At 42.8% G+C, this 288358-nt stretch overlaps 2 protein-coding genes across 2 annotated transcripts; one reads left to right on the top strand and one right to left on the bottom strand.

Annotated features, from left to right (window-relative positions):
- Positions 1 to 62050: 62050 nt before the first annotated feature.
- Positions 62051 to 128515, bottom strand: DTL (denticleless E3 ubiquitin protein ligase homolog). The gene is made up of 15 exons (XM_033938312.1): positions 128350 to 128515; positions 124481 to 124606; positions 120075 to 120173; positions 116823 to 116884; positions 116624 to 116744; positions 115703 to 115768; positions 113527 to 113642; positions 104777 to 104850; positions 102780 to 102883; positions 101065 to 101169; positions 99109 to 99221; positions 85478 to 85567; positions 82145 to 82280; positions 69423 to 70237; positions 62051 to 62728 (listed from the first exon to the last, which is right to left on the bottom strand). Exons 1-15 carry the CDS (start codon positions 128390 to 128392, stop codon positions 62663 to 62665), a joined length of 2136 nt encoding a protein of 711 aa, XP_033794203.1. The 5' UTR covers positions 128393 to 128515; the 3' UTR covers positions 62051 to 62662.
- A 39-nt stretch (positions 128516 to 128554) lies between these two features.
- INTS7 (integrator complex subunit 7) lies at positions 128555 to 235649 on the top strand. Its single transcript, XM_033938311.1, has 20 exons — positions 128555 to 128711; positions 136605 to 136734; positions 149966 to 150112; positions 150849 to 150986; positions 158016 to 158062; positions 161049 to 161248; positions 162890 to 163012; positions 168844 to 168961; positions 172930 to 173064; positions 174261 to 174358; positions 177498 to 177737; positions 178358 to 178495; positions 184352 to 184558; positions 195047 to 195241; positions 203088 to 203191; positions 208060 to 208128; positions 213556 to 213688; positions 221423 to 221521; positions 230218 to 230403; positions 234202 to 235649. Exons 1-20 carry the CDS (start codon positions 128624 to 128626, stop codon positions 234481 to 234483), a joined length of 2877 nt encoding a protein of 958 aa, XP_033794202.1. The 5' UTR covers positions 128555 to 128623; the 3' UTR covers positions 234484 to 235649.
- Positions 235650 to 288358: the final 52709 nt, after the last annotated feature.

Raw genomic sequence — 288358 nt, 5'->3', positions numbered from 1 at the left:
ACTTAGTGTGAAATTTTATCAGAGCTGATTTTTCAGATATGGAATTTTGGTCATAGTATTCTTTTAAGTCATAGAAAGAAAGATAACTAGCACTTGCTCACTTTCTGTACCTTAGTAGGCTGATTTAGTTAGCTTCTGGCCTTAACATAATAAACAGCTGCAAGGCTCCAGCTTTCTGAAATCAGTTATCTCCTCCAATATATAAAAATTATTTACAAGAATTGCTTACTCTTAAACTGGCTTTCTATCTGATTTTTTTAGTCAGTAATATGTTTCCAAAACAAGTTACTCATAATGAAGTCTAAAGCAGCTTATTGGCAAAAATACTTTTTTAGACATTTATCACATGAAATCAGTGATTTTCTTTCACTTAGCATCATTCTAGAGCAGGGGTGTCCAACCTTTTGGCTTTCCTGGGCCGCACTGACTGAAAAAAATGTTTCTCGGGTCGCACAAATGCACAAATGCTGCAGCAAGACAGAGGAGGGAGCCGGCAAGACGGTAAACACCCGGGGGCAGCAGAGGAAAACACTGCATCGCCCTCGACTGGGGCTGCACAAAATACTTCATGGGGCCGCATGCAGCCCTCGGGCCACAGGTTGGACACCCCTGTTCTAGAGCCTTTAAATCAATTCCAGCTGCCAATTCCTGTCCATGTAGAATTTTTCAACCTCCCTGCTCCTCCCTCATGGCAGCCACGAGGCAGCTCATGCCTGTTACAGGGCAGCATGAGTGGGTAAAACATCCAATCAGCAAAAGCTCCTTTGTAATTGCTTAGGAGAAAGTTTTCCCACTGAAAAAGGAATTTGACACAATACTGAGCAGGAACCAAAACAGGGAAGGTCCTAGTGGGAAGTATTTCTAAAGAGTATGCCAGCAGAAAGCTGGGACAAGAGGATTCACTTGAAGGCTTATGCAGCAAATTTCTGAGACTGTAAATGCATTTCTTGAAATTTGTATTTCTATTTGGAGTTTAGTAGAAGAAAGTATGCTTTCAGTCAAGGTATTCACATTCACTAAGTACCTCAGTACATAAACTTTAAGTTTCCAGCAACCTTGTATGAGGTTCCTCTGTGGTTTCTTGCTGGAAGGTATCACATAGATACCACAGAGTCAAGGGCCTTGAAGGACTGTCTTCCCTCCTTTTTCCCTGCCCCCCTAGGAAAGAAACTGAGACCTCATGGGATGTTTAATGGCAACTCAGCTCCCAGAAGTGCCCCTGGTAATCCATTCTAGAAATTACCAATGCTTGGATTACCGAAGCCAGATCATCTGTGTCTAAGAATGATTAACCTGTCTTGTTAGCTGCAGACTTCCTACAGCTGGTTTTGTCACTGTGATAATCTGTTTCTTCATTAAGAGCCTGAACCCCCCAATCTCAGACATTCTGACTGGTAAGAAGCAAATCTTCTTCTTAGATCTTGATCCAGAACCCTCAATTTTTCTACCAAAACATTTCAAATATGGTATGCCCTTCCCCAGAACATAGTAGGATACCATGTAGTGGCTAGAGCCAACATGCACCTGTTATGCTAAATATAAAACTCTTTACAACGCGTCTCTCATTCTGTTTGTGCACTGACTGTAAGCTTATCTTCAGCAGAAGGATTTGCAGCTATATTGGATAACTTGGAAATTATGACCACAGATAGAAACCTTATTTAACCTACTGTTAAAATTCCATCTAGACAGATTTGGTACTTGCTGATAGCATGCATCACAATAAAAAGTCATGAGTTACAGGAACAAGGGACATTTCAATAAAATATATACAAACAGGTTTGACTTCCCCGTGTCAACCTGAAGTTATAAACACTTGTGGGTTGTTGTTGTTTTTTCACAAGATTTCACTGGACTAAATCTAGCTAAGCAATGTAAATTGTCAATGAACCAAATCATTAACTTACAGGTACATATTTTCACTGTTACTATTCCATAAAGTAGGCTTCTCCAATCTGCCCCTGTGATACGTATGGGACATACCTGTAGTCTGAGAGTTTTTTTTTGTTTGTAACAATGGCTGTTTAAGAAACCATCTGCCATGCAAAAAAAGGATCCTAATACCAAATAACAACTTTCTTTTTTTAAAAGGGGAACTAGAGTTCAGAAAGATAACTTGCACCTGGCAAGACAGGATATGGATGATTCAATCGAGAGAAGGGGGGGGAAAGACAGGATGTGCATACATGGTTAGTGAACTTGTCTGTGATATGTTCATGATTGAACACATAGACAAAACCGGATCCTGACCATAATAATTTGAGCAAAAAAGTGCCTAACTTGTTTGTGACATGTTCATGATTGAACACGTATGCAAAACCGGATCCTGACCATAATCTGGGCATAAAAGGACAGGCAGAACTCAGTGGAATCAGGACTTCTCCACTGCTGACGAGCCGTGTGATGCTGATATGAAATGAATGCGCTGCCTCTGATGGTCGCTTGTCCTCCGATATCAGAGTGATGATGCAATATATGGTAACAAATTATTGATTCCTTACTGCATGATTTCATTATTATAAAATTGTATGAATAAACCTATATTATGCTTTCAGTCATCTGTGTATGCTATTAATTTTCCCAGTCAGGGAGCTGGTGAGGGGAGGGGAAAGTGGGATATAGCTTTACCCTAAGAATAATAGCAATACATTAATTGGCGTAGTCGGCAGGATTTCTCTAAATAAGACCGAACAATGTTCCGGCGTAAGGAGAAATCTAAAAAAGAACCTGCAGGGATACCTGGCTGGACCGGGGACCCGTATGAAATAATAGCGGCAGAAATGGCCAATCATGGATTGGCGGAATCATGGGATAAGGAATTAAGGGAATTTGAACCAAAGAATGTGGTACAAGTACTTGAAACAATCCCTGTGAAAACAGGTGAAGCAGTTACCCTGGCTCGAAAGAGTTGGGTGTTGGCCTCTGCATACCGTGGGGTGCACAAGCGGTTGCAGACGGCACTTAAACCAAAGAATGGTGTACAAGTACTTGAAACAATCCCTGTGAAAACAGGTGAAGCAGTTACCCTGGCTCGAAGGAGTTGGGTGTTGGCCTCTGCATACCGTGGGGTGCACAAGCGGTTGCAGACGGCACTTAAAGAGAAAGGGAGAGTAGAACAGAGTAAGTTAGAATTAGAGGGACGGTGTCTGGTGCTGGAATGTAATAGTAAATTATTAAAGGATAAACTGGAACATTATCAGGATGTAGCAGAAAGAGCAGCTGTAAAAGTGGCACAACATAAGTATAAAAAGAAGAGAAGGAGGGAAATTCCACAGTATGGAGATTTTCTTTGTCTGAGCTGCTGAGATATCTTTCAGAAATAGGTATCGATCTTTAAAATGTGCTTAAATATTAACATATTGTGGATTTCAAATGTAGTAACTTGCAATTACCTTGTTAGCAGCAGGAGGATTTTTAGATTTTTAGAATGAAAACTTTACGAGCACACATAGGGAAGAGTTTTTGCAGTGTAGATCTGTGCTGTTAAGAACAATTAAGGTACTTTAGTAGTTTAGGAGCTGTTTGTCTGAAAGTTCTGTACGAGAACAAGAAAAAAAAAAACTCTCAGACTACAGGTATGTCCCATACGTATCACATTCGGTCCTTAACAATGAGTGTTGTATGTAACCATCATCACTTTTTGTTGTTTACAACAAATGCCATATGCCACATAACAATTCCAGATAGATAAAATTATTACCAGAATAACAACTATTAACAGAGGATGGATGATCCAATCCAGAGTCGTTTTAGCTGAAGGTGAATATCCTAAAAATATATCCCACCAATGATATGAAATGAATGCGCTGCCTCTGATGGTCGCTTGTCCTCCGATATCAGAGTGATGATGCAATATATGGATTTACACTGACCCGCAGTACCACATTCCACCACTAGAGCTGTGGAGAACACAGAGAAAAATTCCGAAAGAACATTATGGGCAATTGGAAACCCTAATCGTCCTATGCGTATTCACAGTCCTTGGTATCGTATCTTTGGGTCACGTAGAAGGATGGACTCCGGCTAGGCGTCTGGTTTTGGATGACAATGCTCGATTTCAATGGGGATGGAGAAGTGCTACCAGCAGATGACAACAGGAGAAGTTTAGTTGTGAAAAAGGACAGAGATGTACAATAGCTAACATCACAACTAATGTGGACATATGGAAAGGCCCTCACAATGACAGAAGAGGGTATATCTTTTATGCCCTATATCAGAGTCAAGTAGTGGTAAATGTCACTGCCCATGTGTCAAGACTGTGTTCCCAGAATTAAATACAAAACAGAAATGGCAGGCAATACAAAATTGTAGCACCTGGAATGGAACTGTGTTGCATCTGACATTAGAAGACCCCAAATATTTTCTATGTACTAATGCATCTCTTATTAAGAATCGTACTACATGGGCAGATTTTATTATCTTTGTAAATATAGATTCTGCAAAAATTGATCCAGGGCAGGTTAAACGATTACCGTCAACATGTGAAATGGTGGGTCAGCAGGCGGAACAAACACGTGTACAATTTAAAATTACCTTTCCTCCCTCTAGTCGATGTAGATATAGGAGAGCCTGGTATGATACTATTTTGGGAGGATTTGGAACTATTACCGGGACAATAAACAGTTATGATATAGAATCTTTAGCAAATAGGCTGCATAACGCTGGAAGTAAACTTAATGAACTATACAAGCTAATTGGATGCCTACTATTTGGTACCCAATGACACTAGCAGCTGGCGTGGATAACGATATGTTAGATCTTTTTAATGCTAGTAATTCTCTAACCTTCCTTATAGATACTAATATTACTCACATAATCAATTGGACTATATGTTCTTTGCAAACATTACAGCAGCAACAACAGAAAAATGTCTTTCAAACACAACTTTTGACAGCAAATGAACAAGTGTGGAGGACCGTTTTTTCTGATGTAATCCGTGCAGGCCATTGGCTACAAATACCCAGTTCGGGGATACGGTGTGAGGAAACCCTATGTCAGGGATATTTTACCCCCACCTTTTATGGACAGGTGATAGATATGCATAATCATACTCATGATTTAACTTTTTGTGATAACACTTTAAATGGAAAAGTTTGTAAATTACAATCTGCTGTATATGAACCATGTTTATTGCAGAATACTGTAAACAAATGTGAATGGACTATTATGCCAATAACCTATAGGTATATGGTCGAAATAGCACCACAAGTAGTATGTGTAGTAACTGATCAACCAGTGATACCAGGAATGGCAGTGCCTTTTTCGGGATGTATTCATAACATTTCAGTATTACACTGGGAAAATGACACATTCATATTAACTTCCGATGTGGATAAACACGTAGCTATCATTTGGAATAGCACTAAATGGGATGTTCCAAATTGGGATGTAAATTTGACCAGATTTAAGAACATATTAACTCAATCAACCAAAATACAGAGTGCCATCCAATACCTAAATCAAAGTATTATGGCTCATCAGCTTACCACCACTATTGCAGCAGACTCGATAGTGACAATAGGATCAGGAATAGCTGATGCTACTTCACATCATTGGTGGGATATATTTTTAGGATATTCACCTTCAGCTAAAACGACTCTGGATTGGATCATCCATCCTCTGTTAATAGTTGTTATTCTGGTAATAATTTTATCTATCTGGAATTGTTATGTGGCATATGGCATTTGTTGTAAACAACAAAAAGTGATGATGGTTACATACAACACTCATTGTTAAGGACCGAATGTGATACGTATGGGACATACCTGTAGTCTGAGAGTTTTTTTTTGTTTGTAACAATGGCTGTTTAAGAAACCATCTGCCATGCAAAAAAAGGATCCTAATACCAAATAACAACTTTCTTTTTTTAAAAGGGGAACTAGAGTTCAGAAAGATAACTTGCACCTGGCAAGACAGGATATGGATGATTCAATCGAGAGAAGGGGGGGGAAAGACAGGATGTGCATACATGGTTAGTGAACTTGTCTGTGATATGTTCATGATTGAACACATAGACAAAACCGGATCCTGACCATAATAATTTGAGCAAAAAAGTGCCTAACTTGTTTGTGACATGTTCATGATTGAACACGTATGCAAAACCGGATCCTGACCATAATCTGGGCATAAAAGGACAGGCAGAACTCAGTGGAATCAGGACTTCTCCACTGCTGACGAGCCGTGTGATGCTGATATGAAATGAATGCGCTGCCTCTGATGGTCGCTTGTCCTCCGATATCAGAGTGATGATGCAATATATGGTAACAAATTATTGATTCCTTACTGCATGATTTCATTATTATAAAATTGTATGAATAAACCTATATTATGCTTTCAGTCATCTGTGTATGCTATTAATTTTCCCAGTCAGGGAGCTGGTGAGGGGAGGGGAAAGTGGGATATAGCTTTACCCTAAGAATAATAGCAATACAGCCCCACAGGGCAGAATCTGACCCACCAAGAGCTTTTTCCTTGCCCTCGGAAGCTTGGCAATTCTTGTGGTGCTTACAGTGGGATTCCTACTTCCTACAATTCAGTTTTTTTGTAAGCTTGAGCCATCTGGTGCTAGAAGTTCAGATTGGTTTTGCGATTGCCAAGTCTTGCGAGACTTGAAACCACAAGACCAACCCAAGTTTTGGCACCATACAGCTCAAGTTAGTAGAGAACTGTATCATGGTGAAGTAGGAAACTTACTGTTTTTTCTGCACATGAAACCAGGTTGGGGGGAGAGGATATACGTGAGAGAGTGAGATTGCGTGAGCAAGAACTGGTGAAGGTGGGGAGGGGGCAATGCACCATTTGATGAAATGTGGAAAACTATGATGGTGCGTGTTATGGCCCTCTGAATATTCCAAAATATAAAATGTGGCCCCTGATAGAAAAAGGCTGGACAAGCCTACTATAAAGTAAACACCTGTGTTCCTCTATACCAGGGGTGCCCAATAGGTCAATCGCGATCGACCGGTATCTCGCCAAGGCAAAGTGAGTCGATCATCCAGGACTCCCTTTGCTTTGGCGATCTATAGGGTCGATCAATCTTCCTCTCCCTGACGTCAATTCTGCCGTCGGAGAGGAAGTTCGGGCCAGCCAATCGCTGCCTGGCTGGCGGAACTTCCTCTCCGACGGCAGAATTGACGTCGGGGAGAGGAAGATTGATCGGCCCGAAGCAGAGAGAGCATGGGGCGTCCTTGCATTATCCATTGGAGGTGTTTAGGTCCTGTTCCCCGATGGCAGCGGCAATGGCAGTGGCTTGGGGAAGGGCAGGGAGAAAGAAAGAAAGAGGCGCAGGCAGTGAGACAGAAGGAAAGAAGAGAAACAGGAAAATAAGAAAGGGGGCATGAAGAGAAAGAAAGAAAGGGCAGGGAGAGAGGAAGAAAAAGTTGGGGGGAATGAGGTTTGGAGGAGAGGAGGCATACAGGCTGAAAGAAAGATTGGATGCAGTCAGAAGAAGAAAATGCAACCAGAGACTCATGAAATCACCAGACAAGGTAGGAAAAATGATTTTATTTTAAATTTAGTGATCAGAATGTGTCTGAATTTATATCTGCTGTCTATATTTTACAATATGGTCCCCTTTTACTAAACCGCAATAGTGGTTTTTAGCGCAGGGAGCCTATGAGCATCGAGAGCAGCGCTGGGCATTCAGCGCAGCTCCCTGCGCTAAAAACTGCTATTGTGGTTTAGTAAAAAGGGAGGGGGTGGGTATTTGTCTATTTTTGTATGGTTGTTACTGAGGTGACAGTGCATAGAGTCATCTGCTTTGACCTCTTTGAAAAAAACCCGGAATAGGAATGTTAATTAACAATTCTATGCGTACAGTGTGCATTGTGTGTTTTTTAAATTTTATTGTTGGTAGATCATTTTGACTTGGTCATTTTAAAAGTAGCTCGCGAGTCAAAAAAGTGCGGGCACCCCTGCTCTATACAATAGGCTTCTACCAAGTGCTCAGTTTTAGGATTACCCCTCTACCATAGACTTTCCTATCTCAGCGATGTCTGTAGCATACCACCAAGGTAAAAGCATGGTATTCTGCTAGCCATTTTCAGTGGTTCAAAAGGAAATAGTCATACAAGAACATAAAAATAGTGATCCTTTTATTGCACTGTAGTGATTGATAGTTCATTTCCAACTTTTAAGAATCACTATCTCACTCTACATCAGTGGTTCCCAACCCTGTCCTGGAGGACCACCAGGCCATTCGGGTTTTCGGGATAGCTCTAATGAATATACATAAGAGATATTTGCATATAATGGAGGTGATAGGCATGCAAATCTGCCCCATGCATATTCATTAGGGCTATCCCAAAAACCTGATTGGCCTGGTGGTCCTCCAGGACAGGGTTGGAAACCACTGCTCTACATGTATGTATTATATGTTTCTTGATGTATTGTTTATATTAGGTTACTTTTGTCAAAAGTGTCTGTATACATGTATATTTTTGCACACTAGGATGTTAGATGTTTATTGTTTTTACACCTATTGTATCTATTGGATTGTAGATTCCTGAAGAAGGCACCTACTGCCAAAACACTGGCTGTTTTGAGTCCAGTCTTATGATTTCAAGTTTTTATGAATAAAGAAATCTGCGACCTCCCAAATGGACACCTCTTGTTTATTCCAACTAGAGAATGACACAGGGACAAATTTTTCCCCATCCCCACAGGAACTCAATTTCGCCGTCCCCACGAGTTTTGCCCCTGTCCCATTCTTATAAGCTCTGCCTTAACTGCACAAGCCTCAAACACTTATGATTTTAAAGTGTTTGAGATTTGTGCAGATGAGAACCGTGCCTAATTTTAGGTGCAGTTTATAGAATATTGCTAACAGCATTTTTACTCCATGCCGAATTTTCCAGTGCCATATAAAGAATGTAGTCCTTAATGTACGATTACTGTGTGGAAACAGATTACCTTGTAAACATGGTAGGGGTTTTTGTGGTAGTTTGCTAGTTACCATGATTTAACCACACACTAATTTTTTTCTGATTTTCTCTGTCAGGAAGTGTAGCATGGGTGGAGAGTGTGTATGGAAGCATTAGTTAGCTAGTGTGTTTCACTTAGGGGGGGATTCATCAAAGGGCATTAAGCGCGTTAGTGCGAGCTAACCACTAAAGACATGCATTATATTCCTATCTGCGTCTTTAGCGGTTACAGTGCGTTAACATGACTGCACGCGCTAATGCACTTAACACCATTTCATGATTTCCCCCCCCCCCTTAATGTATGCTGATTGGCTATCCCACAATGTGAGAACACTTAGCACCTCCAAAACAGGAGGCGCTAACTGGTCCCAGGTTAGCTGCAGCCAGATAAGGCGTGTTAATTGGTACTTTAATGCGGAACCAGAATTAGAAAATATTGACTCCTCCTCCACTGGTTGCTGCATAAAATTTATAGCTACCATATGGTATATTCATATGTTAAGCTTCAGTAACTACAAATTTTACTACAATTTAGTAAATGAGACCTATAGGCTAGAAAGTTTTATAAAAGTTTTTTCTACAAGTAAAATATAGGACTTGAAGTAAAAGGCTGCTTTGTTTACCACATTGGAATAACTACAAGACGGCATTGTATCTTCCAAAACAGACAATATTCGTTTATTGTTAGTATAAAAACTTACAGTATTACAGCAGCAGAGACATATCTAAAAAATGTATTGTCAGTTCAGAATATGCAATGGAGAGAAGAACTTGCACCCATATGCTTAGCAGGGGGCTAGCAGATCCCCGTAGCATAAGTAAGTGAATCTCTCTGGCTCTACCTAAAATACACGTGATTTTTATACAGAGCAATTCTTCCTTTATTCCAAGAAAGTCCATCCCCGAATTCTGGTTATGTAATTCCCTATTGGTACATAAAATAATGTAGAGCTAACTCCTCCCTTTCGTCCACGCCTCTCTCACCTCCACACCCCCCCCCCCCTCAGTAAAGGGGGGGCCTTGCAGAAACAGAGAACTCTTGGTGAACTTTCTTTCCCAAGCGCTGAGATCACTGTATCACTTTGTAGATGCTAATTAGTGGTTTTACAATTCTGTGCATATTCGGGATGGTGTCCTTGTAAGATGAAAAGTTGGCAAAGGTGACCTTTCAACAATCCAGCTGTTTGGTTCCCATAGCTTGGTTCAGAGACAGAGAGCAAATGTTTTGGTACCAAGTTCTTTCATCTCGTTACACCCACATGAGCAGGGCTCCTTGCTCATTATAAAGGTTTTATGGCTTTCCAGGGTGTCTGGCATATGAAGTCATACAGCACTGATAACAGTTCAGCAGAACCTTGGAGGGATATCTTCCCAGCAGGGAATGGAAACAAGAACATCATTGTTAGCATTGCAAAGGCTGCAGATGTTTACAGAAAGCAAGGTACAGGGCCTGGCTATGGGAAAATATAGGTCTGTCGTGTCCAGCATACACAAGTGAGGCCAGTATGTCCAGTTGAATCATCTGTATGTCCAGGTTATACATGTCAGACTCCTTTTATCAAGGCATGCTACGGGGGTTAGCGCGTCGGATATTTCATCACGCGCTAACCCCCACAGCAGCCTAAACTCCTAACGCCTCGTCAATGGAGGCGTTAGGTACTAGCACGGCAGGCAGTTTAACTAAACCGCTACCGCGCCTTTGTAAAAGGAACCCATAGTTTTTACCTGCCAAAATGCCTTTTATAATTACCACCAAAATGTGCTATTTTATAAGGGATTTCTCCCATTTTGTATCCATGGGAAAAATATTTTGCACATTGGATCCCATATTTCTGATGGTTGGCCTCCAGTGAAGCATTTGCTGTTTGTGAATTGAGAGTTTATCTAGCTTTGCAGAGATGTAACATAAGGCAACTATCTATGCAATGAGAACCACCAAAATGATAACTCCATTGCAATTATGTTGCAATAACAGGAAATCTCAAATGACATACAGTATTTCATTTGGTTTTGCTACAGATGCCTTTACATCTGTGAGATTGTAAGATGGAGATGTTCCAAAGGTTGTGTGGGAAACTGACACAAATGACTAAGTGAGCATGCAGTGTCTTGTTGCTTCATACATGACCCTACTGGTTTCTGGCTAGAGGGATATTGCACCATATATGATAATGAGGTATTTATTATTTAAACCTGGAACAACCCACATTTCATTTAAAAAAGACAAGGAGAATATATCCCAAAATATTACATAGGATTGAAAGGCTGGTAAGAGTAGCAGATGACTTCTGCTGAACATCTTGCTGGAGAAAGGTGTGATTCCCAAAGATGTAGTAAATCTCCACAAAAGTGGTACAAGAGAAGAGGCTGGAATTTACAGGCTGGTTAGTCTGATTGGAGATAGAATCTGTGGCAGTTTTGATTCACCAGGGGAAATCAGGTGTTAATCTTTCTAAAGGGTCCCACGGCGACAAGAGGGCATCCGCTGAAACTTAAGGGGGGAAGATTTCATGGTGACACCAGGAAATACTTCTTCATCGAACGGGTTATTGATCGATGGAATGATCTTCCACGCCAAGTGGTCGAGACCAGTAGTGTGCTTGACTTCAAGAGTCGATGGGACAAACAGGTGGGGGCACCACAGAGCTATGCCCAAAAGATGGATACCCCAGGGAGGAGGGTTCGTATTGATTAAATGGGCAGACTTGCGGGAGGGAGGTTTCTGGAATGGGCAGACTTGTTGGGCCACCGGCCCTTTTCTGCCATCATACTCTATGTTTTCTATGTTAATCAAAGTGATTGATTTTGTTGATTGGGTGAAAGATCAATAGAAAACAATGGTTGTGATTTACTTAAATTACAATTAAGGCATTTGATGGAACAGTCAGAATAGCTATGGACTAGCACTGCTGAAGGCATTTATGCTTCTGAATTTAGGAGTTTAGTGAAATCTTGAGTATGCAAATAGGCAGCCCTAGTATATTTTCAAAGAGGTTAGTTTATGAGCATAACGCTCAATAGCAGCATAAATCCATTGATTATTGGACCCATTTCTAAAAATGTTGTTACTTTTTTCCCCCTCTCCATTCAGCACAGCTTCTCTTCCTCTTTCTTCCTGCTCTCTCTCTCTCTGCAGCCTTTCCTCTCCATGTTCACTTTAGTGGCAAGGATCTCTGTGACTACTCCCCTATCTGACCATGTGGCGGGGGACATAATGTCAGGTGCTTGGTGACAATTCTAGGCAATCTGCTACAAAGGATTTTCCTATTCCTGCTCTTGGGTCTGCCAGAGCCATGTTTGTTGTGGGGGGGGGGGGCACAAAACCCAAGAACAGCAGTATATACAGGGTCAGTGTTGGTGAAGGGCAAACAGGCAGCTGCTCTGGGCCCTACAGTTCCATGGTACCCTACCCCATGGCCTGGCATCTCCTACCTGTGCCCTAGAGCAGTCAGTGTTTCTCTTTCTTCTTACCTTCTGGTCTATGAAAAAACCATTTTCTGAAGCAGTGATGCTGATCGTCTGCCTCAAAGCTTTCACTCTACCACGTTCCAAACAGGCAGAAAAAAGGAAGTTACATCAGAGGGGGCCAGAACACGGCAAAGAGAAAGTGTTGAGGCAGCCAGTCAGAGTCACTACCGCAGGAAATAAGAACCTAAGAATTGCCGCTCCTGGGTCAGACCAGTGGTCCATTGTGCCCAGCAGTCCGCTCACACAGCGGCCCTCTGGTCAAAGACTAACGCCTTAACTGAGACTAGCCTTACCTGCGTGATTTTTGTAGACTCAAAAGTGAGGGAAAAGGGAGAGAAAAGTCAGACTGTAATGGAGTGAAGGGGAAAAGATGCCAGGCTATAGGGCCCCCTAGTGCTATTTTAAACTAATTGCAGAGGGGGGGGGGTGAGGGTGAGGAAAAGGGAAAATGCTGCACCAGATTTGGTTGGAGGGGTCTGGAGGAAGAAATGATGGGCCCTGAAATGGAGGTGGGATGAGAGAGAGATGATGGATAATGGGAGGGAGGGAAGAGAAAAGGAGAGAGATTGGATTCAGGGGTGGTGGAGGGATGAGAAAGATGCTTGATGAAAGTGCAGTCAGGAAGCGAAAGAGATAGTCATAGGGATGGGAATGAGGGGGGAGAGAGAGATAGAGAAATGTTGAACTTAGGGGAGGGAGAGAGAGATGGATAATTGGGCAGGAGTATAGTAGAACAACAAGAAAGCAACGGAGCACTGTTGGATGGGGAGGAGGATGGGAAGAGGAGAGATGTGATGAAAAGTGCTTATTTGTGCCCTTGGGATGAGCCTTCCACCTTGAGAATGCCCCAGAAAGATATTACTCAAATTACCTACCACACCTCTGGAACGAACTACCTACCTATATAAGATCATATTGGCCAAATAGAAACATATTGGCCTTATAGATTACCATGTTGCCAAAACAAGTGGATTTTATGTTCTGTTGAAATGTTTTACCATTTTGATGAAAATTAGTACACATCCCCAGTGACCATCTGTAATCAGAAGAAGGTTGGTACAGTTTTGTTTAAAAATACTTGTTCCATCTTTCCTGTGTCAGAAGCTTCAGTCACCTTTAAGACTTCTCCACATTTAACTCACTCTATCAGCTCAGCAAAGCCAAAGCTTTCTTTAAACACTGTACCCTCTGGCCTGAGCTGAAGTTTGAATGAATATTTTTGTATCTAGCAAGTCCTATAAATATCACTGGGGGGGGGGGGGGGGGGTTCTTCCAGCACCAAATTAGACATAATCAAGCCTTAACAGAATTATCCTTTTTTCCATAAACAAAGAAAAAAAAATTATTATGATCTGCTTTTCTTAGACTTCCTTCTCTGATCTGGAAAAGGGGCATAACCTGTCTAAACCTTGTGGCTGTGAGAAAAAATGCAGTCTAGCAAGCTCTATTGACATGCCTGGATTAAAGCCAGCTGATGCCCTAAGCACGGCTCAACAGCAGTTCTCCATAGCCTTCCATTGCTTAACTGACAAGACATTAAGGCTCAATAACTGTTGAGAAGGAAAGATTAGGTTCTTCCCTTGATAATCTTCTTTCTTGTAAACAGGAATAGTAGTCTTGACCAGCAGGTAAAACCCTCATTAGCAGTGAGGGTTGTATAAAGCCCACTATTTTGTTTTCATGCTCCACCTTCCATCACTCTAGGATGAGCTCCACCCTTTAGTACCAAAGCTTCTAGTGAGTCCTAGACTGCAAACATAAAAGAGGGCTGCGGGAACACACCCTGAAGCCATATAAGCTAAGTCTCTAAATATAAACATTAAACAACTCTTTTAAACCACTACTAATCGAAACAAACAAGGTGGAAACAAAAGGGGCCACCTACTTGAGTGCCATTGGCATAAGTAGTTCTGTTGCCCAGTATTTAAAATGAATCTCTTATGAGTGAATTTCTCTTCATTCCTGACCCTACCAGGCAGGAGATAGAAGCAAGACATTTGTCTGAAACAAAAAGCAGGCTAGTATACATCTTACAGGGTAGGCATCAAGACTATCATTTCTGTTTACAAGAAAGAAGATTAGCAAGGAATTTCTGGCCCAGAAAATGCTCCAGATCCAGCACATAAGCCACCAGAAGCATACAGGGAGAGGCAGTCCAAAGCTCCTAAACTCCCTCACATGCCGCAAAACATGTGGAAGAATGACCCCCCTTCAGATAGACATCTGCCACAAATCTGGCATGAACTCGAAGTATGTCCACCTGAGAAGTCTATCTACTGTTTTCTGTCAGAATTAAGGGTATTGAGGCAGATGGAGGCTTTTAAAACAAAATTGGGAAATCTAAGATGGCTGCCAGTTTAGCAATTCTGGTGCCTAAAATGGCCCATGGAGAAAAAATATATAAACTTAAAAAAATGCAGGGAAGGGGTTTTGAGAGGTGAAGGACCTGATCCCTAACTTGAGAAACTTTAAAAAATACCTTTTAAGGACCCCCCCCCCCTCAATTTTCCCTATAGACTGGAATAGTCTTACCCACTGTGCCATGCTTCTGTACTGAAGCTGCATAGAAAAACCTCTGATCAGAAGATAAAGAAGATTTCTGACTAAGATAAGCCTGGAGTTCAACAGATGGCTTGTTTCTTCGGACTGCCGTTCAGTCCCCTACATTGAATTGGATCCTCAGACCCCCCCACTGGAGCTGTACAATGTCATGGGGGAAGTAACATAGTTATCTTGGATAACCATCATGGGAACTGCTCAGTCTGTACTCAACCCCACTGCAGACGAACCTGGGGCAAGATTGCTCCTAAGGATACAGACCCTGAGCTCTGAGATCTACTGATGCAGACTAGCCACACTGGAATCATGCGAGGCATGTGCCTGTGGGCTACAGACATCAGCTCTGAGAGTCTGTATCTTCTCATAGCCAGAGATGCCCCGGGGTGACCAGGATTCTCTGCAGCATCAAAAGCGTCCGACCGGATCATAAAATCTCCATAAATAATAAAAATTAAACTTGCGCAGAACAGACAGGATCTGGCTATCATCATAGACAATACGATGAAACCTTCCGCCCAATGTGCGGCTGTGGCCAAAAAAGCAAACAGGATGCTAGGAATTATTTTAAAAAAGGGATGGTTAACAAGACTAAAAATGTTATAATGCCCCTGTATCGCTCCATGGTGCGACCTCATCTGGAGTATTGCGTTCAAAAAGATAGTGGCGCTAGAAAAGGTACAAAGAAGAGTGACCAAGATGGAAAAGGGGATGGAACTCCTCTCATATGAGGAAAGACTAAAATGGTTAGGGCTCTTCAGCTTGGAAAAGAGATGGCTGAGAGGAGATATGATTGAAGTCTACGAAATCCTGAGTGGAGCAGAATGGGTACAAGTGGATCAATTTTTCACTCTGTCAAAAATTACAAAGACTAGAGGACACTCGATAAAGTTACAGGGAAATACTTTTAAAACCAATAGGAAGATATTTTTTTTTCACTCAGGATGTGGTAAGAGCGGATACTGTAGCTGGTTTTAAGAAAGGTTTGGACAAGTTCCTGGAGGAAAAATCCATAGTCTGTTATTGAGAAAGACATGGGGGAAGCCACTGCTTGGCCTGTATCAGTAGCATGGAATATTGCTACTCCTTGGGTTTTGGCCAGGTACTAGTGACCCGGATTGCCACTGTGAGAACGGGCTACTGGGCTTGATGGACCATTGGTCTGACCCAGTAAGGCTATTCTCATGTTCTTCACTTGTAGAGAGTAAGACTGAGGGCGTGGAACATGAAAACAAAATAGTGGTCTCTCTATAACACCTCTGGCTGAGGGTTTTACCTGCTGATCAAGACTATCAATCCTGTTGCACAAGAAATATAATTATTGTATGAAACAATTATATATTAACTAGTCTTATAGCCTGTTACATTAACGGGTGCTAGAATATATGTGTGTGTGTCTGTCTTTATTTCTTTCTCTCTCTCCTTAGCCGCTTTCTGTATTTCTGTTTTTTCTTTCTGTCATTCTGTCTTTCTTTTTCCTTGGCTGTCCACCCATTCTCCCTTCCTTTTACCTTCCCTGTGTCCACCACTACCCCTTCACTGCTCCCCTTATCCAGCAGCAGCCCTTCTGCCTTTTTTTAATCTCCCCCCTGTCCAGCAGAACCTCTTTCCTGTCCCCCTGTCTATCAGTAGGCCTCCCTTCTTTTTTCTCCCCCCCATCTCTTCCCCTGTCCATCAGCACCTCTTTCCTGCTCCCCTGTCCAGCAGTAGGCCTCCCTTCCTTTTTCTTCCCCCCTAGCACCTCTTTCCTGCTCCCCCGTCCAGCAGTAGGCCTCCCTTTCTTTTTCTCCCCCCCCCCCCCCGTCTCTTCCCCTGTCCAGCAGCACCCCTTACCTCACATGTGCCCTCCGCTGACAGCTTCGGTGGCCTGCAGACGCCAAGAGCCGCTGCAGCTGACAGCCTCCGCGCCGCCTGAAACTGACAAAACCCTAAGCCGCGCATGCGCACTCCTACCTGCGGGGACCTACAGCATACAGAAAACGGGAGCACACAGATAAGATTGCGCATGTGCGGCTTAGGGTTTTATTATATTAGATAATGATTAGAAAAATACTGAAATTCATGTTGGATAATGGGTGTGGCAGACAGCAGTGAAAGAGTTAAAGGTATGGTATCTAGTGAGGAAAAGCTTTGTGGTGCTCCCCCTTCCCTTACCCCCTCTTCTACAAAGCCACGCTAGTGGCTGCCGTGCAGTAATGGCCCCGAAGACCATAGAGATTTAAAGGGCTTCGGGGATGTTGCCATGCGGCAGCCGCTAGCACAGCTTTGTAGAAGAAAGGGGTTAGTGCCCTAAGCATGTGCTTATTTTGCTTAAAGGTTAATCCAAGGCTGTCTACTGTCAACTGTAGCATCAAAACCAGCCAGAAATCTGGGTTTGGCCATGCTTTTGTTTCAACTTAAAATACCAGTTAAGGTTTGGCTGAAATCAAAACACCCTGCCCCCAACCACAAGTGTGGCTAATCTGCACCCTGACCACAAATGCAACCACTATTTTCCCCTCATGACCACTAGCACCGTCTTCCCACCAGCATTGTGAGATAATTTGAAAGATGAGTTGAAGGAAAAAAGGCCAAAATTGGTGCACAAAAAGGTGTTCTTTCACCAGGACAATGCTCTGTCTCACACATCAACCGTTGTGATGGCAAAATTGCATGAATTGGGCTTTGAATTGATTCTTTATCTTCCCTATTCCTTGGACTTGGCCCCATCTAACTTTTTCCTGTTCACAAACTTAAAAAATTGGGTCCGATGGGAAGAAATATTTGTCGAATGAGGATGTCATCGATGCCGCCAATGAGTATCTTGCAGAGTTTGACAAAACCTATTTTTTTTCAACAGGATGAAAAAAAAATGGAAACTCACTGGACTAAGGGCTCCTTTTACAAAGGCGCGCTAGCGGTTTTAGCGCATGCTAAAATGCCACGCGCACTAGCCACTACCGTCTCCTTTTAAGCATGTAGTAATTTTTCAGCTAGCGCGCGCTAATTTTGTGCTAAAAACGCTAGCACACCTTAGTAAAAGGAGCCCCAAGTGTATAACCCTTGATGGAGCCTATGTTGAGAAATAAAATTGATTTATTGGAAAATCCGGTGGCATTGATGTACGATACCATCTTATTTGGTACATTCATGAGAGCTAAAAGTCAATTATCTGCGCAGAATAATAAACTTCTCCTTATAATGACAGGGGTTGCCATGCAGCTCATTAAAAAAAAAAATTGGAAAAACTGGGATAGGTTAAATTACACATTCTGGTGGGAAACCCCTGTTATATTTTTTAAAATGGAACGTTTCATGGCCATACAGCAGGGACTTTACAGGAGTTTCATGGATGTTTGGGAGCCGTTGGCTAAATTTTGTAAGGAATGATAACTGATTTTATTTTATAGACCTGTAAACATACACATCCAGGGGGATGAGGGAAGAGAGTAGCATTGGAATTTGATTCAGGGAATTTATGGATAGTTTCTTGAAGGTTTTATTTTATTTGAGTATTAGGTGGGGGGGGGGGAAATATAAAAGTACATTAATGTCTGAAAGTTTATTGTGCTTGTCTTGTAATATTTTATGTATATGAATTACTTGTTGCAGAATTGTAGTTTGAAAATTCAATAAAGATATACAAAAAAATAATGTTTAATTTGCTTGCTTTTTTAATTTTTTTTTTTTTTTTTTTTCCAAACTTTTCAAACAGCCCTCATAGTTTGCAATGTGATTTTTCAGCAGGTTAGCAATGTTTTCAACAGGTTGTCACTTCCCAAGCTTATTCTTTCCCACAAATGGGACATGTTTAAATTCCTGCTTCTCTGTGCAAGTTGAAATGGCTCTGCTTAACACACAAAGGGAGCCTCTTAACATAAACTGTGCATTTGTTAGACAACCAGGCTTCATTTAATCAGAAACACCCTCATAAAAAAAAGACATAAATGCCCTGATCTTTGCCATGAAAAATTAGGAACGCTTTGATCTTTGACAAAAAGAGTTTTAAAGCTTTTGTGTCAAAGGAGGGGAAAATATAATTGAAAACCATATAAGGTATTCCAAACATGCTGGTGCTAAATATTTCTTTCACTAATGATGTGCTAGAAAAGAAATATCAAGTAATAAGACAGGCAGAATACAGGAAAGGATAGTGAATCTTCTGTTTGACCGATTGCTCTTCCAATGTAGAATATGTGTGTTGAACTTAACTTTCAGCACAAATATGCAAGTTAATCATGAAATCAAGAAGGCATACAAGAAGAGGACCATGCAGTTCACTACAGAATTTGTCTCAATGATTTATGTCTTCTGAACTGGGTATCCCTTTAATTGGATGATGTTTGAAAAAGGATTATATTCTACGTATCGTGATTATTAATTTTTTTTTTTTTCCGTTTTCTGTCCAACAAACATTTGCATCACAGATCTTGAAGGCAAAAGAAGCCTGGCAGAATTTGCTTTTCTGGTGGTCAGCTGGAGATTGAGTAGGACGTGAGGATCATATTCTATAAACGGCACCTTAAGTTAGGCGCCTAACTTAAGTGAAAAATGCCGTTTAAAAATTAGTAATAGTGTTTTATTAAATGTAGGTGCCAAAGGAGGTGCTTTATGATGCCTAATGGCATTGTAGGTGTGACTAACACCAGAAGTGGCATTAGGCATCATAAAGCATCTCCGGCAGGCCAGCCAGCTCCAGAATGGGGCCGGTTTGGGGAGGTCGGGGGTACCGCGGGGCAAGAGGGCTTGGGGGGGTGGATTCTGTAACCGGTGTTGTTTTTGACAGACACCGGTTACAGAATCCAGCTTTTAGGAGAAGGACTGGCTCCTCCTTTGCCTAAAAGCCCTTGTGTTGGACGTTTGGGGCTTAGGCGTTTTTTTGGTTCATTATGGGGTATAAGTGTACACATCATGGGGGTATAAGTTTAGACGTAGTAGTGGTCTGGGCGTTTAAACAGCTGAATGTAGAGGCAGGCCATAATAAAAAAAACCTCCATTTGGACGTTTTTTTTAAATTATGGACATTTTCCCTGCTTCTACTTTCAACATTTAAAGCCTTAGGCCAAAAGGGGACTTAGACATATTTTTTGATTATGCCCCTCCACATTTCCATGTGTTTAAACAGGGTGGAGATGGCAAACAAAAATCACCTGCCATAAAAAGCAAATGTGGGACAACCGTGGGTAAATAAATGATTTGCTGTAATGGTTTATTTTATTATCAGTGACAAAGTGGAAGACACTTCATTCAATTTTCTATACCATTCTCCCGGGGGAGCTCAGAATGGTTAACATAAATTTATTCAGGTACTAAAGCATTTTTTCTTGTCTGTCCTGGCGGGCTCACAATCTATCTAATGTACCTGGGGCAAGTTCTAGTGGTCTTTCTCCTGCAAGACCTTCATTTTCCTCTCATCTAAGCTTGAATCCTTTGTCTCACTGCTGTACTTCCTGGTCACCTCTACAACATTTGCCCTGATGGGTTAGCAAAGATATGAATTCTCTTTGTTTCCTGTTGCCAAATTCTATCCTTATTGATCTTTTCTCTTTAACCCTCACTCAAGAATCCTCTGTCTCAGGGTCAGTTATGCTTCTCATTCCAGCTGAAACTCATGGGGCTTTATCCTGAATAAAGGACCAGTCTTTTCACCTTAAGCTATCTGACCACATGCATGAATAATTCAGCATTTCATCTCTGGAATTTAGAATACCTCACTGTCTAACTATTCTCTCATTTCTACCACAAAGCTTCTGTTCTTCAAAATCTTCACCTTCATCCTCAGCTGCAATACACAAAAGTCTACTGACTGTGAGTACAACTACTATATTTACTCAATAAAGCATATTTTAGAAAATTGTAAGGATTTCCAGTATGTGCATTGGTGTGCTAAGGTTTAACTTTCTGGAAAGTATAGCATATGTCCACTTAGAGAGTCTAGACTGAGACAGCAAGCTATATGAATTCAGAATGTAGCTTCATACTAGTTAATGACATGGCTCTAAGATGTGAGCATAACATTAAACCCATCTTAGAACCATGTCATAAAATAGTATGAACCTGCCAGTGAAGACAACTAAAGGGTTTGTGTCATAAGATGTATGAGATTGATGACCTAAATATGTATATCCTATAAGAAAGAAGGAAGGGGAGAAATGATATAATAATCGAAACACTAATTAAAGACCGCATTGTACAACACTTGGAAAAGCACAACCTAATGAGAGCTAGTCAACACGGCTTCAGGAAAGGGAGGTCATGTTTGACAAATTTACTTCAATTCTTTGAGAAGGTTAACAAGCAAATAGATAGTGGAGATCCAGTGGACATAATTTACTTAGACTTCCAAAAAGCGTTTGACAAGGTTCCGCACGCACGGCTTATGAGTAAACTACTAAGTCATGGAATAGGAGAAGTGCACGGATGGATCGGAAATTGGTTAGAGAACAGAACGCAGAGGGTAACCATAAATGGGAAATTCTCGGACTGGGAAAAGGAAACCAGTGGCGTGCCCCAGGGCTCAGTTCTTGGTCCCATTTGTTCAATATTTTTATAAATGACCTGGATGAGGAAACATCATGTAATATAATCAAGTTTGCAGATGATACAAAACTATGTCGGGCGGTTGGCTCTCAAAGGGACTGTGAGGATCTTCAGAAAGATCTAAATCAGCTGGAAACGTGGGCGATAAAGTGGCAGATGAATTTTAACATAGACAAATGCAAGGTGATGCATCTGGGAAAGAAAAACAAAGAACATGAATACAAGATGTCGGGGGTGACATTAGCCAAATGCGAACAAGAAAGGGATTTGGGGGTGCTGATAGACAGAACCCTAAAGCCATCGTCTCAATGTGCGGCGGCGGCGAAGAAAGCAAATAGGATGTTAGGCATGATTAAGAAGGGGATCACAAGTAGGTCGGAAGATGTTATAATGCCACTTTACAGAACAATGGTCAGACCACACTTAGAATACTGTGTCCAACACTGGTCTCCATACCTTAAGAAGGTTAAAATTCTGTTGGAGAGGGTGCAGAGGCGAGCCACGAAACTAGTCAAAGGCATGGAGAATTTAAGCCACAAGGAACGCCTCGGAAAACTGGGACTGTTCACCCTCGAAAAGAGAAGACTGCGTGGGGATCTGATAGAGACTTTTAAAATATTAAAGGGATTTGATCAAATTGACCAGGAAGCAGCATTGCTGACATTTTCAGATGTAACGCGGACAAGAGGTCATAGCCTGAAACTGAATGGCAGCAGGTTCAGGACAAATGTCAGGAAGTTCTGTTTCACACAAAGAGTGGTGGGCACTTGGAATGCTCTCCCGGAGGAGGTGGTGGCAGAAAATACTGTGCTGGGTTTCAAACGCAAGTTGGATGCACACCTTCTTGCAGATCATATTGAGGGATACGGGAAATCCGGGTCTCCAAAAAGGAGCACCTAAATGGGCCACCGCGTGTGCGGATCGCTGGACTAGATGGACCTTGGTCTGATCTGGTGAAGGCGTTTCTTATGTTCTTATGTTTATATCAAAAGTAGAAATCCTGTGAGGGAGTCTGTGGGACTATTGGACGATTAAAGAGTAAAGGGTGCATAGCTGAGAGACTGAATGAATTTTTTGCTGCAGTCTTTAAGGAAAAAGATGTACGAAATCTTCCTGAACCAGAAATGGTTTTCAAGGGTGATGAGGCGGAGGAATTGAAAGAAATCTTGGTGAACCTGGAAGATGTATTAAGCCAAATCGACAAGTTAAAGAGTGATAAATCACATGGTCCGGATGGTAAACATCCCAGGGTACTGAAAGAACTCAGCCATGAAATTTCTGATCTGTTGTTAGTGATCTGTAACCTGTCGCTAAAATTGTCTGTAGTACCTGAAAATTGGAGGGTGCCCAATGTTATGCCGATTTTTAAAAAGGGTTCCAGGGGAGATCCGAAGAATTACAAACCGTAAGCATGACCTCAATGCCAAGCAAAATAGTGGAAAAATTACAAAAAAATAAAATTGTGGAACATGTAGACAAACATGATTTAATGAGACAAGAGTCAGCATGGGTTCAGCCGAGGGAAGTCTTGCCTCACCAATATGCTTGACGTCTTTGAAGGTGTGAATAAACATGTGGATAAAGGTGAGCCGATTGATGTAGTGTATCTAGATCCCCAGAAAGCTTTTGACAAAGTTCCCCGTGAGAAGCTCCTGAGAAAATTAAAGAATCATGGGATGGGAGGCAATGTTCAATTGTGGATTAAGAATTGGTTATCAGACAGAAAACAAAAGTAGGGTTAAATGGCCATGTTTCTCAATGGAGGAGGATAAATAGAGTGCCGCAGGGACCTGTACTGGGACTGGTGTTATTTAACTTATTTATAAATGTTCAGGAAATTGGAACTATGAGTGAGGTGATTAAATTTGCAGATGACACTAAACTGTTCAAAGTTGTTAAAATACATGTGGACCTTCGGATATTGGAAGACTGGGCATCCAAATGGCAGTTGAAATTTAATGTGGACAAATGCAAAGTGATGCACATTGGGAAGAATAATCTAAATCATAGTTACCAGATGCTAGGGTCCACCCTGAGGGTCAGCGTTCAAGAAAAAGATCTGGGTGTCATTGTGGACAATATGATGAAACCTTCCACCTAATGAATGGCGGCAGCCAAGAAAGCAAACAAGATGCTAGGAATTATTAGAAAAGGGATGTTAAACAAGACTAAGAATGTTACTACATGTTGCAACCTCACCTTGAGTATTGCATTCAGTTCTGGTCACCTTATCTCAAAAAAGATATAGCAGCACTAGAAAAGGTTCAAGGAAAAGCGACCAAGATGATAACTGGAAAGACTGAAACTGTTAGGGCTCTTCAGCTTGGAAAAGAGATGGCTGAGGGGAGATATGATTGTAGTCTACAAAATCTTGAGTAGTGTAGAACAGGTACAAGTGGATCGATTTTTTACTGCATCAAGATTTACAAAGACTAGGGGACACTCGATGAAGTTAGAGTAATATTTTTAAAACCAATAGGAGGAAATATTTTTTCACGCAGAGAATAGTCAACCTCTGGAATGCTTTGCCAGAGGATGTGGTAAGAGCGGTTAATGTAGCTGGTTTTAAAAAACCAGTTCCTGGAGGAAAAGTCCATAGTCTGCTGTTGAGACAGATATGGGGAAAAGTCACTGCTTGCCCTGGATTGGTGGCATGGAATGCTGCTACTATTTGTTTTTTTTGCTCGGTACTTGTGACTTGGGTTGGCCTCCATTGGGATGGGATACTGGCCTGGGCTAGATGGACCATTGGTCTGATCCAGTAAGGCTATTCTTATGCTCTTAATAGCTGGGTTATTGGGCCAGAGTTGTGGACCAAACTTTCCTTAGAAACTTAACTTGAGATTAGAGTGGAATCTTATGTTATTTAGAAGAAAGCTGAAAACATTTTTTGTTCCCCCGACAATTTGACTCTTAGAATGCTAGATTGTAGTGGGTTGACCATGGGTAGTTATTTTGGGTTTTTTTACTATTTCTTTTCTGTAACTTTTATCCATTGTTCTGTACTGTTGTTGTTTTTGTATGCTTGTGAAACATTTTGAATGATGTATTTTGATCAAGAAAATGGTATATAACTGCAACTACCTAATTAAAGTACTGAATAGGGGGCTTTCCTTGGGCAGATTATCTTTAACATTGCAATTACTTTCACCAGTGAAGACCAGAAGATGCTGTTTTGTAGCAGGCACATTGGAAGTAACCCCATGGCAAAGAGAGCCAGACTGATGCAGTCCTGTTACAATGAAATTGGCAGCAAGTTAGCACACTGTTGAAACAACAAATTCTGTCCCAAGTATCAGCTCCTTATTCTATTTGTATAGAAAACTTTAATGAAAGGACTATGTCTTCTAGTGTGCAATCACAGAAAGGCAGTATATCATGCCCCATTTTCTTCCCCATGTTCTAGAAGCACAGCCTACTTTTACAAGAGTCTGTTATACAGGGTGCCCACAAAAACACTCCTTGATTTTAAACGGTTACAAAACCAAAGTTTATTGGAATATTCTTTCACCTTTGAGGCTACAGTTTCATCAACTCATAAAGTTTCATATGGTATCTGTTGATTACATACACTCGATGTACACCCCACCTGTTACTCGGCAAACATCGATGCGATAATCGAGCTCAAACCAGACTCTCCGAAGCATATCCGGCGTGATCGCGTTTATGGCTTCAGCGATGCGTTCCAGCAGATCATCCATAGTTGCGGGTAGTGGAGGTACGTACACTCTGTCTTTCACATACCCCCCCCAAAGGAAAAAGTCACAAACAGTCATGTCCGGTGATCTCAGGGGCCACTTGAGGAACACCTGGTCATTTTGTTGCGTTTTGTCTGAAGGTTGTAACTTCTGCTCCAATTGCAGCTTATAAGGGTGAAAGCGATTGTGTAAGATATTGCTAACCGTGCTTTTTGGGACTTGTATTTGCTGTCATTATTTTTTATGTTTAAATGTGTTTATTCAATTTCAACGTACAGAAAACAACAACAACCATAGCAAAAACAATTCAGAATACAGACATAGTTGCACATAGTCCAAACCGCCCCTTCCATCCCCCCCCAACAAAAACCCAAACAGAAAATCCCTGAATATAAGAAGGTAATAGATAAATCAATTAGGAGTTCAAGAGTCTACTCCGGGCCACCGATGGAAGGGTCATCCAAAATCGCTCCCAAATCACAGTAAATCTCCGCCCCGGTCCAGAGTCAAGATCAATAAAATGTCTACGTTCTAAGGAAGCATGTATGATCATCAGTGATTTCCATTGACTATAAGTCAGGTCCTTGCTAGCCAGCCATTATGTAAGTATAGCCTTTTTCCCAAGTAATATAGCACGAGCCAAAAAGGCTTGTCATTATTTTTTATAAACATATTCCAATGTTTGGATTTTGTAACCATTTAAAATCAAGGACTGTTTTTGTGGGCACCCTGTATATACATGACAAAATCTTGTAGTGCGCCACTGCACATGGTTAATTGAGTTCACTACTTCTGTCTTGATAATTATTTCCAGTCCTCAGAGGCATTTTTTTTTTTTTTTTCTAGTGGTTGTATTTATAAAATAGGTGTGATTATGGAAAGGTTTATAGCTTCCCTATAATAAAATTATGCCCCCCCCAAATATGCACAAGGTCTTGGTCACAAACTTAATGATATCTGGAATGCATTTTTTTAAAAGTTAAAGTTGTAAACAAGGTAAATTTGGCATGATGGATCTGTCAGTACCTAAGTGTATGACTATTACTAATGCTAATCATTTCTATAATGCTACTAGGCATATGCAGTGCTGCACACATGATATGCATGTACTTTCTCTGTCCCGAGTAGGCTCATAATCTAAGTGCTTGTACCTGGGGTAATGGTTAAGTGACTTGCCCAAGGTCACAAGGAGCTGCAGTGGGAATTAAACCCAGTTCACTATATATATCAACCCCACAGCTAATAAATCATACAACAAATCCCCAAAATAGCTATGAGTTACCTATAGAAACAAGTGGAACTTTTAGAGCAGGGGTATCAAAGTCCCTCTTCAAGGGCCGCAATCCAGTCGGGTTTTCAGGATTTCCCCAATGAATATGCATGAGATCTATTTGCATGCACGGCTTTCATTGTATGCTAATAGATCTCATGCATATTCATTGGGGAAATCCTGAAAACCCAACTGGATTGCGGCCCTCGAGAAGGGACTTTGACACCCTTGTTTTAGAGTGATCGGAGGAAAAGCCTCAGAACCCCATCAGGGAGGAAACCCTCCTCTAACTCAAGAGGGTAGTTCACTTTATAGGCATAAAAATGTCCTATTTTTATATTCTAAATCAAACAAGTCATATTCCAGCGTTCCATGTTAAATAGATAATTCAAATCAGAAACTTATCTTTTCAACGTGTATGGCAGCAGCAGGTTGGGCTAGGAGTTCCTGCTACTGCCATCCACGTCAAAAAGATAAGTTTTTGTTTTGAATTATCTATTTAACACAGAATGTTTGAACATGACTTGTTTGATTTAGAAAATTAACATTGGAGGTTTTTATGCCTATGAAGTGAACTTCTCTCTTGAGTTAGAGGAGGGTTTCCACCCTGATGGGGTTCCACTTGTTTTTATTGTTATTTCACAGCTATTGTTGGAATTAAACCCAGTTCCCCAGGTTTACAGTCTGCTGCACTAACCACTGGTCTGCTGCACTTCATGTAGACATAAAAGAAGATTGTTACATGCATAATTTATTGCGAGCAAGTCTTAATTGTGTCGGCGGCTGGCTTTCTCCAGGCGAGGACCAGGCCTGATATGCTGACATGAGTTTGTTTACTGTATCCCAGAGACTATACAAAAGGATTTCTGGCGAAGGGACAGTGCAGCCATAAGAAATAGTTAACTGAATTTGCCACAATGGCAGGCTCTCTCCTAAATGCTCCGCATTATTTTGAGGTAGTTAAGGTACACACAGTTGAAGAAAATGCAGTTCAGTGTCTTCAGAAGTTGGACTGGCAATCATCAAAACATCCAAATGCATCTAATGTAATCCACCTTGTGCTATAGATTTAAAAAAGCGTGAGCTAAATATACATTTTATTTTTTTTTAAGTGTATGTGTGAAACACAAGTATGTGCAAAATATTCATATTTCATTTGATTCAGCCCCAAATAAATTATTTGTATTTGGCCAAACAGAAATTTAAATTCAAACAAATAATCTGGGGTTCTACTGTGCTAAATCCTACTGAAATAAACACTTGATATCTGATTTCACATTGCTTCTTTTATTAAGCTCAGTGTCCATTATTCATATTTAGCCAAATAATATTTTTCATCATTTGTGCATTCATCTGAACAGTAAAACATGTCATTCGGTACAGCTCTAGTGTTTCAATCACTGCCTCCACTCAGCAAGGTTAATTTTGTTACAGGGCGCCTATGTGATATGTCCAATAAAGCACCTATCTTATAAGGCAACCTCAGAATTATTCCTGTTAGTGCACAGTTTCTCTCACACACATTAAAACCTCTGCCCTCTGACAGGCCCTGCAATATCGCACCTCCTCTTCCTGCCAAGTTTTCCCATTACTATGGAAATCAATGTGAAAGGCAGGGCACCAGGTCTCACACTGAATTTCCACCGTGAGCTTTGCTGCTAGGGCTACTGCTAGGATGGCAGGGTAGGCCCGGGTGAAGACAATAATACAATGCCTATTAAGTTCTGACACCAGAGGCAGTTGCCTATATTCTCTAAAGCAGGGGTAGGGAACTCCGGTCCTCGAGAGGCGTATTCCAGTCGGGTTTTCAGGATTTCCCCAATGAATATGCATGAGATCTATTTGCATGCACTGCTTTCAATGCATATTCATTGAGGAAATCCTGAAAACCCGACTGGAATACGGCTCTCGAGGACCGGAGTTCCCTACCCCTGCTCTAAAGCCTATATTCTCTAAATCTGGAATGCCTAGGTGGAGTCAGGTGGGCAGGGCCATAAAAATCATTATCTTCACTGCTCTCTCTTTTGCCCTTTCAGTCCAGCCATTTCCACCTCTTTCTTCCCCTTTTTCACTCAAGTTCTCTCTTCTGCCCTTCTAGTAAACTATCTCAACTTCTTTCTCTCTTTCCAGTCCACCTATATCTACCTCCCTCTCTCTATCTCTCTTCTGCCCTTCCAGTCCACTTATCTCTTCCAATCTCCTCTCCTCTCCTCTCCTCAAGTAAACCATCTCCACCTCTCTCTCCACTTGCACCTCTCTATTCCGGCCTTACATCCAATTCTCTTCCAGTCCTCTAATCTCTTTCCCAAGACTCCAAAACCTCTCTTTGTGGCTTGCAGCTTCTTCCCTCTGGCATTAGCATTGGAAGTACAGTGCTATGATACGGGAGGCTCTCCTCAACCACGTTGTGCACCTCAGCCAGGTCCTACCCCCTCTAACATACACTTCCTGTTGTCATGGGGTTGGGACCTAGCAGAGACACACAGTGTGACTGAAGTGAGCTTCTGTACTTCCTAATGCTAACACCAGGAGCCAGGAGTGCAATGGGAGGCTGGAGGGGAGAAGCTGACCTTGGAGATAGGTGGTGGCAAGAGGGGGAGAGCTGGATCACATGGGAGGCAGGCAGGGCAACGTAAAACTATATATGGCACCTCTGTCCCTATTACTAAAATCATGGACAGACGGTTGCCAAGCAAGGAGGAATCGAGGCCAGGGGTCTGAAATTAAAGACAATCCCTCCCCCAAACTGGGGACATCTGGTAACCCCATCTATGCTAAATCTGGGCCTGAAGCAGACCTCTCATGATCTAACACAGTGGTCTCAAACTTGCTGCCCGGGGGCCACATGCGGCCCCCAGGTACTATTTTGAGGCCCTCGGTATGTTTATCGTAATCACAAAAGTAAAATAAAACAGTTTCTTGATCCTATGTCTCTTTAGCTATAAATGACAATATTATTATTAAGTCTTAGCCAAAAGGAAAGATTTATAAACTAGAAAGAGTTTTACCTCATGCAAAATTGTCATTTCTTTAATAAGACATGAAGTATTTTTTCTGCGGCCCTCCAAGTACCTACAAATTCAAAATGTGGCCCTGCAAAGGGTTTGAGTTTGAGACCACTGATCTAACAGCCTCAAACACATCTACACAGGATAGCAAGAGGAAAGGTCAGTAAGTAACAGAGCTTTATCTGCCCCACAAAAGGGTTCCGGTTCTGCATTATCTACTAAACAGGATTCAATACGGGGCATCTATATTCATGAAAAGGGTCTTTCCATTTTTATAAGCCACTCATCTCAGTCTCAGAGTTTATTAACTGCCTAAACCCAAAAACTGGTTCAAAACGGCTAACATAAATAAGAGATCAGATCAAAATATGATCAAATAATAATACATGTATGCAGAAACATAATAAGAAAAAAAAACATTCAAATGCATATATTGCAAACTAGAAAGTCTCACAAGAAAAAACAAAGAGTAATAGAAAAAAATCCCAAAATTTAACTACAAAATATTACTCACCAGAGATGGGTTACACTCCCCCGATAACCATATCGCAAACCAGTGGAGAAAAAGCCTCAAAAATTTCAATGCAGCAGTAAACAACTTCAATACTGTTTAAAGTCCAAGCTGCTTATGTACTATCACTGGCAAAAAACTCCACCATCACTGAAATGTAATTATCAAAAGGGTAATATACCCATCACTGTGCACAGGAAAAGCAAAAAAAGTTTTACACCATTCAGGTGTACAATCCAGAATCCATGCCCAATCCTCCAACAAGTGCCTTGTTTCGCCTCTCAAAGGGTTCCTCAGGGAATGTATCAGCTGGAAAACTCCACTCCTCTTCTGTGCACACCGGCACAAGAAACGCCCCTTGCTAAAAAGGAACTGCAGGATCCAACTTCCAGTAGCACTTCCGGGTTACAGTGTCATAGCAACAGCCAAAAAACGGCTGCCATTCGTCCATACAACTGCCATTCATTCTTCAAACTGTCACTTATCCAAAGAATGCCACCCACTCCACCCGCTGATTAAGGCCATTAGGCCAAATAGTATCCAAAACGAAAATCCAGCGCTGTTCATGCTGGTACAAAAGCTTCTTCACATTGCCCCTCCGTGGGGTAACAGGAATGTGTTCTAGCACAAAACACTCAAAATCATCAAAATCATGCCGTTCTTTGGCACAATGGCGGGTCAGGATGTCAACTTCTTTTTTTGTGACCAATATTGGACTGATGTTCAAATAACCGAGTCTTGAAACATCTGGCAGTGTGACCAATATAGGTTAACCCACTAGGGCACGTCATCCCATACACCACTCCTCTTGTTTCACATGTTGTAAAAGAGCGCAATTTCACCACTCTTCTGCCAGGAACTTGCGCAGCCATGCCCTCTAGCATAACACCACAAGCTGCACACTTTCCACAATGAAAATGACCCACCTCTCCCTCCTCCTGGACAGTCCAAACGTCAGCCTTGCACAAGATATCATTTAAATTCCTATTACGTGTATAAGCAATCTTACACTCTTGATCCTGAAAACATGCGACTGTTTGCATCATAGGCCAGAAGTTCCTGATCTTTCTGCCTAAACTTTGTGCCACTGTAGAAGACTTCATAATACACGGAATAACTTTGTCATCTGAAGCTCGTGTGTGATATTGCAACAGTTGTTCCCTTGGACTGAACCTGGCCCTATGCCAGGATTTCTGAATTACTCTAAGCGGATAACCCCTGTCTCTATAACGCTGTTTAAGAGGTTCCGCTTGTCTCAGCCGGGTGCATGTTGGTATATGCCAAAAATGTATTCCCTATAGTCTCATGACCGGAATATTGAGGGAATATTGTGCAGGACTGTGGTCTGCAGTGAAGGGCTGATGGTGGCATGTGTGTGTGTATGTGTGCACTATACAAGTATGGTAATATGTGTATGGTCAGTGTAGGATGTATGTACTGTATATGGATGCTACATATAATAGAAGTGACAGGCATGCAAATCTGCCTCATGCATATTCATTAGGGATATCTTGAAAACCTGACTAGTTGGGGGGTCCCCCAGGACAGGTTTAAGAACCACTGCTATAAGACATATGAGAAGAGACTCACGATTTGATATATGTGTGACCTGGAGAAAAGTTGGGTCAGGAAAAGTGTTGCTCAAAATACTAGGCCAAAGTACTTAAGTAAAAGTAAAAATGAATGCATCCTATATAATAAAAGGTTAGTGGCGCATGTGCTTTTAAAAAAGCGTGATTACTGCGGCCGTGGTGTGTGATCCGTGGCCGTGTTCCATTTTAAAACCCGGCCAATGATCACTCTGGCCACTCCCCTCCTCCCGCCCTCACCAACCCAAAGGAAGCTCAACAGACCTCCCGCCCTCACCTCACCAACCCGAAGCAAGCTGGACCATACCTCCCGCCCTCACTCACCGCTGCTGCTGATTCTCCTCTTCGGGGCAGCCTGCGATTGTGGCCGGCTTTGGCGGGCCTCGCGGGCCGCTTTCTGGCCTCGGTGGCACGTTCCCTCTGACGCACGGGATCGCGTCGGGGGGGGGGGGGGGAGCGTGCTTCTGGGTTGGGGAGCGGCCTGCGAAGTTCGCTGGGGCCGGCCACCACAATCACGGCCTGCTTTGAAGAGGAGCAGGCCAGAAGACGCCGGGATGGAGGGAGGGTAAGCAGGGGGATTAATTCAGGGGGCCAGAGGGAGAGGGAAAGGGGCCATGGAGATATAGGGAGAGGGAAAGGGGGCTGCTCTGGGGGGGAGGTGTGCTGGGGACAGACAGTTTTACTCTGGGGGGAAGACAGAAGGGGCCATGGAGAGACAGGGAGAAGGAAAGGGGGCTGCTTTGGGGGAGGGGTGTGCTGGGGGGAGACAGAAGGGGCCATGGAGAGATAGGGAGAGGGAAAAGGGGCTGCTTTGGGTGGGAGGTGTGTGCTGGGGGCAGACAGCTTTGCTCGGGGGAGGGGGGGAGACAAAAGGACACAGACAGCGGCCAAGGAGAGAAAGATAAAGAAACAGAGACAGACAGACACTCTATTCTAGCACCCGTTAATGTAACGGGCTTAAAGACTAGTACGTTAATACGTTAATACTTAAGTAAAAGTACAATGAAGAACACATTAAAAAATTTACTTAAGTGAAAGTAAAAAAAAAAAAAAAAGATATTGCTTAATATAATATTTTTTGAGTAAAAGCAAAAGTGCTACAACTACATTGATTGTAACTATTGTTAATGTGTTTTCCCAACAACTTTAGTGCTCTACAGTTCAATCTACTTTGCATTTAGTAAAACTACATTTTGAAAATGACTCTTCACTCACGGATCTGCTTGTGAGTCATTATTGAAGCAGCGTAGCTAAAAAAAAACCCCAAAACGTTCAATAACTGCACTGGCAGGAAGTGAAATGTTCAGTCTGGTAAAAAGTGAAATATATCCTTGAATTGTTTTACAATTAGTATGTGTAAGCTTGAAATCTTTTGGTGGTCCTCAGAGCTTTCTCATATTCATGCCACAGCCACATAACATAACATAACATCGTATTTCTACACCACATAACCTTAAGTTCAATGCAGTTTACAAAAGTTATACCTAATAACAAAGGAAGAAAGCATTAGAGATTTAATCGACCAAATATTTTGAAAAAAGATAAGTCTTCAGTTGTTTTCTAAAATGTTCATAAGAATGAGATGTGAAGAACAATGGTCGAAAAACCTTATTGGAGACCCCTGGCCTATTCTATAAGGGTATCAAGTACCCAGATTGTGTTATAGAATGCTAGTGTAAAATACCAGCAATAGAACTAGTGTTACTGTTTCATAAGTTGCACACATAAGTGGCAGCACTGCCTATGCCACTCCCATGCTCCGCCCCCTCGCACTTACACAAAATGCTACTTACATGGACTGTGGACCTGAGGTAATGGAACCTCCACTCATGCTGGCTTTGGGTGGAAAGAAGTGCATAGCTCCCTTCTGAAGTGAACTGGTGTGACCAGAACTGAACAGGACCTTCTTGCTGCTCTCCAAACTCATATGAAAACCACAGATTTTCCAACGGGCTCCTGATGAAGACAACAGTGCTGAAACACAGCATGTGTCGAGTCCAGTTATCTTTTATCATTTACAGTACTCCCCCGATATTCGTGGAGGTTCCATTCCAGGAACCCTCGCGAATTTTAAAAAAAACCCCGCAAATACGGTTTGTCACCTGTCAAAAGGCAGGAGAGGGCAGCTGGAGCACCGGCGAGTGAAGAAAATCACTTGCGGTATGCTCCGACCGCCTCTTCCTGTTACTAAAGCAAGGCTACACCACTCAGGAGCTGCTTTGACACGCAGCTCCTGATTAGTGTAGCCCGACTTTAGTACAGGACGAGGCGGTTGGAGAATACCACGAATTAGTGAGTCTGTGAATTCATGGGAGAACACTATATATTGTGTGGTACTTTATCTGTGGCCCCAATAAAGAAAGCCTGGGACAGGCACGTGAGATCTCTTAGAGAGAGGAAGAGATAATGGTTACTGCGGATGGGCAGACTGGATGGACCACTTGGCCTTTATCTGCCATCATGTTTCTACCTTTCTACATTGGATCACCCAGGATTGGATATACCGGACCATGGAGGGAGAGAGGAGAGAGATGCCAGGGTATGGGAGGGAGGTTTTGGTTCCTGCGTGTGCTGGGTTTTGCATTACAAATACATTTCCCATCACACTGGAAGTTTGTACAGGCGTGGGTTTGTTTCACCCACAAGACTCTTCAGACTCTTGAGGCAGGCTGGTTGAGGTCGAAACATGTACATGTCAAGTCAATGAGTATGAATTGTTATTTATTTGATGAATAAAGGACTTTTATATGACAAACTGTTCACCAATCCTTTTAGGACATATCCACTCTTTCTTGGGGTAGGAAGAAGGAAGGAGGGAAAGGAAAATGGAGAGATGCCAGAGCATGGGGAGAGAGTGATGACAGAGAGGAGATAAAAATGTAGAGGAGGTGAAGCTGAAATTAATCATGTATAAAGGAGAGAAGGGGCATAGGCTAGATAGAGAAGGGGCATACTGTTTATGGAAGAGGTATAGAAAGAGGGAAGATGTCACATGGAAGAGGGAGAGAGGGTAGTTAGTGGATGGAAGGGGCAGAGAAAGAGAGCAGACACTGGATGGAAAAAAATTAGAGTGAAGAGCACATGAGGAAAGCAGAAACCAGAGATGACATGGTAGAAAAATATATTTTTTGTCGTTTTAAGAATATTGTATTGTAACTATATTGATAAATGTTTAAAAACAGAAAATGGAAATAAGGCAAATTTTTTATTGGACTAATTTTAATACATTTCAGAGACCAAACTCCCCTTCCTCAGATCAAGACAGGATAGGATACCATAACAGCAGTATACTGTACTGACCTGAAGATGGAGGTTTTGGCCTCTGAAAGGTAATTGAAAATTATAATAGTCAATAAAATGATATTTTCTTATTTTCCATCTTTTGTTTTATTTGTTAATTTGTAAAGTGGTGATTGTTACGAGTATTTGTCATTTAAAAAAAAATTTATATCTGCTATCTTCATATTTATATTTGACATGCGTCACTGTTTTTGATTCTGTGGTGTTGCACTGTGTACAGAGTCTGGCTTCTTTACTTTTGTCTACATATTTTTAATTTTAGTTTGCGATATCTTATTTCATACTAGGCAAGAGTATATCTGTGATCTATGTATACGAAAAAGACATGGGTTTCCTGTTAACATTGACTGTGCAGGACTGATCTGTACTAATTACATTACATTAGTGATTTGTATTCCGCCTTTACCTTGCGGTTCAAGGCAGATTACATAAGAATTGTGAAAATAAGAGGTACATATTGTTAAGATATTAAGAAGTACTTAAGGAATAGGTTGAACATTTTCTAATTTGCTACGGAGTAATTGGAATTACAGGAGGTGTTCGGAACATGTTTGGTGGTGTTATATTGGTTTTATGTATTTTTTTGACGAGTAGGGTTTTTGTTTCTTTTTTGAAGGTTTTGTAGACTGTGGTCAAAGTCAGCAGATTGATGAGTTGTCGGTCCAGTTTCGCTGCTCTGTTGGCCAGTAGGTTATCATACATTTTTCTTCGTTGTCCCAGAAAAGAACATAATGGAAGCAAATTCCAATGGTTTAGACAGGAATTGGACCAAGAGATCTACCCCTAACAGTAGGTCCCACACTGGAGGAGGGTCTCTTATTGGAGACCGAAGGCGATACGACTGTTCATAGGCTTGTTTAGTTTTACACAATAGATGAATTGATGTTCTAGTGCTCACTGCAGGGTTTAAAATGCTGCCATTTCCTAGGTGCATCCTTGTTGTGCGACTTGTGGATTATTACTGAAAATATTTTCTTGATATAGAGGAGGGGGTATTAAATATGCTAAGTACGTGACTGCAATTATGCCAGTTATGAGTTGCTAATTGTCAATAATTGGCGCCAATTAAATCTATTAAACAATTAAGTTAGGCACCTATTTTGGCTAGGTGCGCTGAAGTTGGCACCTAAGTTTAGGCAGAATATAGAGAATTTGCCTGTAAGTGGAACTTCTCTATTCTCATTTCCTATGTTGAAGGGATGTGTTTATAAAAGACTCCTGGATAAGGAACTTTATCTTATCATGCTGGTATTTGGGGTTAAAACTATAAATGAACTGTCAATAATTTCTTCTACATATCAATCATTCAGAAGATCTTTGAAAACCTACTTGTATGATAAATTTTTCTAAACTATTTTAGAGATGCATTTCAGGCATGCTGTTTATCTCGGCATCACAAAGATCTGCCTCCAAAGACTACAATTGATTCAGAATACCGCTGCGAAGTTGATATATGGAAAAAGCAAATTCGAGCATGTGACTCCATTGCTTTTGAGTCTCCATTGGCTCCCGGTTTATCTCAGGATCCAGTTTAAATGTTTTTCTATTATTCTCAAAATTTTATATGGTATATTTGTTCATGCATGTAGGGAAAAAAATCCCGATGTTCACTTACAAAATGGGAAAATCACCGTGAGGGGTGAGCAACCTTGAAAGAGACCTAGGAGTGATGGTAGACACAACCTTGAAGGCGTCGGCACAGTGTGCAACAGCCTCAAAGAAAGCAAACAAAATGTTGGGTATCATTAAGAAAGGTATCACGACCAGGACGAAGGAAGTCATCCTGCCACTGTATCATGCAATGGTGCGCCCGCACCTGGAGTACTGTGTCCAGTACTGGTCGCCGTACCTCAAGGAGGACATGGCGGTACTTGAGAGAGTCCAGAGAAGAGCAACTAAGCTAATAAAGGGTATGGAGGACCTCTTATATACTGACAGACTGAAAAGGCTGGGGCTCTTCTCCCTGGAAAAGCGGAGACTTAGAGGAGACATGATAGAAACCTTCAAGATCATGAAGGGTGTAGAAAAAGTAGATAGGGACAGATTTTTCAAATTCTGGGGAACTACAAGTACAAGGGGGCACTCGGAGAAATTGAAAGGGGAAAGGTTTAGAACAAATGCCAGGAAGTTCTTTTTTACCCAGAGGGTGGTGGATACATGGAACGCGCTACCAGAGGATGTGATAAGCAGGAGCACGCTACAGGGCTTCAAAGAAGGTTTGAATAGGTACCTGGAGGACAAAGGGATTGAGGGGTACAGATAGGAGTAGAGTTAGGTTATAAGGATAGGATTAGAGGATTAGAGGTAAGTTACAAAATTAGTCTGGGACCACTGTTCAGGCGATAGGCCTGATGGGCCGCCGCGGGAGCGGACCGCTGGGCAAGATGGACCTCTGGTCTGTCCCAGCGGAGGCAACTTCTTATGTTCTCTTCTAAGGAATGTTTATAGATTTCATATGCGAGAGGCACTCAACGATTGAAGCTTTCCCTCCCTTCTAGGAAAGGAACTCAAGGAGTCAAGAATTTTAGCCTTTCTCTGGCTTTTAAATTTCCTCAATTATGGAATGAACTTCCTTTAATTTTGAGGTGTCCCAGCTCTTTTCAATTGTTCCGTAAACCTTTAATGTTTCCATTTGCTAAACATTTTGAAAATTAATCCTCTTGTATTTTAGCTTATTTTTTAACTTATTATTAACCGCGTCGAGCTTCCTCTGGTTGAAGACCCGGTATATAAAGTTAAGTTTTAGTTTAGTTTAATGTATGTATTTTCACTGTTATTTGACAGCTTCTCTTGATGTAAACCGCTTTGAACTGCAAGGTACTGTGGGATTTAAATAAATAATAATTATTATTATAATAATTGTATGTGAAATTGCCATTTATGGAATAGAGCATAAGTTGGCCTGTGCACGCCTAACTTATGGCACTTACATTATGTCAAAGGTTGGTGTAAATGTTTGCACCTTAATTTGGAGTTGCGATAGTGTTCTATAACTTATAATAATAATAACTTTATTCTTCTATACCGCCAACAATCAATTGACTTCTAGGCGGTTTACACAGAAGAGAAGCTGGTCAATCAGCGAAGTACAAAGTATTGGGAACGGAAGTACAGTATGTTATCAAAGTACGGCAGGTTACAAGTATTGTTAAAATGTGATTTCAGTTAAGAAATGAATTAATCAAATAGTGCAGTCTCAATCCCTTTATGAAATGCGCTGTAAGATTGCATGGTTCGGTTTATGTAAATGCCCAACCAGGATTGTCGTTTATTTGTTTGGAATGCTAGCATCCTGTCCAAAAAAAGACCTGTATTTACAGCCAATGATTCTGGGGTAGGTAAATAAATTGCAGTTCCTGGTTATCCTGGTAGGGTTCAGTAGCGCGAAATGAGAGATAGTGTTCTATAACTTATGAGCAAGACACGCCCCTGATCCATCCATATGCCCGCCCTCTTTGTAGTTGGGCACTATAACATTTAGGCTATATGGGGTAAATTTTCAGCTGGTGGTGGTGGGCATTTTGCTGACCTCTGCCGCTGTTAGACCCAGATATTCAATGCCAGGCCAGGTCTGGGCTTTGGCACTGAATATCCAGTTTATGCAGTGCTGGCTAACACAGAACCAGTTAAGGCAATATTCAGAACATAGTCAGTGATGGGTTGCCACATAAAGATAGGACTGTGTTTTATGCGGTTCCGTTTATGCAGTTATCCTAGCCGATTAAGTGTTGATTATCATCACTTAAGTGGCTGTGCCGACTCCACCCTTGGAACATTCCCCAAATAGCTGGCTTTCATTTCGTTACTAATCATTAATTTTCAGCAGCAATAACTGCTTAAGTGCTCTGAAAATTAGTGAATAAGCCCTAAACAAGTGATTTAATCGGTCAGCGGCTGTGTTGGGCCAGTTAAATTATTTTGAATTTCGACCAGTATGTTTATAGAGTAGATTAAGTGCAGTTACTTGCATAACTCCAAACTAATGCTAATTAACACCAATTAATATCACTTGAGGGCTATTAATTATATTTAGGGCCAACAATTAAATTAGGTGCACATCTGGTACTGTTCTATAAACTGTGCATGCAAATTTGCATGCAACTTTATAGAATGAGGGAACTGGTGTACTGTATAATCTTCTTAAAAACACAAACCATAGTATTTGATAACAAGTGCACAGATTCATCAAACAGCAAGCGGATACCTCTCTGGTGATCATCATTAACTGGCTTCCTTAATGAGCTACTCAAAATAAATTCAAGCAAAGCTTCTGGAAGGAAGGGGCAGCGCTAGAAATACAGCAGACCCTGCCCTGCTTCCTTAATTTCCCAGCAGAATCTGTGCTGACAGACAGAGCGCTGCCGCCGCCACATGTGCTCCTGGTGCCCCGTTGTGTATGATGGTGAGGGCCAAGGTAAACAGATGCCACTGTTGCAGGTTTCCAGTCTAATGATACGAGGTAATTGCTCTCGCCTGCACTGAACTCTGGACTTGTTTGTATAGAAAAACATGCCAAAAAAATAAAACAGACTGTGGCTCTACTAGATACATCAAGTCATTCATCTCTGAACAGCTTTGTGCTTCTATAGTTTCAGCCTCTTGGCAACATAAATGCTTAAAAGTGCATTAACACTGGGAGAGAATTCACAATAAATACAGTGATCCTGAAGACCTTCCAAGGTCAACAAAGAGTAACAAAAAATAATAAGTACAAGTTGAATATATGAATAGCTCACTTCACCACACAAAATATATTCAAAAACCTCACTGCCTTAGAGGTACATAGACTTCAGTTCTTTCCAGGGATAGTTATCACCTGGAAAAACTCTATGCTAGCTGTGCTCTGCTATACAGCTGCTCCACAAAAACTCTGCATACTTGTAAAATTTCATATAATTTTAAACCAGCGTTTCATAGAAAACTAAATAACAATAGGTAGGAAGAACTTATCTTTGATTGTGCTCTATCCTCTAAGCGTGATTCCAAATCATAGCAGTCCACACTATTCTCCCAGTGCCGCCGTCACTCCAGTGCATGGGAGGAAAAACTATAGAACTCCAGACAGGCCCTGTTTTGCGATTTCTGCTGCATCAGGGGAAATTATTGTACAATCGAGCTGCCGCTTCAATGATTCTCTTCTAAGAAAAACAGGTGATAACTATCCCTGGAAAGAACTGAGGTCTTTTCTCCGTAAATGGTAGGAAATTATCTCTATGTACCTCTAAGGCAGTGAGGTTTTTGAATATATTTTGTGTGATGAAGTCAACAAAGAGTAATTTCATTTTGCAGTGCAGTGCAGTGAGGACCTAAAGGTCCAACTATGATTAACACAAGACTGATGGGTGACAAGGTGCATGAACTTCCTGCTGATAATGCACAGATCACATGACAGAGAGGGTATATTCCATGGACTACTAACCAGGGGTAGGGTTACCAGATTTTGAACGTTAAAAAAAGGGTGCACGTGGCCCCGCGCCAGAATAATCAGATTCTGCCCTCTGTCATGCCCTGTTCCACCCCACCCCATCCCACCTTTGGTCCCACCCTGTTCTGCCCCCAGTCACACCCACCACGCGTTTCATTGTCTGGTGGGACGTTGGCATCCCCAAAAGCCATTTATGGGGGGACTGCAGGCTTGGAGGGGCCCAAGCCTAAAGTGGGGAGGCCCATGCTCCCTGTGGCACAGATTCTTACTACTAACTGGATTACTAAAAAAGAAAAATTGCTGTCTGGCAGTTTATCGCTGCGCTCTGGAGAATGGCAGTACTCACTACTCCACCTAAATATTCAATGCTTTTCACTATCCGGATAATGACACTAGATATCCATAATTAATTTAAATGCCATAGCTGGCATCTAAAATAAACACCAATGAAGAAGTTTAATTATTGAAATTCATATTTTTAAATGTGGCCTTCCTAGGGACAATATTATATCCATTTTCCTGTGCATTGCATGCAACATTCAGCATATAATGCTTTGGAATTAGCTATAGTAAATAAAATTGTAGAATACATAGACAAACATGATCTAATGAAATAGTCAGAATGGGTTCAACCTAGGGAGATCTTGCCTCACCAATTTGCTTCACTTCTTTGAAAGGGTGAATAAACATGTGGATAAAGGTAAGCTGGTTGATGTAGTGCATCTAGATTTTCAGAAAGCTTTTGACAAAGTTCCTCATGAGAGGCTCCTGAAAAAAATTAAAGAGTCGTGGCAAAGTTTCAGTTGTGGATTAGGAATTGGTTATCGGATAGAAAACAGAGGGTAGGGTTAAGTGATAATTCTTCTCACTGGAGGAGTAAACAGTGGAGTGCCGCAGGGATCTGTACCAAGACCGGTGCTATTTAACTTATTTATAAATGATCTGGAAATTGGAACGACAAGCGAGGTAATTAAATTTGCAGATGACACTAAACTGTTCAAAGTTGTTAAAACGCATTTGGATTGTGAAAAATTGCAGGCAGACTTTAGGAAATTAGAAGACTGGGCATCCAAGTGGCAGATGAAATTTAATGTGGACAAATGCAAAGTGATGCACATTGGGAAGAATAACCCGAATCACAGTTACTGGATGCTAGGGTCCACCTAATAAATGATTAAAAAGTCAGGGGAAGGGACACCCAAATCTTTAGCTTGGAAAAGACGGCTGAGGGATGATATCATTGAAGTCTACAAAATCCTGAGTGGAGAAGAATGGGTACAAGTGGATCGCTTTTTCACGCCATCAAAAATTACAAAGACTAGGGACCACTCAATTAAGTTACAGGGAAACACTTTTAAAACCAATAAGAGGAAATATTTTTTCACTCAGAGAATAGTTAAGCTCTGGAACGCATTGACAGAGGTTGTGGTATGAGCAGATAATGTAGCTGGTTTTAAGAAGGGTTTGGACAATTTCCTGGAGGAAAAGTCCATAGTCTGTTATTGAGAAAGACATAGGGAAGCCACTGCTTGCCCTGGATCGGTAGCATGGAATGTTGCTACTCCTTGGGTTTTGGCCAGATACTAGTGACCTGGATTGGCCACTGTGAGAACAGGCTACTGGGTCTGACCCAGTAAGGCTATTCTTATATTCTTATAGTAACGTTTTCCCTCTTAGCAAATGCTAGAAAACAGATAAGGGTATTGTCAAGCAACCATTGAACAATATTTATTTAATTTTTTTAGCCCATCCTCCCAAAGAAGCTGAGAATGTGTTACAAATCAGGTACTCAAGTATTCTCCCTATCTATCCCAGCAGGCTCAGAGTCTCTCTAATGTACTTGGGGCAGTGGAGGATTAAGTGACTTGCCCAGGGACACAAGGAGCAGCACGGGTTTGAACCCAGAACCTCAGGGTGCCAAGACTGTAGCTCTAACCACTATGCCACACTCTACAAGTCAACCTAGTAAGACTAGATGGTATTATTTATAATGTGCTGCTGCAGTAACCACAAAAAGCTATTTTTAAATTCAACAGTGAAGGGAAGGGCCAGTTTATTCCCTACCAAAGTATTTCATAAATCCAATGGCAAATAGCTTAGAGGAATTACAGCAATCAAAAGTAAACTTAACACAATGCTGAGACTTTGGATTAATAGTATCGAGAATGATTTAGTCAATAATTGTTCAGGGTTTAACTCTGAAGATCTGTATGCCCAGTATTGAGTAGAGGTACATACCAGAAAAGCCAACCTGGTGGTCAGTCTCTGATTCAGCTTTTTCCAAAGTGATTATCTTCTCAGTACTGGACATAAGTGGCAGCACTGATCATTTAAATCAGGAAGAAGATAATTCTCAACAAACTCAATTGTGGTTGTATTAAGTAGTTTAAGCTCATAGAAACAGAGAAAATTAAGGCAGATAAAAGCCATATGACCTATCCAGTTTGCCCATCCATGGGAGGCCATTCCACAGATTCACCATCCTTTCCATGAGGAAGTAGTTCTTCAGGTTACTTTTGAGTCTGTCCCCTTTCACAATCATTCTATGCCCTCTCATTCCAAACTTTCCTTTCAGTTGAAAGAAGACACATATCCTGTGCATTTATGTCACATACTGTAGGTATTTAAACATCACTATTATATCTCTCCTTTCCCACTTTCTTCCAAAGTATACATATTTAGATCTTTAAGTCTGTCCCCATATATATATATGTATATATATATATATATATATATATATATATATATATATATATATATATATGTGTGTATATATATATATATATATATAAAATTAGATGTTTGCATGTATGTTTCACAACAAAGAAAAATGGGGAGACCCAATAATCCACCGATGAAAACAATCCACCGATGAAAACAAAAACAAAACACTGTGGATACAGATGTTCTGGAGATAATTTATTAAACACTGACATATAAAAACATGAAAATTCAATTTAAAAAGTACAATGATAAAAAATACAGTGATAAAAATCCAACCGGAGTCCATGTCAAACGGATCCAAGATGGCTGCCGCTATCTGATACTGACAGGACGCCTGAGAGTGTCTTTATTACCTCTGGAAATGCCGAAAAGAAGGGGCAGGAGAGTTGGTGGTACCTCCCAGCGCTTGGGACCCATGGTTTCTACAATTCAAGACATTTTCAGACGCCTTCAAAATGAGCAAGCCGGTTCGGGGAATCTCCCGCTGGGAGCATCGGCAGAGAGGAGTGCTTCGATGGAAACCCACGGGCTAGATGTGACTCTGAGCACCGACGTCAGGATGCCTCCCCTTCAGCTGCTGCTGCTGGGAGTTAGCTCACCACAAGAGGAAAGCACGTCCGATGAGGCAGTGTTCTTCTCTCGAGAGGCCAGTATATCGGAGGGCCTGCTGCAAGAAACAACCCAGAAGGATTTGTTCCCTTTTGAGAAACTAGCAACCGGAACATCTCATGCTAAGGAGGAACAAGGCACTGGGGAGGTAAACCAGCCATCTGAGCTATCTTTAACTACACCAACAATTTATTTTGCTCCTGTTAAACCCCCAGAAGTCACTTTAGACTCGCTCTGGGAGCTAGTTATGGCTTTGGGAAATTCACTGAATCCTCAAATTAAAAACTTAGATAAAGAACTCAAAGACCAGAAAGAAGTAATCAAGACTTTGAAAGAAGATATAGTAATATTGAAATCTGATATTCAAGATATGAAGGACATAAAAATGATTGAAAGTAATCATGATTTATTGGTAAAAAATAATTTGCTTATGAAGAGAAAATAATACTCGAATTAATAATTTACGTTTAATCAATTTTCCAAAGGTCTCATCAATTTCCCCAAGAGACATGATAAAGCGTTACTTTCTGGAAATACTTAAAATTCCCGAGAACTCATTACCACCATTGACAAGAGTGTATTATTTACCTATAAAGACTCAGGATTTTCAGAAGAAAGAAGACATTGGAAAACCTCAGGAAAGTTCTCTGGATGTTTCCGCTTTATTAGAACAATCAGACAGAGAGGTGGCTATTTCAGCCCTCCCTTACTGACTGTGGCTTTGGCTCTAGATAAAGACTGGATCCTTAAACTTTTCTTTAAAAATAGAACCAGAGACTTCTGGGCTTCCATATCCAAATTTTTCCAAGATGTCTCTAAAAGAGACTCAAAAGAGAAGGGAATTTCTAATGTTGAAACCAGGTGTAACCCAGATTGGGGGTTTATTTTTCCTCAGATATCCTTGTAAATGTGTAGTAAGGTATCATACTTTGAAATATGTATTCTTTGAACCGGCTCATTTGACGGTTTTCCTTTCCATGAAGCACCTTGAAAATGGAGACGTATCTGTGTCCAAGAAATAATTAGCTCCTTTTCAATATCAGACAATGTGATTTCATTTGGTTGCTATTTTGTACTTTAATCACTCCGATTCTTAAGTCTTGGATCCTAATTTTGAGGACTAGTGTGCGATTAAGTTGAGAATTATTTCCTGTTATTGTTTGGTTTATTTTCTGGATTGAAAGTAACTTTAATATTATGTTTTCTTAATTGCACTTTCTGTACAAGATGATATGCTTGTTAAATAATGTGAAAATCTCTAAATAAAAAATAAAAAAAATCAAACCGGACCCTACATGGTCCATGTTTCGGCGAACATGCCTTCCTCAGGGGTCCAATGGTTTGCAAACTCACATATAAAGAATTGGACTGAAAACAGTCTATTGTCTTTAAACATGTGAGCAAAGAACACCGCAGACAAGCTGAACGTTCAACATAACTCTGAAATGCATGGACAGATTTCAACCAAACTTGGTATACATATCAATTACTATCTAGGAACAAACACTGTGGGGGTGGGAAGGGGATGACATGTAAATAATCATCAAAAAAGACAGATATTGCTTTGACCAATTGTGTGAAGCTTGGGGAATGTTATCACACTGTGCTGTGCTGTCATTCCTGTAACAATGCCTCCAAGGAAACGTTTTCAAAGCTACATCTAGAGCTTCAGACAGTCCAACATCATAAGGCCTGACTACAGGATATGAATAAGAGAGCTGCTACATCTAGAGCTTCAGACAGTACAACAGCGTGAGGCCCGACCACAGGATATGAAAGATAAGTGTCTAATCCATAGTTTTTAGGCTCGCTGAAACATAGAGAGGGCCATTCTTGCTGGTGAGATTGGGATATCCGGGCAATGCCAGGTGATCAGCTAGTACTTTATAACAAAGACCACTGACCATTTTAGTAGTCACCTTCTGGATTGACTCCGACCTGTTTATTATTTTTTTTGAAGGTGCAATCTCCAATATTGTACACACTATTCTAAATGAGGTCTCACCAGAATCTTATAAAGGGGCATCATCACCTCCTTTGTCCTACTGGCTATTTCTTTCCCTATGCACCCAAACATCCTTGTAGCTTTCGCTAATGTCTTTTCTACCTTTTTGACCATCTTAAGATCATCACATATAATCATCTACAAGTCCCACGCCTCTTTCATGCACAACAGTTCTTCACCCCTAAACTGTACTGTTCCTTGGGGTTTTGTAGCCCAAATGCATGATCTACAATTTTAGCATCAAATATTACCTGATAATTCTGGACCATTCTTCAAGCTTTGCTAGGTCCTAGCTTAAGTTATCCACATAAGAACATAAGAAGTTGCCTCCGCTGAGGCAGACCAGAGGTCCATCTTGCCCAGCGGTCCGCTCCCGCGATGGCCCATCAGGCCTACTTGCCTGAACAGTGGTCCTTGACTAATTTTATAACTTACCTCTAATCCTATCCCTATAACCTACCTCTACTCCTATCTGTACCCCTCAATCATTACAGATTTTGGTATCACCTGCATAGAGGCACACCTTCAGTAATATTGCTTACAAAAAATAAAAAAAGAGAGATCTCTTTCCTGAGTGAGCACCATTTACTATTACTCTCTGTTATCTACCACTCAACCAATTCCTAAAACATTCAGTCAACTTTGGGGCCCAGACCAAGGGCACTCAATTAAACTGTATGGAACTGTGTTAAAGGCTTTTCTAAAATCTAACACCACATCGATCACTCTTCCTTGGTCCAACTATTGGGTCAACCAAAGAAATTAATTAGATTGGATTCCAGAAACTTCACCATTCTCTGTTTTAAAAGCATTTCCATTAATTTACTTACCACAGAAGTCAAATTCGTGCTTTTAGAAACATAGACAAATACAAATCAAAATAAAGAGTGTCAACTGCTCTGTAGGGGGCGCCCAAACAAGCAACAATCAATATTAACAAATGGACCTTCAAATCCAAAGGACAAAGACTTGAAGCAGGGAGATAAAAGACTCTCATGGGTCCAGCTCCGGGAAAAAAAGCTCAGGAGAAAAACTCCCTACAAAGGGAGAAAAAAACTCTTTGAGCTCAAAAACCGGGCCTAGATAATTAATTAAAGCTCAGTTCTTCATGGGGGCATGGTGGCAAATAAAGGCCAAATGGCCCATCCAGTCTGCCCACCGGCAGTAACCATGATCTCTTCCTCTCTCCAAGAGATCCCTTTTAGTTCCTAATCTTTCCCTTACTTCCACTTTTGCAAAGGACCACATCTGTCTTTCCCCAGTCTTCCATTAGAGAAGCACTGATAAGGTCAGCCAGCAGAACCGCCAGAAATTTCCTAAGTTCCTTTAGTACCCTCCGATGCATACCATCTGGCCCCATCATTTTGTCCTCACAAATACTGTCCTCTGAAAATCATTCAGGGTCTATCACACCTCCATTCCTATTTGTGTTAGTCTTCGGCATTCCTGCTCCCAGCCCTTCAAGCTGTGAACACAAAACAGATTATCTTTTATCAGCTTCTACATATTCTTCTCATTAAATATTTGCTTTATTTAATGTGATTTACTAATCACCTGTTCCACAGTGATTTACAACATCAAAATAAATTACAATAAGACATCCTATTAAAATAAATTATATCATGCTCCTCCATACTCCCCAATACACAGTTCCCAAGAATAGCAGTCTACAATTAGAAATCAAATACAACAAAGTTTTTACATGACCTTCTTCTTAAAACCTTCCTCTCAACCCTAGCAGGAATCCAATCTATAAAATGAAACCACTATTTTCCCCCGACAAGGTGTTTATTAATGGTTTAAAGCAGGGGTGTCCAACCTTTTGGCTTCCCTGGGCTGCATTGGCAAAAAAAAAAAAAAGTTTCTGGGGCTGCGCAACCACTGCAGCAAGACAGAGGGAAACACTGCATTGCCCTTGACCGGGACCGCACAAAATACTTCACGGGGCTGCAGGTTGAACAGTAACTTCCTCCTTCCCCCTCCACCACACTACCCAGCCTACCTACCCTAACCCTCTCCCCCCTGACCTTTCTCGTCCCTTCTCTCTCCAACCTCAACTACTTCGTTGCTTCCAACTTTGTTCAATGGTTGTGAACCACTCGTAATTTTTGATAAACAAATGTGAACCGCCTAGAACTCCCTGGGTTATGGCAGTATACAAAATAAAGTTATTATTATTATTAAAGGGATTTTAGAAACTAGATTGTACCAAGTCAGGTTCAAGACCCAGCTCTCTTCTACTTGGAAAAATCCATGCAGTGTCCCTTACGGATCCCCACTCTCACCTACATTGTTTAATATTTACCTTTCATCGTTAGGCTCGTCGTGTATGAGTAATTCGAATCTGGATATAAGATTGTTCAGCTACGCTGATGATATTACAATAGTCATACCTTGTAATTCAGTTTTGTCCCAGATTACCACTAAAATAGAGACTGTATTGATACAGATGAATACCTGGATGCCGCAATTTAATCTCAAATTAAATTCTGATAAAACAAAATTTTTTTGTGGCATCACCCAATAAAATTTCCACGAATCCTCCATCGGCATAAATTCGACATTGTACATAAGCCATCCAACAATAAAAATATTAGGGAGTTGTCCTCGATCAGCATCTTACTATGAAAACTCAAATAGATGCAGTGGTGCGTAACAGTTATTTCACTTTATGGAAATTACAATTAGACCTTACTTTGAATTTACTGTCTTCGGATTGTTGGTTCAATCATTATTATTGAGTCTTCTTGACTACTGTAATATTGTCTATCTGACAATTACTAAGAAAGAGCTGGCAAGATTATTGTGGATTCAGAATACAGAGGTCAAATTGATCTATGGTCTGAAGTAGTATGACCATGTCAAGTCATTTTATTGCGAATTGCACTGGCTGCCAGTGGAGGCTCGGATATTGTTCAAGTTGAGCTGTTTTTGCAATAAGGCTTTACAAGGTACAGCCCCTCTCTACCTGGTTAATAAATTTTCTATAGCCTCACATAAACATAGTAGGAAAACCCACGCCTTGTTTAGTTTTCCCCCCCATACAAGGTTGTAAAAGTAAGAAACTTCTCAATCACACTTTAGAATTCCAGGCAGCTTCTTACGACAAAGAATTTCGATCATTGTTGCTTACAGCTCATTCTTATACACATTTTAGAACACAGTTGAAGACTTATCTTTTTTCTAAATACCTGGGTTAACTGATCTATTCTAATGCCTAGATTATGTTTATTGTTAATAATCTTGTTTTGTACACCGCGTTGAACTCACAGTTACGTGGTTAATAAGTACATTGTTATGTTATGACTTCCCAAATGCTAGATACCATAGCCAAGCTTCAACCAATTTCCAAAAACCACATAATTCTTTTCCAAAACAAATCTGATCTGGCAGTTGATAATAACTTCTCCATGAGTCATACCTCTTAATTTTAATCAAAGCCTATCTCATGTACAGTATAGGGCATGCTCAAGGCTCTGAGTCGACCAGCTGCAATGAGTTTTCTGCAAAACCAAATGTATTATCATTGCCCCAGGAGAAGTAAGACAGGAGGAGGAGGAGGGGAGATGGAAAAGAGAAAAACACTGGATACCATGGGGCGGGGTTGAGAGGTAGGAAAGAAGAGAAATGCTGGACTCTAGCGGAGGGTATTGTAGGGAAAGAAATATTGGACACCATGGAGGGGAAAGGGGGTAAAGCACAGTTACTTACCGTAACAGGTGTTATCCAGGGACAGCAGGCAGATATTCTTGACTGATGGGTGACGGCACCGACGGAGCCCCGGTACGGACAATTTTAGAGTGATTGCACTCTAAGAACTTTAGAAAGTTCTAGCTAGGCCGCACCGCGCGTGCGCGAGTGCCTTCCCGCCCGACAGAGGCGCGCGGTCCCCAGTTAGGATAAGCCAGCTAAGAAGCCAACCCGGGGAGGTGGGTGGGACGCAAGAATATCTGCCTGCTGTCCCTGGATAACACCTGTTACGGTAAGTAACTGTGCTTTATCCCAGGACAAGCAGGCAGCATATTCTTGACTGATGGGTGACCTCCAAGCTAACAAAAAGAGGGATGGAGGGAAGGTTGGCCATTAGGAAAACAAATTTTGTAAAACAGATTGGCCGAAGTGTCCATCCCGTCTGGAGAATGCATCCAGACAATAGTGAGATGTAAAAGTATGAACTGAGGACCAAGTAGCAGCCTTGCAGATTTCCTCAATAGGAGTGGAACGGGGGAAAGCTACAGACGCTGCCATAGCTCTAATCTTGTGGCCTGTGACAGAACCTTCCAGTGTCAGGCCCGACTGAGCATAACAGAAGGAAACACAAGTGGCAAGCCAATTGGACAGGGTGCGTTTAGATACAGGATGACCCAACTTGTTAGGATCAAAGGACAAAAACAGTTGAGGAGATGATCTGTGAGGTTTGGTGCGATCAAGATAGTAAGCCAGAGCACGTTTACAATCCAAGGTATGCAAAGCCTGTTCACCTGGATTAGAATGAGGCTTTGGGAAAAAAACAGGTAGAACGATGGATTGGTTAAGATGAAACTCAGACACATCCTTAGGAAGGAATTTTGGATGTGTACGGAGAACGACCTTATCATGGTGAAAAACAGTGAAAGGTGGATCAGCCACCAGTGCATGGAGCTCACTGACCCTCCTGGCAGAAGTGAGAGCTATAAGAAAGACCACTTTCCCAAGTTAGAAATTTAAAATGCGCTGTGGCCAAAGGCTCGAAAGGAGGCTTCATTAACGCAGAAAAAACCACATTAAGATCCCATACAACAGGAGGGGCCTTAAGAGGTGGCTTCACATTGAAAAGGCCCTTCATGAGCCTTGAAACTAAGGGATGAGCTGAGAGGGGTTTTCCTTGAATCGGCTCATGGAAAGCTGCAATAGCACTAAGGTGGACCCTTATCGAAGAGGATTTAAGACCAGAGTCAGATAAGGACAACAGATAGTCCAACACCAGTCCCACTGCTGTAGACATGGGATTATGGTGATGTAACAGGCACCAGGAAGAAAACCGAGACCACTTTTGTTGGTAACATTGAAGAGTAGACGGTTTCCTGGAGGCATCAATAATAGAACGGACAGGCTGAGAAAGGAGAGCGTGAGCCGAAGTCAGCCCGAGAGATACCAAGCTGTCAGGTGCAGAGACTGTAAGTTGGGATGAAGCAGTGTTTGCTGATGCTGTGTAAGCAGTGAAGGAAACAGAGGAAGAGGTATGGGTTCCCTGGAACTGAGTTGAAGTAGAAGGGAAAACCAATGCTGTCTGGGCCACCGTGGAGCGATGAGAATCATGGTGGCTTGTTCCCTCTTGAGCTTGAATAAGGTGCGCAGCATGAGCGGAAGAGGAGGGAATGCATAAAGGAAGAGATTGGTCCAATCCAGGAGAAATGCATCGGGTTCCAGACGGTGAGGAGAGTAAAGTCTGGAGCAAAACAGGGGCAGTTGATGATTGTGGGGAGCTGCAAAAAGATCCACTTGAGGTGTGCCCCATTGGGAGAAAATGGACTGGAGAGTCGAGGGGTCGAGAGTCCATTCGTGAGGTTGAAGAATTCTGCTGAGATTGTCTGCTAAGCAATTCTGTTCCCCTTGGATGTAGACTGCCTTCAGGAATAAGTGACGAGCAGTCGCCCAGGTCCAAATCCTTAGAGCTTCCTGACATAAGGGATGGGATCCCGTCCCTCCCTGTTTGTTGATGTAGTACATTGCAACTTGGTTGTCTGTGCAAATGAGAAGAACCTGAGGAAACAGGAGATGTTGGAAAGCTTTGAGGGCGTAAAACATCGCTCTGAGTTCCAGGAAATTGATGTGGTGTTTCTTTTCCTGTGTGGTCCAAAATCCCTGAGTTTGGAACTCGTTCAAGTGAGCTCCCCATGCATAGGGGGAGGAATCCGTGGTGATGACCAGTTGATGAGGAGGTAGATGGAACAGTAGACCTCTGGATAGATTTGATGATTTCAACCACCAAAGAAGCGACTGTCGAAGAGACGAGGTCACAGATATGTGTTGTGAACAAGGATCCGTCGCTTGTGACCACTGAGTCGCTAGGGTCCATTGAGGAGTACGCAGGTGGAGACGTGCGAAGGGAGTGACATGTACTGTGGAGGCCATGTGTCCCAAGAGCACCATCATGTGATTCGCAGAGATGGAAGGTTGCTGGAACACCTGCTGACAGAGATGAAGGATGGTGTGAAGGCGGTTTGGAGGAAGAAAAGCCCTCATCTGAACAGTATCCAGAATGGCTCCAATGAATTGAAGTCGCTGAGTTGGAATGAGGTGCGACTTGGGTAGATTGATTTCGAACCCCAACAGTCGAAGGAAGTAAATGGTCTGATCCGTGGCTTTGTGAACGGACTGAGGAGAAGGAGCCTTGATGAGCCAGTCGTCCAGGTAAGGGAAGACTTGAAAGTTGTGGGAGCGGAGATAAGCTGCGACCACAATCAGACATTTGGTGAATACCCTGGGCGAGGAGGCTAGTCCGAAGGGTAGCACCTTGTATTGGTAATGATGTTGGTTGACAAGAAAGCAAAGATATTGTCTGGACATCAGATGAATTGGAATGTGAGTATACGCCTCCTTGAGATCGAGGGAACATAGCCAGTCTTCCTGAGAGAGAAGAGGATATAGGGTGGCAAGAGATAACATCTTGAACTTCTCCTTGACCAGACATTTGTTGAGATCTCTGAGATCTAATATTGGTCTGAGGTCTCCGGTCTTTTTGGGTACAAGAAAGTACCGGGAGTAAAATCCCAGGCCTTGCTGGTCCAGAGGAACTGGTTCGATGGCATTGAGAAGAAGGAGGGAGTGAACCTCCTGAGCGAGGAGGAGGGACTGAGCCTTGGTGGAAGCAGACTCTTTTGGCAGACTTACAGATGGAGGAGTCTGAAAATTTAGGGAGTAGCCGTGGGCGATGATAGCAAGTACCCACTGGTCGGAGGTGATTGCTTCCCATCGAGATAGAAAAACTTGTAGTCGACCTCCTATGGGCTGAGGTAGAGGACACGAGGGAGGAAGACTGGCAATGTCCTGGAGAAAGGAGTCAAAAGGGCTGCGTCGACTTAGGTTGAGTAGCCGGTTTGACAGCAGGCTGCTGTTGTTGACGAGCCTGTTGTAGCTGCTGACGCTGTCTGCGAGGTTGAGGAGGATGAGGCTGAGCCGGTCGAGCAGAAAACCTCCTTTGATATGAAGGTTGTTGCCTGAATGGACGAGGAGGAGGAGGTTTCTTCTTGTTTTTCAACAAGGTGTCCCACCTAGTTTCATGGGCGGAGAGCTTTTGTGTGGTGGTATCCATGGACTCCCCAAACAGCTCATCCCCTAGGCAAGGAGCATTGGCAAGCCGGTCCTGATGGTTTACGTCCAGTTCTGAGGCCCGTAGCCATGCCAACCTTCTCATTGCTACAGAGGTAGCAGTAGCTCGAGATGTCAGTTCAAAAGTATCATAAATAGAACGGACCATAAACTTCCTGAGTTGCAGAAGACTAGAGGTACATTGCTGAAAAGCAGGAAGTTTACGGTCCGGAATATACTTTTGAAAAGAGGTCACCTGTTGAATGAGGTGCTTCAGGTAAAACGAGAAGTGGAAAGCGTAATTACTTGAACGGTTGGCCAGCATGGCATTTTGGTAAAGACGCTTTCCAAATTTGTCCATGGCCTTTCCTTCCCTACCAGGAGGGACAGAGGCATACATACTGGCTCCTGCAGTCTTCTTTAGGGTTGACTCTACCAACAGGGATTCATGGGGAAGTTGGGGTTTGTCAAATCCAGGGATTGGAATCACTTTATATAGAGATTCTAGTTTTCTTGGGGCTCCTGGGATTGTCAAAGGAGTTTCAAGATTCTTATAAAAAGTTTCCCTCAAGATGTCATGGAGGGGTAACTTTAAAAACTCTTTAGGAGGTTGGTCAAAATCCAAGGCATCCAAAAATGCCTTGGATTTTTTAGAGTCAGACTCTAAAGGAATAGACAGGGTGTCTGACATCTCCTTTAAAAATTTTGTGAAGGAGGAGTGCTCTGGCTTAGCAGTAGTATCCTGCACCGATGGTTCCTCCTCATCAGATGTGTAATCCTCCTCGGTACCGAGGGGATCATCCGAATCGTCCCACAAGTCAGGGTCCCATACCGATTGTAAACGGCCCTGGGAAAGTGGAGTCGATGTATCAGTATGTTTAGTCTTGCGTACCGATTTACCAGACCGAGTGGAGACGGTACCAGGGGAATGTAGTACGGTACGGGGTTCAGAGAACAGTACCGGTTCCGACCCCGTAGGAGTAGCACGCCGTTTTGGTTCTGCTGACAGAACAGGCATGGACAAAGATTTTTGTGGTGCCGAAACAGTCGATGCCAATAACAGAGGCTGTTCGACAGACGGCACCGAAGGCTCAGTCGGTACCGACACTGGAAGGTTCGGAGACAATAGAGCCGGGAGCAACTGTTGGAGCTGCTGCTTAAGCTGGACCTGGAGGATAGAGGCAATGCGCTCATCCAACGTTGGTCCCGATGGCACCGGTACCGGTTTTTTCTTGCTCGGTACCTTCGGTGCCGCTCGACGCTCGGGTGAAGTCGATGCCGATGAAGAGGCCGAGACTTCAATGGGAGCGGAGCGTTTACGGGGCCGGCGCTCAGTCTGCAGGACTTGGCTCACTGCATGCTCGACTGGCTGGCCTAGAACAGTAGGGGAAGGCTTCTTAGCCGGCTTACCTACAGGAGTCGACACCGACGATGGATCTGGCGGTGCCGAGGTAGTCGGAGTCGATTTGGAGGAAGTCGTCGACGTCGATACCGGTGCAACTTCCATAGCGGTACCGAAAAGGATCTGCTGCTGAATTTGTCTATTTTTTAAAGTTCTTTTTTGTAAAGAACTACAGCGGGTGCAGGTTTCAGCCCTATGGTCCGGACCCAGACACTGGAGGCACCACTTGTGTGGGTCGGAAAGGGAGATAGGGCGTGCACACCGCTGACACTTTTTGAAACCCGGTGACGGGGGCATGAAGGGAAATACTGCTGTAGCAAAATCGAAGCCCGAGGCTTCGATGGTGCCAACAGGCCCCGCCGGGTCAGATTCGACAAAAAAATGAAAAATAAGAATTTTTTTTTTTTACACAAAAGGTAAAAAAGAAGGAAAGAAATAAAATATGAAGAGAAAATTACGCGCGAGCGGGAAGGCAAGTGAAATAGAAAAAAACTTCCAACAGCCGTTGGAAACACGCGTCTTCTTAGCTCCGCGGAATTAAGAAAACTGGGGACCGCGCGCCTCTGTCGGGCGGGAAGGCACTCGCGCACGCGCGGTGCAGCCTAGCTAGAACTTTCTAAAGTTCTTAGAGTGCAATCACTCTAAAATTGTCCGTACCGGGGCTCCGTCGGTGCCGTCACCCATCAGTCAAGAATATGCTGCCTGCTTGTCCTGGGATAAAGCTGGACTATGGAATGGTAGGGAAAAGATAGGGGAGATGCTGTGGTTGGAACTGGGGTGGGGTAGCTTGTGGCGCCTAAAACAAAAAGCTATTCTGCTACTCCTGGTTGTTTTAATAAATACTGTTTTGAGAAGATTTACTTTCAAGAACAAGAGAATTCAGTTGTTGTTGGAAAATGGCACTATTCTATAAAGCAATACCTTTTTTACATCTGGAACAGAAAAGGCTTGAAATCACTTTGGTGTGTAGTTTAGGACGCCTCAGCCCCACCACTCCACCGCTGCAATTAAATTTAGTATTACACCGGGAAGGCTGTGTGGTGCCTCATCATCGGCAGTCCATTAATAATATTTTTTTACAATTTTAATTTTGTGAATATTTCTCAATCCAAATATTTGTGCTAATGCTGAATTTAGTAAAAGTATAAATATTGACTTATCTCAGCCGCCTTGGGAGCCAGACCCGACATGTTTCGCACTTGAGTGCTGTTTCAAGGGTCTCCCGGGGCTGCCGCTGTCATCCGACTCCTGCTATAAATTTTTTTCCATGAAAAATTTTTTTCCATGAAAAAAATTTATAGCAGGAGTCGGATGACAGCGGCAGCCCCGGGAGACCCTTGAAACAGCACTCAAGTAGTGCGAAACATGTCGGGTCTGGCTCCCAAGGCGGCTGAGATATGTCAATATTTATACTTTTACTAAATTCAGCATTAGCACAAATATTTGGATTGAGAAATATTCACAAAATTAAAATTGTAAAAAAATATTATTAATGGACTGCCGATGATGAGGCACCACACAGCCTTCCCGGTGTAATACTAAATTTAATTGCAGCGGTGGAGTGGTGGGGCTGAGGCGTCCTAAACTACACACCAAAGTGATTTCAAGCCTTTTCTGTTCCAGATGTAAAAAAGGTATTGCTGTTTGATTCAATTACACTGGACTTAAGTCTTTCTAAAAATAAAGCCATTGTCATTAGTACTATTCTATAAAGGGCATACAGCTTTAATAGAATAGTTTTTAGCGTGGATTCCATACCTAATTTATGGGTGCCAGACTTACGCCTACTAAAACAGGCTGTGAATACCGGCATCCAAGTTAGGCAAAGATAGACAGTATTCTGTAATTCTGCATGCACCTTTTCTGAACACCCCGACATGCCTTTGGTCATGCTATCTTTTGAGATAAAATCTTTTGAGGTGCTGTGTCTTATAGAATGAAAACTCGACAGTCCTTACAGCCTACTTCACAATATTAAATGCTGTTATCCTAGAACTGATCTACCACATCCACAGCATCACAATTACTACTTGAAAGACATTTTTCAGATCTTCAGAACTGCTTCTCATAAGCATTTAGCTGTGCTTCAAAAGGAATATATGCACTTGGATCATCATTTGAGCTACTATTTTTTTTTTAAACAATAATCTTCTTATGAACATTTGTAAGCGAAACCCACTATTTTCATTCACATTTTTATGTGTCATTCATAAATGAGTTAATTTATGCCGCTCTTCAAGTTGGTGTCAAGCCCCCAGGAGCTCAGAAAGGGTCACGTTTTACCCTATGGTTTCTTCAAGGAAGTCCCCTACAAAAAATGTATACAGATGAACATCAATTCTATAAAATATTTTTCTACAGAATTAAGAGGCATACAAAAAATATTACCCCACAAGTTTCACTCTGCACCATCCTGTATAGCTCTGATTTATGATGAAGGTGCATCCCAGTGCTCAGAAGTGCAGGGCCTATACCAGGCCATGGATGTCTGAAAGGAAAGGAATTAGAGACAGGAATTCTCTACTCATTCTCTGGCACAAGGAGTTCAACAGTAATTTCTAAAGTAAACCATGGTTTTCCACTTGGAAGCACATAGCAAGCTTTCATTTCACTACTCCACCGCGGTAGTTAATTAAGTTGACACACTGATGAAAAAGTACAAAACCTTTTCTTGGACAAGGGCTTGTATCAACATAATTATTCACTCAGTAGTGAAACATAAACAGTCTTCTGTGCTTTGTTTTCAAACAGGTAAAGATCATGAAGGCTCATTTCCCCAGCACATTTCTCCATGTCAAGTCATTGGATAGAAAAGCAGAACCAGGCCATCTGAAAAAAGGTCTTATTCTTCTGAGAACCGAGAGATATCATATCACTTTCAGGAACCATCCCCAAGCTTAAAAAAAAAATCCTACAAGAACAGTACACTGGTGGGAGGGGAGCTGGAAACAAGTCAGGACACAGGCAATGAATAAGACTTCAAGTTCAGAGAATATTTAACTGCAGTTCAGAGTACAATATTAATTAATGGTATTATTTATTTTTTCTTGTAAGGAGGTAGACGGGTATGCATTTGTAAAAGTTGTTACACAAAAAAACAAAAAGGGAGACCCAATGATCCACAGTAAAAACAATCCAAAGATAAAAACAACAGACTGTGGATGTGGAGGTCCTGAAAGATGATTTTTATTCACTTTTGTTTTTATCTTTGTTACATGCTTTTGTTTTAATGGAAATACCTTTGAGGATTTTAAACTGAACCAAAACAGTGGGATAAACACACAAGATGCAGAAAAACAATATTTTAGTTAAAAATTACATCCTTCTCTTTTGACTGTATTTTTATCAGTTTTGATTTCTCCTGCAGAATTGAAATGTGTAGTAGTAAAACATCTAGATAGAAAAGAATGAAGGAGAAGCTATACTTTTACTAAGCTGTGGTAAAAAAAATGGCCCTAGTATGCCCTTAAGAGAGTTCACCTCCTGGCTATTTTTACCATAGCCAGAAAATGGCTGATTTTCTATTTTTCCTATTAATGGCTATACACTGTTGTTGCTATTAGTGTACAGTGATTAAAAATAATTGCAGGGCCACTCAATGACACCTATGTTGTAGGTGGTAAAGGCTCATGTGGTAATCCAGTGCTAACCAGTTAGTGCATAACACAGACATGGTAACTAGACATAGCTCGAAGACACCTCAGCCAAGGAAACAGATTGCTAATCATCCAATTTGATCTCTCAACTGCATTCGATCTAGTGGACCACTCCATACTTCTCCAGATACTAGACGCAATAGGAATTTCAGGTAAAGTTCACAACTGGTTCCAAGGCTTCCTTAAAACTAGAACATATAGAGTCAAATCAAAAGACATTCTATCTGAACCATGGACCAACCCATGCGGAGTGCCACAAGGCTCTCCCCTCTCTCCCACACTTTTCAACCTATTCATAGCTTCCCTAGGCACCACCCTGGACGCCCTAAATATTACTTCTTTCAGCTATGCGGACATAACCATCCTCCTTCCATTCGACATCCATAACCCAATCTCCACAGGACGCCTGAAAACTACATTGGAAACAGTAGAAAAATGGATGACAAATCATAAGTTGAAGCTGAACTCAGACAAAACTAAATTCCTACTACTAGAGAAGGACAAAAAAACCATCCCTAACAGAACTGGAAGTAAACTCAATCAAGTACCCAATACAGAGCTCCCTCAAAATCCTAGGTATACATTTAGACAGATGCTGCACAATGCAAACACAAATCCATAAAATCACCCAAAAAGCATTCTTCACAATGCGAAATCCAAGAAAAATCAGAAAATTCTTTAATAAAGACCAATTCAGGATCATTGTCCAATCCCTTGTGCTAAGTATTGTAGACTACTGCAACAGCCTTTACTTACCTTGCCCTACCAACACAATAAAAAAACTACAGACCATCCAGAACACAGCCCTCAGACTCATATACTCACTCAGCAAACACGACCACATTACCAATGCATACTTAGAATCTCACTGGCTACCAATAAAAGCAAGAACACAATTCAAACTCTACTGTCTCATTTTCAAAGTAACCCACGGCACGGCACCCAGTTACCTAAACAACCGTTTTCACTACTACCTCTCACCCAGAAGAAGGAGAACACAGAACCTTTTCACCTACCCACCTCTCAACGGTACTCGTCGTAAGAAATTTTACGACAACCTTCTGGGGACACAAGCAGCTAAAATCGACTCTGACATCTCAAAACTACTGACCAAAACAACAGACATAAAAGAGTTCCGTAAAGAAATAAAAACACTACTGTTCAAAAAATATCTCCCATCACTCTAACCACCACCCAATGAGTTCCCAATCAACGCCTTTGGAAACACCCACCTATAGTATCTCTTTGTCTGTGATCTAGAATGTACTGTAACTCTTTTACACTACACCCGATTTAACTTGATTCAGTTGATATGTATTATCTTCTGTGAAATTGAAGTATCATAATTCTTTACTGTTCCTGTAACTTACTCTTATCCTGTAATGTAATTCTACTGGAATTGCCCAGATATCTTCTATATTGTAATCCGCCTAGAACCGCAAGGCACAGGCGGAATAGAAATCCCTAATGTAATGTAATGTAACTGGTTAGCACAGGAACCCCTGCTCTCTGCCCACAGACACACCCCTCCAACAAAAGTTTTAAAATATAGTTTAGCATATGGGTAAGCAGGTTCCAATTTGGAACTTATCACAGGACAACTGAGGTGCGTCCAATGCTAAGCCATTTTAAGCCGCAGTTAGCGCACTTATAATAGGATGAGATGTACCCAAGGTAGTATACAGCAGATGTAGCTTGACATAAAACTTAGAATTTTGGTATTCACTTCAGTGTGCTGTCAGCTCTGAATAAGAACATAAGCATTGCCAAACTGGGTCAGACCAAAGGTCCATCAAGCCCGGCATCCTGTGGCCAATCCAGGTCACAAGTACCTGGGAAGAGTAAAAAAAAAGTATAATTTTGGCAATGGTGGCATCAGATGCATATGCAGTCTCCAAAAATAGCCACAAAAAAAAAAAAAAAAATAGCCGCCCAATTTAGCCATGTAAAATAGGCACCTAACAAGGCCACATAGAATATTTGCTCAATACTGGCTGCATAACCGCCCCCCACACACCTTTTTACAAAACTGATAGTTTTTAGTGCAAGCTGGTGCGCTAAGTGCTCTGCGCTGCTCCCGACACCCAGGGTTCCTAGGAGCAGCAGGAGCAGGGTAAAGCATTCAGCACGTTAGCATGTGCTAAAAATCACTTTTATGGTTTTGTAAAGGGGGGGGAGGAAATTTAGCTGCTTAACAGTGGCCCAATAAGGTGGCTGCTTAATATAAGGGGGTGCTGAAAAGTTTTCAGCCCAACCAACTTCATAAATGCTGACAGTTATTTTGCAACTGTAGCTGAAAAGAATGTTTATTTTATTTTGCAGTGTCCATCTGCAGAATCCCAATGCTATGTTTTGACATTGTTTCAGATTATTGATTGAACCATGTAATTCTTGCTCTATCCAGCATAATTGTTTACAGTATATGTTATAGTCTTATAAATGGAAATAAAGACTTAAAACATAACTGTGGATTTTCCCTTTCAAAATTGCCCAGTGGTTTTCCGTGTGGTGAGGTTTTTATATTCCCATTCTGACCTATACTGAATTGATTCTCCCCCTCCACTGCCAATATGGCTTTCTTGCCCTCCCCCCACCCCCAACACAGAGCAAGTAGGTAAACTACCTTGATGTTGGTTGGATTGAGAAAAATGCAAGAAAATCACTCTTTGCCCGAGTATATGGCTTTTCAGAAATTGCCTTCCTACAAGAAGATGTCTTCCCTTTGGACTTCTGATCTCCAGAGGCTCCAATGGCAAGAAATGAAAGATTGGACATGACATAAGTACAAAGCATAATAGCCCAATGATCCATCTAATCCAGAAATAGGGCAATCAAGGTCACAAGTACTTGGCAGAAAACCAAATAATAGCAACTTTCCATGCTACTGACTCAGGGCAAACAGTAGCTTCTCCCATGTCTTTCTCAGCAAATGGAAGTGCCTGTACCCCTTTCCAGTATATGCAGATTCTTCAAATGGAAAGTCTGGCTTCGGAAGACCTTCATGAGATATCTGAATATAAGGGCTAGTTGATTTTCCTAATTTGGTTACCCAACACTCAAAGCAGGGACAGTGAACTGCAGTCCTTTAACTAAGCTGCATTAGGTGCTAATGCACATCTACTGCAGCAAACATGGCTTAATTCAAGGTGGGCCAAAGCATTCCACATGAACGCACGCAAATGTAAAATCTAAGCAGGTTTAATAATTTAGGGGGGTTTCAGCCAGGTACTTGTGACATGGATCAGCCATTGTTGGAAACAGGATACTGGGCTAGATGGACCATTGGCCTGACCCAGTACGGCTATTCTTATGTTCTTATGAAGGGGCATGGCAGGAGCATTCCTGCGATAACAAGTTAGGGCTTCTACACTAACTAGCTAGTACAAATACAATCCACACTCCAGTTAAAAGTGCTGAGTTTAAAGCCTTACAGTTTCCCCAACTAAAATAAACATTTCTTTTTCTTTTTCTACCTTTTGGTAGATGAGTACACCAAAGTGTATGTGTTTAGCTATTAGTGGAGTATGTTAAATTTCTGTTATTTTCCACAATAAAGTGCAGATATTGAGGGTTCATTTAATAAAATACTGCTAGATTGTTTGCATGAAATGTCTTTTTATCAATGTTATCATTGCCGAGCGTGAAAGCACAAAAGTTCTAGCTACAACACCAAGACATTTGCTCCATTAAGCAAAAACAACAGATTTTAAGAAAAACGAAGCTTTATGTAATCCGTGGCTTTGAGAGACGTCAGGATGGGCTTAAAAAAATTAATTTTCTGATGAAGCACAATCAAATTCATTGGAAAAACTTCAATTCACAGTTTTTCTGGACAATCTGACCGGTAGGTGAATGGCCTTCAGGGATATTCCAACTAACTTCTGCTTTGCTTCACCGAATACTTGATTTTACACATGCAACTGTCGCATTTCAAGACGCCACCATTTACGCTAGCTGTAGACATAGCTCAAGTGGTCATGCTACTATGGACTTACACTAGCATTCTAGAGCAGATTTGGTAGACGAAATGTGGCATTTTAGAATGCTAGTAGCCTAGTGACCAGTATTTGGATTTCTTCACCAAATTGAATCCATAAAATCCATACAACTGAATGCTTTAATAAACAGTCTATTTACAAGACATTCAATCTAATTTACATAACTACTTCATAAAAATGTAACTTACACTGTACAAGTACAGTGTCAACATGGTCATCAACAAATGGCCATTGATTATAACAGAAACAGATTATTGATTATTTCACAGGTTGACCATGGACTATTTTTATTTAATCTTATCCCTTTTGGTCAGTTCTAGAAAGATGGATTATAGCACAGTTGGTTCTATTGCTAAGACCACATAAAGCTCTTGGTAAGAGATTAGCGAGCTAAAGGTGGTGTGCTAAGAGTTCAACAAAAATATTGAAAGCCTGCTATTCTGATAATTCACAAATTACAAAATGTCCACCTTAACAAGATTTCCCAGTAATCTCATGGATACATTCACTTTGTAAAAATTAAGGAATAAGCTAAACAAAGTCTTTCATATAGGCACTTAAAAGAAAAGATATAAAAAAATTTATTAAAGAAAAAATTAAAGTGAATGACAGACTCCACTTCCTGCTACTCCAGTGGCAGAGCCTGGCCCCAGTGTCACATAAATGTTAGCGTGGTGATAAGAGTCTTGCTCAGGTCAGCAGCATCCTGTAGATCACTCTGTGGCTCTTCTGTGGAAGTATGTACATATTTTTCTCATGGAGCCTGGTGTGGTGGGAACCTAAGGAAAGATCAGGGCATTAAGTAACATGTACCATACAAATACCCAAGTATACGCATATAGTATTTTCTTTTAGCTACCACTGAAGGGACAGACTATATTTGAATCAACCAGATAGATGGACTATATAAAACATACAGTAGAATCCCGATTAACCGGTACTCAAGCAACTGGCACTCTCACTAACCCGGCAAAAAAAATAAAAAAAAATCATCCCCGAAACAGCAGCAGCAGTCCAGAGCCACGAACCCTCTTCCCTCCCTCCAGCCCCAAAGCAAGCAGCAGCGGGAGCAGGCCTGAGCTGGGAACCCCCCTCCCCTCCAGCCCCCCAAAAAGCCCTGAAGCAGCAGCAGTCCTGAGTTGGAGTCACAAACTCCCCTCCCTCTAGCCTCCAAAGCAGTAGCAGCAGTCCTCCCTCAAGCAGTTGCAATAGTCTTGAGTGAGGAGGGGTCTAGTAGGCCAGACCCACATAGAGGAAGGTAGACCAGACGGGGGAAGAGAAAGTGACCCAGAAAGAAGGGAAGAAAAGATGCTGGACCTATAAGTGGGGGTGGGGAATGATAGAGTGAGGTGGGAAGGGAGACAAAACTATTTTTACAGTAACTCTCAAGCATCCAGAAAATACAGTTATCCGGCATCCACCAATCCCTGTGGGTGCCGGATAAGAGTGTACTATACATCTTTCATCCAAACAGGATCCAGGTTGTGGAAAAATCTCTATGTGCCTGATTGCATATAAGTTTTATTATCAGTATGGCCCCAGCTGGACCACTGAAAGAAGAAACAGTGCTTGCATCAAGATTTACAAAGACTAGGGGACACTCAAAGTTACAGAGTAATACTTTTAAAACCAACAGAAGGAAATATTTTTCCATTCAGTGAATAGTTAAGCTCTGGAACGTGGTAAGAGGATGTGGTAAGAGCAGTTAATGTAGCTGGTTTAAAAAAAAAAAAAGAAGATTTGGACAAATTCCTGGAGGAAAAGTCCATAATCTGCTGTTGAGACAGATATAGGACGGTAGCATGGAATGCTGCTACTATTTAGGTTTTTGCCAGGTACTTGCGACTTGGATTGGCCTCCGCGAAGATGGGATACTGGGCTATAAGGACCACTGGTCTCATCCAGTAAGGCTATTCTTATGTTATTATAATATGCCTTCATTTAAGTGTCTCTTGTATTCTTAGAGACATTTTTGCCATAGGGTCACAAGAAAGCTGGGGTGGGCAGGTGGCTTTTGATGCCTATGATAAAGAGCTGGAAGAAGTGTACAATGAAAGACATGCCACTCGCCTAGGAAAGCAATGGGAAACATTCCTCAGAATTTCTAATAATTGGGTCATTATACACTGGTTTGTCATCTATGCTGCCTGAAAGTTTGAATTTCACCAGCATGGGATAAGTTATATAACAAATTAAATTTTGTGTTTGTATTTATTTGGATTTACAGTAGCTCAGGCAGCGCTACCTTCAGGTACAGTAAGGAGCTCCTTGCTGCCGAAAAGCTTGCAATCTACTACCACTACTTATTTCTATAGTGCTACTCTCCCTTATTTCTAAAAAGGGATTAAAGGAATCAAGATCTTCAGTTAATCTTCGGTCTTTAAATTCTCTCAACTCTGGAATGATCTCCCCCCCCTTTTTTTTAAAGGAGTTCCAGTTCGTTTCAATTTTTCCGTAACATAAGAACACTGGTCCCCAGTGGTGGAACTCTTTGCCCCAACATATCAAAAACGAAAAAGATATCCCTTCTTTTAAAAAATCCCTGAAAACATACCTTTTTAAAGATGCTTTTAACGTTTAAACTTTCTTGATTTTATGATTTTTCCTTTTAATATTACCTAGTTTCCTTTTGTTTTTCCCTTATATGTTTTCTTGATATAACAGTTGTAACTTTTTGCCCTCCTTCCCCTCCAACTAATGTCTGTCCTGTCTTAATCTTAATGTTTATTTATTTTGTATTTATTTTTAATTCTATCCAATTTTATAATTATGTACATCGCTTTGTAATCAGATTTAGCGATTCATCAAATATTTAATAAACCTTGAAACCTTGAACATAAGAACTGCCATCTCTGGATCAGACCTTCGGTCCATCAAGTCTGGCGATTCGCATACACGGAGGCCCGGCCAGGCGTAATTTTAGTCACCCATATCCCTCTCGTAAGGAGATGTGCATCTAGTTTGCTTTTAAATCCTAGAATGGTGGATTCCGCAATAACCTCCTCTGGGAGAGCATTCCAGGTGTCCACCACTCGTTGTGTGAAGCAGAACTTCCTGATATTTGTCCTGGACTTGTCCCCCCTTAGCTTCAGTCCATGTCCTCTTGTCCGTGTCACATTGGACATTGTAAATAATTTTTTTTCCTGCTCTATTTTGTCGATTCCTTTCAGTATTTTGAAAGTCTCGATCATATCCCCCTCGCAGTCTCCTTTTCTCAAGGGAGAACAATCCAAGTCTCTTAAGTCATTCCTCGTATTCCAAGTTCTCCATACCTTTTATTAGCTTTGATGCTCGTCTCTGCAATCTTTAGAAACTACTCTATTTGCCAAACATTTTGAAAATTAATTCTTTTGAAATTTTGCTATTTTCTATTTATCATTTGTAAATCATTCCCTGTTTATTTAATTGCTGTAAACCAAGTTGAGCCTTCTCAGAATGATGACTCAATATACAAAGTTGAGCTTTAGTTTAGTTTAGAGGTATGCAGCACTGTACATAAAACATATGAGGTGGTCCTTGCTCAAAACAGCTTACAAAATATTTAAGATGGGTACATGGGACAAAAATGGGACTGGAGAGTTATGATGGGAATAATAATAAAAGAAGTTAAGAGCAGGCATTTAGCGTAGATTTGAATATGGCCAGAGACAAGAGCTTGACATACCAACGTGGGAAATCTATTCCAGGCATAGGGTGCAGCAAGATGAAAGGAATGGAATCTGGAGTTGGCAGTGGAGAATGGAACAGATAAGAGAGACTTGCCCAATGAATTGAGCTCCCAGGGAAGAACTTAGGACGAGGGAAGAGACACTGAGGAGCTATAGAATGAGTGCACTTGTCAGTAGAGAATAACAAGGTGACAAAATTAATCACCGTTCCTGTCTCTGCAGATAACCGTGGGAAACCATCTCCATGTCATTCTTTAAGGAGAGAGGGAAGTATCAGAGTATGAATGGGCACAGTCACTGACCCTCAAGCCTTGCATTGAAAAATGCTGGTATAGAAGGACTGGGGTTGAGTTAGACACTAAAGAATGACACGGAATCGTTTCCCGCGGTTATCCGTGGGGACGGGAATGGTAATGAATTTTGTCACGTAACATAACTTTATTCTTCTATATACCGCCAACAATTGAACTACTTCTAGGCGGTTTACACAGAAGAGAAACTGGACAATCAGCAAAGTATTGAGAGTAAAAGTACATGTTACCTAGAGTATAAAATTTTTGTTATGAATAAAACTTCAGTTAAGAAATGAATTTATCAAATAGCACAGTATCGAAATGCGCTGTAAGATTGCATGGTTCCGCTAATATAAATTGCCCAACCAGGACTGTTTACTTGCTTGGAATGCTAGCATCCTATCCAAAAAAGACCTGTATCTACAACCAATGATCCTAGGATAGGTAAATAAATTGCAATTCCTGATTATCCTTATAGGGCTGTATAGCACGAAATGAGATAAAAGATAGGTAGGGGCCAATCCCCAAACCAGCTTAAAACAAATACAAGAGAACTTAAATATTACTCGTGCTTCTACTGGCAGCCAGTGCAGCATTCGATAAGGACTGACGTGATCATTTTTCCTTAGCCCACTTGTAAGTCAGTAAGAGGAGCTTGAATAGTATATGGAAGTAGATGGGGAACCAATGAAATGACTTGAAAAGAGGGGATATGCAAGTGCCGTGGCACTGGTGAAAGATAAATCATGCTGTAGAATTTTGAACGGATTGAAGGTGAGAGAGATGGTTTGGTGGGAGACCTGAAGGTTAAGTGGCTTGCCCGATGTTACAATGAGCAACAGTGGGATTTGAACCCTGGCTTCCCTGCCCACCGCTTTAATCATTAGGCCACTTCTCCATTAGTCAGAAGGCAGTAAAGCCCTTTGATATAACATAAAAACACCAACTACGTAGCTAACAATTATTCCATAAATTGGCTGTCCTGAACCTCAAATGGCTCCTAAAAATGATCTGCTGGAGGATTTTCTAACTTTCCAGCTTGGTATACATTATTAAAAGCACATTTCACTGTAGCTCTTCAAAAAAATGAACTGCACTGGTAGCGTGGTGGATGGAAACAGTACTGGAATTTAAGAGAGCATGGGGATGAAAAAAGGAAGGGAAAACTCAGATCAGAGACGTGGGAAAGGAAGCACAGACTCGATGGGCCTTGTAGCTATTTATACATCAGAATCCAGTTGTTGTTTTTTCCTAACTCTATATACAGTAGCTTAGGTGCCAAGGAAGAAAAGGCTTCAAACACCATATTCCTCCTCTCTCACATTACCAGTGCAGCCCTCTCCTCCTCCCCCAACACATACAGCTTTCTCACTCCCCTCTTCCTCCTTTAACCACCCCTATTCCCCTTTAGCACTGCTGCACAATGCGGCCTCTTTTCTCCTACTACAAGCCCTAAATCAGGTATAAAGATACTGCCTTCTCTTGGCCCAGTTCCTCTAAGAACACTGCAGCAGAAAGGGGTGGAACAATGGGGCCATGGCTTGATCAATTCTTTGCCCCTTCTGCCCAGATTTATGGAATATAATTATGGAATATTATTATTTTTAAATAAAGCAGCTTTATTAGTTGGTTTGGCATACCTACAGCCCAAAAGTATACACAAAGGGTTGACCCTTTCTTTATAGTAACAATAAACATAGCTAATTAGCATAGTATAAAATCTGCATGGCTAGGGTTTCAAAAATATACTTAAGGAAAAATAGGTGTTATACTTTTTCCTTATAAGTATATTTTTGAAACCCTATCCATGCAGACTTTATACTATGCTAATTAGCTATGTTTATTGTTACTATAAAGAAAGAGGGTCAATCGTTTTGGTATACTTTTGGGGAAAATGGATGCTTCCAGGCAATTAACCCATATTAAACAAAGTGTTTATCATGGGGAAAAAGCTGCATATTACAATATTATCATCAGGAAAGTCAACCTCCGTTCTGGCCCTTGCAAAACAAACTCCCTGTTTTTGTTCTCACAGAAGTCCAGAGTGCAGGACTTGCTCTTAAGCAAAAGACACTCCATAATGGTTTAGGATGAAGATATTCAACCCCTGCCACCAAAGGCCAGAGGTGTAGTGCTCAATAAGTTGGGAGGGATGTAGATACGCTATTAGGGTTAGCTCAAGGGTCTGTGGCACCTCCCCTACACAATCCAGTATTTCTCTCCTCCACCCCCCTGATCTGGTATCCCTACCACCACCAACTCTCTCTCAAATCCCCCCTTCCTGCTGGACCAGGCAAGGCATTGGTTCAGGGCAATGAAGATATAGGCACCAAATTCCAGTCCGTCTATTACCAGCACCCTGGACCAGGGTCTTACCTGATCCATAGGGAGCCAGTCCTGTATGCTATAGACAGAGAAAGTTTGATAAGGTGTTCATTGGAGGAGGAAAGGAGTTCAGTGGTTATTTATAGGCAGGATATGGACTCCACCCACTTTAGCATTCCTCACTGCGGTCACTTCTAAGAATGAGGACCTCCTGCATAAGGATTCTATATTAGGAGGTAGTGGATGCTGCAGATGGGCCATTTGGCCTTTATCTGCCGTCAAGTTTCTAAGCCAGGGTGGAGGGAGGGGAATTCCTTTGATGTTGTGCCTATATATTGTTACCGAGAGGTCATAAGAGTCAAAGCCTCCTGCACAAGAATTCTATCTTACACTTCAAATTCCACTGCCTACTATTCGAAGCTATAAACGGAGACAGCCCAACCTACTGGAACAATCAACTAATTCAATCCACCTCAACCAGACACAGGAGAACTCATACAATATTCACACACCCGCCAACCAAAAATGTCAAACAAAGAAAACTGTATGACAACCTACTGGCCACCAGAGCAGCGAAACTGGACCGACAACTCACCAATCTGCTAATTTCGACCACAGACTACAAAACCTTCAAAAAAGAAACAAAAACCCTACTCTTCAAAAAATACATAAAACCAATATAACACAATCAGACATGTCTCGAACGTCTCCTGCAATACTATCTACTCCTTAGTAAATTGGAAAATGTTCAAGCTATTCCTTAAGTACTTCTTATTATCTTACAATATGTGCTTCTTAATATCATAACAATTCTTATGTAATCTGCCTTGAACCGCAAAGTAAAGGCGGAATAGAAATCACTAATGTAATGTAAGGTGGAGATTTTTTTTCTTTGGCGTGGGGGGGGGGGGGAAGGGGGTAATTCTTTAAACATTACATGATCTTCTGCTTACATGGGATAAGCTTGCTCATTGCTTTGTAAATAGTGGTCTTTCATATGCAGAGCTCTGTTCGCTGTAGTGTTGAATAAAGCAATTTTACCAAAGGGGTTCTGCTAACATTAACCTGCAAGCCCAAGATTTAGAAAACCCTAAACATCTCTAATAACACTGCTACTTGTACCACGACGTTAGGAGCCACAGGAAGAAAGGATGGACCCCTCTGTGTGCAATATCAAGGCTACTTACAGGTGGGGATGATGGCGCTGCACTCCTGACTTGATGCTTTTTTGTGCTGGTGGCCTTGGAGGATGGGGGACTGGTGCTTATGTTTTTTGGACTGGAAGACTTGTCTGTTCTGAATTTCTCTCCCATGGCAGATAGCCAGTTTCTTTTCTCAGGGGAACCATTTTCTTTGTCCATCAGCTCCGTTCTTATTTCACCCTGAAGTATGAAAGGAGGAGAAGTTCCTAGAGTTTCCACTAAAAGGTCTCCAAGGGAGGCAGCCTTCTTCCCACTATACTCTGAAAGTTCACTTCCGTCACAGTCCTCTTGCTGGATTTTTCCCACATCGCCATCTGAGGAGCATAGATCCAACCTACGTTGTTTGGCCATAGGATTAAGCTCCATTACACAGCTGCAACTTTTAACACATTCATGCACTGGCTTATCATTCCTGCTAGTCTCCAACCTTCGCTTAGCCTTCTTCTCAAGAAGTAGCACAGCGTCAGGGCTGGAGTGCACCTGCAAGACAAGAGGCATGAGAGCTTTTCTAGGAGAAGGCGTTCTTGCTTCAGGCACAGAAGAGGAAGAATTTGGAGTCTTGTTCACCCAGTTCCTGATGGAACTCGTTGGTTTAGGTGATGCAATGCAGTCTCCTGCTTTCTGCCTGGCTGGAGTTTGGCCTTTAGAGACAAGTGCTTTAAGAGAAGTTGTTGGCGTATTGGTGGCAAGGGGGAGATCACCAGTACAGTTTGGTGCACAAGCTGCTATAATTGGCGATGATACAGTAGTATTGCTTTCCATTTGAGGGGCTTTAGCTGGAGTAGTGTGTTTAGCTGCATCTGTTAAAGAGTAGAAAGCAAAAATATTCAACATCAGATAAGCAATCTAGAATAAAATGTATAAAAACAGAGAACTGAAAGACAGCATCAGTCCCTACAGAGAAAAAAGGTTAGAAGCCTGGATTGGTGCAGACATTTGAGTAGTGATCACAGGAGGCTTAAAGAAGAAAAAAAGTTAACAAAACTATAAAACTTATGCTGCTACTGTTGAAACAAGAAGGGATCAAAGTTCAACATGATTAATCAGATAGGAGGACTCCTATCCAGTTAAATCTCTTTATTAAAGAATGCAATTAAAAAACAATGGCTCTGGGTTGTTTTTTTTTTTTTTTTTACTTTCTATACATTTCTATACATTCCAACTCCCAGTTTATTGTCTTCCCCTATACAACCTTATCCAATCACCCCCTCCCCCGATGACATTTTTTGATAAATCTTCTTCATTGGTTATAACAAACAGTACAAATTTCATAAACCATATCAGCACTATGAAAAAGCTTACAATTAAACAAAATTAAAAGAACAAAGATATAAATACTTTATTAAACTAGCTTTGTTCAGAGTCCCATTTTTGAGAAAATTAATAAATAAGGTGTGCAACGGCTGTCATCTCCATTAAAAAAAAAAAAGAAATAAAAGATTCTTGCACATATTTGGCATCTCTTGATTAGGGCAGCTTGAGTCACCTGGTTACACAGTCTGAGATAAGAAAATAAAATCTTGCTTCAGTTAACTAAAAACCTTAATTTTGTTAAAATTTGTGCATGTTCATAATTTAAGAAGCCAGTCATACTGCACTTCTCTACCAGTGCTAACATAATGCAAATCTCTATTCCTAGGCAGTTACACCATGAGTAAACTTGTAAATAAAATGTGGACTGGTCAAATTCCATGTAAGTGTCTCTCAGGCTATCATCAAGCAGCTTTGCTGCGAGTTGAATCTGCCACTGTGAGCAATTTTGTATCTACCAGATAGCTAAAAGCCTGAAACTGCACCCCCTGGTTTTTATTCAGCCTGACGCAGACCTTCAGAGGGTCAAACATAGCCATAGCGAGAGTTTTACGCTTTTAATCTGTTTGCAATGAATAAATTTTATAAAGCTTCATTATGCTGGTCTGCTCTATTACTTCACGCCATGAGGGCATTAGGCATCCTCTTAGGGAATTACTTTGGCTCCCTCTTCTCCCAAATGGCCATTCCAGGCCTGCCTTTACCCATGCGTGCAGTGGGTGACATCAGACTTAGATTAGCTTCTTATAGAGGAGTGAGGAAGAGCCATTTGGAAACCCAACCCACAGTGGTATTTATACTGCAGCCTTCTAGGTTTACCAAATCCTTACTGCCACAAGATGCCATGGTACCAGCTTTGCCTTTGGGAAGGCCATATTATTTGCCAGAGTTTGCATGCACATTGAGAAAGCATGCAGAAAAAAAAATGTTTATGCAAAAAAAACCACACAAAACACCCTCCTCCACTACCAGAACATTTATACGGCACAGCAAACACACAAAGGTAAGAAGGAGTTTCTCAATGAAGACTTCTTGGCACAAAAGAATCAGAAGAGAAATGAATCTGCAGCTGCTCTATGAAGGGCCTGGAAGAGCAGGGGTGCTAATGCCACAGACAGAGCACACTGCTTTTCTGAAACCCAATCGTAAGGATACATTTATCTGTGCAACAGAGGAGCAGGTTCATCGTCTCTTAACAAATATTCCAGATCAGACCAGTTCACCAGCTGCCTGAGTTCAGGTTCACAGTTGAGCACATCCCCCCACCACCCCCCACACAAGTAAATGATCTGGCACATTCAAGGAGTAGCAGCACTAGCTGGTTATATCCAATCAAGAAATCAGGGCCTGTTTTACTGTGCTGCTAAAGGTTTTATCCTTTTGGGCAGTGGCGTAGTAAGAGGGGGGCGGTGCGTCCCAGGTGCCATCTTAGTGGATGCTCAGGCACCCATCCTTCTCTCCACCCCCTGCTCCTTCCCTACCCCCCCTTGCTATGCATCCATGCCCCTCTTTAATTTTCCTGGCGTGAGCAGTATTTCGAACTTGCTGCCTGCATCGGTATCAGCTCTCTCCGACGTCACTTCCGCCTAGGAAGTGATGTCGGAGGGAAAGCCAACACGACGCGGGCAGCAAGTTGGTGAGGTTGCTCGTGCCGGGATAATTAAAGAGTTATAGGGGAAGGCGAGGGGGGCATGCAGTGGGGGGGGGGGGGGGGGGAAGGGGTCAGGAAGGAGCGGGGGAGGGAAAAGAGGACAGGGAGGGATGCCACTGCCATGGGCACCACTCATCCTCGCTATGCCACTTCCTGTGGGATCTTTTTCTAAACTGCAGTAAAAAGTGGCCTTAGTATGCTCTTACCCTGTTCTTTCACCAGAGTGCTAAAAAAATAGTTGGATTTTCCGTGGGGTTTTTTTTTTTTTTTTTATTTAATGGCCAGGCACTGATGTTGCTATTAGCAAGTGGCCATTAAAAAAAAATTTAAAAAAATTACCATGCGAGTACTTACCACCATCCATTTTGGAGGGGGTAAGGGCCCACGTAGTATACCTGCACTAAACAGCACATGCTAGTGTAGATGTGCTGTTTAGTGCAAGAACACCCACTCTCAACCCCTGGCACATCCCTTAAAACATATTTAAAACATACAATTAGCTTGTGCACATTTGGCGGTTACCGCAGGATACCTGAGCACATCCCTCAGTACACCATTTTAAGCTGCGTTAGAGCAAGTTAACACATAATGCAGCTTAGTGAAAAGGTCACCATGTCTCTTCTTGTATTGGCAAATATTTATTTATTAATTTAATTCGTTTTCTATCCCGTCCTCCCCAAAGAGCTCAGGACGGATTACAGTTAACAGGCTGGGGTGTAGATATCAACATAGATACTATTAAGACATGTTTTTTTGTACCATTAACTTGTGCTGTTTCAGCACAGGTCCCATTTTTCATGAGACCTGTAATGAGGGTTTACCAGTAATGGGGGTTGGCCACATTGATAATTTCAAAACTAAGGGGTGAGGGGGCAAAATTATTAATTGTTATATCTCGTGCTCAGAAATCTTAGCGTACACCTTTAGCTGTCTTTGATATATTCTTACTTTCTACACGTCAGTGTGTGACGACAAGGACTGTACTTTGGGCTCCTTTTACTAAGGTATGCCAACAGATTTAGCAGACGTTAAAAGCCAGGAAGCCCGCTGTCCACCTTTGGGCTGCATGACACTTAAAGCAGACTTAAATCCATTAGCACAGCTTACTAAAAGGACCCTTTCAATTTGTTACAGAAGTAGCTAAGCAGGAAGTAGATGTAAAAAGGACAAAACCCCCAAGATACCAGCACACAAAGTATCCTCTGTAACAAAATATAAAATCACAGTTGGGGGGGGGGGGGGGGAGGGAAAAAGGAGAAGCAGCTGATTTTTATTTTAAACTATCAATTTTATGTTAAATCTGTTTTATTAAAGGCATAATATGCATCAACAATATAAAAAATCATAATAAAACAGTAATACAGAATGCACAACTAGAACGGAGATAATACAGTTATTGAATCATTTTCAACCGTACTCAGCAGACATGCTGGGACATAGGGGCCCCCCAAGCCTTAGGGCCTAGGGCAGCTGCTCTGTTTGCCCACCCCTAATGCCGGCCCTGCTCCCTCCCACTGTGCAGCACCTCCCCACTGACCCCCCCATCCCCAAGCAGCAGCAGTAGTAGTGGGCGGGACATTAGAAGCAGTTGCTGTGAGCAGGCTGTTTGTGGCCTACTCCGCCCAATCACTGCTGCTACTGCTTTAGGAGGCAGCCATCATGGAGAGGTACGTCAGTTCTGTCAACCCGGCCAATAGAAAGGAAGGCACAACATCGGCACTCTAGGAAGGGAACGTTCATGGACCATGACTCCAAGGCGGGGAGCAACCCCTCATGGTCTGCAACTGGGGTGGACCGTCCCCCCCCCTCCTCGGTACGCCACTGCCCAAAGGGCACTGAGAGCTTAGGAGGACTTAGAAAGATCCCACAGCCAGGGGTTTCAAGTAGAGATACTTTGAGGGGGGGGGGGGTGTTTGTACTTGAAGGAAGAGAGTACCAGAACTAACCCCCTCCTTCTTCAGAGACTGAATTGGCCAGGGTGTCTTGGTTCTATCATTTTTTAAAAAATTTGCTGTTGGTGCTGCATAGTTATACTCACTGAAGTCACCCATGAGCTTTGTAGGGGGGGGAAAAGGGGTGTGACGATAGTGAGATTTCTACACATCCTTGATCACATAAGAGCATGCATAGTGCCGATATACAAAACAGGTTCGATTTTGTCCTCCACACTGGGTCCCTTTCTGGGAAGGCCATTCTTCAGCGCAAGCTGCATGGAACACCACGAGTCCTGCTTTCAAAAAGAAGCTGTGCCACAGCAAGCCAATTTCTGGACAAACCCCCATGACAAGCCATCAGCCTATAGCCATCAGGCTCGTTAGCAGCCCCTGCACAAAATGATGCCTAATAAAACAAAATTCTGACTATTTTTAGGTCTAGTTCTCCAAATACCAGGAGTTCTGACAGCCAAACAAAGTGAAAGTTGCTAATATAGGAGCAGGTCAGGCAGGCCTCCGCATGGGCCTACTGCTTTTCAAGCCTTAAGGGCTTTATTCTTATACCGTGCCTCAGACGGTAAGTGCTGTGCACTGCTAAGCAGAAGCTCCTTGCTGAGATTTATTTCTATACCTGGAATTACTGTAAAATTCCTTTATTGTTTTTTTCTTTTGTTTATTGCTTTTATTGTGATTTTGATGATACTGAAAACTTACTCCCCCTTTTTCTAAAACCACACTAACATTCTTAGCACTGGCCGCGGCGGCAACAACTCTAACTATCATTGAATTCCTTTGAGCGTCGGAGCTGTTACCGCCATGACCAACGCTAAAAACGCTAGCATGATTTTGTATAAGGAGGGGATTAGTTGCATTCGCCGTTGCTGGAATATTATGGCTTTTGGTTGGTTTTTTTTTTCAGCTTTAACTTGAAAACACACAGGTACAAGACAACACCTGCAAACAAAGAACAATGCAATAACTAGTCACACCTCTAAGATACTGCAGTGACATCCTCCATTTACAGCAATGAGATAGACCAGGGGTGGGCAACTCCGGTCCTCGAGGGCCGGAATCCAGTCGGTTTTTCAGGATTTCCCCAATGAATGTGCATGAGATCTATTTGCATGCACTGCTTTCAATGCCTATTCACTGGGGAAATCCTGAAAACCCGACTGGATTCTGGCTCAAGGACCGGAGTTGCCCACCCCTGAGATAGACCCACATCAATCCCAACCAGCAGAGCTCCAATATTCAGTTCTCTTATATTTGTTACTAGTTTTACTGCACTTTTGTTTTCTCAAGGGACTTCATTTGGGGCATTGATAACTTATTTAAAAATCAATGCTAAAACAGACAAGCTGATTCTTTCAGAACTCTGGGAGGTCACTGTACCTTTAAGATAGTTTCCTGTATCAATTGGCATGAAACTTATGTAAAATTGCTTTGACAACACAACAGGCTATCTAATGTAATTTTATGTACATACCTTCCACACATCTACTTCAAAGAGGAAAATGATGGGTATACGAGGTCTGTTCAAAGAGTTCCAAGACTGATTTTATAAATAATTATTAAACAATCTTGCAACTTATTCCATTGAGTCCCCTTCCCTATGTACACACTTTTCCCAACATCGTTTCCACTTCTGGAAACAGTCCTTAAACACATCTTCAGGAATCGCTAAAGTTGCTGCATCGAATTTTTCTTTACGTCTTCAATGGTATCGAATCGCTTTCCTTTCAGCGTGGATTTAAGTTTAGGAAACAAGAAGTCAGCAGGGGCCAAGTCAGGAGAGAAAGGTAGCTGGAGAAGAACTGTCATTGCGTTCTTGCACAAAATTTGTGAATTTTGACGCATTCAAAACAGCTTCCATGACTCATGACATGTTCCCCATAAGCCACTTTCAATATTTCATAAGTGTCTGTAGCGGTCTTACCCAATTTAAACAGAACTTCACGTTGTAGCGTTGCCCATTGAGATTCCACATGATGAAAAATAGCCAATCATGAAAACACACTTCGCAAAAATTGCTGTAGCTCGGAGATGAAAACATATCTCAACAAACAGAAAAAAAAGGAGGTTACTTGCGAGGTTTCAAGCTACTCAATGCCACCAAGCGCGTCTCAAAAAAAAAAACTTCCCGTTGGCGTGCAATTCAAACTGTCCTTGACTTTTTTGAACAGACCTCGTACGTGACCTTTTGAAAATGACCCCCTCTCCTACTGAAGTGCACACATTTACCCTAGATCTGAAGGGAGCAAAACATTCCCCAGTTTATTTTCCTCATATCTGGAGCCAGCTGATGGCATGGCACAGGTAAGGTGCTACTCAGGACGCCAAAGCCTTCCTCACCTGCTCCTTATACAGCGGTAGTGGTAGTGTGTCTCATATCTTCAGCATATTGCTCTCCCGTTCCCAGTTCTGGCAACACCTCTACCTCTCTTGAAAATCTTCCTCACATCTACCTTTAAAAGTGGTTTCCTGAATTTCACCTAACCTGTACAGCTCTGGCATCTTCCCTCTGCTGTGCCCCTAAAGAAAAAGGAAAGGGAGGAGAGGCACAAAACAGCAAAGATGCCAGGGCTGGTGTGGGTAGTGTTCCATACCAAGGAAGGGGGGGGGGGGTTTGAACCAAAGGTCAGTTCAGTGTGTCAAGAGTCCCTTGAGCTGACCCTGTTCATATAAAATATGCATGCAAATCCAGACTCTTACCCCGGAACCTACACAGGTTAGAAAAACTTGTATGCTTATGTAAACATATATATACATATCCCACACATGCATGTAGCTCAGGCTATATTATGAATGGCCATATCTGTGCATAACACAGTTTTCCATGTAGAAATGCCTTAAACAATTATCCCAAAGAAGCTGAAGTTATGTCACTGAATTTGTGGTCAGTATATACTTATTTTCAAACTTTTCCTCAGACAAATGATATAAACTTACTTTCCTTTTGAAAATAATTCTACAGAAAATACAATCTGCAACTTCTGTTTAATAGTGTTTCTCAGGCATGCACACAGATATTTCTCATGCATAGTTCTTCTAATTATCCTGAAAACCAGACTGGCGAGGAGGGGGTGCTCCAAATCTAGTTTGAGAAATAGATTTAACACACAAATTTGAGCAAACACTCCTCCACAATACCTCTACTGGACACAGGTGAAAATTATACATACGAGGCACTCATAAGTGCTGGAACTTGTGAGGGAGGAGAGCTTAAAATATTCTTTCCCTTCTTCCCTGAAGTGTTCAGCTTCTTACTTCACTTTCTCTGGGGCAGTAAAACAACATTCCGCATTTACAGAAGATATATTTTGAACAATTAGTGCAGGCCGACTTCCACCCTCTTTAAAACAGGAAGTTCAGAGGGGGTGGAAAGAAGTCGGCAGGCCTCAAGCTTGCTCAAGGCCCTGTGCTGGCTAGTTGCTATGCATCTTCTGTAAATGCAGTGTGTCATTTCCATTCCCTAGAAGCAGTGAAGCAAGAAGCTGAACACTTTACAGGAAAAAGGGGAGGTAGAAGGAAGGGGAGATGTTGAACTATGGGATGATAGGGAACAGGACATGATGAAGGTTGGGACATTCTGCTGCTCCTGTTATACATGGAACAGCATTGGGTGCACAGTTTCACCTGCTTATAATCTGGGCAATTTTTTAAAAGCAGTTATTTTTGTGCCTAAACCTCCATTTTTTTGCCAGAGGATGTGGTAACAGCAGTTAGAATATATGGGTTAAAAAAATGTTTTTTATAAGTTCTTGGAGGAAAAGTCCATAGTCTGCTACCGACACTGATAGGGAGAAAAGCCATTGCTATCCCTGGGACCGATAGCATAGAATGTTGCTATTATTTGGGTTTCTGCCAGGTACTTGTGCTGGATTGGTCACTATTGTAAACAGGATACCGGGCTATATGGACCATTGGTCTGACCCAGTATGGCTATTCTTATGTTTTTATGTGTAGGGATGGCCTAGTGGTAGTGCTGCTGATGCTGCCTCGGCACCCTGACATTGTAGGATCGATCCCAGCACTGCTCCTTGTAACCCTGGGCAAGTCACTTAATCCTCCATTGCTCCAGGTTCAAAATAAGCACCTGTATATATGTAAACCGCTTTGAATGTGTAACCACAAAAATGTGATATATAAGTCCCATCCTCCTTCCATCCCCTTTCCCCCCTAAATGGCATTTAAAATTATTTCTGAAGTGTTCTCCATCTCTGTAAATACTACTGTTATTGTTCCTGTCTCCTCTACTCATAACATTTGGAGTTGCCTTTGACCTTTCATTTTCTACCCACATTCAACAGACTGCTAAAGCCTACATCTCCACCAAAATTCATCCCTTCTCTAAGCACACAACTCGGACCTCCATCTACACTCTCATAGCCTCACGTTTAGACTACAGCAATCTACTTTTAATAGGTTTCCCGCAGAACCACCTCTCCCCCCCCCCAATCTGTACTACTAAACTGTGCTGCACGACTTATCTTCTGCCAACCTTGCTACACTTGCCTCACACCCCTCTCCTCAAATCACTGACTTCCTATCCGCCTTCGCAAACAGTTAAAACTCCTATTACTAATCTACAAGTGTGTTCGTTCTGCAGCCCCTCAGTATCTCTCCTTATACACCTCCCCGAGAACTCCATTCCTCAGACAAACTGCTTTTATCTGTACCCTTCTCCTCCACTTCCAGACTTTGCTCCTTTCAGCTCACTGCCCATATGCCTGGAATAAAACTACCTGAGTCCATCCACCATGCCCCTACCCTTTTTCAATAGTAGGCTGAAAATCCATCATTTTGAGACAGCTTTCAACTCATAACCGTACTTCCCTCTGCTCACCATCCTAACCAGCTAACTGTAACTTCTACCCAGGCATCCTGTTTGTCTGATTGTTTAGATTGTAAGTTCACTCGAGCACGGACTGGTATGTCTGGTAGTGCTTTAGAAATAGTAGTAGTGTTAAAATAAGAAAAACCACAAAAAACAAACTCCTGTGGATATGGTCCTGTCTCTTTAAAATGAAGAGTGAGAAAGGCCATCTACCTCTCCTCTGAAATTTTTTGTCCAAAGTTCAGCACGAGATTTGGGGAAAGAGAAGCAGGGGGCAGGTCTGGCAGGAAAAGTGCTGCAACACCAGGGGCTTAAGGGCTAGAAATGGCAGGAAGGTAGCTAAGATCAAGTCATTTTGTTAACCATTTTCTTCAGTGGAAGCTTGTTCTAGGTGAAAGGAAAACAAAGGCGTTCCAGCTAAACCTCTGCCCAGTGCACGTGGTTTGTTCAGATAAATCAGGGGCTGGCAGGAAAGCTCTGTGGTGCTTTTGAAGCCAGTGCTCATTGCCCTTTTCCTCCCAAGAGCCTTTTTCCATTAATCATCCACAGGATCACCAGCAGGGCTGAACACATGCTTGTACCAGTCTATCCCAGCCCTCCCTAAGAGGGAAAGCGATGGGCTCCCTGCCCAGTTCAAACCGAGAGGAGAGGTCTGGCATCTGCACTGCTATTGTGCAGAAACTTCCTCAGGAAGGGGAAAGGCGCTGAGGTAGTGCTTTAGGTGCTTCATTGCTACAAAACCAGCAAGTGTGAGCAGGAATCTGAAATCTGGAAAGAAAAAAAAAAAAGGCTTTCACCGCTGCCAAAGGTGAGATTCTGAAAGATGCACCGCCCGTCACTAGAGCAGTATTTCCCAACCTTTTAAAAGCACAGTAATACCCAGATTAACTTGAGAGATGAATGGCATACCATTGCCTGGGGAGAAGGCAGTGTGGATGCAGAAGATTCACAGGGCAAAAAAAAAAAATCAAAAGAGAACAAACACTGAAAACCCTACCAAAAGGCTGAAAGGGCTTAAGGGAAGATGACGAGCAATGGTGACACACAAAGAGGAACCAGGTATCCACACCCTACGTGCTGCCCACAATTCCCAGAGTCCAGGGCTCGTACTATGCTGCATGTACTACTTGGGTTCTCAGAAAAATCCTGTGTTTTTAAAAGCTGCTGCTGGTCTTTTTTTTTTTTTTTTTTTTTTTAATTTTCTATACCAGGGGTAGGCAATTCTAGTCCTCGAGAGCCACCGTGAATATGTATACTCAAATTCTTAAAACCAGCTATTAAATATTTAATACAAACAAGTATTATCTGAATCAATTCAATTTTAATCTTTATCTCCCACGGTTCATTTCATTACAGTACTTTTACAACTTACCAATACTTAATTTATTAATAAATATCATAATAATTTAGTCAGTGAACCTAATCCCCATTGCTCACATTCACTTCCCAACTTTTTACGCACATACTACAGTCATTGTGATTACTTTTATCCAAAACTGGATCTTGGTTAGTTCATTTGTCCATAATCATCTAGTCAGAGAGGCTTCAAACTGGGAATTGCACAACAGTCTAGCACATGAAAATCAGTTTCTTAAACACAATCGGAAGGTCTCTCTGTCCTCATGAATATGTATGAGATGGATTTGCATGCACTGCCTCCTTGAGGAGCTCAGAACGGTTTACATGAATTTATTCAGGTACTCAAGCATTTTTCCCTGTCTGTCCTGGTGGGTTCACAATCTAATGGACCTGGGGCAATGGGGGAGGGGGGGGGGAATTAAGTGACTTGCCAAAGTCAGAAGGAACAGTGTGACTGAGTCCACAACACAGGGTGCTGAGGCTGTAGCTTTAACCACTGCACCACACTTTCCCCCCTTTTTTTCTTTTGAAATGTTCATTATTGTATTTGGCTTTCATATGCAAAACATCAAAGCTGCTGCAAGGTGCTCTGAGAGCAGAGCTCACGTGCTAGTCTCAACCTGCAAAAGAAATTTATGTGCATAAACAATATGGGGGGAAAAAAAAGTTAAAACTGGAAGGCAGGAAATATAATCACCACCACATAAGCCAGGGGTCTCAAAGTCCCTCCTTGAGGGCTGCAATCCAGTCGGGTTTTCAGGATTTCCCCAATGAATATGCATGAGATCTATGCATGCCACTGCTTTCAATGCATATTAATTGGGGAAATCCTGAAAACCCGACTGGATTGCGGCCCTCAAGGAGGGACTTTGAGATCCCTGACATAAGCCCTGCAGCTAAGGATAATAATTATATCCTTAGAAACATTAACTATTTAAAGGATATATTTGTGCTTATAAAAAGTTGTGACTAAAAAAACCCAAACGGGTCAACGGCACTATGCTCAACAAGATGTAATTTAAATATTTTTCATTATTTTAGCTATAGTTGATCAAAATCAAAGGAAAACTGCAGAGACAATGTTCGTGATGAAGGATTTTATTCCAAAAGTAGAAAGTATCACATCGAATGTGTTTAAAGGAGGAGATCCAACAGAGTCCGTGTTTCGACTAAACCGTCTTCCTCAGGGGTCCTAGAATTTGAAGAAACAATGATAAAAACGAATATGGATATAAAACGGACTGCCAGAGGACACTGGCAATGTCTAGGACCCCTGAGGAAGATGATTTAGTCAAAACATGGATCATGTTGGAGCCCCTCCTTTCAACACGTTTGTGGATATATTTGATGTGATCCTGCATCACGAACATTATCTCCGCAGTTTTCCTTTGATTTTGGTTGTCATTCCTTTCCTGCAGAAGAGTTGGGTTTTGCTTTTGCTTTGTGATTACATCGTGTTGAGAATAGTGCTGTTGACCCGTTTGGATTATGGCAATTTCTCAACTTTTTAGGAGGACAAATATGTTTATAAGGATATAATTATTGTCCTTAGCTGCAAGGCTTTTGTGTTGAGGAAAATAGTGTGTCAGAATTTTGAAACCAGTCTCCTCCATACCTATTGAGACCACCTCCTGCTTCTTCCGACAAGCCCAGCCCACCTGGTCGGCTTTTCCTAGTGCACATGCATTCTCTTTATTGCCACGTCTCAAGCGCCAGATTCTCACCGTGTTGTCATCCGAGCAAGTGGCAATCTGTAGGGCAAAGAGGCAAATCCAGATAAGAGAATATCCAGTTAAGAAGATCAGGTTCACTGGCTCAAGCAACAAATATGCCCATACTACAGAGAACACAGATGAACAGCACCACTCCCAGGCTATCCTTGTGGCTACACTTCTGCACAGCATTTTTCTCCATTCTTATAACCTATTCATGTACAACATCCACACTGGCTCTAAAGAAACAGTCCACCATAAAAAAAGCATACCCTCATGACCGTCCCTGAGCACACAGCCTCAGACAATCCCTTCCATGCTAAGCATATATTCCTACCATAAGGTTAGGACCAAGACTTGACTGAAAAAAAAACCAAACCAAAAAACCTAATTCAAAAAAGGGTGAAACTTGTTCTACCCAGTCTCCAAGAAATGCAGTATTCCTTGTTCACTTCTACACACGATCTCATGGCCTCACAGCAAAAAAAAAAAAAAGGTAAAGTACTGTCCTAAATTAAGCCCTTCACTGCAGAGCTTTATGCAAATGTATGAACACCATCCCCCCCCACACACATCCTGATAATTTTTTATTTGATAAATTACTCATCAAATACCCATGTGGTTTTGAAGGTAAGAGAAGAATATTGTATTAGCCCATCAAAAGTCTCAGTTGAGGGGCAGCGACCAAGATGGTGGCATGACTTCTGGTAGTGTTTCTTGGTCGAAGATTTGATGCTGGAAATTTAATACTTCTTTTCTTTCAAAATGCCTCACACCAAACAGAAGGGGGTCGTTAAGATTGTTTCCTTTCCAGTTAGGACAGGAGTTGGCAACCCGCTGCTCGCAAGCCACATGTGGCTCTTTGACCAGGTGGCTGTGGCTCTTCTCTTGCTTCAACGGGATAGCGGCAGCGATTCTTACAAAATCAAAGCCAGAATTCTCCAAGCTCTGTAGCTGGTGGCAGCTCGGAGACATGTCTGCTAGCTGAGAATTCGCAGGAGCCAGTCAGGAAGCTGCTGGGTGCTGTTCAGCGACTGAAGAAATCAGAACTCACATGGCAGCCAAATATAAACCAGGACTCCCATTTTTGAGCCAATTTTTTGGCCCAAAAATCCTGGTTTATATTCAAGTATATAAGGTATTTCTCCCTGGTAATTAGCCACTCCTCCAGTTTACAGAATTATATGGCGCAGGACCTGCTTACATTGGAAAGTTGGTCCTCAACCTGGCAGCTAGGCTTCAATACTAAAAAATGTAAGGTCATGCACCTCAGAAGCGGAAATCCATGCAGGACATACTTCTTGAACGGAAAAACTTTAACTAGGACTTCAGCAGAATGAGATTTAGGAGTAATCATCAGTGCAGACATGAAAACTGCCAATCAAGTGGAGAAGGCTTCATCTAAGGCAAGGCAGATATTGGGTTGTATCAATAGAAGTTTCGTCAGCCGAAAGCCTGAAGTCATAATGCCGTTGTACAGGGCCATGGTGAGACCTCATCTGGAGTACTGTGTGCAATTCTGGAGGCCACATTACAGTAAAGATGTGCGCAGAATTGAATCGGTTCAGCGGACGGCCACCAGGATGATCTCGGGGCTCAAGGGTCTCTCGTATGAAGAGAGACTGAACAAATTGCAGCTCTACACTCTCGAGGAACGTAGGCAGAGGGGAAGACATGATCGAAACATTTAAGTACCTCACAGGACGTGTCTAAGTGGAAGATGATATTTTCTTTCTCAAGGGACCCTCGGCCACAATAGGGCACCCGCTCAAACTCAGGGGCGGAAAATTTCATGGCGACACCAGAAAGTATTTCTTCACAGAGAGAGTGGTTGATCATTGGAACAAGCTTCCAGTGCAGGTGATCGAGGCAGACAGCGTGCCAGACTATAAGAATAAATGGGATACCCATGTGGGATCCCTACGAGGGTCAAGATAAGAAAATTGGGTCATTAGGGCATAGACAGGGGATGGGTAAGCAGAGTGGGCAGACTTGATGGGTTGTAGCCCTTTTCTGCCGTCATCTTCTATGTTTCTATGTTAATTTCCTCTGAGATGTATTGCTTTATTTATTAAAAAAAAAAAGATTGTATTTCTTTTTTGACTCTGTTTTGCATAGTACCGGGCAGAGCTCTGGGTTTCTGGCCCAGAAATATCTAAGAAAAAGAACAATTTAAATTAAAATTATAGAGAGACAGATTGGATATCCACCACAGACTGGATGGACCATTTGGGTCTTTATCTGCCGTCATTTACTATGTTACTATGTTTTGCTTGTTACAAATGTATTGCTTGTTATGATATTGCAAACTTTAAAAATAAAAGGGAATTGTGACACTGTTGGGAGCAGACTTGAGTGAACCCATTACTACAACAAACCACATCTCTATCTTTGTATTCTGTTACAAGGCATTCCCTGACAAAATGTTCCAGATTTAGGAACCACTTCCAAAATTTAGGTATCAGGATAGGTATCAATGCTTTTACCCAGTGCACTCACTCTTTCCCTACCCCTCATTTCTTCTTCCCACCTCGCAGTCTCCCTCTTGAACCACTTTCCCAGATTATCACCCAGGAAAGCAAAGCAACAAATCTCCTCTAACCAGCTGCTGCATTGTGGCACATCTACAGGACAGCAGCACTAAGCATGGGGAGAAAAAGATACCAGTCAAACCTCCTCCTAGGAGGAGACTGGGAATTGGCAGTAAACCCTGGGTTCCACAGTGTAATTTCTAATCCCGAGATTTATCAAGCCATGAGACAGGGTGATGATACAATACTATGTGGAGTTCACAAGCTCTCACTCTTCGAGGCTGACCACCTTTCTTCTGATACCTTAGTGCATCTCGCTAGACAACCAAGTTGTCATCCCATCTCCTTTTTTCTCTTGTACCCGTACTTTCTAAAAGTATATCTTTAGCTCCAAGTCTCCCGTTCCTCTCACTTTATCATCCCCAGAGCTCTTTTTCCTGTATGTGCTATCTGAAAGTCTAGATAGTAACAATTTATCACCAGAATCTGTAATGAAAACTTATACTCTGTGGCTCAAAAATAGAAAAATCGCAGAGTTGCACATGGTGGCAGCAGAAGCAAACATTACAGAAAACCAAGAATACTGCTTACCCTAACACAAACTTTTGGGCTGGACCACTTCCCCCTCCCCCCCCCCCCCCCGAAGTTTGTTCATAGGGTTTAAGAAAAAAAAAAAAAAAGCCAAGATAAAAGGATGCTCCATACCTTGGTGAAGTCTGTAGGACACCATGTAACAGATGTGACCTCCTGGGAATGTCCCATGAGCAGCACTGGAGGAAGTTGGGACTCCGAGACCTGGAGTAGAGAACAATTAAGGAAACCAAAATGCTAAGAGACAAGATAATGAAAGGAACATCACAGCTGTACACAGAGAGCAGGGACTAAGGAAGGGACAGTGATGTTTTATAAATGTTCAAGAATTCAGAGATGAAGGGACCTGGCCAGGGTCAAAGAGGTAAGGAACATCTTATCCTCCTCATACAGGGCATGTCTCTGACCCGGAGCCCATCACTTCAGCCTCAATATGCAGAATAGGTGGCAGTCTGAGACAGTGAATGCTGGAGGTGGTAGAGAGATGGGAGGAAGGGGAGTGATGGACGGAAGTGGGGAGTGATGCCATGCCTTGGCGATATGCGACACAGAAAGGCAAATTATCTCTTTGGTTCACCTATCAGGAAGATGGCATCACACCATGCTTCTGGAAGGGAGACTGCTGGTTTCTGGCAGGGATACCTTAAGGAACCAATTTATTAAAATCTTTTTGTCATCAACAAAACATAGAATGGGAAGATAGCCTTAGTAAATTAGGAGTCCTTTTACTAAGCTGTGGTAAATGTGTTTCTCCCACATGCTAAGGCCATTTTTAAATCAGCTGGAAATGGTCAATTTTTATTTTTTTCTATCTATAGCTATGCAATAATATGAAAAATAACTATTGTGTGAGCACTCATTGAAACACTTATTTTGCAGTTGACAAAGGTTCATGCAGTAATCCTGCAGCCAGCGAGTGAACATTCAAATGTTTACCGGATATTTCATTCACAGGTTTGAAAGTTTAAATGATTGTGATTTGTGATATGTGCCAGGGCTTTTTAAAACTTTTATTACTCTGTCCTCTAATCACACCTCCTCCAAGAAAATTTAAAAATATTTTTAGTGCATACCAATTTGGAACCTATTACAGAATGTCAGAGCATGACCTGTGGTAAGCAATTTTAAGCTGCAGTAAGTGTGTGCCAACGCTTATTTGTAGCTTAGAAAAAAAAAGTTCTTCAGTTTAAGGAGCTGCTGATCTCATAGGCTATTCCTTTCTCAAACTTCACTGCGGACAATGTTGGATGAGGGTAGGGTTGAGGAAAACTGCAAATGCTTTTAGCTGCCAGCTCCTAGGATTTTCAACTGGCTCCAAGATTCAGTGAAAAATTTGTTGAGACCTGAGCTAAATGGTTTACAAAATATAAAATGTCACATGTAGAATTAAAAAATGGAACAAATGACCATTATAATGTGGACTATATTATTGTTGATTAATTTCCATTATATGTTAAGTTGTATTTTATATACAGAATTTAGTGGATATTCGTGAATATTTGTTATTGTAATGAATAATCAAATAAAGAATTAAAGTTAAAAAAAATATGGAATAAATGAACAATTATTCTACAGTGGAACAAATGAACATTTTTATTCCACAACAACACAAAATATTAAAAAGGACAAGACACAAACTTACAACGAAGAACAAGTTTTAATATCAGAGAAAGGACTCGGAGCAAAGACTGTAAACTTTTTTTTAAACTTTGTTTTAGCCAAAATGTATTTGATAACAGTAGACAGGACAAGACAACATGACAACCAGGGGTGGAAAGTCAGGTCCTGATGCATAATGCTCCGATGCCAGGGTAAAAATGACTGTGGTGGAAGTAATTTTTCCACAATGGGTGATGCCCTGCAGGAACAACATGCAAATAATATGCATGCTATTTGTATGGAGCAGTGCCAGTAAAATGGGGGAGGAACTGTGCCTGGTTCCTGCACAGAAGAGCAATCGCTAAGCACAGCTCCTCCCTATCCCTCCTGTCAAATTTTTCTGCCCGCCGATCGCCAGCAGGATTCACCAAAGCCACTGATTGTTGGTTTTGGGACTTCCCCTGCCAGCTCAGCATTGAGCCAGTAGGGGAAATCCCAGAACAGCTGAGCGGCAATGGAAGCCCTGGCCTCCAATTGATGACTTTGGGGAGTCCTGCTGACTCAACCGATTGGAAAAGCACAAAAATAAATAAAATAAATAAATAAAGTTCCCATCTTCTCCCCTCAGCCCCCAAAACCCTAACCCCCGACACCAAGCCCCCCAATATCCCCCCCAACAAAACCCTGGTAGTCTAGTGGGCCCCCTACTCAAGCCCCCCCCGCAACATCCCCCAAATCTTAAATCGAAGACCAGCAGGAGGGATGCCCACTCCCTCTGGTCCCACCTCATCAAAATAGCGGGCCCAACCCCCCTCCCATAGCATCCCAGAATGCACTGGGAGGGGAAGGGCCTGCCATTTTGAAGAGGTGGGCCCAGAGGTAGGAGGGAGTGGGCATCCCTTCTGCTGATCTTTGATTTAAGGCCCTTTAGATGGGGGCCCACTAGACTACCAGGGTTTTGTTTTGCTGGGGAAGGGGGGAGAAAAATCAGATGAGCTGGCAGGGAGAACAGGATCTGCTGGCTCTGCTGTGGACATTTTTATTTTATTTTTTTTTAATTTGCAGCTCACAACACACATAGAACAGCTACCAGCAGCTCCAGAGCTGCCAGAAAATTTACGCACCAATTATTTGGTGCTGGGGGGGTCCCTTTTGTGCATGGAGAGCTCATTAGAATACTAACTACGAGGATTAGTTATAGCCACAGAGAGTCCATTTGAACATCGGGAAGAGGGTTTTCCATGCCAGTAAGACTGCTTTAAAGAGTTTTACTCACATGGAAACCTTTTGTGTATCAGGGCCTCAGTCAGGGAAGTTGAAAACAATTTTGGGTGGAGGTTTTGATACATTTTACCGATTCAAACTTCAGCTTCAATATAAAAACTTATAGTAAATTTATCATTTTATATTTATATATATTTTGGATCATATTCTTTGCTCAAACTTCAAATATATTTTGTGGTCTATGAATCTAGTTTTGTACATACATAAATATCCTATGTTTTCTTATTAAGCAAATTTCTCTTAGATTTACTATACATAGTAGGAGTCGAACAGTAGAACATAATAGAGGAATGGAGTTGAATGTTTGGTGTGTTGATTCCAAAACCATGATATTGAAAAAATGGGTTTAATTTAACACTTTTCTATTCTGCAATTCACAGTGGATTACATTCTAAAACCAAAATCATACAATTCAGTATAAATCAGTCTCGTGGTCCAATCCCTAGTCCTAGGACTTCTAGACTACTGCAACATCCTCTATCTCCCTTGCCCCGCAGTCATGATAAAACAACTACAAACAGTACAAAACACAGCCCTGAGACTGATCTATTCGCTGAAGAAATACGACCACGTCACCACTGCATACATCGACTCACACTGGCTCCTAATACAAGCAAGAATACAACTCAAATTCTACTGTCTACTATTTAAAGAAATGAATGGAGACAGCCCAACCTACTTGAACAACCACCTTATCCAACCTGCCACAACCAGACTAAGGAGAACCCAGACACCATTCACTTAGCCCCCAATCAGAGGCATCAAACGCAAAAAATATACAATGGCCTACTGGCCACGCAGGCAGCGAAACTTGACCACCAACTATCCAATCTACTGATCACAACATCAGACTACAAAACTTTCAGAAAAGAAATAAAAACCCTGCTATTCAAGAAATCAATCAAGATAAACTAACTCTGCAGGAAGCATTTCAATCCCCCAAAGTAACCCACTCAACTATGTAACTCTTCTGGAATTGTCCAGATAACCTCTTATGTAATCCGCCTTGATCCGCAAGGTAATGGCGGAATAAAAGTCACTAATGTAATGTAATATAAAATTCATGAGCAATCATGATGAGAGCTTGGGGGTGGGTAGGTCACACATAATGCACATTTTGTACATTTGTTTTTTGTATACATTACTACTACTACTATCCATTCAGTCGTGTCTGACCCTTGGATACTCTGTAGGCCAGTCCTCGCCATGATTCCCTGTTTTCCATGACTTTTCAATTGCTTGATGTTCATTTCCTTGTCATTCTTGATGATATCCAGCTAACAAGCCTTTGGTTTCTCCTGCTTCTTTTTACCACTGAATATTCCGAGTAGCACCCATCTACTTTCTTGAGTGTCCACATCTCATAGCCAACTGTCACGATTGGGAACACAATGGCAGTGATCAGTCTTTGTTTAACGGTGACAGACATCCTTGCACTTCCATATTTGGTCCATGCTCACCATGGCTACATATCCTAGTGCTAATCGACACTTGATCTCTCCTGTTGAGCTGCCACTGTAATCAATGAGGGACCCAAGGAAAATGAAGCAGTCAACCACTTCTATTTCTGCATTGTTGATCTTTATGTGGACTTTCTTGGTGATGGTAGTCATGATTTTGGTCTTCTTGATGTTCAGGTAAAAGTCCCATCTTTTTGCTTTCTTCTTTCAGCTTCAGGATCAACTTTTTGAGATCCTTCTCACTTTCTGCCACAGGGTAGTATCATCTGCGTATCTCAGGTTGCTGATGGTTCTTCCGCCTATTTTCACCCCAACACTCGAATCATCTAAGTCCAGCTTCCTCGTGATTACATCTGCATAGAGGTTGAAAAGAAAAGGAGAGAGGAAGCATCCTTGTCTTGTACCCTTTTTGATCTTGAACCATTCTGTATCTCCATACCTGGTTCACACTGTAGCTTCTTGATTGTAGTAAAGCAATCTGATTAACCTGATCAGGTGTGCTGGCACTCCTACCTCACTCAATGCTTTCCAAAACTTGTCATGCTCAATACAATCAATAGCCTTGATATATCAATGAAGCAAAGGTAGAGCTTCTTCTGGTACACCTTCACCTTTTCTATGATCCACTTCAAGTTTGCCCTTACGGAATCCAGCTTGGGCATCAGGAAGTTCTTGATCAAGGATGTTCCCCAAACACCTCTGGATGATCTTTATAAGCACCCTGCTAGTGTGGGGTTCAGGGCAATTGTTGTATAGTTAGCACTGTCCCTGGTATCACCTTTCTTCAGCAATGGGTTAAAAACAGATCTTTTCAAGTCCTTTGGCCATGTGCAGGTCCTCCAGATCTTTTGGCATAGTGCTGTCAGTGTGGCTCTTGGGACTGGTATGAGCAGCTCTGAAGGGATTCCATCAATGCTAGGTGCTTTGTTGTTTTGGCAGCTGCCTTAATTCTAAATGGACTGTGAGGACCGGCACAAGGTGTAGAAGTAGAAGAGACGCTGGGAAACAGCGATCACAACATGATCAGCTTCAACCTGGATGCAGGGGTGAAACATTGGTCCAGAACGATGGCCACGGCACTGAACTTCCGAAAAGGGAATTACGAAGGGTTGAGACTCATGGTGGGGAAGAAGATTAAGAAGAGGATAAACGCTGTAAAAAACGCTAGAGCAAGCTTGGTCCCTTTTTAAGGACACAGTTACCGAGGCGCAAAATCTATATATACGCCTATCAACAAGAGATCCAAGAGGAAAAAAAAACAACAAGGAACCGGCGTGGCTCATTGTTGAGGTGAAGGAAGCGATAAGAGACAAGAAAACCTCGTTTAAGGAATGGAAAAGTTTAAGAACGGACAAAAACTGGAATAAGTACAAACATCAATGTAGGTGCCATAAGGCGGTAAAAGGGGCCAAAAGAGACTACGAGGAAAAAATAGCCAAGGAGGCGAAAAACTTCAAGCCGTTCTTTCGATATATTAAGGGGAAACGACCCGCGAGGGAAGCGGTGGGACCATTGGATGACCATGGAATAAAGGGAGTGCTAAAGGAGGACAACGCAATCGCTGACATACTGAACACATTTTTTGTGTCTGCATTTACCGAAGAGGATATGCACAGAATACCGGAAACCCAGGCTATATGCTGGAAACGAAGACAGGAAACTGACAGGGTTGACAGTTAGTCTAGAAGAGGCAGGCAGATAGATAGGCTTAAGAGCGATAAATCTCCAGATGGCATCCATCCAAGGGTCATCAAGGAACTGAAAGGGACTATAGCGGAACTGTTTCAACCAGTAGCCAACCCGTCCATCAAATCGGGAAAGATTCCGGAGGACTGGAAGGTGGCGAATGTTACACTGATCTTCAAAAAAGGTTAGAGGGGGACCCGGGAAACTACAGACAGGTGAGTCTGACCTCGGTACCGGGAAAAATGGTAGAGGCGCTGATAAAGGACCACATCATTGATCACCTTGATGGCCATGGGCTGATGAGGGCGAGCCAGCACGGTTTCAGCAAAGGCAGATCTTGTTTGACGAACTTGCTGTACTTTTTTGAGGGAGTAAACAGGCAGATAGACAAGGGTGACCTGGTCGACATTTTCAGAAGGTGTTCGACAAAGCTCCGCATGAACGATTACTTCAGAAAATTGTGAGCCATGGAATCGAGGGTGAAATACTCACGTGGATTAAAAACTGGCTGGAGCATAGGAAACAGAGAGTGGGGGGTAAATGGACAATACTCGGACTGGAAGAGCGTCACCAGAGGGGTGCCGCTGGGCTCGGTGCTTGGACCTGTGCTCTTCAACATCTTTATAAACAATCTGGACATTGGTATGACGAGTGAGGTGATTAAATTTGCGGACAATACGAAGTTATTCAGAGTAGTGAAGAAACAGGGGTATTGCGAAGATCTGCAACTTGACATAATCAGGCTCGAGGAATGGGCATTGACATGGAAGATGAGGTTCACTGTGGATAAGTGTAAAGTGATGCATGTCGGTAATAAAAATCTCGTTCACGAATACAGGATGTCTGGGGCAGTACTTGGAGAGACCTCCCAGGAAAAAGATTTGAGAGTTCTGATCGACAAGTCGATGAAGCTGTCTGCGCAATGTGCGGCAGCGGAGAAAAGGGCAAACAGAATGCTAGGAATGATAAAGAAGGGGGATCATGAACAGATCGGAGAAGGTTATAATGCCGCTCTATCAGGCTATGGTGTGCCCTCACCTGGAGTACTGCGTCCAGCACTGGTCGCCGTACATGAAGAAGGACACAGTACTACTCGAAAGGGTCCAGAGAAGAGCAACTAAAATGGTTAAGGGGCTGGAGGAGTTGCCGTACAGCGAGAGATTAGAGAAACTGGGTCTCTTCTCTCTTGAAAAGAAGCTGTGGAATCACGGGGTGCAAGGGGATGTCCACCGATGGATTAGACACTGGCTGGCGGGCAGAAAACAGAGGGTTGGAGTATAAGGGCATTACTCAGACTGGCAATGGGTCACGAGCGGAGTTCCACAGGGATCGGTGTTAGGACCGCTCCTATTCAACGTGTTTATCAATGACCTGGAGACGGGGACGAAATGTGAGGTCATTAAATTTGCTGATGACACCAAACTCTGCAACAGGGTCAAAACCATGGAGGATTGTGAGGACCTGCAAAGGGACCTGAAGAGATTGGAGGAGTGGGCAAAAAAGTGGCAAATGAGTTTCAACATAGAGAAATGCAAGGTCATGCACATAGGGAAAAAGAATCCGATGTTCAGCTACAAAATGGGGGGAATATTGCTAGGGGCGAGCAACCTTGAAAGAGACCTGGGGGTGATGGTGGACACAACTTTGAAACCATCAGTGCAGTGTGCGACAGCCTCAAAGAGAGCAAACAGAATGCTGGGCATCATCAAAAAGGGTATCACTACCAGGACAAAGGAAGTTATCATGCCGCTGTATCGTGCAATGGTGCGCCCGCACCTGGAGTACTGTGTCCAGTACTGGTCACCGTACCTCAAGAAAGACATGGCAGTACTCGAAGGAGTCCAGAGAAGAGCGACTAAGCTGATAAGAGGTATGGAAAACTTTACATACGCCGACAGGTTGAAAATGCTGGGGCTGTTCTCCCTGGAGAAGAGGAGACTGACTTAGAGGAGACATGATAGAAACCTTCAAGATTCTGAAGGGCATAGAGAAAATGGATAAGGACAGATTCTTCGAACTGCGAGGGACCACGAGCACCAGGGGTCACTCGGAGAAATTGAAAGGGGACAGGTTTAGAACCAATGCTAGGAAGTTCTTTTTTACCCAGAGGGTGGTGGACGCATGGAATGCTCTTCCGGAGGTTGTAGTAGGCGAGAGCATAGTAAAGGGGTTTAAGGAAGGTTTGGATAGGTACCTAAAGGATAAAGGGATTGAGGGATACAGATAGAAGCAAAAGTAGGTTATAGAAGTAGAGGTAGATTATAAAGGTTGAAAATATACAGATAGAAGCAGAAGTAGGTTATAGAAGTAGAGGTAGATTGTAAAGGTCAAAAATTCACTTCACAGGTCAAGGACCTGGTGGGCCACCGCGGGAGTGGGCCGCTGGGCGAGATGGACCCACGGTCTGACCCAGTGGAGGCAACTTCTTATGTTCTTATGAAACATTGATGATACTGAAGGGAATAGACTTAGTAGATAAAGACAGGTTGTTCACCCTCTCCAAGGTAGGGAGAATGAGAAGGCACTCTCTAAAATTGAAAGGAGATAGATTCCATATGAACATAAGGAATTTCTTCTTCACCTAGAGTGGTAGAAAACTGGAACGCTCTCCCGGAGTCTGTCTTAGGGGAAAACACCCTCCAGGGATTCAGGACAAAGTTGGACAAGTTCCTGCTAAACTGGAAAGTATGCAGGTGAGGCTGGGCTCATTTAGAGCACTGGTCTTTGACCTAGGGGCCGCCGCGTGAGCAGACTGCTGGGCATGATGGACCACTGGTCTGACCCAGCAGTGGCAATTCTTAAGTTCTTATGCCTCAGCGCCCAATCCACTTCACTTTCCAATAGGTCTGATTCTGCTTCCTCTTGACCCCCAAGCTTTTCAGAGTAGTCAGTGCTGGTGTATAATTCCTCTGTGTATTCTTTCCATCTCTGCTGGTCAATAATTTAATTCCCATCATAGTCTGATTATTGATTGGCATGCTGAGAAAGGCTTTTTCACTTGTTTCACCATCACAAATAATTCCCTGGTGTGGCTCTTCTTATAGGCTTCTTCGAAGTTTATGAAACGAGCATTCAGGAAGTTGTTCTTGTCTTTCCTGGCTGCTCTTTGGAAATCAGCATTGAGTCGCCTCGCCTCATTCAACCTGTCCTTAGTCTTTGCCTCTTCTCCTCTTATTAGCGATTTGGAGGGTGGTTGCAGTTACCCAGTTCCTACCACATACTGGCTTCTTGTAGGGTCCATGCTTTTGAGCAGTTTCAGTGATGATAGATACCTTTGATCTCTGCCCACAATTTGTCTGGGCCCCCTCCTTCCTGCCTGAGAAGGTTAAACCTGCTACTCACTTCGACTGCATACTACAATCAAACATGGAACGTAACAGGGATGAACTCGAGAGAACCCCAAGAAAGGACATCATTTATATTATAAGCGATTTCAATGCCAAAGTTGGAGAAGGAGAGGATGCAGGAGTGGTTAGCAGGCACAACCTAAGAAAGAAGAATAAAGCTGGGGAGTGCCTTGTGCAGTTCTGCCAAGAGAACAAGCTTAGAATCACCAACTCCTTTACCCAGCCGAAGTAGTGCCTCTACACCTGGACATCCCCAAATTGGCAGCATCACAACCAAATTGACTACATCATCTGTCAGCAAAAATGGAAGGGATCAATTTTCTCTGTCAAAACACTACCAGGCGTAGACGGTGGAGCTGATCACCAACTCCTTATAGCCAAAGTCAGGGTCAGACTATGCAAGATCAAGCACTTAAGACATGCAGAGAAAGTTTGTATATACTATAAAATAAAATAAAAATAAAAAAGCTATAAAAATGGATGTTAAAAAAACATGTTTTCAACGTGCAGCGGAATAGTCCCTAGGAAGATATCTAAACACAAATCCATTGGTGACGAATTCCAGACTCCAAACTCTTTCCAACAATAGTTGTCTTCCTAGTTTATTGTAAGCAAAAGCATTTCACTACAGCTCTAAACTTACCAGCTGATTCAGTTGGTGTTCCAGCTCATACAAAGAGAGAAACGATTCCGTGTAACCCGGCACCTGGCCATGTATTGGCTAAATTAAAAAGCCTTTGAAAGCTGAGAGGCCTAATAGGGCTCTGCTAACAGCTGTGGTGCTAGCAAAGAGCAGACCAGGACAATACTCGCTTCGAAATGTAAACTATTACATTCTTTTAAATTTACTTTAAAAAAAAGGTTTAAATTTATTCATTTTATTGCTTTTTTCCACACAGTAAACTCTGCCCTGGAAGATGGGAGGAAGGGAGGAACAAGGGATGGTTTCTATTGACTCGATGCTGCCAAATATGGACAGCTGCTCAGAAAGCTGCCAGTTTGTGTCTATAGCATTTTACACAAACCCCACTGCTCATGACATTTTCCCAAGAATTATAAAAATTTTATTTTATTTATACACCACTGGATTTTATAAATGTCATCCAAATTTGGGCACAGAACTAAGAAAACTAATTAGCTACAAAGCCGTTAATTATGAACATTAATTGGCAATAATGTGAAACATTAATTGGCAATAATCATGTGAAAACTAATTAGCTACAAAGCCGTTAATTATGAACATTAATTGGCAATAATCATGACATGTGGCTCTGCCTATGCGCTATAACGCTACATGCCTAAAATAGTCTCATGTGCAACTCAAGGTATACCAACAAATCCACGCAGGACAACTGTGCGCCGACAATTGTGCGCATGGATAAGAGCGCGCACGACACTTGAGGCCCGTGAATCTGGCATAAGTGGACATCTTGAAGGCCCTGATTTGCTCAGATTCCTCAGGCCTGAGGAGGGGCCTGAGAAGTCTGAGCAAATCATGGCCTTCAAGATATTCACTTATGTAAAATGTTACCATAATCCTGATGTAAACCTTACCCTAACACTAGATAGCAAGTGAATGTTTTAAGTGTAGTGGGGGGGGGATTCCCCCCTCAAAAAGACAAAATAGCATTCAACGGTCACCTCCTATTCCGTGCGCGCTATTATCTTGAGTGCTGTCAGGGCGCACATTTGACGGGTCACTGCAACTCAATAGGGGAACGTCAGGTGTGTTCCCATGATTTAGATGCAGTGTTATAGAATGGGGTTATTTACACGCCTGACTGCCACTATCTCTCAGGTGGTGTCTGACTTCACCAACTATTCTATGCCTTAGTCCTCTCCTGCATGGATTACTGTAGTGCGCTATTCAACGGTCTAACAGCGAAGAACTTTCGACATCTCCAGATTTTACAAAACACGGCGATCAGACTTCTAAAAATAACTTCCATGCCCATGACTCTGTCTCCCAGGCTCTATCATTGGCTACCCATAGCCAAACATTGAGCTTTCAAGGGCCTGATGCTAGCATTCAAATCCTTGCGTGACATGGCGACAGTCAAGCTTCCCCCGTACGTACTGAACAGGTCCCTTTGCTCCCAGGATGAAATACGCCTCAAAACGCCCCCTGGCTGTGCCCTACAACTGCTAAGTGCTAAATGATGTTCCTACTCCCACTTCATACTGGGCCACTGGAATCGATTGCCCCTGCAGATCAGATCCCTTGAAGGACTGCTCAACTTTAGAAAAGCAATAAAAATATACCTCTTCACCTAACTCCCCTTCCCATGACCGATGGATTACAAAGAAATGTATATTGGTACCAGACCCCGGAATTGAAAGATCTTCCACTGTAACTATGGAAACTTTAACCTGTAAATTGTACATTAGGTATAATGTGTCAAGTTAGAATAATAACTTGTGTTGAAAAAACTTGCACTGTAAGGTTAACTATGGCAAACTGTTAACCTATAAACTGCATATTATGTACTGTGGTATCAGACCTCCGGTATGTATCGTGTTAGGATAAAAACTTGTTTCGTAAACTTGTACTGTAATTATGGCAAGTTGTAACCTGTTAACTGTATTTTACGTATGTTTAACCTGTAACCCGTTCTGAGCTCTTTGGTGAAAACGGGATAGAAAACGAAATAAATAAATACACTTCTCCGTCCGTATTCGCTGCGATAGGGGATTAACAGAACCGCAAATACCTTTTTCATATGTTATTCGCTGTTTTCTATTAAAAACCATTGTGAATATGGTCAAACTGCGAATAACATGCTGGGAGACCTGGACTGTCCCTGAAGGAGAGGCAAAACACGGTGGTGAAAGTGCTGGGAATCGGCGATTTTTCTCTGTAAACGCTTGGAATCAGCGATTTCTCTATGCAAGCTGATGTCATTGGGGGGCGGGGGGGGGGAGGAGCTAGCAAGCTAAAAACCGTGAACAATCGAAACCACGATTGCTGAAACCACGAATACGGAGAGAGAAGTATAGTTGCATGTCAGCATTTACGCCAGGATTCAGCAGGTGTTATCGCGTCACACCCACAAAAGATGGGCGAGGGAATCTGCGCCAGGTACTATTCTATAAAAGATTGCTTAGTTACAAGTGGCTTTTACAGAATTGGCACTTAGTGCTGATCACAACTGTCCCTAGTTTGGGCACCATTTACTGAATCTGGCCCATATATTATAAAAAATAAAGTATAAATAATTCTTTCCATACCAAGGAGTGTTTGAAAGAAATTATCTATCTATCTATCTATATATATAAAGGGGTTCAGAATATCTGTCTGTATCTGAGCGTTTAAAAAAACCCAAAACAACCCAACCTCAAAGTTTTGTGAAATGTGTACAAATTTGGAATGGCAGAAAAACTGGTCAAATATGTTGAATTTGAAAATGACAAAAAAGTCAAACTATAAAATTCAATTGATAAAGAAATAAACGGATATAGCCATGTGCTTAAAACTGTGCTGATATTACAGTGGCGCACAGACATCATTGCACAGAGTGAAAAAGTTAGACTGTTCAAGGCCAAATATCTTCCCCAGAGGGCCTAAAAAGATTGTGGATCTATGGTATTACTGCTCTGTTCTTGTTGTTTATATTACGGGGGTTTTATTGTGTGGGATACTTTGTTGCTGGTCCTTGGCAGAGGAGTGGGGGGAAGGGGGGCTTGGGGGTTTTTTTTTTGTTTGTTTGTTTTTTTTGGGGGGGGGGTTCTTTATTCCTCTTTGTGAAGCTGTATAGCACTTTGGCATCCTATTGTTGTTCCCCTTCTGGGGTGTTGATTTGTGGTCTGTTTGACAGCTTTTGCTTCTTTTTGTGCTGTGCTTCACTTTCAATAAATAAACAATTACAAAAAAAAGAAAAAAAGTTAGACTGTATATTTACACTCTAATCGGTTAAAAAAAAATTATTTATTATCTTCTGCAGGAATATATGATCATGCAGGGCACCTGAACACCACTCAGCCCATTAATGAATGATAATTAGACCGGGGATTCTAAGGCCCTCCCAAAAAAATGGCCAAGTGCATTTTCACTGATGAAGCCATTCCCATTTCTGCAGCATAGAAAATTGACATAGTGAAACAAAGCAGTTATGAAATTCTCTCAAAACTGCCTCTCCTCTCTTTTCTAACCTTGGTGGGGGGAAGGAAGGGGGGGGGTCACAGCCATACACAGAGAGGTTTGAAAGAATTCAATGATCCACATGCTCTCCCCCGTGTGTTTTTTTTCTTTTAGCATTTTTTGAATAAATTGACAGTTGGTAACTTTTGCTATATAGCTCTCATTGTACTTGGGAAGAGCAGCAATGGAGACAGACTCTTACAAATGCAAATTGGATTTGTTACGACTGACCTTCCAGATGTAGGCGCTGTGATCACTGGAGCCACTGAGCAGAAACTGGCCATCAGGACTCACACTGGACTTAACATAAAAAGTAGAGTTCTGGTGTCCACTGAAAACTGCCACTATGAAAAAGACAAAAAGGCAAACCATTACTGTCAGGAATTAAGAGGGAGCTGCTAACCCAGTAAAAGGCACAGAGCAGAGATACCACAAGTGATACATCCTAAAGGTACAATCCGGTACCTAAGTGTGCCTGTGTCCCTGCCCTTTTAGTGGGGCACCCAGCGCAGAACTCTCACAATCACCGAGCCAAATCAGATCAAAGCTGTACAAGTTCCTACCTGTGGTGTTTTGGGGTGACCTTGTTAATATGTTTGTTTACCCTATTTGCGAAAAGGGTGGGAACAAGCGGAGAATTCTGGCTTTTTGTACAGACTAACAAATGCATGTTCAAAAGTAGCATCTCAGGTACGACAGACTTAACAGGCCAATGCTCAGAACTCATGTGCTGTTCTCTACAGTGCAGGAGAATACCATGGGAACAGCACTGAAAAATAACTTCCCAGTGGTCAGCACGAATAGCATGCAAATCATATGCACACTATTACCTCCCTACTCCCTTTTACAAAACTGTAGTGTGGTTTTTAGCGCCGGCTGCTGCAATAACAGCCCCAGAATTCCTACGAGTGTCAGAGCCGGTGTTAAAAACCTTACTACAGTTTGGTAAAAGGGAGGGTTAGTGTTGTGTATTAGGAAGTTATTTTTCAGTAAGGAGGAGGAACCTGCCTGGTGTGTGTACACAAGAGCTGTGTAGAAAGCAAAACTCTTGTGCATGGGAAGAGGGCAGGTTATTTTAACAGGATGCACGCCTCTTTTGCTTTGCTGTGGGACCCAAGCAACATTTTAGTATATGTATGTACCCCCCAGCACCGTACACTCTTGGCCAACCTGTGAGGTGCTTCTCCTAACAAGGGAGCTGGAAGAAGCCAGTATCACACTGGGTTGTTGCAGCGAGCACATGCTATAGCAGAGTTTGATGGTTTGCAATAACAAGTCATGACAAAGGAATAATTTAGAGCAGAGAATGACACTGTGACAGAATTTGTCACCGTCCCTGCGGATAACCACAGGAAGCCATCCCCAGTCATTCTTTATGGAGAGAGGGAAGAATCAGAATATGAATGGGCACAACCACTGATCCTCAAGTCTTGCATTGAAGAATGCTGGTGTAGAAGGACCGAGATTGAGATAGACACTAAAGTATGACATGGGATGGTTTCCTGCGGCTATCCAAGGGGACGGTGACAAATTCTATCACCGTGTCATTCTCTAATTTAGAGGTTAGAGGACTGGTGCCTAATCCTGGACTTTAAAGATTTGAAATAAATTTGCTGCTGTTCCAAGGCAATTCCAATGCCCTCCCCATTCCCTGGGGATCGTATCCTAACACCAGCTCAGAGCTGGCATTAGAGTTTCTCATGGTAAGGGCAGAGTTTGATTCATGCACCGTTTCTGAGCATCAGGAGGGAATACTAAGCACATCATTTACATCTGTTTAACTATATTTGCATGTTATTTGTGCGGATCTTCAGTGCCTTTGCTGTTTCCTGTACTGGTGCCCTCTGTACACTGTGTGCAGCACGACTCGGGTGTTAGTCTGGCTCTAATTGCCTCTAGCGTCAGTTTCTGAGCATCGGCCTGTTAAGACAAGGAAATGGAAACTGAAGTGTTCAGTTTGCAGGAGTTGCCCATAATAACACTTTGTATCAGTACCTGGCGGGCTCCAATATTATGCTCAAGATAGCAAATAAATGCTCTTGAGGGCTGGTGGGGGAGGGGAGAATAACTTGCTCTTGCTAAAGAGTTCCTGGGAAAGACAAAATCACTTGTAATAAATGTCCTTGTGACCCTCTCAAAATTCTCCTGTATTAAATCCTTATCTGCTTCTCCCTAGGAATCTCATACCTGGTGCAGTCTTTAATCCCGTTACATTGAACATGTAGATATTATCATCAGTGCAGTTTGCAAACAGATTACTGCCAGTGGGGTCTAAAACCAGGCTAGAATACCCTGCAGAGGAAAGAAGAAGAAGAAGAAGAAGAAAAAAAAAAAAGCTGCACTTAGTAATAGCCAGGACACAAAAGTATGTAGCATTTCTCAATCATACTTAGTAGAATACACATGGTAAACTATGGCCCACGGGCCAAATCTGGCCCATTTAGCTTTTTAACCCGGCCTGCGTCGTCATAGTTTACCCTTTTCTGCAACGTAAGGCAGGGTTTTTAAACGCGCGGTACACAGGCTGCCCGTCTGTTCGCTTGCTGCCGTCGCTCGCCCACTATATTTACTTACAGCCCTGCTGGTGCCGCAACAAAGGGAAGGGCCAGGCGCGTACCCACAAGCCTTATCCCGACGTCAATTCTGACGTTGGAGAGAAGGTCCAGGATTGGCTGGACCGGACCTTCTCTCCTACGTCAGAATTGATGTCGGGAGAAGGCTTGTGGGTACGCGCCTGGCCCTTCTCTTCCCTTTGTTGCGGCACCAGCAGGGCTGTAAGTAAATACAGTGGGCAACTGGCAGCGTTGAGCGGAAGGACGGGCGGGGAGCCAGCGGACGCACAGACCGGCATGTGCTGGACCGGGAGGGGGGGGGAGAAGGAATCGGCAGCGGGCCAGTCTGGGGGCAGGCAGGCTTCGGCGTGACTTCGGGGGATGGCGGGAAGTAATTAAATGCAGCTGGTGCAGGTCGACTTGGGGGGGGAGGGAGGAAGGGGGCACTAAGGACATAGGAAGGCGGCCCGGGGCACTAAGAACATAGGAAGGAGGCACTGGGGGCACAGGAAGGAGGCAATGGGGCACCAAGGACATAGGAGGGAGGCACAATGCGCAAAACGAAAATTTGCGAGGATTCAGCAGCTGGCAGCTGTGGGAGTGCTGTTTCCTCCTGCAGCATTGTGCCCCCCCCCCGTCACCTGGCCCCTCTGTCAAACTTAAGAACCCACTGTGGCCCATGGGTCAAAAAGTTTGCCCACCCTTGTTGTAGAACAATGAACCAAGTACCCAGGAGGCTAAAAGCCTTATTGCCCCCTCTACTGTTAAAAAGTGAGAACTGCAGCATGCCTGGGAAGAACTGATTCAAGTCTACCAGTTAAGTTTACTCTATTCTCCACCTAAATGCATTTCCCTCCCCCCACGCCTTCCTCAGGGGTCCAATGGTTTGCAACCTCACATATAAAGAATTGGACTAAAAACAGTTTATTGTCTTTAAACATGTAAGCAAAGAACACCTCAGACAAGCTGAAGTAGCAAAAAAAAAATAGCAACATACATTTAAGAACTCACTTTCTAAAGTATGTTCAGCAAGCATTTTTTGCTTTCAAAATTAGCATGAAAACAACTTGCAGGTTTCTTCCAGCAGGCTAAGGAAGGGGATCTCAACCCAGTTAGGCATTTAAGATCTTCAATGTGAATATGAGATAAAATTTGCAGTCACTGCCCTCCATTGTATGCTAATCTCTCTCAAACATATTCACTGTATGTACAGTATATGTTGGGTATTTCCTAAGGACTGGGCTGAGAACCCCTGGTCTAGACTAAAGCAGGTGAGCTATAAGTACTACAGAGAAAAATTGTTAAGACCTGTGAATTCAGGACAGTGATGTAATACATCAAAAAACTCACCTAGCTTACGAGTGCTGGCCCCAGGATAGGGGAAGGCCTTCATTGGAACTGGCTCCTGTCGACAACTGCTATAATTCTTCCTCAAGTCCCAGACTTTCACCACACTGAAATGCAACACAACCCGCATTGATCATAAGATTTGCCGCTGCTGGGTCAGACCAGTGGTCCATTATGCTCAGCAGTCCACTCACGCGGCGGCCCTTAGGTCAAAGACCAGTGCCCTATTTGAGTTAATTAGCCAATTAAATTGCAAACATCTGGGTGCCAAACATACAATCTGGGGGTATGCCTATAAACTCAACCAGTTTTGAACCCAATTTAGGGTCATCCCGACCATTAGGCAATATTAGGTGGTCGCCTAGAGCAGTAGCTTCTTGGGGGGGGGGAGGGGAAGAGCAAAAAAACAATTGCAGTTAAAGCAGAATAGGCCCCAATAGCCACACTAACTCAAAGAACCATAAGCACAAACTTTTACCTGTAATTTTATAAAATGTTTTTGTGATGGATCATGATTTTGAGTTTTTATCAAAATCTTAGAGGATGGAAGTTTTTTGGGGAGGGTGTAACTCTTAGAAGACCCTCTGATTCCCCCCTCCCCCGACACGGAGCTCTCCAATCCACCTACACTCCCCCCAAAGATGATCAGAGGAGGGCAATGAATAATTATAGTGAATGTCTTGCCTCAGATTAGCAGATCATAGCAGGAAAGGAACATTGCTTTGAGATTAGAATTGTTGAATTTAAGACTAAACAACTTCATGCCACTCGCTATGGTTAAGAGAGTGACATAACTTCTGCCCAAGTAGACCCCAAAGTGCAAGGGATACCCAGGAGACAAAAATATTCACAGCTGTTATTCCTTTTGCTGGGACCCTTTCTGAAAATAGTGCAAGACCACTAATTTAAATTTACACATCTGTGGGGTATTTCTTTTGTATGGTTCTATTCCCTTATGAAAATGTTGGTTGGGTGGGTTTTTTTTTTTAATGTTGTATGGATTCTGATTGATTATAAGTGCATATATGATTACTATTATTTGTATAGATATTGTATTGCATTTTTGTTAGCTTTAGAAACTCAAATATTAAAAAAAAAATAATAATTAAATTTACACATCTGCATTAAGAGACCTGGCTGTCAAATAAAGAGACCCTATTCATCAGCCCATAAGAGTCTTGTCAATATCAGAGACATATGGAATCAGACACCGAGGCATTCCAAAGGTCTACCATAAGAATAGATATATTCCTAATTCATCATACCTTCTTCAGCACCTCTCTTTTGTCCTTTAATATAGACTTAAAAAAAAACAGGCTATATAAGTCTAATCAGTTCAAATACCCAGCAATAGAAAGAAATCTTCAGGTGCGGCCTTCCAAATCCTTTTCCAATAATTCAAGACCAGTTTAATCTCTAACTAGTTGTCGTACTTAAGGCACATATTAAATGGAAGCCTTTAAGAAACCTACTGCATTATGGTACAGAAACTATACATAAGAGATGGAAACCAATTCCCTTAGCCAGTGGTTCCCAAACCTGGTTGTGAAGGCACCCCAACTAGTTAGGTTTTCAGGATATCCTGAATGAGAGAAATCTGCATGCACAGCCTGACTGGCTGGGTGCCTCAAGAATCAGGTTTAGAAATCACTGCTTTAGGCCGATACAGCCAAGAATTGGGCTGCCAGACAACAGAAATGATGGCTGCAGTTGCCCGCTCTCTGCCACAGCTATTCCAAGGGTACAGCAAAATGAAGCAGCATCCACCCAGAAGCCTGACCTCTGACAAGGAATGGCAGAATGACAGAAGAGAGCTGAGAGATGCATTTAACAGTTCCACTGTTAACCTTCTTTATTAGGGAACCCAGGAGGAGACAAAAGAAATTTTAAATTTCCCATCCCAATCTCAGTCTCATTTTGTTTGAAGACAGGGTAATTGTACTGTAAATCTATCTTCTGTTCAAAACGACTGAAACAAATACTCCTGCTGTGCATCTTACCCATCCACAGCACCGGCTGAGATCAGCGTGTGCTCATCCTGAAAGAGTACCACAGTCACACTCTGCTGGGAATCCTGCACAGAAGAGAGAAGCACTGTCAGCAGCTCCAGGACACAGAAAAGGTCAACAGGTAAATAAAAAGGGGAGGCATCCAGGTTTCTCCATGAAAGAGAGAGAAAGGCACTGCACCCCTTACAATCAGAATGAGACAGCTCCACAGCTTTCGGTAACATAGTAGATGACAGCAGAAAAAGGACCTGTACAGACCTTCCTCTGCTTGACAAGATAATCTCATAACATATTGTGTGGTGCGATATTACAAATGCATTCTTGATCTGTCCTGTGGACTGTGCCCTGAAAATGGCAAGAAGTCTACTTGGTACTGGTCTTATACCCAACAGTGCCGGGCAAATTAGTGGAAACAATTATAAAAAATAAAATTGTGAAACATGTAGACAAACATGATTTAATGAGACAGTCAGCATGGGTTTAGCTGAGGGAAGGTCTTGCCTCACCAATTTGCTTGACTTAAATAAAGGTGTGAATATAACATGTGGATAAAAGGCAAGCCAGTTGATGTAGTGTATCTAGATTTACAGAAAGCTTTTGACAAAGTTCCTCATGAGAGGCTCCTGAGAAAATTAAAGAGTCATGGGATAGGAGGCAATGTTCAACTGTGGATTAAGAATTAGTTATCGGACAGAAAACAAAGGTTAGGGTTAAATGGCCATTTTTCCTCAATGGAGGAGGGTAAACAGTGGTGTGCCACAGGAATCTGTACTGGGACAGTGCTATTTAGCTTATCTCCGACTCCTTCCTACCCTGCTATATCTTTGCATTACCTGCTGTATCTCCGACATATTTCCGGTTATACCCAACCGCCTTCGGCTCACTAATGTAATTGAAATTTGTTACCAATGTATTTGACAATATTCTCTAACATCATTGTATATGTACAGTCTCTTCCTCTGTAAACCACTCTGAACTGCTTGTGGTATTGCGGTATACAAATAAAAGTTATTATTATTAATAAATGATATGGAAATTGAAACTACAAGTCAGGTGATTAAATTTGCAGATGACACTAAACTGTTCAAAGGATGATACTAAACTGTTCAAAGTTGTTAAAACACATGCAGCCTGTGAAAAACTGTAGGAAGACCTTAGGAAATTGGAAGACTGGGCATCCAAATGGCAGATGAAATTTAATGTGGATAAATGAAAAGTGATGCACATTGGGAAGAATAATCCAAATCATAATTACTAAATACTAGGGTCCACCATGTGGGTCAGTGATTTAAAAAAAAAAAAAAAAAAAAGGATCAAGGTGTCATTGTGGACAATACACTGAAACCTTCCACTCAATGTGTGGCGGCAGCCAAAAAAAAGCAAACAAGATGTTAGGAATTATCAGAAAAGGAATGGTAAACAAGACTAAGAATGTTATAATGCCTCTGTATCACTCAATGGTACGACCTCGCCTTGAGTTATTGTGTTCAGTTCTGGTCTCCTTACCTCAAAAAATGATATAGCAGCACTAGAAAAGGTTCATAGAAGAGTAATCAAGATGATAAAGGGAATGGAACTCCTCTCGTATGAGGAAAGACTAAAGAGATTCAGGCTCTTCAGCTTGGAAAAGAAACGGCTGAGTCCACAAAATCCTAAGTGGCGTAGAATGGGTACAAGTAGATCATTTTTTTTACTGCATCAAGATTTACAAAGACAAGGGGACACGTGATGAAGTTAGAGTAATAATTTTAAAACCAAATAGGAGGAAATATTTTATCACTCAGAAAATAGTTATGCTCTGAATGCATTGCCAGAGGTTGTGTGCAAGAGCAGTTAATGTAGCTAGTTTTAAAAAAGGTTTGGACAAGTTCCTGGAGGAAAAGTCCATAGTATGTTGTTGAGACAGACATGGGAGAAGCCACTACTTGCCCTGGATCGGTGACATGGAATGCTGCTACTATTTGGGTTTTTGTCAGATACTTGCGACTTGGATTGGCCTTTGTGAAGACAGGATACTGGGTTAGATGGACCATTGGGCTGACCCAGTAAGGCTATTCTTATATTCTTACTTTAGAGCACAGAAAAAAAGAGAGGGAAAGAAAGATGGCCTTTATAGAAAAAATACCAGACTTTGTCAGACCAATGGTCCAGCCAACCCTGCTCCTGACCATGGACAGTCTGTTACCCAGTCTACCCGTCAAGTCCCCAAACAGCAAAGCCCATTTACATGCTGCTCACTCCTGAGACTGGCTAAATAATGGCTTATGGACTTGTCTACCACAAGCTTATCCAAACCATTTTAACCCTTTCAGGACCAAGGGACATATTTGTCCCATAACTTTAAAATCCTATCAATTTTGATTGGGATAGTCTACAGTTCTAAATTTGATATGTACGGATTCCATATGATACTGTCTTTATGTAAACAAACTGGTTCCGACATTCATTCATTAGCGTCGTTGCTAGATTGACGAGAAGATTCACTTGCCACACTGTCCATAAGCCAGAAGTGTGATTTTTTTAAATAAAAATAATGATATTTCACAAAAAAAATCAATTTTTTGGCATCTGCAAGCCCTTTTTACCATAAAAATGTCGTCAAAACCACAAAAATTGGCCTACGATCCTTATGGTCCTGAAAGGGTTAAACTCAGTTATACTGCTAATTTTGAGCATGGGTTCTAGCAATGAGTTTCCTAAATTAAATTTATGTGCTGCAGACAAAACATACAAACAAAAATCCCCACCTTTCTAGACTTTATTTTAAATCTGCTACAAGAAAGTTTCATGGAGTACCCCCTTGTCTAGTGCTATTTGAAAGGGTAAACCCCTTATCAACCTGGTCCACCCATGAGTTTATGAATCTTCATCATATCCCCCGTCTGCCGTCTTTTCTCCAAACTAAGGGACCATAAATCTGTTCAGCTTCCCTTCATAGGGAAGTTATTCCACAAACTGTTATTATTTTGGTCGTCGTCTGCATTATTTTTAGCTTGCTGTCTGAAATGTGATGACCAAAATTGCTCAATGAACAGTATGTAAAGAAGTAGTTTGGTTAAGGCAGAACTAAAACCACTAAAGAAATGGACCCGATGTACTCAGATTGCAGAAGTCACCCCAAAATAACATTTAGAGGAGGTGGTTAAGAAGTGGTTAAGTGTAGGGCTTTCACTGCACCTTCATTTCTTATGGAAGTGTCTTACCTGAAGTAGCTCAGTACCACAGGTTAGTAACTCCTGTGGTACAAGAATTAACACTTGCTGTACTGTGAGACTACACTAGGGGTCACCAACTCTATTCTACACCCAGCACCAGAAGCATCTGGGAATCACCTCTGCCCCGAATTCACTAAAACTCCAGAGAGTTGGCAAGTAGAACTTGGGGAGGGTTGGGTGGGAGCTCCTGAATACAAATGCTAGTCCTTTTAGTGGTGCAGGGAAGGGGGGAAGGGCTTCAGGCTGTGGCTTTACAAGACAGAAAAATATTGCCACCTTTTTGCTAGTGGCATTTTTTCAGAAATACAAGATAAGTCATATTATTCAATTTTCATAATAATGAGCTATTTTACACGCTATGTATTTCTGTACTGTGCAGCCCGTGGTACATCATATTCCCCGCTATGTACTATATTCTTCCCAGACCACCGCTAATGTTTGTTTTTTTTTTACCTACACACTGAACTGAGGATTTCAACGTATTGTCCACAGTGACTCAAAAGATCCATTTGCCAAGTGTAGGTGCCTATAAAGAACCCAGAATTGTGTACCTATAGCTTGGATTCTCCCCTCCATGTATCACTTTACACTGTCTACATTAAGTTTCACATATCATTAGGATGCCCCAATTTCCTGTCCTCATAAGGTCTTCCTAATTCCTTACTCAGGGCTAGATTCACTAACCCATTTTTTCTGGGCAATCCATGGCCGATCCTAGCAGGCCCAACAAATTCAGCAATATAAAAAATTCAAATGAGGGCGTTCCTCCGAACGCCCTCATTTGGCCGACATGGATCACAAGTGTATGATCCCATGCATGCGCAGACCATCTATAGATGGTCTGCGCATGTGTCAAGACTCCTCCAAGACATGACTTTTTAAAAATTATTTTTACTTTTTTGTGGCCCAGCGAGCCCATAGTTTTAATCCATGGGTTAAAACCATGGGCTCACAGTGCGGGGAAGGGCAGGAGAGATTCAGGGCGGCAGGCAGGAGAAAAACGGGGATGAGCAGGGCAGCGATTCAGGGAAGAGCAGGCAAGAGACATCGGGGCAGAGCATGCAGAAGACATTAGGGAAGAGCAGGGTGGCAATTCAGGGCATAGCAGGCAGGAGAGATGGGGACGAACATCGGGGTGAAAGGCAGGAGAGATTCAGGGCAGCAGAGAGCAGGGCGTACAGAGAGCAGGGCTTCTATGGAGCAGGAGAGTCAGAAAGACGTTTTCGACTGGTACCCAGCAGACGCTTCTTGGGTTGATCGGCCAACCCAAAATTTCTTTGCATGCGTTTCTCCTCATTTGCATGCACGGATTCAAAGCGGATCGCAGGAGAGGTCAGTGACTAGTGCAGGAGGGAAATCTGGTCGCAAACTGATCGTACACAATCGGTTTGCTTTGTGAATCTAGCCCTCAGTGTGCATTTTAATTTTGAATACATTCAGCGACATGACTTGTTATTTCTTTTTCCAGGTTATTAATCAAGTTTCAAGTTTATTAAAAAAAATTTTATACTGCTTAATCAAATTTCTAGGCGGTGTACAGAAATAAAAAAAATATCTTAAAGAAACAAAACGAGTTAAAATAATAAACAGAACCAGGTTAGGTTAGTAGACACATACAAAAACATATATACTAACTACATACAGTTAGGAAAGAAGGGTAGAACTACAATCTTTGAGAAAAAAGCACACTTAGGTGAGGGTAGAAGCTATAATTTGTTTTAGTCCTTAAAAGGACAGTTGTTATCCAAAAGCATCTTGGAATAAGAATGGTTTAGTTTTGCTTTAAATTGCTTCAATGTGGATTCGATCCGTAAATGATTAGGCAACGAATTCCAAAGAGAAGGTGCAGTGACAGGAAGTTGTTGGATCGCAACGTGTTAATTAGTTTTAATGATGGTACAACAAGGAGATTCTGTGACATAGAACGAAGAGATTTAGTGGGATTATAGGGAATCAGGAGTCTATCAGTAAACTCTGGTCGATTGTTTGAGCAAGTTGTAAAAGTTAATAGTAAGATTTTGTGGCTAATTCTATGTTCAACGGGTAGCCAATGTACGTTGAACAGAAGAGGAGAAACATGATCATATTTCTTTTGCGCCATAAATGATCTTGATAGCTGTATTCTGCACTATCTGAAGGCGTCTTATTTCCTTTTTTTGCAATGCCCTTATAAAAGGCATTACAATAATCTATACAAATTACTAAAGAATGGATTAGTGTATTCAGAGAAGCTGGGTCTAGTAGTTTGGAAAGAGAACGTATCATTCTAAGGCGGTGTCAGGTTAAAACCGCGGAAGACAAAGGTGTGCGCCGACAACTGAGCACAGTGTGGATGCGCGCGCCAAAGAAAATAACTGTTTTTAGGGGCTCCGACGGGGGTGTGTGTGTGGGGAACCCCCCCACTTTACTTTACACAGATTGTGCCGCGTTGTGGGGGGTTTGGGGGGTTGTAACACCCCACATTTTACTGAAAACTTCACTTTTTCCCTAAAAACAGGGAAAAAGTTAAGTTTACAGTATAATGAGGGGGGTTACAACCCCCCAAACCACCCACAATACCGCCGCGATCTGTATTAAGTGGGGGGGCTCCCCAACAAAAACCCCCATCGGAGCCCCTAAAAACTGTCATTTTCTTCGGCGCGTGCCTCCGTCTTGCGCTCAGTTGTCGGCGCACGCCTTTGTCTTCCGCGGTTTTGTCTATGAACCTTCTAAGGCGGTGGAAGCATTTCTGGACCACCGTACTAATATGATTGTGATAGGAAAATTTACAGTCAGAGTGACTCCTAGCAGCTTTCAAGTGGGTACAACTAATTGGGAGGGATTCAAATTTCAAGGGAACCTGAAGAGTTATTTCCTCATTAAAGGGAAAGATCATTAATTTTGATTTATTGATGTTGAGGGGCAACCTATTTGAATCTAACCACAAATTTAATTTTTTCTAGTTTGTGGTAGATGGAAACAACATCCTCTATGTTATTAAGATCGATAGGGTGGATTAATTGCACATCATCGGCGTAAGCAAATGTGGTGAAGCCGATGGATTGACCCACAGTCAAAAGAGGGGACATAAAGATGTTAAAAAGTTATGGTGACAGAATAGAGCCTTGCGGAATTCCATGTTTAATGGAAGAAGGCTCAGATGATGTTTCGTTAAAAATAACCTTGGATGATCTATCTGAAAAATAAGAGGTGAACCAGTCCATGACTTGACTTGTTATGCCAATTTCGTGAAGACGTGATAATAATAAGCTATGATCAATGGTATCAAAAGCAGAGGAAAGATCTAAGGAGAAGAGCAATACATGTTAACCACTGGTCTCAGCTGTGGATGCAGTGGGTGTATGAGCACTGCAAATGCCACTAAACTCCTTCACCGTCTCCAGGGGTGGCAATATATAGGTGCCAATAATCCTTTAAATTTTTTGTGAATCACACTAAACTTGTATAAACTCTTGGCTAAAGCACAAGTTGATATATCCAAATGAATATAATGGAGAACTACAAACGATCTCAAGCGCTCACAGCTAAAAGCCTGATGTATGTTTCAAGCTAATAACCACAGGGTGAGCTATCACTGATCTTATATGTTCTCTTTTTCAATCTTTTGAATATTTAAACACTTTGCAAGTCTTATTTTAACTTGTATGCTGGTCTTCATTAAACAGTACTTTTCCATTGCAAATAAAATTTAATTGTGCAAATAAAATTTAATTTAGTTGTGAAGCTAAGTACTTCATAAATTAAATTTTATTTGCAATGGAAAAGTACTGTTAAATAAATTAATGAAGACCAGCATACAAGTTAAAATAAGACTTGCAAAGTGTTTAAATATTCAAAAGATTGAAAAAGAGAACATATAAGATCAGTGATAGCTCACCCTGTGGTTATTAGCTTGAAACATACATCAGGCTTTTAGCTGTGAGCGCTTGAGATCGTTTGTAGTTCTCCATTATATTCATTTGGATATATCAACTTGTGCTTTAGCCAAGAGTTTATACAAGTTTAATATATAGGTGCCTACAAACCCAGCACAGGGTAGGCCATTAGTTACAGTGTTTTGTATCAGTCTTCACACCCTTGTAGCATGTTCACATTTTGCTGTGTAAAAACAAAACAAAAAAAACCAAAACCCTCAAACCCAAACTCAAATAATTTAAGCAGACGTTTTGTCTCATTGATCTAAACAAAATACTCTTTGTTTTCACACTGAAAACAAATACAGAAATATGCAAAAAGGTAATAGATGAAGAAACCAAGAACCTGATTGCATAAGTCTTCACACCCCTTGATACAGTACTTAGCGGAAGCTCATTTTGCAGCAACAGCTGTGAGTTTAGCTCAGTATTTCTCAATCTCTTCAAACCAGGTGCCCCTAGGTTAAACAAATTTCAACCAAATACCCCCATGTTCCAATCAGCAGGAGATTTTCTCCCATACATATACAGTGTCCCATTTCTTTACAAATGCCATACAGAATATCATATAGTTTTTCTCCAGCAGTGACTTCCTCCTTATGATCTTCATAGATAAGTTACGTATGTGGAGTAATCTTTGATACTGTTGAACAGTCAAAGTTTTCCCCAAACTCAGCCAGAGACCTCTGTAGTTGTTCTTTCAAATCCATCTTTTAACTCAAAATAAACTTTTCCCATCAGTTTTCTTAACCATTGGCAAGGGGATATGGAGAGAGCACACCTAATTGAAAAAGTGATCTACAAGTTGTTTAATTGCACATTATACTGAAGATTTACTGTACAATATTTTGCTTTGCTGGGTTGATGGGGGGGGGGGGGGAGAGAATTGGTTTATTGCGCTGTTTTTTATGTTGTATCTCTGAGGCATTGTATTTCAATTAAAAATTTAAATTAAAATAAGAAAAAGTGTTACGGTGGTGTCAGCTGTTTCCATTTTATAATTATGAATCTGACAATGCCTTGAGGGCTAGTAGGACATACTGGATTTTCATCTAGCCTTCTCCCACTCTATACCAGAGCTCGTATGGTTATCTCCATGTTCAGCACCTTCAGACCTTAACTTCAAGATCCACTTCATACAACAGAAACAGCTTGATCTTCAAACTAGGCTGATATTCTAATCAGCCTAGTTAACTATGACCAGATAACAGTAGGCCCTATTTAATTGATGGGCCTTGTTAAAGCGATTTTTGAAAATGACTAAATTGGTTCTATTATGATAAAACAATATGAAGACTTACACAACTGAGATTTTTTTTTTTTTAATTACTTAACTATTTCCATAATTATTCTTTCATATTGCAAGTGTGGAGAATGTTATTTACTTTAAAAATAAATACTTTCAAAATAAATTCAAACACAGCAGAATATGAAACACATACAAGAGTGTGAAGACTTTTCACAAGGCACTGTACATCTCTCCATTTGGAAAACTGACCATTTAATCCTTTTGTTTTGTAACTAGCTTTGGCATTTGACTATTTTAGTCACAAAAGCACAGATTTTGTTGCTATCTGCACTGTAGTTTGTCTTGGAATTGCCAATGCCTCACCACAGCTGGAGCTAGGCCCTTGGCTGCCTGCTTCTTCTTTTTCAGCATGGAAGGGGTCTGCTTGTCTAGTGCATTATGCGCACCACTTATCTGGTTCACTTGCCTGTAGAATCCATCTGAAAAAAAGGCAGCATCAAGGCCAGTTATCTATGGCACAAATACTCCGAGGCATTGCATACAGCTCTGCCATTTTCTCATACCAGTTCTTTAAAAATGGCAATCCTCCATGACACTGCTCTCAAGCAGCAAACAGCAAAGGCCGGGGCAACAAGTACAGAGTCAGGCCTGAAGGCCAGCATTAGCTTCGCCAACCCTGCCCAGGGTCACAAGGCACCCAGCAAAGTTAACTATGCAAAAGCTTATCTGGGCCTGTTATACACAAACACAGAAAAGGACAGCAGATAAAAGACCTGGGTGCCCGATTCTATAACGGCACCTAAATTGGTACATATCTAGGAAAATGGTACCTACTGCATGTCATTCAAAAAGTTATGCGTCATTTATAGCATGGCGCTTAGTAGTGCCTAAATCGGGTTAGGCACCGGTATATTAGGCCAAGATTTTCTTGGCCTAAAATACTGGTGCGTAATTCATTCCATCCCAAACTCCACCCCTAACTATGCCCACTTTCCAGGTAGGTGCGGGTAGGTGCCTCAGTGTAGATGTGTACATCACGCCTACTAAGTTAGATACCAACCTGAAAATTAATTTTTTTAAAAATTGATTTTAATGGTGCTGTTTAAACAGTGCCAATTGAACCAATTAAAAAAAATTAAGTTAGGCACTCAGATCGGCTAGTACACTGATTTAGGCCCCTAACTTTCAGAAAATAAATAGACAAAAAATCCCTGAAAAAGTCCTAACCTCTCAAGCTTCCTTCTTTCATCCCTCTAACCCCCCGAACCCTCAAATCAACCTGCTCTACTGTTTTTTCCCCCCAAAAGGACCAGAAATATTTTTGTAAAAACACCCTTTTTAACTCTTTTGTAATCCGCCTTGAACTGCAATAGAAACCCTTAATGTAATGTAACTCTAGGCGTCTTTTATAGAATCAGGCTCCACATGCCTATCCAGTTTGCCTAACCCAGGGGTAGGCAATTCCGGTCCTCGAGTGCCGGAGCCAGGTCAGGTTTTCAGGATATCCACAATAAATATGCATGAGATAGATTTGCATCTCAAGGAGGTAGTGCGTGCAAATCCATCTCATACATATTCATTGTGGATATCCTGAAAACCTGACCTGCCTCCGGCTCTTGAGGACCGGAATTGCCTACCCCTGGCCTAACCATTTACAACTATTAATCTCCACTGTCCTTCCCTCTTCTCTAAAGGATTCTATGTGCCTGTTCCAGTGTTCCATGCTTTCTTGAAAAATACAGTCTTCATCTCCACCACCTCCACTGGATGCATGGAATGGCCTCATAACACCCTTTCCGTAAATAAGTACTTCCTTAGATTATGCAGAGTCTCTCCCTTTTATTTATATATTACATATTCTTAATATACTGCAATTAGCTATAGCAAAAGCTTCTAAGCTGTTTATAACAAAAAGAGAGAGACAGTAGAGAAAGAGTGCCCTCCTCCTTCCAAAGCTTCCTTTTAATTCAACAAGACCCACCTTCTGTGTGTTTGTGCCATAGAGGCATATAAGGATAATATATTTCCCCTCTCCTAGGTTACCATATTTCTGAAGATAAAAATAAATAAACAGAGGACACATGGCCCCACCCTCACACTAACTGAGCCACCTCAACTCCTCTCCTACTTTCCCTCCCTTCCTTCTCCCCCCTAAGGGATGGGTACCTCTCTTGTGGCAGTGGGAACTGTGTCAACTGCAGGAGGTCCAGGGGCAGGAGCTCCTGTTGCTAGCCACTGGAGGCTCGATTGGCACTGGCTGAAGGTGGCAGGATAGGCCCCAGCTCTGCCTGAGCTTGGGGCCCTGTGGGCAGGCCCTCTGAGCATGCGCATGGCTGGGCAAATCCAGATGTATGGTAACCCTACCTTCTCCTGCCTTTCTCCCTAACATAGTGATTTTGTACTGGATAGACCCTCCATAATTCTAACTTATCTGCTGGTATGTACCACACTGATAAACTCAATTAGCTCCAGTAACAGCATTAAAAAGTGATTGCAGAAGTCCTTTGGTGTTCCATTTGATATTGAACCTGCCCATTACCTTTCTTGCTGCACCGGGTATCCCAGACCAAAATGTTTCCATCTCTCCCTCCAGTGCAGAACACAGCTGTATCAAGTCAGAAGAGAGTTACATTGGAGCAGCACAACATAATTTCATCAAATTAAACTAAGTAATCTGCTCTCCCCCCAAAAAACATTTTCAAGCTACAGCAATCCTATAAAAACCTACAATTGAGCAACATATTCTTTCAATATTTCAACCTTTTTTGTGTGTTTCATAATGAAGGGATATTTCCAAAAGTGATTTATTCAGGTAAATAGGATATCGGAAAATTGCCTCCCCCACCCTCCTACAAAAAGTACAGGTTGATTGTCAAGACTTGATGTTTTGCTTTGACTAACTACTCTTTGTTGAATCTCAACCTTTGAAGTTGTCACTCTAAACCACCACTTAGTCTTGCCTAATGATTAAGCTGGCCCTATTTGAGGCCCAGGGAATATGGCCTAGGCTCACTGAGGTTCCTGTGTCTGTCTAGACTTTTCTTTCAGGAAGCAGGGAAACAAGTTGGCTAGGTGTATATAGTCACCAGCTGGCTCCTTTTCTCCTGGTAAAAACAGGACTAGACATCTACTCCATGCAAGGACTTGTAGTTCAGGTTTTGTAGAGAAAAGGAGGACTACAAGTCCCATGCATATGATGGGGTAAAGCCAGCTCAACCCAGCAGCAGAAATAAACCTAGATGGCAACCCTGCATTGAACCATTACAGCTTTTGGTGATATACAAGTTAATATATTGTATTTTGCCTGTCACTGTGACAGATTTAACTTCCTCCAAAGTCTCTCTCACTGACCACAGAAGATAATTATGGTACTTAGCAACAGCTGGCATCAAGCCAGGGTCAGCGGGTCTTTTGCTCATTAAGCAATGGAAAGAAATGGGAAACAGAAGCTTCTATTTACCTTTTTCATATTTGGAGAATGCAACAGATTTCAGACTACACTGATGCCCTTTGCAGGTCCCAATTAGCTCCCCAGCTCTCACATCCCACAGCCTTGCTGTCTGGTCCCCAGAGGCAGTGACCTGCAACAAGAAACACACCAATGTAACACAATAATCACATGAAAGCAACAGCTGAAGTTGAAACTAAACCCAACTTACAATCTTATGCTCCCCCGGGACCCAGGCGATGTCAAAGACTGCATTGGAATGAGCTGTCCATTCTGAGAGAAAGAGAGAAACACAAACAGCTCAGGCAATTGTCCAGCATCACAAAGCTTCACAAAGATCAGCTATGCTTTAGATACAAGGTCTCCACATCAAAATATGTGGTAATCAGATGAATTCCTAGTAGGGAGATAACATCTAACAACCCATCACAAATCCACTCGTAAGACTCTTGATTTAATTTGGATCCTCAGATGGTAACCTTAATGTTCTTTTCCAAAAATTAGCACAATAACAAATCTTCACAGGACCAACTGCTTTTTATATTCATTTTATATGTGTTTATCTATATTTCATAATGTTTTCCAGCAATTTTAACAAAGTGCATTTATTCCTGTAAGTAGTTCAATAGTAAAAGTTACCTCCTGACATATCATTATGTTTCAAAATCTGCATCAGGGTTGAGGTGCTTGAATTCATTGTGGAGTTATTCCTGACCATTTTACACTGATGATCTTAAGGTGTCCAAACAGGTAGAAAGGGCAATGGAAAAAAAAGCTAGAAGGACGCTTGGGTGCATAGGGAGAAGGATGACCAGTATGAAAAAGGAGGCAATGCCCCTGTATAAGACTATGATGAGACTTCATGTAGAATATTTTGAACAATTCTGTAGTCTTCACCTTCAAAAGGTATAAACAAGACAGAGTCAATCCAGAGGACAACTACTAAAATGGTCAGTGGTCATCATTAAGCGTATGGAGACAGAAAGATCTCAATATGTACACTTCGAAAGAAAGGTGGAAGAGGGAAGATACGATACAGATGTTTAAATATCTGTATAGCTAAATGCATAGGAGGAGTCTCTTTCAACTGAAAGGAAGTTCTGGAATGAGGGGGCATATGAGACTCAGAAGTAACCTGAGGAAATACTTTACAGAAAGGGTACTGAATTCATGGAATGACCTCCTGGTGGAGATGAAAACTATCTGAATTTAAGAAAGTTTAGGACAAATGCATAAGCTCTCTAAGGAGTGATAAGGAGAATACATTGGCACGGATGGGCAGACTGGATAGGCCATATCCTATAATATAAAGTGAGGAAACTGACTAATCTGAAAAAATGGCACTAAGGATTTTGATAAAAACAGGTCAATCTATGGTTTTCGGCGCAAGAAAGTGAATTAGCTAGGTCTGGAGTTTGGCAAAATACACTAAGGGGGATAAAAGGGGAATTTTTATATGTTCCCACCTCCCCCTGCAGGCTATTGCTCAGACATTTCTAAGGTGGCTTAGACAGCCAATAGACTGCAAGAAAAAACAGTCCATAGTCAGTGGCGCGCAAGACACCTGCGCGCCGACAATCCAGCACTGACAATTCAATGGAAGACAGAAGCGCGCTGCCGAAAAACTTATTTTTTAAGAGCTACAACGGGGGGGGGGAAGGGGTGTAGGGGTGTGTGAGGGGGAACCCCCCCACTCTAATGCATAGTGTTCATGTTGCCATTGGTGGGGGGGGGGTGTCTCCCACATTATAGAGAAAACGGAACAGTTTCTGATTTTTTTTCAGGAAAAGTTCCGTTTTGTCTATAATGTGGGGGGGTTGCACCCCCCCCACACACCCCTCCAAAGGCAGCGCGAACACTATGCATTAAAGTGGGGGGGGGGGGTTCTCCCCCACACACCCCTACACCCCCCATTGTAGCTCTTAAAAAATAAGTTTTTCGGCGGCGCGCTTCTGTCTTGCGCTGAATTGTCAGCGCGCTGGTGTCTCACGCGCGATTATCCCGTCACCAAAAAAACAGGACTGAAGGTTTCTAAGCAGTTTGCTAAGGCACTGTCTCTGTAGGTAATGTTCCCGCCTCCCTTTCCAGCCCATTGGTCATACATTCCTAAGGAAACTTAGCTGGAATTTAAACTTTGTCAGTCATTCCAAAGGAAGTTTAACCAGTCAATAAGGGATTGTGAGGGAGAGGCTGAGGGAACAGATATAGCACATAAGTGAAATTTAAACTGAGGGAAAAGATATAGAAGCTTAGGCAACCAATAGGCCGAAGGAAAAAACAGAACAGAAGTTTGCTAAGCAGGTTGCTAAGTCATTCTCTATGTAGCTAGGGGGTTGTGAGGGATACAGAGGTTGAGGGAAGAGATATGGAATGTAAAGAGGGAGAATACAGCTGAAATTTAAACTGATAGAAAGATAATTGCTAAGCAGGTTGCTAAGGCACTCTCTCTGTAGGGACTTCCTTAGGCTCAATCCTCTGTATCCCGGATCCAAGGGGGAGGAACCCAAGGCTCTGAATGGCTTAAGCCAGTCAGGGCCTTAGGCTCCTCCCGCTTGCATCTAGGATACAGAGCAGGCGTATGGAGAGCTTTCACTCATTCTGTATCTACCGAGCACAGCTGGCTGAAAGCAACATGCCAGAACTATGCATATCCTCTGAATACACAATTCTGTGCTCCACACTCAAGATCATATTTCTCACACTCCCCTCTTATACAGGACACATCGCATTAACAGTGGAAGTAGTACACGGAAATTTCTCTCATGCATATTCATTATGGGTATCCTGAAAAATCTTACTTGCTAAGTGGGTTGAGGGCTGGGTTGACAACTAGTGACTTGGATGAAGGAAAAGAGACAAGATGGCTTGCTAAGGCCAGTGCCATGACACAAATCTTAACAGTACTAGATACTACTCACTCACCTCTGCTGCTTAGCCTGCTTGTGCGGTTATGATTAAGGTTTATAGCAAGGGGTGCAAGTAGCTTTCCTTTCTAGTCCAAAATATAAAACAGAGGGCACACTGTTTATCTCAGGGATGGGCAACCTCAATCCGAGGGCCACAATCCAGTCAGGCTTTCAGGATTTCCCCCCAATGAATATGCATAAGATCTATTTGCATGCACTGCCTACATTATAAGCAAATATATTTCATGCATATTCAAAACCTGACTAGGTTGTGGCCCTTGGGTGCCCAAATTGCCCACCCTTGCTCTAAGTACAGCTATCACTCTCTTAATTACAGGTCTGCTGAAGGTGCTGCCTGTTTGGGCAAGTAGGACTGCAATACCCTCACAGCAACCCTTCTTCATGCTATTAACAGGACAGGAAAGGGAAAATCTCTCTCTGTTCCAACAGCACTTATGCAAGTTCTACCCCACATGGTCCAGCATCCTTCAGTTAACACAAAAGTTTGGATGAGCAAGAAATGTATTCTGTGGTGCACAACCTGAGGCTCCACTTACCTTTGAAGATCTGCCTCTCATTAGCATGGGTCTCTGTGTCATACAGTCGCAGCAGCCCCTCCTCGTTTGCCACAGCAAGAACATGAGCGATATCTGGAGCTAGAAGTGTGGGAAAACAATAAAAGAAAAAAAAAAAACTTTAACCATGCTCATGGAAGGAGCCATTCAGGAAACCGCTTAGTGCTGAGCAGCAGCGCCAAAGCGCGCTCCTGCTCGGTACCACTCAGCGACTGAAGCCGAACTCTGACAGTGACCGACCGGGTTATCAGTGGGGCAGGAGCGCAGAAAGCTCGCTCCTGCCCACTACACCTCTGGACCACCAGGGATTCCAGCAGCAGAGAAAGTACGATGGGCAGGAATGGGGGGAGGAGACATGGTGCAGAGCTGAGAGGGAGGGGGATGGGTGCAGAGCCTGGCAGAGGAGGGAAGGAAGGGGACTGGGTGCAAAGACTGACAGGGGAAGGAGGGGGCGCAGATCCTGGCAGGGCATTTTAATATTAAGCCACCCATCTTATAAGTCGAGTCAACCATTTTTCCTCCTTATTGGGGGGGGGGAAGATGGGGGTCTCATAGAAACATGATGGCAGATAAAGGCCAAATGTCCCATCTAAGATGCCCATCCACAGTAACCATGATCTCTTTCTCTCTCCGAGAGATCCCAGGCCCTCTTGAATTCAGACACAGTCTCTGTTTCCACCACCTCTCCAGGAGACTGTTCCACAATCTACCACCCTTTCCATAAAAAAAGTAATTCCTCAGATTACTCCGGAACCTATCACCTCTTAACTTCATCCTATGCCCTCATTGTAGAGTTTCATTTCAAATGAAAGAGACTCGACTCATGTGCATTTACATTACGTAGGTATTTAAACATCTCTATCATATCTCCCCTCTCCCGTCTTTTCTCCAAAGTATACGGATTGAGATCTTTAAGTCTGTCCCCATACGCCTTATCACAAAGACCACACACCATTTTAGTAGCCTTCCTCTGGACAAACTCCATCCTTTTTATATCTTTATGACGGTGCGGCCTCCAGAATTGTACACAATATTCTAAATGAGGTCTCACTAGTCTTATACAGAGGCATCAATACCTCCTTCCTACTGGCCATACCTCTCCCTATGCAACCTAGCATCCTTCTAGCTTTCGCCATCACCTTTTCAACCTGGAAGTTGGATTCCCTCCGGCCTGCCATCATAAGTAAGGTAAGGGGAAGTGGGTGCATTGCTTGGCGACGGGAGGTAGTGGGCATCTCTCCCGCTGCCGAGGTGGTGGTCAGTTGGGGGATTGCTTGACTTTGGTGGCTCAATTTGTTTTGGTTTGGGATTTTTTGCATTTATTCTGCGCATGTGCTCATCACCAGCGATGGGCACATGCAAATTTAGCAAACCTTTGCTACTCTCCGCCAACCTCTTTTGCATGAGCGTTTTTTAGAGAACGACTCGCTTTTTAAAAATTGCTACAATAATGGCTGCGACAGTAGCCCATCAGTTTTTAACACAAATTTTGAGAATCTAGCCCTCAGTATCTAATCAATCGAATCACTGTACATAATCATCCTCATGAATTAAAACTGTGAAGGAATAGGCTGGAAGGGGAAGGAAAACACCTCAGACTCCCAGGGTCTACAATGAAACTTTTTTGTTGACTCTAATCATTGGTTAAAAAACCTTTCAATTAAATTTTCTTTAGACCATATGTAAATTGTAATTAAATCTGAATAGATTTTTTTCCAAAACATTAGAAGCATTCCAAAATCAGTATATAATAATTTCCCAAATTCACAGGCAGCACATACCTAAAGATGATTTGGCAAAAGCAGTCTCAATTGTACAAAAAGTGACAGGCAGCACTTATCCAATAGCCAAGGTCTCAACAGGAGCCTGTTTCACCAGAGGCTTCTTCAGGGGGAATCATTGCCTTTTTCACTTTGCGCTTATCTGTCCATGACGCTGCTCTGTCTTCTGTTGTAATGCAATCGAGTCTGCTTTTGCTAATTCAGCTTGGGAAATTGTTATATATAGTACTGGTTTTGAAACACTTCTAATGTTCTGGGAAAAATCTATTCACATTTAATTACAATTTATGTTTGGTCTAAAGAAATTTTAATCAAAAAATTAAGGCCCCATTTTTTCAAACTGCAGTAGAGCTTTATACCACAGGCCAGCAAGGTAAATGCTCCAACACTTATAGGAATTGAATGAGCGTCAAAGCATTTACCTTATCGGCCTGCATAAAAAGCTCTACTGCAGTTTGATATAAAAAAGGGCCCTAAGATTGGTGGAGTATTTTTTTTATGACCAGTGATTAGAGTCTGCCAGTAAGTGGTCACACCTGGGGGGTCTGAGGTGTTTGTTTTCTTCCCCTAATCTACAACTACACAATGTTAATTATGAAGATGATTATATACAGTGATTTGATTGATTAGAGTAGACACTAAGGTTTTTATGAGGTTTGCAATAACCATTTTTGTTCTCAGTATGATCCCTTTGCTTTTTGGTGTCACGCGTCAGCTCTACAGGGAACAGTTATTCACCCTTATCAAATAGTACTAAGAGGGAGGACAGCCATTAAACTAAATGAAAGTATTTTTACTCAGCCAACATATAAGCTGTGGAGTTTGCTGCTGGAATATGTGTTCAAGACAATTAGTATAGCTGGGTTTAAACAAACTCCTGGAGAAAAAGTCCATAAACTATTAATTAGCCATGTAGGTTTGGGAAAGTCACTATTTACTATATCGAGGACTATGAACAAGAAATGGATCTACTCTTTGGGATCCTGCCCACAACCTAGATTATGTTATCAATATTGTCTGGATATATTCTATTTTCATCAATGCAATAATGAAAAATACCATAAAAATTGATTGCCAATGATGAAGCACCACAACTAACTTCCCGCTTTTCGAATCTTTAACAAGCGGTGGAGCGGTGGGGCTGAGGCATCATTTTTTACTACAACATATTGCATTGATGAAAATAGAATATATCCAGACAATATTGATAACAACAGCTATTTTGACTGGATTAAATAAAAAAATTTTGGGAGTTTAAGTTTATGCCATAAGATTCACAACCTAGATTAGCCATCATCAGACAGGATGCTCAGTTTGAAAGATCTTTGGGCTGACTAAGGATGGCACATTATTTCTTGATTAAGGCATTACCTGTGATCAAAAGAACATATTGTATAATGGAGCTGCGAGAAACTTCAGGAGAAAAAGGACAAAGCATTTCTCTCTTCATTCCAGGTGGTAGAAATTTAAGGAAAACACATCTTTTCATTAATTTTCTCTCCAAGGATTGTGATAAAACCTGGAAAGTAACCATCTTAACTAGAGCCAGGAGTAAAAGGAGAAAAAGTCAAGAGAGGCAGCAGCTGACCCTCTGGACTTTTAAGGAGTATGTCAGTGATATGAAATAAGGCATTAATCACATTAATACAGAAAATCTATGTGCTTGTGGGAAGAAAGATTTTCCCCATTTGAACTGTAGCTGTCAAAACAGCAAAACTACCTTACACATTCGTAGTAATTTCAGACAGAGCAATGATTTATTGGGAGGGCCTAACAGTGATTCTTCCCCTGGTGGAAAGACCTAGAATGAATCCTGAATGTGTGCGCCTGCATGATCACACTTACTTAGACCAAAAGTAGAATACAAACAGGATTAAGATCCCATTAAATGTGCCTTCCCCCATATCCATTTCAGAAAGGGAGCTGGCCTAGCGAGCCAAGCTGGGACTGAAGCTGTAAACCCTCACACACACTCCAGTAACTGTTCTTTGGATGTGCTGAATATTTAGGGCCAGAATCAGTAAACGGTGCCCAAAATGTTAGATGCCATTAAAATCCAAACTATGTGCCAATTCTATAAAGGTTGCTTAGCACTAAGTAACATTTAAACTGTAAAATAGCACTTAACATGGATTCTCGCACCCAACCTGGTGTAAATCATCGTGCCCAGCTAATGGTAGTCGGGCGCATAAACTCATGTATTCCATAACAGTGTGCCTAAATTCTGGAAATACGCTGAAGCATCAATACCCCATTTTGAGTTGCACATTATGAAATTTTGGCACTCATGTTATAGAATAAGGCACATGACTCTTAATTATTGCTAATTAAGTGCTTAACTCCAATTAATATCAATAATTGGTTGTTAGCAACTAACTGACTGCTTAGTTTACAAGTACATCTGGGATCTGTATCCAAATTAGGATGCCCAATTTTGGGCAACCTATACAGAATCTGAGGGAATAGTCACTATCTACACACAGATTCCATAAAATAAGACAAAACAAGAAGTTTAGCATGTGGAACATGAACTGGCAAGTCTCAAAGCCACCCTCAGCAATGGTCTGCAAAGCATCTCACCCATAAAATACACAACTGTAATCTTACCTGTTGAGAAAGTGCAGCCAAAGGGGGGGACAGGCACCCCAAAGGCACAGTGAGAAGTGTGTTCATCTTCTCTGCGACACTGGTAACAGTCCAAGAGCGACTGCAAAGGATACCCAAAAGACAATCCTAGGAAGCAAAGACAATCATCACCATTCAGCTACCCAATCAGAGAAGCACAAGGCATCAGCTTGCAGGAAATGGGATTTTCTTCACGCCAACACTCACCATGACCAGTACTATAGATTTAGGGCTTCTTAACCTAAATCACTACATGATGTGCACTGGTTACCTCATACGAGTCCCAGGCAACAAAGCTGTAACAGAAACTGCAGGAAAGGGCTTTATTTTCACACTTCCTCCTCCCCTCATCACTTTCCAAGCCCCACCCCCTTCTCCCCAGTTCACACCACCTGAGTACCAAGGAGAGAAAAAGGTTAGATAGATTGTGAGCCCACCGGGACAAATAGGAAAATGCTTGAGTACCTGTATGTAAATTGCTTTGAATGTGGTTGTGTAACTACAAAAAAAGTCCCTATCCCCTATCCTTAACTCTTTGCCATCATGGATCCTGTCCTCTCCATTCCATATGGACTTTAATTTTGTATTTTCTTTTCCCAGTGCTATGTTTCTGCTGGAAGCCGCCACCATCAGACTAGTTTGGAAATAATATGCAGTTTCAGCAGCAGGCTTCTAGATCCATGTGAGACCATAGGCCAAACCACATTCAACAGGCATGTGCAGACAACAGAAACAACAGAAACAACAGTAATAGCTAATGGCAGAAGCAGAGCACCTATGTTCAAGACGCTGCTGAAAAGTTCTCAGCCCAGCCAACAAAGTTACTAAAGGTGCGCTAACCGATTTAGCGCACGCTAAACGCTAACGCGTGCATGTTAGTCTAAGGACACATTAGCGTTTAGCGAGCACTAATCAGTTAGTGCACCTTAGTAAAAGAGAGGGTTAGTCCAGCAATTTTCTACTTTTTTCATTCCCTCGGAAAAATATGGAACAACAACAAAAAAAAAAAAGTGGAAAATTGCTGGTCTAAGGCTCCTTTTACAAAGCCGCGTTAGCGGTTTTAGCGCACGCAGCTTTTTAGCACGCACTAAACCAGCGCTACGCGGCTAGAATTAATGCCAGCTCAATGCTGGCATTAGCGTCTAGCGCAGCTGCCAGTTCAGCACGCATTAACCCGCTAATGCAGCTTCGTAAAAGGAGCCCTAAGTATATTGCCCTTGATGGAGACTGCCCCAACTTTGTTGGTTGGGCTGAGAACTTTCCAGCGACCCCTCATACTTCCTCTATTACAGGCAGTAAAAAAAGGGGTACTGCAATAGCTTTATTTGGTTTTGGAATTTACTAACAACAACAGCGCTGACCTTGATCAAGAAACTTGGAAAGCAGATATTTCTATGCATATCAACCAAAAAACTGTCTTGCTCACTATGGAACTAGGCTACAACAGAAGATTAGAGTTTTCCCAGCAGCACTGTTTAGGAATGTCAAGACTGTACACAGATATATTCTGCTGTAAGCAACAGGGCCCAAATCAGTCAGTCTTGCTCTGGGAGATGGTGTAGGCTTCTTCTGCTCCCTAGCCTACACCATCTCCCAGAGCAAGACTGGCTGATTTGGAAAGGAGTTTACTGCAGCACAGGGCTGGAAAGCAACAAAACACCCACTCTCAAATTTCCCAGGAAGTGACATCAGAGGAAGAGCTGAGGCCGGTGTGGACAGCAGGTTGGAAATGCTGCTCGCACCAACAAAGTTAAAGAGTTCTTGATTTGCAGTTTTATTTGAAACCTTATCCACCTGGGACCCCTGATGAAGGCGTGTTTACCAAAACATGGACCTTGTTGGGTCCTTTGGTTTGGTACAAGGTGGTAACATTAACCGCATTCATGATTTTGGTTTAATAAATTTAGCCTGCATCTTTGTACATTTGTCTGCAGTTCTATTTGTTTTGGTTTGTGCTCTTTTTACTGCAGATCGTGTAGGATTTCTCTCCCCTTTGTTGTTTGCTTTGCAAGACAAGCAAAACATTTTATTAAATTTTAATTTGATATACAAGCAATGTCTTGCAATACAAGTACATATAGTATACACACATCACAACTTCTCTCTTTCTGATGCTGCAGGAATGTAGTGACTGTTCTATACGAGCGAGGTCTTGCAATACAAGTACATATTAAAGTTTTTGTATTAAAGTTTTTGTATTGTATTAAAGTTTTTGGATTGTGGAATGAATCGTTTGATTTTCAATTATTTCCTATGGGGAAATTCGCTTTGATATACAAGTGCTTTGGATTACAAGCATGCTTCTGGAACGAATTATGCACAAACCAAGGTTTTACTGTGTTTGTTTTTATTTGGATTTAGCTGATACCTTTTTAGTAGCTTAATATAAGTTACATTCAGGTACAGTGGATATTTCCCTGGGCCCCTAAGGCCTTACCAATACAATTTTGTACCCAATATCACAAGAAGCAACAATGGGATTTATTTGGGGTTTTCTGGTTCAGTTTGCTGCTACTATCAAGCTATATATGAAAAAAAACATAATTGCTTACTTTTTAATTCAGAGGACCTGCACCCCACCCCACTAGCTTTGTAGCATCAGATTAAAACAAGACAGAAGAGCAGTCAATAAGGGTTGAAATTAAGCTTCTACCAGCTGGATCACTGTTTGCTGGCTCAGAAAGTCAACAAGAACCTCCACAGCTTTTTACATCCCAACGAGCTACAGTTTCCTACCAAAGTTGGAACATTAGTTTACAGCTATGAAAGCAAATGCACTGCACAGCTCTACCAATTGAATAAGAGGCGGATGTGGGAGGAATAGATTAGGAGAAGTTAAAAAAAATTGTCATACCAAGAGTTTGTTAAACTAACACAGCAGTACAGATTTAAGCAAAAAGGATGGGGGAGAAATCAAGTCTCAAAGCAAATTAAATGGGAGTTCAAAGTTGTTCTAACAAACAAAATGTCTGCTTTAACAGCCACCTCCATTACCATTTACACTGATGAGACTACAGACTTGCCTGGCATCATTATTTTATTATAATACAAAAGCAAATTTTGGGCATACTAAAGTTTATAAAATTGTAAAAACAACAGAATTATAAATAGGCATAAAGGTTTGGATAAAGAAGAGGCTGGTCAGACGAGTAGCTTAATGTTTTTAAGAGCAAGGTACATGCTAGGGTTCAATACTACTTGCCCTCTTCGTGACCTTGGGCAAGTCACTTTATCACACTTTTTTGCCTCAGGTATGATAACAGATGCATTAAAGAGATTAAAAAAGTTTCTAAAATAAATAGAAAAAATGCTATAGATATAGTAGGCGGCTTTACAAATACATAAGAAAGATCAAAATCAAGCAACACGCTACGATAAAGGTAAAATTGGTTTCGATAAGTCAGTTTATTTTTTTCCTGATCAACAAACTCAGGTCACATGTTATTTACGAATGCGTTTTGTGAAGACACTCAATATTAAAGAGAAGAGAACAGTTCAAAATTAATAGCAATCTAACCACATTGCTACAGTTACAAATAATGTTAATAATACCCAATGAGAAATACTTATCACATCTTAATCAGGTTAAAAAATAAAACCTAAACTAAGCTAAAGTGTATTTTTGCGTGTTTTGTAGTACTACAAACAGAATCCCGACAGCATTGTTCCTAATCTTCCGAAAGTACACTGATCCCTCCATATACACCGCCCTAGTTTTTCTCCTTCCCAGTCTAGTAACCATAATTGCAGAGCCAGTGAAAAAAAATGTACAAAACGCACACCCGCCACAGACACTACTCTTACCCTGCAGGACAGTTAGTACACAAACAAAAACCGATCGTGGTACTTACCAGAGCCTCGCCACGGGGCGCTGATGATAGAACGAAAAAGCATGACAAAACGGCACTAAAAAAATATAAAACTACCACACTTCCCGCGGAACTCTAGCATGAAAAAGCTCTAAACTACCCGCGAAAATGACGTTGAGAGGTCCTATTGGTCGAACCAGGCAGCAGGCTTGGCGCGCTCAACCGGCTTCCGCTAGTGAGATCACTTCCGGCCGCCGTTCTATGGCTGCAGGGTTGTCACGCATGCGCGGTAGTGCCAGCTCTCCTAGCTGCAATCATGGCTGCGAGTCGCTCGTTTCTGGCTGATGCCGGTTATGGTGAGCAAGAACTTGACGCCAACTCTGCACTAATGGAGCTCGATAAAGGTGAGCAGCTGGGGGACCCATGTTTACAGTGTGTGATGGGCTTTGGTTTCCAGTTGCCCACTGCCTCCCTTTTGAAGCATACCTGTCCAGAAAGGTGGCATATCGAATCCCATCCCCTTCCGAAATTGATGTCAAACGGGAGCAACAGGGGCAACAAACGGCGTGATGGGAAAGAACGAAGAAGGGTTTGCCTGTAACTCTAGAAAGAGGCCCCTCCATCGCCTGGATTATGGGTGATAGTGTGGCTGCAGTGTAAAACACGACCTCGGTACAGGGAAATTAGTTAACTAATCTGTCTTCAAGTCCAGGCTGAGGATATTGATTTGCCATGTTATGTGCAGTCTTATGTCCTGCCCAATTCTCGCTAAACGGAGTTCTAGGAGGTTTATAAACAGCTTATAGCTATACTAGTCTTTAAGCCCGTTACATTAACGGGTGCTAGAATAGATGTGTCTGTCTGTCTTTCTTTATCTCTCTCTCCTTGGCCGCTGTCTGTATCTTTCTGTCTCCCCCCTCCTCCCCCCCCCGAGCAAAGCTGTCTGCCCCCAGCACCCCCCCAAATATCTCTCCATGGCCCTCTTCTGTCTTCCCCTCCAGAGCAAAGCTGTCTGTCCCCAGCACACCTCCCCCCCAAAGCAGCCCCCTTTCCCTATCTCTCCATGGCCCCTTCTGTCTTCCCCCCCAGCACACCCCCCCCAAAGCAGCTCCCTTTCCCTCTCCCTCCATGGCCCCTTCTGTCTTCCCCCCCAGAGCAAAGCTGTTTGCCCCAAGCACACTCCTCCCCCCAAAGCAACCCCCTTTCCCTCTCCCACTGACTCTCTGGCCCCCTTTCTCTGTCTGTCTTTCTGTACCTCTCCCTGCCCCTGTGTCTTTCTTTCTTTCTGTCTCCCTCCCTCCCGCTGTCTGTCATTTTTCCCCATTTCCCTGTGCAGCAGCATTTCCATCCCACTTCCCTATGCAGCAGCAACAGCATTTCCCTCCTATCCCCCCCCCTTTCCTGTGCAGAAGCAGTAGCAGCATTTTCCCCCACCCCCCTTTCCCTTCTCTTGCCTTCTCTGCCCTGCTCCGTTTGGCCCCTCCCCCTTCTTTTACTGCCCGATCTGGCCTGCTCCTGACCCTCCCACTGCCGACAAACCTCAGGGCTCCAGCCGTGTAGGCAGCACTTTAAACACGCTGCTTCGCAGCCTTCTACTGCTGATTTTATCTGCCGCGTCTGTTTCCGATGATGTCATCAGAGACGCGGCAGAGGAACTCGGCAGAGAAGGGCGCGAAGCAGCGTGCTTATAGTGCTGCCTACGCCGCTGGAGCCGGGAGGTTTGTGGAGGGTCAACGGCCGGAGCGGGGCTGCTGTCCACCACTCGTTTGCTGCCACTGGTGCTGCCTACTCCGCTGGAGCGAGGTTTGTAGAGAGAACAGTCGCGCGCATGCGCCTCGAGCCCCTGCAAGCGCCGTGAGGTGTCAATTAGAATGTTGCCACAGAAGCACACCTCACGGCGCCAGGACTCACAAATTTTTGAGAGCGCATGCGCGCTCTAGCGTTTTATTATTATTGATGAGGGTTACTTTCAACTCCTAACCACCACCCCCACCCGCTGTTAGGCATTCATACCTAATGAACTCCCCAGCCCCCTACTTGTTATGTTTGTCTGCTAAGTAGACTGTAAGGTCTTCAGAACATGAACTGTGTCTTGAGTGTTTTAATGTACAGTGCTGTGTATGTCTGCAGCACTGTAGAAATGATTAGTAGTGGTATCTGTTCAAATTAGATTGTAAGCTCGTCTGAACAGGGACCATCTATTGAATATTAAATGTACAGAGCTGTGTACGCCTTTCAGTGCTATAAAAATAAGTAGTAGTAGTTACAGGGAGTAGACATTCATTACAAAGCCCGAGTCACATTAAGCCCCTAATAGAGACTTCTTGAAAAGCCAGGTTTTCAGATCTTTGTGAAACTGGATATACTGTGATTGCATGTATTTCAGTGGGAAATGAGTTCTACACTTTTGCAGTATGATAGTTAAATGATTTGCAATGAGTCGGCTTGTATTTTATATCTTTCAGAGTTGTGAATGACAGGATCAAGTGGTCAGTTTCACTGATTCAGTAAATCTGGGGACGCTATTAGGAGTGTCTCCATATAGTGTTTTGAATGCAAGCAGCATAACTTGAATTCCACTGTGACAAGGGTATAGCAATAGAGCCTTCTTCCTCTGAATCTCCCTCAGAGTCTTCCTCAGAAAGGTCTTCCAGATTCTTGCCAGCCTATGACACAGAGGCAGATACATCCTAGGAGCCCCAGCCCCCTTGCACGTTCCTGATGTACTGCCAGACGTCCCCTGAGGATTTTGGCCATCCAGAAAAGCTCTCCACATTGGATTGACAAATTCTGGAGAAAAATCCAGTATTAGATGGCGCGAAATCTCCTTTAGATGACTCCAGCAGATTTTAATCAGTAAAAGTTCAGCAAACAATCTTCTACTGAACCAGGTGTTAATTTCAGCATCAGAAGCTATCAGATCCCTCTGTGCACTGCAGCTCTGTTTTCTGAGCACTGGTAAGGAATACCAAAAGATCTCATTAACATCCATTTGACTACATTCAACTAGAGAATGACACGGAGACAAATTTTTCCCCGTCCCTGCAGGAACTCAATTTCCCCATCCTGTCCCTGCTAATTTTGTTGCTGTCCCTGTCCCATTCCTGTAAGTTCTGCCTTAACCGCACAAGCCTCAAACACTTATGATTTTAGTTTGTAACAATTTTATTAGGAAGTACAAAACAAAGAGATACAGAGAGCAGCTCATAGCATTGTACAAGCATACTTCACCATTATACAAACAGTAAACAGTCAAAGCCCTCCCCCCTTTCCCCTCCATTTAACCACAACAAAAAAAGGGAAGAAGGTAACAGAAAACAAACTAAGTATCCCAATGAATTGGACAAAAAGAGCTTTTATCCTATAAAAGCCAAAGAGGAACCCCAGGGCCAGATATCCCATCAGTGTAAAAAAATGACATCAACTGGCAGGGGGCCGGTACCCATAGACCCCCCACCACCAAAGCCAATCCACCCCATCCCCAGAAAGGAAAAAACATACATCCCAAGAGAAGCAAATATTAACTACACTATGAGATTCTAACCCGGAAAGGATAAATTAGCAGCAAGAAAACCAAAATAAGACAGCTGCAACTGATTCAATATATGATTTCTAATATGTGGGCTCAACGAATGTATATAGGCACCCCAAATGGCATAAAAATGTTTCTTTCCTTTAAAGGTAAGGTGTAAATCTTGAGTTCCAACAACAGAAGAGCATGAAGTTTGTTGCGCCACTGTCAGAAAGAGGGAGCCCCATTCTGTGTCCAATACTGAAGAATAGTCTTGGTCCTTACCACAGAAGCTTCATTGACTTGTCGACCAGCACTCCCAAGTCTCTTTCCTGGGGGGTCTCCGAGTACCGCACCAGACATCCTGTGTTCATGTATAAGATATATTTCTTAATAAGCATGGGCATCTTGTAAGCTGCCAGTTGGTGCCCTAAGGTGGCTTTTTAAATAACATATAGCCACAAATGACACAGATAACGTGAAAACTCAATGTATAAAATAATAAACACTTTCAGTAGGGTTTTTCATAGGTGGGCCCAGAGAGGATTGAGGGTTTTTCGAGATTTGTTGGGGACTTCCGGGATCTTACCCTTTGCCATGCTCCAGCAGAAATTTAACTTACCAGACCGGGACTATTTGGCCTATTTCCAGATCAGGCATTTTATGCAGGCTCAGGGTTGGGGAACGCCTTTGAGCATTGAGCAGGAATCTTTTGAGAATCTCTGGTTGTTGCTTCGACAGGTGCCCCGACCCCTATCAGTGTTGTACCAATACTGGAGAGGTCATTCACCTGTTCAATTCTCCTTTCAGAAGCACTGGGAGCGAGATCTTGAGTTTTCCTTTACTACTGCGCACTGGGAAGTTATCTGCAGGGAGGTATCCTGGGCTTCTACTTGTGCTTTGGTTCAAGAAAATGCTTACAAAGTGCTCACTAGATGGTATTATACTCCTGAGCGGTTACACAAAATGTTTCCTGGGGTATCTGCTACCTGTTGGCGATGTGGGACAAACGAGGGTTCTTTTCTACACATTTGGTGGGCTTGTGTGGTTCTTGGTCCATTTTGGAAGGCTGTGGCAAGTACTTTGACCACCCTGCTTGGAGATCCGGTAGATGTGTCTCCTCAGTCGTGCCTTCTGGGGCTCTATAATGAAAGAGAACATCCTTGGCAGACTAAATTACTACGTTGGGGTCTAGCTGCTGCCAAATGTCTCATAGCTAATCACTGGAAAAATACTGCGGCTCCCTCATTATCTGACTGGACAACTAGATTTTTGTCCATTGGGAGGATGGAGATGGCGGTGGCTACTCGTCGTCATAAGTTCCTGACCCGATCTGTAACTTGAATCAAAATAAGAGACCTATTGGATTCTTTGTAGGGTATCCTTGGCTACTTCTGCCTGGTTTGCTCATTGGTGTGAGGGGTTCTGAGGGGTGGGTTTTACTGGGGGTAAGGAGCTGGGGATGTGTGCGATGAGGGGGGGGGAAGGGGTGGGAGGGGGGTTTGGGGCGCAATTTGTACGGTGTAAGTGCATTTTTCTGTTATGAGCCTTATTAGCAGTTGTTGGCTATGCTACTGATGTGACTGAAGAATGCTGTTCAATGTTGTATAATTTGAAAAATTGAAATAAAAATTTAAATATTAAAAAAAAATAAACACTTTCAGTGATGGTTAATGCTGTAATGTCCTCTGTTCTAGTACAAGAACAGCATGGGCTATGAATAACTCAAAATGAAGGAAAAAGCATCAGAAAAAGGCCCTCCTACCTCCACCGAAGTGGTTAGTTAAAGATGGTTGAGCAGTAACCTCATTGGCAAAAAACCTTCAATATAATTATAGCCTTATGCTGTGCTTTGCTTTATGAAAAACAAAAGATAGAAGAAAATTTTCAACTTATCTTCAGCTGATCGGTACACCAACGGTGGCCAGCGTTTCACAAAAATTGCTGCCTCAGGGTGTATCCCGACCGATCAGTCATCTTTCAAACAGGGCGTCAATAGTCATCTCATGCATATACACTCAAATATAAACCCAGATTTTTGGGGCCAAAAATGGGGGTCTCTGTTTATATTTGAGCCACCTTCCAATGATGGTGCTTTTTTCCTCTCCTCCCCACCTGAAGACCAATGCTGTTATCTTCCAACTTCCCCTCCCCCCCCCCCCCCCGATTACCGGCACTGCTATCCTCCAAGGGTGACCCGGTCGACATTGTATATCTGGATTTTCAGAAGGGATTCGACAAAGTTCCACATGAATGACTACATCGGAAAATTGCATACCATGGAATCGAGGGTGAAATACTCACGTGGATTAAAAACTGGCTGGAGCATAGGAAACGGAGAGTGGAGGTAAATGGACAATTCTCAGACTGGAAGAGCATCGCCAGCGGGGTGCCACAGGGCTTGGTGCTTGGACCCGTCCTCTTCAACATCTTTATAAATGAGCTGGACATTGGTACGACGAGTGAGGTGATTAAATTTGTGGACGATACGAAGTTATTCAGAGTAGTGAAGCTACAGGGGGATTGCGAAGATCTGCAACATGACATAATCAAGCTCGAGAAATGGGCATCGACATGGCAAATGAGGTTCAATGTGGATAAGTGCAAAGTGATGCATGTTGGTAACAAAAATCTCATGCATGAATACAGGATGTCCGGGGTGGTACTTGGAGAGATCTCCCAGGAAAGAGACTTGGGAGTTCTGATTGACAAGTCCATGAAGCCATCTGCATAATGTGCTGCGGCATCTAAAAGGGCGAACAGAATGCTAGGAATGATCAAGAAGGGAACACGAACAGATCGGAGAAGGTTATCATGCCGCTGTACCAGGCCATGGTGCGCCCTCACCTGGAGTACTTCATCCAGCACTGGTTGCCGTACATGAAGAAGGACACGGTACTACTCGAAAGGGTCCAGAGAAGAGTGACTAAAATGGTTAAGGGGATGGAGGAGTTGCCGTACAGTGAGATATTGGAGAAGCTGGGCCTCTTCTCTCTTGAAAAGAGGAGACTGTGAGGGGACATGATCGAAACATTCAAAATACTGAAGGGAATAGACTTAGCAGATAAAGACAGATTGATCACCCTCTCCAAGGTAAGGAGAACGAGAGGGCACCCTCTAAAGTTGAAAGGGGATAGATTCCTTACAAACGTAAGGAAATTCTTCTTCACCCAGAGAGTGGTAGAAAATTGGAATGGTCTTCCGGATTCTGTTATAGGGGAAAACACCCTCCAGGGTTTCAAGACAAAGTTGGACAAGTTCATGCTAAACTGGTGAGACTGGACTCATTTGGAGCACTGGTCTTGACCTAGGGGCCGCCGCATGAGGGACTGCTATCCTTCACCCTCCCCTGATGACCAGCACTGCTATCCCTCATACACACACACCCCCGCCAATGACTGACATTGCAATCTTTCCTACCCCCTATGACCGGCATGTCTATCCTCCCCCTGCCCCAGATCGACATCGCACTTACAGTCCCGATGCTCTGGGCTGTGCTGAAGGACCTTGAGTGTTTGAGCATGCTCAAGGCCTGCTGGCTCTGGGATTCTTGAAGGGAGTCCAGTAAGCCTTGAGCACATGCAGACACTCAAGACCCTTCACCAGCACAAAGCATCAGTGATGGTTTCCAGAGCATCGGACCTGTAATTGCGATGTCAGTCTGGGGCAGGGGTGAGTGAGTAGTAGAGGATAGGAATGCCTAAGACACTGATCTTTGATTCTCCAGTGCTGCCGGTGGCCTTCTTTGTACTTTTCTTTTGCTGTGGTCCACCCCCCTCTGAAGCAACTTCGTGTTTCTGCTTGGGTGGACTGCAGCAAAGGAACAGTGCAGAGGAGGCTAGCAGGCAGTGCAAGAGAATCGCTCACACGCCAGCGACCTCTTTGTAGCTTTTGTGGTGAGGGTGTTTCAGACCCGGGTGGAAGAACATTTGTGGAACTAGGGAGGAGGGAATGAGGAAGAAGGGAGAGAGAGTGAATGGTAGGGGCAGAGAGAAGAGGGGAGGGGCACATAGATGGAGGGAGAAGAGAGAGTGAAGAGATGGTGTACATGGACGGAGGGAAGGGGAAGAGATGGTGAGATGGAGGCAGAAGAATGGAAGGAATATGAAAATCAATGTAAAAGAAGGATGTAGTGCAAAAAGTGAAGGAGAGGAAAGAAACAGCAAATGCCTAAGGAGGACTTGGAAACAGCATTAAGAGCACAGATGGAACAAGATGATTAGAAAAATAAAATCACCAGACAACAAAGGTAGTTTTTATTTTCAGTTTAGTGATTGAAATATGTCAATTTTGAAAATTTACATTTTTTGTTTTTATATTTTGGTCTGTTCAGGAAAAAATGCATTTTTTTTTTCTATTTCTTTTTTGGTTTACTGTGTGCAGAGTCTGGCATATTAGGGTTTTGTTTATGGGTTTGTATTTGAAAAGGGGTTTTTTTTTTTTCTGTTTTCTGCATGTGTGACTGGGGCAAGTGTTCTGTTGGTGATAGAAGTCCAGAAACTTTGGTTGGTGTCGAGATCTCAAATAGGAAAGTATTTGTTGGCTATCCTTCAGCTTTTTTGTACTTGAAACAGCCCCAACTGAAAAATTAGTGATTACTTATCGCATGATTCTTGACAAATGGCGACCACGTACCAAGATTTCTAACCTTAGTTTATATTTGAGTCAACCTTTTTTCTTTCGGTTTATATTCGGATTGGTTTATATTTGAGTATATACGACACCTTCTTTCTAATCTCTCAACTACCTGACACTGTTAAATTTGTTCCCTTTTTTCTATTTACAGGACTTCGATCTGGCAAACTTGGGGAGCAATGTGAAGCTGTTGTACGATTCCCTAGACTCTTCAAGAAGTACCCCTTCCCCATACTTATCAACTCAGCATTCCTCAAGCTGGCAGATGTCTTCAGAGTTGGGTAAGTTCAGTTTTCATAAAATGTTGAAAATAGGCTTGTGATACCCTTTCAAATCAAGAGACATAAGAGAAATGCATAGCCACCTTGGTGCACTGTATTTTTTTCTCTATGAGGACAAGCAGGACTGTGCTTATCACATATGGATGATGTCATTCAATGAAGCCTGGCATGGACTTTCTAGTGTTTTCTGATGATTTTGGCAGTGCCATCAACCATGCATGGGTACCATCCCAGCCAACATGAGCATTCAAAACTAGCAGTCTGTTGTCTTCTGTGGAGCTGATTAGTTGTGTTCTGTCCAGCTCTCTTCAGCATAAGAAACTTTGTTTTCGAGTGCCTTCCCTCAATACTGGATGTCTCATTCAGGTTGTATGCAGACGACAACATACAATCGTTTTTCCCAATTGAAGAATCGTTGGCAAAAGGGGAAAACTGCTCCTTGAAGTAAAAAGATGGATGGATAAATAACAAGCTTATGTTTAATGTCTCTAAGACAAAAGTGATGTTTTTTTCGAGAGCCGTGAATATAAATATCTCTGACTCTATACAGATTTTAGGGACAACTATTGACCTCTCCAATGAGGTTAAATACCTGGGAGTCATTTTAGATGACCCCATATGGACCAAAGGTACACCCTCTACAACACTAAGAGGCCTTTCACACACACTCGTACAGCAAAGGTGTTAAACCAGCAGGAGACCAAAAACCCAACAAAAAATAGAAAAGAAAAAAAAGAAGTGGAGAAAAAGCCTCAGTTCTGCTTCATTTGGCAAAAAACCCTTTATCCCTAGTTTAAGAGTGTAGTCATTTTAGATGCCCATTTGTCCTTTCAACCTCACATTCTTGCCATGGTTAAGAAGATTTATTTTAAATTACGATTGCTGAGCAATCTTAAATCTTATTTGTCTGGTGCCAATTTTAAGTGCGCTCTACAATCTGTAGTTTTGTCCAGTTTGGACTATTGCAATTTGGTGCTGCTTGGTGTTCCCAAGAGTGCAATTCATGTGCTACAAGTTACATAAAACTCAATTGTCGCATTCTGTTTGGTATTGGGAAATTTGACCATGTATCTGAATTTTATGTGAATCTTTACTGGTTGAAGATTGATTTTAGAATACCATATAAACTGCTGTTGCTAACTTACCTTTGCCTTCATTGAATGGCTTTGAGATAATTCGAACAACTGAGTATGTACCATCACATAGTTTACGCTGTACTCAAGCTGGAGGGTTATATGTTCCTACTATATAGCAGGCAAGGTTGAAAGTCGCAAGAATGGGAGCTTTATCTTGTGCTGGTCCAGAAGTGTGGAATGCTATTCTGTTATATATTAGAAAGCAAAAAGATATGACTGTTTTTAAGAGGCTTTTGAAAAGACATCTTTTTTGTGAAATGAGATATGGGTGCTGTGCATTTTCACTGGGTAAATTGTATGATATGTTGATGAAATATATACCAGCAAGACAGGCAGTGGGCCCTCTCGACGACCAGAGAAGGAAAGGGTCAATTAAAGAGGACAAACAGGTTGCCGACATGTTAAATTCATTCTTTGCCTCAGTCTTCACAAAGGAGGACATTTCAACTGTGCCAACCACAGGGAAGATATTCACCGGGGGCATAGAGGAAAGCCTCACAACAGTAAATGTGACGTTGGACATGTTATACTGTCAGATTGACAAACTAAAAAGCGACAAATCCCCTGGACCGGACGGAATTCACCCAAGAGTATTAAAGGAACTTAAGGTGGAAATTGGCGAATTATTACAATCTGTAGCTAACATGTCTATTAGAACTGGGCAAATACCAGAAGACTGGAGGATAGCAAATGTTATCCCAATTTTCAAAAAAGGATCTAGAGGTGATCCAGAAAACTACCGACCTGTGAGCCTAACATCGGTTCCAGGGAAGATAATTGAAACACTGATAAAAGACAACATTGTACAACACTTGGAGGATCACAATCTAATAAGGGTTAGTCAACACGGCTTCAGGAAAGGGAAGTCATGTTTGTGACAAATTTACTACAATTCTTTGAGAAAGTGAACAAACAAATGGACAGTGGAGAGCCAGTGGATATAATTTACTTGGACTTCCAGAAAGCGTTTGACAAGGTCCCACATGCAAGGCTTATGAAGAAACTACTAAGCCATGGAATAAGAGGAGAAGTGCACAGATGGATCGGCAAATGGCTAGAAAATAGAAGGCAGAGGGTTAGCATAAATGGGAAATTCTCGGACTGGGAGAAAGTGACTAGCAGCGTGCCCCAGGGCTCGGTTCTTGGGCCTATCTTGTTCAATATTTTTATAAACGACCTAGAAGAGGAAACAACATGCAATATAATAAAGTTTGCTGATGATACAAAACTATGTCGGGCGGTTGGCTCTCAAATGGATTGCGAGGACCTCCAGAAAGATCTGAACCAGCTGGAAACGTGGGCAACAAAGTGGCAGATGAACTTCAACATAAACAAATGCAAGGTGATGCATCTAGGAAAAAAAAACAAAAAACACGAGTACAAGATGTTGGGGGTGACATTAGCAAAATGCGAACAAGAAAGGGATTTGGGGGTACTGATTGACAGTACCCTAAAGCCATCGGTACAATGTGCGGCGGCGGCGAAGAAAGCAAACAGGATGTTAGGCATAATTAAGAAGGGGATCACGAGTAGATCGAAAGATGTCATAATGCCACTTTATAGAACAATGGTCAGACTGCACTTAGAATATTGTGTCCAACACTGGTCTCCATACCTCAAGAGGGATATAACTCTGTTGGAGAAAGTGCAGAGGCGAGCCATGAAACTTGTCAAAGGAATGGAGCATTTGAGCTATAAAGAACAACTCAGGAAACTGGGTTTGTTCACCCTTGAGAAGAGAAGACTGAGAGGCGATTTGATAGAGACTTTTAAAATATTAAAAAGATTTGATAAAATAGACCAAGAAAAAGCATTGCTAACATTTTCAGATGTGACACGGACAAGAGGTCATAGCCTGAAACTGAGTGGCAGCAGGTTCAGGACAAATGCCAGGAAGTTCTGTTTCACACAGCGCGTGGTGGGTGCTTGGAATGCACTCCCAGAGGAGGTTGTGGCAGAGACTACTGTACTGGGATTCAAGCGCAAGTTGGATGCACACCTTCATGCATATCATATTGAGGGATACGGTAAAGTCGGGTCTCCAAAAAGAAGTACCTAAATGGGCCGCCGCGTGTGCGGAGCACCGGACTAGATGGACCTCGGTCTGATCCGGTGAAGGCATTTCTTATGTTCTTATACATGCATGTCTTATGACTGTAATGCTTATTGTGAATGTGCTATTGTAACCCACCTTGTTAAAGGGGGGATATAACTAAATAAACCATAAACCCCTTTTTTTCAAATTTTTTGCTTCCCAAATTCCCTTTTACTTTCTATAGCATTTTTGTTCTATTTTTTTTTTTATTATCCATGTCCTGAGCACCTGGTTGGGATTTTTTTTTGTTTAAAAAAAAGTCATTTGATTTTGCTTCGAATACTTTTACCCCAAAGTCCCTTAAAACTCATAGTAGTTTTTAGGTAAGGCAAGGTCATTTCTTCAATTGACCTTCACAATTGGAACTTGTCGTGCCTAAGACCTGACTACAAGATCTCCAATTGTCATCTCTGTTCTAGAATTTATACAATTTTTATACTTTTTATTGTGAATACAGTTCCATTCAAAATGTTTTATGATCTAAAAAGAACAATAGCAATAGAAACAAGAGTAAAATAGAAAAGAAATAAAACACAGCGTTACTAAATTTCAATATTGTCATAGAATGCAGAAAAGGACACAGTTGAAAGGCCCAGCAACAGAGACTTTTTGGCAGCTCTGAGTCCACAGAACAGAAGAGGCGGATTCTACCGAGTGGTAGAATGCAGTATAAAACCAGGAGGCTGGGCCAATACTAAGAAAAGGAGAAAGTTAGAATTACACAGCAGAGGCAGACAGCGTCTCATTTTTTGTAAAAAGGAGATGCTATCATCCTATATAATAAAACGCTAGCCGCACATGCGCACTCAGACCTGCCTGATCTGTGATCCCTGATCTGTGATCCGTAGGTCCATGGTCAGAGTGCGTATGCGGCGGCCAGACAAATCGGGAAAGCAAAGCACAGCACAGCCGGCCACTCCCCCCTCCCACCCTCACTCACCGCCAAAACCACCACCGCCAAAGCCTCCTCCTTCTCGCCGGCTCACCCGCGTTTAAATTGAGAAAAGAGCTGCACCGCGCTAACGCTGGCTTTGCCGTCTTCTGTCCACTGCAGCCCGCCCTTTCTGACTACTTCCTGTTTCCGCTAGGGTTGGCCGCAGTGGATAGAAGACGCCGAAGCCAGCAGTAGTGCGGTGCAGCGCTTTTCTCACAATTTAAACGCGGCGGCTGAGAAGGGGGCGGCGGGAAATGCTGCTTCTGCACAGAGAAGTGTGTGTGTAGGGGGGGGAAATGCTGCTTCTGCACAGGGAAGGGTGGGAAATGCTGCTGCTGCACAGGAAAGTGTATGTGGGGGGGGGGAAATGCTGCTTCTGCACAGGGAAGGTCGGGAAATGCTGCTGCTGCACAGGGTAGTGTGTTGGGGGGGGAAATGCTGCTGCTGCTGCACAGGGAAGGACAGGAAATGCTGCTGCTGCACAGGGAAGGGTGGGAGGGAAATGCTGCTGCTGCACAGGGAAGTGGAGGGGACGGAGAGGGAAAGAGGGCCTGGGAGCAATCTTGGTTTGCTTTGGGGAGGGGAGACAGAAGGGGGCCATGGAGAGTCAGGCAGATAGGCAGCGCATTACAACGAAAGACAGACACACAGAAAGACAGCAGGCAGGGAGAGAGACAGAAAGAAAGACAGACAGACAGACAGGGTGCCAGAGAGAGAACCAGAAAGAAAGAAGGACAGACAGCGGGAGGGAGAAAGACAGAAAGAAAGGAAGAGAGAGACAGGGGCAGGGAGAGACACAGAAAGTAAGAAAGAAAGACAGTCAGACATATATTCTAGCACCCGTTAATGTAACGGGCTTAAACACTAGTAAGAACATAAGAGCATAAGCAATACCTCCGCTGGGTCAGACCTGAGGTCCATCGTGCCCAGCAGTCCGCTCACGCAGTGGCCCAACAGGTCCAAGACCTGTGCAGTAATCCTCTATCTATACCCCTCTATCCCCTTTTCCAGCAGCAAATTGTCCAATCCTTTCTTGAACCCCAGTACCGTACTCTGCCCTATTACGTCCTCTGGAAACGCATTCCAGGTATCCACCACACGTTGGGTAAAGAAGAACTTCCTAGCATTCGTTTTGAATCTGTCCCCTTTCAGCTTTTCTGAATGCCCTCTTGTTCTTTTATTATTCGAAAGTTTGAAGAATCTGTCTCTCTCTATGCCCTTCATGATCTTGTAAGTCTCTATCATATCCCCTCTTAAGTCTCCTCTTCTCCAGGGAAAAGAGACCCAGTTTCTCCAATCTCTCAGCATATGAAAGATTTTCTATCCCCTTTATCAGACATGTCGCTCTCCTCTGAACCCTCTCGAGTAACGCCATGTCCTTCTTAAGGTACGGCGACCAATATTGGAAGCAGTACTTCAGATGCGGATGCACCATCGCCCGAAACAAAGGTAGGATAACTTCTTTCGTTCTGGTTGTAATACCCTTCTTGATTATACCTAGCATTCTATTCGCTTTCTTAGCAGCCGCTGCGCACTATGCCGTCGGCTTCATTGTCATGTCCACCATTACCCCCACGTCCCTTTCTTGGATACTCTCATTCAATAACATCCCTCCCATCGTATAGTTGTACCCTGGGTTTCTGCTTTCCACATGTAATACTTTACATTTCTCAACGTTGAACTTCATCTGCCATCTCGTCGCCCATTCCCCTAGTTTGTTCAAGTCCCTTCGCAGTCCTCTTTAGTCCGAGCTCCACTAAATAGTTTGGTGTCGTCCGCAAATATTATTATCTCACACTTCGTCCCTGTTTATAGATCATTTATGAATATATTAAATAGCAGTGGCCCGAGCACAGAGCCCTGCGGGACACCACTCGTGACCCTCTTCCAGTCCGAGTAGTGGCCCTTTACTCCTACCCTCTGTTTCCTGCCCGCCAACCAGTTTCTGATCCATCTATGTACGTCACCTTCCACCCCATGGTTCTTCAGTTTCCGAAGTAGGCGTTCATGGGGTACTTTGTCAAAGGCTTTTTGGAAATCTAGATATATGATGTCTATGGGGTCTCCTCTGTCCATCCATTTGTTAATTCCTTCAAAGAAGTGCAATAAGTTTGTTAGGCACGATTTCCCCTTGCAAAAACCATGTTGGCTGGTTATCAGAAGCTCGTTTCTTTCAAGATGTTCATCGATGTTTTCTTTTATCAGTGCTCTCCGCCATTTTCCCTGACTCACCGGTCTGTAGTTTCCCGGGTCACCTCTTGATCCCTTTTTAAAGATGGGCGTAACGTTGGCTATCTTCCACTCCTCCAGGATCATGCCTGTTTTCAGGGATAGATTGTAAATTTGCTGCAGTAGTTCCACTATTTCCTCCATTAGTTCCTTCAGTACCCTTGGATGGATTCCATCCGGACCCGGGGATTTGTCAGTTTTTAATTTTTCTAACTGCCTGCGTACGTCTTCAAGGCTCACTTCCATGGATGTTAATTTTTCTGCTTGATCGCCATTGAAGATTTGCTCAGGTTCCGTATGTTGGTTGTGTCTTCATTTGTAAATACAGATGAAAAGAACATGTTAAGTCTTTCTGCCGCTTCTTTCTCCCCCTTCACCACTCCCTTCCTGTCTCTGTCGTCCAACGGTCCCACCTCCTCCCTAGCCGGCTGCTTCCCTTTAACATATCTAAAGAACGGTTTGAAATTCCGTGCTTCCCTGGCTAGCCTCTCTTCATACTCTCTTTTGGTTTTTCTAACCACACGGTGACATTCTTTTTGATAGTTCCTGTGCTCTTTCCAGTTCTCCTCAGTTTTGTCCTTTTTCCATTTCCTGAATGAACTTTTCTTATTACCTATCGCTTCCTTCACTATTTTAGTTATCCACGCCGGGTCTTTTGTTTGACTCTTTTTGCACCCCTTTCTGAATCTGGGGATATACAGATTTTGTGCCTCGCTCACCGTGTCCCTGAGAAAAGACTAGGCATGTTCTACCGTTTGCCATTTTCTGGAAGTGTTCCTAAGTTTCTTCCTTACCATTTCCCTCATTCCTTCGTAGTTTTCTTTCCTGAAGTTAAAAGTTGTCGCTATGGTTCTCTTTCCTTTCGGTATTCCAACCTCAACCTGGAACTTGATCATATTATGATCGCTATTTCCCAACGGTCCCACTACTTCTACTTCCTTTGCAGGGCCTCTTAACCCATTTAGGATTAGATCCAGAGTGGCATTTCCTCTCGTCGGTTCTCTAACAAGCTGCTCCATGAAGCAATCTTGTGTAGCCTCCAGAAATTCTGTCTCCCTAGCGCATCTTGAGCTTCCAAGACTCCAGTCTATCCCGGGATAGTTGAAATCTCCCATAATAACTGTTACCGCTTTTGCATTCTCGCTTCATCTCGGCTTCCATTTTTTCATCGATATCTCCGGTTTGCCTGGGTGGACGATAGTATAGGTCCAGCTTTATTTCAGGCCCTTTCCTTCCCGGTATTTTAACCCATAGCGATTCCAGCTTGTTGGTCGTCTCTGCTGTGTCCATTCTTGTCGATTGTATGCTTTCTTTTATGTATAGGGCTATTCCATCTCCTTTCTGTCCTGTCTTGGCGATAGAGCTTGTACCCCCGGCAGTGCTGTATCCCATTTGTTTTCCTCATTCCACCATGTTTCAGCGACTCCAATGATGTCTATGTCCTCTGCATTGGCCATGACTTTCTAATTCCCCCATTTTGTTTCTTAGGCTCCTTGCATTAGTACATACGCAATTTAGATCCTGGTATTTCCTTATCTTCATTTCCTTTCCCTGTGCTTCGGTCCTTGGTTTCTTCTCTTTTGCTACAATCTTTCAAACCTCCTCTTCTGGGTTAGTCGACTCCTGTAATTTGTCCCTTGTTTCTTCCCAGCCTTTTTTCCCCTTAGTATCTTCACGGGATACCTTCTTCCGAATCATCGACGCTTGGTCGACTGTTGGCTTTCCCCTTCTTCTTAGTTTAAAGCCTGTTCTATTCCTCTCCTGACGTTGTTTGCTAGAAGTCTAGTTCCCGCCATGCTCAGGTGCAGTCCATCTCTCCTGTAGAGTTCCTCACGATGTGGAACCCTTCTTCCTAAACTAAACTAAACTAAACCTTGGGTTTATATACCGCACCATCTCAGTAAATGCAGAGCTCGGCACGGTTTACAGGAATTAGGATGAAAGAGAACTCCAGTGGAGAGTTTAAGAGTTAGATGTAAAAGGGTGGGGAAGGTGGGAGAGGCCTAAGAGGGGGGAAATGTTACAGTTTTGAGAATAGCCAGGTTTTAAGGTGTTTACGGAAAAGTTGGAGGGAGCTTAAGGATCGGAGCGGGGAGGTAAGGTTATTCCAGATCTCAGTGATTCTAAAGGGGAGGGATGACCCAAGTTTGCCTGCATGAGAAATACCTTTTGTGGAAGGTATTTATTGATTGTAGTTCCTCCTGTCTTTTCACATCTGCCCTCGGTACTGGTAGGATCTCTGAGAACGCTATCTTCTGGGTCCTCATCTTCAGCTTCCTTCCCAGGATCTTGAACTGTTCTATCAGCGTGCTTCTTCTGTAGTCTCTCCTGCTGACATCATTCGTCCCGATGTGGATCATTACTGTGGTCTCCTCCGTTTCCGCTCCTTCCAGGATCTTTCCAATTTTGTCCACGATGTCCTTGGTTTTCGCTCCTGGGAGGCAGGTCACCAGTTGGTCCTCTCTCCCTCCTGCTATGTGGTTGTGCACATGCCTCAGGATCGAGTTTCCCACTAGGATCGCTGACTTTCCCTTCTTCCATTTTCGTTTCGGTTTCAGGTCAATGTCCTCGGTGTGCTTCGCTGTTTCTTCTTCCGGGCATCGACTAGCCATTTTCTCCCCCTTGTGTGGTGTTCTCTGTGGGTGTCTTCTTTGAGGTCATCTGTTTCTTGTTCTCCCTTCCATATTGGTGTTGGTGTAACTTCATCTTCCATCTGAAGGTTATTCTCTTCCATCCTCCTCCTGTATGCTTCCTCAATGAATTTCTCGAGTTCCCCGACTTCCTCCTCAATGTGTCTCTCACTCATGAAGTCTTCAGCTGTCCCGGTTGGGTCCTCGGCGATGTAAAGTCCTTGTAGCTCCTGTATCTTGTCCTCAAGTCGCTTGACTTCCTTCTTCAGGGGGAGGTAGTCATACATATGACAGACAGTCTGTGCAGAACACTGGAAAGCTCATCTTCTGGTTTCCCTCTGCTTCCATTGTTGTTCTTACTTTAAAATAACAGTTGACAGATTACGTGTGACCTTTAAGTGCCCTCTGTAATTGCTTTGTGTCCTCTCTCTCTCTGCCTGCTGCTGGTGTCCTCTCTCTCTCTCTCTCTCTCTCTCACTCTCAGTCCCTGCTGCTGGTGTCCTCTCTCTCTCTCCCTGCTGCTTGTGTTCGTTCTCTCTCTCCTCTCTCTTCCCCCTCTCTCCCTCTCTCTCTTCCCCCTCTCTCCCTCTCTCTCTTCCCCCTCTCTCTCTTCCCCCCTCTCTCTCTTCCCCCCTCTCTCTCTCTTCCCCCCTCTCTCTCTCTTCCCCCCCTCTCTCTCTCTTCCCCCTCTCTCTCTCTCTTCCCCCCTCTCTCTCTCTTCCCCCTCTCTATCTCTCTCTTCCCCCCCTCTCTCTCTTCCCCTCTCTCTCTCTTCCCCCCTCTCTCTCTCTTCCCCCCCTCTCTCTCTCTTCCCCCCCCTCTCTCTCTCCCCCCCTCTCTCTCTCTTCCCCCTCTCTCTCTCTCTCTTCCCCCTCTCTCTCTCTCTTCCCCCCTCTCTCTCTCTCTCTTCCCCCTCTCTCTTTCTCTCCCTCCCTGCTGCTGGTGTCCTCTCTCTCTCTCTGCCTGCTGCTGGTGTCCTTCCCTGGTGTCCTTGGATGTAGTGCCTTGGCCCTTCACAAAGGCGTTCTCGCTAAGGCGAGCACCTTTTCTTTTCGCCTTCGCTGCGTGCCGTTGGCACCGCCCCTTTTAAGGGGGAGTTCGAGCTCTGACCTCGCCGACGTGGTGGGGGTGGGCGGAGCTAACTCTCACCGCTGCCCCTAGCTCTGGCTCCTTTCTACCTCCCGCCTCGCTCCTGAAGTCTCCTTACTTCCCCTCCGCCTTCTGCCTACTCCTCGCTAGCTCTCAGCCGGTGTTCAGATCAGCGTGTGCCTCGCGCCGTTGGCTCCGCCCCTTTTAAGGGGGAGTTCGGCCTTAGACCTCGCCGACATGGTGGGAGTGGGCAGAGCTTACTCTCGCCGCTGCCCCTAGCTCTGGCTCCTTTCTACCTCCTGCCTTCTGTTTCCCGCCTTGCTCCTGAAGTCTCCTTACTTCCCCTCCGCCTTCTGCCTGCTCCTTGTTAGCTCTCAGCCGGTGTCCAGATCAGCGTGTAAGAAACAAAGATGCTGGTCATGCATAAAACAAAAGGAACAAACACTGTGAACGAAAGATGAGATTTTCCAGTACAATTCGGTAGGAAGTTGCAGTGAGGGAAGCCAAGTGCTGTCAGTATGCCTCCCTTGGATTGCCATTGTGCATCCTCTGAGGCTGCTACTATTGTGCCACCCTTATGGAAGTGGAACTCACATAGTCCATGAGAGCACTAACATGGTGCAGGAAAGTGAAGGCTGTAACAGAAGCTGTTGTGGAGCAAAAGAAGTTGGAACTGGCGTTGTGTAGTGTGATAGAGAAGGCTACTGCCACTGTAGAGCCTATGAGGCTGCTGAGAATACTTGGGTTACTGCCAATGCATAGCATAGGAGAGTGTCGGTACCATGCAGCAAGAAAGAACAAGGGTGTTGAACTGACCTCGCTGAGAAGTCTGCCACCTTGTAGGCCATTAGGATGCTGCCACCTTGTGGCATAAAAGGATTCCATTACCATGTGACATATAATTATGCTTCTACCATGAAGCAATGAAGAATGCTGCTACCGTGTAGCAGATAAGAAACACAGAAGCATGATGGCAGATAAAGGCCAAATGGCCTATCCAGTCTGCCCATCCACAGCATCCACCATCTCCTCCTCTCCCTAAAACAGTATTTCACAAACTTTCTCCCTCTTTTACTAAGGCACGCTAATTGATTTAGTGTGTACTAAATGCTAACGTGCCCATTATATTCTATGGACACGTCAGCATTTAGCATGTGCTAAATTGGCTAGAGTGCCTTAGTAAAAGACCCCCTTTGTGAAGCCAAAGCACACTAAACTGTTGGCCGCGGCTTGAAGGCATCCAAGTTTCAAGTTTATTAAAATATTTGATTTGATCGCAAAATCCAAATCCAATGCGATCCAGAAGTACGTAGATGACGACGTATGTGTGTATGTGTCATCACGTCAACATCTGCGCATGTGTGAAGGCCCTCCATATGGGATCCGGAGCCGCCAATGGAAGGGGGGGTATTGAAAGAGAAGCAATGGGGAGAGGCGCCGGCAGCGGTTGACTCCCTATAGAATGTGCCTCTCGCCACGAAAGATACATTCTGTAAGCAGTCAGCCGGCACTTCTTCCCCTCCCCGGCGTCTCGCAGCACAGTTTGTGATACACTGCCCTAAGAGATCACACATTCCTGTCCCACGCTTTCTTGAATTCAGACGGTCTTTTCTCGACCATCTCTACTGGAACTACAACCCTTTCTGGGTGTAAAAAAGTATTTCCTTAGATTACTCATGAGTCTATCGCCTCTTAAAACTTCATCCCATGTCCTTTCACTCGAGAGTTTCTTTTTAATTGAAAGAGATTTGCCTCAGGAGATCGCACTTTCAAAAAGATATAAACAGGATGGAGTTGGTCCAGAGGAAGGCTATAAGGCGAATGGTGACAGACTTAAAGATCTCAATATGTGTACTTTAGACTGGAAAGGTGGGAGATATAATAGAGACATTAAATACTTATGTAGCATACATACGTATGAGGCAGGCTGCTATCATGCAGCATAAAGAATGCATTCCCTATGAAGAATATAAGGAAGGTGGCACTGGGTAAGATTTTATTGTGCAGTTTATTACTGATTTTAAGTTGTTTTCCTTTGATTATTTTGGGGGTTTTCAAAAGTGTATGGCGATGTTCGTTATCTAAGAGTTTGTATAAAATTACGAATGTGTATTGTCTTGTTATTTTGTAATATTTTGCTTTATCATATATTATATTTTTAGTTGTCATTTTATTATGGGGTCCTTTTATCAAGGCGCGGTAGGGGGGTTTAACGCGCAGAATACCACGCGTTAAACCGCCTGCCGCGCTAGTCGCTAGCGCCTCCATTGACCAGGCGTTAGATTTTTGCTTGCCGCGGGGGTTAGCGCGTGATGAAATGTCCGACGCGCTAACCCCGCTAGCGCAGCTTGATAAAAAGACCCTTATGTGTGTTGTATTGTTACCTGCTTAGAATTGCTGGATATACGGGCTATAAATTTTTAAATAAATAAGGAGGACTCTACTGTGCCACATATAAAGAGGCTACCACTAATGGCACAAAAGGGAGGTTGGCACCCTGCTGGATATCAAAATGCTGCTATTTTTCTATATATAATGGTGTTACCACTATACAGTATTCATGGCTACTACCATCATAGAGCATAAAAGAACACTGTACCACGTAGCTTCTAAGGATACTGCCTGGCTAAGCGTGCTACCACTATGCAGAATGCAAACCCTAAGCAGCCTATAAGGCTTTAGTCACTTAGAAGAATACTGTGCCAGTACCACATATAAGGATGGGCCCACCAGCCTGTCAATATGATAGCACACTATGGAGCCTAAAAAGATAACTTCCACTACACCCCACAATAGAGTAACCTGGGCTGCTCTTAGTTCATGGAATACATGTAGGCATAGTAGTGGGTATAGGAACTCTGTGGCTGCCTGCCTCTTCAATATTAAAATGATTACTCTTTTAAATATTTCTATCCCTAGAATTGGAGTGCATGAAAATTTCTCAAGTGTATTCCTTGTGGATATCCTGGCTGTGTACTCGGTAGGAGATGATTAAAAACTTTTATGCTACCCGCTTCTACAGAAATTCTGGGCCACAGGCATCTGGTTACTTTGGTGGTAATAACCTGTATGATACACACTCAGTGACAGCAATTTGTCTCCATGTGCTTTGTATTAGAAACAACTTCTTACGATTATGTGTGCTGAAAGTGACGCAGCAGAGTGAGAAGCACCTGGAGAAGATCCTGAATGTGGATGAGTTTGTGAAGAGAGTCTTTTCTGTGATTCATAGCAATGATCCTGTAGCCCGGGCCATCACCCTACGGTGAGATTTGTCTGTATTGTCTAGCTTGCCAAAATGATTTAAGTCCCAAGAAACATTTAAATAGCTTGACTGACTGATCTTCCTCCTTATGCCTGCATTTTGCACAGGTTTTCTAGACCAGGAATAGGCAGTTCCAGTCTTTGAGAGCCACAGGCAGGTCAGGTTTTCAGGATATCCACAATAAATATGCATGAGAGAGATTTGCATCTTAAGGAGGCAGTGCATGCAAATCCATCTCATATATATTCATTGTGGATATCCTAAAAATCTGACTTGCCTGTGGCTCTCAAGGACCGGAATTGCCTACTTCTGTTCTAGACCAATGGCTAGGGTGCCAAAATTTAGTAGCAGCAAATTTCCTGTCTCCCATTGCCCCACAGATCATCAGTTGATCCCAGAGCTGTGAAACCTCTTCTGCCACTGCTATGCCCCCAGCCTTCCATCCTCAGACAATCTAGTCTAGCAATGCAATATTATCTTAGTTTGCAATTGTAAAATTAAAATATACGCTAGCTTGTGCTCAGTTTAACAACTGTTTATTAATATATGAGGACATCTTTTTCAAGTTTCTAAACATATTTTGCATCCCTGTGTACATGCTCCTTCATTCCTTTTGTCTGGATTTTTGTAGGATACCTATGTACATGACTTCAGTACAGTTTGGCCACTTTATAATGCTTGCAGGTGTGGAGCGAGTAGCCTATGCCTTCACTAAATTGTTCTGTGTTTTCTGCAGGATGCTGGGTAGCATGGCCTCCATAATCTCAGAGAGGAAGAATGCCCATCATAGTATCCGCCAGAGTCTGGATTCTCATGACAACCTTGAAGTTGAAGCTGCTGTGTTTGCTGCTGCCAACTTCTCTGCTCAGTCAAAGTATGCATTTGAGATTTTTTTAAATGTTTTGTACACGTACTGAGGGGATGGCTTTCATGTGTAGTTGAATTAGTAAGCTTGTATTCTAGGTTAGGTAACCCAGTGCTTTTGTTTCCTGGGGGGAGGGGAGGGGGGTGTCTTAGGATTTGTTGTTAGAATTTTTTGTTTTTCTTTTTATCTTAAACTCAATAATTGGAGCTGGGCAGAAAATCTGCTGCTAGATAGGTCAAATGAAGGAGCCACAGAAAATGCGTAGAGAAATGAGAGAGAAAAAACACATGGGAAGGGAAGACAAGTGTGAAATTGCACATTTATGAGACATGATAATGTGTTTCTCCATTCATTGTTGGTAGACTTCAATATAACCTCTGATCCAGCAGCAGGGAATATTGTGCGAGGTGTGTGCTATCTTGTTATGGGGGCCTAGGTGTAAGCGGTCATATGCAAGGTTGAAGTTTTTTTAATAACACCTTTTGGATGGGACAGAATCCTTTCCAATAAATGTTTATTCATTTACTCCCCTTTTACAAAACCATAGCACAGTTTTTAGCACCTGCCGCAGCGGGAGCAGCTCCAGTGCTCATAGAATTCCTATGAGCATCAGAGCTCCATGGCTGGTGCTAAAAACTGCACTGCTGTTTTGTAAAAGGGAGGGTTAGTCATTTATATACTGCCTTTTTTAGATTTTGTTTTCTCAAGGAGGTAAGTAATATCCACTGGCTCCCTCTAATCTTTGCTTCTTTTCTGGCTATATTTAAACCTTTGTCCTTCTGCTGGTGTGTTTCTTCTATTTTTCACACTTTACTGCCCACCCCCCTTAGTTGGCTCCTTTATTTTGCTTTTGATTCCAGTGGTTGAATGGAGGACAGGAAATCTCACTCTGAGAAACTTTCACTTCTTAATTACTTTGAACCTACCTGACTTCTACGCCTATAGAATCAGCATTGCTTTTTTTTTTCGGTGTACTGTTTTCTCTGAATCATGAGCTTGGATGTATAGTTGCAGATTATGGCTTTTTTGGAGTTTGTTTTCCAGTTTTTAATTTTTTTTGTCTAAGGACTCTGTTTTTGTTAGTGCTGTAGGAGTAACAAATCCTTCATTCTAAGATGCTTGTGCATTAAACAGAAGAGTTTTGCCTTTGAGACATTACAGCTAACAATTTGTGTAGTCTCAGCACATCATTCTTCAAGTTTGTACTTTATATTGTTGGTTATAGACTCTGCTATCCTGTGCACTTGTTTTACAATTTGGTACTGTCTCTCCTTGAGAGGTTTGTTGTCTTGCTAAAGATGTAGGGAGTTCAAACAACTCAAGGTAGTAACCTTAGTTGACAAGTTGTTGGTCTCAGGTGGCTTGTTCAAGAAACATTTTTAAGGTATATCTCCATGGCAAGTCTCTAGAAACCCAATGTTGGCATGACATTTGTATGTCACAGCTGTTGACTTTGGCAATGCATCTTGTAGCACAGATTCTGAATACAGGGTGTGACAAACCCAATTCTATTTCTGTTTTTTGTCCCAAAGAAGGGGAGGAAATTCACTAAACCCTGATGCAGGAGAGCTGATCAAGAAGAAACTCAGACTGCAGAATTAGCCGACTATCACTTAGACAGAGAAATTGCATCAGATGAGAAATGGCAGGAAAAGGACAGGCAGGAAAGATTTACCCAGTTTAAACCTGTTCCTGATACTGCCAGGAGATTAATCTTTATTATTTTCACGGTTTTTATAATCTGGTCAGAGACTTTTGGTGCTGCAGAGGATCCTGGTCACCCCGGGGCTTCTCTGGCAGCGAGAAGATACAAATTCTCACAGCCAAGGTTTATAGCTCACAGGTGTATGCCTTGCATGGTTCCTGTGTGGCCAGTCCGCATCAGTAGTTTTCAGAGCTCAGGGTCTGTACCCTTGCAAGTAATCTTGCCCTAAGTTCATCTGCAGTGGGCTTGAGTGACTTCCCCCAGGTTCTATCCACAGTGGTCTTGGTCAATCAGACATTTGGAGCGGAGAGTGGTACGGTTAGCTCTGCAGGCCTTGGGCAGCAACCTGGAAGGAAAGGCAGTCTGGCATATATAAACAGATAAGGCGACACCAGGAGTACAATGCTGAGCTTGTAAGCTTGCCTGCTCTTTAGGTGGGCAGAAGCCCATCTCAGCAGCTCATGTAGCTGGGGTGGAGAATGTGCAGGCAGACTTCCTAAGTTGGCAGACCTTGGATTCCAGAGAGTAGTCTCTCTCTCAGAGGACCTTCGACTAAATAGTCATGCACTAGGGACATCCAACGTTTGACCTTCTGGCCTCAGCATCCAACAAAAAGGCAGCTTGATTCTTCAGCTGAAGATATTTCCCTGGAAGTGCCAAGCTGGAGGCTCTGGTCCAAGGCCGACCTATGGAGGAGCTTCTGTTTGTGTTTGCCCATGGCCAATGATAGGCAGAGTGTTTTGATGGGTCAGATTGTACCCAGGTCGAGTGATCCTGGTAGTTCCCAGATTGGCCGAGGCAGCTGTGGTGCGTAGACTTAGTACATCTGCGGAAGGATGAGACTCTCTGTCTTGCTTGTCATCCGAATCTTCTCTCACAGGGTCCTATTGCCCTGGAGGATCTGGAGCGCTTTAGTCTTTTGGCATGGCTCTTGAGTGCAAAGCCTTAGGACAGAGAAGCTACTCACCACCTGAAGTTATTGTCATGCTTCTGAGGTCTAAGAAGCAGTCCATGTTAGCGGCCTATGTGACAGCCTGGAAGTATTTCAGGAATTGGTGCAAGCAATAATGCTCAGACTCAGTGACTGCGCCTATTTCAGTGGTGCTAGACTTCCTGAAGGAAGGTCTGAAGAAAGCCCTGGTGGTTGGCTCTCTCAAGATTCAGATTGCCAGACTTTCCTGCTTCAGAGCGCAGGTTAGCAAGTGCTCGTTGGCATCCCATGCAAATGTATCCAGATTTTTGAAGGGAGTCTTAATGTCTTTATAAGAACATAAGCAATGCCTCTGCTGGGTCAGACCTGAGGTCCCTCTTGACCAGCAGCCCGCTCACGTGGCGGCCCAACAGGTCCAGGACCTGTGTAGTAATCCTCTATCTATACCCCTCTATCCCCTTTTCCAGCAGGAAATTGTCCAATTCTTTCTTGAACCCCAGTACCGTACTCTGCCCTATTATGTCCTCTGGAAGCGCATTCCAGGCGTCCACCACACGTTGGGTAAAGAAGAACTTCCTAGCATTCGTTTTGAATCTGTCCCCTTTCAACTTTTCTGAATGCCCTCTTGTTCTTTTATTATTCGAAAGTTTGAAGAATCTGTCCCTCTCTACTCTCTCTATGCCCTTCATGATCTTGTAAGTCTCTATCATATTCCCTCTAAGTCTCCTCTTCTCCAGGGAAAAAAGACCCAGTTTCTCCAATCTCTCAGCATATGAAAGGTTTTCCATCCCCTTTATCAGACGTGTCACTCTCCTCTGAACCCTCTTGAGTAAAGCCATATCCTTCTTAAGGTACGGCGACCAATATTGGACGCAGTACTCCAGATGCGGACGCACCATCGCCTGATACAATAGCAGGATAACTTCTTTCGTTCTGGTTGTAATACCATTCTTGATTATGCCTAGCATTCTGTTTGCATTCTTAGCAGCCGCTGCGCACTGTGCCGTCGGCTTCTTTGTCATGTCCATCATTACCCCCAAGTCCCTTTCTTGGGTACTCTCATTTAATAACATCCCTCCCATCGTATAGTTGTACCTCGGGTTTCTGTTTCCCACATCTAGTACTTTACATTTCTCAACGTTGAACTTCATCTGCCATCTCGTCGCCCATTCCCCTAGTTTGTTCAAGTCCCTTTGCAATTCTTCGCAGTCCTCTTTAGTCCGAGCTCCACTAAATAGTTTGGTGTCGTCCACAAATTTTATTATCTCACACTTCGTCTCTGTTTCTAGATCATTTATGAATATATTAAATAACAGTGGCCTGAGCCCTGCGGGACCCCACTCATGCCCCTCCTCCAGTCCGAGTAGTGGCCCTTCACTCCTACCCTCTGTTTCCTACACACCAACCAGTTTCTGATCCATCTATGTACGTCTCCTTCCACCCCATGGTTCTTCAGTTTCCGGAGTAGGCATCCATGGGGCACCTTGTCAAAGGCTTTTTGGAAATCTAGATATAGGATGTCTATGGGGTCTCCTTTGTCCATCCATTTGTTAATTCCTTTGAAGAAGTGCAATAAGTTCTTTAGGCACGATCTCCCCTTGCAAAAACCATGTTGGCTGGTTATCAGAAGTTCGTTTCTTTCAAAATGTTCATCGATGTTTTCTTTTATCAGTGGTTTCACCATTTTCCCCGGAACCGAGGTAAGACTCACCGGTCTGTAGTTTCCTGGGTCACCCCTTGATCCCTTTTTAAAGATGGGCGTAACGTTGGCTATCTTCCAGTCCTCCAGGATCATGCCTGTTTTCAGAGATAGATTGAAAATTTGCTGCAGTAGTTCTGCTGTCTCCTCCTTTAATTCATTCAGAACTCTTGGATGGATTCCGTCCGGACCCGGGGATTTGTCAGTTTTTCGTTTTTCTATCTTGCCTGCGTACATCTTCAAGGCTCACTTCCATGGATGTTAATTTCTCTGCCTTATTTCCATTGAAGAATTGCTCAGGTTCCGGTATGTTGGATGTGTCTTCGTTTGTAAATACAGACAAAAACAACGTGTTAAGTCTTTCTGCCACTTCTTTCTCCTCCTTCACCACTCCCTTCCTGTCTCCATCGTCCAGCGGTCCCACCTCCTCCCTAGCCAGTTGTTTCCCTTTAACATATCTAAAGAACGGTTTGAAATTCCGTGCTTCCCTGGCTAGCCTCTTTTCATACTCTCTTTTGGCTTTTCGAATCACTCGGTGACATTCTTTTTGATACTTCCTTTGCTCTTTCCAGTTCCCCTCAGTTTTGTCCTTTTTCCCATTTCCTGAATGAGCTTTTCTTATTGCCTTTCGCTTCCTTCACTATTTTAGTTATCCACACCGGGTCTTTTGTTCGATTCTTTTTGCACCCCTTTCTGAATCTGGGGATATACAGATTTTGTGCCTCGCTCACCATGTTCTTGAGGAAAGACCAGGCATGTTCTTTGTCCTCAGGTGTGCCAGCCCTTTTCATCTTGTAACCTTAATCTGGTCCTGTGGGCTCTTGTGAAAGCGCTGTATGGGCCTTTGGAGGAGGCATTCCTAATAGATCTGTTGATTAAGACAGTTTTCTTAGTGGCTGTGACATCAGTAAAAAGAGTGCCTAAGCTGCAGGCTCTGTCCTGCAGGGATCCCTTTTTTTTCGCATTTTGAAGGCTAGCGTCTTGATTCAAACAGTCCCTTTCTTCCTACCGATGATCGTGTCCAGTTTTCACATTACAAACAAGAGAAAAGGCAAGCAAGATGTCCAAATCAATCAACAGTTACGTTTATTAAAAAGTCACAATATCTTTAAAAAGTCCCAACTAGGATCCCAGTTTCTGCACTTAGAGATGCCTTCCTCAGGGGACAAATAGCATGCTGGTTATGTACAAATATATGTGTCTGGAACTGTCATGTAGCTTAAATTGAAGCACTTATAGATGTTGGCAGAAAATTCTGTGTAAATTTTCTGCCAGGCCTACAAGCGTTTCGTTTTGAGCTACATGACAGTCCCGGATGCACACATTTGTGTGTAGCCAGCATGCTATCAGTCCCCTGAGGAAGGCATCTCTAGGTGCCAACACTGGGTTCCTAGTCGGGACTTTTTTAAAGATATTGTAACTTTTTAATAAACGTAACTGTCGATTGATTCAGACATCTCGCTTGCCTTTTCTCTTGTTCCTTTGTCACATATTGAGGCAAGTTCCTTCTCTAGTTCTTTGTTGGTTTAGTTTTCACATAAACCAGAAGGTGCAATGCCCCAGCCTTCACGCCTACAGGAGTGAAGAAAGTAGATAGAGTGAAAGTCTGGATGTGCAAAGAAGAGACCGAGATTCAGTTGCCTGATCACCTCTTTGTGCTTATGAATACAGCACATCGGGGGAGACTGGTGGCTTAGCATGGCCATATCTTCCACCTATATTGGAAGTGGAAAGCAGTCTCCAATGGAGGTAATGATGCAGTCCACTTTCAGCGTCGCATCCTCTTGGGCAGAATCTAGAACTTGGTCCAGTCTCTACACATTTATTAAATTTTACATGGTGGATGTAGCAGCCAGGCTGGTCACCACTTTTGGGTTCTCAATACTGGCAAAAGGCTCATCTGTCCCACCCTAGAAATCAAGGCCTGCTCTGATAATATCCTGCTAATCAAGACTACCAGTCCTGTGGCACAAGAAGGAAAGATTAGGTTCTTACCTTGCTAATCTTCTTTCTTGTAAACAGGAATGGCAGTCTTGACACCTGCCATAAAAGATGTATACTAGCCTGATTTTCTGTTTCAGACATGCCTGCGTAAGCCAGTTGTTTCTATTGCCTGCCCGGTAGGGTCAGGAATGAAGAGGAATTCGTTCAAGAGGCTCATTTTAATACTGAGCAACAGAACTACTGGTGCAGATGGCACACAGATATGTGGCTCCTTTTGTTTCCACCATGCTTGTTTCGCTTAGTAGTGTTTTAAAAGCATTGTTGTTTAATGTTTGTATTTAGAACAGAACGGACTAATGTAGTTTCGGGGAGTTTCCCTGCATTCCTCTCATGTTTGCACTCTAGGACTCATTAGAAGCTTTGGTACTGATTAAGAGGGTGGAACCCATCCAAGAATGATGGGCGGTGGAGCATGAAAACAAAATAGTGGGCTCTCTACAACCCTCATGGCTAATGAGGATTTAACCCGCTGATCAAGTCTACCATTCCTGTTTACAAGAAAGAAGATTAGCAAGGTAAGAACCTAATCTTTCCATATGCACATACTTGACCTGTGCAGGTTTAGACATATCCTTGTCTGTTTCAGCTAACTTTTAAATACTTTCCTTCCAAACCACCTTTGACTTATCATGCCACCAATAGCAGTGATTATTTAATATTTCCCTCAGGTGTGATGCAAGTTTTACCCTCTTTTGACAGGGATTTTGCTGCAGGAGTATGTAACAAAATTGGTGAAATGATTCAAGGTATGAGCTTGATTTCCTACTAACACAAATAAAATAATGTCCATTGTGTTAAGATGCTTTGCAAGTCTATTGGTGGGGAAGCAATGAGGTGGTAATAACTAGCTGAGCTCTACAGTGTTACTCTGGGAACAGATCACCATTGAAAACACCAAGAGCTTCTTTTACAAAGCCATGGTAGAGATTTCTACCGTGGGCTGGTGAGGTAAATGTTCCGATGCTCATAGGAATTCTGTGAACGTCTCAGCATTTACCTTGCTGGCCCAAAGTAGAAACCTCTATTGCAGCTTTGTAAAAGCCAACATAAGTATTTTTCTGAGCTTTTTCTCCAGTATTCTTTCTCCTGCATTTGGGCAGCCTATATAAGATAAGAAATGGACAGTGACATGGCAACAACTTTTAGTAGCTCAGTAATGAAAGGTTTCTTGGAGCACTGATCAGTAGGGGGGAAAAAACCTACCATCTTAGATCTGTTCCTTACCTGGTGGGAAGGACATAGTGATGGGAATGCTTGACAGTAGTCAGTGTGATCAAATGTATTCATAATTTGGTGGAAGGAAGACACTACTGCAATATCATTTAATTAAAAAAAAAATCACAATGGGGAGAAAAAAAAGGAAACTAAACAAAAACAGGACAGTTGCTAGGATCAGTTTACATGAGGTGTAAAATTATTTAATACAATTTTGGAAGCCCATATAAACTATATTTCATGCATTCAAGTTTTAAAAGAAAACAGTAACTGCCAGCATGCTATAATGGTGAGATGAAAGAGAGTAAAAGACTAAAGGGCATCTTTCTGAAAATGGAAAGCATACCATAATGAAGAAAAAGATGATCTGAAACCCTTCCAAGTTAGATGGAAGGTAAGCCAAAAGACAAAAACTAATACAAAACTTTTTTTTTTTTTTTTTACATACATTGAAGCAGAAAGCCCAGTTGGTAAAAGGAGTATGGGGAGGAGGATAAGGTTATAGCAGAAAAACTAGTCTTGGGGCTCCTTTTACAAAGGTGCGCTAGCGTTTTTAGCGCATGCACCGGATTAGCACACGCTAGCTGAAAAATTACTGCCTGCTTAAAAGGAGGCGGTAGCGGCTAGCGCACGGGGCATTTTAGCGTGCGCTATAACCGCTAGCGCACCTTTGTAAAAGGAGCCCTTGGTCTTTTACAAGAGGAGAATGTTAGTAATACTCATACCAGAAACATTGGTAATTTAGAGCAGTGGTCCCCAACTCTCTGCTAGAGGACCACCAGGCCAATTGGATTTTCAGGCTAGCCCTAATTAATATGCATGAGAGAGATTTGAATATAATGGAAGTGACAGGCATGCAGATCTCCTTAGACCCCCCCTGCCTGTTGCATCATAGGATTCAGAGGGAGGAGCCTAAGGCCCCTCCCTGTGCATCCCAGTATGCACAAAGAAGGCCTCTAATTTTGCAGTGGCATGCCTGCAAGCAGGAGGGACTGGGCATCCCTCCTGCTGTCATCTTAATGTAGAGGTATGGGGGTGGTGTGAGGGGTGGTTTGGGGGGGCCATCTGGTGGCAGGAGGGATTATGCATCCCTCCTGATTTTATTTATTTCTTTTTTTTTTTGTAAAGTGGGGAATGGGAGGGATTGGTTTGGTGGGGTCCTGACAGGGGAGTTCAGTTCAGCAGGGGCAGTTCATGGTAGCAAGAGGGAGTGGGCATCCCTCCTGCTGATTTTTATTGAAGTAAGGGGAGGGGGCCCTACAGGAGGGTGCACCTCATCACGGGGGTGGGGTGGGGGGTTCACAGCAGCAGAAGGGAGTTGGCATCCTTCCTATCTCTGTTTTGGTTCCAGGAGTCATGGGGGGAGGGGCAACTTGCATGTTTTTTAAATGGAGACAGATATTGTGCATGTGTAACACACACACAACCTCTGTGCCATTAAAAAGAAAAAAATCCCAAACAGCTGAGTGGTAGGAAGTTGCTTTGGGGCTTCCCCAAACAAGCTCTGTGCATGTGTAAGAGCCGGTTTGTAAGCGAGCGATTGTATGGGATTACGATTGCCTGGGCAGCTGTTTGAACATTGATCACGGTTTAGAAATCGGCCAATTGGGGATTGCTCTTGCTCTCACTAGACCAGAGGTGGGCAACCTCGGTCCTCAAGGGCTGCAACCCAGTCAAGTTTTCAGGACTTTCTCAGTGAATATGCATGAGATTTGTTTGCATGCACAGCCTACCATTGTATGTAGCAAGATCTATGAAATCCTGAAAATCCCACTGGATTGTGACCCGGTTGCACAAGACCACTAGGAACCCTTGGTAAGAACTGATGGTGTAATTAAAGAGTGGGGGTAATGAGGAGGGTCGTTTTGCTGATGGGATAGATATCTGGAGGATGGTATTGGCCTTTACTGGCTGAAAGCTTGAGACTGAATTTCATAGGGTGGGTTCTGTTTGTGTCAGTGGGGTTGCCTGTTGTAGTGATCTGGGGAGGGAGGCAAGACCTTTATTACCTTTCCTCTGCATTTTAGCTGAACCTCTTCACTTTTTTTAAAAACAGATTTCCACTCAACTTTTCCTGCCTTGTATTTTCTGGCTCTCTTAGAAATAAATGGGACCCTCGCACCAGGAAGAGAGTTTGAGCATAGGTGTGGTGGCCTCATGCTTACACACACAACTCGGGAATCGGAGAGCTTTGTAAGAACTATGGAACCGTGAAAGGACAGAATATTTAAAAAATGAATACCGTTGATAATTAAATTAATTTCCCATATATTATATTACTAAGCATAACAAAAATTCCACTGCTTGGCAACACTGTATATAGGGAGATTTTGCTTACATGTACAAAATGGCAGTATTTGCACATGTAAGCAAAAATGGTGTGTAGTTTTATAACATTGTAATGTAATGATCAATAATAGGATATATATCTGAAATAGTGGACGTTGCTCTAGCATGCAAGAATAGGTGTCATAACAGTGTGCAGTATTAAACAGCAGATTTCTTTTTCTTTGGTAGGTCTGGCCACTCCAGTAGACTTGAAGTTAAAGCTGATCCCCATACTGCAACATATGCACCAAGATGCCACCCTTGCATCCAATGCCCGGCAGCTCCTGCAGCAACTGGTGGCGTCTTATCCTTCCACCAAAATGGTGATCGTTACTCTGCACACCTTGACGCTGCTTTCCGCATCCTCTTTGGTTGACATTCCCAAACAGGTGAGAGTGAACCTTCTAAAATTGCTCCCTTGTTTTGATGAAATTCGATTTTTGTGAATGCTATGATGTTTAATTTCATTCTTTGGTACTGAAATTTGCTTACAGTTTATACCAGCAAACTACTGGCAGGAAAATGGTTAAAGCTCAATAACCCCACAGTGTACTTCGACATATAAGATTCCATCTGAACAGAGCTTTATTTCCATGTAGGGACTAAGGAATGGATTCCAAGTGTTGAAGATGCTAAATATGCTTGAAAAATAAGCCTTAAGTGTGCAGTATTCTGTAGTCTATGATAGAAATTTTGAATGGAATTTGATCAACATTAAACTGTTCAAAAGTTACCAACGGAGACAGATACCCCCTCCAAAAAGAAAAAAAAATTGTTGGGACAAGATATGGTTATTCAGACTTAGCTCATACCTTTTCATTACTACGAATAGCACGTAGTTATATTTAGGTACAGTAAATGCTTCCCTGTTTCCAGAAGGCATGCACTACTATATATTATTTACAGTTTGTACAAATCTAGCCCTACATGAGCATTCCAGTTGGTTGCAATGTTGCATGCCATGTAATGGGGTCTCTTTGCTGTTGTCCTTTCATAACATTCAGCTACATTTTTTTAAAGATCAAAGCTATTTGGGCATAAAGACGAAGGAAGATTCTACCTTTGTCCCCTAGATATTTGGCATATGAGTTTCCTCTGCTGTTTTTTATGTTTCTACTCAAATTGCGGCTCGAGTAGTCTAATTCAGGCTCAAATCAGAAATATTACAGATTTTTTTTTTTTTTTTTTGGTTCAGGCTTCCTTGAAGCCTGCAGAGTGAAACACCTTATCAGCCACAGTGATGTACATTGGTGTTACACAAGCTGGGATCCAAGGCAGAAATTTGGGAGGAATCCCAAAGCCCACCCTCAGGTTGTACTGCCTTCAGCTTCAGGCAGTTTTGGAGCCCTCTGTGGGGGAGGGAGGATAAGGATAAGGCTGTTGTCCTTGTTGAATCTCTGACGCTGATCCTGATTGGGCATGATAACTCAGTATGAACTAGCATTTGGGTTTTTATATTTGTTTTAATATCTACTTTATACTTTTTTTTTTTTTGTATTATTTTATTTCTCTTCATTAGGCTTGATTTTGTAAACCACTTCTCATCTTTGGAATTGAATGGCAATATAGTAAATGATTTTAAACAAAATATATACATTTTACCTTTTGGCACCTAATGGGACCATAATTGTTTTAGTTTAAAGCTTTTCTGGTTTGCTAAGTGTGCAGTTTATTGAAAACCTTTGCACTAAACTTAGTGCTGTCGGTGGGGAAGAGCCACATACATGGCCTCTGTTTCTCTTCTCTCCCATCATCTTTTCTGAATAAATTGTACATTTCACCAACGATAGAACAATAGTTCTAGTAGTTATTTTGGTGCTAGGCAAGTGTTTAACATTACATTATATTTGACATTTATATCCCACACACATCTCCATAAGGTTTATTGTAGCTAACAAAAGAACTACTAGGAATGCCTAGGAGCTTAACAATAAGTGAACAAATCATTTATTCTTTAAATAAAACTGTGTCACTTTCCCAATAGTGGGAGTATTTTATGATGGTTTCTGCTGCTCTTGTTTTTTTTACAGATTCAACTTCTGTTACAGTATTTGAAGAATGATCCCAGGAAAGCTGTGAAGAGGCTTGCCATTCAGGATCTGAAGTTATTGGCAAACAAAACACCGCACACGTGGAACAGGGAAAATATTCAGGCATGGAAGCTGCTAAAGTTTTTGTTCTCTTACTGAAAGTTTCTTAAATGTTTGTATGCACAAACCATGGAAAGATAGGATAAGGGAAATGGTTTTCATTCTAGATTACAGGAGCTCAGAATGAGTTACATGTCAACATTCACAAAAGTTACATTGGACAGTACATTTGGTGATACAATACAATATTATACATACATACATTATTATACTTCTAGGGGTATATAATCTCATCATGCTATACAGTCTTTCTTCACTGCTGTTTAACCAGTCACATTTTTAAGACTCCTTAATTATCTTCTTTTATAATACAGTATAAAAGAGCCTTTGAAAATGCATCATTATTTTGCATTGATAACTAGATAGCATAGATAAAAATCCATTTGTAAGATTTTCTTGTGTATTTATTTCTATTGGATCGATTGCTCAGGTTTCAGCTATGAGACCATTAGGAAGCTGCCTGAGATAGTGAAGTTGCTTACCTGTAATGTGAGTTCTCTGTAGACAGCAGGGGCATGCAGCCACACTTGATGGTGATGTCCTAAACTGATCCTATGTGTCGGTGCTCTCCCTTTGCTTACTGAGCATGTGCAGGGTCTCGCGCCTCTCACAGCTCCCTCCCCTGTGAAAACAGTTTTGGCCCTAGCAGAACGACTATCTACATAGAGAAAGAGGGGAAGGAGGGAGGGATAGTGTGGCTGCATTCCCCTGCTGTCTATGGAGAACTCATTTTACAGGTAAGCAACTTCACTTTCTTCAGAGGCAAGCAGGGGAGATGCAGGCACACTTGATGGTAAGTCCCTACCTATTAAGTAAAAAAGGGTGGAGGACAATTATAAAGCAAAAAGGTTTCTGAGAACAGATTGATCAAAACTAGTGTCTTTCGCTGTACTTTGGTCTAGGCAGTAATACTTTGCAAAGGTGTGACTAGACGACCAGGTTGCTGCTTTGCAGATATCCTGGATAGGTATTGATTGAAAACTTGCTATTGAAATAGCTGTTGCATGTAGTTGATGTACTCCTATGTTGCTGGAACAGGTTGATTTGCTCTTTTGTAGCAGAAGTTAATACAATGAGAAATCCACAAGGACAGAGCACATTTAGAGGCTGGTTTTCCGATGGTGGCTGGATTATAAGCAATGAAAAGTTGGTTAGTCTGATGCAACGATGCTGTTGCTTTGAGGTAAAAAAGTAATGCTTTTCTGCAATCCAAAGAATGGAGCAGACGCTCTGCTGGAGAAGAATGCAGAGGTGGGAAAAGATGGTAGAATTATGCTCTGGTTGATGTGGAAGTCTGAAATCACCTTGGGAAGAAATTTAGGGTGGCTTCTTAGGTGCATCCGGTTGTGGAAAAATTGTGTGTAAGAATAAGTGACTAAGGCTTGAAGCTCACTGATTCGTCTTGCTGTAGTGATGGCTATGAAAAAAATAGTCTTCCATGACAGGAAGGTGAGAGAGGCCTCAGCAAGAGGTTCAAAAGGCTCTTTCATAAGTTGGACCAAAATGATGTTGAGATCCCACGAAGGAGGTGTTTTTTGAATCAGAGGACGTAGATTGTTGAGACCTTTTAAGAAAACGTATGAGCAGAGGTTGTTGAGAAATTGGCTTTCCATCTATTGGAATATGATAAGCAGAAATGGCCAAAGATGAAAATGGTCTGAATTCATTTTTAATCCTGAATCTGAGAGGTAGAGGTGGTAAAACAGTATATATTGGAATGGACAAAAAAAAGGATCTTGATGCTGGGAAGAAGCCCAATGAGTGTCCATGTTTCTTGATGAGACTTTATAGTCAAAGATTGTCTAGCAGCAAGGAGAACTGACAGTACTGACTCAGTAACAGAGATAGACTTCAATGTTTCCCATTCAATTTCCAATCTGTCAGACTGAGACTGCATAAGCTGAGGTGCAGAATTTGACCATCCTGCTCTGTCAGGAGGGATGGGTTGGATCCCAGATGGATTGGTGGTGCTTCGAGAAGAAGAGGAAACCAAATCTGCCTGGGCCATCTTGGAGCTATGAGGATGAGTTGTGCTGAGCATTGTAGTACTCTCTGGAAATTAGAGGAATCGGTGGAAAAGCGTAAAGCAGTGGGCCTGACCAAGGGATAGAAAATGCATCCTGTGCTATAGCTTGACTGGATGGAAGGAGCGAGCAGAACTGACTGCACTTTTCATTGCTTTGTGTGGCAAAAAGATCGATTAAAGGAGAACACCAAAGCTGAAAAAGCCTTTGAAGAACAGCAAGGTGTAGAGACCATTCATGAGGCTGGAGTTGATGGCTGAGGGAGTCTGCAAGCACATTTGACTGCCCTGGAATGTAAACTGCTTGTTAATCTGCATGAAGAGAGAGGACAAATATCCAGGGGCGGTAAGCTTCTCTGCAAAGTCGAAGAGAGCCCGAACTCACCCCCCCTCCATGTTTGTTGATGTAAAACATGGTGACTTGATTGTCTGTTTGTATTAGAACTGTTATATGACATACTTGGGACTGAAAGGTTCTCAGAGAATAGAAAACTGCTCAACATTCCAAATGGTTGATATGAAGACTTTGTTCCTTTTGGCTCCAATGACCTTGAGTTTTGAGTTTGAAGGACCCCAGATGTGCTCCCCAGCCGATATTGGAAGTATCTGTGGTGATTATTACCTGCGGCTGACAAGTAATATATAAATAACTATTTTACATCTTACAATTGAAATTATTCTAACATCAGTGAAATATCATGATACAATTATGAAGAAGGAATTTTTAGCAGACAGGGAATGTGGATACCTAGTGTGAGGAAGAAATTCAGGATAAGGTGTTGAAGTTATGTTCGCGGGAGAGTGTCTGGCTAGGACAAGAATTTCTTAAACAAAGTGGTCTTCAGTTCTTTCCGGAAGATGCTGTAGGTCAACCTAGTGGTATCGATGAGAGAGCCTAGCCATGATTGCTGTCTACCAGCTTGAAACTTGAAAGTTCTGTCTAGGAAGGTTCGATATCTGCAGCCAACGATTTTCGGGTATGCAAACAGGTTGTTGTTTCTGGTAGATCTAATGGGGGAATAGAATTCAAAATGAGGTAGGAGGTAATTAGGGGCCATTCCCCAGATTAATTTATAGCAAAAGCAGGAGAACTTGAATAGAATTCTTTCTTCGATGGCTTGGTGTCTCTCGTATGGAAGGTATACACATGCTGAGATGGTGTCCAAGTGAGCTCCTATGAATGTGAGGGAGTGGAGTGGCAGTAGTTTGGACTTTTATTAGTTGATGAAAAATCCCAGAGATTGGAGCGTGGATATGGTCTCCTGAATAGTGAGAAATAAGTTTTCTCTGGAACGAGCTACCAATAGCTAGTCGTCCAGGTAAGGAAACACAAAGTGATGTCTTGTGCATAGGTGCTCTGCCACTACTGCTATACATTTGATGAAGACTTGTGGTGCTGAAGAAAGGCCAAACAATTGTACCTTGTACTGGAAATGATAATTGAGAAACTTGAAATGGAGGAATTGCCAGTGATCGGGATGAATAGGAATGTGGGTGTACATATCCTTGAGATCCAGGGCAGCCAGCCAGTCGTTGGGACTTAGAAGAGGAAGGATGGTTGGTAATGAGATCATGCAAAATTTTTCTTTTTCGAGGTAGGCATTGAGCCCTCGGAGATCTAAAATTGGACAAAGGCTTTATGGTCTTTTTGGGTATTAGGAAAAAATTTGAGTAAAATCCTGTGGTTTGTTGAGACAGAGACCTGTTCCACTGTGTTGTTTTGGGTAAGCAGTGTTAACTCCACTGAGAGCAGAGGAATGTGATAAGGTGGTGGTTCCTGATCTACTAGATTGCCCATTAGGAAATTTAGACAAATTTAGACAATTTAGATGATATTTAATACTCATTTGTCCGTTGTAATGGCCTTCCAAGCAGGGAGAAAGTGACTGAGCTGGCCGCCAACTGGTATGTTGTCAGAAACTAGGATTGGGTTTGAGAGAAGAAGCCTGAGTGATTGTTTTCTATCTCTCGGTCATGGCTTTTGACGAAAAGAAGCCAGCAGAGATCATTGAAGACTAGACCTGTTGTATGGAATGAATCGCCTTCTAGGGTAATATTGTTGAAAAAGTTGTTGATGATAAGATTTGCTGAAATTGGAAGAAGATTTATGATATTATTGTGTTTGATCTGGAGGATGAGCTGAGAGCTTTCTCACACAGCTGTAGTATCCACCCTTATTTGAGACACTGTATCTTTCACTTTTGCACCAAAGAGGCTGTCTCCAGGACAGGGAGCATCCACCAAACGGTCATGCAAATCACCCCTAAGATCTGAGGCTTTAAGCCAAGCTGTGCGGTGAGCCCCAATGGCTACTGCTGCCGTTCTAGAAATCATATCATAGGTATTGTAGTTGGTTTTGATAACATGGTAAGTAGACTCATGAAGAGCAGTAAAAAGATTTGTTGTTACTTCCGGAGAAGTTTCTTCAAGCTGTTGCTGGGGGTTGAAAATAAAGAATCTGAAGCTGATGCGCTATGATCTTAGGCAAAATCATAGCCCCTTAATAAACTTTTCAACCCACCTAGTCTAAAATTCTACAGTCCTTCCCAGGAGGGACATTATATTGCAATATATACTCCTTTGTTGGTTGAGGTAAAGTCGTGGACTGAGGTGGAGGAGGTAGGTCTTGAGCGTCTGCCAAATGGACATCTGTGTCGGACCAGATCCCTATTGCGCAACGTTGAGGAGGTGTTGAACCGGGTGAGGCTTCAGCAACCCATAAAGGAGATGGAGGTGACTGTAAAAATAAGGAGAGTCAGTCTGAGAGAGATGATCAGGAATCTCCTGTTTGGTAATGGAGGTGCCTCTTGAAACTGTGGAGGAGGAGGAATAGCTGCCTGAAATAGAGCAGCACTATCTGACATGAAACGTTGGTATAGACTAAAAAAAAAACCCACTACTGAATCAGGAATAGGGTTTTGATGTGGAGCAGACCCTGGTAGTAATTGTGGTAGTAAAGGTGGTAAAGCTGGACGCTTTGGGGATGGAAGGTTTGTTTGCACTGCATTTTTTTTAGCAGGCTTACCTTGTGCCATTGAGGAAGAGGAGGACTTTGAAGCTAACGTCTGGCCTTCAGAAACTTTTTTTCCCTGAGTTCTGTCGGCCAGATGAAGGTATTGAGAGCCTTTCAAACATCAGCAGAGTGCAGGCCGGCAGTGAAGGAGCTCCTCTGTCTGAGGTCTCCACGTGTTTTCTGCTGTGGGACGTACTGACATTACCTGCCACTGTAATATTTACCAGAGAGCGGCGATTTGCCTCTCTCAGAGATGCCAATACAGGGCCATAAGGGGAGGACATTCCAGGAACTTAAGAATGTTTCACCACTATGCTGGCTTGAAACTAAAAGCCATGTTATAGACTGGCTGCTGAGATGTTGGTGGGAAACTGCTAGTCCTAAAGCCCGTTGCCTTCTGTTAAATATTAAATCCTCCCTTTTTTATTTTTTTGCTGTTTACCGAGTAAAAACTCAGTCTCCCATTGTGTTCTCTTTTTTTTTTTTTTTTAATGAGGAACTTCGTGTAAATTTTTTTATTTTTTTCAAATCTTAATTTTTTTCATTCTAAAGAAATATTGTATAAGAGAGGGGAGAGCTGCAGTTTGTTAGGAGTGGCTAAGGAAAAAACTGTGAGAGGCAGGAGACCCTGCACATGGTCAGTAAGCAAAAGCTTTCTTAAACTAGGGGAGAGCACCGATACATAGGATCAGTCTAGGACATCACTATCAAGTATGCCTGCATCTCCCCTGCTTGTCTCCGTAGAAGGTACATATATGGATTTTTGCATCTTTTGTCAGCCATATTTTCTCTTTCCAGGCCCTGTGTGAATGTGCTCTTCACACACCTTACGACAGTCTGAAGCTAGGCATGCTTTCGGTCCTCTCCACGCTTTCAGGCACCATAGCCATCAAACAGTACTTCAGTACAGCTCCAGGTAAGGGACAGGAGAGTAGATTTCCTTCAGGTTGGTCACAAAGATGCTATTCACCAGACTGATAGTAGCATGTGTGGTTTTCAGGGAGCTGCTACCCTGAAAAGGAGCTTGCTCTTTGCTTGGAGGGAGATAGCCAGTAAATCTTTTATTAACATACTGTATACCAGTAATTCACACGTGAGCCAGATTTTCTTATCACACTTAGCAGTGAAACGGTATCCTTGTTCATCTCATGGAGTAGTATCTTCAGATTGAACTTACAAGTACCAGAATAAGAAGAGGAAAAAATGCCGACTAACCAAGTATGCACCACTCTTTATTGCCAGTGTAAGAGCTGGTCTTGCTTATGCATGTGCTTTGGACAGGTGGTTGTATTACATAGATAATACATAGGCAACAGTGTGGGGCACATGAAATCACAACCCCTACCTCCGAGAAGCCTTTTATTGTTTGTTTCATAAATTAGTGTGTTCTAAGTATCTCCTATTTTTCTGTACATAAATACGTTGTGAATATTCATGTTCCAGTTGGGAAAAAAGAAAATAGCTGAAATTGTGTCAATTGGTAGCACACAAGATTCTGAGCAATGAGAAGTTTACTGAGCAGTTTCTCAATTTGCAAATGCAGAATTATCTTGCAAACAAAAGGCAGTGCTACCCTTTATAGCTAGAGTAGGAATCAGGTTGTTAGATTTAATAGCACAAGGTTAAGACTTGATATTAGGCGTGGAGTTTAGTGTTTACAAACCGGGGGGATTGAAGTAGTTTTGCTTTGAGTTGCTTCCAAGGCTGGGCATGTCTTGTGTGTATACTTGTAGCCACATTACAGCTGTAAATTGCAGGCTTTGAGAGCAGGTTTTACTTTGCTTAGAAGTTTTAAGGATTCTAGTTCTCCTAGTTTTCCTTTATGATAAGGAAAGGAATTACAGTCCAACCTTGGATTGCGAGGAATGTGGTCTGCGAGTGTTTTGCAAGACAAGCAAAACGTTTGATAAAATTTTAACTTGATCAACGAGCATTGTCTTGCAATGCGAGCACTTCCGACACGTGCCATATCATCACAGTACGTACAACATACGCGCGTCGCATCGCTGAGCGCAGAAATTAAGCGTAATACAAGCACGCACAATGTGCGCACACAATTTAACCGCAGTACAATGTACCCTAGCCCAATACATCCCGTCCTTGCTTTCACTGTTGCACAATCCCTGAACTCCCTAATCATTCTGCAAGTGCCCAATTCCATCCCATTTGGCTCAAAGTCTACATAGTCCTACCGAATTCCCACCTAATCTCAATACACTGCGGGAGTGTAGTGACTGTTCTAAAAGAGTGAGGTCTTGCAATACAGGTATTTACAGTTTTTTGGTTGTGGAACGAGTCGTCTGAATTTCCATTATTTCCTATGGGGAAATTTGCTTTGATATACAAGTGCTTTGGATTACAAGCACACTTCTGGAACGAATTATGCTTGCAAACCAAGGTACCACTGTATTCTAAAACCTGCAAGAAATTGTTATTCTTATTTTAATATTTTATATATATATTTTGCCCGTCTAAACATCCTGGATGGGCTACAACCAACAGGTAATCAAATAGCAAATATATAATATATAAATAACTGCCTTGCTTCTTATAAACAGGACAGGGAGTCTTATAGGGCTGCAGGCAGTTGGCAGTGAGTTGAAAGTGCAACTAATTTTGGATCAAATACTATTCTCAGAATTGGTCATAGGAACATCAGGTATGCCCTTCCACCATCAGGTTGGTCTCACTTTAAAAAAATAGAGCATATCTACTGGAATATAACAATAAATTGCAGAAAAGCATGGGGGAGAAGAGGTGCTAGTCATGTGGTTCCATAATGAGCTGAGAATTCTCTGATGATAACTTTTAAACTCGCACTATGGACCTATCTAAATGACACAAACATATTTTCAAAACTGTTTACATATACTGGCACAGAGATTATGGAATAGCCTCCCAATCAACCAGCAGATCTGAACTGAACTACTTCACGTTCTGAAAGAAACTAAGGACTTATTTCTTTGACACCATTCCATCACAGAAAACGGTTCATAGACAAAGGCGCGCGCCGACAACTGAGCGCAAGACGGAGGCGCGCGCCGAAGAAAATTACAGTTTTTAGGGGCTCCGACAGGGGGTTTTGTTGGGGAGCTCCCCCAGTTTACTTAATAGAGATCGCGCCGGCATTGTGGGGGGTTTGGGGGGTTGTAACCCTCCACATTTTACTGTAAACTTAACTTTTTTCCCTAAAAACAGGGGAAAAATGAAGTTTTCAGTAAAATGTAAAACCCCCCACAACGCCCCCACAACGCGGCGCGATCTCTATTAAGTAAAGTGTGGGGGGGGTTACCCCCCACACACACACCCCCGTCAGAGCCCTAAAAACAGTAATTTTCTGCGGCGCGCACTTCCGCACTGCGCTCAATTGTCTGCGCGCGCCTTTGTCCCGGCACACTTTTGACCCGACACCCAGAAAACTGACCCAGGAAACCACAAAACACCCTGCTAACTCTCCGACACTGCGCACTCCGTCATTCACATGATTTTGGTCTATAAATTACCTCCACACTCTACCTCTCAGCACCTCTCTTTAAACAAAACTAATTTATCTCTTCTTGTATTGCACCATCTGTCAAACTGCTTTGTAATGTATTTCCAGTAGCATCCTTGTACCATACTAAATTGTATTTCTTTAAATTGTACTGTAAGTTTGGACTTGTCTGAATGTGCATCCCTTTTGGAAGCAGGTTTGTGCATATGTGAGGTGGGTATTGGGCCAAGTGGTGCCATTTTCCCCTGAGGTGTTATTATTGGATTTGTTTAGGTTGGGTGGTCTCATGGGGAAAGGGAATATACTTTGGATTAGAAAGCTTAGTTTATTGGGACTAAAAACAATACTGCAAGTCTGAACCGCTTTCTAGCTGTCTTCTTACTAGGCGTGGAGGACGAGCATTTCTCAGTTGATAACTTGGGAGACCCAAGATGCTAGGCTGACTTATAAATGGGATTTTTTTTTTTTTTAAATTTTATTTGGGAGTCCTTTTTGCAATCACTTTCGCCTAGGTCCCAGAGTCGGGTTCTGAATAGGCTGGGGAGCCTACTATTACTTATCACTTGTATAGTGCTGAAAGACATATGCAGCGCTGTACATTTTGACATTTATAGACAGTCCCTGCTCGGAAGAGCTTGCAATCTAACTTGGACAGACAGACATGACATATAGGGTTGGGGGGGTGCAGAACCCAAGGTAAGAGGAGATAAGAGTTGAAAGCACTCTCGAAGAGGTGGGCTTTTAACTGGGCCTTGAACACTGCCAGAGACTGAGCCCACTGTAGGGATTTGGGCAACTTGCTCCAAGCATACGGTGCAGTAAAGTAGAAGGGACGGAGTCTGAAGTTGGCAGTTGAAGAGCCTGTGGGGTCTTTTTTTAGATTCCTTAGTATTTTCACTATACAAACAGGGGATTCCCCGAGTACTGCTTGGGGATTTGGCCCACTTGGTTTGGATGGTTTCTTCTCCGTTATTCATTTGTACGCAGTTTTGGACTATATGCCAGATTTTGTTGAATGCAGGATTGGGGATTTAGGGGACTTGGGGGTACTCTGGGATTTATTTTTGTCCGATTTCACCTTTGATTGTATACAACTCTGCTTTTGTATTGTTGGTTGTCTGTTTCTTGTTAATCAATAAAAACAGATTTTACATAAATTGTACTGTAGCACGACTCATAAATCCCAGATTAGATTATCTGAGAATTCTGGTAGTCCATATTGCCCCATCCCTTTTCTTGCATAGTTAAATCCATGCACCCGCCCATCACATTATTTAGGGGACAGTTTCAGAGATGGAGGTTTCTTATTGAAAAAGCAGAGGGGGCAGTGTCTTGTGAAACGACTTCTTAAAACCTCAGATGTGTTTTCATCTGCCTTTCTTTCTATTTAGGGAATGCAACTGCCACAGCAAGATCTTCGGATTTGGTTAAATTAGCACAGGAATGCTGTTACCATAGTAGCCTTGGCATTGCAGCTCATGGAGTCAGAGTTCTCACCAATATAGTGGCTTCCTGTCAGGAGAAAGGTAAGGCGAAAAGAATAGCAGCACTTATTCCTTGTGATCATGGTATTGTGAGTAGGGTGCCTTAATAGCACAAAAGGCAGTAGAGAGGAGGATGAGAAGTGTATGTTCACTGAAGTAGTTTCCTGTTTCTGCTGCTTCTCAGACAGAGGGATTTGCTGATCAAAGCGCATTTGAAATAAAATTGTTAGCTTTTCTGCCTCAAGTATCCAGAAGGAAAATTACCGTATTTTCACGTAGATAACGCGCACCCGTGTAAAACGCGCACACGGGTATAGCGCGCGGGAAACCGAAATATATGTTAAAAAAAATTTTGTATACCGCGCATGCTGCCCCGACTCTCCCGTTGCCTGCCCCGACTCTCCTCTGGCCACCCGACTCTCCTTTCGCCCGCCCCGACTCTCCTCTCCCCCTTGAAGTCCTGTCCCCACCCTGAAAGCCTGATGCCCCCCCCAAAGTCCGATTCACCCCCCCGCAGGACCGCTCGCACCCCCACCTCGAAGGACCGCTCGCACGCACCCGCACCCCCACCCTGAAGGACCGCTCGCACCCCGACAGCCTCCCGACCCCCCCCCCCCATCATGTAGACGTTCCTACCGGTGTCCTGCTGCTTCCTTTTGGCGGACCCGGCCCTTCTGTGAGCCCTGCGCCTGCGCTGCTTCCTCTTCCGGCGGTCCCGCCCTTTCTCTGACATCACGCGTATAACGCGCAAGGTTTGCACGGTTTGTAAAATCGTGTGTAACACGTGCGTTATATGCGTGAAAATACGGTAGTCCTAGTCTTGATTAAATATTTTTGAATACTTTTAATCTGCTTAGTCGAGAAATAGCCTCCCAGATTGTGGCCCTTGGAACTAGTTATCTTGGCTGTTTTCTGCCTCTCCTTGCCTCCTGCATGTGAGGGATATATTATTTCTGCCAGCAGACTACTCGGCCCAGCCTGATTTCTTGGAGGATCACCCTTGCAGCTGAGTTTCCCCACTGTTCATATCTTCCTTCTTACCCTGGAATGTGGTAACAATAGAGGGGTCATGTCCACCCATTTTTATTCTGTTGTCTCACTTAAAATCTGCCATCTGGCTACACTGCTGACTCTTAAGTGAAAATTAAAAGTAAGTAAGCATTAAAAGCAAAACAACAATATAAAATGTTTATGGAACAGATCAGAACATAAAGGACTAATGCTTGTTTTCCTCTTAGATCATTTGTCTTTAGAGAACGATGCTCTGTTTGGCTTGGAGTCTCTTCTAGATCTTTGTAATCAGGATGCCTGCTCTGGTGCACATGAAACATTAAAGGTAAATATATTCTCAGCAGGATTTGATTTAAATTGCTAGTCAGACTTGATTTAAATCATGCTCGTGACATTAGGAATGGATTAATGGAATTCATGTACCAAAAAATGTAAACATTGCATGAGTATGCTACATAATTAAAAACTAATCCTTATTTTATGATGAATAACTCTTGAACTATAATGTATCTTAAATAGAAAAATCTTTAGATAGATTTTTCCCCCTCAAAAACATTTTATTTTAAAAAAATTCAATTTAAATGGAAAAAACAAAATCTGATTTTGAAATCATTGATTATTATCCACCCTGATTCTCAGCCAGCGATGGCTGCAGGGTGGTTTTAGTTTCTTTGCTTTTTATGGTTAAGGAAAATATAACCATTATAGACTAGTGAGGTGTAGTAGTTTAAAGCACAATTATTGCAGAGATCTTATTTTACTTCCTGTATTTGCCATTAACTGTTTGATGTTGAACTAAGTAATATGATCAGTCTTCGTTACTGAAATGTGTAGGACTGTATTTTTGTGACCAGAATATATAGGATGTACTCTATATAATAAACACTGTTCTTTTATTGGCTGCCAAATTGATAATATTCCAATAGTGTTTATCTGTTTCCCTGTTGGCCTTAGTCAGAAGTTTTAACTTTAGTCCCCTGTTATCACTGTTTTGTGTGTGTTTGTTTTTTTTACAAGTAGGAAGTAGAGAGTCAAGCAGTCTTCCCTTTTAGTTTTATTTTGTAGGTATCTCTTAAAGAATATTTCCATGTCTTGGTTTCATGTAATCCATTATTTTTTTTAGCATCTGAAAAGGCCAGGCTCTGGGTCATTTTGGTAATCAATTTAAACCATCTCCTTTAAGATTAAACAACAATTGTGCTGCTGCCAAGACCATGCTAAAGAGATCCCAAACTCTGTGCTGCTCTCTGTGACCCTGGGCAAGTCACTTAATCCTCCTCTGCCCCAGATACATTAGATAGATTGTGAGCCCACTGGGACAGATAGGGAAATTGCGTGAAGGTACCACTTTGTGTGGTTGTATAACTACAAAAAGGTATTATACAAGTCCCCATCCCTTTCCCTTTCCTTTTGACCTCTTGTTATAGGCAATCGGTTAATGATTTGTCATATATTAGTTGTAATATATCAAGTCTTTAGTACTACTGTTAGAGGTTGTAGTGGCCATTTTTCTGCTGGAGCTGCCAGTGACAGGAATGAGTGGGTTCGCTTTTGCCCAGATGACCCTCTGGGGTCACCAGGAATCTTCACCTAGACTGAGGAAAGGGAAAGGGGGTCCTGCTGGGATGTGGGAGGGGAGATTATCTGAGCAAGGTGCTTCCTTGTGTGAGGGGCGGGTTGGGAGGGACTAGCCTCATGTTGGGGGAAGGTTAAAATTATCCCCTTTTGCAGATCCTACTACTACTGCTCATCACTTATATAGCACTGAAAGGCGGCGCTGTACGTTTTAACATTTATAGATGTTCCCTTCTCAGAAGAGCTTACAATCTAACTTGGACAGACAGACATGACATATAGGTTTAGGGATGCAGAACCCAAGGCGAAAGGAGTTAGGAGTCGAAAGCACTCTCAAAGAGGTGGGCTTTTAACTGGGCCTTGAACACTGCCAGAGATGGAGCCCGCCATAGCGATTCGGGCAGCTTGTTCTGTAGGGATACCAGATATCCCAGCTATTATTCAGCCAGGATCCACATAAGTGCCAACGGTTCATAGTCAGCCGCGCGTGAGACACCAGCGCGCTGACAGTTGAGGGCAGACAATTCAGCGCAAGACACCAGCTCGCCGCGGGAAAACTTAGTTTTAAAGAGCTCCAAAGCGGGGTGTGAGTGGGGAAACCCTCCTCCCCACTTTACTGCATAGTGTTCGTGCTGCTGTGGGGGGGTATTTGGGGGGTTGGAACCCTCCATTATAGAGAAAACGGAACTTTTTCTGATTTTGGGGGGGAAAAGTTCTGTTTTCTCTAATGGGGGGGGTTGCACCCCCCACCCACCCCCCTCAACGGCAGTGTAACAGTATGCAGTAAAGTGGGGGGGTTCCCCACACACACCCCGTCGGAGCTCTTTAAAACTAAGTTTTCCCGCGGTGCGCTTGTGTCTTGCGCTGAATTGTCAGCGCTCGATTGTCGGCGCGCTGGTGTCTGGCGCGCGATTGTCCCGTCACCGTGCTGACTGCCAGGAGAAGTCCAGTCAAACCCAGACATTCAATTCTGGTGCCCAGACATGGTCCAGCTTTTAATATCCAATTTTTAATATCCATCCAGTGATGTCAGCATATTAAAAAAAAAAAAAAAAAAGCTGGCTACCTTTAGCTGCGTATTGATCAGTAAGTGTCTTATTAGCCATTCATAAGATTCTGGGAGCCCCAGCTGCCAAACTAGTTGGTTAAACCTGCCTTCAAAATGTCCCTAGTCATGAACTTAGAATTTTGGACCTTGTTGACCAGTTATCAGAATGTTAGGTTACAACAATCCCATACAGCTTAGAAGGGGATGCCAAGAGACTGGAAGAGTAACAGCCTAGTGGTTAGAGCACCAGGCTGCCAACTAGGGATGCCCAGCTCAAATCCCTGAGGTTTTGTATCCTGCTGTCTTTGGCGAACACCTGCAACAAGTAGGTAACTGTTTTCTTATAAGAATAGTTTTATTAATTGCACAAAAATCTTCCTGTTCCTCTTTTCCCCTTATATCCCTTAACTAAAGAGGACCTGATAGAACTAGGGAGCTGCATCCGAAGCAGCTGTGTGCATGTGCAGAAAAGCTTTCATTCTCTTCAAAAAATGCTGGAATTCCGTGCCACGTGATGTCACACATGCTCTTATGATCACCTGTATAGTAATCTGTTACAAGTAAACACCATTGCTTTATTACATTGATATTACATACTTCACGTGTTGGCAAAAAAATAGATGTTTTGGTAGTATATCCTTTTTGCTAGGTGTATAGGGAGAATTTATTCTCATTGTTGGATTTTGCTAATTCATTTGCTGCTTTATGAGTACAGATGTGAGCAAACCTGTGCACACAATTTTTATGTAACATAAAGATCGTGCCAGCCTGGAAAACCTAGTTTACTTTCTAGCTTCAAGCTCATTAATTTCTCATAACACTTTGGCACTTTTCCCTGTAGGTTGCATTAACGTGCATGGTTAAGCTGGCTAAATGCCGTCCTCATCTGAGCCAGTCTGTGGTGGAGTCCCTGCTGACAGAGCTGCACAGTGCTCACGATGCTGCCAGAATTCTCATATGTCAGTGTCTGGCAGCAATTGCCATGCAACTTCCTGTCCTGGGAGATGGCATGCAAGGGGACCTAATGGAGCTTTACAAAGTGATTGGGCGATCTGCCACTGATAAACAGCAGGAGCTCCTGGTAAGAAATTTCTCCCTTCTAAAAAGGGTTGGTAATTGTTGTGGAACACATGCAAAGTCTTTGAAGTTTCAGGACTAAATGAAAATAGGTCCAAAGCCAAAGTTTTTTATATATAGAATTGTTATTTGCTAGCCTTAGAAAAAAATGAAGGTGTGATGCTTGATTTTATTTTGGAAGTAAGTTTATTCCTAATGTCTTTTGTTCTAGCTTTATTAGAAAGAAAAGGACTGGAGTGGAGAGAAACTTATACTTAAATTATAAGCAATATTTCTGTGTGGGGATTTTTTTAAAATAATGCGCCTTACTGTAGAAATTCAGAATCTTAAAGGCAATGTACGTAGTAAAAGTAGTAAAGTGTGTGTATATGGTTTTCACTGATTCCAATATACTTATTAAAGGATTTCACGGATTCCAATATACTTATTAAAGGACAATTTTACCTAAGGGCCATTCCATCTCAAGTGGTCTAGGGCTCTCCACCCAATTTTGCCCTATTTTATGCCTATGGAGAAATATATTCTGTAAATAGCTCTACGTTCCTGTTTTTAAAGTGAGGGTGCTTTGAAGCTTTTCTCCTTACAAAGTATTAATTTTTTCTTTGGGTTATTTTAATCCAATAGGTGTCGCTTGCCACTGTGATTTTTGTAGCTAACCAGAAAGCTTTATCTTCTGAGGTAAAAACTGTAATCAAACAGCAACTGGAGAATGTTTCTAATGGATGGACAGTGTACCGGATAGCCAGACAAGCTTCGCGAATGGTATGTGCATTTTAGCCATGTGAACCTTTCTTTACTACTCTGTCTTGTGCTGCTTATTCCGTGGCTTGGTGACTGAAAGGCTATGGAACCTCATCAGATGTGCATTAGTGAGAAAATGATGATGTGGGTTTGTGCAGTATTTTTTTTTTTATTTGGAAGAGATCCTAGGAAACTTAATTCTACTACAGTTGCTTGTTTCTATAATACAGTGGTTCCCAAACCCTGTCCTGGGGGACCCCCAGCCAGTCAGGTTTTCAAGATATCCCTAATGAATATGCATGAGAGAGATTTGCATATAATGGAAGCGACAGGTATGCAAATCTCTCTCATGCATATTCATTAGGGATAACTTGAAAACCCGACTGGCTGGGGGTCCCCCAGGACAGGTTTGGGAACCACTCCTGTAATACTATAAGATGTATGCAGTGCTTTGTAGTCTTACTACTTCCAAAATGGACATGAAACTACTTCATACCAGTTTCCGAAGAGACGAAAAGGAAGGAGCTGGGTAAATTTAGATTTGTGAACCAATAGTGGATGGCTGTGGAGAGGAGAGGAGTTTTTAACTTTGGTCTTTCTTTCTACTGCAGAATGAGAATCCTGTTTGCATTAGGTACCGGGGAGAGGAGGTGCCCTCTAGGTCATACATTTGAGACTCCAGGAGATCTGTTGGTTTAGGTTGTAACTTCACTATGCTGGAATTTGAGAATAGAATATTATCTCTGATATGTCCTATGTAATCAGACATACCTACAGGCTCAGCCATGCAAAGCCTTATTTTCAGGGAATGTTTTCTGGGGACTTGTTTGATGTACATGGTACCTTTTTATCTTACTAGTTTAATTTTGGTTTTGTTGGACTACTGCCAGGGTAGCTGGGTAAAGACGACCTTTATTAGGTTGAAGATGATGCATGTTTCTGGATTGGTGACATGTAATAAGAGACCTTTGCAACTTCAAATTTACCGTATTTTTCTCTCCATAAGACGCATTATTTTTCCTCCAAAAAGTGAGTGAAAATAAGGGTGCGTCTTATAAAGCGAATATAACAGAGAGGAAGCCAAGATGGCGTCAGGGACAGACGTGATGTGAGAGGCTCCCCTTCTATCGGCATTTTTGCTCCTCTTCTTCGAGACTTTCTCAGTTTTTGTAGCGCAGTTTTTGTAGCGCAGGAATGCCGAAACGTAGGGGGAAACAGAGGAGCGATCTCCCGGCTTCCTCTGCCTCTTCAGTAACACGCCAGACAGCAATAACAGCTTTTGCTGTTCCTTTTGGTCTGGGCGAATCCGTTCTCCGAGGGGGGGCAGACCTCGTTGCTGGACAGTGATTTTTCGCTGAGCCCGCTTGGCCCTGTGATCCCTCCCCGTCCTGGGATGATGTCAGGCAGTCCCATGAGGCAACGGGAGACGTCGAGGAATGAATCTCCGCCGGACCCGCCTTTGACTCCCAGAGGTGGTTCGAGCTATGCCGGGTTACCAGCAAACGGCAGAGGGAGGAGGAGGTGTTCAGGGAGCAACGAGTGTGGGAAATAGAGTATTTTCTCCACTTCAACCTCTGAAACCCCTGATCAAGCCAAAAGTGGTGGACATGGAGGCGTTGTGGGGAGCCATGGAGAGCCTTCATCAGGTATGCTCCCAATTTATTTCTTCAACTCAACAAACTGCTGTTCAAATTAAAAATTGTGAAGGGAAAATTCAACAACAATCAACTAGAATGGATCACATTGAGAAAACAGTCTCTGAAATAAAACTTGCATCAAATTCTCAAATGAAAGATAAAAACTTATTGATCAGGAAAATTGAAAATTTAGAAAATGCCAATAGAAATTTGAACCTGAGATTTCTTAATTTTCCTGTATCCAGAATATTATCTCCTAGATAAGTTTTTCATTCTTTTCTGACTTCAGTTCTAAAATTTTCAGAGACCAATATGCCACCATTGCAAAAATTATATTATCTTAATATAGTCGAAGAGGATAAGGATAAGTCAACTACTCATCCCGGAGAACTAGACCTCACTGGGATGTTGGAATCCTCACGGATTGAAATTTCAGCGAGAGCTATTTTGTTAGTGACTTTTGTTTTCTTACAAGATAAAGAAGCTCTTCTTCGTCTTTTTTATAGAACTGAAAGTGTTGAATTCTACAATCACAAAATTGCAATTTTTCCTGATGTTTCAAAGTGGACGCAGCTTAGACGCAAGAAATTTCTGACATTCGTCAGTCAGTTTTGGCTTTTCAACTTAGGTTTCCTTGTAAATGCTGTATTACCTATCAAGCAAATAAGTATATCTTTTATGACCCAGAACAATTGCAATTTTTCTTGGAAAGAAAGGCTGCCATTAAGGCTCCCGACCCCTCTATAATTCCAACTACTTAGGCCTTAATGTAATTAACCAAAAGAACCCTGTATTTTTGAGGCATATGTTAATATGACCGAGTATAGTTTTCCTTTACTTCAACTCCCCTTGATTGTGTATGGCTTTACTCTCTCCCAATGTGGACTATGATCATTGTACTGGGAATTTGTGATTTGATAATAATTTCTTGAGTATATTTAGTTTCCTGTATCAAAGTGTTTTTGATCTTTGATGTGAAAATGAATAAAACAGATTTAAACATAAAGCGAATATAACAATCCTCCCTCCCCCCGAGGGACATTCTTCGTCTTATTGGTCTCCCCGAAATGCTATCTGATGCACGTCTTATGTCCACGTTAGAGACTTAGTTGCAGGCAGAGCTGCCGTATTTGGAGCGTGCTCACAGACTGGGCAGTTGGGGATGGAAGACAAGCTGCGGCTTCTCTGCAATACAAAATGCACAAGGAACCGCTCTGCTTTGAGGAGGAAAACAAGCTGCACTTCAGGGAGCAAGATGATGACGGCGAGGTGCTGGATTTAACCAGCAGCGCTGGAGATCATTTCCACCCACCCTTCACTGTCCCCTTCTCAGCCCAGGGCAGCCGCCGCCCAGCTCCTGAGAAACTCCCCGAGAGAAGCCCGCCGGTGCCGAATGTGAAGCTCCCGGAGAAGAGTCCTAAGAGGAGCCCTGAGCCTCTGAGCATAAAATTCCCCGACTGGATCCCGGTAGCACGTCAGAGGATCCTGCCGAGCCACAGGGGCCTATCCAGATCCATAGTTGATGACTGCTGTACAGGTATAGTGTTTGGGGCCAGCCTCTTCTTGCTCCTTTCCTTCACTGTGTTCAGCATTGTGAACATGTCTGCATACATTGCCCTGGATCTGTTCTCTGTCACCATTAGCTTTAGGATATATAAAGGCGTTCTGCAGGCTGTTCAGAAGTCAGATGAAGGCCATCCATTTAGGGCTTACTTAGACTCCCTGCCTGCCTTCCAGTAGGCCGGCCTGCCTACCTACCCTGTCCTGGCCTACCACTGAAAACCAACAGTGGGGGGACAGGGTACAGAGCCTGGGAGGGAGGGGGGACAGGGTGCAGAGCCTGGCAAGGAGTGTGGGGTTGGGCAGAGCCTGGCAGGGAGAATTTGGTTAAGAATTTTTTTTTTCTTTTTTTCCTCCTCTAAATCTAGGGTGTGTCTTATGGTCAGGTGCGTCCTATGGAGCAAAAAATACGTTAATTCCTTACCTAATACTGAGCTTCTCAAACTGTGGGTTGGGACCCCAAATGGGGTCACCAAACTTGTTTGTGGAGTGACAATCTAGATATATCCTATTCTTCATTTCCAGGTCACAGTTTTTATTTGTCCACAATTACCGTATTTTCACGTAGATAACGCGCACCCGTGTAAAACGCGCACACGGGTATAGCGCGCGGGAAACCCAAATATATGTAAAAAAATTTTGTATACCGCGCATGCTGCCCGACTCTCCCGTCGCCGCCCGACTCTCCTTTCGCCCGCCCCGACTCTCCTCTCCCCCTTGAAGTCCTGTCCCCACTCTGAAAGCCTGATGCCCCCCCCAACGTCCGATTCACACCCCCCCCCCGCAGGACCGCTCGCACCCCCACTCTGAAGGACCGCTCGCACATACTCGACTCCCTGACACGATCAGGGCAAGAGGGAGCTCAAGCCTTCTTGCCCCAGCCAACCGTGGCACCCCCGACACGATCGGGGCAAGAGGGAGCTCAAGCCCTCTTGCCCCCCCCGACTCCCCGACATGATCAGGGCAAAAGGGAGCCCAAGCCCTCTTGCCCCGCCGACTCCCCAACTCCCCGACAATATCGGGCCCTCCTGGCTCTGGCGACCACCCCCCCTCCGCTAGTTGTTCGGGCCAGGAGGGAGCCCAAACCCTCCTGGCCACGGCGACCCCCTATCCCCACCCCGCACTACATTACGGGCAGGAGGGATCCCAGGCCCTCCTGCCCTCGAAGCAAACCCCCCTCCCCCCAACGACCGCCTCCCCCAAGAACCTCCGACCTCCCCCCCAGCCGACCCGCGACCCCCCTGGCCGACCCCCACCCCCCTTCCCCGTATCTTTGTGTTGTTGGCCGGACAGACAGGAGCCAAACCCGCCTGTCCGGCAGGCAGCCAACGACGGAATGAGGCCGGATTGGCCCATCCGTCCCAAAGCTCCGCCTACTGGTGGGGCCTAAGGCGCCTGGGCCAATCAGAATAGGCCCGGGAGCCTTAGGCCCCTCCTGGGGGCGGGGCCTGAGGCACATGGGCCCAACCCGACCATGTGCCCAAGGCCCCGCCCCCAGGAGGGACCTAAGGCTCCCGGGCCTATTCTAATTGGCCCAGGCGCCTTAGGCCCCCACCAGTAGGCGGAGCTTTGGGACGGATGGGCCAATCCGGCCTCATTCCGTCGTTGGCTGCCTGCCGGACAGGCGGGTTTGGCTCCTGTCTGTCTGGCCAACTTCACAAAGGTACGGGGAAGGGGGGTGGGGGTGTCGTGGGGGTCGGCCAGGGGGGTCGCGGGTCGGCTGGGGGGGCGGTCGGAGGTTCTTGGGGGGGCGGTCGTTGGGGGAGGGGGGTTTGCTTCGAGGGCAGGAGGGCCTGGGATCCCTCCTGCCCGTAATGTAGTACGGGGTGGGGGTAGGGGGTCGCCGTGGCCAGGAGGGTTTGGGCTCCCTCCTGGCCTGAACAACTAGCGGGGGGGGGGTCGCCAGGGCCAGGAGGAATTGGGCTCCCTCCTGGCCCGAACAACTAGCGGGGGAGGGGGGTCGCCAGAGCAAGGAGGGCTTGGGCTCCCTCCTGGCCCGATATTGTCGGGGAGTTGGGGAGTCGGCAGGCAAGAGGGCTTGGGCTCCCTTTTGCCCCGATCGTGTCGGGGAGTCGGGGGGGCAAGAGGGCTTGAGCTCCCTCTTGCCCCATCGGTCCTTCGGGGTGGGGGTGTGGGTGCGTGCGAGCGGTCCCTCGGGGTGGGGGTGCGAGCGGTCCTGCGGGGGGGGGTGAATCGGAGGTGGGGGGGAACTATGTAAAAAAAATTTTGTACAACGCGCTCACGCGTATAACGCGCAAGGTTATGCACGGTTTGTAAAATCGTGTATAACGCGCGCGTTATATGCGTGAAAATACGGTATGGGGTCACAGGGACAAAAAAATTGGGAAGCACTGCTCTAATATGTCTTCCATCTTTACCTATCAACTTATTTTGTTTGCTGTAACAATATATGACATGTACTTGAAATACTAATGCAGCATCTGAATTTTTTCATTATTATGCTTTATTATTTTTATTATGTATTTATGACTTTTTATAATTTGTGTGTATATGATATATGTACACTGCTTAGATTTAAGCGGTTTATAAATTTTAAAAATAAACAAATAATGTAATATTCACTGACCTTTCTTTCTCCTTTATTAAAGATTTAATTAAGAGATTGTGGGAGATGATGTTAACCAGGAGCTTGGTCATGTGTGTGTTCCTTTTGTCTTAGGGTAATCATGACATGGCCAAGGAGCTATATCAGAGTTTGCTGACGCGTGTTGCATCCGAGCACTTGTACTTCTGGCTGAACAGCTTGAAGGAATTCTCCCATGCCGAGCATTGTCTGACAGGGCTACAGGACAATGATTCCAGCTCAGCGCTCACTTGCATTGCAGAGTCCTTGAAGTCCTATCACAAGGGCATTGCTTCACTTACGGTCAGTGGCCTAGTACTAATGGAGACTGCTGGGAATTTGTAGAATACACAAAGGGAGTGAATACTGTACCACCATTAACACCTCTTCTCCAGCAGATGCTCTTGATTTGTTCTCCAAATCAGTTTATCATGATCTGCTCTGCAATATGTTGTGTTATCCTAGGACAAGCAAGTAGATATTGTCACATGTGGGGTGACATCATCCACGGAGCCTGGTACGGACATTCTCATGGGATCATCAGTTCACAGTTTTCTGTGGAGCTGAGAAGCTGGGTTCTTTTGAAGTCAGTCCAAAAGCGCATGCCTTCCCGGTATTGTTTTCTTCATCTTTTTACTTTGTTTCCATTGTTCTTATTTCCTGGTGTAAAAATTTTGTTTTTAGGCCTTCTGCCCTGACTGAGCCTTTTTTTAGGTATGGCGCCTTTAATCTTTTTCAGGTACGAATTTATTCGACCTTCTAGGACCATTGATCTTCAATCTTGTGCCGGCGGTCTTTCTTTTCATGTCAAAGCCTTCTAGTGGTTTTAAGTAGTACACTTGGTGTAGCAGGACCATTTCAGTCACTGATCCACATAATTGGTGTCTTCACCATCCAAATTCTTGTAAGCCCTACGCAAAGCTCCAGAAAAGATCGCTAAAGATTTTTTTCCATCAATGTTGGGAGTATTGACATCGGCAACATTGAAGATGTCTGCTACTTCTGATGCTGATACCCAAAAACCATCTCCGGTATCGCAGCCAGCACCAACATCAACATCCTGGTCAACATCGGCATCCTCGATACCATCAGAGATGCTCAACAAAAAACTAAGAAATATAAGCATGCTTCTGCTAAGCATGCCACATGTTGCAAGTGTCCACGCCATGGATGCATTCTAAGCGTCGGTGTACAGTAGTGCTTCCCAATTCAGGAAAAAAAATTTTGATTCAATTTTGCCTATTGAATTGGTTTTTCGATTCGATTTGATTTTCCTGCCCAATTGGGTGGTGTTTTTTTGGTTTGTTTTTTTTCAAACATCCTAGTGGGTTTATTTTATAGCCTCTTCACCCCCTTTGCCTTCTCCTAACCACACTGGCATGGTGGTGTAAACAAGATAAACAAACAAAAAAGACTTTTCCTCTCTCTGTTAAATCCTAGCTCACGTTTGCAGTTTAACACCAGCTCTGGCAGGATACACGTTTCAAATCTTACATATTGTAATCACAAAACAGAAAATAAAATTAGTTTTTCTACCTTTTGTTGTCTGGTCATTATTCAAATCTTTTTGGTCCCAGGCTCTGGTTGTCTTCTGATAACTTGCTTGCCAGGGTCTCCTTCTTTCTTCGTGCTAACCATCCATCTGCCATTTCTGTCCTCCCCTTCCGTTTCCCTTCCCTCCCCAGGAGGTCTGGTATCATTCCTTTTTTTCATCTCCCTCCACAGATCCACCTTTTCTTAACTACCCTTTCATCCAGCACCTCTCCTCCTTCCCCACCACCCCAGGGTCCACCATATCTCCCTTTCTTTTCCCAATTTCCTTCCTATCCAGTATCTCTATCCCCCCTCCACACCATTCCTTGTGGCCAAGTTCTCTCCCTTTCTGTTCCTTCCCTCCCTAAATCCCATTGTCCATCATCTCTCTCCCTCTCCTCTATTTTCTGACCCATTGATTCTTACCCTCCCAAAGTCAGGCATATACACGTCTCTTTGAATCCCCCCTTCCCTCCCTCCCTCCATGTACTTTTACACCAGGGCCCCCCTCCCCTGAAGGCCTGCACCTCCCCCTGAAGGCCTGCACCTCCCCCTGAAGGCCTGCACCCCACCCCTAAAGGCCTGTGCTACCATCCCTTAAAGGCCTGTCCCCCCTTTAAAGGCCTGCCCCCCCTTAAAGGCCTGCATCCCACCCCTGAAGGCCTGTTCCCCACCCCCCTTGAAGGCCTGCATCCCCCCGAAGGCTTGCCTGCCTTTTCCCCCCTTTGAAGGTCTGTCCCCCTTGAAGACCTATCTTGAAGGCTTGTCCCCTCTTAAAGGCCTGTCCCCCCATTAAAGGCCTGCAGCCCACTCCTGAAGGCCTGCCTGTCCCCTTTGAAGGCCTGCCCCTCCCTTGGAGGCCTGTCGTCGTCCCCCCCTTGAAGGCCTGTCATCGTCGTCCCCCTTGAAGGCCTGTTGTCCCCCCCCTTGAAGGCTTGTCCCCCCCTTAAAAGCCTGCATCCTACCCCTGAAGGCCTGCTTGTCTGTCCTCCCTGAAGGCCTGTCCCACCCCCCACCCTGAAGGACTGCTTCCCCCCCCCCCCCCCCGGAAGGTCTGCATGCCCCCTGGCCTCCCACTGGTGTCCGGCTTCCCCCCTGGCCTCCCTGCACAGTTTACCTTTGAGGAGCAGCCTGCAGACAAGATCACAGTACTAGCGATCTTGCACTGCTTCGGAGCTGTTTCCTCTGCCGCGGTCCCGCCCCTCCTCTGACGTCAGAGGCAGGATCGCGGCAGAGGAAACAACTCTGAAGCAATGCAAAGATCGCTAGCATCGCGATCTTGTTTGCAGGCTTCTCCTCAAAGGTGAGGGGAAGTGGGAGGCCGCAGTGGGAAACCGGGTGCCAGAGGGGGAAGCCGACAGCAGCACTTCCCGACTGACCTTCGCCCTCTAAAGCAAGTGCGGAAGTGGCTGGCCAGCAAGAGCAGTGCTGTCGCTCCTGCTTTAAGGGGTGAGGGGGGAGGGTCAGCCGAATAGGGAAGCTGATTTTTGTTTGTTTGTTTGTTTGTTTTTGAATCGATCCACCCGAAGTGAATCAGTGAACCGATTCAAATCGTGAATCGGGCAGCACTATTGTACAGTGACACGCTCTCCATCTCTGCAGATGATGTCTATTCCTCTAAAGTGTGCCTATCATTGAAGTACTAATGCCTAGACACCCTACGGTGCCTTCTTTACCGATAACATTGATGGTACTGATGCCTTTCCTTCATGAACAGATAAGGGAAATTCTTAAAGGAGAGTTGGTTACCATGCTGCTAAATCAGACAGCCCAAGCCCCTAGACTGACACAATCGGTACTTGCCCAGTCCAAGAACTGCTTCAAGAGTTCATCAAAAGCCAGATCTCGGACGCCACGTCAACATCGTTTGATGTCCAAGGGAGCACCACCCTCCAAGCATTGGATGTCTTCCTCTTAGTCTACATCGTCTCAAGGTCATGTGAAATCTTAAAGTATTCTGTTTCGACTGGTATAGTCCTTATGAATGGGTTATATACCTCACTACTACCAGCAGGTGGAGATTGAGAACAAACTTGTATATCAGGATAGTCCCCCCCCAGCAATCCAGTCTATCTCAGCCTACATAGCATTTGGTAAGGCTAACTTGGCTCCCCTCTTAGTACTGTTGGAATTTTGTTTTGGACTCCTGGGTTCCCCTTTTGTACCGGACGGAGCTTGGATGGATCCTATTTGGGGATCCATCCGACCTCGGGGGTGTTAAACCCGGCGGGTCTCGGGCTGGATCCTTCCGCTCACCTTCTTCTACCTCCCCAAATTTTTGTAGAGGTGCCTAAGCTGGCGGCCTAGCCCCCGTGGTTGGTCAGCCCTCCAGCTTTGAGAGCCGTAGCTTTGAGAGCCGTGGAGTCTGTTCTGATTAAGTTAAAAAAAAAAAAAAAAATCCTGAGGTGTGTCAGTCTAAAGGGCTCATGTCCCGTTAAAACTGCCTTTTTACTGTATTTTCTCATCTAACTGGCACTTTTCTTTCAGCTAGGGCGGTTTTCAGCACAATGAGCACTTTTAAATGGAAAAAATGCTCATTGTGCTCCAGATACTCGTGGCTGGCCTGTGCATGTATTGTGCAGGCCGGAGCAGTGGGGCTGTCTCGTCGGCAGTGGTTGCCAGGGGACCTACCGCATGTACCTCGTGAGTCTGCTTTGGATCGCGGGGAAGCCCGGGCTTTACCCGACGCCCACGTGGAAGGTTCACCAGCCGCCGACGGTCAGGGTGAAAAGGATTCCCTTACTGCCGGAGCAGCTGGGGATTCCATTTTCGTGTCGGTCAGTCGATTCCATCGGCCTCAGCTCCGATTTTGGCGGTTTCAGGTCCAATTTTGGTGTGAATCTCCTCTTTCATTTGTTACCTCAGGTAACCTTCCCCCTGTTCTGGAAGTTAGTGTCCCCTGCTGGGGCCACTGTGGATTTTTCCCCCTGAATTTATGTTAGCACTTTGTCAAGCTTACGTGCTGGTGGCTGGAGGTTCCATGTCCACTCCGGGGGTTTCGAGGGTGGGGGGTTGCCCTCGATGTCTTCCCCTCGACGTCTTCCCCAGTGCGGCCCCAGGCACTCCTCTCTCGTCCAAGCACCTGAGGGTTTCTTGAGATGAGGATTTTTGCCCAGAAGAGCAAGATGTTATTGATGAGGACCTGAACCCTTGGGGAGATTTCCAGGATCCTCTTAGGGGGTCGGATTCCGCCAGCAAGGGGTTTGAGCACCCCCCCCCTTGCTGTGTCTGGTGCACATTTTTCAGCGGGAAGAGCTTCATGAGCTAATTCTTCGGGTCTCCTCAGTTTTGCACTTTGAGGACACTATGTCAGAGCACCCGTGTACGGTGGACTCTTCGCTCTCTTCCTGCTCTTTCCTATGCATCAGGATATTTGGGACATTATGCTCGCACAGGGGCAGATGCCGGAAGCTCCCTTTTGTTTTGCACATTCCATGGCCTGCCTGTATCCCATTCCTGAAGGGGATAGAGACACTCTGAAGTTGTGGATGCGGTGGTCTCAGCCATCTCTAAGAGGCATATCGTGCCTGTTGAGGGCGGTGCGGCCTTGAAAGACCCTGAGGAGCGTAAGTTGGAGTCCCTCCTTAAACAGAGTTTTGATGTGACAGCTCTGGCGGTCCAGGTGGCAATTTGTGGTGGGCTGGTGGCTCAGGCGTGTTTTCGCTGGGCCGAGCATGTGCTTGACAGTAAATCTGAGGATTGGGAATTGCTAAAGCGCGAGGTGGCTAAGATTGAATTGGTTGCTTCTTATCTTTCAGATGCCATATATGACCTCTTGCGGGCTTCTGCCAAGTCGTTGGCTTTTGCAGTGGCAGCTCGCCGTACCTTGTGGCTTTGCGCTTGGTCGGCGGATTCGTCAAAGCTAAGTTAACAAAGTTTCCCTTTAAAGGATCTTTCTTGTCTGAGGACCTGGACAAGTTGGTTCAGACTCTCACTGATTCTAAAGTGCCTTGTTTGCCTGAGGATAGGCCTAGGCCGCTGGCTCAAGGTGGTGCTGCTCGTGGGCGTGATTTCCGCCGCTTCTGCCCTGGTTGAGGGACTGCCTCTTTTCAGTCCCCTGGGCTCTCTAGAGGCAGGTTTTTCCAGCGCATGCAATCCTTTTATAGGGCCTGCCTGGGTGCGGGTAGTGCCCCCGCTGGGTTTCCTGTCGCCCATCCTGCTACTTGGGTCAATGATTGGCTAAGTGGAAGACTTCAAAGGGTAATGATTAACGGTACCCTCTCTAAAACATCGGAGGTGACCAGCGGAGTACCGCAGGGTTCAGTCCTGGGCCCACTCCTTTTCAACATATTCATAGGGGATCTGACTCAGGGGCTTCAGGGTAAAATAACATTATTCGCCGTCGACACTAAACTATGCAATATAGTAAGGGAATGTAATTTACAGGATAGTATGGCACAGGACCTGCTTACATTGGAAAGATGGTCCTCGACCTGGCAGCTGGGCTTTAACGCAGGGAAATGTAAGGTTATGCACCTCGGTAGCGGTAATCCATGCAGAAATTACACCTTGAATGGAGAAACTTTGACTTGTACTTCGGCGGAACGAGACCTAGGAGTAATCATCAGTGCAGACATGAAAACTGCCAATCAAGTGGAGAAGGCTTCATCTAAAGCAAGGCAGATGATGGGATGTATCAGTAGAAGCTTTGTCAGCAAGAAGCCTGAAGTCATAATGCCATTGTACAGAACCATGGTGAGACCTCATCTGGAATACTGTGTACAATTCTGGAGGCCACATTACCGTAAAGATGTGCTTAGAATCAAATCGGTTCAACGGATGGCCACCAGGAGGATCTCGGGGCTAAAGGGTCTCTCGTACGAGGAGAGACTAAACAAACTACAGCTCTACACTCTAGAAGAACGTAGGGAGAGGGGAGACATGATTGAGACATTTAAATATATCACGGGACGTATCGAGGTGGAAGATGATATCTTCTTTCTCAGGGGACCCTCTGCCACTAGAGGGCATTCGCTCAAACTCAAGAGGCGGGAAATTTCATAGCGACATCAGGAAGTATTTCTTCACAGAAAGAGTGGTTGACCGTTGGAATGAGCTTCCAGCGCAGGTGATCGAGGCCAGCAGCATGCTGGACTTTAAGAATAAATGGGATACCTATGTGGGATCCCTACGAGGGTCGAACTGGAATATCGGTCGCTAGGTATAGACTTAAGAGGATGGGTCAGTAGGGTGGGCAGACTTGATGGGCTATAGCCCTTTTCTGCCGTCATCTTCTATGTTATGTTTCTATTCTATTCTATGTTATATATAATGACTCCTTGACAGTGCCCGTCTTGGTTCCGGTGGGCGCCCAGCTGAGGGATTTTTATCCAAAGTGGACAGACATCATGTCCGATCAGTGGGTTCTGGAGGTGATTCGGGTTATGCTCTGGAGTTTGCCCGTTCTTTGCCAGATCGTTTTCTCGCTTCTCCCTCTCAGGTGGCGTGAAAGCAGCAGGCCTTTCGCCAGACCCTTCAAAGATTGTTAGATATCCACGCGGTGGTTCCAGTTCCCACGCAGGAGTGGGGCACATGTTGGTACTCAATTTACTTTGTGGTGCCAGAGAAAGAAGGGACCTTTCAGCCCATCCTAGATTTGAAGGTGGTCAACAGGGCTCTTCACGTGCCTTCCTTCCACATGGAAACTCTGCAGTCTGTGATTCTGGCAGTTCAGCTGGGGGAGTTTCTGACCTCTCTAAATCTGACGAAGGCCTACTTGCACATTCCTATTCGGGCCTCCCATCATCACTTCCTGCGCTTTGCGATCTTGGGGCAACACTATCAGTTCTGTGCACTTCCCTTTGGACTGGCCACGGCTTCGTGAACGTTCACTAAGGTGATGGTGGTCAACATGGCGGCGTTACAAAAAGAGGGCATTCTAGTTCAGCCCTACCTGGACGACTGGTTGATTCAAGCGAAGTCGTTCCAGCAGAGCACCCGGGTCACGGCTCAGGTGGTGGAGTTTCTGCAGTCGCTGGGATGGGTAGTCAATCTTTCCAAGAGCCGGTTGTCTCCATCTCAGCGCCTGGAGTATCTAGGAGTGCTGTTCGACGCCTCCTTGGGGAAGGTCTTCCTTCCGGAAGCCCGGGTAAACAAATTGCAATCTCAGATTTGCCGGCTTATGGCGTCCTGGTGTCCTCGGGCACAGGATTTCCTCCAAGTCTTGGGTCGATGACGGCTTCCCTCGATGTAGTGAGGTGGTCGCGGGCCCACATGCATCCTCTTCAGTACGCTTTTCTTCGGAGGTGGTTGCCTCAGGGACACAGTTTGGATCATCCTGTTCCAATTCTGGGCTTGGCTCGGTGCAGTCTTCGTTGGTGGCTCCAGACCTCCCATCTTGTACAAGGGGCAAGTCTGGACCAGCTGCAGTAGACGGTGCTGCTCACGGATGCCAGTCATCTCGGTTGGGGAGCTCAGTTTCTAGGTCACTCAGCTCAGAACACCTGGTCCACAGAGGAGGCTTCTTAGTCAATCAGTGTCTTGGAGACCAGAGCCATCCATCTGGCGCTGTTAGCCTTCTAGTCCTTTCTGATGGACAAGTCAGTCAGGGTTCTTTCAGACAATGCCACAGCGTTGGCCTATGTCAATCATCAAGGGGGCACCAGGAGCACTTTGGTGGCACAGGAGGCGGCTCTGGGCGGAGTCTCATCTTCAGGAAATATCAGCCGCCCACATAGCCGGAGTGGAGAATGTTCAAGCGGACTTCCTCAGTCGTCACGTGCTAAATCCCGGAGAGTGGTGTCTAAGCCCAGTAGCTTTTCAGTTGATAGTGTTGGGGTCAGCCCCTCATGGACCTGATGGCCATAAGTGTCAATGCCAAAACATCCCGCTTCTTCAGTCATCGCAGAGATGGTCAGACCGAGGGCCTAGATGCTCTGGTTCAATCATGGCCAACAGAGGGGCTGTTGTATGTGTTCCCTCCGTGGCCATTACAGGGCAGAGTTTTTCTCTGCATAGTTCGCCATCCGGGCCTTGTGGTTCTAGTGGCTCTGGATTGGCCCAGGCGACTGTGGTATGCAGATCTGGTGAGGCATCTGGTGGCGGATCCTTTTCCTCTGCCTCTCTTGGACAACCTTCTGACTCGGAGTCCCATTCCCATGTTCGATCCAGGTCCCTTCTGTCTTACGGCTTAGTTCTTGAAAGGGATCACCTAGGTAAGAAGGGGTATTCAGATAAAGTGATCTCAACACTTTTGGGGTCCTGGAGGCTTTCCACCTCTTGGGGTTATGTGAGGGTTTGGCATATATTTGAGGAGTGGTGTGCTGTGCGAGGAGTGGTCTCTTTTGCGCTTCCCTGCCTCCCATCTTAGAGTTCTTGCAGGATTTCCTGGACAGGGGACTGGCTTGGTCTTCTCTTCGGGTTCAGCTTGCATCCTTGTTAGCCTTTTGTGGGTTGTTGAAAGGTCAGCGTTTGACTGCCATTCCTGATGTTATTCACTTCATGCAGGCGGCTAAATTGCTCAAGCCTCCTGTACGACCCTCTGTTCCTTGGGATCTGAATCTTGTTCTGTCAGTTCTAGTGTGCCCTCCCTTTAAACATTTGGGCAACTGTTCTTTGACGGACCTTACTCTTAAAGGTATGTTAGATAGATTGTGAGCCCACCGAGACAGATAGGGAAAATGCTTGAGTACCTGATTGTAAAAACCGCTTAGATAACCTTGATAGGCGGTATATAAAATCCTAATAAAACTTGAAAAACTTAAAGCGGTCTTCTTGGTGGCCATTACTTCTGCTAGATGTATTTCTGTACTACAGGCTTACTCTTGTAGCGCTCCCTTTTTGGAGTTTTCTAGGGAGCGGGTTGTCTTGAGGCCTATTCCTTCCTTTCTGCCAAAGGTAGTTTCTCCTTTTCATGTCAATCAGGCAGTGGTCCTCCTGGTGTTGGGTAGCTGGGAGGGCTCTTTCGAGCTCAGACATTTGTGCAAGTTGGATATCAGTCGGGTCCTTCGTTCTTATGGGCAGAGGACCCATGAGATCAGGAAATCATATCATCTCTTTGTCCTTCTAGCGGGTCCTCATAAGGGGATGGCACTTCTAAGGCTACTATTGCGTGTTCGATCAAGGAGACTATTGCTTTCGCTTATCTTCTGAACAAAAGTCTGTTCCAGAATTTTTCAAGGCTCATTCACTATGGGTCAGGCAGCTTCTTGGGCTGAGTCTTCTCTAGTGCCTCCAGTGGATATTTGCAAGGCTGCAGTTTGGTCTTCTCTGCATTCCTTTGTCAGACACTACCATGTGGATGTTCAAGCGCGTCAGGACATGGTATTTGGTGAGCATGTTCTGGCATCAGCCCTTTGGGGGTCCCATCCTTGATGGGTACTGCTTTGGTTCGTCCCATTCATAATGACTATACCAGTCTACCAGGCGATACAGAAGGAGAAATTAGGTTCTTACCTGCTAATTTTCTTTTTGTAAGCCTGTAGACTGGTATAGTCTCCCACCCTATTTGTCTTTGTGCGGTGATTGCGGGTTTTTGCTTTGCTCGTGTTCAGATTTTGTGTTTTCTGCGGGTTCTAGTATTTTTCTAGGGTGGAGGAGAAGTAAGAACAGCGACGATGGCTTAGCTGGTGAGCTGTAGGGATGTTTTCTATACCAGGATTCAGTTCTATACATGTTCCAACAGTTGTTTACAGATGTTTGTTGTTTTTACACTCCTGTTTTGAGTGTGTTTTACTGTTTTCAGTTGAAGTCTTTCCTAGGTTCTGCTTGGCTATTTGGCAGTCTGGATTGCTAGGGGGGGGAGTCTAACCTGATATACAAGTTTGTTCTCAGTCTCCACCTGCTGGTAGCAGTGAGGTATATAACCCATTTGTAAGGACTGTACCAGTTTACAGGCTAACAGAAAGAAAATTAGCAGGTAAGGACCTAATTTCTCCTTTCTGCTAGTACCTTTTTGTTTTCAAATTTTTGGACCAATTCCTTTTAACAGCATATTGATTTAGGTGTGCTTGGTACCCTAAAGTCTATAATGCTTAAGGTGCTATATATATGAATGGGGCAGCTGATGTACAGTATAAGTGGCCCTACTAACAGACCCGTTTATGTTGCTACTAAACTAATGAATCACCTGAGCCATTTGTAAAAGATTTATTGCACTTAGCAGGTTTTGAATGCACAGTCTTGTCTTGTAAACATATCTACGAATACAGTTACATGACTGCCAGCTTCTCTCTCCTTGAGCCATCAGATGGCCACTTTCTGCTATGCAGTGTCTTCTTCCAGAATCCCAACTTCCATGTTTGATTTTTGTTTCCCCAGGCTGCCAGCACACCCTTGAATCCTCTGAGTTTTCAATGTGAATTTGTCAAGCTCAGGATTGATCTTCTTCAGGCCTTCTCTCAACTCATCTGTACCTGCAACAGTTTGAAAACTAGTCCTCCACCTGCTATTGCTACCACCATTGCCATGACTTCAGGAAGTGACCTCCAGCGCTGTGGACGCATTTCCAACCAGGTATGCTGCTCATCTGATCCATTTAAGTACATGTTGAGTTCTGCTTTGAGAACTCTCAGCCTTCATGATTTGTATCTATCTTAACACTGCAAAAACCCTAACATGTTGGCATGTGCATCGATTCGGTAAAAGCGATCGTTGCTAAAGCTGTGAAAACAGGTTTAGTGATAATTACTGACTTTAGTGGATCTAGCCCAAATTCCTCTCACCCAGCAAAGAAAAATAAAATACATCTGGTAGTGAATGGCCAGCCTGTATCTAAATGTCAAGAGCAGGTAATGTTGACAAATCAAAAGCTAGGGTCTTGCTATTCTGTCCTCCTCCTCTTCAGCTTGTCAACTCGTGCTCTCTCTCACTCATGTATATCACACACGCTGTTTGATGCAGGTTTAGCTCACCCATTCCTTCACTGCTTCCCACTTCTCACTCTCCTCTATAGGTGAGACATCCTTTCCGTGGTAGGTTTAACTCCTCTTCAATTTGTGTGTCTCTATTGACACAGGAATGGATCATTTCCCTGCACTGCTCTCCTTGACTCCAGGCACATTCCTATTTTCTGGGATTGCTTCCCCATCACCTTTTGTACTGCAGCACTTCCCCTGGTGCTCACAGATTTCAGGCCAATGACCACCCTCTGCCTATAGCATCTACATGTGATTTCTTGCCACATGCTTACCCTGAGTTGTAGAAGCCCAGCAAGGGTCACAGTTTAAAACCTCAGAGACTATATGTTGAGCAGGAAAATATATTCCAGCAGTCCAGGGCATAGAAGTATGCACTCATACTAAACCACTATGTTTGGGCTGCCTACATGATAAATCTCTTGCCACCTCTTCCTACTACTACTACTGCTGCTGCTGCTGTTCTACTTTTTAAGGCTCACTTAGCCCAGTGCCCATTTCTACCTCCTGTAGGATATAATGAGGAATAATATATATTTTTGTGAGGAATTGGAACAGTGTTATCTCCATCTCCTTTCTCAATACCAGAGCTGCCAAGAGAAACTATGTTTTAAAAGGGAGATTTCCAGTTCATGGAATTCCATACTTCACAACCTTGTTCCGTTCCCCATCTTTCTAATGAAATGCCTTATTTATCCATGTGACTGCAAGGTTGGAAGAAAAGAGCAGATACCCCAAACTGACCCAACTCAATTAGCAATATACATTCCTAACAGTGATTCTTGGGCTCACTCAGTTGTGGGGAGTAGCTGATAGATTCAAACCATGTCTCCAAAAATCTGAAAATTATTTTCTTCTTTTTGACTTTTTTTCTTCCTAGTTTCATCTCTTCTGCCAATTCAATCCCTCCAACCTGATCCTTTCTTTCCTCAGAACCCTTTTCTCAGCCACCCTGCTCTTTGAACTCCATACAGTTCCTCTCCTCATTTGTTTTTCTTCCTTCAGCCCATCCCTCACCCACTTATCTTTGTATCATAACCATACCTCTTTCCTTCCCCCTGCTTGCATTCACTTCAGCTCATGATAGTTCATGTGTCTTCTTCACTCGGCCTCTCCCTCTCACAACCCATCTCTTCTAGCTCTCAGTGCCTGTGCCACGTTTTGCTTCCTCATTCCTTTCTCAGATCCTCCCTCAGCATTTCTCCTTTTTTCTATGGTAAACCTGAGGCAGGAAGCTTGTTTGACCTACACTGTAACTCTTCTCTATTCCCTGCTATTAGACCATTGATCAGATATTCCTTAGTAAGCCAATAAGCTGCAGGGGAAGGCAGGTCCAATAGCTTAGGAGACACCAACCTTTCCCGCTTTTGCCCGTGGCCTATTGAATGTCTAAGGAATGTCTGACCCATGGTGTCTCTTAAGCTACTGGTCCTGCTTCCTTAGCAGCTTATTGGCTAGCTAAAGAATGTCTGATCAATGGACTGCAAGAGGATACAGCAGAGACAACACCTTTCTTCCTGCATTCCCCTGCAGCTCTACATTGGGAAAATTTCAGCTCTGTCTGGGCAGTGCTGGAAAGACTATTGGGGGTGCTGTAGCAATCACAGAGCTGGCTCCAATGGCAAGATTTCTGCTTCCCCGCAATGATTTGGATCTCTAAGTTTTAGCCGAGTTGTGCCATAAGTTTGGATTGGTCTTGCGGTTTCAAGTCTTGTGAGACTTGAAACCATGCGACCAAGCCCATTGTTCTGGAAATGAAGCCAGGTGAGGGGAAAGAGACTGGATAGAGCCTGGGTAGGTACATGTGAGAGAGCAGGTAGACTGGATGAAAGCTGCAGGTAGATGAAACACAGAGAGAAAGAAACTGACTCAGAGGGGATGACAAAGCATATGGCAAAGTACAACTGTGCATATTTTGGCCCTCCAAATGTTACAAAATATAAAATCTGGCACTTGATTGAAAAGGGTTGGACTAGCTGGTTTTTAAACCATGCTCTTTAAAAGTTACCATTATATTTTCTACTCTGTTTTGGAGAAGAATAAAGCACAAATTTGTTAAGATATAAGATTTTTATAAGGTTCTCCATTAGTATCTGATTCTCAGTGGGAACTTTGCTTTTCTTTGCAAGATACATAGTAACATAGTAGATGACGGCAGATAAAGACCCGAATGGTCCATCTAGTCTGCCCAACCTGATTCAATTTAATTTTTTTTTCTTCTTAGCTATTTCTGGGCAAGAATCCAAAGCTCTACCCGGTACTGTGCTTGGGTTCCAACTGCCGAAATCTCTGTTAAAACCTACTCCAGCCCATCTACACTCTCCCAGCCATTGAAGCCCTCACCAGCCCAACCTCCACCAAATGGCCATACACAGACCGTGCAAGTCTGCCCAGTACTGGCCTTAGTTCAATTTTTAATATTATTTTCTGATTCTAGATCCTCTGTGTTCATCCCACACTTCTTTGAACTCAGTCATAGTTTTACTCTCTACCACCTCTCTCGGGAGCGCATTCCAGGCATCCACCACCCTCTCCGTAAAGTAGAATTTCCTAACATTACCTTTGAATCTTCCACCCCTCAACCTCAAATTATGTCCTCTGGTTTTACCATTTTCCTTTCTCTGGAAAAGATTTTATTCTACGTTAATACCCTTCAAGTATTTGAATGTCTGAATCATATCTCCCCTGTCTCTCCTTTCCTCTAGGGTATACATATTCAGGGCTTCCAGTCTCCTCATACGTCTTCTGGCACATCCTATCATTTTCGTCGCCCTCCTCTGGACCTCTTCAAGTCTTCTTACATCCTTTGCCAGTTATGGTCTCCAAAACTGAACACAATACTCCAAGTGGGGCCTTACCAATGACCTGTACAGGGGCATCAACATCTTCTTCCTTCTACTGGCTACGCCTCTCTTTATACAGCCCAGCATCCTTCTGGCAGCAGCCACTGCCTTGTCACACTGTTTTTTCGCCTTTAGATCTTCGGACACTATCACCCCAAGGTTCTCCCCGTCCGTGCATATCAGCTTCTCTCCTCCCAGCATATACGGTTCCTTCCGATTATTAATCCCCAAATGCATTACTCTGCATTTCTTTGCATTGAATTTTAGATGCCAGGCATTAGACCATTCCTCTAACTTTTGTAGATCCTTTTTCATATTTTCCACTCCCTCTTCGGTGTCTACTCTGTTACAAATCTTGGTATCATCTGCAAAAAGGCACACTTTTCCTTCTAACCCTTCAGCAATGTCACTCACAAACATATTGAACAGGATTGGCCCCAGTACTGAACCCTGAGGGACTCCACTACTCACCTTTCCTTCCTCCGAGCGATTTCCATTAACTACCCCCTCTGGCGTCTGTCCATCAGCCAGTTTCTAACCCAGTAAACCATTTTGGGTCCTAACTTCAGCCCTTCAAGTTTGTTCAACAACCTCCTATGAGGAACTGTTTCATAGGCTTTGCTGAAATCTAAATAAGTTACATCTAGCATATGTCCTCGATCCAGCTCTCTGGTCACCCAATCAAAAAATTCAATCAGATTCGTTTGGCACGATTTACCTTTTGTAAAGCCATGTTGCCTCGGATCCTGTAACCCATTAGATTCAAGGAAGTACACTATCCTTTCTTTCAGCAGCACTTCCATTATTTTTCCAACAACTGAAGTGAGGCTCACCGGCCTGTAGTTTCCTGCTTCATCGCTGTGACCACTTTTATGAATAGGGACCACATCCGTTCTCCTTCAATCCCCAGGAATCACTCCTGTCTCCAGAGATTTGTTGAACAAGTCTTTAATAGGACTCGCCAGAACCTCTCTGAGCTCCCTTAGTATCCTAGGATGGATCCCGTCTGGTCCCATCGCTTTGTCCACCTTCAGTTTTTCAAGTTGCTCACAAACACTATCCTCCGTGAACGGCACAGAATCTGCTCCATTTTCTTGTGTAACTTTGCCAGACAATCTCGGTCCTTCTCGAGGATTTTCTTATGTGAACACAGAACAGAAGTATTTGTTTAGCACATTTGCTTTTTCCTCATCACTCTCCACATATCGGTTCCTAGCATCTTTTAGTTTAGCAATTCCATTTTTCATCGTCCTCCTTTCACTAATAGATCTGAAAAAATTTTTGTCTCCCTTTTTTACATTTTTAGCCATTTGTTCTTCCGCCTGTGCTTTCGCCAGACGTATCTCTCTCTTGGCTTCTTTCAGTTTCACCCTGTAGTCCTTTCTGCACTCCACTTCTTGGGTTTTTTATATTTCATGAATGCCAACTCTTTCGCCTTTATTTTCTCTGCCACTAGTTTGGAGAACCATATCGGCTTCCTTTTTCTCTTGTTTTTATTGATTTTCTTGACATAAAGGTCCGTAGCCATTTTTATCGCTCCTTTCAGCTTAGACCACTGTCTTTCCACTTCTCTTATGTCCTCCCATCCTAACAGCTCTTTCTTCAGGTACTCTCCCATTGCATTAAAGTCCGTACATTTGAAATCTAGGACTTTAAGCAACGTACGGCCGCTCTCCACTTTGGCCGTTATATCAAACCAAACCGTTTGATGATCGCTACTTCCCAGGTGAGCACCCACTCGAGCATTAGAGATACTCTCTCCATTTGTGAGGACCAGATCCAATATCGCTTTTTCCCTTGTGGGTTCCGTCACCATTTGTCTGAGCAGAGCTTCTTGAAAGGCATCCACAATCTCCCTACTTCTTTCCGATTCCACAGGCTGAAATCTCCCAACAGCAGAACCTCCTCTTTCTTTCCAAACTTTTGGATATCCAAAATCAGATCCTTATCAATTTGCTGCGATTGAGTCGGAGGTCTGTAGACTACACCCACGTAGATAGAAGTTCCATCTTCTCTTTTCAGAACAATCCATATCGCTTCTTCCTCTCCCCAGGTCCCTTGCATTTCGGTCGCTTGGATATTGATCTTTACATAGAGAGCTACTCCTCCACCTTTTTGACCATCTCTGTCCTTCCTAAAAAGATTATATCCCAATATGTTTGCATCCCATCCATGTGATTCACTGAACCATGTCTCTGTAATAGCGATAATATCTAGATCTGCTTCTAACATAAGTTTATACCATGGGTTTGTAAATACTGAGATGTGGGAGAAATTCATACCATTATTGGCTTCCAGTATTTTGTTATGTAACTCTAATAGACGTACACCACACTCGGCAAGATAAAATAGCTTGGGCATGTAATCTAGCATGGAGCCCCAAATGGCAAGGTATCTTACTTAGGTTTTTGTACTGGTGTCTGGAGAAAAGGACTATTGTGCTTTCTGCACCTTCAGATACTAAGGAAGGATACTTTTATCTTGTTACAGCCACTGTCTGCAGAAATAATATCTATATATTGCAGGGGTGCCCAACATGTTGATCGCGATCGACAGGTCGTTCGCTCAGGCGACCCCAGTCGATCGCAGAGCGGGTTCCCTTCTTCCCTTCTTTTTTTCCCATCCTGATTGGCCCGCCTCTTGAAGAACGCCAGCCAATTAGAGTGCTGGAAGGGTGGGGTGAAGGGTCGGTGGGAGATGGAGCTCAGCGCACCACAAGAAATAGAAGCGTCTGTAATGATTGAGGTAAGAGCCGAGGCCTAGTGCTGCCCGATATACAATTTTAAATCCCCCAAAATCGGCCTCCCAATCAGTGGTGTACCGAGGGGGAGGGGGGTCCGCCCCCGCCCCGGGTGCACGGCTTGGAGGGATGCACAGCCGTCCGGTCCTCCTGCCCTTCCTTTCCCCCGGTCCGCGCTTGGGGCTCGCACCTGCCTGGTCCTGTACCGCCACCCAAATGGTGCTGTTGGTTATCGCCAGACTCGCGGGAGTTGACAGCACCATTCGAGCGTCAGTGCGGGACCAGGCAGGCGCGAGCCCCGAGCGCGGACCGGGGGAAAGGAAGGGCAGGATGACCCGGACCTGGCCGGCTGTGCACCCCTTCTAAATCCATTGTACTTGTCTTTTATTCAGTTCCACTAATGAGCATTGTGACACATGGGGCAGTTCTTGGAGGTATGTCTCTTCTGCATTTCTTTGTTTTCCTGTGCCTAAGTATTCTATTAATTTAACTTCCTTGTTCCTGTGGGGATCTCCAAAGGGGACGAATGGGAGACAGCCAGTGGCAGGTGGTACTTTAGCAATTCTTGCAGGTTGCCATAGGCCTCAGGTCTTCCCTTTGCCTGGTCCTGCCCCTCCTCTGAGTCAGAGACAGGATTGGGGCAGAGGGAAGACAGCTCCTGAGGCCTATGGCAACCTGCAAGGATCGCTAAAGTACCAGCGATCCTCTCTGCAGACTGCTCTCTGCTGGAATTAGGTAAATGGATGTGGGGAGGGCAGGCCTTCGGGAGGGGAGGGTGCAGTCCTTCAAGGGGTAGTGCAGGCCTTCAGGGGGGGAGTCAACCTTTGGGGGGAATGTGCAGACCTTCAAGGGGGGGTCAGGCCTTCGGGGGAGGGGGGTGTAAAGTGAAACACATGTACATTTCTTTTTCTGGGGGCCCTGGTGTAGAAGTACATGGAGGGAGGGAGAGAAGGGGTTCAAAGAGACGTACATATGCCGGACTTTGGGGAAAAGAAATAATGGGTCTTAAAAATAGAGGAGAGGGAGAGAGATGGTGGACAATGGGATTTAGGGAGGGAAGGAACAGACAGGGAAGAAGTTGGAAACAAGGGATGGTATGGAGGGAGGATTAGAGATACTGGATAGGAAGGTAATTGGGAAGAGAAAGGGAGAGATGGTGAACCCTGGGGGGTGGGGAAGAAGGGAGGGATGAAGGATGAAAGGGTAGTTGAGAACAGGTGGATCTGTGGATGGTGATGAAAAAAAGGAAAGATGCCAGACTTGGGGGGAGGGAAGGGGAACAGAAGGGTTGGACAGAGATGGAAGATGGATGGTTAGCATGGTGAAAGAAGAAAACAACAAATGGGCAGGAGACCCTGGCAAGTGAGTTATCAGAAGACAACCAGAGCCTGAGACCAACAAGATTTGAATAATGTCCAGACAACAAAGGTAGTAAAAATGATTTTATTTTCAATTTAGTGATCAAAATGTGGCCATTTTGAGAATTTAAATCTGCAGTCTATATTTTGCACTATGGCCCCCTTTTACTAAACCACAATAGCGTTTTTTAGCGCAGGGAGCCTATGAGCATTGAGAGCAGCGCAGGGCATTCAGCGCAGCTTCCTGCGTTAAAACCCGCTATTGTCTATTTTTGTATGGTTGTTATTGAAGTGATATTGCATAAAGTCATCTGCCTTGATCTCTTTGAAAAAAACCCCAGAATATAAATGATAATTAACATTTTCTCTGCGTACAGTGTGCTTTGTGTTTTTAAAAATTTTATTGTTGGTAGATCATTTTGACTTGGTCATTTTAAAAGTAGCTTGCAAGCCCAAAAAGTGTGGGCACCCCTGATATATTGTATTTGTATTTATGTGCTTTAGATGAAGCAGTCTATGGAAGAGTTCCGAAGCCTTGCATCATGCTATGGGGAGTTATTTCAGTCCTCTTTTGATGCTGACTCAGCAACTTTGAGGAATGTTGAGCTGTATCCTTTTTGGTTTCTCATGCACAGCTTTCATAAAAACCATAATAGAAACTTATGATAGTGTGTGCATTCTCTGAATTGGATGTTCCTTTTGGTTTCGGAAAGCCAAGGGGAACACATGGAGCATCCAGAAAGTTCTGTTTGCATGCAAATTTCAGGAAAGTTAAGATGGTTTGGGCTCTTGGGTCATCTTTGTCAGTATCATTGACCTGCAGTAGCATCCTACTTTATGCAGCCTGTAAATCCCAGGGAAGAAGTAGTCTTAAATGTGTGCATAACACATGACTTATTTATTACTAAAAATTCTAGACCGGTTAACAGTACACTATAAATCACAAAACCTACCACTTGCACATACTCAATACCGTATTTCCCCACGTATATAGGCTGCAAGAAATGCCAATTTAGGTTTTAAAACTCTTAGATAAGCCGCAGCTTATCTAAGAGTTTTAAAACCTAAATCAGCCTATACAATGGGGACGTCTAGAAGAGGTATGCGGGCAGATTGATAGGCTTAAAAATGATAAATCCCCTGGACCGGATGGCATCCATCCGAGGGTAATCAAGGAACTGAAAGGAGCTATAGCTGAACTGCTTCAACTAATAGCCAATCTGTCAATCAAATCGGAAAGGATTCCAGAAGACTGGAAAGTGGCGAATGTTACACCAATCTTCAAGAAAGGTTCAAGGGGAAATCCGGGAAACTACAGACCATTGAGTCTGACCTCGGTACCGGGAAAGATGGTAGAAGCGCTGATAAAGGACCGCATCATTGATCACCTTGACGGACACAATCTGATGAGGACCAGCCAGGATGGCTTCAGCAAAGGAAGATCTTGCTTAACGAACTTGCTGTACTTCTTCGACGGAGTAAACAGGCAGATAGACAAGGGTGTCCTGGTTGACATCGTATATCTGAATTTTCAGAAGGTGTGCGACAGGGTTCCACATGAATGATTACTTCGAAAAATTGCGAGCCATGGAATCGAGGGTGAAATACGTGGATTAAAAACTGGCTGGCGGATAGGAAACAGAGAGTAGAGGTAAATGGACAATACTCGGACTGGAAAAGCGTCACGAGTAGAGTGCCGCAGGGTTCGGTGCTTGGACCCGTGCTTTTCAACATTTTTATAAATGACCTGGAAATTGGTACGACGAGCGAGGTGATTAAATTTGCAGACGATACGAAGTTATTCAGAGTAGTGAAGACGCAAGAGGATTGCGAAGACTTGCAACGTGACGTAAACATGCTCGAGAAATGGGCCCTGACATGGCAAATAAGGTTTAATGTGGATAAGTGTAAGGTGATGCATATCAGTAACAAAAATCTTATACACAAATACAGGATGTCCGGTATAGTACTTGGAAAGACCCTCCCCCAGGAAAGAGACTTGGGAGTACTGGTCGACAAGTCAATGAAGCCGTCCGCACAATGTGTGGTGGCGGTGAAAAGGGCGAACGGAATGCTAGAAATGATTAAGAAGGAGATCACGAACAGATCGGAGAAGGTTATCATGCCACTGTACCAGGCCATAGTATGCCCTCACCTGGAATACTTCGTCCAGCACTGGTCTCCTTAGATGAAGAAGGACACAGTACTACTCGAAAGGGTCCAGAGAAGAGCGAGTAAAATGGTTAAGGGGCTGGAGGAGTTGCTGTACAATGAGAGATTAGAGAAACTGGGCCTCTTCTCCCTTGAAAAGAGGAGACTGAGGGGTCATGATCGAAACATTCAAGGTAATGAAGGGAATAGACTTAGTAGATAAAGACAGGTTGTTCACCCTCTCCAAGGTAGAGAGAACGAGAGGGCACTCTCTAAAGTTAAAAGGGGATAGATTCCGTACAAACGTAAGGAAGTTCTTCTTTACCCAGAGAGTGGTAGAAAACTAGAATGCTCTTCCGGAGGTTTATATAGGGGAAAACACCCTCCAGGGATTCAAGACAAAGTTCGACAAGTTCCTGCTGAACCAGAACGTATGCAGGTAAGGCTAGTTTCAGGGCACTGGTCTTTGATCTAAGGGCCGCCGTGTGAGTGGACTGCTGGGCATGATGGACCACTGGTCTAACCCAGAAGCAACAATTCTTATGTTCTTATGTATACATCCCTTCCCCTCCCTCAGTAAATACCTCTGCCAGCTGCCTCCTGCAGTGTTACAGCCAGCGGTACAGGGCAGAAACGATCTTTTCAGCATCCAGCCTGGCCCTGTGCTGCTTCCTCAATGCCTGCAGTCAGTTCTCTCCCGCAAGAACTGTTGCAGGCATTGAAGCAGCGTGGGGCCAGCTGAATGCTGAAAAGGTCGCTCTTGCCTTGCACTGCTGGCTGCGACATTACAGGAGGCAGCCGTCCAGGAAGGAGCTACAGGTACAGGGGAATCCGCAGCTGATCTACTAATGGGGCGGCTTATCTACGATGTCTTTAGATAGGCCGCCCCATATAAGGAAGCCGCACGCACTGCAGGAGATTGGAAAACCCATGTATAGGCCACGGCCTATTCATGGGGAAATATGGTATTTGTGAGTCGCTGATTACAGCACAACTGTATGAATATCTTATCAAAAATTTACATGTTCCTTTTTTGTTGTTGTGTTCATTGGATTTTATTTATAAGAGATGTTGCTGTGGTTAAAAGGTTATAGGGTAATTTTCAAACTCTCAGCTTTGTGACAAGGGCTAATGGTTTATCAATTGGCTTTCCCACTAGCTTCCAAATGAAAGTAAGTACTTTTCTTTTGCATTGAAATTTGCCACCAGTGCAAAGTTTGTGGTCACTTGTTCCTACTTTACTTTAAATCTTTTTTTTATTAACAAGAATGAAAACACAAACATTGGCAACAGGACAAGTAATGTGTTGCATATATTAAAAAAAAGGGGCAACCCGCCATCGAGGACTGGACTCTTATGTCCTCAATGGCTACAGAAGAAGACCCACCCACCCCCAAGCCCTCCAACCCCTGCCCACCCCCCATTCCCAAATTCAACAGTACAGAGAGCACGTAGTATCAGATAGGTGGGTGAGGATACAGTTGAAGACTGTTTAAAATACGACTACGACTCCTTGGAGATAAAGTGGCCAAATAAGGAGTCCCAAGTGTTGACAAAGTCTCGACTCCTGCAACGAGAGGAGGAAGCCATGTGGGCTTCCCAGTCCATCAGTTCATGTAGTTTATTTCTCCAATACCAGAAGGAGTGAGGAATATCTGCCAACCAATAGTTCAATATACATTTTTTCCCCAAAATATAACATTTACTCAAAAACAGTTTTTCAGCAGAGGTATACACAGAAAACATGGAGAAGTGAGCAAACAACATATGGAGTGCAGAAAGAGGAACAGAAACATGCAACAGGCCCCGCAGAAATGAGGCCAAGTCCTCCCCCCAAAACCCTGTACACCCTCGCAAAGCCAAAGGCCATGAAAATAGGAGTTCACTTCAGTAATACAGGTAGTACAAAGTTTATATATATATATATATATATATATATATATATATATATATAAAAGAAAATGGGGGAGGCAGAGGAAAGCTGTAAGGAAGCCCCTCGCAGGAGGCAGGTCCCGAAGTCCAATGTAACACAGTTCAGTGCCCCTAGGGGCAAGCTATACCACAGACAAACGCTTTCCAAAGCTCACGAGGTCCCTTCCTGGATCTTGTCTTCCACAAAGCGTCAGACGGCCTCCAGGTTATCAAAATGATGCGCCCTGCCTGAGTGCATAATCCGCAGACATGCAGGATACTGTAGAGAGAAAGGGAATATGGTGACGGACAAGGCTGGTACAGAGGATCGAGAGCTTGCATCGAGCCTGAGAGATCTCCGCGGAGTAGTCCAGGAAACAAAGGACTACAAATAATGCAGCTTCTACACATGCCGCATCGCCCGGAGCACTGCTATCTTGTGGCGGTAGTTTAACAGGCGGCAAATGACCACCTGCAGCCTGTCAGCTCCCTCCTTCCGCTGCCCCAGGCGATGAGCCCATTTGAAGAAAAGAGGGCCCATTGTGGACAGGAGCGGCAAGGACTCCGGGAGCCATTTCTCCCAAGAAATCACCCAGGTCGTTATCCAGCAGGGACTCAGAGGTTATTCCGGCAGGACCAGTTTTCTAGGTCATCTACTTTAGCCTGGAGTGCTGCCAGCGAGGTAGAATGTACCGCCTGTTCCTGGGAAAATCTCTGCACCGAATCCTCCTTGTTGCTGATCCTCTGCTGCGTGTCGCACACCTCGGAGGTCAATGTAGCAAACCGCTGGTCCAGAGAGTCCAGTTTATTGAGTATTCTCTGAAGCTTAGCACCCAGTGTGCCTTTCAGTGCAGCCTGTACCTCGGCGGTGACTTTGGCGACCCAGAGAGAACTCGGGGATTCTGGCGATGCAGGCGCCACGTGCGCCGCCATCTTGAGCTCCGGCTGCTTACCCTGGTCACAAGTCTTCATGGTGATATTTCTTACATCTTTTGCTAACTATTATTTTGAAGGGTTTGGCAGGGAGGGAGTTTAGAGCATAAAGAACACCACCACCTCTCCTTCAATTCCCTGTTGTTTTCCCCTTTTAAAGGCAAAGTGTGTGCCATCCAATGAAGAGAGACTTTAGGAAAATTAAAATGGGAAATACCAGACTTGTCTAAGCAGTGAATGTGCTTGGGAAAACTAACAAATTCAACTGCTTCTAATTAATGATTTCTTATTTGTCAATTCTTTTTTTTTTTAAATTTCGTATCTGTTAATTTCGATCCCTTCTTTGTTTTATCTCTAATGTTTGTAAATCGAGTTGAGGGCTGAATCGGTATATAAAACTAAAGGATTGGATTATGTTCTGCATTGCATAATGATACTTTGTATGACAGTTCTGACGTTTAAAACTTTAACATGGTGTCAGACAACAACAATGCTGCCTTTTGATTTCACATACAATTGAAGCTCTCATTTTGGATCCAGATTCTGCTAGGTAAGACTGTAGAACCTTCTCCACAAATGCTATACTTCTTAGGGAAGGCTAGCTACACAGAGAACACGTATTGCGAGGAAACTAGCTGCAGCAGATAATCCTTCCTCAATAATATATACATGAAAACTATGATGGAACACAGCAGTGGGTGCAAAGAAGGGGATATACAATACTTAGATAGATTTGATTATTCATAAATGTGGGTTCTTGTACAATCCCACTTTATTCTGGGACTAGTAGGTTATTTCCATCTGCCTGCTAGGATCTGTAGGAAGCCTCAAAACTTCAGAGGCCTTAACCCCTCCCCCTTGTACCTCATCACTGTGCATGCTCCTCACCTTACCAGTTCTTCTTCCTACAGGCCAGACTGTACAACCTTATCTTTTCTGCTCGTGTTTAATTTCCTGGTATTTCAGTATTTTTCTTTTGCGGTTTTCACCCTTGTGCTGTGGAGGTTCCATAGAAACATAGAAGATGACGGCAGAAAAGGGCTACAGCCCATCAAGTCTGCCCACTCTGCTTACTTACCCCCTGTCTATGCCCTAATGACCCAATTTCCTTATCTTGACCCTCGTAGGGATCCCACATGGGTATCCCATTTATTCTTAAAGTCTGGCACGCTATCTGCCTCGATCACCTGCACTGGAAGCTTGTTCCAATGATCAACCACTCTCTCTGTGAAGAAATACTTTCTGGTGTCGCCATGAAATTTTCCGCCCCTGAGTTTGAGCGGGTGCCCTCTTGTGGCCGAGGGTCCCTTGAGAAAGAAAATATCATCTTCCACTTCGACACGTCCCGTGAGGTACTTAAATGTTTCGATCATGTCTCCCCTCTTCCTACGTTCCTCAAGAGTGTAGAGCTGCAATTTGTTCAGTCTCTCTTCGTACGAGAGACCCTTGAGCCCCGAGATCATCCTGGTGGCCGTCCGTTGAACCGATTCAATTCTGCGCACATCTTTACTGTAATGTGGCCTCCAGAATTGCACACAGTACTCCAGATGAGGTCTCACCATGGCCCTGTACAACGGCATTATGACTTCAGGCTTTCGGCTGACGAAACTTCTATTGATACAACCCAATATCTGCCTTGCCTTAGATGAAGCCTTCTCCACTTGATTGGCAGTTTTCATGTCTGCACTGATGATTACTCCTAAATCTCGTTCTGCTGAAGTCCTAGTTAAAGTTTCTCCGTTCAAGAAGTACGTCCTGCATGGATTTCCGCTTCCGAGGTGCATGACCTTACATTTCTTAGCATTGAAGCCTAGCTGCCAGGTTGAGGACCAACTTTCCAATGTAAGCAGGTCCTGCGCCATATAATTCTGTAAACTGCATTCACTTACTATATTACATAGTTTGGCGTCATCGGCGAATAGTGTTATTTTACCTTGAAGCCCTTGAGTCAGATCCCCTATGAATATGTTGAAAAGGATTGGACCCAGGACCGAGACCTGCAGCACTCCACTGGTCACCTCCGATGTTTTAGAGAGGGTACCATTAACCACCACCCTCTGAAGTCTGCCACTCAGCCAATCATTGACCCATGCAGTTAGTGTCTCTCCTAACCCCATCGATTCCATCTTGCTTAGCAGCCTGCGGTGTGGGACACTGTCAAAAGCTTTCCTGAAGTCCAGGTACACGACATCCAAAGACTCTCCCAAGTCCAACTTTCTTGTTACCCAGTCAAAGAAGCTGATGAGATTGGATTGGCAGGACCTACCCTTGGTGAATCCATGCTGACTGGGATCCCGAAGATTCCCTTAATTCAAGATCGTGTCCAATTTGCTTTTAATTAGTGTTTCCATGAGTTTGCACACTATTGATGTGAGACTCACCGGTCTATAATTCGCAGCCTCTGCCCTGCAACCCTTTTTATGCAGAGGAACGACATTAGCTAATTTCCAGTCCAGGGGAACTGCGTGGACATCCTTGACTGCAGGAGATTGCAGACCTTTGGATAAACTCTGTTTCTGAGGGGTTCCCTGCACATCAGATCGAGGCTCAGGGACTGTTCCCATGAGAGCTTGCTCACCCCAGGTTTATCTTCTAGTGGGTAAAGCACAGGCTGAGTGGTTCCGTGGAGGTGCAACCGGGATCGGAGCCAGACTGCGTTCCTCTGCCAGGCATCTGCGCATCGTATCCAAGGGTGGTAGAGGTCTCTGGCCATTGTGGTCAGGCTGGGGTAGTCAGAAGACTTGATATCCAGATTTCCAGTTCACTGAGGCAAAGGATCTCCCTGTCAGCTTTTTTCAGCTATCTGCAGTTTCTCTTATTCAGCACATGTCACAGTGAGTACAGGCCCCATGTTCGACCTCATGGTGACTGTAGCCAACAAGAAAGCCAATCAGTTCTTAAGTCGTCAAGAGGCCAGCAGCGAAGGCCTGGATGCTCTGGTTCAGCCCTGGCCCCAGGAAGGTCTTTATGTCTTCTCTCCGTGGCCCATGATAGGGCATCTGTTGAGGTGGATTGTGACCCACGGGGTCTGGTGATTCTAGTGGTTCTCGATTGGCCAAAGTGGCCTTGGTATGCTGACTTGGGTCGGCTCCAGCAGGATTGGGGGCTCCAGCTACCTTGTCATTCTCGCCTTCTCATACAGGGTCTGATTGCGATGCAGTATCCAGACTACACTTCTCCCTCTGAATCCGTGGTTTCAGCATCCGCGGATTTGGTTATTTGTGATTTTATTTATTTATTTATTTATTAGAACCATTTTCGGGCTATTTTTAAACCCTCTTAGAGCCCCCTTAAGCCTTACCTGGTGGTCTAGCGGGTTTTCGGGGCAGGAGCAATCTTTTCAAGATTACGACGGGAGCTCACAGCAGCCATTTCCTATGAGTGATCTGCACAGGACAGGAGTGTACGAAGATCGCTCCTGCCCCGAAAACCCACTAGACCACCAGATAAGGCTTAAGGGATGCCAGGGGGAAGCGAGGGGTTGGTCAGAGCTGGCCCGAATATTATTCGTGTTTTTTTAATATTTGCCGGCCGGCTCTGCCCCTAACCCCCTTGGATACGGAGGGAGAAGTGTACTTTGGTCTTACGGCATAGCTCTTGAGTGTAAGGCCTTGACTAGCAGGGACTATTCTTCGACAGTGATTGCCACATTGCTTCACAGCAAACTGAAGACCATAGTGGCGGCTTATGTGAAGGCTTGAAGGTCTTATCAGGCCTGGTGCACTCTGAGACAGGTGGGCACGTCTCTTCCATCGATTTCTCAGGTCCTGGAATTTCTACAAGTTGGCCTGAAGAAAGGTCTATCAGTAGCTTTGCTCAGAGTACAGATTGCTGGTCTTTCATGTATGGGACCTCCTTCCCTGTAGGGCTCATTGGCAGTTCATCCAGATGTGCTTCATTTTCTGTGGGGTGCTCTACAACTAAGGCCTTCCCTGTCCAACCTGAAACCTTAATCTGGTTCTTTGCTCTCTAGCTTATCCTCCGTATGAGCCTCTAGAACTGGCGTGTCTGGATCTCATGATCAAGACGGTCTTCCTGGTGGCTATTACCTCAGCCCACAGGGTTTTGGAGCTTCAAACTCACGCCTGCAGGGATCCCTTTCTGTGTATTACGCTGCATACTGTTCCTTCTTTTCTTTGGAAAGTGATTTTCCGCTTTCCATGTGAATCGGAAAGTCTAGCTTCCTGCTTTTGCTTCCTCTGGTTTGAGGGAGCAGGACTGGGTGTTACAATCCTTGGACGTGCACAGAAATTTATTGTGGTATCTGGAGGTCACCAATGAGTTTCGCCTTGCTGACCATCTGTTTGTTTTGGCGGGTCCTGCCCACAGAGGTTAGCCAGCTTCCAAGGGCTACCATTTCCAGGTGATTTGCATGGCCATTTCCATGGTTTACATGGCGGCCGGAAAGAAGTCCCCCCTTGGGGCAAGGGCTCATTCAACCAGAGGTGTTTCATCCTCTTGGACAGAGTTGTCGGCTGTTTTTCTGGATGAGATTTGCAGGGTCGTTACCTGGTTCTCCTTGTATACATTCACCAAGTTTTATAGGATCGATGTGGTGGCCGAGCAGGATGCTGCTTTTGGTGCCTCTGTTTTGGCAGCAGTCCCACCCTGAATTTTTGAGACTGCTCTGTTACATCCCACTGGTCCCGGAATAAAGTGGGATTTTACAAGAATGAAAGATTAGGTTCTTACCTCTGCTAATCTTCTTTCTTGTAAATCCACACTTTATTCTGGGAACCCACCCTATACTTGCTGATTCACCGATTGTCTGCCTTGCAAGTACTGGTAAGTTGGATTTGTTTTCTGACCAGCCTTTTTAAGAATGTCATCAGCATTGGTTTAACACTTATTTTGGAGGGGTCCCTAGTTCAGGTGCCCTCTTCTGACAGTACAGGCTGTGTCTCCCTATAGCACTGTTTTATCGTTTCAGGTTTCCAAAGTTTCTGTTGTTGCATTTGTTAATTATGAGCAGAATTGATTTTATTGTCGGGGAGTTTCCCTGTTCCCCTCTCTCTTATTATCCTCTGCAGATGTTCTTGGCTGCTTTAAGACTGACTGGTAAGCTGAGGAGCATGCACAGTGATGAGGTATGAGGGGAAGGGGTTAAAGCCTCTGAGGTTTTGAGGCTTCCTAAAGATGGTGTCGGGTAGACGGAAATAACCCATTGGTCCCAGAATAAATTTTGGATTTGCTAGAAAGAAGATTAGCAAAGATAAGAACCTAATCTTTCGTTTATAATTGTTTACATTTTAATAAGAAAGAAAATGTATTCATAGGATGCTGACATGGTCAAAAATTGTGAATGGCAAAATGGTGCAAGCAGTAGAATTTTGACCAAGATTTTAGTGTCTCTGAATCATTGTAACATCCCAATATGAGGAGGTACTTAAAAGTTCTCAGCCTAACCAACTTACTAAATTCTGAACATTATTTTGCCACTGTATCTGAGTGTTATTTTATTTTGCAAAGTGCCAATTTGCAGAATCATAATGCTTTGTTTTGACATTGTTTCAGATCATTGATTGAACCATGTCAATGAAAAGTGTGAAATTTTCAAGTGTGGAACTCTGAGCCATCATGAAGTTCCTATTCTTGCAGAAGAAAACTCCAAAGGAAATCCATAAATCCTCTCTGCAGCAGAGAGACTTCCGGATTGGCAGCAGGCAGCTTGTGGGAATCGCTGCTACTGCTGCAACCCATTGAAACACTGTGCACAAATAGATAAATTCTGTGCGAATGTGCATTTCTTTGGAAATTCTGCATTGCACAAGTCACACAGAATTCTACCAGGAGTATAAATGTTAGCCTCAGAAAATGGTGGGATACCTTAGTTCACCAGAATTAATGGTATGAGAATGTGCTTTACACATTTCAAACTGTATAATCATGGTTTAAAAGTGGATCAAACTTCTCTAGTGCAGAAATTACAATTCACCATTCTGATTGAGTTAATGACCAGAAAATGTTTCTGCTCCAGTTTCCAGGAGTACAGTTTCTCTGGAACAACTCCCGCTGACAGCGAATATGAAAGAAGGATGATGTCCGTATTTAATCACGTGCTGGAGGAAGTGGAGTCTCTCAGTGGGAAATATCCACCTGTCTCTTATATGGTATGTTAGGATATCAGTCAACATAGTTGTGGCAGCTTATATCTTGCTGTCTAAAAGGTTATAGTTGACAGGCATGGCGCACTGCTGTGAGGAAGTCTGGGTCTGCATATCTTATGGCTGTTTACATCTGTGAGAAGCAATGGTGACAGGTGAGCCAATATTTAACAAGAACTGTAAAGTTAATTCATACCCATTTCAGGACAGAGTTCAGTGCCTCTATGCTGTCTATGTAATGTCACACTGTAATCAATAGTCAATTAAATATTGTCTTGGCCATTATTTAATAATATATGCTATTGCTTATGCATAGTGCATGTTAAATGGCTTCACATGTGCTTTGCATAATTTTTGTGTTGGAGGTAGAAGTATTACCAAACTGGAAGAATAGCATCCTGTATCCTTGGCAATGTGGTTAGCATAGATGGCTGCCGTGAGAAATTGCAGTCTATTATTCAGCCTATGTCTGTAGAAACTATTATGATGAGCAACACTTTCTTTAGAAGTCCTCGGGACACACCCAGCCAGTCGGGTTTGCAAGATTAAGGCATAGGCAAACTAGGCATATTCCTAGGGCTGAAATGTTTAGGAGAGACCTCTCAGAAGTGCTAATTTAATGTTGCCTAAGATAGATTGCTTCTCTGGTGAGTAGCTACTGGCTAAAAGAAGAGTTGGATGGGGAAGACTGGAACCACTACAGTTCTCAAAAGTCTCCTTACTTTCTGTTCATTGTCTTCTATCTGATGGGAGGAGTTAATGAGCAGTACTTTTTTATTGCTTCCTCAGCTGTTGGTTTTCCTCTGAAGACAGAATCACAGGGGGAAGGGGGCATTTATCATCATTTTAAAATGTATTTATATTTTGAAATAGGAGTCAAATGTGAATCTTTGCCTAGGGTCTACCAAAGAATCAATCCTGCCCTGCCCACAAATAAAACACATAAGATAAATTTTATATGCACTAATTCCATTGTATGTAAATTTGTCTTGCGCAAACTCATTGTGTATATTCTAAAAATCTAATTGACTGGGTGTATTCCCAAGGGCTAGGTTGAGAACCATTGCTCTAAAACAGTGATTCTTAACCTTTTTTGAGTTATGGACCCCTTTAAGAATCTGATGAAAGCTATGGACCCCCAAGATCCCATCCCATGGCATCAGTACAAGTGGGCTGTGCAGTCTTTCTTACACTAAATCTGTCTTTTCTCAGTCTCCAGCAGGTGGAGTGGTCTGTGTGCAGTCTCTCTTACAATCAATCCGTCTTTTCTCAGTCTCCAGCAGGTGGAGTGGTCTGTGTGCAGTCTCTCTTACAATCAATCCGTCTTTTCTCAGTCTCCAGCAGGTGGAGTGGTCTGTGTGCAGTCTCTCTTACAATCAATCCGTCTTTTCTCAGTCTCCAGCAGGTGGAGTGGTCTGTGTGCAGTCTCTCTTACAATCAATCTGTCTTTTCTCAGTCTCCAGCAGGTGGAGTGGTCTGTGTGCAGTCTCTCTTACAATCAATCCGTCTTTTCTCAGTCTCCAGCAGGTGGAGTGGTCTGTGTGCAGTCTCTCTTACAATCAATCCGTCTTTTCTCAGTCTCCAGCAGGTGGAGTGGTCTGTGTGCAGTCTCTCTTACAATCAATCCGTCTTTTCTCAGTCTCCAGCAGGTGGAGTGGTCTGTGTGCAGTCTCTCTTACAATCAATCCGTCTTTTCTCAGTCTCCAGCAGGTGGAGTGGTCTGTGTGCAGTCTCTCTTACAATCAATCCGTCTTTTCTCAGTCTCCAGCAGGTGGAGTGGTCTGTGTGCAGTCTCTCTTACAATCAATCTGTCTTTTCTCAGTCTCCAGCAGGTGGAGTGGTCTGTGTGCAGTCTCTCTTACAATCAATCCGTCTTTTCTCAGTCTCCAGCAGGTGGAGTGGTCTGTGTGCAGTCTCTCTTACAATCAATCTGTCTTTTCTCAGTCTCCAGCAGGTGGAGTGGTCTGTGTGCAGTCTCTCTTACAATCAATCTGTCTTTTCTCAGTCTCCAGCAGGTGGAGTGGTCTGTGTGCAGTCTCTCTTACAATCAATCCGTCTTTTCTCAGTCTCCAGCAGATGGAGTGGTCTGTGTGCAGTCTCTCTTACAATCAATCCGTCTTTTCTCAGTCTCCAGCAGGTGGAGTGGTCTGTGTGCAGTCTCTCTTACAATCAATCTGTCTTTTCTCAGTCTCCAGCAGGTGGAGTGGTCTGTGTGCAGTCTCTCTTACAATCAATCCGTCTTTTCTCAGTCTCCAGCAGGTGGAGTGGTCTGTGTGCAGTCTCTCTTACAATCAATCCGTCTTTTCTCAGTCTCCAGCAGGTGGAGTGGTCTGTGTGCAGTCTCTCTTACAATCAATCCGTCTTTTCTCAGTCTCCAGCAGGTGGAGTGGTCTGTGTGCAGTCTCTCTTACAATCAATCCGTCTTTTCTCAGTCTCCAGCAGGTGGAGTGGTCTGTGTGCAGTCTCTCTTACAATCAATCTGTCTTTTCTCAGTCTCCAGCAGGTGGAGTGGTCTGTGTGCAGTCTCTCTTACAATCAATCTGTCTTTTCTCAGTCTCCAGCAGGTGGAGTGGTCTGTGTGCAGTCTCTCTTACAATCAATCCGTCTTTTCTCAGTCTCCAGCAGGTGGAGTGGTCTGTGTGCAGTCTCTCTTACAATCAATCTGTCTTTTCTCAGTCTCCAGCAGGTGGAGTGGTCTGTGTGCAGTCTCTCTTACAATCAATCCGTCTTTTCTCAGTCTCCAGCAGGTGGAGTGGTCTGTGTGCAGTCTCTCTTACAATCAATCTGTCTTTTCTCAGTCTCCAGCAGGTGGAGTGGTCTGTGTGCAGTCTCTCTTACAATCAATCCATCTTTTCTCAGTCTCCAGCAGGTGGAGTGGTCTGTGTGCAGTCTCTCTTACAATCAATCCGTCTTTTCTCAGTCTCCAGCAGGTGGAGTGGTCTGTGTGCAGTCTCTCTTACAATCAATCCGTCTTTTCTCAGTCTCCAGCAGGTGGAGTGGTCTGTGTGCAGTCTCTCTTACAATCAATCTGTCTTTTCTCAGTCTCCAGCAGGTGGAGTGGTCTGTGTGCAGTCTCTCTTACAATCAATCCGTCTTTTCTCAGTCTCCAGCAGGTGGAGTGGTCTGTGTGCAGTCTCTCTTACAATCAATCCGTCTTTTCTCAGTCTCCAGCAGGTGGAGTGGTCTGTGTGCAGTCTCTCTTACAATCAATCCGTCTTTTCTCAGTCTCCAGCAGGTGGAGTGGTCTGTGTGCAGTCTCTCTTACAATCAATCTGTCTTTTCTCAGTCTCCAGCAGGTGGAGTGGTCTGTGTGCAGTCTCTCTTACAATCAATCCGTCTTTTCTCAGTCTCCAGCAGGTGGAGTGGTCTGTGTGCAGTCTCTCTTACAATCAATCCGTCTTTTCTCAGTCTCCAGCAGGTGGAGTGGTCTGTGTGCAGTCTCTCTTACAATCAATCTGTCTTTTCTCAGTCTCCAGCAGGTGGAGTGGTCTGTGTGCAGTCTCTCTTACAATCAATCCGTCTTTTCTCAGTCTCCAGCAGGTGGAGTGGTCTGTGTGCAGTCTCTCTTACAATCAATCCGTCTTTTCTCAGTCTCCAGCAGGTGGAGTGGTCTGTGTGCAGTCTCTCTTACAATCAATCTGTCTTTTCTCAGTCTCCAGCAGGTGGAGTGGTCTGTGTGCAGTCTCTCTTACAATCAATCCGTCTTTTCTCAGTCTCCAGCAGGTGGAGTGGTCTGTGTGCAGTCTCTCTTACAATCAATCTGTCTTTTCTCAGTCTCCAGCAGGTGGAGTGGTCTGTGTGCAGTCTGTGCTGAGGTTTGTTAAGGCCTGTTGGATCTGGTTAGTAAATCTTTCTTGTTCCTTTGTCTGGACTAGAGAATGACACGGGGAAAAAAAATTGTCCCCATCTCCGCCCCGTCCTTGGGAACTTGGACCTTGTCCCCGCCCTATCCCGTGAGCTCGGTCCCCGTCCCTGTGAGCTCGGTCCCCGTCCCTGTGAGCTCGGTCCCTGTCCCCGTGAGCTCGGTCCCTGTCCCCGTGAGCTCAAGCTAATCAATATCCAACAGTGTTTTCCTGGTCCACTTGGGGCTAGGCTTATGTTTTTTCTCCATGTGAGTGTGGAGTCGTATGTTCTGAATCAGGCTATTCGTAAAGACCAATTGTAAGAGGGACTGCCCAGCCTATTTGTACTGATGCCAAAATTCAGTGTCTCAGTCTCCATCTGTTGGCAGAGGAGTGTAAACCCATCTGTTTCTGTGCCGGTCTGGAGGGACTAAAAGAAAGAAAATTAGCAGGTAAGGACCTAATTTCTCCTTTCTAAATTTTCTGTGGTCATCTTTGTATAACCAGTATAAATTTATGTTAATTGTGATTCATATGTTACTTTTTATGACTTTATAAGAATTAAAAGATGAAAAAATTTGGCGTTTTAAATAGGTAAATTGCAAAAATTGACTATCCTGGTCACAAAAGCAAAGTTTTATGGAAATAACATATTTTCTATACTTTTTTAGGTATGAGCAATTAGGAAATTACATTTGCTTCCCGGGAACAAAAATCATGTTACAAGTGTAATCATCCAAATTCAATTTATGCTGCCAAAATATCCTTACAAAATTCATAAAGAGATGACCAGAAGCAGAGAAATACATAAAAGAAAAGCAGTGGGCTAAGCAATATAGAAGGAAAAAAGGACAGTGTAGGTGGTAAAAAGGTGACAAATCTGTTTTGAATCAACATCTCAACAGACAAGAAAAAGATCATAAAATAAACACAGAACCTATGCAGTTACCCAAACAAACCAAAACCCACCCTGCCCCAACTTCTGAATGGGGAGAATTAGCTTTGTGATGCCAACATCATTAACCCATATACTAAAGATGAGAGAGATCAAAGTTTAAAAGAAATCAGGAAATCATGCAGAACATGAGTCATGGAATTCTTTCCAACCCATTTGTGTGCTCATCTTTGTGTGTCTGTATTGTGCACTTGTGGGATGTGTATGTACGGTCTTTGTATATGGCAAGACAGATCGAGGTGGACTGGGGCAATGTGGCCAATGCCAGGTGGATTTCTACAGTCTGTGTTCTGTATATGACAAGACAGATCAGGAGCAAGTATGTGTATTTTATACCACATTCATATCATTCGAGTACAGGTCTTGCCTATTAGGAAGGGAGGAGAGAACATCTCATAAAGGAACTTAGCAAGTAAAGTGAATAAATACTAGATTGTTGCTTCAATATTGCTTTGATAAAGAGTGGACTATTTGGCAGACTGGATGGACCACACAGGTATCTGCCATCATTTACTATGTATTCATAGATCAGTTTTGTTTGTGTGTATCTGTAGGTTGAACGGTGTAATTATTGTAATGCAGTGAATTGGTGTATGTATCCTGCAGCTGTTGGAACTGCTTCTCCCATAGAAATGTATTGAACAGTGTGTTTTGGGGGATGGTGACTTTAGATCCGCCCCACCCCGCACCCATTACTACTACCACCAGCATATGTAGAATATTCCCTTGTGCAGCACGGGATTTTCCTCCAACCAGTTCCTTGTCATTGGCTAAATCCTACCCATAGTCTCTGTTGCTGGTTACACTGGAAGCAGTCAGGGCAGGTTCACTCACACAGGAGGGAGGAATGAATTGTGGCAGATTTAAAACTCTGAAAAATATTGAGACACATTAGCAATTCTTGTAGCTCTGGACATTAATGCAAATTTCCATGAAATCCTGGGGGGGGGGAACCCCAGACAATTGTCAATCCTAAGCATGTCCCCACCCCAAATATTAGGACCACAAGTATGAGCAAAATTTGCCAGTACCTTAAACTGACCCTGATTATGCAATAGATATTAGTTGGCAGTACAAATTGCAACCAAAAAGCATCCGATGTGATTCAGTGAATAGTTTTCATAGTAGAGTTAACCACAAAGTAAATATACATCAGAATGACTGACTAAAAATGCAGTCCATCAGGAATAGGGAATTTACAGTCTGTGTGTGTTTGCATGTATTGGCTAGTTTTTTGGGAGTAGGTTTTCTTTAAAGGTAGGGGGGAGATTACAGAACATGAGTGAGGTGGTTTTAAAAGAGGAATTCCCTAACTGTTGTATGAGGTGAGTCTCTTTCAGTTGAAAGGAAAATCCAAAGTGAGAGGGCATAAGATGAAGTTAAGAAGTGATAGGCTCAGAAGTAATTTAAGATTTTGGCCAGGTACTAGTGACCTGGACTGGCCACCGTGAGAATGGGCTACTGGGCCTGATGGACCTTTGGTCTGACCCAGTAAGGCTATTCTTATGTTCCTAGAGAAAAAGTGGTAGATGCTTGGAATAGTCTCCCAGTTGAGAACATAAGAATTGCCGCTGCTGGATCAGACCAGTGGTCCATCGTGCCCAGCAGTCCGCTCACGTAGCAGCCCTTAGGTCAAGACCAGTGTCCTAACCGAGACTAGCCTTATCTGCATATGTTCTGGTTCAGCAGGAACTTGTCTAACTTTAGCCTCTGGAAGAGCGTTCCAGTTTTCCACCACTCTGGGTGAAGAAGAACTTCCTTACGTTTGTACTAAATGTATCCCCTTTTAACTTTAGAGAGTGCCCTCTCGTTCTCTCTACCTTGGAGAGGGTGAACAACCTGTCTCTATCTACTAAGTCTGTTCCCTTCATTATCTTGAATGTTTCGATCATGTCCCCTCTCTTTTCAAGGGAGAAGAGGCCCAGTTTCTCTAATCTCTCACTGTACAGCAACTCCTCCAGCCCCTTAACCATTTTAGTTGCTCTTCTTTGGACCCTTTCGAGCAGTACCGTGTCCTTCATTTACGGCGACCACTGCTGGACGCAGTATTCCAGGTGGGGGCGTACCATGGCCCGGTACAGCAGCATGATAACCTTCTCCGATCTGCTCGTGATCCCCTTCTTAATCATTCCTATCATTCTGTTCGCCCTTTTCGAAGCCGCCACACATTGCATGGACAGCTTCATTGACTTGTCGACCAGTACTACCAAGACTCTTTCCGAATACCACACCAGACATCCTATATTGGTGGAGAAGACTGTGTCTGAATTCAAGAAAGCTTGGGACCTCATGGGGAGAGAAGGTTACAGTGGATGGGCCATTTAGTGGTTTTTTTGCCATTATGTTTTTAGTTGCTGTGCTGCAGAAGCTGGAATTGCTTTTCCAATAGAAATGCATTGGGCTATTTCTCTGGAACTCCCAGTCTGATCTGGCCCATTTTCAAACTAGATGTCTCTGTCCACCAGTTTTTCCTTTATGTCAAATAGACATACTCTTGATCCCTTTTGTATACTTGTTTCCAACTTTTTTGGGATTGGAAAGATAAAATGGAGAGAAACCCCAGAGAATGGATTTTAGATCCACAAACTTATAAATTGCTAGGGTCCAAATATCCATTTAATAAATTAAAGAAAGGAATCCCAAGCACTGTGGTTTTGTAGGCAGTTTAAATAAAATCTATCCAGTATTTCAATATATATCATTATGTTCTAGATTCCTTTATCTTATGTTAACTGATTTGCAGCTAGATGACTGGCTTATCATATTAAAAGCTTATGTTGATGTGTTGAAAATTTTTCATGCCTGCTAGTCTTCCAATGAGTGTAATATTTTACCTTCCAACCCTGGAATTGAGAATACATGTTTAGTTTTAGGGATTTTTTAAGAGGGGGGGGGTTCTCATGTTGGTTTTGTTTTCTTAATTCTGTTCATTTTGTTTTGCAGCATACAGCTTGCCTCTGTAATGCAGTCATCGCTTTGTTAAAAGTACCTCTTTCATTTCAGCGGTATTTTTTCCAGAAATTACAGTCAACTAGCATTAAGGTATGTTACACTGAAGCTGAGTTTTGCTATCCAGATACTCTCATTGGAATATAAATTTAGTGAATAAAACTAGCTTGTTTTGTTCTTTTTGTTGGCGGGGTTTTTCCTTAAAAACAAATAAATGTCCTTTTTTTTCCTTAATTTACTTATGAAACAAAAGATATTCACAAAAATGTGTATTATAACTGAGGAATAAATTAGGACACTCCCACATATCCTCCCACTTAAAGTGGCTCAAATCACGTACAGGTGTATCGCATCAGGTGCACATGATTAGAACATCGTCACTCAGCATTTTGAAGCAGGTTTGCCCTACTTAAACCTCAGACATTTTGTTTGGTGTGCTCATGACTGCTGCAGTGACAGTGAACACCATGGTGAGTTCAAAAGACCTGTATGAGGCCTTCAGAAAGAAGATTGTAGCAGTTTATAAGTCTTGTAAGGGATTTAAAAAGATCTCGAAAGAATTTGACGCTAGTCATTTCACAGTCCGGAAAATAGTACACAAATGGAGGTCTTTCCAAACAACTGCCAGCATGCCCAGGTCTGGCCATCCAAGCAAGTTGACCCCCAGAGCAGACCACAAGATGCTAAAAGAAGTCTCCAAAAACCCTAAAATGTCATCATAGGACCTACAGCAGGCTCTTGCTACTGGGTTTTTTTTTTTTTTAATTTTTTTTAAAATTATATATTTATTGAGTTTCATTATAAATCAAGCATAACTTGTACAGAAAGGAAATTCAGCAAAGAATAATAAAGTAGGAATTACACTATAAAAAGAAATCAAATATATGCTTAAATTTCAACTCAAGTCCTCAAAAATGATCCAAAATGGGTAGTAAGCGAGTATTTAAAAAAAATTACATTTACAGAGGCAATAAACTAATTGGGTGAGATTAGGGCACCCATTCCTTTAACAAAGCACTCAGATCTCATCTTTCTCCAAGCGTGACGTTGAGAGAAACGTTGTCAGTTGGGACGGCTCAAAGAAAACAAATTTATGAGATCGGTAATAAATTACACATTGCAGTGGAGATTTTTGACGTCGCTTGATACTTTGCTGCTACTCTACAAGTTTTTGTGACTTTTTTTTATTATACCCCTCTTTTTACCATGGACCCCTGACGAAGGTTTGTCCGAAACACGGACCGTGTCGGGTCCCTTGATTGGTAAAAGGGTTTGCATATAATTATTTTGTCACAATAAATTTTGCCTGCGTCTTGTACAGATCTGCAGTTTTGTTTTGTTTGCTCTTGATGTAAGTAAAAGGTCACCCCTAGGGCTGTAACACCAGATTTCATTAGTAAGAATTCACGTCTCCTTCTCTGTGTATCTTTAGCCAAATCTGGGAACATCTGTATTTTAAGGCCTAGGAATTCTTTTTGTTTGTTTTTAAAGAAAAGTCTCAGCAACCAGTTTTTATCTGGTGCGAGGGCTACTGTTAGAAGTAAAGTTGCTGGGGTCACCAATACTTTATCAGATAGTTCCAACAGATTTGATATGTTAATTGAATCATGTCCCAATTCCTGTTGCTGTTGTCGGTCTTGTGCCATATTTGGAAGGTAATAAACCTGTGTGAATGGAGGTACTGATTCCTCAGGAACCTCTAATACTTCCAACATGTAACGTTGCTACTCTTGATGTGAAAGTGCATGCTTCTACAATAAGAAAGAGACTGCACAAATTTAACTTGCATGGGAGGTGTGCAAGGAGGAGACCTTTGATCTCTAAGAGAAACATCAAGGCCTGACTGAAGGTTGCCAGAGAGAACATAGACAAACACCAGGACTTCTAGAATAGTGTTCTACGGACAGATGAGTCTAAAATTGAATTATTTGGACACCAGAAAAGAGGACATGTTTGGCGTACACCAAATACAGCATTCCAGGAAAAGAACCTCATACCAACTGTGAAGCATGGAGGTGGAAGTGTCATGATTTGAGGATGCTTTGCTGCAGCAGAACCTGGCCAGCACACCATCATTGAATCCACCGTGAATTCTACCATGTATCAGAGGGTGCTTGAGGAACATGTGAGACATCTGTAAGAAGATTAAAGCGGAACTGGACTCTGCAACATGACAATGACCTAAAACATACCAGTAAATCCACCAAGGATTGGCTGAAAACCAAGAAATGGAGAGTCCAGGAGTTGCCAAGTCAAAGCCCTGATCTTATCCCATTGAGATGCTGCGAGGTAATTTGAAACAAGTTATACATGCAAGAAATCCCTCAAACATCTCACAGCTGAAAGAATTCTGCATTGAGGAATGGACCAAACTTTCCTCAGACCGATGTCAGAGTCTGGTAGATGGCTACAAGAAGCATCTCACTGCAGTTATTTCAGCCAAAGGGGGTAACACTAGCTATTAGAATGTAGGGTGTCCTAATTTATTCCTCAGTTAGAATACATATTTTTATGGATATCTTTTGTTTCATGTATAAATTAAGGAAATTTTTTATTGTTTACCTGCAATTACATCACTTTCTTTTCTAGAGATAAATTAAAAAAAGATTTGGCGTTGATATGTGAACATTTCTTAAGAAAGAACTGAATATTTCACAGGGTGTCCTAATTTTTTCATATGACTGTAAATATAGGTATAGGGAAGAGGAAAAGGGGTAAAATATAAAGGTGTGGATTCTTATGGCCTTGAATAAGTCAGCTCTCTTTCATGAACGCCAGGACAGACTTGGATATAAATTTACTAATATACATTAAAATGAGTTTTATATACAGAGTTTAATAGGCTTGGTTGACTGTAATAGGACTTGTATTAAATAATGTGCGTTTGTAAAACAGGCCCTTAAGTTTAAAGTTCTTTGGGGGAAAAAAAGTACATGCTGTATCTGTTTATAAATGTCAAGTACAGTACACTGTCAGTTAACCGGCATCCATGGGGATTGATAGATTCTGGATAAATGTAGTTTCGGGTTGCTTGAGAGTTACTATTAAAAATAAGCCTAACTAATACTATACCCCATACTATGCCGTACCATATACTGTTTCAGACAAACTATCGAACATGTGGTAGGCAAAGCATGAGCGTACTCAGGTGTGGCATGCCAAGTATACAATTAAATTTCTGCCAGAAATTGATTTTATGTTTATTTCAAGTATTACAGTATTTCTTAGATTTTATTTTCTAGTTGCTTGAGAGTTCTGGTTAATTGAGTTTTCTTTTTTAATAGTAGTGTAGAACCAAAGTTAAATACAAGTTCAGTAGAAGCTATGAAAGGAAAACCTTTAGAAAATGGTGCTGCTATAAACTTAAGAGTTAATCCTTGTAGTGGTAGCACTGTCCACTACTTTGATTTCCAGGTCAGCACATCTGTTTCCTTGGGTCTGCAGGGCTCGGAATAATAGAAAAGCAACTTTCCTTGCCTTTAAAGAGGAGGGAATGCAATCATCACATAAGTGGTAGGTCTTAGCTTAGCAGAGAGTCTGCTGTAATTAAAATTCACATATGAACAGAGAGAGACTAAACTAGTAAGAGTGAGGTAGAATGTACTGCACTGAAGGGGAGGAGGAAGAAAGCAGAGATCATTAACACAAACAGACCCTCACCAAATACAGGATAAGTACACTTCTCCCTCCGTATTCGCTGAGATAGGGGATTAACAGAACCGCAAATACTGAAAAACCTCGAATAACTTTTTTATATGTTATTTGATGTTTTCTATTAAAAACCATTGTGAATATGGTGAAACGGCAAATAACATGGTGGGAGACCTGGCCTGTTTCTGAAGGAGAGGCAAAACACGGTGAACAAAGTGCTGGGAATCAGCGATTTTCTCTGTAAATGCTTGGAATCAGCGATTTCTCTATGCAAGCTGATGTAATTTAGGGGGAGGAGCCAGCAAACTAAAAACCGTGAATAATCAAAACCGCGAATGCTGAAACCGCGAATATGGAGGGAGAAGTGTAATCACAGACTATAAATACAAGGGGCTGCTGAAAAGTTCTCAGCCCACTCAACAAAGTCAGGGCAGTCTCCATCGAGGGCTATTTATTTATTTAAATTTGATTTCTCTCACGTCTTTCCGGAAGCTCAGAATGAGTTATACACTTAGGCCCATAAGCACAAAACTCACTGCGAGTTTAACAATAGTCATTAAACTAGTTTTAACATGTATAATGACAAAGTATTGCATCTATCGATACACAAAATGGCAAATCACGGTCTTTTCTGTGGTTTGTAGCAACCTTCAATAATCGTATGTAAACACATTATAACAAGTTCATCAATATTAAAATGAGCATTCCAATTGATGCCCACTTGATGCACAAAATGAAATGCTGTTGTTTTTTTTTAACACTCTAAAATCTCCAACAGGTCTGGAGGTGCCAATAGCGAAAAAGCCGCTGAACAACAGTTTTTTTTTAATGGGCATAGATGTGTGTGTTACGCACAATATCTGTTCCAATTAAAAAAATTTTAAAAACTCATACCAGGATTCCTCTGTCCTCCATGATGCCCCCCCCAAACTTTAAAAAAAAATGGCATGAAGGAAGCCCACCTCCTGACTCAACCAGCTGGACCCTCCACACCCTGACTCCCCCCATCTTTAAATTAAAGAGAGGCAGGAGGGATGCCCACTGCCTCCTGCCGCCAGGGCCCCTGCGAACCCCCTGACACCCCCACAACCCCATGCCATAGGAGTAGTCTTAGGCGCCTGAACCAATTAGAGTTATGCCCCACCCAGTGCATCTGGATGTATCGGCAGTGGGCCTAAGGCACTGATTGGCCAAGGTGCCTAAGGTTACTCCTATGGGAGAGTCTTGGATACTGTTTTGCTATTGGATGATTGAGCAAGCTACTTACTCTGAAGTTGGACAATATGATAGGTTGTGAGAGATGAACAGATTGAATCAAATGGTCCTTATTAGCTGATGAGTTCTGTGTGTGTATATGTATGTATGCTCGTATGAATGTGTGTGTATATGTATATGATATGTTTCATGCACACCCGAAAAAAGAATCGCCACAAACCTTAGAATGTTGAAGGACAAAACAAGTGGAAGCAGCCAAAAGGAAATGAATACTGCAGAAGTTGCAGGACAATGATGAATCTGATAAACTCATTAACCCGAATCAATGAAAATTAATCACTGTCGTATGACTGCTGCAGAGTAGAGAATGACACGGTGACGGTTTACCCGCGGCCACCGCATTTAAGCCGCGGGTCACCGCCGAAAACGGGGAAGAAAACTAGCAGTCGCTGCGGTGACGGGGACAAGGCCATTCACCGACCGCGGAAACGGTGAACAGGTTTGTCCCCGCGGGCCAATGTACCCCCTTCTAGGAACCGCTATTTACCGTATTTTCACGCATGGTATACAAAAGTTTTAAAACATAGTTCCCACCCCGCCCGACGCCCGATTCACCCCCCCAGCAGGACGCTCGCACCCCCACCCCGAACGACCGCTCGCACGCGCTCCCACCCGCACCCGCGATCGGAGCAAGAGGGAGCCCAAGCCCTCTTGCCCGGCCGACTCCCCGACGTCCGATACATCCCCCCCCCGGCAGGACCACTCGCACCCCCACCCCGAAGGACCGCCGACTTCCCGACAATATCGGGCCAGAAGGGAGCCCAAACCCTCCTGGCCATGGCGACCCCCTAACCCCACCCCGCACTACATTACGGGCAGGAGGGATCCCAGGCCCTCCTGCCCTCGACGCAAACCCCCCCCCCCCCAACGACCGCCCCCCCCCCACGACCCTCCGACCGCCCCCCCAGCCGACCCGCGATCCCCCTGGCGACCCCCACGACCCCTCCACCCCCCTTCCCTGTACCTTTGGTAGTTGGCCGGACAGACGGGAGCCAAACCCGCCTGTCCGGCAGGCAGCCAACGAAGGAATGAGGCCGGATTGGCCCATCCATCCTAAAGCTCCGCCTACTGGTGGGGCCTAAGGCGCGTGGGCCAATCAGAATAGGCCCTGGAGCCTTAGGTCCCACCTGGGGGCGCGGCCTGAGGCACATGGTCGGGCCCATGTGCCTCAGGCCGCGCCCCCAGGTGGGACCTAAGGCTCCAGGGCCTATTCTGATTGGCCCACGCGCCTTAGGCCCCACCAGTAGGCGGAGCTTTAGGATGGATGGGCCAATCCGGCCTCATTCCTTCGTTGGCTGCCTGCCGGACAGGCGGGTTTGGCTCCCGTCTGTCCGGCCAACTACCAAAGGTACGGGGAAGGGGGGTGGAGGGGTCGTGGGGGTCGCCAGGGGGATCGCGGGTCGGCTGGGGGGGCGGTCGGAGGTTCTTGGGGGGGGGCGGTCGTTGGGGGGAGGGGGGTTTGCGTCGAGGGCAGGAGGGCCTGGGATCCCTCCTGCCCGTAATGTAGTGCGGGGTGGGGTTAGGGGGTCGCCGTGGCCAGGAGGATTTGGGCTCCCTCCTGGCCCGATATTGTTGGGGAGTCGGCGGTCCTTCGGGGGGAGGGATGTATCGGACGTCGGGGGGGGGCATCAGGCTTTCAGGATGGGGACAGACCTTCAAGGGGGGACAGTGCAGGGAAGTCAGGGAATTTATATTAATTAATTTTTTCTCTGCGTGTTTTGTTTTTGTATAGTTATTAACTAAAGTTTAACTAAATTGTACCTAAAGGGAGGCCCTACATTCTTTGGGCTAAAGTACTTTCGGAAACCCTTTTGGCCCAAATGAGGTGTATGGGATGGGAGCTTGGGGGTTTGAAGGAGCTCAGTAAGATCTCTAGTAAAGAGGTGGGACTTTGTAAGCATTTAAAGTACATGTCGTGTTTGTTTTTGCATTGCTAGCCCCAGGGGTGGTGGAAGATTAGTGATTGAAAAACTGTATGAAAAATAACTATTTTAAATTTAGTGATCAAAATGTGTCAGTTTTGAGAATTTATATTAATTAATTTTTTCTCTGCGTGTTTTGTTTTTGTATAGTTATTAACTAATATTTAACTAAGTTTTAAAGTTTTAAAGAATGTTTCCTTTATACGTAAATAAAGAAAAGTGAATGGGATTGCAGTGGCGGTGACGGGGCGGTGAATGGGGTGGCAGTGGCGGTGACGGGGCGGTGAAGAGGATGGTGAGACGGGGACGGGGCGGTGACGGGGATGGTGAGACGGGGACGGGGCGGTGACGGGGATGGTGAGACGGGGACGGGGCGGTGACGGGGACCAATTTTTTCACCGTGTCATTCTCTACTGCAGAGTTCCTTGTCTCTGCTTTTATTTTTTTACCTGGTACACAAAAAAGTATATTTAACATTAGCGATGATGTAAAAAGCAGCTTCTGGTACACTGATGCCTTGATGAGAGCCTACTCTATAACAGCATCGGGTCACCCAGATTTCGTTATAGAATACTTGTGTAAGCTAGCATCCGTGTGCCTAAAATTTACACACCTGCAGTTATTAGACATACATGTGGTTACACAACTGTGGCAAGGATGGATATAACTTTGTGTTTTGTAAGTTGCATGCATAAATGAGAGCTCCGCACATTGTCAACCTGTGCATGTTTAAAATTACAGGAATACTGGCACTTTCATAGAGCAAGTGGCAAATAAGTGTTGATCCCTGTTACAGAGTTGCCTTTATATGTATTCTGATAGATCTTTCCCATTACCAATTCACCAGCTTCATTGGATTTCCCTTTGTATAGTTTGTGCTGATCTCTGAGAAATGTATCCTTGAAATAACCCTTTTATTCTCTTTAATGGTTTTTCTTATGTTGTATATTTTTTTGTTGCTCCCATTTGAAACTATCCCTGTTTAAGTGTAGCTTTTCCAATGGTTCCCTCAGCCACTAGAAATCCCTAGAGTATTTGTAACCTGAGACACTGAATTTGAGCTGAAAATGTACTCAGGTCTTCAGTGACGGGACTAAATTGCGCAAGACAACAGCACGCCGACAACTGAGCACAGACAACTGAGCGCAAGGTTGACGGCGCGGCGAAGAAAAGCACTATTTTAAAGGGCTCCGACGGGGGGTGTGGGGGGGGAACCCCCCCCACACTTTACTTAACAGACATTGCGCTGGAGTTGTGGGGGATTTGGGGGGTTGTAACCCCCCTCATTATACTTAAAACTGAACTTTTTCTCTAAAAAATAGGCAAAAAGTTTGGTTTCAAGTATAATGAGGGGGGTTACAACCCCCCAAACCCCTCACAACGCCAGCGCGATGTCTGTTAAGTAAAATAGGGGGGTTCCCCACCAACACCCCCCGTTGGAACCCTTTAAAATAGTGCTTTTCTTCGCCGCGCCGTCAACCTTGCGCTCAGTTGTCGGCGCGCCGTTGTCTCGCGCGATTTTGTCTATGAACCCAGGTCTTCAGCTGAAGAGTTTGCACTAAACTCTGAGCCATTTCTTGCCACCCATCCTTGCCTTCCCCCAAGTGCTGTTTTTGATTTGACTGAAAATAACTCCAAGGATAAAGTTTACTTTCTCTTAGAACACTCTATGGAAGTAATTTTATGAAAATGGTTACTATAAAATTGCATGGGGATTTTATGTGGTAAACACACAGACATTCTTGAAGGGGTATAGTTTGGGCATAGTTGTGTACATGCACGCTTGCACTTGCTGCAGAGCAGGTCTAAACTTGTGCAAAAGCATTTCTGGGATTGCTTTCATGAGCCTATCTTAAAAGAGCACATAGGCCCTTCCTTGTGTTGCCTTTTACTTGGGAATTTAAAATAACCCCCTCACGTGTCACTTATTTTGTGTTTTAGCTTGCTCTATCCCCATCACCACGTAATCCAGCAGAGCCAATAGCAATGCAAAGTAACCAGCAAATGGCTTTAAAAGTAGAAGGTGTAATCCAACATGGCTCCAAACCAGGCCTTTTCCGCAAAATTCAAGCAGTGTGTTTAAACGTCTCATCAACCTTGCAAAACAAACCTGGGCAGGACTACAAGGTAAGTCCACAGCAAAGTTCAGCACTTTAAAAATATCAGGCCTTATATTCAAAAACTTTATGCTTCTAACTTTGAAAGTTATGCTCATAAATTGACGTCTTTGAAAGTTTAGTAGGGTTGAATGCCTAAATTCAAACTGTTTCACTAAACTTCTAAAATTAGGAGCATAAAAAGTGAGTGACAGTAGGGGTGGATTTAGGGTAGAGAGAAAAAGATGGGAGCTTAGCACTGATTTTCACCACTAGACTCTTAGCTAGACAGATAGCAGAATATAGACTTTTCCTCCAGGAACATGTCCAAACCTTAAAAAACCAGTTACCATTAATTGCTGTTACCACATCCTCTGTCAATGTGTTCCAGAGCTTAACTATTCTCTGAGTGAAAATGTATTTACTCCTATTGGTTTTAAAAGTATTTCCTTGTAAAAAAAAAAAATAATAATTGATTCACTTGTACCCATTCTAAACTACTCAGGATTTTGTAGACTTCAATCATATCGTCCCTCAGCCATCTCTTTTCTGAGCTGAAGAACCCCAAAGTCTTTAGTCATTCCTCAGGGAGGAGTTCCATCTCCTTTATTTTCTTGGTCACTTTTCTTTGAACCTTTTCTGATTCCGCTATATCTTTTTTGAAATATGGTGACCAGAATTGAACGTAATACTTAATGTGAGGTCACACCATGGAGCAATATAGAGGTATTCTAATATTCTTAGTCTTACTTACCATCCCTTTTATAATAATTCCTAGCATCTTATTTGCTTTTTCTGGCCGCCACTGCACATTGGGCAGAAAGTTTCACTGTATTGTCTACTATTATACCTAGATATTTTTCTTGGGTGCTGACCCCCAAGGTGGATCCTAGCATCTGTTAACTATGATTTGGGTTATTCTTCCCAATGTGCAAACTTTGCATTTGTCACATTAAATGTTATCTGCCATTTGATGATCAGTCTTCCAACTTTCTAAATCATTCTGGAGTTTCTCAGTCTGCATGCGTTTTAACAGCTTTGAACAGTTTTGTGTCATCTTCAAATTTAATCACATCGTTTGTTGTTTCAATTTCCTGACCATTTGTATATAAGTTAAATAGCACCAGTCCCAGTACAGATCCCTGCAGCACTCCACTATTTACCCTCCATTGAGAAAAATGGCCTACCCTTTGTTTTCTGTCCAATAACCAATTCCTGGTCCACAACACAACATTGCCTCCTATTCAATGACTTTTTAATTTTCTCAGGAGTCTCTTGTGAGGAATTTTGTCAAAAGCTTTATGAAAATCTAGATCAACTACATCAGCCAGCTCATCTTTATTCACATGTTTATTTATACCTTCAAAGAAATGCAGCAAATTGTTGAGGCAAGACCTTCCTTGGCTGATCCCATGCTGACTGTCCCATTAACCTTTTCCTATCATAATAAATTTTATGTTACGCTGGTTCCAATCGTAATTATTTTAGCAAAGTTTTGTATTATTCACCATTATCATTTATGGCTATTGTAAACATAATTTAAATAAGTCATAAGTCTGTAAATTCAAATATTTTGTGTTCCTGGATATTTATTAGTCCATACAGACAGTTTATCCACTGTCTGTCATTTTTGGAATGTCCCATCATCCGGGACTAGGAAAAGGTTAAACCATGTTTGTCGACATATTCTGTAATTTTATTTTTTATAATGGTTTCAACTATTTATTTTTCCTGGTACTGAAGTGAGGGTCACAGGTCTGTACTTTTCCCAGATCACCTCTGGAACCCTTATTAAAAATCAGCTTAACATTAGCCAGCTTCCAATCTTTAAGTACTACAGACAATTTTAGCGATGGATTACATATTGCTAATAGTAGATCAGCAATATCATTTTTGAGTTCTTTGGGATGTATACCATCTGGTCTAGGTGATTTATCACTCTTTAATTTGTTGATTTGGCTCAGTATGTCTTCCAAGTTCACTGAGATTTTTCAGTTCCTCTGCATCTTCTCCCTTGAAAACCATGTTCAGTTTAGGTAGATCTCTTGCATCATCTTCTGAAAAGGCTGAAGCAAAGATTTCATTCAGTCTCTCCACTATGGCCTTATCCTCCCTAAGTGCCCCTTTTGCTCCTTGATGATCCAGCAGTCCTCACAGGCTTTTGATATATCTGAAAAAGTTGTTACTATAAGTTTTTGCCTCTTTGGCAAGTTTCTCTTCATATTCTGTTTTTAGCTTTCTTTATCAATGCTTTGCATGTAAGTTGCCAGTCAAAGGGGGCAAGGCATGGCAGAGAGGAGGAGGACTCGCTCTGATACAGACAGCTTAATGTGCTGCTGTTAGAACTCTGAAGGGGAAAATCATGTTGAAAGGTACACAGGGGAAGTGCTGAATCACGAGCAGGAGGGAGAGAGATTGGACCTGAGGCAGGGGAAGGTGGTGATATGTTAGATCACAGAGTTACGGGAAGGGAGGAAAGAGAAAAACATGCTAGATCATGGGGTGAAGGGGAGGGATTATAGAAACCAGACTAGCAAAATTCAGACTCTGAACCTGAACCAGTTCCAGGTATTACTCACATTATTAATTTCTTGTGAAACTTGGCCATAGGTATATTTACTCTGCATTTATTCAGTTCACTGCCTTCTCTTTTATGCCTGCTCTATTCTTTGATAATGATTGAATTCATTGAACTATGTATCCAGGATGGCAGCAGCATAAAGTGCTTTGTGGTCACTTCTTTTGTATTTGATGAGGCTCTATCCATGTTCTACGAGGGAACCCTGAAAAGTTCTCAGTCCAACCAGCAAAGTTGGGGCAGTCTCCATAGAGGACTATACACTTAGTCCAGCAATTTTCCACTTTTATGTTCTGTATTTTTCCGACAGAACAAAAAAATGGAAAATCACTGGACTAAGGGCTCCTTTTACGAAGCCGCATTAGCGGTTTAATGCGCGTAATAGCACGCGCTAATGTGCCAGCCGCGCTAGCCACTACCACGTCCTCTTGAGCAGGCGGTAGTTTTTTGGCTAGCACGGGGGCTAGCGCGCGCTAAAAAGGTGCTTGCGATAAAGCCGCTAATGCGGCTTCGTAAAAGGAGCCCTAAGTGTATAGCCCTCAATGAAGACTGCCCCAACTTTGCTGGTTGGGTAGAGAACTTTTCAGCAGACCCTCACATATGTATATGACTGAGATGCAGTGTTAATATGTAGTCTGTGTAGAAAATCCTTAGTTTTGCCAGTAAGACATGTTTTAGTGTTCTAGGGACTGGTATAATATTTTCAGTGATGCCTTTTTATGTACTCAATGTAAGAGATGTGTCTAGTATAGTGGAAGAGCCATAGATAATGGCCTCTAAGGTTGCCTTTTTTTGAATACCAGTACCACTGCCTGTACTACACATCTGAATTATTGGATAACTTTGCTATTACATTACATTAGTGATTTCTATTCCGCCATTACCTTGCGGTTCAAGGCGGATTACATAAGAATTGTCATGAAGTTACAAGATATATAGGCGGATTACATAAGAATTGTCGAGAAATTAAGGTAATACATGTTGGGTAATTTGAACATTTTCGATTTGATAGGAGTAGACAGTGTGGTAGATGGAGCTTGGGAAGGAACTGGTCGTGTTAAGTAGATTTTATGTATTTTTTGAAGAGTATAGTTTCTTTTTTGAAGGTTAAGGCTATTGAGAATTGAACGTGTGAAAGGGTTCTTTTAATTCTGGTTTGCCAGCCATAGTCTATGCTTATCCAGCACTGACAGTAACTTTGTTAGCAAGCTAGTGCGAATTGCTTGCTAATAATGCTCATCTTATTTTCAGGTACCTGTTGATAGCATGATGAACGAGATGGAACAGAGGGTTGAGCCCCATAATGATTACTTCAGTACCCAGTTTCTGTTGAACTTTGCCATTCTTGGCACTCACAGCATCACAGTAGAGTCCTCTGTGATAGACTCCAATGGAATTGTCTGGAAGACAGGCCCCAAAAATACCATATTTGTTAAATCCCTGGAAGATCCCTACTCTCAGCAGCTGCGTCTCCAGCAGCAGCAAGCACAGCAGCCATCACAGCAACAACGGACTTCTTACACCCGGTTTTGATGTGCATTGAATGTGGCTTCCAGCTGATGCACAGGATAGGACTTGACAAGAAGGGCTCATTTGTGGACCAGTGTTTTTCAGTTTTTCAGTTAGACAATGCGGAACTGTTACAGATAAGCAGGATTTTCAGTAGACTGGTACGACATTTAAATACATGTGGAAATTTATTTGGAAAATGGAACAGTGTGCATTGACGTTGACTTACTGGTTCAGAAGGAGGGTCTTCCTCCTGAGCCGCTCATCATTTATTTGGCTGTTTTACTGCCTAGCCATTGCTGATTCCATACTTTCTTCACTTTTTGCCTAGTTTGTCACGTTTTCCTCTTGTATTCCAAACTCAGTGTCCTAAATTGTCGCTAAAGAAGCCATAGTTAGAGCAACATTATTAAGCTGTGATGTAATAAATCATGCTAATCTCAGCGCATCAGTTTACTTCTAGTCTAGTGCAGAATTTTTTTTGTGCATTTCACTTAGGATGGAGGGAAGATCATAACGTACACTAAAATCGGTACTATTGTTGCACTTAGCACAGTTGGCATGGAAATGTCTGCTAGCGAGCTGCATATAGCATTGCCTTCAGTACTGCAGACTTTGCTAAAGCTTAGCACAGTTTTGTACTTCTCTTTTAATGATGAAACTTTGACTGCCAGAGGTTTTATAGCGCATCCAGAGGTGAAGTAGTTTTAAGTTCCTGTTGACTTCAGTGAAAGTTGGTGGAAAGTTGAAAAGGGTGGGGGAAGCATCTACGTAGGGCCTTAGCTGACATTAGAAAATGGTGGCAATTCAACTGATATTAAGATGGCAACAGTTGAAGAGGACCCTTCTCCTGAACCAGGTAAGCTTTTTAAGGATCCACAAGGGAATGCAGGGGTGCCAGAAGTTTGGGAGCTCTCTGTGCCAGGGTTAAAAATAAGGTTTACTTTTTAACTTTTTTGGGTGTACTTTTGCATATAAATAGCTTATTACATTAAAAGTAAGCTTAAATAAAACGTCAAAGAAAAACATAATTACCGTATATACTCGAATATAGGATAAGATTTTTGGGCGAGAAAAATGGAGATCTCATCCTATATTCAGATCATCCCCCAGTGACCACCCGAAACCCTCCCGAACTTCCTGCAGGCCTGCTTTAAGCCGACACAGGAAGGATCCCTCCCGTCTCTTGCTCCGGCCGACACTAATAATTACCACTCTCCCTCATGTACCTTTTCCCTGGTGGTCCAGCGGTGTATCCCTCCTGCCAATTGCGAAGCTAGTAGCCAGCGGCGCACCCAGACCGGCACACAGGAGCGAGCTTTTCGTGCTACTGGCCAGCCCTGCACTGCTCCTTGATAGGCTGCCACCAATTCTCCTGCTGGCTACTAGCTTCGCAATTGGCAGGAAGGATACACCGCTGGACCACCAGGGAAAAGGTATGCGAGGGAGGGAAGGTGATAATTATTAGTGTCGGCTGGGGCAGGAGATGGGAGGGATCCCTCCTGTCCTGGCCTACCACTAGGTGGTTTCAGTTAAGGGGAAGGATTAATCTGCTGGCTGGGTTGGAAGGCAGAGAGGAGTACAGGACAATCAAGTCATTGTGACATCACTGATGAGGTTGGCTCCTTTTAGTAGGAAGAGGGTACAGGGAAGGAAGGTGGACAGGGTATAGAGCCAGGGAGGGAAGGGGGCTGGGTGCAGAACTTGGCAAGGGTGGGGGCTGAGTGCATAACCTGGCAGGGGAGGGTGTGAGAGAGGGGACACTGGGTGCAGATCCTGGCAGGGCATGGCACTTGAATATTAAGCCTCAGTCTTATATTTGAGTCAACCATTTTTCATCCTTTTTTGGGGGGAAATGGGGGTCTTGACTTATATTCAGATTGACATATTCAAGTATATACGGTACCAAATGTAATGGTCATTTTTAAAACAGTTTTATTATACGAAGCTTTTTTGTGACTAAGCATTAATAAGTCAATAAATGTGCACTATAGATATGAATATCTTCCAAGGGGTGTAAATCTTCTACAAATCGTCATCAAAAACAGTGGTTGTCTTGTCCACTATTTTGTCATACAACCCTTATTAAAGTCTTAATCAGGATCCTCAGCGGCACCACTTAGAGCTCAAAATATCTCATTGTTCTAAGATTTATGTGTTAACTCGTCATCGGATCCCACTTTTTAATCTTATTTGTCACAGTTCCTGGCGGTATAATAGTTAGGGGTTGAGCCTTGACAAAGCTGAGCAGGTGAAACATGTTGGCAGTAAGATCCCTAGCCAGAGATCACACAACTTTAAGCTAAGTATATGCTTAAAATAATCTTAAATAAGTTTAATGCACATAAAAGATAAAAGCTAAAGTATTAAATAGACAAATAAGATTAAAAAGTGGGACCCGATGACGAGTTGACACATAAATCTTAGAGCATGGATATTTTGAGCTCTAAGTGGTGCCGCTGAGTTTCCTGATTAAGACTTTAATAAGGGTTGTATGACAAAATAGTGGACAAGGCAACCACTGTTAATTCCTTTCCTGAATGTGTAACTGTAGGGTTCTGTGATACAATCAGCATACCGGTAATTTGCATTGTGTTTGAGGCTATTCTTTCTTGGAATTGTTTGGAGCTGCTAGATCTGGAGGGATTGAAAATCTTTCAGCAGTTCATCCATTAATCATAGTGGCTAGATCTTTTGTGGTGTATGTTTTAAGGGTTGTAACTAAAGTTACTAGCTCTCATTTTCCTGTCTGTATTAAAGTAGGTCTTTTGAGATGTTTTCAAATGGAAATAATTTTTAGGGTTACAGTCATATCCTTTGCTCTTGCAGTGATGCTGCAACAATTGCTTTAGAAGGGCTAACAGCCTTGGAACACCAATTAAACTAACTAGTAGGAAAAAGGCGGTATTGATGCTCCTGTATAAGACCTCATTTAGAATATTATGTACAATTCTGGAGGCCGCACCTTCAAAAAGATATAAACAGGATGGAGTCAGTCCAGAGGAAGGCTACTAAAATGGTGCATGGTCTTTTTCATAAGGTGTATGGGGACAGACTTAAAGATCTCAATATGTATGCTTTGGAGGAAAGGCAGAAGAGGGGAGATATGATAGACATTTAAATACCTATATGACGTAAATGCGCTTGAGTCAAGGCTCTTTCATTTGAAAGGAAGCTCTGGAATGAAAGGGCATATGATGAAGTTGAGAGATGATAGGCTCAGGAGTAATCAAAGGAAATACTTTTTTACAGAAAGGGTGGTAGATGCATGGAACAGTCTCCCAGAAGAGGTAGAGGAGACAGAGAATGTGTCTGAATTCAAGAAAGGGTGGGATAGGCACATGGGCTCTCTTAGAGAGAGGAAGAGATAATGGTTACTGCAGATGGGCAGACTAGATGGGCCATGTGATCTTTCTGTTGCCTATCCTGTTGCTGGTTTCCACACCAGCAATTTCTGCTTGTCTTCAATTTGTGCTGATGCAGATATTTTTCTGTTCTAACTTGCTCAATCCTCTACCCTTTACTCTGGCTACTTGCTTCACTGCTGTTTCTGTCCCGCTTCATCCCAGATCAGCCATCTGCTTGGACTCCACACTCTAGCCATTAGTGTTGTTGTGTAGGCTCACTCTTCTGCATCAATTGTGTCCCCACACTCGAAGACCTGAAGCACCATTGGCCTCTAATAATCCAACAAGATGGTAGCAGGAGCTGGGACAGAGAGGGTAAGGATTTGTGAGCAGTCTGATTATGGAGACATTGAATATACAGAATTTGGCAGAAAAGGAGGGGATGGGAGAGTGGAAGCGAATGAAATGCAACTTGAGGAGGGGGGAGAAAATGTGTGAAACTGAAAACCCCCAAAATTGAGGAAACTGATCAAACATTTCGCTTGTGCTCATGGACATTGTTTAAAAATTACATCTTAAAACCCAGACCAGATGTATTTCCCATATTAACAAAGAAAAAAGAGCCAATGACAGCCAGCATGGTTAATAGGTAAAGTCAAAGAAGCTATTAGAGCCAAAAGAACATCCTTCAAAGAATGGAAAAAGGATCTGAATGAAGAAAATAAGAAGTAACATAAGCACTGGCAAGGTAGATGCAAAACATTGCTAAAGAAGACTAAAAGAGAATATGAAGAGAGATTTGCCACAGAGGCAAAAACTTACAGTAACAACTGGTTAGGCACATTGAGAGGAGAGAAAGAGGGAAGAAGACATTCTCTTTCTGGAACGTGTTGCCAGAGGTTGTGGTAAGAGCGGATAGCATAACTGGTTTTAAGAAAGGTTTGGACAATTTCCTGAAGGAAAAGTCCATAGTCAGTTTTTGAGAGAGACTTGGAGGAAGCCACTGCTTGCCCTGGATCGGTAGCATAGAATATTGCTACTCCTTGGGTTTTGCCAGATACTAGTGACCTGGATTGGCCACCCTGAGGATGGGCCACTGGGCTTGATGGACCATTGGTCTGACACAGTAAGGCTATTCTTATGTTCTTATGATAGTAGCTTGCCTAACCCTGTCACTTTGTTCAGTATTACTAAAAACATGCTCCTCCGTAAATGGAGTTATAGATATACCTCTACGATATGGATTGTCTCAGACCTTTTCTCTTAACAATAATCAAAAATGCTCAGTATTTTTCTCCTTGTCACCTTATACACATGTCCTTTTTGCCTCAATTTTACCATTATGCTTCTGCAGTTCCACCTTTACTGACACATCAAAAAAGAAAAAAGTAATCATTTCTGCTTTACTGCCCTAGCTATTTGTTACTTCCTTTTGTGCCTTTGCTGACCTAGCTATGTTCCCTTTGTGCCTTGGCTTTTCCAGATAATTTCCCTGTCCTTTGAAATCCCTTGTACCTTTTTTGAAAGACAATCTTTGTCCTTGTCTCTTTAGCCACCTATATGGAAACCTATATCTATTTTTCTCTTAATTTTGTTTTCCAGACATATTTGTTATGCTGACAGTTGGAGGTTTTGGTTTTTTTTATTGGTTTTTTTTTTTGTTTTTACTGAAGCCCCCCCCCTCCTCCCCCTAAGCTCATCCTACCTTCTGTGTGCCTTATTAAGGTATCCAAGACTGGATGGGAAAGAAGAGGTAGGTGGGCAGGAAAGATCACAGTAGGGGTTGAGGAGACTTAGCTTCCCCAAGCCTTTTATCTAGGGTGTCTATTACCACGTGGCTTTCTTTTTTTTTGGGGGGGGAAGGGGCTTAACTTGAAAGTTCTTTCTCCTTTTTCTTCCAGCTCACTTGAAACTACTGCTGGGATCCTAGTGTCATGACCTTTCATTCATAACTACCTGAGGGTTTCCCCCCTATTTTAATAGACCCTTCTCCTTCCCTTCAGCCACAATGTTCCTAGTCTGGTTATTGCAACAACTGTCCTGTTAATGTAAGATCTAAACTGGAACGCTCTTCCGGAGTCTGTTATAGGGGAAAACACCCTCCAGGGATTCAAGACAAATTTGGACAAGTTCTGTTAAAGTGGAACGTACACAGGTGAGGCTGGACTCATTTAGAGCACTGGTCTTTGACCTGGGAGCCGCCACATGAGCGGACTGCTGGGCACGATGGACCACTGGTCTGACCCAGCAGCGGCAATTCTTATCTTCTAGCTACCAGATACTATCCTTAACCCTTTCAGGACCATAAGGATCGTAGGCCAATTTTTGTGGTTTTGACGACATTTTTATGGTAAAAAGGGCTTGCAGATGCCAAAAAATTGATTTTTTTTGTGAAATATCATTATTTTTATTTTAAAAAATCACACTTCTGGCTTATGGACAGTGTGGCAAGTGAATCTTCTCGTCAATCTAGCAACGACGCTAATGAATGAATGTCGGAACCAGTTTGTTTACATAAAGGCAGTATCATATGGAATCCGTACATATCAAATTTAGAACTGTAGACTATCCCAATCAAAATTTATAGGATTTTAAAGTTATGGGACAAATATGTCCCTTGGTCCTGAAAGGGCTACAGATCACAGGTACTTCTCCCTACCCCCAACCTCAGAAATATCCACAATCCTGACTGACCTATGGCAAGAGCAGTGCAACACATGTTTGACAAACTCTGGCCTTTCTAGTTGCTGACGCTGTGTTGAGCAAAATACCATAGGGCTGTAGCCAGTGGCGTAGTAAGGGTGAGGGGCATCGAGTGCAGTGGTGCCCCTCCCCTGCCTACCCCTTTTTAGCAGTCTCTCTGATGTCACTTCCTAGGTATGGGTCCTGGAAGCGACATCCAAGAGAGCACCATAAAGGTATGGGGGAAGGCAAGGGGCGCGCGGAGAGGAGGAGGGGTGCCGCTAAGACCACACACACCCTTACTAGGCCTCTTGCTGTAGCCTCAGGGGCCTACCCCATTCCACTGCCTATGGCTCATAGTACAGAAGGTTGAACTTAATGATTTAAACGAGGAACCTCCTGCATGTCACTGTGCAGTACTGCCACTAAACGAATCACATCGGACTAGTTGTGTATTAGGCCAAATAAAGCTAGTGTAGTGTAAGAGACAAATGGAAGCCAAATGTGTACCTATGAAAGAAATGGAAGAATTTTGCTTATGTTTGTGAACTGGGTTTGTTCTTTTGCTGTCTGAATTTAACACTCATTGATGAAATTAAAATCAAAGTTTAATCCTCTGCAAGCACGCTAACTGAATGTTAACTAATTGAATTCAGGCTTCTAGCCAAAAATTAAGTTTTAACCTTTTTTTCTGATAACTTATGACTTAACCATGTTTCATTATAGTCTCTTCAATCTTTTTCAGCCAGATTTTCTTTACTGAGAATTTCAGGTTTTATTTTATATGTCACATGTATTGGAGTTCTAGTCACCCATTTTGCTACTAGAAAGTGTGTTTCCTATTTTGTCTATCTCCTGTCTCTTGATGTGGAATTGGAATTACTTGGAGTTAACACTTATGTAATAAACATTTAATTTGAAAATAAAACAAATGAAACTAGCCAAATATTAAGTTATTTGGATCAGGGCCAGTGTTAAGGAGTTACAAATAGGGCAACTGCACTGGACCCCGGAGCCTACCTAATATCCCTGCTGATAGGGACAGGAGTGAATCCCACTCACTTCTGCCTCTTGTGGCTGCCTCACAAAAATGGCTATCACAACCTCTATTTTGGTTTAGTTTAATAAAATTTGTTATACTGCCTTATTTGAGATAAAAGTCAAGGCAGTTTTCAATTAAATAAAATCCACGTGAAAGGAACTTCATAAATAAAATAGATAACACTTGGCAGCCTTGAGGTACTTTGGTAACAGTCCAATGAAGTGCTTTCAGATATCACTGGATAGCCCTGCACATTTATTTATTAATTTACATTTCTGATATACCATTTCTATTCAAAGCGATTTTATCTATCCCAGCCGGATACCTCGGGCAACAGAGTATTAAGTGACTTGCCCAGGGTCACAAGGTGTGGCATGGGGATTGAACTCACAGCCTCAGGGTGCTGAGGCAAAGGCTGTTTAAAACCACAGGGATTGATATATTCAAAGCAATTTACAGGATGTGGCTGTTATCCTGATTATTTGTAAAACTCAGAAACCCAAAATAGGAAAGAATGAAACAGCAGTAGTAGTATGAAAAATTCTTCCTAAATAATATAGTATATTGAGAGATTGAAATGAATAAATAAAAATTCAATTAAGTTAATAAGTTAAAATTTTTTGTGTGATGGGTGCTCAGTTTTCACAACTTGATTATCAGGCCCAGTCTGTAACATCGGGTTGAGAGTTGTGTTAACCCAGACAGGCTATTCAATATGAAACATCCCTGGACCCAATATTTTATAGTGAGTGAGTGCAAAATCACATAACCAAAATCAAAAGTTGAAAAATAATTCACTATTCATCTCTCTAACATACTATTGTGCATATAAATGCTACTAAGTCCATCAATCTATTTGAGATTCAACTTCCAAATTTCTTCCTCTGATATCTAAAAATCAGGAATCAAAACAGTTCAAATAGTTAAAGAAGCAGGTACTTATCTTTGCAAACGTGGAGGTGTCCAATAAAACACATTCAGTCCATAGTTCTTGCTACGATGCTGAAGCTGTTATCCTGATGACATTGTCCAGGAACTTTAACCTCATGTGTATAATAAAAAGAGGTCATACCTTTGTATTATAATACATTTTTGAATCTAACTTTGAGAGCTAACATCCACATCCTCAAGTCTTGAAAGAATAAGCAAAAGATGACATCTATAGGAGTGAATCATAAAAAAAGCTTCCTGATAGTTTGAAGGGGAATGGTGAGTGGAAAGTTGGCTGTGCTCAGAAGATGATTGGCAGTAGAATCTTATGCATAAAGCCTGATTTTTGCATGAAATGGAATGTTCAAATCTGGAGCTGCAGAATTTCCTAAATAGTTTTTAGAAAGCCTTATTGAACGCAGTGTTTTGTAAATGCATATAAGGAAGCACGAAATGTAGGAATAGCCCTTTTACTAAGTAACATTGAAAGAGTGGCATCACTTGAGATTTTGAACATGTTAATATTGGTACTTGTGTAAGTATGTGTAAATTGTGGTTTTGCAATCTATACATGTAAATGCTGGATTTTACAAACCTGGGCAACCCCCACCTCCAAATTTTAAATTTTAGAAGTAGTTTTACATACCAAAAAAGATGCATACAGTTGTCCTTGCAAATCTCCTGATCCTAAAGAACAATTATTTGACCCACATGCCTCAGAGCAGGTATAATAACAGATTATTTTTATTTAAAGGATGTTTGTATAGCTGCTACAAAATGAGAAATAGGGCTGTGTACAACACACCCCTTTCACAACTGGGTGTAAGTAGGATCTTTTCTAGAATTGTTACTTGCAAGCCTTTTAAAATTATCTCTAGAAAACATTAGAAAGCACAGATCTTTGATCCTTTTCTTCTCTTCTCCAAAGTATCTGATCATCATAACTTCTCTTATATTCCTGGTGTGTTTATTTTCTAAGTCATAAGATCACTGATGTAGTCGGGTCCTGAAAAGTGCGACCCCATAGAAGTGCAATCTTGCTCTCTTTTGTGGAATTTGATTTTTTTTTTTTTTTCCAAATATGTATTTTATTGATTTTAAACAATACAAAGGTAACGGAATCACCCAATAACATCCCCCCTACGACAAATGTATAACAAAGGCAAATTGGGAGCTTAAGATAAAAATTGAAAATTATACAATATGTAAATTACAAAAGTTATCCAATAGAGCCCAAACCCTCTGGGGCTCATTTTCAAAGCATTTAGGCACACGAAGTACCATAAGTTGCTATGGTATTTTGTGTGTCTAAGTTTTTTGAAAATGGGCCTCTATGTGTATAATGAACATTATTCCATCTGATGGCGGCTACCTCTTCATATTTGTGAGTTAAACAAATACTGGACCACCATGCTGAAAAGAAAGTGCAGCACTATTTTTCCATTCTGATAAAATATGTTGAATAGCTAAGCCCATGAGTGTCAAACAATTTAGCTTTATATTTCTGAACTAAATGTGGCAAATCAGCCGAGTGCAATGACAATTTTGTAAGTTAACAAAGTATGAAATGCAAATATATCTTGCATTTGCTGCCAAACCACATCCCAAAATGATTTAACAGCACATTCAAATAACATATGAGAAAAAGCACCTACACCTGATTTACAAGTCCAACATAATCTAGACCCATGTGTAGACATCTTAGAAACCTTGTAAGGTGTCCAAAATGCCCTGTGTGCTTCATAAAATAAGGATTGGGTTCTAGAGGCAGATAACACCAGCCTGCAGACTTTACCTCAGAAATTTTTCCAAACATCATCACTTATATTTTCCCCAAAATCATGTTCCCACAACTGCTGCAGTATGGCATAAGTATTTGTCCTCTTGAACTTAACTTTACGATAAACAGAAGAGGCTTTCTTTGATTGCCTCATAAGGCCTACACAAAAGTCTAATAAGCTCAAATCAGTAACATGAATCCTTGCTTTATAAGTTGTTCTTACTAGACAATGTTTCAGCTGCATCCATTGAAAAAAAAATGCTTTGACTCTAATTGAAACTCTGCACATAGATTCTCAAATTGCCTTGAACAAATTGACTCATAAACCAAATTCCTTTACGTTGCCGTTCTAACCAATTAAGAACCATACCTTGAATCTTAATTTCTGGGTTATGCCAAATAGATATGTACTCATATATCAGCCACAAAAACCCTGTCACAAGCAATAGTCTTAAATACAGCAGGTATAGCCTTCAAAATTGGAGACTGGTGTGGAGTCATCATACATTCAACCTAAGCAGTTAGAAGGGCACTCAATGGAAATGGGGGCCACAATTTCTCTCCAGTTGTAACCATTTGGGTACATCAACATCAATTGTTGGAGCATACCAGTACACTGCAGAGGCAACTAAAAAAGAGGAATGATATAGCTTAAAATCTGGAAAATTGACCCTCCCCCCCAAAAAAAATCTTTTAACATTCTCAGTTTGCAAAAAGTAATACGTGGTGGCTTCCCTTTCCATAGGAAACTAAGTATTTTTCCTTCTATAGATTTATAAAACTTATCCGGGAACATGAGAGGTATTATACTCAGTATATAATTCACTTTGGGAGCTAATACCATTTTTATTGCTTCTAACCTGCCCCACCAGGACACGAATAGAGGAGATCAGCGCACAAAGATTTCATCAGCCAGGGTAAGTATCGACTGTCTGAGTTCCAATGAACTTTTAACAGAAGGTCCAAACCAGATGCCTAAATATTTCACTTTATCAACTCATTTTAGTTGAGCAATGCATCACTCAAATGATTTATAAACATATAAAGACAAGGGCATGACCATTCACTTTGTATCCTGAAAACTTGGAAAATTCTTCCAATAATGTAAACAGAAATGGTAGAGATTGTACAGATAAATAATGTCATCAGCCTATGCTGATAATTTGCATGTAAGCGTCCCACATTGAATCCCTATAATGTCAGCATGTTGTGAAATTGCAATTATTAAAGGCTCTAGGGCTAAGTCAAACAGCAACAGAGAAAGGGGACATCCCTATTTAGTACCTCTGAACAGTGAAAAAGAATCTAATATATTGGCACATGGTAACCTGTATAGCAACTTTACCATTGGAATAAATGATAAACCTATTCCAAAGCATTCGAGAACTTGAAACATATATGACCACTCTATTCTGTCAAATGTCTTTTCTACATCTAGAGATAATACAACCAGCTAGTCAGGAACAGAAGGAGCAATTGTTAAAACGGTCCAGAAAACACGTGAGTTATCCGATGTATATCTACTCTGAACAAACCCACTCTGATCTATATGAATCAAAGATGACAATATATTTGACAACCGTATTGCCAAAATCTTTGCATAAATTTTACAATCTAACTTAATCAGTGAGATAGGCCTATAAATTTTCCACTTTTGAGTGATCACGTCCTGGTTTTGGAATCACCACAATTCTAGTTTTTCCACAGGGTGTTGAAGTAAGAGGTTCATCTAATAAAGCTTTGTGTCAAGTAAGGCACTAAAACATCCTGAAATGCTAAATAAAATTCAACTGACAACCCATCTGGTCCTGGCGACTTCCCTCTCGAAAGGGATTGTAAAGCTTTTAAAGCCTCAGCTTCACATATAGGGAGTATCAAGTTTCTCACACTGCTGTTCACTTAAATCAGATAAGGAAGCTGTAACACAAAATCATTTACAGCCTCATGCGAGTTCTTTACCTCTGAAGTATAAAGTTTCTTATAGAATTTGCAAAATTCTAATGCAATTTCTTCATCACGCAAATGATTAATTCCTAATTCATCCACCACACAAGCCACATGTCTCTATTCTTATGACCTTTTAAATACTGAGCTAGCAAATGTCCTGCCTTGTTATTTTCAGAATAGTATAAAGATTTATGCATAAAGATTGAATGATTTGCCTCCTGACTCAATTTATTATTATAGGCATATTTCAGACTTTGAAGATTCTTGAACACTTCTGACTGAAAAGCCATGCACACAGGATTTCTCAAGGTCACAATTTCATCTGATTTTATGTCTGTGCTTTCTTTAATAATTGCTTTATCACAAATGCAGCGTCTTTCTTATAAAGCAATAAGTACTGTATTAAACTAAGAGTGTGCATAGAATACCCTAATATTGCTTATATTTTCTATTTGAGTAAAGTTTGCTTCATGATGATGAAATCTTGTCTAGGGTCTGGATAACATAAGGAAAGTGTGGAGGACACAACTAGTTATGTGGTTTACAATATGCAAAATACATGTTGTTATGTAGCTCCAGAATGTGATAGAAAATACCTATACTTGGTTTTGAAAAATTCTTGACTTGCTTGAACTAAAACTTCATGTAGTTTGCTATTAATTTTCAGTCTCATCAACACCACTCTTGACTGGAAAGGAAATATTTACCATTGGCATTTGGGGCTCAATTTTTCTCAGCTGGCTTTAGAAAAAATGATTGCCCCCTTTTTTTTTTTTTTTTTTACCTCATATAAATGTAATAGTATTCTCTTAAATACACATTCTGTCTTTTTGCATGTTGCACTCCAGTTTTTAAAAGTCAGCTCTTTTGTCACTAAAGGTGTAACACTGCCAGTGTGGATGACAAAGTGCATCTTTTCCTCAAAAGCTCCAATCATTCTCTGACGTTTTAAGTTTATTTAAATCTTGATATACCGCTTTTATGATCAAAGCGGTTTCCAATTAATACAAAGTGTTAAAGTTTTAAAAATATAAAAAGATATAACATAAAGGGAACGCATAAACAAATACAACACAGACTCAACATGATACACATGGGCAAATAGGGAGGATAGATTGCTTAAAATAAAAGAAAGGGGAGAAAAAAAAGGGAGTCTTTGATGTAAGGCCTAGTGTCTGAGTTTTTTTGAACAAAATATTAAGTTTAGATCTCAAAAGCATCTCTGAAAAGAAATGTTTTAAGATTAGATTTAAAATTATTGAGATTCTTTTTTTGTCTCAGGGTAAGAGGTAAAGTATTCCACAATGTTGGAGCAGTTACAGAAAAGATTGTTTTACATGTTTGCTCCCCCCCTCCCCCTCTCAAAGAGGAAAGGTGTGGGAGGAATCGATGAAGCCTCATCTGCACTCTAAGATTCCCTTCTCTAAAATCTTTACCATGCAATACTTTACCCACAGAATGCAGATGATGATGGACTGTCATATGTGCCTCTCCTGGCAAGACCCTAGAGAAGGTAAGCATCATAGGTGGCATTCACACAGCAAAAAGTAAGGGCTTTTTTTTACAAAGGTTCGCTAGCGTTTTTAGTGCACGCTAGCTGAAAAACTGCCACCTGCTCAAGAGGCAGCGGCTAGCGCACGGGGCATTTTAGCGTGCACTATTCCGCGCGTTATGGCACTAATGCACCTTTGTAAAAGGAGCCCTAAATCTCTGATAAAGACTTTTTCCTCTTCTATTGTTTCCTTGTATAGGAAGCCATAAGTTTCGGCTGTGTGGGTGCTTTGCTTCCCTCAAACAAACAAAACCAAGAAATGTGGACAAACCACTGTCGACATAGAACCTCAAAACAAGGAATGTCCAATGGCAGGGACTAGCTCACAGTCTTAATATGAAGGAAAAAGGATCTCAGCAGTCCACACCATAGACTACTTAAATGTCTGTTGGCATAATGTAGAAACTAGTCTTGTTGATCCTAAAAACCTTCATTTAAAGACTTCAAATGTGCTTATCAATTTTTCTCTTTTCTTTTATTAATCTTTGTGAATCAATAATACTTTCACTGAATAACATTATAATTGCCTTACGAGCCAAGCAATCTTGTTTAGTAAATTCAAAACATACAGTAGAATATCAGTTATCCGGCACCCTCAGGGATTGGTGGACACCAGATAACTGTTTTTCTGGTTAATTGAGAGAGTGTTGGAAACCTTATCTTTCGACACCCTCAATTCCCCCTCCCTCTCCGAAGCACCAGAATGGCAGCGGTCCCAAGCCGCAAAGCCCTCCTCCCCTCAAGCCCCGAAGTGGTAGAAGCAGGCGGAAGTCCTGAGCCACGAACTTCACTCCCTCCCTCCTCTCCTTTTCTCACCTGAGCGCAGCCGGTCAGCAGGAGGCTGCCTCATAACAGGCTGCTTGTAGCCAGCCCTGGCAGGGCCTTTCCTCCTCTTCGTCAGCCTGCTGCTCGCGCCAGTGTTGGCTTTCCCTCTGATGTCACTTCCTAGCCCCACAACCTGGAAGTGATTTCAGAGGGAGCTGGGCCGGCATGAGCAGCAGGCTAGTTAATGTTGGCAATTTAAAGAGGTAGAAGGAGGGAGGGGGCAGGGAACGGAGGGCATGAGCATGGTGTGGAAACAGAGAGGTGCCAGCGCCCAGGGCAGTCCACCCCACTGCCCACTATGCCACTGTGTTGTAGAACAGATTATCTGGGCTTGGGTTGAAGGCCATGGCTATGGTCAAACCACCTATAGAGCTGATCCATTTCATCTGATTAAAATAGATATTAGACAACATGATATCAGTATTTTTTTCTTACATCTAAACCAGGGATGTCAAAGTCCCTCAAGGGCCGCAATTCATTTGGGTTTTCAGGATTTCCCCAATGAATATGCATGAGATCTTTTAACATACAATGAAAGCACTGCAGATAGATCTCATGCATATTCATTGGGAAATCCTGAAAATCCGACTGGATTGCGGCCCTCGAGGAGGGACTTTGACACCCCTAATTTAAACAGAAGTTCAGGATGAAGCTCAGAGGAAAGTAGGGACTTGGTACAAATGTCAGAGAAAGTTAGATTTACTAATGCTGTGCTGATAAGATACCAAGGTGGCATATCCCAAGTTAGACAACAGCTTAAGATCTTTAATCCTGAGATTTCTGAATTTGTCCCTTTTGGAATCCCCTCATATCTCTTAACAACATCTTGGGAAGTTTCTTCAGATTCCAGCTGAAGTAGTTCTTCCTGTTGGAAAAGTGTTTTTGTGTTTGTTTTTTTTCTAACTTCTGGAAGCTGGAGGGAGGCACAAAAAGACCAAGGGATCTCCAGTGACAGTTTAAAAGGTAAATGCAAAACCGGAAGGATATGAAGACGTATTGAGTTTTACCGCCATTAAAAGTAATTGAAGTAAAACCCGGATGTCTCAATCCATCCTCCTTTTTCTGGAGCCATATGGTAACCTTGTTTTTACTGTGGGTGTAGATTAGGATTATTTGAAAATGTAGCAGGGACATTAGCTACTGCGATCCATTTCTTTTCAGCTTTTTTTGCCTTTCAGATCCCTACTGCTTTTTCTTTTTCTTTATCTTCATTTTATTTGCTTATTTGACAGGATTGTGTGAGCCTTTTTCTTTTTTCCGTTGATTTTGACTTTTCCATAGCACAGTCTATGCTATACTGAGATGTTATTCAGATGTGGGTTCTTCTATGAATATTGAAAATCTTTCGGCCACATGAGAGGGGGATAGCTTTCAGTAAAAGCAATATGTGCAGGATAAATCACTTGAAAACTGTCCTCTGTCACGGAGAGAGCACATGAATTATTTTCCTTACATAAGAGCTGCATTCAGAAATAAGCTGCCCAGTAAGCATAAAATATGCTTCTAGAGCTTGCAGACACCTTGACCCCTGGTTACATCTGCTGCAGTTAGCACTTTGTGAGCACTTCCTTAATGTCACTAGCTGATAATGAATAGTTCCAGGTGTACAACGTAATCAAACTAGCAAATAGATAACAGGTTTTTAGTTCTATTCATAGCCATCTGCTTTTGAAATAAAGCATGCTATGGATCATCACATAGCATTGCAGAGAAAGCTTTTCTTCAAGCTTCTAGGAGGCCCACCTTCTCTTCAAAATTGCTGACTAGTTGCTTACGTAAAAAAAAAAAAAAGACAAAAACTGCATATTCCAGCAGGAAAATTATGAAGTGACATGGCTTTGAGAATGCTTCGATGCGATGACCCATAAAGCACTGCATTCTAGTGTCCCTGCATATTTGACCTTGTTAGTTTTACCTTATACCATTGCTTTTATTATTTTAATAATAATAGGCTAGTATTCCCAAATCTATCACAAGCAAAATAGAAATCAACCAGAAATAGTGCCTTCTATTTCCTTTCAGTTGCACTCTGGAGTTCTCTACCATAATTTCTCCACTTGGAAAAATCCTATACTCAGTTCCACTCCTTTCTTTTCCACATTGCATTTGATAATATTTAGAAGACTTTTTATCTGGCTGCAGGGGCAGGGATGAGGTGGCAGGAGCTATAGTGAGATTGTTTGATGTCTGTTTCACTCTGGAATGAATGCAAACTTTTCCTTTCATAGAAACATGATGGCAGTTGGCAGATAAAAGCCAAATGGCCCATCCAGTCTGCCCATCCGCAGTAACCATTATCTCTTCCTCTCTCTAAGAGATCCCACTTGTCTAGCCCAGTGTTTCTCAACTTCTTCAAGCCAAGTACCCCCCTAAGCCTAACAAATAATAACCAAGTACCCTCGCCCAAGCTCTGCCACATATCCACTCAAGCTCTGCCCCTGACCCCACCCCCATAATAATAGTACTGATTGTAATGCAATTTCTTCCATCGATTTTTTTCAGATACACACAATATAATCTTATTAATACATAATGGTAACCACAAAATTAAAAAACACAAAGCACACTGTACGCAGAGAAAATGTTAATTATCATTTATATATTGATTTTTTTTCAAAGAGGTCAAGGCAGGTGACTTTAAAATACGCAATCAGTAACAACTATAGAAAAATAGATAAATATAGAGCAAAATATAGACAGCAGATATAAATTCACAAAACTGACACATTTTGATCACTAAATTGAAAATAAAATTATTTTTCCTACCTTTGTTGTCTGGTGATTTCATGAGTCTCTGGTTGCATTTCCTTTTGACTGTTCATCCAATATTTCTTTCTTTCTGCCTCCTGCACGTTTCCTCTCCTCCGGATCCCATTCCCTTCCCCAACCAACATCTCTCTCTCTGTCCCTCCATGAGTCCAACTTTTCTTCCTCTCTCCTCCACCCCTATTGGCAATACACTTCTCCCTCCTAATCCGTGGTTTCTTTATCCGCGGATTTGGTTATTCGCAATTTTTTTGTTTGTTTGTTTAGAAACAATTTCCTTTTTTGGGCTATTTTTTAGCTGTCAGCCTCCCTGGAACCTTACCTGGTGGTCTAGCGGTGAAGCGGGGCAGGAGCGATCTTCCTATGCTCCTGTCCTGTGCAGAACCGTCACCAAAATGGCTGCCATAAGTTCCCATTGTAGCTTTGTTTTTCTGTGGTCCTTTCATTTATGTATGGTATGGTGCGCTCTCTGTCAGTTACATTCAAGTTTAGTTTTGGCGCCAATTTTAGCTCTTAGCCTGGTGGCGTTTACCACGCATGTATGCCACTAAAGATTAGTGTCACTCTGAGATTCTTTTTTCATTATTGTTTTCATATTTTTGTGTTTTTAATCTTAGCATAATTTGACTGATTAGATTATTCACGAGTTCTTATCTTAGGACTGCCAGGGTACATATTCCTTCCTGGGGTTTTCTATAGTATTTCTCTTGGGACTTTTCACTCACATTAGGATAGCTTTCAGGTTATCACTTGATTTTTAGTTGGATCTGTCATACATGTATGATAGGGCATGCACCATTATTTGCTTGAGCATTCTCCTAGACCTTAGTAGTTTGTCACTTCTTGAATTTAATTAATATGCCTACGTCCCAATTTGTCACGTATCACTTTTATAATGCTTGACACACTCACTTTTCACACTTCACCAGTCATTCTCATAACATTTATGAATGATGCTACACTAACGTATGATGTAACATAGATTTTATCTCACGGATACACAGATAATGGTTTATGTATATATCGCACTATGTCGTTTTATTATCACACTCTCATATACAGGACCCCTGAGGAACACATTCTTGTCGAAACACAGACTGTGTTGGGGCCAAAGCTCTCGGTGGATTAGGTCCTAGAGTTTTTCATGTGTATTGTCAAGTTCATTTATCAATAAAGTCCATATCAGGAACATCACTTCTCCACAGTGTTTTTTGTTGTTCTTGGATTTTTGCTCTGTGGAGTCATCAGGGTCAGTTTTTTGTTCTTCTAAGGTGTTACACTTAACATTGCAGAAATGAATCCTAAGTATTTTGAAAAAAAAATTATGTCCATGTATAGTCCTAGAGAGGTCATAAGAGCATAATAACATAAGAATAGCCTTACTGGGTCAGACCAATGGTCCATCAAGCCCAGTAGCCCGTTCTCACGGTGGCCAATCCAGGTCACGCAATATTCCATGCTACCGATACAGGGCAAGCAGTGGCTTCCCCCATGTCTTTCTCAATAACAGACTCTGGACTTTTCCTCCAGGAACTTGTCCAAACCTTTCTTAAAACCAGCTATGCTATCCGCTCTTACCACATCCTCTGGCAACGCGTTCAAGAGCTTAACTATTGTCTGAGTGAAAAAAATTTCCTCCTATTGGTTTTAAAAGTATTTCCCTGCTAATGGTCTCCATACATTAAATTGATAAAAGTCTTTAGCAGGAACTGCCTTAGAATGGTGGAATTAACCTCCTGTTTCTATGAGGCAATGTTTGTAACATATGCATTTTTGTGTTATTTTGAAAAGCATTTTTATACAGGTCATTGGGTAATTTAATTTAAAGATTGGTTGTAAGACTACTGGGAACTCAATGTGTAGTAGGTAATTGAAGGGTTTTGTGCCTGGAAAATTAATAGTTCAATATTTTTATTTTATTGCTTTGTTCTTTTAAGACGTTTTGTATTATTATGTTATAAAATTATTGCAAATTTCTTGCAAAAAGGAAATATAGTACTATTCATGTATTTATTTTTAACATATGCAGTAAATTTCAACCAAACCAATCAGTGTTGATAAATTTCACCAAGTAACAAAGAAGATTCAATGTGCACAATTTGTGTGAGAAATGAGTTAATTTTAGAAGGGCTGGATACCGTTTACACGTGTAAATGGACAGCCATAGAAAAGCTTCTATTTACAGTACATGTGCGTAGATGGATACATTTCAGACATGTAAATACTAGTGTCTAACTTATAGAACCACCTCATTAATCTTTACCACAGCACTAAGGTGGGGGGAGGGGAATTCAACAAGCAGGTTATGGCCTTAACACATGTTAAGGAAATTAATGGATTTTTAACATTGGGCATGTGCTAACACTCATTAAAAACAAAAGGAATTGACCCCAAGATATCCACAGAGAAGAAAATCCAGAGAAACCCCCCAAAAAACTCTGTGGAGTGACGATGTTCCTAAATGGGCTTTATTTGAAAGAGTCAAAGTTCCAAAGTTACACCAAAATCATCCACATAAAATAATTTAATCCACATAAAAATAGGTTAAACACATAAAAGCCTTAAAGGACCTAGTCTGCTAGGGATACAGGACACTCATTAAAACCATAATGCTGCTTGATGAATTCCTCCTAAGGGGCCGATGCTCAAAGGCTCACAATAGAGTCTTCACAGGCTAAATTGTTGAGAGCATTGGCTTAATCAGAAGTACCACTTGCTAAAGGAACTTGGCGGGTAGTTGCTGATTTCAGCCATACTGCCAATGGAGGCTGGGAGTCAATCGCCTTGCAGTTTGGAGTTGCGCGTTCGGTGGCATAGCAAAGCCACTGACAATGGCTGAAATGAAGACTCGACCCTCTGTTCAGGCCATCCGATGCTATGCATCTCAACCTAGAATGGCAGAAGATGACACAGTAGTCAGAAATCTACAGTCTGTGACAGTAGATGCTCCCTTTACTTAAATTTAAGAGCAAATTTGATTTTCAAGCATTACTTTATACAAAACTTGCACATGTAACTCTTTATTACAGCTGTAAGTAACATGAAAAGTCTTACAAATTAAATTTGTGTTCTCTCTGCAACAAGGCCTTTATGCAATACAGAATGAGAGAGAATCATTTTTTGGAATGAAGCTCACTCTTGTAATGTTTTAGCTGCAGAGAAGAAATCAAGGCCTCATTCTTCATAGTTGGGGAGTATGTCCAATGCCTGGCAGACTTCTACATCTGTGCCCTGAAAATGACAAGGATGGATCAAGATCAAATTTATTTATGCTATATTGTGTCATATGCTATAAGTGTCTTATTGGGTAGACTGGTGGACTGTGCTGGTCTTTATCTGTCATCATCTACTATGTTGCTGTGGATCCTGGAATGAAACCTGCTTTCTTCTCAGCTGCATGGTGCAAACTAGGAAGCAGAGACAAACTGAGCAATTAATAAGATTTCAATTGTACCAATGGACAAGCAGCTAAACTCCCCTGGATCTATGAGTTTGTGTAGAGTTCCTTCTGGAGGCTGCATTCATGTCTTCTTTTGTAGTTGGGTTTTTGTTTTTTTTAACCTCTGGAAGCATGCTATTTTTAAAAACATGCCTGGACAAAACTCCAGTGTTATACTTGACCATGCTTTAAACTCGCATACATAATTTATGTCGCTGAGAGGGAGAAGGGCTATGAATCATTGGTGCCACCATTAAATATTAATCCTACTAGGGTCACCTCAATTACACATATGATATATAGCTCACAGGAGGCTAGGGCAGTGACCTCTTCTGTTCTCTGTTGAGAGCAGGGCAAGTAGCAATGCATTACTGCACAAAAAAAAACAGATTCCTGTTTAGACCCATTAAAATAGCTTGTTACTCCCTAGTACTGGTGTAGAGAACTGGTGATACCAAGCACACTTTTCCATGCCTATGTAGAAAAGAGCCATTTTTCAAATCCAGATCAGAGTAAATATGAGTTCTTTTGTCTCAATATATTCTCTCTGTTACAAAATTTGTAATACTGTTTGACAGAATGGGCAGTTTAAATTCAGAGCAATATACTGTACTCATCCTGCGAGGCTGACAGCTGGAATACGGAGCACTACAATCGCGAGTCTGAGACTGGGAATTCAGGATAATACGATCATCCCATGAGACTGACACTTAGAGAATGACATGGGGACAAAGTTTGTCTTCGCCCCCACCCTGTCCACCTAGGCTCTGCCCCATTCCCGCAAGCTCTATCCCCATCTGCACAAGCTCCAACCATTATGATTTTATAGTTTAATCTTTTTTTTCAATTAAAAAAAATCTTTTTCTTAAAGTACAACTGTTTATAGATCACATATAGAGCCTTCCATTATGTACAATCTTCCCAAAGATTGAGATTGTGGTTTACAATCACAGGTGCTCAAGCATTTTCCCTATGTTTCCCAGCAGGATCACAGTCTATCTAATGTGCATGGGACAATGGAGGATTAAGTGACTTGTCCACAGTCACAATGAACAGCATGGGGTTTGAACCCACGACCTCAAGATTCAGTTGCCAGTGTTTTTACATCATCAGGGAAGATAATTGGATTGCCTTTCAGCAATGGCATAGTAAGGGGGGTTGAGGGGGTGGACTGCCCCGGGTGCCATCTTCATGGGGGTGCTGGCACCTCTCCACTCCCCCCTGCCATGCCTGTGCCCTCCCTTCCCCCCCTCTATACCTATTTAAATCTTCACTAACATGAGCAAATTCTATGGCCTGCTGCTAGCGCCAGCCTGGTTCCTCTCTGAAATCACTTCTGGGTTGTGGGGCCAGGAAGTGACATCAGAGGGAAAGCCAACGCTGGCACGAGCAGCAGGCCGGAGAATCTGTTCATGCTGGCAAAGATTTAAAGAGGTACAGAGGGAGGGGAGGGGGGAAGGGAGAGTGTGAATGTAGCATGGGGGCAGGGAAGGAGCATGGGGCACCTCCACCCCTTGTTATGCCTCTGTCTTTAAGACATAGGTATAGAAGAGAACCAACATAGTGTAGTGCAGTGGTTCCCAACCCTGTCCTGGAGGAACACCAGGCCAATTGGGTTTTCAGGCTAGCCCTAATGAATATGCATGAAGCAAATTTGCATGCCTATCACTTCTATCATATGCAAATCTCTCTCATGCATATTCATTAGGGCTAGCCTGAAAACCCGATTGGCCTGGTGTTCCTCCAGGACAGGGTTGGGAATCACTGGTGTAGTGGATGAACAAGAAAATAATTGTCTACTAAATACTGGAAATGTTCCTTGATGCCAGCAACAATGGATGAATCAGTTGTAGTAACAGTAAGATGCTTGAGCAACTGGACACATAATGGAAGTACGTTGCAGATGGTAGGAGTCTGATCAGCAGATAAGACTCTTGTTGCCACATCAAAGGCAAACAAGACACAAAATCATGTCATTCAACAGTGCCTCCTTTAAATCCAAAAACAGCCTCTGCAGTTTATTTTAACCACTGAATTTGTCTGCCTGTTTTCTAAGATGTGCTAAGTTTTTACATATTGATACTAGCATTTTACAGATGCTATTCCATCTAGTTGGAATAGCCTGTTAAGGCTAGGCTCAAGCTTTTAGAGAATGACATGGGGACAAAGTTTGTCCCCACCCCCTGTCATTCTCTACTGAAATTCAGAATATTACCATCATCCTGCAAGTTCGACAGCTGGAATTCAGAGCAATACAATTATCCTGTAAGACTAAATGGGAATTCGGAATAATACAATGAGAAAGTACTGTAGATGGAGCCTACTCAATTCTAGGATGGGAGGCCCTAGAGAAATGCAGGAAGTATCACTGAAGCTTCATAGAGGGTAGAAATGTACATGGCAAAACGTTTTGTTTCAATTTGGCTAGTTCAGTTCATCTGTGAAGATTGAATTATTTGGATCTTTCAGTTTAGCATTTATTTTTAATCCAACTTGCTTAAAACTCAGCAACTCCAAAACATCATCTACTCCAAGAAATGAAACAAGAGTACCTGGTGACTCCAACACCGTTTTTTCCCACCCGCACAGAAAAAATTAAAGGTTCAGTGTCAGGCTGAAAAATGCTCATATAGGATGTGGGGTGTGTGCAGGAGTTTACTCAGGAGGGTTTGATCTTCTGGGACAGTGTCTGTAATAGGGGAAATCCTTTTGAGGGGATTGGATTATGTCTGGGAAGGGAGTGAAAAATCAGGTCAGGGCCTGTGACTCATCCAAACCATTCCCTCTCTAAACTCTCTTGCAATCTACATGCGGTATGGATCACCATGTGAAGGGTTATCATATGGCTCCAGAAAAAGGAGGATGGATTGAGGCATCCAGGTTTTACTCCCACTGAAAGCAATAAGTGGTTACCTTTTTATTTTAATTGTTATCATGAAATACACATTGAAAAGTTTGTACTGGCAACCGATTGAGCAGAGAATTCAAAGTGTTTGTCACGGGTACATCAAATAGTATACCAAACTGTACCATCTTGGTTTCAATTTCTCTGGGAGATTTATAAACCTCCAAGGGCATTGCGTTCTAAGGGGAAAATGAAACTGGCAGCACTGACAGCTGATAATGTAAGATATGTGACAACTCAACTTCAAATGTTTTCCATTGCTGGAATGTCATATTGGAACAAACTTACTGGGCAACTAAGATTATTATTATTATTATTTTTATTTATTTATTTATTTATCATTTTTCAATAATATATCAAGTATCCACTTGTACAGAAAGATAAAGTTAGACAGGAAATAAATTTACAAATCAGATTATAATCTAATAACCCAAATTATCATAACTTTAACTCAAGTCCTCAAAATGGGTCCAAAATGTAGAATCAGCAAAAATAACAAAGAAGTAAAAATAAAAAATAAGAATTATATTGGCTGAGACAGGAAGTCAAACAATCAATTTTAAGAGTTCTTCATATTCCTCTCCTTATTTCAGTCGAGCCGCTGACAAGAAGGTTGTCAGCTGGCTAGGATCAAAGAAAACACATTTTTGCTTTTGATACACTATCACACATTTACATGGGCCCCAATAGCTATAACACCTGGCTTTAACAAGAGAAATTCGCGTTGACGTTTTTGTGTGTCTCGTGACAGATCTGGATACATTTGTATTTTATACCCTAGAAAATTTTTTTGTTTATTTTTAAAGAAAAGTCTTAATAGCCAGTTTTTATCTGGTGCTAAGGCAACTGTAAGAAGAAGTGTTGCCAGCTTTGCTAGTTCTCTATCTGAACGTTCCAACAGTGTAGAAACATTTAGCAATTGTTGATCTTCTTCCTTTGACTTTTCTTCCCTTTTAATGGGTAAATAATACACTTGGGTGAATGGCGGCAATAGTTCTTCATTAATTTCCAACACTTCCATCATGTAACGTTTCAGCATATCTCTCGGAGTTACTGCAGCAACTCTTGGAAAGTTAATTAGTCTAAGGTTATTACTACGAGAGAAATTTTCTAAATTCTCCAATTTTCTTCTTAAGTTAGTATTGTCACTCACCAGTGTTTCTGTAATCTGTTTGGATACTTTCATTTCTTGGGAAGAATTTGATACTGAGTTTTTCAAATCCTTTAGATCAACTTTTATATTCTATCTGGGCAACTAAGATTATGTGCAGATCACTACAGCTTCAAGAAGGTGTTGAAAACCAAGTTGTTTGTAGATGCATACTTTTGATCTGTCTTTCCTAACATTTTGGTATTTTTGTAACATTTTATCAAATATGTTACTGAAGAATTTGTAGGTCTTCTTGCCATATGTGTTGATATTATTTTGAAGAGTGATTTGTTTTGTGTTTTTTGGTTCATAGACAACTTGGCGAAAGACAAAGGCGCGCGCCGACAACTGAACGCAAGATGGAGGCGTGCGCCGAAGAAAATTACAGTTTTTAGGGGCTCAGATGGGGGGTTTTGTTGGGGAGCCCCCCCGGTTTACTTAATAGAGATCGCGCCGGCGTTGTGGGGGGTTTGGGGGGTTGTAACCCTCCACATTTTACTGTAAACTTAACTTTTTCCCTAAAAACAGGGAAAAAGTGAAGTTTTCAGTAAAATGTGGGGGGTTACAACCCCCCACACCCCCCACAATGCCCCCGTAACGCGGCGCGATCTCTATTAAGTAAAGTAGGGGGGTTCCCCACACACACACACCCCCATCGGAGCCATAAAAACAGTAATTTTCTGCGGCGTGCGCCTCCGCGCTGCACTCAATTGTCTGCATGCGCCTTTGTCCCGGCGCGCTTTTGACCTGACACCATGTTTTTTATATCTTTGTTTTTGCTTTATGTATGTTTATTTGGAAACCGCTGTGACTCCAGGCGATATATTAAGTTTATCTATATATATAAAATCGGAGGTATGTATGTGTGTATGTATGTGCCGCAATCACGCAAAAACGGCTTGACCGATTTGAACGAAACTTGGTATGCAGATCCCTCACTACCTGGGGTGATATGTTCTGGGGGTCTCACGGCCCACCTGCACACGTGGGCGGAGCTACAAACATAAAATCAGATTTCACCCATTCATGTCAATGGAAAAAATGTAAAAAGCTGCCATTCTCACAGTAATTCAAAAACGGCTTGACCGATTTGAACGAAACTTGGTATGCAGATCCCTCACTACCTGGGGTGATATGTTCTGGGGGTCTCATGGCCCACCTGCACACGTGGGCGGAGCTACAAACATAAAATCAGATTTCACCCATTCATGTCAATGGAAAAAATGTAAAAAGCTGCCTTTCTCACTGTAATTCAAAAACGGCTTGACCGATTTGAACGAAACTTGGTATGCAGATCCCTCACTACCTGGGGTGATATGTTCTGGGGGTCTCGCGGCCCACCTGCACACGTGGGCGGAGCTACAAACAGAAAATCAGATTTCACCCATTCATGTCAATGGAAAAAATGTAAAAAGCCGCCATTCTCACAGTAATTCAAAAACGGCTTGACCGATTTGAACGAAACTTGGTATGCAGATCCCTCACTACCTGGGGTGATATATTCTGGGGGTCTCGCGGCCCACTTGCACACGTGGGCGGAGCTACAAACAGATAATCAAATTTCACCCATTCATGTCAATGGAAAAAATGTAAAAAGCTGCCATTCTCACAGTAATTCAAAAACGGCTTGACCGATTTGAACGAAACTTGGTATGCAGATTCCTCACTACCTGGGGTGATATGTTCTGGGGGTCTCGCGGCCCACCTGCACACGTGGGCGGAGCTACAAACAGAAAATCAGATTTCACCCATTCATGTCAATGGAAAAAATGTAAAAAGCTGCCATTCTCACAGTAATTCAAAAACGGCTTGACCGATTTGAACGAAACTTGGTATGCAGATCCCTCACTACCTTGTGTGATATGTTCTGGGGGTCTCTCGGCCCACAACTCTATGTTGCTTGCTCAAGGGTGGGTTCACCCAAGAATTTATATGTTCTTGCTCCAGGAGGTGAAACTAAAATTGTTGTTTATAATCACGTTTTGCGTTAGTTGTATTGTATTCATTTTGTCAAATATTTCACATTATAATTTGAATATTGTACTTTTTATTAAGCTGTAAAAAAATAATTTCATTCACCACTATAAAGTATCTTTATTTGAATCCATTTACAGTGTTATTGCTATAATTAAATACCCGTGCAACGCCGGGGCATCAGCTAGTAAATAAATAAAAATTGTAATATATTGAGAAACAACAGTTTGTGTGTGTTAATTTATAAAATATTTTTGAGGAGTACCTTAATAAAATTGAAGCAAGTCCAGTGGGAGTTTTTGACAGGCTTGGAATACGAGGGAGTGCTGGAAAGTTCTCAGCCTAACCAAGAAGAGAATGATGTGGAGCCATGAAACTAACAAGTTATTCCACATATTCACCCCTATGTTCAACACACTTGGCACATTGTGTCTAGGTTTCTATAACCCTTCCAAAAATACTCTGATGTCTGGTCACTGAAATTCTGCTCCACTGTTGCAATCTCCTCTGAATCACTTGAAAATTGTCACCCTTTTATACTCTTTTTAAGGTTTGGAAACAGAAACTAATCAGATGGAGCAAGATTTGGTGAGTAGGGTGGATGGTCTATGCACTGAAACCCCAACTGCATCAAAACATCCATCGTTTTGCCAGTCTTGTGAGCAGGTGCATTGTATTGCAAAAAGAACTCCTTTCTGGAACTTCCCTCTCTTTTTTTTCTTTTAATGCCTCCTTTAATCGGCAGAGCAAGTTACAGTAGAATTCTGGATTAACTGTTTGGCTCCTTGGAAGATAGTTGGTCATTACAAAACCATTCTGATCCCAAAACACTGACTTTTGGGTCTTGAATTTCCTTGGCCTTGGAGAACCTGAGTACTGCCATTGCATGGACTGTTTTGTCTCGGGACCATAGTGGTGTACACATGTTTCATCAACAGTACTAGTCATTCCAAAAGGTTGGCACCAGCTCGCACAAAATGCTGCATAATCAGCATGGAAGTGTCCACATGATGTTGTTTCTTGTCAGCATGCCAACATTTGGCCACCCACTGGGTTGACAGCTTCTGCATACCCAGCTGCTCATGGATTATGCACCCAATATGTTCCCTGGACAGCTGTAGTGTCTGAGCAATTGTTTTAGCCAGAATCAGGCCCAAAGTGTCTTTCCTATTATGTAATATTAATTGAATAGTTATGTGCAACAGTATTTTTAAAAGTTTAGATTTATATTCAGAAAGAGGGAGAGTTAAACCTGTGGCTTCACGGATTATCATTTTCCAGGATATCAATTCTTTAATTTCCAAGAGTGTACCTATTGGGCTCCTTTTACTAAGCTGTTTAATAGCGTTTTTAGCACACACAGCATTTTAGCGTGCACTAAACCTGCGCTATGTGGCTAGAACTAACGCCAGCTCAATGCTGGCATTAGCGTCTAGTGCGCACTGCAATTTAGCGTGCGCTATTCCGCGCGTTAATGCCCTAACGCGACTTAGTAAAAGGAGCCCATTGTGTTCCATATACTATGCCATATTGTGAACAATGAAACATTGCATTTGAGAAGGTTCCCAGTTCTTTATTACGTGACCAACAAAGACATTTTTCTTCTTTTCTTTAAACATAGAAAGTTTGTAAGGTGTCCACTTAGCTTTATGCATAATAAAGTAAAAGGTTTATGTCATAGCTGTTGATCCCGAACCTTTAAATATGGAGATCCAAACTTGCTCCCATTGCTTGACAGACAGATGTGTTTTTCGATCATATTCCCAAAATTTTTCCAATCCAACTGAGTTTTTAAATTTAAATGTCTGCAGTATTTTATGCCATTTGGATCCCGCTCCTTTAGTTGTGGATATTTGACATGAATGATCAATAGTAGGTAAAGAGTCTATTAGAGCATAGTTTTTCATATGCTTACATAAACAGTGAATGAGTTGGAGCCATTTATAATATTGATTTTGACTTAAGTGATATTGATTTTGTAGCATGTCAAATCCTATCCTTTTGCCATAGAGTCTCAGTTGGTTTATTGTCCATATTCCAGCTTCTTGCCAGTTTTTCCAGTTTCTGACTTTCCCTTGTATTTTGAGGTTGGTGTTATTTCATATGGAAGCATGAGTAATTTGTAAGTATTGAAAAAGTAGAAAGCTGCCTATTTTTTGTTAGTAGTTATACTGTATTAGTGTTACATAACAAAGGGTCTGATGAAAAGAGGCTACCAAAAGTTGAGAAAGGGATAAATTTTGAAGGGTAGTTGTGCCATGTATCAAATTCCCAAATACAGTAAAACCTTGGATTGCAAGTAACTTGGCATGCAAGTGTTTTGCAAAACATTTGATTAAATTTTAACTTGATATACAAGCAAGGTCTTGCAGTATATACCCATCACATCATCGCAACTGAGCCAATGGCTCTTCTCTCTCTCTCTCTCTGACACTGCAGTGTACTATAGTGACTGCTCTAAACAAGCGAGGTCTTGTAATACGAGTACATATAGGGCTCCTTTTATTAAGCTGCGATAGCATTTTTAGTGTGCGCAGAATTTTAGCCAGCGCTAAACCCATGCTATGCAGCTAGAACTACCGCCAGCTCAATGCTGGCATTAGCGTCTAGCGCACGTGGCAATTCACTGCGTGCTAAAATCACTAGCGCAGCTTTGTAAAAGGAGCCCATAGTATTTTATATTAAAGTTTTTGGGTTGTGGAGTTTCCGTTATTTCTTATGGGGAAATTCACTTGGATATACGAGTGTTTTGGATTACAAGCATGTTTTCGGAATGAATTATGTTTTACTGTGTCCAAGTTTTTCATTATTAGTGATGTTGCAAAACACACTTTCACAAGAAAGATACAAAATGTCATATGTAATGTAGACAGTGCTGCTTTGGTTTAATGGGGTATGTTTCAAAAAAATGGAGGAAAAGCCTCAGACAGAAGCCCTCCCAGCACCACAATGGTGGTCCAAGGTGGTTGGGTGATAACCTCACTGGCGAAAAACCTCCATTGCACTCCCAAGTGTAAAAAACCTAAGCAGGGCTGTCTATGCAGGTTGATAGAAGAAAAACGTTCAACTTATGTTCAGTTGATCGGCAGCAGACTCATGAAACGCTGGCCACCGTCGGTGTACCGATCAACTGAAGATAAGTTGAAATTTTTTCTTCTATCAACCTGCATAGACAGCCCTGCTTAAGTTTTTTTACACTTGGGAGTGCAATGGAGGTTTTTCGCCAGTGAGGTTATCACCCAACCACCTTGGACCACCATTGTGGGTGGGAGGGCTTCTGTCTGAGGCTTTTCCTCTATTTTTTTGAAACACACCTCATTAAACCAAAGCAGCACTGTCTACATTACATATGACATTTTGTATCTTTCTTGTGAAAGTGTGTTTTGCAATATTATTGATTTTTCACATATCCGGATTCTTGTTTCATTATTAGTGAACCATAAAGAGTTTTGTTTCATTATATATGTTGTATGATAATCAAAGAAACTGGCGAAGTTGACTCCACCATTCTCCTTTTTTGCCTTTAATTTATTGAAGGGCAATATATGGAAGTTTAGTATCATGTGATATACATGTCTATTCAATAGGCACGGAATTATACTAACGTGTAATTGGTTTTAGGTGTAATCAACATTTTTATGGTCTCTAATCTTCTCCATCACAGTGGTGACCATTTTGCTGTTAGTTCTTTAACCATTTTGATTAAGTTTGCTCCATTTAACTGTAAGTGTTTCGTCTATTGTTGGACTGAAATAAGTGCCCAAGTATTTGAGCTATGTTGGTGCCCATTTGAAATTACAGTATATTGTGTGATTCCCACTTTAACATCTGGACAGTTCAATGGCTTAATTTCAGTTTTGCTTTGGTTAAGTTTGTTTCCAGAATAAACAGAATATTGTTGTTCCTAGATATACTTCATCTCAAAACATTCCTTAAATCATACATTTAGCTAACAACATATTTTTGAAAAAGAAAAGCTTCCAGATGTTTCCTAAATGATCTATAAAACTCTCAGCTCAACAGGCACAATATTCCATGATTTTCTAACCTGATTGGTAAATGTTAACATTCAAAAAAGTCCACATTGTACCTCCTTCCTACTAGATAATGATGTTTCATTTGGTTTCTCAAACATGAATTACTATTATGAATTACTGTATACTATAACATGGCCAGAGGTGGAGAAAAATGCCTGTACCTTGGTGTGGTATACAGACCTCTGAGACAATCGGAGGAAAAGGACGCAGAATTAATTGAAGACATTGAGAATATTACCTTACGGGGGGAGGCTGTTCTATTAGGAGACTTCAACATGCCTGATGTAGACTGGAACACACTATCAGCGACAACTTGTGATAGCAGGAGGATATTAATGTCCATGAAGGGAGTACGGCTCAAACAAATGGTACTAGAGCCCACTAGGGCCCAGGCCATCCTGGACCTGGTACTTACGAATGGGGAAAGCGTCTCGGACGTCTCGGTGGGAGAGACGCTGGCCACCAGTGACCATAACATGGTATGGTTTAACCTTAAGAAAGGCTTCCCTAGATCACAAACAAAAACAAGGGTACTCAATTTCAGGGGCACTGACTTCGCACGCATGGGAGATTTCGTCTACCAGACGCTGCAGGTTCAAGAAGTAACTGATAATATGGAAGCTATGTGGACAACCTTGAAATCGATCCTTCATGAGGCAACTATCCGCTACATAAAATCGGTATCCAAACAACAAAGAAAAAGGAAACCCCAATGGTTCACATACCTCGTCAAGGAGAAGAAAAGAGCATTTCTATCATACAAACGCATGGGGGAAAAAGAAGCAAACATTGAATACAGGACAAAGTCTGCAGCGGTCAAAACAGCAGTCAGGGAGGCCAAACTTCGTATGGAAGAAACTCTAGCGAAGAACATCAAGAAAGGGGACAAATCCTTCTTCAGATACATTAGTGACAGGAAAAAGAACACAAACGGGATAGTATGCCTTAGAACGCCAGACGGGAATTATGTGGAAACTGACTCCGATAAAGCCAAACTATTGAATGATTACTTCTGTTCAGTCTTTACCTGCGAGGCACCAAGGCACGGGCCTCGGCTGGATGCAAAACAAAGCATGGATGACCCATTTCAGAAGTTTGAGTTCACACCAGCTGATGTTTACCAAGAACTGTCAAGACTCAAGGTGAACAAAGCCATGGGACCGGACAATCTGCACCCAAGAGTGCTCAGAGAGCTGTGCGATGTTTTGGCGGAACCGTTAGCCATGCTCTTCAATCTCTCCCTAAGTACGGGGAGAGTCCCCCTGGACTGGAAAACTGCCAAAATGTTGTTCCTCTGCACAAAAAGGGTTGCAGAGCGGGCTGCGAATTACAGACCAGTAAGTCTCACATCGATAGTGTGTAAACTCATGGAAACTCTACTTAAAGGGAAATTAGACACGATATTGGATGAGGGGAATCTGAGGGATCCCTGTCAACATGGATTCACTAGGGGCAGGTCATGCCAATCCAATCTTATCAGCTTCTTTGACTGGGTGACAGGAAAGCTAGACTCGGGAGAGTCTCTGGACATAGTGTACTTGGATTTCAGTAAAGCGTTTGATAGTGTCCCACACCGTAGACTATTAAAAAGATGAAATCGATGGGGTTAGGTGAGAAACTAACAGCATGGGTCAATGATTGGCTGAGTGGAAGACTTCAGAGGGTGGTGGTCAATGGTACCCTCTCTGAGACATCGGAGGTGACTAGCGGAGTGCCGCAGGGCTCAGTCCTGGGACCATCCCTTTTTAACATATTCATAAGGGACTTGACCCGAGGGCTTCAGGGAAAAGTAGCGCTGTTTGCCAACGCCGCCAAACTGTGTAATATAGTAGGTGAAAGCGATCTCACGGATGGTATGGCGCAGGATCTGATCAAGTTGGAAAACTGGTCCTCAACATGGCAGCTGGGCTTCAACGCAAAGAAGTGTAAGGTGATGCATCTCAGCAGCAGAAATCCATGCAGAACATACACCTTGAATGGAGAAACACTAGCTACGACCTCAGAAGAACGGGACTTGGGAGTAATCATCAGTGCAGACATGAAGGCTGCCAAACAAGTAGAGAAGGCCTCATCCAAGGCAAGGTGGATGATGGGATGTATCAATAGAAGCTTCGTCAGCCGTAAACCTGAAGTCATAATGCCACTGTACAGAGCCATGGTAAGACCTCATCTGGAGTACTGTGTGCAATTCTGGAGGCCACATTACCGTAAAGATGTACTTCGAGCTGAGTCAGTCCAGCGAATGGCCACTAGGATGGTCTCCGGACTCAAGGGTCTCTCATACGAGGAAAGACTGGGCAAGTTGCAGCTCTACTCTCTAGAGGAGCGCAGGGAGAGGGGTGACATGATTGAGACGTTTAAGTACGTCACAGGTTGTGTCGAGGTGGAAAACGACATATTCTTTCCTAAGGGACCTTCAGTCACAAGGGGGCACCCGCTCAAACTCAGAGGCGGGAGATTTGATGGTGACACCAGGAAGTATTTCTTTACAGAAAGGGTGGTGGATCACTGGAACAAACTACCAGTGCAGGTGATCAAGGCCACTAGCGTGCTCGACTTTAAGAATAAATGGGACATCCACGTGGGATCTCTACGTGGGTCGAGCAGCACTCTGACTTAATGGGGTGGGACAGTAGAGTGGGCAGACTTGATGGGCTATAGCCCTTTTCTGCCGTCATCTTTCTATGTTTCTATGTTTCTATATGCTATATGGGATATTCTAATAATAAAGCAGAACGTCATTATATATTTAAAAAACACATGCTTCTACTAGTAACCAATGCAGTTTCACAAATAACAGTGTTACACTATCACACCTTTTAGTGAAACTAAGGGCTCCTTTTACAAAGCCACCCTAGCGGTTTAATGCGCATAATAGCATGCGCTAAACTGCCGGCTGCGCTAGCCGCTACACTTCCTCTTGAGCAGGCGGTAGTGTTTCAGCCAGCGCAGGGGTTAGCGTGTGATGAAAAGTCACGCACGTTAAACCCGCTAGCGCGGCTTTGTAAAAGGAGCCCTAAATAATCCTGTTGCTATATTCTGTAATGCTTGCAATCTCCTAAGAATCCCATCTGAACATCTTTCTTCTTTTTTTTTAATATATCTTTATTCATTTTAAAGCCAAAAATAAGTGGAACATATTATACAGACAGTTTACACTTTAACATCACTTAATTCTATCAAATTATATTTGATGACAAATACATATATCATCCCCCCCCCTTTCTACATATCCAACAATTGCACTCAAATTAAAAGTATCTCACCACCCTGGACGTGTATGATCAAAGGACAAAATCAAAAATTACTCCTTACAGAATTTTGTCAACGGCTCCCAAACATCCATAAATTTCCTATAATGTCCCTGTTGTATGGCCATCATACGTTCCATTTTAAGAGTGTGGCATAGAGATTCCCACCAGAAAGTATAATTTAACCAATCCCAGTTTTTCCAATTCCTCAAAATAAGCTGTATGGCAACCCCTGTCATAATAAAGAGAAGTTTATTATTATGGGAAGATATTTGACTTTTAGCCCTCATCAACGTGCCAAATAGCACAGTATCGTACGTCAATGCCACTGGATTTTCCAATAAATTATTCATTTGACCCCCCAAATGGATCTCCAAAACTTAAGTATCAAGGAACAATAGAACAGTAGATGATCCAATGTCCCTACATCGAGATGATAGTGCCAGCATCTATTAGACTTGGAACTATCTAATTTCTGTAAACGAACAGGGGTCCAAAAAGATCTATGTAACAAAATAAACCATGTTTGTCTCATTGATGTGGTCTCCATACATCTCATCCTCCAAGTCCAAATTCATGGCCATTGAGATGCAGAAATCTGCTGCTTTATCTCAATGCTACCCCTGAGCAGCCTGATGTCCCATGAAATCTGTCTGGAAGCATAGGACCGGCAAACTATACTGATTTTTAAGATTTTGCCAATCAGGGAACCCCTTCTGAATGGCTTGCGCAACTGCAACCACTTATAATTTTGAGACTTAGCAATAGCAAATGTTTGTTGCAGTCGTGAAAAGTCAAGCAGCTTTCCATCTGATACTACATCATCCAGAGTACATATGCCCGCCTTCATCCAATGCTTCCAGATGACCTTAAATCCGCCAATTTGAATCTTGGAGTTCAGCCAAAGGGACTTACAGGTGGATTTATGAATTGGAATAGATGTTAAATTATTAACAAATTTTAATATCTGCCAAGTGTCTAATAAAATTCTATTGTCCTTATATAACCTAGGTAGCTTGACACAATCTCAGTGGAGACAGGAGTTGCCATTCCATCCATAACCAGTCTGGAAGATTTTCCATGAGCTCAGGGAGGATCCAATACATACCCTGATGCATTATATAGACTTGATGGTACCTATAAAAATTGGGAAAATTTACCCCCCCCCCCCCCCCACCGCAATTGTTTTTTGTAACAATACTAAAGCAATTCTTGCATAGTGCATAGACAGGAGATTTTTCACGTCTGTTCTACTTTGATTTTGGTTATTTATCCTATCTGTTTTTTTGATACTCTACATACCAACATTCGGGACCCCTGAGGAAGAAGGGGACCAGCTTTTGGATATAAATATTGTAGCTTATGTACTAATTTTATATGTGATATATGTTTTTATGATTTTTGTTGTTTTTACCGGTTTTAGTAAATTCTTGTACCATGTACATTTCCCTGCAGTTTTGTTTTGGTAATGGTATATACATATTCAGACATTGCTATAAACAAATACATAATCTGTAAAACTTTTCTTTAAGCCTGGTATCTATAAGAGCTAAAAGGAATTCTTTTGTTCAAATAAGTCCAGCCTCTTTTTCAGTAATGTACTAGCTGACCATTGGCAGTGATGTGCTGATAATGTATTATTGGTCAGTGCGAGAGTACATAAGCAGGAACCAGCTTCTGCTCGGGGTGTGGGAGGAAAAATCTCTCACTCCATATGGATCAGTTAGTCCTGGGGCAAGACTAATTCCCCCTCCTCTCCCAAACAGAATGTTTTACGGAGTTGGCAATTTATGTAAAGCATAAAATTAGTTGGCAATTTAATCTTAATTCTAATTTGAACCTCAAGTTAATTGATTATAAATTGAATAAAAATTATTTTGATTAAATTACATGTCTATGTATGAGTTACTAGCATGAAATACCCTGTATGTTGAGGTGTGATGCGCACCCCACGTCCTTAACCTAAATGGAGGCACTTAAGGATTTTAACATCTAGCAGTGTTTAAGATAGGATATGGCTCCAGATAAAGGAGGACGGATTGAGACATTCAGGTTTTACTTCCATTGAAAGCAGTAAAAATAAAACCCGGATGTCTCATTCTGTCCTCCTTTTTCTGAAGAAGAAACAAACACAATCACCTTAGCATTCATGGAACAGGCATAACTAAGGGGAAATACCTTGATAAAGCCCTTTGGGCGAAACATAGCCTATGTTGAATGAAGACCCCCTGCTATGCTATGCTTTCTAAAGAGATGAGTATTTAAACATTAATGTTGAAGATCAAAACAGAGTTTAAAAACTATATATAGACCAATGAAGATTTGGGTGCAAGCAAATTTGTGTATGAAATTTGTCACACAATTTGCACTGCTGAGGTCTATGAACGGGTTATAAATTAATTACCAAAGAGGATGAGCTACTTCTATGAGGTTTCTGATACTGCTATTTTGATCACATGCACCCCCTACACCCTCTTACCCTATCCCTACACCCTCTTACCCTAGAAATTTCCACCTTTTGGATACTTAGCACACATGTTTCTCACATTTTTATCTATATGGATGGCAGAATGTGGCAGAGGTACTGTATTTTGCCCACTGGATGTCTTCCTGTGAGGGACTATTAAAGTACTTCATATCTTTTTATCTGGTATCTTAACAGCAGAATAAAGAAACAGATATTAGATTGTAGTTGCACCCTACCCCCTGTACTGCTCTGTTCTCCTGCAGGATAAGTACATCCTTGTTGATTCCATATTCCTCACTGTTTTACATGCGCTATGTACGTTAACTTTTAACTGTTCTGAGCTTTTGGGGAGAATGGGATATAAATCTAAATAAATATATTAATAAATTTAGCAGCAATATAGAAACAAGTAGTAATAGCGGGGGGGGGGAAGGGGGAGAGGGATTCTATATATGGCGCTTAAAAAATTGTTGCTAAAAAAAGCACTATTCTATCAGCCATTTTCAAAGTTAGTTACAGTTTACAGACTAGAATTTATGCCCCTGATCCAATCAGGACCTGCTCATTTCCGCACCCCCATTTTTGCCTCATGTGTAAAATTTAGGTGTGGATCCCAGGCCTAAATTTACAAACATAACGATTCAGTGCCAATAATTGCTTGTTATTACTCTAGTTATTGGAGTTAATTATTACTACTACTTATTTTTATGGTGCTGCTAGATGTATGCAGTGCTGTATATTAAAACATTCAAGACAGTTCCTGATCAGTAGAGCTTACAATCTAGCTAACAGAAAACAGGACAAGTAGGGAATTAGGGAGTTTCTATATGTAAAGGTGGCACATATTTAATACCCATAATTTTACTTTCACCAGTTTCCCCAAAACTCCAGATTTATTTATATGCAGGGGATACACCCACACTACAATCAGAAGTTTCAAACCATCCGGATCATGCATTCAAAATTCTGCTTCGTGCAACATCTGTTAATGAGATCCAGAACGATTCCCAAGTTAGGTTGAATTACTTTCCCGGAACCGAGTCAAAATTGTCGACCTTTTGTTGTTCCATCATTAACAATATTGTCATAGTTGATCTCCAGTGAATGAGCAACGGTGAGTCAACCAATGAGCCTGTAAGAATGCATTTTTAACTTGTTATTCAATTAAATTGCATGCATAAATTGAGTACCTGCACAAATTTGCATATGCAATTTTCAGTGCTTTTTATAGAATTAGGGAATTTTCAGGGCTTTTTATAGAATTAGGCAATTGAGTCTAATAATAATAATAATAATAATAATAACTTTATTCTTCTATACCGCCACAATCTTCTAATGGCAGCTTATGGTCAAGAATGTTGCAAGCTGAAAATGTGGCATGCTCCCAAGTGCTCCAGGTCTGCTCCTGCCCCACTCACTTGGGTTATGCCAGCAAGAAAGGTCAATGGACAGGGAGCAAATTTAGCATCACAGCTTCCTTTGTGCCCTGTGGTTGAACATAGCTAGTTACTTCCTTGTGCAGAGTGTCAATTATAGTTGTGCAACACCACGCCAGGAAAGCTACTAATTTAGCATGCTAGCACATTGCTTTTCTAGGTCCTAAGGCAATTACTGTAAATAAATACTTATCACTAATTATTTAATAACTAGTAAAACACTGTTGCAAAACAAAGAGAATGGCAGATTTAAGAATAAGATTATACTTATTTTCTTGTACATATTTTTTCAAAATGACTGAATATTTCCTTTGTTCTGTTAGTTGGAATTATATTATTTTGAAAATTAAAAAAAAAGAAAAGAGAGAATAAGATTATGTAGGATACACAACCACCAAAAAATGTACTACAGTATTTATGTCTAAATATATTTATTAAAGTTTTCAACAAAGTGCCAGCAAATAATACAGAAACTAATAACAGAGTTCTCACATATGTGTACAAAATATACCCTTTCCCCAACTTCCCCCCCCCCCCAGTCCCACAAACCCACAAATCATCTGCATGTCAAGAGCAATGAAAGGAGAGAAGAGGAAAATCATAAGTTCAAAAGTCTACTGTGGGCATGAGGAGTACGATCCATCCAAAAATGTTCCCAAATTGAACAAAAACGATGGCCAGGGTTGGAATCAAGGTCACCAATTTGCCTACGCTCCAGGGAGGCATGTACAATCATCAGCGATCTCCATTGGGCATAAGACGGTGGTTCATTGGACAACCAGTTAGTCAAAATAGCTTTCTTACCAAGGAGCATCACCCAGGCAATAAAAGCGGACAGTCCTTTAGGTTTCGGGAATGCAATGATATAATATCCAAAAAGTGCTCGCAGGGCTGGCGTTCATCGCCGGCCCCACAATGATGTAGTGTAGTGTCCCAAGCATTGCCAAAACTGAAAAATACGAGGGCAGGACCAGAATATATGTCCCATAGAGGCATGGTCACAAGTACATTTAGGACAAGTATGAACTGGAGTACTACCCATCCAATAAGCTCGCATGGGAGATATAAAAAGACGTAGAACAAACTTTAATTGAAGATCCCAGTGCAGAACATTAGCAGACACCCGTCTCATGTTTTTTAGCACTTGCTGTACTTGCAGTGCAGTCAGGGAACACTGCAAGTCCTCTGCCCACGAAGCTGCCACAAAGTCCAAGTTAGGGCATGGTTGAGCGTAATGTACTACAGTATTTAATCTGGTTTACATTACTATAGCTAAGAAGATAGTGTGGTCCTGGATCAAGCAATGTATGGCAGCAGGCTCCAGTTCAGGTCCCCTCTCTCTTTTTAGGTGGCGGTAAAAACCTAAAATTAGACTCCCACCCACTCAAATTGTGGAACTCTCTGATATATTGGTGAGAGGCATAAAGTATCTCCCTTAGCACATCCATATGGTTGGAAAATGTATAAACTAGAAATGTGCCCAAAGCCTCATCTCTTTTCTCAAAATAATTAGAGTGCACCTACTGGCACATCCCTGAGGGTATAGTGGGGGCAAAAGTGACCCTTGGTTGCCTCCAGAATATTCACTTCAACCGGCCGGAGATGACAATGTCCTTAACCCAGTCAGGATTTACTCAATGAATATGCATGAGATGTATTTGCATGCACTGATTCCACTGTATCCACTGAGGAAAACCTTACTAGGTTGTGGCCCTCAAGGACTGAGATTACCCTCCAACAACTGATAGAGGGGTGCCCATCGCTCCACTACCTGTAGCCTCAGGTAACTGAAATTCTACCTAATGCCAACATCCTGAATGAACTCATGCACATGTACCCTCACTGCTTCCTGCTTCTGAAGCTGCTCGTGCCCACCCATAGGGTTACCAGATATCCGGGAAAACCCGGACATGTCCTTTTTTTGAGGGCTGTCTGGGTGCCTGGACGGACATGAGGCTTTGCAGGGGTGGGGCTAGATGTGGAATGGGCGGGGCTGGAGGCAAAACTGGGCGTGGTTAGGGGACGAAATGGGGCAGGGCCATGTGTTTGGGTTTCTCTGAACAAAAGTCTGGCAACCCTACCTATCTGTCACACCCCATAAGGAATAGCTTGTGTTATTTTTCTGTGTGTTTCAATTAGTACCACCAGGACCAGGCTGCTGCTTTTCTTGCTCCCCATGCTTAGGGAATTTAATACTACCATATGCAGCACCACTTTAAAGATGGTCTTCCCATCGTCTGTTACATAGTAGGCAGGAACAACAGGTTCTCTCTTTCCGGCTAGCTACCAGCCCTCCACCACAGCTCTTATCTTCACTAAGATATGGGTCAAGATATAATAATAATAATAATTTTATTCTTATGTACCGCCAGACCAAAATGGTTCTAGGCGGTTCACAACAAGTGAAGCTGGTACATTCAAGGCAGATAAAAGTACATCAAATTATGAACATAAAGGACTCAATTAAAAATAAACATGAAATATTGTGATACAAGCCTGTCAAATAGTTGTGTCTTTAACAATTTTCTAAAATCAAAATAAGAAGGGACCTCAACATAATTTTACCAAACCATACATTCAATTTAGCAGCCTGAAACGAGAGGGTTCTCTCAAAAAACTTCTTAAAACGACAGAATTTTGTGGACGGATATGTAAAAAGAAGATATGGGTATTACCATTCACTTGGGTGTGCAGCACAGTCCATCTATATCCTGCTGCTAGTGCATCCTCACTGCCTGCCATTGCTTCTTTCAGCAGTCATCAGTTTGATGTAAGGGAGAAGCAGACTTAGGCTACATTCTGACTACTCCACTGGTGAGATGCCTGCTAATACAGGATAGGGAGCGGCAAGAGAACGGAATTGGCAGGAATCCCATGGGATCCATGGGGGATCCTGTGGGGTTCCCCTCTAGGTCCTCAGGAAACCATGGGGATACCCCCAGGGGGTCACATGGATCCCAGGGGATGGAAGTACCTCTTCCGTGGCTTCCACGGGTATGTATCTGTCTTCCTGCCAGCTCTAAGACATCCAGGTAACATAGAAACATATAGAGAAACATAGAGTATGACGGCAGAAAAGGGCCATTGGCCCAACAAGTCTGCCCACTCAAGATCCCTCCATCATTTGAGAATCTATTTTTTAAGTATAACTATGCAGCAATCCCACCTCTTTGTTCCATCGACTCTTGAAGTCGACTCTTGACTTCCATTTTTTTTTAAGTATAACTATGCCGCAACCCTACCTGTTTGACCCATCGACTCTTGAAGTCAGGCACGCTACTGGCCTCGACCACCTGGCGTGGAAGACCGTTCCAACGATCAATCACCCTTTCGGTGAAGAAGTATTTCCTGGTGTCACCATGAAATCTTCCCCCTTTAAGTTTTAGCGGATGCCCTCTTGTTGCCATGGGCCCCTTAAGGAAAAAGATTTCTTCCTCTACTTCAATGCGGCCCGTGATGTATTTAAATGTTTCTATCATGTCCCCCTTTTCTCTTCGCTCTTCGAGAGAATATAAGCGCAGTCTGGTCAGTCGTTCTTCATATGGAATATCTTTAAGTCCTGAGACCATCCTAGTGGCCGTTCTCTGGATCGACTCCATTCTCTTCACATCCTTTTGATAATGTGGCCTCCTTTCTTCCTAATCCAGGCAGCCACACTTCAAAAAGCCATGGGCAGCAGTTCTTACATGCTGCCCGTGGCTAACCTAGAAGCCTTCCTCAGAGGGAAGGCTTATACAGACATCTTATACAGCTGTAAGAAACAGCTGGAAATACTTACTCATCATATAATAATAATAATAATTTTATTCTTATATACCGCCAAAGCCATAGTAGTTCGAGGCGGTTTACAACAAGAAGAGCTGGACAATCAGCAAAAATAATTACAATGAAGTCATCGAATACATGTAGAGAGGGAGAAAGTCAGAGTAACAGTCATAGTGTAGGGATGCCGAGTACATGTAAGTAGAATACAGGGATAAGGCTTTAAGAGTTCTTGGTTACAAATTTAATATAGCAAGCCGTGTAGTACAGAAAAGAACAATAAGGTGACATATCTTGTCTACTGGAAACTTTGTAAACATTGTTGTACCAGAAAAGCACTGGGATCATGATGCTGAGGTAATGGAGAATGATACTCCCACTCCAGCCATTAGAAAGCTGGATGTAAAGAAACTGGACATTGTGGTAAAAGAGACCCCCCCCCCCCCTCGACACACACACACCAGAATGGCATTAACCACAGAGATGTCACTGTCAAGTGATTACTCTGTGAATGGAACACAGTATGTGTTTTTCACTAAAAAGAAAACCAGAAATGGAAGGACATTTTTATGTTCTAGTCCTACTCATGCAGAGCCTGTCTGGGTATAAAGTACTCGTAATATGATTGCCATACTGGCTAACTTGGATACATATGAGGGGATGCTGAAAAATTCTCAGCCCAACCAACTTCCTAAATTCTGAGCGTTATTTTGCTACTGTAGCTTGCAGCTCATGCTTTGACAGGCGATTTGGTCACTGAGAACCTTTGCCTGCCACAGTTCCTTGCTTATCTCTTGCATGCTTCCCTCCTGTCACAACACACAGACCCAGCATGTTGCTACCCAGATATCTCTTCCTGCAAACTTCCATCTTGTTAGCCAATAGTACATCCACCTCATCAAGCTGAAAAGAGTGTTATCTTATTTTTTTTTAATATTCTTTATTCATTTTTATAACTTTCAATAAGTGCAACTTAATATATAATCACTTTACACTTTAACAACATTTAATATTCCATCAAAAACTAATATACATCAAATATTCCTCCCCTTGTACCATGAATTGAATTTCAAACTAGAAACATAACATATCCCTCCCCCCTCCCTCCTCCTCCTCCCCACCCTGGATGTGTATAAATAAAGGGGGAAAAAACCCAAAAAACAATATTAATTCTGTACAATATTTTGTTAATGGTTCCTAAACATCTTTAAACTTCTTAAAATGCCCCACTGTATGGCAATTACTTGTTCCATTTTAAAGATGTGGCACAACGAACTCCACCAAAAATTATAGCTCAACCTATCCCAGTTTTTCCAATTTATCGTAATTTGTTGTATGGCAACCCCTGTCATAATAAGCAAAAGTTTGTTATTTTTAGAAGATATTTGGCTCTTAGCTCTCATTGATGTACCAAATAATACAGTATCATACGATAGTGCCACCGGATTTTCTAGTAAATTGTTTACTTGTCCCCAAATGGACTTCCAAAAGCTACGTATCATTGGACAATAGAAGAGTGTTATCTTATTTTGTTAAGTGTCAATCTGCAGAAACAAATTTTTTTTTAAATTTCTTTATTTAATAATTTTAATACAATAATCTCAATACAAAACATAAATGTAATTTAATATAATTCATAACCTTAATAAACTAATGAAAATAATACATCTTATCCATACTACTTATTCCCTACCTCCCCCACCCCCTCCCAGGAGATCTGGATTCCCAATTCATAAGGACAGGATAATATACATCTCAGATCTTTCATAGAGCCTCTTTTTCCATTTCAATATACTTCTCCCATATATCATTAAACATTGTCCACGGATTTGTTAAAAGGGCCGAAAGTCTATATTTTTCACACACTATTCCTAAACGCTCCCTCATATCTCTTATTGTGGGTACAACTGACATACGCCATTGCTGAGCTAGTGTCAATCTGGCAGCTATAAATGCCAGGTTCAAAAGTTTAGATTAAGAGCATGTTAAACCTTCTATACTTACTCCCAACAATGCCCTTTCAGCATTCAACTTAAGTGGAGTCTGAATTAATGCAGAAAAGAAATTTAACGTTTTTGACATTGTTTCAGATCATTGATTGAACTATATCCATGCCATTCTCTTCTTGGTTGGGCCGAGAACGTTTCAGCACCAGTGGCTCGTGCTCGCCCTCCCTCACCGGTACTCCTTTAAATCTTTGCCAGTGCATGCAACTTCTCTGGCTCGCTGCCGGTGTTGGCCTGGCTCCCCTCTGAATTCACTTCCGGGTCAGGGGGCCAGGAAGTGACATCAGAGGGAAAGCCAACTCTGGCGCAAGCAGCAGGCTGGAGAAGTTGCTCATGCTGGTGAAGATTTAAAGAGGGTACAGGGAAGGGAGGCACATGTGTGGAGCTGGGAGTGGGGAAGCAGCGAGAGGAGCAGAGAGGAGGTTGCTGGGGGGGGGGGGGCGTTACCACCTCAGGTGCCTCCTACCTCACTATACACCACTGTTTAGCATCCCCTCATAAGGGTCAAAATTCAAAGTGATTTAACTGCCCACAAATGGCTGCTGGCCAGTTACGTCGTTTGTCTAGGACTAACAGCTGATAATCAGTGGCACTTAATTACCGTAGTTATCGCCTCTAAATATCACCACACACCACTACATTCAAAACTAGCTATTTTTGTGGGTGGTTCATGGGCACAGTCAGCACTTAATCATGTAGTTTGGCAGTTAGGATTGACTTTAATGCAGTTTGATTTATCTTGAGGTGGTGTCGCTGAGGTGGTTAAGTGCATAAGAGATAGCTGGCCACATAAACCATGTCGGTGCCTAGACGTGGCCTGGCATTGAATATCCAGGAATAGCACTGGCAGCAGTAGAGAATGACATGGGGACAAATTTTTCCCCGTCCCCACAGGAACTCATTTTCCCATCCCATCCCCACAAGTTCTTTTCCCGTCCCTGTCCCATTCCTGCAAGCTCCATCCTATCTGCATAAGCCTCAAACACTTTAAAATCATAAGTGTTCAAGGCTTGTGCAGTTAAGGCACAGCTTACGGGAATGGGGCAGGGATAGCAACATAAGTGATGACGGGATGGGGAAATTGAGTTCCTGCAGGGACAGGGACAAATTTGTCTCCGTGTCATTCTCTAGCAGAAGTTAAAAAAATTACCTACTCACCACCACTGAATATCTACTCCATAGAAACATAAACCAAGTAGCAAATTAAAGACTATGCTTTTTTAAAAAAAAAAAAAAAACATTGAATTGACTTAGATTTGTGAATAATTCTGGAAAGACAGTCACAAATGCACTAGGTTAGTCCAAGAAAAGCTCATTAGAAAATTGTTTGTTGACCTTTATTTTTAAGTATTCCATCTGGGGAAAAAAACCTTCTGCAAAGCAATAACCACCATCACTGGTGCATGAAGATGTAACCATTTCCACATCATTTATAAATTTGTGATATAGCCTTCATGGGAATTAAATTCTTATGCTGTGTACTCACTATTTGGTGGCATAGCCATGAGGGCCTGGGCCTGGACCTGCCCCCCCCAAGTCTTCCCCCCCCCCCCCAGTTGGGCTCAAGCTCCCTCCGACACTATTGTAGCCAGTACACAACGGACAGAGGTACTCAATCTCCACCAACTGGATCGTTTCCCTGCTGGAGCCCAGCGTGAAGCTGCCTGGGCAGCAAGAAATTGGTAGGGTGCCCTGGCAGCTGATGTGCCACTTTCACACATGCTCAGTTCACATATGAACTGACCATGTGTGGAAAAGCTGGGTGTCAGAGGCCAGAGCAGCCTGCTGACGTCTGCTGTTTGGATAGTGTGGATGGGCTCCGGCAGGGAAACTCTTTGGCTTGTGGAGCTTAAGGAGCTCCACCAGCAAAGGTATGATCTGGGGGGGGGGGGGGGGAGGGGGTTTCCAGCAGTGGTGACAGCAATGGTGGGGGAGTTGCACAGCAACAGCAAAGGTGGCAGCAAGAGGCAAGACTGAGAGGAAATGCTTAGCCCCCCTCAGTCCTCCCCAAATCAACTTCTGGCTATGCCCCTGCATGATCAATTTGTACAGCTTGTAACAAAGTACCTCAAGGTGATTCTCTGCCATATTGGCAACCAGGAGCCTTTTCACTGACCTAGAACTTTTTTTTCATCTTGTTTCCTTTTTCCCATTGCAAATGGACTAGAAGGTGGAGCCCCCTGTTGGCTATGCTCTCGTTACCTCTTCTTAAAATTATCGGTGCTTCCTCCCCCTGACAAAAATCATATCTCTGAGGATAGGCGAGTCCTACCAGACAGTCCTGCTCCTGAATGCCTCTCCTGCCTGCTGCAAGCATAAGGCCAGCACTACAAGCAAGCATTTTTTTAAACATGTAGGTCAACCGTGCTGATTTCTTACACTGTGAGATCAGCACAGCTGTCTCGCAAAGCCTGAAAATAATCACCCGCAGTGGCAATACTCTTTGAAAATATTTCCCAGAGCTCATCTCTGGACAGCTGCAGTTGAATTTGAGCCATGGGTTTACAGTACCATCTGCAGTGTTGTGTATCTTGCATTCTTTATCCACAGGGGCTGCTCATTGCTCTGCCTCTCTCTCATCTCCTCAGCTCTATGGTCCAGTAAGCACGTAATATCTTCTGTACCATTAAAGGGGCCAAAACCGGAATCGTGTATCTCAACTGCTAAAAGAAAAGGATTGGTTTCCGATTCATCATACAATAGGATTACATTTAAATTTTGTTTATAAAATTTGCCAGTCAGGACTACCATTCTTCCTGTTTCATTTGCTAACATAAGACTGTGGAGATGTCCAAGAACATAAGAACATAAGCATAAGAACATAAGCAGTGCCTCCGCCGGGTCAGACCATAGGTCCATCCTGCCCGGCAGTCCGCTCCCGCGGCGGCCCAAACAGGTCACGACCTGTCTGAATCACCAGAAGGGGCTCCCTTGCCACCTTGGTTTCTCATTGAAGTCCTATCTTCCCATCGTAGTCCTAACCCTCCGGTCTTGCACATGCACGACCTGTTGGGTTTCTATATTTATTACCTGGTTAGCTTTCTATACTTGTGTTACATCCCAGCTCCTCCCTCAGTATCCCATGATCCCTTTATCCCTCAGGAATCCGTCCAATCCCTGTTTGAATCCCTGTACCGTACTCTGCCTGATCACTTCCTCCGGTAGCGCATTCCAAGTGTCCACGACCCTTTGGGTGAAAAAAAACTTCCTTGCATTTGTTTTGAACCTATCTCCCTTCAGTTTCTCCGAATGCCCCCTCGTACTTGTTGTCCCCTTCAGTCTGAAGAATCTGTCCCTATCCACCCTCTCTATGCCCCTCATGATCTTGAAGGTCTCTATCATATCTCCCCTGAGCTTCAGGCTTTTTATTGAAAATACAGTCATTTAATCCACATGATAAAATGTCTAGGGCCCAAATGTTGTGCACTATAGACCCAACACGGTCCGTGTTTCAACAACCCTGTCTTCCTCATGGGTCCTGAGCAAAGTCCTAAGGTAAAAATACGTGGATCATGTGCTAGAAACGGTCCTGCTCAAGAACTCTGCGTGGAAGACATGGTTGTCAAAACACAGACCGTGTTGGGTCCATAGTGCCCAACATTTGGGCCTTGGACATTTTATCATGTGGATTAAATGACTGTATTTTCAATAAAAAGCCTATATCTTTGACATCTTCTCCACAGTATTTTTGTTTTTGGTTATTCTTCAATTCTGTGGAGTACTAAGGGTCAATCTTTGTTTGTGATTTGTTAACATAAGAACATAAGATTTGCCGCTGCTGGGTCAAACCAGTGGTCCATCGTGCCCAGAAGTCCGCTCACATGGCGGTCATTAGGTCAAAGACCAATGCCCTGTACTTCACTCAGTACACTTAGATATTTGCTTAGCTCAATCTACTTGTGGTACCATCTTTCAGGTACACTCACTTAGATACAATTCACCAATCTATTTTTAATGCTGTGTTGGCCCTTCATTATGGAAAAACTTGCCTTGTTACTTATGGCCTAGAGCCCTCCAATCAGGTTTTCAGAACAGGCCTAAAAACTTTCTTATTCCTAGATACCTTTGTCACTGACTGAATTTAAATATATCCTTTATACCTTTATAGAGCTCCACTTTCAGGCCAGGGTATGATAGCCTGAGACACTCAACAACTGTCTCCTTTACATGGAAATCTATCTCCTTTCTTGACTTATTTGTGCTATTATTCCAAATGATTGTATATCAAATTCCAAATAAACTAAAGCTAAACTGTATCAAATATAGGAGCTAGTTCTTGAGTGATAATATAATACTATGGGCCTTGGGCCTAAGATCCAAAAGTTTTATGGGGAGTTCTCATAGGCAATATGGCCTGGATTCTGTAACTGGCGCTGTTTTTTGTGGCTGCCTTAAAAGCAGATGCTGGTTGTATGTCAATCACGCGACGGCGACTGGTACAGAATTGCACCTCCAGCAAAGGTAGGCACAAGAAATGTAGGCCAGGGTTTTCCAGGCCTAAATTTCCGGTGCCTGTGGAGGCGCAATTTCAGCACCGATTTATTAGGTGCTGGTAGGCGCCTTGAAACTCAGTTAAAAACTTCGTTTAAACAGCATTTTTTTTTACTGAGCTTGGGTGCTTGTTGGCACCAAAAAAATTGACGCTGGTTAGAGAGTCTGGCCCTAAGTGAACAATCATCAGGACAGCTCAGTTACTGAAAACAACAGTCCTGGAAAAATAATGAAAGCTTGACCATTGCAGCCGGTCAAAGCACACAGACTTTGTAAACCTTGCTAGAGATAACTGCAGTACATTTGGCAATAGCATACAAATCATAAAGGTTAATGGTAGAATAAGGACAGGTGAAGGGTTGTAAACAGTTTCACTGCAACAGGGGCAAAGAGCATATAAGAAAGGGAACAGGAAAAGAGAATTTCCAAGCAAGCCAGGGACTGAGTATAGACAGCTGCTGTATTAATTTCTGTCTTGCTTCCTCAAAATATTCACTTTGATTTGCTAAGTATCTAGCAGGGGCATTTTCAAAACACTAAGACGTCCAAGAAATATCATAAATCAGCACTTAGATGTCCTAATTGCCAGCATGTCCAAGTGCCGATTTACAAAACCATCTTTCTGGACATTTTGCAAAGTGTCTGAGTTGCATCTAGAACTCAAGGGGGGCATGTTGGAACATAAGAACATAAGAATTGCCGCTGCTGGGTCAGACTAGTGGTCCATCATGCCCAGCAGTCCGCTCACGCGGCGGCCCTCTGGTCAAAGACCAGCACCCTAACTGAGACTAGCCCTAACAGTGCACGTTCTTGTTCAGCAGAAACTTGTCTAACTTTGTCTTGAATCCCTGGAGGGTGTTTTCCCCTATAACAGCCTCCGGAGGCAGGCTTTAGGTGGGCTTTGGGTATGCTTAGACTTGGACGTCTTGTGGTAATAATCAAACTTTTCCCAAGATGTCCTGGACAGAACTTTGATGTTCTGAGCTAGACCTGTCCAAACTGACCAGATGACCACTGAAGGGATTAGGTTATGAGCCCCTATACTTTCCCATTGCTCACTAACCCCCCCTAAAAATCTAAATGAAACAGTACATACCTGTCTATAAGCAGCAGCATCTGGTATGGGAAAGCCTAGTACAGCATCACACAGGTATCTTAAGTAACCTGGTGGGTGGGCTAGTGAACCATAGAGAGGAGGACCCAGGCCCATAAGCCACTCTAACCACTACATTTCTGGTGGAAAATGTAAGGCTACCAAAACACTACTATACTGTTATATAGGTGCCACCTGCAGCCATAAGGACTATAGGGGTGGTAGACAGGTGGATATAGTAGGTTTGGGGGGCTCAGCATAAATTATAAGGGGTATATGGTGAGATGTACATCTGGCACCCTTTTTGTGAAATTCACAGCACTGCCCTCTAATGTGTCCCACTGGTATGTTGGTATGTCTGTGTGGCCAGTCCATTACAATACTGGTCTCTCCCACATCCAAATAGTCAATAGTCTTCATTTAGACATTTTGAATTTGGATATTTTTGTGGTAGAAAATGGCAAACCAAGTTGAATGTCCTAAGGTTGTATGTCCTGGTGGCCAAGACATTTAAGTAGTTGATTTAAAAAAAAAAAAAAAAAATGGAACATCTAGCAGTTTTGCCAGTGTAATGTCAAGTTCGTTAGATAGTCAGCACTTCATGGCATACAAAGATACATACACAAGGTAATGCTTATTATACTAATTTAATCTTTACATAAACTGCATACCAGTAATATATAAAACACAAATGAATTAGAACAACTTCACCATGATCGTAGCAACACCGCCCCTCACTGCTTAGAAATCCCCCTTTTCAGGCAGCTGATGGACCGGGTCAATCACAGGACTATCCCTTTACGGCGTACCAATGGATTCTAAGAGAAGGTCCCACACTTGCTCCTTTTATAATGTCTCACATTATATGCTACATGACACACTATCATGCCTCAGTCTGTGCTTCTGCAATAAGAAGCAGGCTTGGACATTCATTAAGCCAAGATAAGATTCCAGCCTACACTCTAAACCAGGGGTGCCCAATATGTCAATTGCGATCGACCGGTAGATTGGGAAGGCAACACGTGTCAATCGCGGAGCCCATCCCAGGCTCCATGATAGACTTGTGTTGCCATCCCGATCTACTGGGCAATCAGCCTTCTTCTCCCCAGCGTCCCCCATCATCCTCCCTCCAGAAGTGTCGGACCGACCAGCAATCTGCTCCCCGATGTCAATTCTGATGTCTGAGAGGAAGTTCTGGGCCAGCCAATCACTGCCTGGCTGGCCCGGAACTTCTCTCTGATGTCAGAAATGACGTCGGGGAGCGGAATGCTGGTCAGTGCGCTGCTTCTACAGGGAGAGCTTGGGGCGGCAGTAGCTTGGGGGCCTGTTCCCCAATGGCTGCGGTGGGGGCAGCAAACCTAGTGGCTTGAAGTCCTGTTCCCCGATTGCAGTGGCAAACCTAGTGGCTTGGGGGAGGGCAGGGAGAAAGAAAGAAAGAAAGGGGTAGGCAGGGAGATAGAAAGAAGGGGGGGCAAGGAGACAAAGAAAGAAGGGAGTCAGAAAGAAAGGGGGCATGGAGAGAGAGAGAAAGAAAGGGAGGCAGGGAGACAGAAAGAAAAAGTTGGGGGAGAGAATGTGGTCTGGAGGAGAGGAAGCATACTGGAGGCTGAAAGAAGGGAAGAAATATTGGATGCACAGTCAGAAGAAGAAAGTGCAATCAGAGACTCATGAAATCACCAGACAACAAAGGTAGGAAAAATTATTTGATTTTCAATTTAGTGATCAAAATGTGTCCGTTTTGAGAATTTATATCTGCTGTCTATATTTTGCACTACAGCTCCCATTTACTAAACTGCAATAGCGGTTTTTAGCGCAAGGAGCCTATTAGCGTTGAGAGCAGCGCGGGGCATTCAGCATAGCTCCCTGTGCTAAAAGCTGCTATTGCGGTTTAGTAAAATAGGGGGGGGGGGTATATTTGTCTATTTTTGTATGGTTGTTACTGAGGTGACATTGCATAGAGTTATCTGCCTTGACCTCTTTGAAAACCCCCCGGAATATAAATGATAATTAACATTTTGTCTGCGTACAGTGTGCTTTGCGTTTAAAATTTTATTGTTGGTAGATCATTTTGACTTGGTCATTTTAAAAGTAGCTCGCAAGCCCAAAATGTGTGGGCACCCCTGCTCTAAACCAAGATAAGATTCCAGCCTCCACTAGCCTCCACCTCCCCCCCCCAATGAAGTATCCTGAGATTCAATGTTCATTGTTCATGCTGTTCCTCACATACACCAAATTCCACAAGCCAACTTCTGGAAAATGGCTGCACAGCTAGATTTGAAAATGACCGTTTCTCTTTCTCTGACTTTGGACATCTTGCAGGAAATGTTCAAAGTTGGACTTATACAATGAAGGAGCCGTGAGGGCAGGATGTCAATAGATCAGCCAAGGGTGTATTGTTAAAAAAAATCACTTAATTGATTAGTATGCCGCAATGGCTCAATAGACTCAACACTGGCAGTGTTTCGGCGTCTGTTGCCTTTATCAAGAGTCTAAAGGGATCGTGTCAAAATAAAATAAAACATGATTACAAGCTAAAACATCACATAATACTGACACAACGTGAATAAAAGCATAGTAAAATAAGAAGCATATTCCAAGACATATGAATAAAAACAAAAGCATAAAAATATATGTGCAAATGTGTTCATAGCATATATATAGAATATAAATATATAGCAAATTCAAAACATAGTGTGAATTCAAACAAGGAATAATGAAGCATGTTCAAAAGACATGTATAAACACTAAAACATATGACAAAAAGCATATAACAAAGGAGAGCTAAAATATTAGAAGTGAATAGAAGAACAATGGAGAATCAATAAAAGCCATAAAAATGAATTAAAACAGAGATATTAAGCATAAAAGATATATATCAAAGCATAATGAAGAACATACTGAAAGAAATATAAAACCAAAAGCATGTAATTAAGAAGAGCTCATAATCTATGGCATCTTTCAAAACGTGATCTAAGGCATAAATTAAAACATATCGGTATATGATAACGGACATTACAAGGCAATACAGAAACAAGCAATGAGCAAAGTAGTTCAGAGACAAATGCAAGCAATACGAGGAACAAATGGGAAATAGATTAACATTAGAAAGTAAGATAAAAACCAAACCTAAAAAAATGACCAAATAAAATATGGACAAGACAGTAAAATACCAGCAAAAGGAATTACAACCTCCACGGATAAAAATAAAATGGAAATTCTTAACCAGCTAGAAGGGTAAGCCAATGTTCTCGCAGACTTAGACATCCTATCGAAAATGCCCCTCCTTAAACTTGTATTTACTCTGATTTATTAAGCATCTATGTATACAAAAATGGAAAAGAAAAAAACCCCTTAAACTTACTATTATTGGTAAAATTCTGAATTCTTTGACTTGACTTTCATAGCTGGTTAGTTACTCTGTAGGTGTAGGTTCTGAGCGCTAGTGCTGCCCAATTCATGATTCGAATCGGGTCACCGATTCACTTCGGGTGAATTGATTCGAATCAATTTAAAATCGGCTTCCCGATTCAGCTGACCCTCCCCCCTTGCCCACTAAAGCAGGAGCGGCAGCGCTGCTTTTGTTGGTCGGTGCTGCCGCACCTGCTTTAGAGGGCGAGGAGGAAGGGTCAATCATGAAATGCTGCTGTCCAGTTCCCCTCCCCCCTGGCGTCTGGTTCCACCCCCCTTGGCGTCTGGCTTCCCCATAGTTTACCTTTGAAGAGCAGCCTGCACAGAAGATCGCGGTGTTAGCGATGTTTGCAAACAGCTTCGGAGTTGTTTCCTCTGCTGCGGTCCCGCCCCTCCTCAGAGGAGGTGCGGGACCGCAGCAGAGGAAACAGCTCCGAAGCTGTTTGCAAACATCGCTAACACCGCAATCTTCTGTGCAAGCTGCTCTTCAAAGGTAAACCATGTGGGAAGGCCAGGGGGGAAGCCGGACACCAGTGGGAGGCAAGGGGGAACTCGCAGGCCTTCCGGGGTGTGGGGGGGGTGAGCAGTCCTTCGGTATGGGGGGTGGGACAGGCCTTCAAGGGGGACAGGCAGGCAGGCCTTCAGGGGGGACAGGCAGGCAGGCCTTCAGGGGGGACAGGCCTTTAGGGGGAACAGGCAGGTAGGCCTTCAAGGGGGGAGACAGGCAGGCTTTCATGGTGGGATGCAGGCCTTTAGGGGAGGACAAGCCTTCAAGGGGGGAAGACAGGCCTTCAAGGGGGGGGAGACAGGCCTTCAGGGGGGGACAGACCTTCAAGGGAGGGGACCCTGGTGTAGGAGTACACAGAGGGAAGGGGGGGTACAAAGAGACGTGCATATGCTGGACTTTGGGGGGAAGAAATAATGGGTCTAAAAATAGAGGAGAAGAAGAGAGATGATGGACAATGGGATTTAGGGAGGGAAGGAGCAGAAAGGGAGAGAAGTTGGACACAAGGGATGGTGTGGAGGGGAGATAGAGATACTGGATAGGAGGGTACTTGAGAAAAGAAAGGGAGAGATGGTGGGCCCTGGGGTGGTGGGGAAGGAGGGAGAGATGCTGGATGAAATGGTAGTTAAAAGGTGGATCTATGGAGGGAGAAGAAAAAAAAGGAAAGATGCCAGAGGACAGAGATGGCAGGTGGATGGTTAGCACGGAGAAAGAAGAAAGAAGGAGACCCTGGCAAGCAAGTTATCAGAAGACAACCAGAGCCTGGGACCAACAAGATTTGAATAATGACCAGACAACAAAAGGTAGGAAAAATAATTTTCTTTTCTGTTTTGTGATTACAATTTGTCAGATTTGAAAAGTGTGTCCTGCCAGAGCTGGTGTTATACCGCAAATCTGAGCTAGGATTTAACAGAGAGAGGAAAAGTCTTTTTTGTTTGTTTATTTTGTTTACACCGCAGCGCCAGTGTGGTTAGGAGAAGGCAAAGGGGGTGAAGAGGCTATAAAATAAACCCACCAGGATGTTTGAAAAAAAACACCCAACTGGGCAGGAAAATCGAATAGAATCGAAAAACCAATTCAATAGGCTGAATCGAATCGAATCGA

This window comes from Geotrypetes seraphini, chromosome 3 (genome assembly GCF_902459505.1).
Source record: "Geotrypetes seraphini chromosome 3, aGeoSer1.1, whole genome shotgun sequence".
Lineage (NCBI taxonomy): Eukaryota > Metazoa > Chordata > Amphibia > Gymnophiona > Dermophiidae > Geotrypetes > Geotrypetes seraphini.
The sequence above is the reverse complement of the archived record's forward strand: the minus strand, read 5'-3'. Positions and strand labels throughout refer to the sequence as shown.

Coding starts and splice junctions, on each gene's coding strand:
- DTL (XM_033938312.1), bottom strand. CDS start 128,392: ATGCTTTTTCGTTCTATCATCAGCGCCCCGTGGCGAGGCTCTG. Junction 102,884..104,776: donor TCAGCCGGTGCTGTGGATGG/GTAAGATGCACA, acceptor GTTGCATTTCAG/TGTGGTGAAAGTCTGGGACT. Junction 101,170..102,779: donor GGCCAGCACTCGTAAGCTAG/GTGAGTTTTTTG, acceptor TTTCCTCTGCAG/GGTATTCTAGCCTGGTTTTA.
- INTS7 (XM_033938311.1), top strand. CDS start 128,624: ATGGCTGCGAGTCGCTCGTTTCTGGCTGATGCCGGTTATGGTGAGCAA. Junction 168,962..172,929: donor GTACTTCAGTACAGCTCCAG/GTAAGGGACAGG, acceptor CTTTCTATTTAG/GGAATGCAACTGCCACAGCA. Junction 178,496..184,351: donor CCAGACAAGCTTCGCGAATG/GTATGTGCATTT, acceptor CTTTTGTCTTAG/GGTAATCATGACATGGCCAA.